This window comes from Neofelis nebulosa, chromosome 6, assembly GCF_028018385.1.
Source record: "Neofelis nebulosa isolate mNeoNeb1 chromosome 6, mNeoNeb1.pri, whole genome shotgun sequence".
NCBI lineage: Eukaryota > Metazoa > Chordata > Mammalia > Carnivora > Felidae > Neofelis > Neofelis nebulosa.
In genome coordinates, this window is record NC_080787.1 from 128,545,972 (window position 1) to 128,834,329 (window position 288,358).

The following is a 288,358-nucleotide window of genomic DNA, read 5'->3' on the forward strand; positions in this document are numbered from 1 at the left end:
AGGCATACACCCTCCCTAGACAACACAACAAGGGTCCTGTTGAACTTCACCTATTGCTGCCACCTGGGGACTTTGGACTCCTTGTGTCTGGGTCCAGCAGACAAGAGCCACCATCTTGTTAGGGATGCCTGACCCTGGAGTGCAAGAGGAGGTAAGTCTGCTGTTACATGATGGAAACTCAGGGCACCCACGTGGTGTATCCCTTGTACTCCTTGCTGAGTTAGAACTGTGAATGGACAAGTGCAGAAGCGCTGGTCCCAGAAGGGTTTGATTCTCACGATCTCAGAACCCTCAGGAATGAGAGCATGGGTCACACCACTAGGAAAGCCACTGAGATGAGCAGACGTGGCATTTGAGGGTAAAGGGCATGGAGTGAGTGGAGGAGGGAGGAGAAGTACCAGCTGTGGCCCCAGACCGGTGGCAGGAAGGGCTGTAGGTGGTCCCACCAAGCTCCTCTAAAAAACACTTTCTCCTCAGGAAGAGAGAAGTCCACCAGAGCCTTGGCGGAATGGCCCTCCGCGTTTGTGGGGGAAGCAGACCCACAGGGTGCAAGGGGCCGAACTGTGGGAGGCATGGAGACGTGCCACTTAGATCTCCTCTCAAGACTGGCCATCCAGCGGCAAGAAGTGTGGTTGGCTGATAGCCTCTAATTGGTGGCTTCATCGGGGGCCACCTTAGCTTTCAAGCTGAAGTCATACTATCCCAAGGGTTGGGAACCAGTGATTCTACTAAGCAGTGGGAATTGAAGGCATGCTTTTCTTAGAGTGGCCTCTTGCCAAAGACCAGACAAGGCAGTGGTAAAGGACCTCGCTGTTTCTGTCCAACACAGGAGACTTCCGGTGAGTAAACTTTCCCCAGAGTTCCCCATAGGTTGGGCAGCCGTGTAAGGTCATTACTGCAATCTGATAGCTCTCCTGGCCTTATCCTCCTTCTTCGCTTTTCCTTTTAACGGTGTTACACTCCAATAAAACCTTGCATTCCTAATGGTCTCAGTGTCTACTTCCTGAGGAACTTAAGCCAACATAGAAATACAGGCACTTTTCTTTTCAGTAGTTAAAATAAAGGTTTCGAGGTTGAAATGGCTCCTGTAAAGGGACAGAAAGGAGAATTAGGCCAGACTATATGAATAAGGAGAACAGCGGCAGATCTTAAAGGCTTTGCGGGCCACAGCAAGGAGTTCGAATCCCATGGGCTGTAAGATTCAGTCTTTGTGGAGGGTTTCAAGCAGTGGAGAGCTATCTCTTGTTTTTAAGAGCTTATTTTTATGGTAAATTAAGAGCAGTTGAAGATGCACAGTAAAGACCAGAAGACCAGTTGGGAGGTGTTTGCAGTAGTCTGGTTAGGAGACAACAGCTTGGACCTGAGAGGCAGCAGTGGAACTGGTGAGAAGTGATTGGATTTGTGAACTATTTTGGCAGTAGGGTTCACATGACTTGCTTATGGTTGAGATGCAGCTTGAAAAGGAAACAGGCCACAGGAATAGGCCTTGATTTGGGGCCTGAGCCATCATGTAATGCCATTAATTGATAAAGTAAAGATGGTGGGGGGGGGGTATGGTTTGGAGACAGGAGGTTTAAAATACCTTTAATGCAGGTGTTGAGTAAGCAGCAAATATACCAATCTGGAGTTCACAGAGGAAGTAAGGACAGGAGATGTTCAGGAATCACCAGTGTGTTGTGTGTGTGTGTGTGTGTGTGTATCTATCTATATGTGCGTGTGTATATATACATATGTACGTATATATGTGAATACGTATATATGTATATACATATATGTGTGTGTGTGTACACACACACACACACACACACACACACACACACACATATTTGAGGCTATGGGATTAGATGTACTCAACAAGAAAGAGTATATAGCGTTAGAAGACTAAGAACGAAGCCAGGTCATATCATTCTCCTTCTTATAAAACCTTCATTCTTTCCCAATATTATAGAACAAAACCCCCAAATTCTTTGGGAGGACATCCCAGGCCTTCTACATTCTTGCCTGAGATGACCTTTCTACTCTCATGTCCTACTATGTTCTTCTGGAGACATTTTAACTACATGGCTTCCTCTAAACACTGGCCTCTGTGCCTTTGCTCATGCTATCCCCTCCATTTGGAGGGTCCTTCTTCTCCCAACTTCCCCCGCTTGGTGAAATCCTCCTTGTCCACAAAGTCTTAGTTCAGGTTCACAACCAATCCTTCCCCCATCCATCTAGACAAAAGTAACGACACGTGAGGCACCTGGCTGGCTCAGTCAGTACACATGCGACGCTCAACTTCATGGTTGTGAGTGTGAGCCCCACCTTGGGTGTAGAGACTACTTAAAAATAAAACCTTAAAAAAAAAAAAAAGCAATGACATCTTCCTCTGAGACCCCTATCACTCAACTGCAAGTGAGTGAAAACTGCAGTGCACCTGGAAGGTAGACCACCCAAGGCTGATGCAGTGACTCTAGATGCAATCAATGGACCAGGTTCCTTTCTCCTTCACCTTCCACCCATGTGGCTTTCAACCCATTCATGCTGAAATGTCGGAAAAGTACTGTTCTTCTAGCCTCCCATTCTTTCAGGGAGAAACAAAGCAACAAGAGATGGGACTGGCTCCTGTATCAGCAACCTTCCTGGAGATTTCCAGACCACTGCTCATGTCTCACTGGTCAAAATTGTACCCTCTTGACTACACAGGGGAGGCTGTGAGGTGTAGCGTTTCAGTTGGGTGCATTGCCATCTCGAATCAATGTCAGGTTCGCTGACAGGGTTCGCTGTGGAGCTCAGAGTGCTCTTCCTTTTCAACCATTCTGACACGTTTTACAGGATAGTTCAGTGTGTGTGTGTGTGTTTCACTAGATTTGAAGCCCCTTAATGAGATCTCATCCACATTTTTAATGTTTATTTTGAAAGAGAGAGAAAGAGAGAATGTGAGCAGGGAAGGGACAGAGAGAGAGAGAGAGAGAGAGAGAGAGAGAAAGAGAGAGAGAGAGACACACACACAATCCCAAGCAGGCTCCATGCACTCAGTGCAGAGCCCTATGCAGAGCTTGATCTCACAGACTGTGAGATCATGACCTGAGTTGAAATCAAGAGTTGGACGCTTAACCGTTTTAAATCTTAGGACTCCCTTATACCTTGCCTAGCATATTAGAAGTATTTAATAAAGGGCTTTTTTAAAATGCCAAACACGTGACTCCAGATTGCTCTAGTCCTTGTCCTATGAATAAAAGCTGACCTGTGTGGAAGGCAGAAGAGCTCATCGGAAGAGACTGTGTTACAGTAACTAAAGGGCTAATGACAGAAAAAGAGACCTCAGGAATCAAACGGACCTCAAAAGTCAGGTCCATGTTTTATCTGAAAGACCCTCCTTCTCACCCTGCCCAATAATATCCTAATATCACCCAAGTGTATAATCCTGTTGTACTCATTTCTTGATGGAATCTCAGCAACACAATTATTCATATTCACTTCATGTGCTGAAAACACATTAAGGCAGAACCGATAAAGCCAGTCGCATGCTTCTCCTGTCCTTCCAGGGGGGTGGTGTCTTGTCTCCTTGTTATTGTGACTCTCCTAACGAATACACTCCCACCCTCAGGTGAGAAGAAATGGTTGTAACCAACATCCTTCAGAAATAGGAGGGCAGAAATCAGACCGAAGTTGAGGTGGCTTCCACCGGACAGACCGTTTTGTTTCTCCCCCAACTCTCAGGAAAAATAAGGCGGAAGTAATTTGTCCCTAGGACTTCTATGATTATCAGTGACTTACGGTCTCAGGATACAAGGAAGAGTCAACAAGTCTACCCTCACGGGTTTTTTCAAGGTGACGGGGTCTGTAAACAGACCCCATTCCTCACAGAGGAATAAGGTAGCAAAGCTGCCATATTGGTCCAGGGAGGAGTCTAGATTCTGGTTTCCCTAGATTTCATCCACGCCTGTGAAAAGTTCTCGCATCTCTCCACATGCCACACCACCTGAACTATCAGTCGATACATTATTCATATTTATCCAAAAGTCCAGAGGACACTGTTCAGGGCTGTTTTTCCATATGTCCTTTGAGATGGCACCATCCACAGTATCTGTGATGTTCTATCTCCTCTCTGTTGGGTCCCCACCTCCCACAGGCACCTTCTGGTCTTCACTGCTGTTCTGTTTGTATCCAGCAAAGCACTCACCAGTTCTGTGGAAGAAGGCCGACCTTATTATTCAAAAATGCACGCACAAACGAAAAGAAGTAAGGTTCAACTATTTCCTTTACAATTGTTTTATTCAAAGCAAATTTTCAAACCTAGTATCCTTTTTCTTTAAAAACGGGGATTTTTAAAATAGTTTTATAATTAGTGGTGATGTTGTTTTACTTTACCTTCGACATAAATGATTTATATATTAAGTTAAAGTTGTCTGATATTCACGTACATTCTAATCGGGTTTAGGGAGCGAGGAGGTTTCATATTCAGAAGCCAACACCACTTTTCGAAAATGTAGAAGAGGAGATCCTCGGGCCCAGCACGGCAGACGGTAGCTCCAAATGGTGAAAAGTCCTTTAGCCTTTGGCCAAATATCAGGTCTGCATTGCGGGCTGTGTGAAAAGAAGGGTTTTGTTTTCTTCAGAGGATGGAAGAAGCCTTCATTCCTTAGGTTTGTTTTTGTCTCAAAGCCGTGTCTAAAATGGGGGACTACGGTTGTGATGTGTAATAAACCTTTTGATAGTCTGGCCCGTGCGGTCCAACGTTTAGATGATGTTTTTATGCCGAAAGAGATGACCGCTGGTAGCCGTACTGCACACGGGCCAAGGATCTCCGTGTTGTCGTCTCAAGTCCTTCTAATGAAGGCGACAAGGCTTGTTTCATGTAACCAACAAATAAAGGAGTCCAGGTACACGGCAGTTGGGAGGGAATGGGGGAGGGGGGGGAGGCACAAGAGTAGGACGTAAAAATAAATACTTTACACACTTTTCTCCCACGCCTATAAGTCTTAAAAATTCTAGCTGGAGAAGATTAGAAGGTAATTAGCCAACTCAATTACTTATAAAAAATATAAAAACTCACAAACCAAATGATGCAAAAAATCTTTTTAATCTAAAATCTCATTTCCCAGGGTTAATTAATAGCCAAGCCCTGCCAATTTTTATTAGTGTATTTGACTAACAAGAGGTATTCAGCATTTTGTTCAAAGTATGAGAATATAGAATAGATTCTGATAAACCTTTCTAAATGGGGGCATGGTACTGTATGTAGGCAGGTCAAGGAAAAATAGCCATACCTATATCTTTGGTGTCACCAAAAGGATATCCAAAAAAGTCAGCAAATGTTGACATGTCAAGCGATAAGAAATTGCCAAATGCGAGTTTACACTCTGGTAAAAACGGCCGTAAAAGGAAAATCTCCACCCACAGTTTTGTAGTGCAAGTCTTCAAGTGGAATTCTGAAAAATAAGCTTATTTCATAAGCAGGAAACAGCTTCCAGCAGCGTTATCACTTGCCCCTCTCCCCTTCTCTCCCCTCTCACCCTCTCCGTGCGCGTACGCGATCATCTTCGTTCTCAAGGGAGGCCTCGGCCGCTACTCAAGGAGGAAAGTCATGAAAAGACTGCCCACGTGTCTAAAACTCAGGCCAGAAGGCGTGTGTCTGTGGCCGCACCGGAGCAGGCTCCAAGTGACTGCCCTGCCACTTCCCCACATTTGTCATGTTCACGAAACCAAGCCTTTTTTCCCCAGGAAAAAGTACCTGAACCCATTAGTCATTTAGCCCTTTCCCATCGTTTTGGGTTCATCACGACACAGCTCACCTCGAAAGCACGCCGGGGCCGGGACCCCGTGTCCTCTGCAGCACCAGCAAATATGCCACCTCTTTCTTAGAAGGAATGGTTCTCTCCCCTCTTTCTTCAGAAACTCACTAGTTTCCCCAAACAGAATACTTTTCAAGCAATTCCCACCTAGTCCAGAAGATTCCATGTTTCCACCCAGCATAGCAGTCTTTCCTTCTCCTATTTCTGTACATGCTGTTTGTGTGTGTGTGCGCGTGTATGTGTGTGTGAGCGCACGCACGCGTGTTTTAACACAAAAGGGTTCAAAATGCACACACGCACACCCTTACACACACACACACACACACACACACACCCAGCATTTAGTCAAAAAAAAAAAAAAAATGGGGGCGTGGGGAGGAATAAAAAAAAGAAATCTTCCCCAGGAAGCACTTCTGGAAGTTAAGCTTCTACTTGCTTTTCAGCCACAGGGCAAGTGCCGAGGGGAGGCCTAAATAACACCCCCCTTCCGCTGTAGGGCTGGCAGCGCCCGGGGCCCACAGCACAAACGCTGAGCGGGATCCACGGGCAAGGCAGGGAAGGTACCTGTCAGACTTCCTAGAGCGAGGTGTTGTGCGTCTCCCTCACGTTACCTGGGAGACTCACATTCTCGTCCCTAGCTCTCTTCCCCCAGAGGACCTCCACACTGTTCTGATGGACCCGTGCGCTCCGCAGTGACTGTCCCGTTGGCGGGGCCGGGACCCTGTGCCTGTGGCGGGGCGGCGGGCTCCCCGCCACAGAGCAGGCTGCCCTTGTCCGTTTCATTCCCCACCGGTCCATCCAGGGAGCATCCCCTCGCAGCACCCGGGGCCCGGCGAGCCCGGTTGTCTACAGGCTCCAAGGCTTCCCCTTCGCCTTCCGAGATGACGGTCATGGGGCTGCTCTGGATCCGGTTCCGCACGCTGTATCTGCTGCTGGCCGCAGAAGGCGGGGTTCGGCTGCGGCCGTACCGGGGGCCGGAAAAGGACAGACTCCGAGGCATCAAACCTTCGTTCTTGGCCCACTCCTCCTGGGCCCGCCTGTTCTTGCTTGGGGAGCAGCTTGACGGGCTCTCGGGGGCGTCTGGTGAAGGCTCTGACCTTGATCTCTGGAATCTAGGGTCTGTGTTCTTCAGCATCTCGGCTGCAGACATGCGGGCACTCGTGTCTGCCCGACTCCCCTTTTTTAGCAGCAGAGCTTTGAAGTTGTCACTGCTGGTGCTGCTTTTACGGACACTTCTCTGAATGGACCCCACTTGCTTCGGGGAGGCCAGGCTGGGGGCAGCACCAGTGGGTGTCACTGGCGGGGAGGGAGAATGGTTTCGGGAGTGATCATCATCTGAATCTTTACGGCCAAGGACTTTCCTCTTGGATCTGAGATTTAAGAACATGAAGATAAAGGTTCATTCCCAGTGGGCCATGGGATGTCGGTCACAGCCGCCCTGCTTCTCTTACTGCATACTCGGGTCACCATTTATTAAGGGTTCCTTTAATAGTTTATTTTATTATCATGTGAGCCCATGACCCAGCTACAATAATGATTAACTCATGGCTGCCCTTCTTTCATCTGTACCCTCACTGGATTACTTTGAAATGAATCTTAAGATATCATATTAACTCACTGTGGTAAGGATCATTTCAAAAGTTTCTATTGCTGTATTTTATTTAACACTCCCGTATTAGACTGATCCCGAGTGAATTTCACTGCCGACCACCCTTGTTTGTAATCTTCCTTTTCTTGTTTGGTACTAGCCCTTCAACAGGGCTAACAGATAAGTCAACGGCCAGAATAACCCCTACCATGAGGGAGGCCCCCACTTCAGGTTCTAGAACAATTCTACAGCTCTGCGTTCTCATACATTCTAGAGTGTGACATAAAACCAGGCTTCCTTGGCTCTTACTGGCCCATATGTCAACTTCTGAAAATCCAGTTTTCCAGAAAACTAGAGTGAACCTTCCACACCAGATCCTGTTTCCTGACTGACTTCAGAAAACCTCTCAGTGCTCAAGACAATCTGAAGAATGTGGGTGGAATGTGACAGAGGAGGGGCCTTTCCCTAACTTTCCCTAAACTTTCCCTAAAAGTTAAGATGTTTCCCGGAGGTGTTTCTTGTCCTCAGTCTCTAAGAAGCTTGCTGTCCAATGTGTTTTGTATGCAGAGTGACTCAGAGATAATAAAGCAGATGAGCCAGGGGGCCCCTTGCTGGTCTCTTCACAATAACAACTCAGTCTGCAAGGAATCTCTCAGCCAGATGCAGGTGCTTTAAGAAAAACTCGGTACATTTAATAAAACAACGACATGGGTACATCTTTTTGTTTGCTATAAAATTATAGAATATGCAGCAGGTGCTTGCAGCACCAAGAGGTTGGTACTGTATATACAGATTGAGAGCTGAACTTGAGCACTACCAACCTCTAGCTGTGTGACCTTGGACAAACTAGTCCGTTTTCATACTTGTAAAAATGGGGGCGAGGATACTACCCTCACAGGTTCGTGAGGATTCAATGAGATGAAGAGCCTCTGGAGTCACACAGACCTGGGCTAAATCCCATGCTAAAGCTTCCTTGCTCGGTGACCTTGGGCAAATTAAAGTTTCTGATCCTTGGGGAGCCTGGGTGGCTCAGTTGGTTGAGCGTCAGGTCATGATCTCACGGTTCGTGAGTTCGAACCCCGCGTCGGGCTCTGTGCTGACAGCTCAGCGCCTGGAGCCTGCTTTGGATTCTGTGTCTCCCTCTCTCTCTGCTCCTCCCCTGCTCACACTTTGTCTCTCTCTCAAAAATAAATAAAGATTAAAAAATTAAAAAAAAAAAAGTTTCTGATCCAGTATCCTATCTGGAAAGTGAAACAACGGTAGAGAGCTCCTAGTTTATCAATAATGATGAATGCAAATAACAGCCATAAAGTGTCAGGCATGGAAGATGTGCTCAACAGACCTGTGAGTGTCATTTAGGGAAAAATTGTTCTTTCTTCCTGCCGCTAGGCCCACTTCAGTGCTGTTTTTACTTGGCCTTGCACAGCAAGACACGGGAGGAATGGACCCCTAATGGCTGCCCTGGGCTCGGTGCTCCCACAGTCCTCTTCATGCTTCTGGCCAAAAAGAAGCCCCCAAAGCAGAAGACAGGAGATGGTAAGGACTGAAACAAAGTCTGAAGGGTGTCCAAAGCTGGCGTGGCACCAGCCCCTTTGAGACTGCAGAGCCTGGCCTATGACCCTTTGGTCCAATGGCACTGCATGGTTGTCAACAGACAGCAGTGCTCTGGAATACATTAATGACCAGCTGACAGAAACCACAAAAATAATAACATCGCAGAATCTTAGAGCTGGAAATGGCTTTAGCTGGTGTGGTCTGACCAGGGAAGGTAACTGATACCAAAGAGTGAAGTCACACAGCTTAATATAAGAACTAGGACCTGATGGAGTATCTTCCTACCCATAGTGCCTGACCTCACAACCTATAGCAGTCACCTTAGACAGTGAATGATTTAGCACTGAAGCTATATATATTGCCTTATTTGAATGTCTCAAAAGCAGTTCTGCCCATCTCATTCTTGCAGGTACTGCTTTGTAGCCTAATTTTTAGTTTGTTTTTTAAAAGGTAAGGGTGTGCAGGGTGCCTGGGTGGCTCAGTCAGTTAAGCGTCCGACTTCGGCTCAGGTCATGATCTTGCAGTCCGTGGGTTCAAGCCCCGCATCAGGCTCTGAGCTGACAGCTCAGAGCCTGGAGCCTGCTTCGGATTCTGTGTCTCCCTCTCTCTCTGCCCCTCCCCTACTTGCATATTCTCTCTCTCTCTCTCTGTCTCTCTCTCTCTCTCGCTCTCTCTCAAAAATAAACATTAAGAAAAAAAAAAAGGTAAGGGTGTGCTGAATTCCATACATCAAGCCACAGGTATACTTGATTAAAGTTATGGCCTTTAACTGTAGATTTAGAATTAAGAGAGGAGATGGGAATTTATAAAAGTTTTTGTTGTTTCTCAAAAGCAGCTGCCCCTGAAAATGAGAATTAAATCTAAGCATACAAATTCTCTGCATATATGTATGTATACACACGCACACACACATACATGCTCTGTGTGTGTATTTCCAAAGAAGATGGCTATAAAAAGCACTCAAACAGTTAACACTGGCTTGAAAACTAATTACTTCAATAAATATAAAAATTTCACACCTCAACTGGTGTTCTACATTTTCCATCTGGCTTTAAATCTGAAGTGAATTCATTTGCATTATAAAATTTGAAAGCTGTGGGTTCAGTTTAGATACTCTTTCTTTTAAATTATTAGCTTAGGTGGGGCGCCTGGGTGGCTCAGTCTGTTGGGCGTCCGACTTCGGCTCAGGTCATGATCTCGCGATTCATGGGTTCGAGCCCTGCGTCGGGCTCTGTGCTGCCCGCTCAGAGCCTGCGCAGTCTGCTTTGTGGATTCTGTCTCCCTCTCTCTCTGCCCCTGCCCAGCTCATACTCTGTCTCTCTCTCAAAAATATATAAAACATTTTTAAAAAATTAAAAAAAGAAGTTTCTAAATTATTAGCTTAGGCGCTGAAGAATATAAAATAAAATAAAGCCCAAAAAACCAGACTTCAGATGGATTTTTATTATGTCCGTTAATACATTATCAATACCAAAACAGAAATTAGCAGTCGTCTTCCCTCGCTCTCCAATCCATACCCTACTTGGTCTCCATTTCTTATCGCGTGTACACAGAATGACACAGACGGGCTGATTTCCACATCTGTAGTAGATAGAATTCACTACTAGGAGGCACCACAGATTTTTCAGTGTCTTAAGAAGGTTGCCAAAGTAAAATATGGAAGAGACATTTGGCGTATTTTTCAGAAAAGCACATAGTAAATTGGCCCCACAATAGTTGGGTTCCTCACTGAGACCAAGTACTTAGTACACAGAGCAACGAGCAACGTATCTTCTCTGTAGACTGCTATTTTAAATATATATGTCTGCCCATTTAGCAAACCAGTGCATTCCCTATGAAATGAAAGATGCCACATCCTGGAAGAATTTCCTGATAGTTAAATTCCAACTGGTTTCATTTAATCCAGAAAATATTTACGGTGTGCTTATTATGTCTCTAGCATGGTTAGAATAGAAACCTCTGTATAAACTTCTACAAATGCCACTAACGTCCGTTTCAAAGACGTAGCATTTTTCATTTTACAGTTTTCAGAAATAATTTCATAAGTAGCTACACCTTTCTATTTCTTTTTTTTTTAATTTTTTTTAACGTTTATTTATTTTTGAGACAGAGAGACAGAACATGAACAGGGGAGGGTCAGAGAGAGAGGGAGACACAGAATCTGAAACAGGCTCCAGGCTCTGAGCAGTCAGCACAGAGCCCGACGCGGGGCTCGAACTCATGGACCGTGAGATCATGACCTGAGCCGAAGTCGGATGCTCAACCGACAGAGCCACCCAGGCGCCACTACACCTTTCTATTTCTAATGAGATCAAAGAAACCATTGCTAAAGAGGCAGTCTTTAGGGTCTTTGGGGGTATCGTACCAATGCTAGAGCCAAGATGTAAAGAACCTAATTCCTGGGGCACCTGGGTGGCTCAGTCAGTTGAGCGTCAGCTCTTGATTTCGGCTCAGGTCATGATCCCAAGGTTGTGGGATCAAGTCCTGTGTCTGGCTCTGCCCTGAGTGTGGAGCCTGCTTAAGATTCTCTCTCTCCCTCTGCCCCTCTCCCCTGCTTGTGCTCTCTCTCTAAAATAAAAAAATTAATAAAAATAATAAAAGACTCTACCTTTAAAAAAGAAAAGAAAAAAAGAACAGAATTCTTAACAAACACCTAATTCCCCAGCTTGGTCCCCTACCCCACCCCACCCCCCAACTCCTCCCCAAGTTAGATATTTATATGCTGCACAAGGAATTTCAGATCAGGATAACACTGTGCTTTTCATCTCATGCAACAGCCTTGTCAGATTCCAAGAGCTGGGACAACAGTCCTGACACAAGGTTACTTACATGGAGAGTCAAATGATTTTATAGGATGCTTCGTTCCGGGAAGAGAAAAGGGACCTTGATTCAGGGCCACATAAGGTGCTGGCAGCATAAAGACACTCATAAGAGTGTCCAAAAACACTGTGGTAAAGGAGTTGAGAAAGCAGCAAAGGATTGATACAGCTTTGTGGTTAAAAGTACTTGCACATATCCAATCTCATCTACTCTTACAGTGACACTGCTAACGAGCACGCGGCTGTTTACAGCCAGAAAAATAAGGCAATATATATATAGCTTTGGTGCTAAATCATATTCACTCTCTAGGGTGACCATATGTGAAGACTCTAACAGTTCAGCCAGTTATTTTGAAACATTTACTCTACATTTTTTCTTAAAACCCAACAATTTCTGATGCCAGTAGATGGCACTAACAGTATACACTAACAAATTCAATTCCTTTCACTCCCGCTTTGAAGACTGTACTCTTGTGTGGCAACATTTTAGTAGCCAAAGAAAACTGCACTAAAAAATCCTGCTATTCCTGTGAAGTAAAAAAATAATAATAAATGAATAAATAAATAAATAAATAAATAATAATAAAACACCCTTAGGAAAGAAGCAATCCTCTAGAGCTTAGCCTGTGCCTATCTTCTGTCCACAAAACACAGCATTCCTCCCCCTGGACTAGACCATCCGTCGCCCTAATCCAGTTCTTGTAAATACTCCGTCACGTGACTGACACATTGCATTTCTTGCCAGCAAGTGCAGTGCTGGGCAGAAGGCACCCATTGAGTCCCTGTCCCCACGTCTTCATAAAAATCAGTGGAACAAAGGAGAACAGAAATTGGGAGTCAGAAGAAAAAAAGGAAAAAACATAGACACAACGCTAAAAAAAAAAAAAATCAAGTTAATGGGTGACAGAAAAAAAGCTCAAGGAAGACAGACTGAGGAACCGCTTAGAAAGACTCAGAGAGTCGATCGCCGATAAGAGCGAGGAGCTCGGGATACCTGTGAATAGCTGCGAAAAGGTCTTCTGTGGTCCGGGGTCTGCTGGGGGTCATCACCTCCTCACTCCCTTCTTCCCTAAGGAAGTCGCAGGCCTCCGAGGAAGCAGCCCCTGTGTCCGGCTCCGGCACCCCGGCTGTAGAGAAGCAAGCCGATACAGGACGCGCACAAGTGACTTGAATTGGCACTTTTCACCAGGCTTCCCCATCTGCTTCCCTGCCATTCCCGATAACGTGAGAACCCCGGGACAGCAGTGGGGTCGGCAGTTTGATCTTTTATTTGGATCACAAATAAAAGACAGCCAAAGCTCACTCTCTTCTGTTGAAGTCCGGGGTTCCTACTGAATCTCTCCCTCCGATTTTGTTGCAACATTTCTTTGCAGCTCTCCAGAAGGGAGATTACTCATTGCTGTTTAATAAACACCCGGTCTGCTGCAGACCACGCTGCCCCTCTATTTTCTGACGTTCAGTAAGCCCTACCCTCAGATCCAGATTTTTTTTTTCTTTTTTAAATATCATAAAATGCCAAGTTGGTAACCTAAGTGTGAGGCAGCACAATGAGCCCACATGCGGCTAGCTTTACCTTGAACATGCACCGGCCCTATCTTCTGCCTGGGCTGCATGTGGTCGGAGGGGAAGGAGAGAGAAAAGCAGACTCACGCCCTCCGTCCTGTAGAGACAGGCAGCTCTCCGCGCTGCCTCCACCGTCTGCACTGTTCTCGGCACCTGGCTCCTCCTGCTTGGCGGCTGGCGAGACATCGGGCTGCACCATGGGGACATTGGCTCTCACTCTGCCGGGGGAAGCGGGAGCTGCAGCCCCTCCCTCGAGATCCGAGCCGCCAGGACCGGTCTCGTCTGGACCGGCCCCGGCTCTACAAGTCTCGGCTGCCTCTCCCCTCGTGGGGCTGGGCGATGCTCCGCTCACGTTCTCCGCGGGCTCCGCTGTGAAATCTCTCTGCGGAGGTGGCACCACAAGGAACAGTTTGGGCTTCTTGGAAATGGGGGGTGGCTTCCTGCCGGGGGACGCGCCGGGGGGCTCCTGGAGCGGGGCGGCCCCGGCCTCCGGCTCCGCGGCGCGGCCCGGGCTGCGGCTCAGGAGGCCACGCTCGGCTGCACCGTCCTGGTGACCCTGACTCGAGCTCTTGGCAGGAGTCGGCGGCGAGCCTGTCACAGAGGCAGTCTGGCTTTCACTCTCCATTTCATTTATGCTATTTCGGGATTTCAGGAAAGCAGATGGCTTTAAATGATACTGGGGAACAACCGGAGTTAGTGTTTCCTGAGATACTTGTTCATATAACAGTGCTTGCTCGGGTCCTGAGTTCTTTTTCACGGGCCTCAACTGTACCATCTGCAATGCTTCCGTGGTTATCAGGGGCATGGGGGGTCTACTGCCCTCCTCTTTGCTAGCGGGCTGCCTAACGGCCTCCCAGGAGCACTCAGGCTGGCCGGATTTTTTGAAAGAAGGCCTGGCATCTTTCATCAATTTGGGGTCAAGGGGTGGGGCAGGCGGGGGAGCTGAGGAGGGTACCGAGGCAGGGGGAGGCGGCAGGGAAGCCGAGGCACCCAGAGGAAGGGGGCTAAGTGCCCTGGGGGGAGGGGGAAAGCCCTGGCCAGGGAGGGGACAGAAGGGAGTGAGAGCTTCCGGTGGTGGAGGGGGGAAAAGGGGAGACTGAGGCAGAGAGCCCTCGGGGGAGTCTACTAAAGGCGGGGGAGGGGGAAGAGGAACCGCAGCAAGGGGAGAGGCCAGCGCAGAATCCAGCTTCTTCATCGTCCCGCTTCCTTCCGTGGAAGTGTTGGAAGACAGGGAGGTGGACGACGAGGAGATGGACACTGAAGATATCAGGGAGGACTTCCTCTCTGGCACCTTGGGCTTGGTCTTCCCCTTCCCGTTTGCTGGTGACGCGCATTTTAAAAACACAGGCACAGGGGTGAGCGCTGTGGGTGTATTCGACTGGCTGGAATACCCACTGGATGGAGAAGTGACTCTGTGGGACTTCTCCGGTGACGTGACCTTTGGTTTGACGGCGCCACCGGGCACCTGGGGCATCGCGGTCCCGGAGCCCTCCTGGACCTGGCAGGCTGGCCCGTCTCCGGCCGGCGCCCCGCTGCCGCCGGGGCAGCCCCCGCCGGGGATCCCGGGGTCTTCCTGCGCGCCCGTGTAGTCAATGTAGTACCCCCAGGGGTCCGCGTACTCGGACTTGACGCTGCTCGTGTCGCTCTGCGACGGCGTGGCCCCGCACAGGGAGTACACGTTGGGGGCGGTGGCCGAGGTCATGCTGCTGCCCGCGCTCACCGTGCTCTGGCTGCGGGAGCGGGACAGCCAGGGCTCTTCGCAGTCACTGCAGGGGCTCTGGGAGGGCGAGCTGCCGCCCCTGGCCTTGCCCGGGAGGTTCAGCTGCAGCGAGTGCTGGAGCGAGGCGATCAGGCTCTCGTTCAGCGCCTGTCCGTTGGCCTGCACGCCCTTCTTGGGAACCCTGCGCAGGGAGTCCGTCCGGGAGGGTGGTAGGGGCGGCTTCTTCGCTTTCTTCAAAGAGATGTTACGCGAAAGGGACTTGTCATGGTCACGTGGCCGGTCCCCTTGGCTCTTCCGAGCTCGCCCATCAAAAACGTTGACCACACTGTGCCTGGGGTTCCCGAAGCCATCGCTGCTATTGCACAGGTTTCCAGATCCGTGTCCGGGGTCGGGGTGCATAGATGCGTAGAAGCCATCGTGCTCCTCTGAATACAGGGACCTGGCATCATCTTTGGTCGACGTTTGATCCAAACTGCAGCTGCTCATGTTACTTCCGGGAGTGGAGAAGCCGGGAGTTGCCGCACGTGCCTTCAGTGGGGATGCCCGCCCGTTACCTGCGGCGCCGTATTCCCAGGGCTCCGAGTTGCCGTGCCCCCCGCCCTCGGAAAAACTGGACTCGCTTTTGCCATCCACATCCTGGGCGTGCGCTGGAAAGCCCAGGCTGTTTTTACAGTCGTAGGTCATGGCTCGGGATCCATTCTCCCGACCAGCTGGAGTATTTAGAGAGACCGCTGAATCACAGAGGGAGGACAGCATGGCTGCACTGGGGGGATGGGGATCTAGGGCCTGGGAAAGAACAGTGGGGTGGCCCTCAGTCCAGTGACCGCCGTGAGACTGATGGCCCTCTTTACTAGCATGCCTGGACAGGAGCTGCTCTCTGGATTTTGCCTTCAGGTATGAACAGGAGCTGGTAATTTTACCGTCCAGCTGTCCTGGACTGTGAGCAGCGTGAATAATAATGACCTCCGGAGAGGACGAGAGCGTGGCGTTTGGGATGATGCTGGTGGAATAGGTTGCGTGAGGAGAAACCACGCACGCTGGGCTAATCACGTTCTCAAAGTGCCTCAGCTCCTGGGACTTGGGCCTCAAAAGTGTTCCGGTCCTCGAGGCACCTCCTAAGTGTCCTAGGTTTTCATCTACTTGTGGGTTCCCGCTCAGGTAGGGGCGCGCGCCATCCAGGTCTTCCGCAGGGCCCAGGGGACCCAGCCGTGGCTCGAGGGACTGGATGTTTGCCCTTGCTCCAGAACGTGGAAGGCTGTGGAAACCAGCATCACTGTGGAGGCGGGAAGGGAACACGATACCCGCGGAATCGCTCAGCACAGACATGTTCCCAGAGGAGCCTGAGAAGTGGCTCATCTGGGCGGCGATGCCTTGCCCCTTCTGTGCCCTGATTCTTCTCATGGAAGGTGGTACAACTTTCACTTCCTCAGTCTGACAGCTGGAGTCCCTGGTTTCTGAGCGCTGCCCAGCAGCCCGAGAGCTGTCAAGCCTTCCTAGTGTGGAGTAGTGGTCTGGGGTATACACTGAGTGAGCACTGACCTCATCCTGGCCGGTGCCTGATGCTGGAGATAAAGCAGAAAGAGGCTTGTTACCTAAAAATAAAAATATGTTGGTTCATCACTGATACCCTCATCCCCTTTTTACTCTGCTGTACTTAAAAATATTTTTTTTTCCAATTCGATTTAGTTTTTCTTTCCTCCTGTAGGCACCTGAGAGTTTAAACAGTTATTGATACTCCTAAAAATAAAAACCCTTCTTATGAATGTCATGTACTTCTAACCCTCCTATAGGGTGAGCGCTACATATGGAATTCTCAGTTACTCTCTTTAAGATCAAAGCTGAACACTCTGTGCAAGAGATACTTTTCAAATAACCTCCTTTCGGTAAAGATTTCAAGGTGGCCTGTCACCCACCAGGTGACTGTGCCGAGTACCTGTCAAGCTGTGACGATCTTTCCCAAAGACAAATGAATGCAGTGGTTCAATAGTAGGGCTACAGAGATACCATTTACAGGGGATATTGGTATCAAACAGTGTTAATTATATTAATTTTTTATGTCAGAAGGAATTCCAAGGGAAAAATGATTTACAGGCCCATCTGTGTATCAAACGTTTCATTATCCATCTTAGACCATTGTCATCTGTCTGTCAGTGACATTCAAAATCCAATGACAATCTGTTATGTTCTGCTGGGGGGCAATCTGTTATGTTCATCCAGTGAGCATTTCCTCAAATTAGGGTTATTCATTTCTTGGAGCTCTAAAACCAAATGAGAGCAGGTATGTTTAAAGGTGGGGCGGGGTGGGGCGGGGCGGGGTGGGGAGGGGAGGGGGGAAGCATAAGGAGGGCCAAACAGAGAGGGAAATGGATGAGAAAAAAACTTTAAGTGTAGATAACAGTTAGATTTCAAAATACCTAGAAAGGAACAGAATCTTAAAAACACAAATCCAACATGAAACCAACAATTTAGCCAAAGTGGAGAGGCAGAGAGAGAGAGAGAGAGAGAGAGAGAGATAAGGAGAGGGAGAGAGAAACCAATTCATGCATAGTAACTAACCACTAGGACACATTAAATCTTGAAAAGTAACAGCAAAACCAGTTTTCTCTACACTGTTTCAAAAACTGAAAAATTCTCAATCATGGGCTTTGCTGAGCAATGCAAGTTGGGTGCCTGCTGGCATCACTGTTCACCTGGGCAAGGACACCAGTGGTGATGGGATTCCAGCGAACTCCTTCCCTATCCCACATGAACTAACTACGTGTCCCTGACTGGACATCCAAATACCAAGGACATTACAAAAATGGCAGCGATGTTCTTGTATGAACCACAAAGGAGATGTCATCCTGTGAGGAATAAAGCATAAAGCCTTTTCCTTCACTGTGATGACGGAGAATATTTTTATACTGGTATCTTTTAGCAAAGAGGATCTGTTTCCTCCCCCTACTTCTCTGCCAGTTACGCTCACTGAAGACAGACAGACACGCGCACGTGTGCACACACACATGCACACAAGGTTCTCCCTTAGAAAGAGAGGAAGTGGGTCAAAGGGCAGGAGCAGGAGAAAAATCCACTTTGAGGAAAGAAAACAAAAGATGAAGGTTTTGCTATTTTAAAAGGTATTTTAGTAGGTGGGAAAATCGACTTGCATGGCTCCACCAGTTTGCTTCCAAATATTCAAGTTACCTTATTCCATTGAACAATGGATTTTCATGCTTTTTCTTCTAAGATTGAAGCCGTTTTGCACGGGATCAGTGGTAGATTTTTAATGGTCTTTAAGGGCCATAAACAAAGTACTGATTCTTTCAGGTAACAATTCTGAATGTGAAACCATTTTAGGCTTCTGAAAATGGAAATATAACCGTTTCTTCGCCATTTACAACCCAGTACAACTTTCTTATTAACCAAGTTTTTCTAAAGACTTTAAAAAACATGTGTGAAAAACAAGTCACATATCATCCGTCATAGGGACCACCAAAGTTCTATTCCCAAAACAGACTGCCTAATATTTTCATAGTACAAAAAGTGTCACATATTATAGGATATAGATGAACACTATCTTGACCAGAATTCAATAACAAAAACAGACTATAAATAAAGAGATCTGTGGGGCACCCGGGTGGCTCAGTTTGTTAAGCATCTGGCTTCAGCTCATATCATGCTCCCATGGCTCATGGGTTCAAGCCTCGCATCAGGCTGTGCACTGACAGTGTGGAGCCTGCTTGGGATTCTCTCTCTCCCCCTCCCCCATCTCAAAATAAATAAATAAACTTAAAAAAAAAAAGAGAGGACTGCAAATATAGACCTCTTGGGTGCTGCTAAAAATCTTGAATGGATTTGTCTGATTTTACAACATAAAGAAATAATTATATTTTTTCTTCTACTTATTACGCAATACTACAAGGTATGTCGAATTAAAAAAAAAACATATGTAATCAAAGTTAGTTAATTTAAGGTTTAATAGATGGATTTTTAAAAAGTCATGTCTGGTCTTATGTTCTTAATGTTCTTCGTACAAACTATCAAAAATCATTCAGAAGGGGGATTCCTTTAAATGAAGCTTTTTCTGCTTGGGGAATACATATTGTTCAAGGACTATTCAAACTCTTCAGGAGCCAAATATAATTGTATACCAACAAAATAATCCGATCTGATTCTAAAAGATGAAAACTCGTAATGGGTTGTTCAAATACATTTCTATGTATATATAAGATAATAAGAGTAAAGAAAAAATTAGAAATTTTGTCCGATTCACTTAAATGGAAGGCAACAGATTCTAGGCCATAAAGACTTTAGACAGTAAATCTCATAGCTTGACTTCAAAGTACAAACTGGCTCATCTCGAAAATAAAAATAAAAATAAAAATAAAGTAAAACAACTCGTCTCTAGAGTCCACCGTTTATGGTTTCTGAAGTGAAAAGTGCATACAATGAACCACAATCAACTTTAATTCTGGAAGAATCTCTGGTTTGATTTTTAAAACTCCAAATCTCCAGCAACTTGGGCAGTGTCTAGTGGACAGGAAGTATCTTTCCTAGTGAATGTTTTCTTTTCAGATAATCATATCCTTTTTTTTAATCTAATTTGTTTGACTCAGCCATACTTCCCTCTCCTTCGTATCTGAAAAAGATTAATTTTTAAGGAAAATACCAAGTGTCTATAAGCTTTCAAACCAGACACCTTTCAAGTACGGAATATTGGGGAGAAAAGGCAAGATCAACCAGAAGTCATAAAATGAAGGAAGAAAATACATGATCCAAATTTTCTGCTAAATGTTACTCTATTCAATATTTATTTATTTTTGAGACAGAGAGAGACAGAGCGTGAACAGGGGAGGGTCAGAGAGAGAGGGAGACACAGAATCGGAAGCAGGCTCCAGGCTCTGAGCTGTCAGCCCAGAGCCCGACGCGGGGCTTGAACTCACAGACTGTGAGATCATGACCTGAGCCCAAGTCGGACGCTTAACCGACTGAGCCACCCAGGTGCCCCAAATGTTACTCTATTCAAAGGTTATTTTCCCTTACTCTATCAATCCTTTCAACTAGTCTATCTATAAAACTACAGTTGTTTCTTATCTTTTCTTTCTTTTTTTTTTAAACTAGCTCTCACTTCAATACAGCTGTCTCAGTGGACCACCAGCTATGATCCAGGTTATGTCGACTGCGCAGTGACATCAACTGTCTCTGTTCGGCCAAGACCACAGCGCAATGATGTGGGCAGAGCTATTTCCTTTCTTCCACCATTGCTGGTGTTTCTACGTCACATACAAAAGAGATGGGAGCATGGGCCCCAGGGACTCGATTACGGATTTTAAAAATACAATTACAGAAGACCTGATTTACCTAGCTGATCAGATCATTCCACTAAGATCAAAGAGGCAACTGAGTTATTGGCTCCATACTGGTTGGTTTAGTAATAAAAGTGATAAATTTCATTATCTCTGAGGTTCTAGAAATCATGTTACATATATACATAGAGAGAGAGAGAGAGAGAGGGAGGGGGGAGTAAACAGGGGAGACACAGAGATAATTCACACTGAATACTTGTGTGTATGTATATGTTTTTCTGAGTCAAATTATTCTTATACTCTTTGCACAAAGCCATCCAAAACCTACCTATTTTGGTTGCACAGCCATTTAAAATGTAGACTACCCTGAAATATCAACCTTGTTATCTTACAAAGGGCATGTCTTTAAAGTCACTCCTTTAGGTTAAGGAACGTCCCCTAAAAGACCAGTTAAAATATAAACTTTGCTGCAGTGCTGTAAGAAATTAGCCCATTAAGTATCTACTGAACATAAGAGTATGTACTAGTCTCTCACATAAGTTAGCTGTCACCTAAAGGAAGAAAAAAAGAGAAAGAGTCTGAAAGAATGAGATCCAGGAGGACCGGCCCAGATCTGGAAGCAGATGCAGGGGCACGGACGGAAGACAGATTTCTTAAACCCTGTGGATGCAATCTCGCCTTTGTTTGCAATAAGACCCTGTGTTATGAAATAAGACGGGCACTTGTACGTCACCTGGGTCACCGGAACTACCTAGAGCAGAAGCAAAGCATTGCTATTCTTGTCCCACTGTGGCTTCAGTCTGGAAGGCAGAGCATACATCTCGGAGAACCGGGTGGCAGTAAAAGAGAGAACGCCAGGTAAAGAAGAGTGAGACTTCTGTCGCTAAATCAGGGCATTTCAGCACGTGTTTTGGGAAAAAACACATAGGAACAATGTCTGTAGCACTCGGAAGCTGAAGCGGGCAATGCTACCTCAAAGTATAACAGATCACTAGAGCTAGGATAAACCCATTTTGACTCAAAGACCGCGGGGCAAGTTCCAAAAGAATTATCCCGAGTATCTAGACTGTAACCTACAAAAGCAAATAAAAGTAAAAACATCAGGTGAAAGCAACTAGGAGGAAATAAGTCCACAGGTTGGCTGAAGAGAAAGAGGCAAATTTCAAAATAGGTAGTATTAAGTTCCCCACGGTAATTACAAAAGCAGCTTTTATGTTAACCTATAGTGAACCTACCGGCACCAAGTGCTTCACCTGTACGAATTCATGACACCCTCAGACAACCCTATGAGGTATGTTCTGTCAACATCAACAACCACATTATTTGCATGAGGAAGGAGACTCGGGCAGGTGAAGTAACCAGCTTGAGGCCACCCTGGGCGTCAGCGGCAGAGCTGGGATTCAAATCCACACATCTGGCGCCAGAGTCCCTGCCCCAGCCCAGCGTGCGCTGCTGTCTGTGTAGACATTCCCGATGAGCCCATTGAAAACCAAAGGAGGAAGGGAATATAGAAAGAGGAGAGTGAGAGGGTTACCCAAAGCATCTATAAATATAAGCAGAAATAATATGGATAGGTGAATTATGAAATAAATAACCTTCTCCGCTAGCCCCCCCCCCAAAAAAAGAGGGGGGGGTTCTTTTTTTTCTGTTTTTATCACTGGTTGAAAAATATTGAATTAAAAACCTATGAAACTGTTTCCTTGGACATTCCATTAAGGCACTATCCAACATAAATGAGTATTTTCTGTTGTACTGAAATTTACTAATTATCTCACACTTGCTGTCTCTTTGATGACAAAATGGCCATCTCCGTTGTCACTATTAACTAATGAAGTCCATCGTCATTATCTGGAGTCCCAGAATGAGTTTTTGGTTTTATGAAAACTTAAAACCTAAACGAAAGGTAAATTTCATTGTGGAAATACCCAATGTGCAAGGCACATGGAGATGCTGACATTACTGTAAATGTCTATCACCCCAGTTGACAGTCTTTACATAAGCTCTTCCTGTAACCGTCTCACCAAAACTCAACAAATCATCTGCAGGGGATGTTAAGACTTGTACCCAGTGCTGCACTCAGGAGAGAAGCTGGCCCTCTGGGGGCACCAAACGGCTATCAGAATGTATTGATCTCGTAAGCACCACAATGAGGTTAGCGTAGCAATGCTGAGCAGTAACGAGGGGCAACAGAATACAGTTCTGATGAGCCATACCTAGCTCCTTCTGTATGTTGTCAGGGACTCCTGTAATAGTCTTTCTCCTTTTGACTTTCTTCGGTCGTCTTATCAGAGTGTCTGTGTAAATTAGAGACCGCCGAAGGCTGGCCTGGCGATCGAAATTCTCCCCTAATATAGAGTAGTAGAACAAGCAAAGCAATGTTATTCTCAAGCAAGCCGACACCATGCACTCTCTTCGAGAAGCTTGTTGTAAAATGATAAGAAGGTTATTAATAATGATGTTAGCCAGTCATATGATGATGAATGAATGCCGAAGGCCAAAAAAAGAAGGAAAGCACATTATCGTCATAAGGCTATTTTTTCATTTCCGGTCTACTTCCAAAGGAAGCACCTTGATCTCATTTGCACATGAGCTGGGGTAACAAGTGCAAATTTGTTAACATGACTTGAAGAGTGATTCTCTGTTATTTACAAAAATGGGTCATTTTGGAAGTGCTTTACATAGGCCCTATCGTCACCAAAATCACCCTTCGCATCAGCGTAGGGTGTGGTGAAGGCAATGAGCGTATTGTATTCACTTGTTCTCTCTAGAGAGCAATATGATGTCTTGTCCTGTGTGAGGATACAAATAATCAAGAATTCTTGGATGCAGAGCTTTCTCTTTCTGTCAAGGAGGTTGACCATTTGGGCAGGCTGCGGTAATTGTTATGGTGTAGATACAACTTGTAATGACCAATAAAAAGCCTTATAATGATAAAGTACTTTTACCACAATGAGACCCAGTAGCACTGCTGTTGTTAAAGCTGAACTGCTTTCTTTCTGTTTCTTGATCACTTTTTACAATTGATCTTAATTCAGACATTTCAGGTAGTTTTGCAATCAAACCTAGAATGCCATATCCACAGGACTGTTTTCTGTCCTCTAAAGTACGAACTTGTGTGATTAGCACACCAATGGAAACCATAAAATAATAAAGTATCAGTTACTGATTGGTCTGCTTTAAATTATTTCCCAGTTTAAATAAAGAAAGTTTTGTAGTACTGTCTCTGTTAAATGGTTATTCTCCTCAAAAAGAGATTTAAAAAATACATATACACACAAATGATATACTCCCATCATGCTTATGTTGTACAAAAAGAAGTATATAAACATTCACTCTTTTTAGCAATATTGACACACAAAGTGAGTATGCTGTAAACAAGGCACCCTCTATTTAAATAGGAATAAACTGTGATTAGAAACTTCTTTAAAGCAAAACAGAGGATAAAAGATCTGAATGATCAAAACACATTTCATGTACGAAGCAACAAACACAAATAAATGCTTGCAACTTTGTTCCTAATGGAGAAAACCAGAAATGATTGAAAGAAGATGGTGAAACACCAGGAGGTATCATCACTGTAATAAACGCATCACTAAGTACAATAGCACATATGATGCTTGTAAGGGGGCAAGCCACGACTTCAATGGTCCATAGTTCCCTGCCGCAGAGGAAAACAATTTCCTTGTATGAAGGTATTAAAAACAGGCAAAACATCAACAGATAGCTGCATTTAGTCTCTACTTTTGCTTCCTTAAAAACCAAAACAAGAGATAAACCACTCAAATCCCAAGGAAATTAAGAAACAAACCATGAGAATGGACATCTAAGACATATGCCATTAAAGGCACCAAACTCTCCATCTTGCATCATGGCCTCAAATGTCTGTCCCTGATGGTGGACTAAACATTTCTTGAGGGTAGGTACCATGATTCTTGTACTTTAGCACCCCCTGTGTCACTCAGTTCAATGCCTGACACAAAGTAGTTACTCAATAAATATTTGTTGAGAGGCACTGGTTCACTCCCTTTCATTGAAAAACAGCCTTAGTCATGGTTACTACTTAGAAATAAACTTAGCTAACGGCAGACATTAGTACAAAGCCAGCGTGCCAAAACTGTTAAGCATGGGACCACTCTATCTTCCAGGTGGAAGGCTTTTTAATCCACATGGCGAATAGGAAACCTACACATGTATGCATTTCATTTGAAACTTTTTTTTTTTTTTTCCTTCCTCAACTCTTAGAACATGATGATTCCCTACAGGACTATGACTGAGGGGATTAAATTGATTTTCATGCTGGCAGCTCATTGTGCTAATGTTCTGCTGCTATGCCTGGCCGGCTTCACTCTGGACGTAAAATAATATATTTATCGACGTTTCTTTCCCCTGCTGATCCTGACTGAAAATCAAACCGGAGGGTCAATGTTCATCCAAATAAATGAACACATGACAATTCCCTACAGGAAGCTATATTTTAGTCTCAAAAGCCTTCTAGGGCTGCAGAAACACATCATTTAAAGAGGAGGAAGTGGTATAACCTAGGTCAACTCGACTGCTAAAAGTGAAAATTTTACATTTAATGCTTCTTTGTATCAGAATAGTAGAAAAATTAACATCTTTATGTAATGCATGTATACGTATGTGAACACATGGATCCAGAAGATGGACCAAGACACATGCAACTAGATACTAGATTTGATTATTATAGTTCTGAAAATGTTAATCACTCAATTAAAAATAAACTGCGTTTTGACATAACTCATTTTGCTCACTTCTTTGTCATTTGCCTTTCCTATGTGGCATTTGAAGGCCTCCTTTTAAACTCTGTGTAATTCATATCTACTTAGTCATCAACAGGAGGGAATTACAGCTCAAAGAAATGGCAATGTCTTCTGTTGTTACAATGCATTTCATTGCAAATGATTATTTCCGAGGCTGTAGTTACTCTGTTTTAAATTTCCTGATCTCAAGATAATGCATTTATCCTAATTCCATTAAGGACTGCCATATTTCATAGCACAATCTTCTTATCTTACAATATTACTTTGGAGGCATCTAATCATATATAATGTAATTTATGTTTCTGCTGCATTTAATCAATCAAATAATGTAATGCGTTTTCTTATAGAAAATTTGTGTCCACATATTCCATTAAGCAATAAACACACTTTATTCTGAAACACAGCTACTTCTAAAAATAACCTTAAAAAAATATGATCTAGGTGCATGAGAATCACATTTGGGAAGATCAACGTTATTTGCAAAGAAAATGGAATCAAATACTACGCTATTCCTTTAAGGCTTAAATACAATCAATGTGGGAGAATGTACCTGGAATTTAAAATAATTCATGCACTTATTTACTAAATTTCTCAGGAATTCAAAATAGATGTAATGTTTATTTTAAGTGTAATTTTTAAACATCTGTGAGGTTTTTTTTAAAAAAAAGTCTGCATTAACTATCAAAATACAAAAACCTTTCTAACAGCAGACCACAGCATTAGCTTCAGAAATACAGCAAGGGTGCTATGGGTTTCCATCCTAATTTTTTATGAAAACTCAGCCTTATTGATCACCTGATATTTTTTAGGTTCTGGCCCTAGAGGCCATGCTTTTGTAAGGACTGGTTATCAATGACGATTATTAGCAACCAGTTTCTCTTGAATACACTGTCCAATGTTAACTCTGAACACATCTATTTTACACTTGGTATGCTTCCCAAACCACAGACCTTTTTTATGAGGTACGGAACTGATAAAGCAGGAAAATTCTGGTGTCTTTTAACAGTTCCTCTAAGTTCATGAAATACTGTCTTTGAGCTTCATGCACCTTGTTATCTGTCCCCTTAAATATTACAGATGATTAAAATCTGAGCATAATGTTCCAAAAGAACTTGAATTTGAAGATTATAGAATTCAAATCATGGGGATCAAAATATGACTTGACCATCCTCTTAACTTTAAAACAGTATTTTCATAATTCTTACTGTTAGTTCACTTGATATTCTTATTTTAAGCAATTTGAGAAGACAGAAGGGGAAGAAAATCCATCACTCAAAAATATCACAAAACTGTTACTTCTTCACTTCCATAAATACTACATAAAATAGCCCTTTAGAAGGGAAACGTCATTGTTTCCTTACCCAGGGCCACACTTAGAAGATGTTCCCAAATAAACAAAATATTTTAAAGAAGCAATTCAATGAAAAAAGACACACACATTTTCTATGAATTCCATGACATCAACCTTTGGTGACAGCCCTCTAATCTTACAAGCAAGAGAGATTTCATATGCATGCACACATATAAATTTTAGTATTCCTTTCCTTAAACACAGAGCAGGAAGCCAGACTATAGCTATTTACCTCTGGTGTATAAGTGAGATGCTAAGAGCATATAAAGTCATTTTCCCAAGTATGTTTAGAAACCTATCTGTACAGCAAAGCCTACCAGTTATATTAATGGGAACCACGTCAGCCTGGATTGTTTGGGCTTGCTGTCGCATCTTCTCTTCTGGCGTTGGCAAAGGAAGGGACTTGGTCCAGTTCGTTTGAGTATGAAGGTCAGAGAAGTCGCTTGAGGTTGGCGTGTTAGGTCTCCTGATGGAAATAAGTCTTTCCTCTTCTGATGAAGAAATAGAACACTGCAGGGAAAACAGTAAGTAGATGCTGTAGTGTGTAAATAGCTGGCAAAAACATTTAAAAATACATTCCTTGTTTAAAGCCTTTTTTCAACTAGGGCGCGGGCGCCCGGGTGGCTCAGTCGGTTGAGTGGCCGACTTTAGCTCAGGTCATGATCTCACGGTCTGTGAGTTCGAGCCCCGCGTCGGGCTCTGTGCTGACAGCTCAGAGCCTAGAGCCTGCTTCAGATTCTGTGTCTCCCTCTCTCTGCCCCTCCTCCACTCAGTCTGTCTCTGTCTCTCAAAAATGAATAAATGTTAAATAAATAAGTAAATCAATAAAATATTTTTTCAACTCTTTAAAAGCGAGCCAAAAAAAAAAAAAAAAAAAAAACCAAAACTGGCCACATTTAAGAAAGAAGCGATAGTTTGCAAGAAAACTGCTCATCATCTTGAGCATGACCCATTATGTATATGATTCACGCCGTCGCCTTAGTCTCTAAACCATGAGGTCTGCAAACGGTTTTGCTGACCCTCGATATCTTTTCAGTTCTTCCTGTTTCTCCTATATTTACTGTGGTCAGAAAGCTTATGGATTTAGTTGAATGCTAGAAGCCCGGAGAAGCATCATGGCTGTGGCCATCGGTTTCCATTTTTATTAAAATTTTGTTTGCTCAAAGTCATTTCTAGCCTCAACCTCATTTCCTTCAGGCGCTGACCTCAAGGAACATTTCTGGAACGATAGAGCTATTGTGTGCTCTTCTGAAACCATTTATATGAAAACAATTGGTGTGAAATTGTTAAATTCTAAGAAGCTGACTGAAACTCTGCTCTGAGCCTTATCAGAATTCCATGAAAACATTTCTGGCAGTGTCTGTTTCAATACAGATTAACATCCTAACTGGGGAGCCCTTCTGCAATACCTTTCTTCCCATAACATCTTAAAAAGCGGAAGCAAGAACGCTGTTTGGGGAAGCATTTTACCATGGACGGTACCATGGCCGCACGACAGTTGGCTCTTTGACAAGGAAGTTCCAAGAACTCAAACACAATGTGCTCACAAACAACAACGAGGACAAAAAAGGGTGATTGGCTTTTGTTGAGAAACGGCAGTTTATAATACACAATAAATGTCTAAGAACTGGTCTTCGAGTTGAAAGCATTTAAACTAACTACCACCTCTGAAAATAGGGCATTTAAAAGAGTTTTACTTCAGAATAAAAAGGCAATGAACCTTCCCAAGGGAATACCTGTGTAACCAGCACCCAAGTCAGCTCAACACTCCCCTCCCCAAACCACACACCCCTAAGCAAGGGTAACTACTCTCTGACTTCTAACACCCCACCATAGCTGTGTGACCTAAAGGGAATCCTGACGTTCTCTTTTGTGACTTTCTTTTTTCGTTCAATATTATTATGTTTGTGAGGATTTATCTATCTTTAAGAAGCAGGCATTGATACCTTGCTGGATTTAATGCAAGTTTCTAAAAGCATACAGGTAAGAAATTTACAGAAGAAATACATCTGTTAGAAATTTCAACCACTTAGAAGAACACTGTAATCACTGTTTATTACTATTGAATTCATCTTGCTGTAAAATATCTGTTTTTATTCTACAACTACCAGCCCTGCACAAATTTCACAAGGACTACAGAAGAGCCAATTAAAATAGTTTGGTGTTGGGGGATAGGGCCTAAACTAAGAATCCAAAGACCTGAGTCTATTCACTTTATACCTGACAGTCTCGTGACTTTTAGGCTCTTCTTGAACCCTTCCTTTGCTGTAAAGTGGGGCTATATGTTTCCCTCCTGAGTCCCACAAAGAGCCATTCTCAAGACCTAATGAGATAAGGGCTGCCTGGGTGACTCAGTTGGTTAGGCCTCCAACTTCAACTCAGGTCACGATCTCGTGGTCCATGAGTTCGAGCCCCATGTTGGGCTCTGTGCTGACAGCTCAGAGCCTGGATCCTGCTTCAGATTCTGTGTCATCCCCTCTCCCTGCTCCTCCCCTGCTCACACTCTGTCTCTCTCTCTCTCTAAAAAATGAATAAATGTTAAAAAAAAAATTATTAAAAAAAAGACCTAATGAGATAAAATCTCTGAAAATATCTATGGCTCTTAAACATCATGGAAATAAAGGCGATGGTCCTATAAAAGTGACTTTAGGAAAGCAAAATCATGGGGGCACCCGGCTGGCTCAGTGGAAGAACAAAGGACTCTTGATCGTGGGTTGTGAGTTTGAAAAAAAAAAAAAAAAATCTTAGTAATAAAAAGAAAGAAAGCAAAATCATGAATTGACAAGTTCATGATTTTTTCTTTTATTGCAAAAAGACTACCAATAATAAAGGTGTTGTGGAAATAGATAATATAAAATAAATCATAATGAAACATCTCTATTTTTGACTTTATATTCTTGATACGTAAAAATGTAAAATGATATGGTAGTTTCTTCTCCACCTAAGGAAAATTGTGAAAAGACGTTTGTAATTAAACTGACAAATAAATATACTCGATTTATAATGAGCATATGTTACCGACATCTGAAAATGATATTAAATTACATCGGATTATGATATTAGATCACACCATATCCATTTCACATTTGATCCAATTCTGCTTAAATGGTTACAACACCTATCAATGGTTCCAGCTCCTACCTACCCTTGAAAGATAAACAAGGGAATGTTTGAGTCAGCAGTGGCAGCTAAGCCACAGTGAGATAAATAATTTCCAGCCTTTTTGCACTTGTACCACGGTGGTCACATATGACTTACAATACATATTCTCTACCCTTAAGATGCAGATTCCCCCTGCCCCCCAGGCACACACACAAGTAAATGAAAACTAACTGTATATGAGAATTTCATGACAGTTCGCATAAAGGTCTCATGTCGATGACTGAATCTCAACGTTGCCAATTAGAAGGTTACTCCAATTTTCTGATACACACACAGAAATAATTTTCAGGTAATCTTGAAATACAGCACACACTTTCAAGCCTACAGGAAGCAAATCCTAACGAAACCAGTTTAACTGAAAAGTAAAGCTACAGCTTGATGAAGAATAAAGAGCACGGTGACATCCTGCAGGGAGGGTTCCCTTTTCCATGTGACACCTGCCAAGGGAGATGGTGAAGCACCGTTCCACAGTCTGTGTGTGTCTCAGTGGTGCCCAACAGCCCTAGTAACCTACTTTTCTTTTAGCTGACTGACGGCGTCAGAATCGATAACTATCACAAAGAGAAAGCACTTGAGTTTAGCCTGGTTGCCGTGGGATGATCGCCAGGGATAGCTCCGGTATGACAACTTCCAAAGGTAATCTATTATAAAGTGCTCTCTTCATTTGTGAGACAATTTCCCAAGCATGGCAGAGAATAAAGTTCTATGCAAATGTGACTATTACACAGTGCTACAACTAAGGAAAGATAAAAACCAGGACGGTGTGACTTCCAGAACGATCGCACTCCTATCCTTCCTAGGATTTATAAATCCAGCAGGGGCGCAGGAAACCACCTCCTGCGTCTCAATACCCGAACACAACATGATTACTCCATTAAGATGGACACTGTAATCCTCTGGATTATGTTAGCCTCTTACCTGTTCTCCACATTTCTGCCTATTGTGCCCACCCTCCCACTCCAAGTCTACGTCTCAACACAGAGGCGTGAGGCATCCTTTTAAAATTTAAGTCAGATCGTGTTGCTCCTCTGTTCAAACCCCCCAACATCCTTACCATGACCGACAAGACCCTACATGATCTGCAAACGGCTCACCACTCCCTCTGACCTCATCTCCTACTATTCAGTCCCTTATTTCACTCTAGCCACTCCATCCTTTCCGTGTGGTCTCTTGTACATATCATGCACACTTCTGCCTCAGGGCCTTTGCACTTGCTGCTCCCGTTGCCTGACATGCTCTTCCCTTAGACATCCACACCATCTTTTTCTTCATGTGTTTATTCAAGAGTCTCCTTCTTGTTGAGGTCTTACCTGTTGAGCATACCTCAAATTTCAACTCCTCCCTAATATTTTATATCTCCCTTCACTGCTTTTTCTCTTTAGTACATATCAATAGTATACATATCTTTTAGATATTTACCTTGTTTTCTCTCCCAGGAGAATGTAAGTTCCAGGAAGCTTTAAATCAGAATTTCATAGAGAACTGTTTCAGGATTTTAGCTAAAAAAGGGTCACCATTTATTTACTGGCTGCTACATGCCTTGCTCTGGGTTATAGACTTTATAGAAATTGGCACCTCATTTAATATTTATAGCATTAGCTTCATTTTACAAATAAGGAAATAGAACAAAGTAATTTTACTTTTGGGACGTTCACAAGTGGACAACTGGGATTAGAACCCGGACTTGACCCCAGAGTCTCTGCTGTTAAACAGTGTTAAAATAACAACTTGGCAATATTTGCAGTAAGTTACTAGGTTGCCCGATCTAAAGATAAAATCTCCATTTGTATCTCTTCTTCAAGAACAAACCTTTTAAAAATCTAGAAAAGCCACCGCAGTGTGGCGCAGTGGAAGAAGCACTAAACCCTGGAGTAAAACACGAAGTACCAGCATCCTCGCTCTTGTCATTTACGAGCTGTAGGTTTTGAGCAGCTCAACTCCCTCTGTTGAGAACAGAGCAACTCAAATAGCGTCACCATGCTTCATATTAATGGACTGCCTCAATATAGAGTGAATTACTGTTTTCAAACATGGAGTTTAAAGTTGCCTTGCTTTTGGACCTTAAATGCAATTTTTAAACCTGTCTGTTGATCAGTAATGTTCCCTGATACCCCATACCCTGATCCCAGAAGGAATGAAGAGTCACAAATGAAAGGAGAAACCACAATAACTCGTGCCAGATTACTTAATTTAGAAAGGGAAATCACTGGCCACACCAGCAGTTGTTGTGTAGATTTGGGATGCTGCAGACCTGCATTTCAGAGACTCCCAGGTCCTGTCTGGAAGCCAGACAAGCTCCCACCAGATGGACAGTGGAGCCTGAAACATGGTCTCTTTGGCAGGTGGCCAAGTTATCAAAAAGTGAGCTTAACTGTGAATCACAGATTAGCCCAGGCTTTATCCTTTTTAATCTGCTATGCTCCTAGCAATTAAAAAATGTAATCACAATCAGAGCTAAATTTAGCATTCATTTAGCAATTATTACTTGAAAATGAATGTAGAACAGATGAAACTATATAGAGTATTATTATTATTTTTTTAAATTGTTTAATGTTTATTTATTTTTGAGAGGTAGACAAAGCATAAGCAGGGCAGGGGCAGACAGAGAGGGAGACACAGAATCCACAGCAGGCTCCAGACTCTGAGCTGTCAGCACAGAGCCCGACACAGGGCTTGAACTCATGAACTGTGAGATCATGACCTGAGCCAAAGTCAGATGCTTAACCGATTGAGCCACCCAGGCGCCCTTATGTAGAGCATTAGTTAAAAGAATACTAACATACATTCCACTCCTTTTTGCAGGACACTTATTCTGTCTTTGATGTTGGGTTTTTTTTGCTTTGTTTTGTTTTGTTTTGTTTTCTTTTGTTTCCCAGAAGGAAATCTGTCTTGGGTTGACTCTTGGTTTTCCAGATCATAGATGGCTTCATAAGGTGTCGTAACTTCCGCAGCCTTTGTTGCCTATATGTGCTTCTTCCACTTTCACTATACTTAGACACAAAAGATCCTGACTTATTTCTGTTCTCTCCTATCCCCTCCCCGCCAACCCCAGGCTCAACAACAACAAAAAAAGCAGGGGCAGTGGAAATGGATCCATACGGAAGCACAGTTCTTGGCCCATCTAGCGGCTCCATCGTGGCCAGGTGGTGGTGTCCATATCCACAAGATTAAATAGCTTCGATTGTTCTTTCTCTCCCCATCAGCATATTAGTCCTTTTACCAAAAAGCCGGCCCCTTTGTCATTATTACATGTTGGATTAAAATATTGTGGACTGAAACTATTGCATATTAAGGATCTTTTCCTTAAAAGAATGGAAAATACTTAAGACCTTAAATGTTTAAACTGATATAGTACTTCTTACTTATAACCTTTTCATTTTAATAAATGATATATACAAAATATATAACATAATGAATATTTCAGAACTTACCACCCAACCCGTGACTTATACAAACTATTACCAATAACTGCATCTACCTCAGTGCTCCTCCCCGCTTTCCCCAAGATAACCACTGTCCTGAATTGTGTGTTAATCATCCCCTTACTTTTTGTTATATATGTACCAATATGTGTAACTTACATGTTTACTGACTTTTATAAAAGTGGTTCATTCTCGGTGTTGTGTTATTTACTTATGTTTCTAAGACACATCCATGTTTCTGTGTGAGCCTACAATTCATTCGTTTTACTGGGTATACATTCCATTCCAATACGTATTTATTTATTCACTCTTTTACTAATGTAAAAGACTGCTTCACTTTTAAGGGTGCCGAAGGTGTTCACTACCATGATTGTGGTGATGGGCTCATGTGTGTACACATATATCAAAACTTACTAAATTGTATAATTTAAATATGCATATTTTATGTAAATCACATCTCAAAAACACTGTTTTAAAACCGAGATTTCAGTTTCAGTATTTTAAAACTATGTGATCTTACGCAAGCGATATAATCTCTCCAAAATGCAGTTTCCTCATCTGTGTTATGGGTACAATCCAAGCTACTTTGCATGGTTGCAGTAAGTATTAAATAGATTCACATATAGCACGGAGCCTAGTCTCTGGCTCCTGAACTTTTCCACATGTTGGGAGATACAGAGGTATACGGATAGCAACAAGACAGGAATGCTGTGTCCCCATTTAAAGGGGAAGGCAGATATGAATGGAGCCTTATTCCAGTTTAATGGGGTGTTTGCAACAAGAGACACTGGAACAATTTACTGGTTTGAATGCATAAAGGTCTGGAAAAGTGACAGTCCCCAGGCTTCTCATTCCTGCCTGCAAGGTACAAAGTAACCAAGGTGTCCCAAACTGGGAAGCACTGAACACACGGAGCTAGCATAGACTCCTCTGAGTTTCCACTGTGCCCTGGAATTACTCACAGAGACCCAATACAAATGACTGCACTAGAGTCATCTAGGGCATGGTTTCTAGACCATAAACCATCCTAGGCCAGCCAGTATGTCTGTATACTGAGACGAAGTGCTACTTAAGTGGTTTTTGAAACAATGGTATGAGTGAATGAACGAATAGCAGACAAGTCGACAGTGGAATGAAAAATGCCAACAACAGGCATAATAAGAAGGCATTTGGGGAGTGAAGTATTCTCCCCCTTTTGTTTCACCAACATGGTGCAAGGAAGAGAAATGGAGTATAAAGCGGAGGCCCTACATTCGCGTCCTCCCTGATGCGTTCTAGCCATGTGATCTTGGGAAAGCAATTTCATAATTCTGAGTCTTGGTTTCCAGATCATCAAAATGATAGCAACGAGGCGCGCCTGGGTGGCTCAGTCAGTTAAGCGTCGGCTCTTGACTTCAGCTCAGGTCACGATCTCACAGTCTGTGAGTTCGAGCCCCACATGGGGCTCTGTGCTGCCTGCACGCAAAGCCTGTTTGGGGATTCTCTCTCTCTCTCCCTCCCTCTCTCTCTCTGCCCATCCCCTGCTCATGTGCTCTGTTCTCTGTCAAAATAAAGAAATAAACTTAAGAAAAATGATAGTAATGATTATTAAAATACTTCTTCCATTGGAGTTCCTGTGGGAAATGAGATATAACTTGAAAAAGTCTGGCAAGTGTTTTAAAGTAAAGTTAGTGCTAGTATGGCCTCTAGTAGTTCTATTTAGAGATAACCAACAAAGACACAACAATGGGAAGTTTGTCAGTAGTTGCTGAAACCTCTCAAATTTGTTGCTTCAGGCAGGAAATTCTTTGTGGAAAGTCTATAATAAAAGACTTAGGGGGAGTGGGAGAGTGGCCAAATTTCATTGTCCGCGGAGTCCTTTTCTTTGTAGTCTGGTTTGAAAACTCAAGCAGTTTAGTAATACTGAACTAGCCATTATTTGAGCATATTCTATGTGCCAGGCACCAAGTGAAGACTTTCACAAACATTAATTCCTTTCAACCTCACCACATCCCTCCCCAAGGAAGGTAAGGTGGCTGTGTAACTTATGATCAAAACCAGAACTCCTCTGAAAGTGAAAGCGGGTGCTATTAATAATTACGCAGGACAGCAGCTGTAACACAGGACTGTCCTGGGCAAACCAGAACATGGGGCTTCTAACTCTTTACAGTGAGGAAACCGAAGCTCATGGAGAGAAGCAATTTACCCAAAACCACTCAGCTTCAACAGGTGGACAGGCTGCCCCAAACCGGCGATCTCAAGCATCATGTTATATAAGCCTCTGATATGTGCAATTACAGAGCAAGTCTACTATCCCTTTTGTCTTTTCAAAGTCCTCCTTCAATTGAAGTATCTCTCATCAATGAGGACTAAAACAGAACCTGAGATGCTAGTTCAAAGAATAACAGGAAATAGAAAATTTCAGGTTACATCAGTACCATAAAAGCCAACCTTTTATTGCCATAATCCCAGTCTAATTTACGTGTTTGGGAGTTAATTTTATATAAGAGATTGAGCAACTCATAACTGACATCCTTTCTGCTGAGACAATGGGGCCTCTATGAATGTTTCCCTGACTCAGTGACCATATCATCAAACATAACCTCCAACAATGGCAGTTGGGGAGATGCCCTATCAACTCACTGGAAATATTTTGGCACCCATAACTGAACTTCCTGCAAATACCTGAAAAACCTGTTTGCTAGTACCTGGTACACACTGAAAACCGAAAGCGCGCACACACACACACACACACACACACACACACACAAAAGGCTGCGACTAGCATAATATTAAAGCACTGACTTATTCTCTGATTTCACGGTTGGAAAAAAAAGGTGTTCTGTGAGATTTCTAAAGCCCTTTGCAGACAGCATTTCTCTCATGCAAGTTTATATATAACATATATCATTGGAAATAGTTATTTTTCTTGCTACACTTTGAAAGACACATGTGGAGATAATTAGCAAAATACCATTCCTTATACCATAAACAGGAGTCTTACTTCGTAAACATGTTTTGCATTAGGATAATTATTCTAGAACAATTCTCTAGAATAAACACCCAGAACAGATGTCCCCTAGGTTCTTCTAATGTATGTCTTTAGCTTTTACCTTATCAGCAGCTCTCCTTTTAGGAGCGTGCTTCTATCCTAAGCACATAATAGATGCTTCCTATTGCTGAATGCAAATTAGATGCTTTTCATTCTGTGTACCTCTTTCCAGGTCAGAGCATTTGTAGTCTAAGCGTTTGTTAACTTCTGTGTAGTCCACTGCTCTCCTCACCATACCCCAACTGCTACCACTCACCTAGAAAATACAAAGTAAAGGCTTTCCCCAGCATTTTCCCTCAGATTTGACCTCTATATACTCTGTATCTAAAATAACCCCAACTGTTAAAATGACTTTTAAGAGCATGCATTGCGCTTAAGGGTCTTGGCCTTAACACAGAGACCATAAACTGCTGGCTTGGAGCCCCTTTTATAGTTACTGAACTCCCACCTGATTTCAGATGTCAACTTGATCACGTACTAAATCCCATGAAGATTTAGGTAGACTTCTGGTCTTTATAGTCTACGTTTAATATTCTGTCCTGCTGGTCTGTACATTCAGATTCCACACTGAGCAATTCCTGACTCTTTTTAGTACCTGGTGAGGCGAGTAGTTCTCCTTCCTCATTGCTCCTCTAGGTTACAGCTTTCCCCGCTATGACCCTTAGATCCTCTCTGGTCCTTCCCTTTCTCTGTCCATCCCCCAAATCACTCTTAAACCAAAACGAAACTAAACCACTCAACATCTTATTGGTGTTGTGTTAATTCTATAAATTAACTTGGGCAGAAATGACAGCTTTCTGATATGGAGTCGTCTCATCTAAGAGCATAAGAGAGAGAGAGAGAGAGAGAGAGAGAGAGAGAGCCAGTGCGCAAGAGCAGGAGAGAGAGGCAGAGGGAGAGACAGAGAGAATCCCAAGCAGGCCCCACACTCAGTGTGGAGCTGACATGGGGCTGGATCCCACCACCCTGGGATCGTGACCTGAGCTGAAATCCAGGGTCAGATACTCAATCGACTGAGCCATCCAGGCACGCCGTCTGCCATTACAACTTTAAATAGATTTTTCCTATTATATCTTGTAATTTGCTTTTGTAGATATGAAAAGTATTGGTTTCCATACATCAACATCATACCTTTCTATGTCATCGAAGTTTACTGTTGATAGCAGTTTCAAATTTTTATTTTCCTGGAGTCACCAAGTATACAAACATATCATGTACAAAGAATGATAATTTAATCTCAGTCTTCCCTTATTTCTGAGCCTCTTACCCTACAACTTTTCTAATTGTTTTGGCCAGTTCTTCCCATACAATGTAATAATAGCGACAAGTGAATGTCCTGTCTTACGTCTCATTCTAAGAAGAATGGCCCATGGAATAGCATGTTGGCTTTAGTGACAAGGCAGATACATTTTAAGGTATGAGTATCTACTTGTTTCTATATTATGGAGTGTTTCTTATCAAGAATGGATGTTGAATTGTTTCAAAAACCTTGTCACTATCTATGGTTTTGATCCAATCGTTCTCTTCAAATCTATTAATATATTAACATGTGATTAGATTAACTGATACTGAAAATCCTTGCATTCCTATTGGGATAAATCCAGGTTCATTTTTAAACATCTGTCTTGTAACGAGCTGTTAAATTATGTTTCCTAACATTCTACTGTGATTTCTAATGATAATATTCATGAGTGGGACTGGCCAGTTGATTTTCTACTTTGTGTGGTCTTTGTTAGGTTTGATCTCAGGGTAAATCTAATTCATTTAAAAACAAAAATCACACCATATCCTTCTTTTTTTTTGCTCTGAGAAAGTTTCAAGCATTGGATTTACTTACTCTTTCTATTTTCTTTTCCTCTTGTTTGTTTCAAGTTTTTATTTAAATTCTAGTTCGTTAACATATAGTATAACCTCGGTTTCAGGAGAATTTAGTGATTCATCACTTATATATAACACCCAGTGCTGGTCACAAGTGTCCTCCTTAATACCCATCACCCATTTAGCCTATCTCCTGCCCACCTCCCTTCCAGCAACCCTCAGTTTGTTTTCTAAAAGTAAGAGTCTCTTATGGTTTGCCTCCCTCTCCTTTTTCCCCCTTTCCCTATCTACTTACTCTTTAAAAGCTTTAGTGGAACCCTCTCTATGAAACCATCTGAACTTGATGCTTTTTGTAATTTGGTCCAATTTTTTCTTTTAAATGAGCTTCATTTTTCCACCCAGTTTTATCGAGATATAATCAACATAAAACATTGTGTAAGTTTATTGTGTATAATGTGATAATTTGTTATATGTATATACTGCTAAATGATTACCACAATTAGACTAGTAAACACATCTATTACCTCACACAGTTACCATTTATTTTGTCAACCTGGTGTGAATTTTTGACAAAATTTCTCTATTTTTCAAATCAGAAATCAGTCTGTTAAAATACTCCCTCTCTAGAAGTTCTAGAGTCAGGTTTGATATATTATATAAATTAGAAAATCAGTTTCAACATTATCTCAACATCTTCCATCTAACACAAGATGGTACATACAACTTTTGTTCCTAATCATAAAGTCGTCTGCTTAAAAATGTTAGTGACTTCCATAGGGCACCAGGGTGGCTCATCTGATTCAGCGTTCAACTCTTAAATTCTGCTCAGGTTGTGATCTCATGATTCGTGGGATTGAGCTCTGCATCGGGTTCAAACATGGAGCCTGGTTGGTATTTTCCCTTTCTTTCTCCCTTTCTCTCTCTCTCTCTCCCATTCCCCCTCACAATAAACAAATAAACATTAAAAAAAAATATGTTAGTGACTTCCTATTAGCTATGCAATAAAACCTAACTCCATCACTTACCATGGCTCCCCTGTCATCGCACCTCAGCCTCCTTCCACCACTACTCCTGTTAACATTCTTGGTGAACTCAGTAACCACAGAGCGGATCCATCCCTCATCAGGCTTTCACGACCTCACCTCCAATGTGCCCCAGTGACCCAGTCTCAGAAACATGCCCTGGACTTCATCATCGCATAACATCGGATATGGGATTTTAGTAGGGGTTCTATAATTGATAAATCTACAGTATTTACTGAAGGTGTAAAGAGAATAAAAGCAGCAAGAATGTGCCCAACATTTTTGGCTTCAGCATCTGGTAGAACGGAATTATACGGTTTACCGAGGTGGGGAAAACTATGAGAGGAGCAGGTAGGGATGTGAGAATGAACATTTTGGGATTTGGATTAGGTTTGAGATGCCCATAAGATAGACAGTAAGCAGCTAAATGAATGGGTCTGGACTGGTGATAGAAATTTAGGAAACTTCAGTGTCTGGAATTTAAGGCCATGGGTCTCAGTGGGATCACCCAAGGATTAAGCCTGCTTCAGAGGAGCAGAGTCAAACCAATGCTTAGATATATGGAATAGCATCCAACCATGACTAAGAAGCACTGGCTACTGAGGGAGGAGGAAAACCAGGAATGTGTGGTCTCATGGAAGCCAAGTATAGAAAGTACTTGAAGAAGGACAGTAAACTATGTCAAACACTGCCGAGAGGCTGAATCGGAGGGGGGCTGAAAACTATTAGATTTGGGCAAGATAGACGTGATGAACAGACTTAACAAGAGTGATTTCAGTAGCGTGCTAGGGATAAAAGTTTATTTGGAGGGGGTTCAAAGGAGATTGTGAGAAAAGGCAGTGTTGACCGCCAGTCTAGACAGTTCTTTGGAGGAGTTCTATTCTAAAGAAGACCTGGAAAATAAGGCAGAATTTGGAGGGGGGTGAAAGGTCAAAGGAGGGTTTCTTCAAGATGAAAGACAAGGTAGCTTGTTCATATAATGAAGAGTTCTGATGCAATAAAGAGAGAGAATGGATTAGGCCAAAGAGAAAGGGGCAAATTGCAGGGATGAAGTTCTTGAGAAGTTGGCCTTAATCGTTCCACTGAAAAAATACTGAGTGTTGACTGCATGCCATGCCCTAATGTAAGCACGTGGGTGCAAACAGGGCAGAAAAGAAGCCAGGACTGTGCACTCATTGCAATGGCAGGAAAGGGTGAGTAGGTGTAGGCATAGATGCAAGCCGTTCAATAGGTTTGGTTGTGAAAGGATATGCCTTCGGACTGCTCCCCCCGCCCCCCTTCACCCCACAGTGCAGTAGATATCACAGATGGTATCTGAGAGTAAAACAGAAAACATGGTGTTTGGAGATTTGAGAAATATAATTTGGGCAGTGGGAGAGTGAACTGATGAGCTCATATGTTAGGACTGCTGGCACTTTAGGTCCGAGGTTAGGCATTTATAGCACAAGCGGCCAGTAAAACCTGGTGTTTTCCTCTAGCCTTGTTTAGGGAGTCGGGCTTTAAGTGCAGAGCAGAGGAAGAGCTGCATTCAGATGGGATCGGGCTCTTCCCGTAAGCGGCCTGAGGTGATCTCTGAAAATGGTTCGCTATTCACTTGACCCGGAAAACCCGACAAAATCATGCAAATCAAGAGGTTCAAATCTTTGCGTTCACTTTAAGAACACACGGGAAACTGCCCAGGCCATCAAGGGTATGCGTATCCGAAAAGCCACCAAGTATCTGAAAGACGTCACTTTGCAGAAGCAATGTGTGCCATTCCCACACTACAATGGTGGGGTTGGTAGGTGCGCCCAGGCCAAACAGTGGGGCTGGACACAGGGTCGGTGGCCCAAAAAGAGTGCCGAATTTTTACTGCACATGCTTAAAAATGCAGAGAGTAATGCTGAACTTAAGGGTTTAGATGTAGATTCTCTGGTCATTGAGCACATCCAGGTGAACAAAGCCCCCGAAATGCGGCGTAGAACTTACAGGGCTCATGGTCGGATTAACCCATACATGAGCTCTCCCTGCCACATTGAGATGATCCTTACTGAAAAAGAGCAGATTGTTCCTAAACCAGAAGAGGAGGCTGCACAGAAGAAAAAGATATCCCAGAAGAAACTGAAGAAACAAAAACTTATGGCCCGGGAGTAAACTCTGCATGAAATACACACAAATAAAAGTAAAAACAGAAAAACAAACAAACAAACAAATGGGATTGGGATGTCTTCAGGAAAGTGACAGAAGGAGAGAGGGGCCATCAGAGTTCCAAGTATGCACAAAGAAGTGAATATAATTGTGGGTCCTGTCATCTAAGATGGGGAAAGACTGAGGCTATGAAGAGGGTAATTTCTCACAGGGTCAAATAATTTTTGAAATGGGATTCTAGACGGATCAAGCTGGAAAGACAATAAACGAAATTATCCCTGACTCTTCTTTTTCTCCCCACTTCAGCAAATTCTATAGGATCCACTTTCAACATAAGCCTAGAATCTTCTCCGCTGCCACCCTGGTCCCAGCCCACATCAGCTGTATCATGCCAGGATTACTGCAATAGCCTACTGACTGACCATCCTACTTCCACTTTCAACTCCCCACAGTCTTGCCTCCATATAGTAGCCAGGTTGCATCAAATAGTAATTCAGACTACCCTACTTACCACCCCAGTTCCCCCAGTGCCTCCCCATCTTCCCTAAGAACAACAAATCCAAAGTTCTCACCACGGCCGGTCAGGTCCTTCCTATGTGATCTGGCCCTTGCTTGTTTCCCCAAAGTCATTATTACCTCTCTCCCCCTTGCCCACCGCAAGCCACTCTGGTATCTGGCTACTTCTCCCACAGGATTAACCACACTAGGGTCCCCAGGCCTTTGTACTTACTATCTCTTCTTCCCAGAAGCTCTTCCCAAAGATACTCCCATGTGGTGTTCCCACACTTCATTCTGAGATCTGCTCTAATGACACCCTCAGAGAGCCCCCTCTTGAAAACTCAATCTAAAATAGCAGCCCGTCACTCTCAAACTCTTCCTACCAGTTTATTTTTCTTCATAATGTGCATCACCACTGTGTTGTATTATACTTGCTTACTGCTGTTTCCCCACTGAGGAAAGGTAAGCCTGTGAGATGCTGGATATGTTAATCAACCCGATTGTGATGGCCATTTCACAAAGAAAACGGATGATTTAAATAATGTACAATTTTATTTGTCAATTACAATTTCAATAAGGTTGAAAAATTAAATAAGAAGAGAACACAATCCTCACCATATAACTCATCTTTTGATTTCTATTTTCCTTATTCATATCAATGAGAAAAAAAAAACTTTAAAATTAAAAACCAGATCAATTTTGAGGTAGCTCCTTTTCCTACTACAGTATTTCCTAATACACTATTGTGTATTTTGAGTCCCAGAGGACTAAGCTAATATGGGAACATACTTCTTTTTTTTTTTTTTTAATGTTTATTTATTTCTGAGACAGAGACAGAGCACGAGTGGGGAAGGGGCGGGGTGGGGTGGGGGTGGGGGGACACAGAATCCGAAGCAGGCTCCAGGCTCTGAGCTGTCAGCACAGAGCCTGACGCGGGGCTCGAACTCACAGACTGCGAGATCATGACCTGAGCCGAAGCCGGACGCTCAACCGACTGAGCCACCCAGGCGCCCCGGGAACATGCTTTTTTTTTTTTTTTTTTTAATGTTTATTTATTTTTGAGACAGAGAGAGACAGAGCATGAACGGGGGAGGGGCAGAGAGAGAGGGAGACACAGAATTGGAAGCAGGCTCCAGGCGCTGAGCCATCAGCCCAGAGCCCGACGCGGGGCTCGAACTCGCAGACCGCGAGATCGTGACCTGAGCCAAAGTCGGACGCTTAACCGACTGAACCACCCAGGCGCCCCGGGAACATACTTTTAAAGAGATAAGAAAAAATATTCTCAAATAAAAACCTGGGTTTTTATTAGAAGACTAAAAAATTATGGTAGTAAATTTCCCATCTTTGATCAACTGTTATCCACCCTTTTCTCTGATGTTATTTATGTGGGGAAGGGCAATAAATTTTGACTAATGTTCTCTAAACAATAACGCATTTATGCATTGACCTAATTCTACCGAAATTTCTTAGATTAAAAAATGGTTTCTAAATCAACACGTGTCCGTCAAACTTTAAGTCCATAGTACTAAGTAAAATGAATTTTAAAAACCCATATAAGTCAAAATCTCTCTACATTTTTATCTGCTCGTGGGGCATCTATTACTGAGAAAATATATTTGCCTTAAGTAGTTTGTACATACTACAAGAGATTGCATGAGAAGAAAGGCAGCCAGTGTAACACAGCATCTCGAAGTGAACTGACCAGTTCTATAATATTAAGTCAAAGTGCTGCTCCTGTTCAATCTTTCTGAGAAACACTGACTGCTTGTGAAACAGTGACTTTTGCCTGTTATACTTAGAGCTCTTGTTTTAGGATCTGAGTGGGTTCTTGGTCATGAGAAAAAAAACCCAAAAAACCAAAACAGGACCTTCAATTTTTCTACCCAAAAGAGAATACTCAAAATGCACAAATATACTTACTGATTGTGACCCTTTAATGAATTCCTTGAATCCTAACCTTACCTTTTTTTTTTTTTTTTTAAATTTTAGACTGACTGTGACTTGCGGAAAAGTTGTAATCATAGCGCTGAGAATTCCTGTCACCCCTTTACCCAGCTGCCCACAATGTTAACATGCTAAATAATCATGGTACTTTGGTCAAAATTAAGAAATTGAGATACCATTATTAACTGAAACCCTATTTTATTCTGATTTCACCAGTGTTTCGACTTATGTCGTTTTTCTGTTCTGGGACCCAGTCCAGGTTCCCATGTTGAATTGGGAAGCCTTACCTTTTGATCTGTTTCTTCATCTTCGTTTTGATAATCATCGCAGAGGGGGTTGGTACTGGCTGCAAAGGTCGGTCCCTGGGAGTAGTACTGTGAACTTCGGTAGCCATCCCGCCTCAGCTTATCACATTCTGCAGAGGGTACAGGCCAGGGAAGGGGTGGGGGAGGAAGGGCGTAAAAAACCAGAATTTGTTTGCTTCTCTTTATTTACCTTTTCTAGCAATATTTTCCTAGGCGTAAGATTTCAAAATAATCATACCATTAATAATGAAAATGATGATCAAAACAACTAAGAATTAGTAGATTATACACTACATACCATGTTCAAATGCTTTAATGGGATGATTACCTTTAGACTTCACAACAACCCTCTGAGTCAGGTTTAGAGTAATTAAATTATTTTCTCAGTAAATGTTATACAGACAAGCAACGGACTCAGACTATGAAACCAGGTTCTTAATTACTGTAATTGTTCATGCACGGCAGTGGAAGATGCAACTCCTCATCAAAAAATACAAAACTTCGGGGCGCCTGGGTGGCTCAGTCAGTTAAGCTGCTGACTTTGGCTCAGGTCACGATCTCGCTGTCCGTGAGTTCAAGCCCCGCGTCGGGCTCTGTGCTGACCGCTCAGAGCCTGGAGCCTGTTTCGGATTCTGTGTCTCCCTCTCTCTGACCCTCCCCCATTCATGCTCTGTCTCTCTCTGTCTCAAAAATAAATAAACGTTAAAAAAAATTTTTTTTTTAAAAATACAAAACTTCTCGCGCTATGCTTCTTATAGATTCCTCAGCTGGAAGGGACACGAGAAGTCACGGATTACAATGCCCTCATTTTATTTTTAGTTCTCAACCTAACTTTGATGCCAAACAGGCTATAATCATCGAGTGGAATTTAATGTGAAGCCGGGTGGCAGTCTGAGCCGTCTGCCAGACTACAGAGAAATACCTGGCACCAGCAACTGGAAGGTAACCAGAAGCATGGCGCCCTGCTTCGCAGCAAGGCTGGGGCCGTCGGCTGCTCAAAGACCAGCGGTTCTCATCGAGGAGGGACCATTGTGCTAATTGTAACTACTCGGATCAGTGGGGGCAAGTGCAGCAAGAAAAGTATTAGTGGCTTTTTAAAGCCCCAAGAGATTTCTTAGTACCCAGCCAGCACCTTAGAGGAGGGTTTGCCTTGCAAAAGGGTTCACTCACCACAGGGTACCTTTAAATATCCGGCTCATAAAGGAGTGTGAAATGTGTTTGGTTTGGGAAGGGTTTCCCCTTCGCACAGCATGACAAAACCGTGCACCTAATGGCACCGAAGTAAAGTAGGGCATCTTCAGAGTTCCTCTGTAACAACACTAGGATCTGTGATTCTTCTCAGACAGAAGATGACGAACAGTCACTTTAGTGAAAAGATAAAAATTCTCCAACCGGGGGAAGAAAAGATCCTTACTCTCCTTTGCTACTTCACGGTGGGAGTGAATAAAGTTTCCAACCCAGAACTGCTAATCAGATTTTTAAAAACCCCATGGAAATAGTCACGAGGATCTTTTAGGATGTCAAACTAACTTTAAAAATGCATTATGGGGGCGCCTGGGTGGCGCAGTCGGTTAAGCGTCCGACTTCAGCCAGGTCACGATCTCGCGGTCTGTGAGTTCGAGCCCCGCGTCGGGCTCTGGGCCGATGGCTCGGAGCCTGGAGCCTGTTTCCGATTCTGTGTCTCCCTCTCTCTCTGCCCCTCCCCCGTTCATGCTCTGTCTCTCTGTCCCAAAAATAAATAAAAAACGTTGGAAAAAAAAATTAAAAAAAAAAAAATGCATTATGTAATCACAAGATAGCTGCTTCTGTTACTTAGGAGCTAACTAATTTGTGGGCTCGGCTTGCAACCACTCAATATGGAGTAAAATGGGAAACTTTTTTTAAAAAATTCTGAAACTTCCAGAATACAACTTATTTTTTAATAAGGATTTATTCATATTAATCTCTTTTCAGTGAGAAATATTTTCACATTTTTTTCCAACATTAATAAGTTTTCTAAAAAAAAAATGTAAACAGAATGGTCAGAATTCTACTTTCCTTCTACAGAGAGAATATCACATAAAGCGTGATTAGTGTTTTTCACTGTTCTGGGTAGTTTTGGGATTCTGTAAGTATTTGATTTGATTTTCTTTAATTAATTACCTTAAAGTTAGGATAAAAAAGTAATACTCAGCAGTTTTGCATTTCATTAACTTGTGTTGCAAATTAACTCTTCTGTGGTCCTATCAGCTGAAGTCTCCTAAGGATTCAGGGTGAGCCTTGTGTAACAAACCAATAAAAACTGTTACCACTTTAGAGGGAACACACCTCAACATAAAATGGGCCATGTATGAAAAACCCACAGCTAGCATCATATTCAATGGTGAAGAACTGAGAGCTTTTCCTCTAAGATCAGGAACAAGACAAAGATGTCCACCTGTATTCAACATAGTACTGAAGGTCCTCGCCACAGAAATCAGATAAGAAAAAGAAATAAAAGGCATCCAAGTTGGTAAGGAAGAAGTAAAACTTTCCCTGTTTGCAGACAACATGATACTATATACAGAAAGCCCTAAAGACTCCACCAAAAAACTACTAGAACTGATAAATGCATTTAGTAAAGTCACGTAATGCAAAATTAATTACAGAAATCTGCTGCATTTCTATACACTAATAATGAAGTAGCAGAAAGAGAAATTAAGAAAACAATCTCATTGACGACTGTACCAAAAAAGAATAAAATATCTGGAAATAAACTTACCAAGTTGGTGAAAGATCTGTACTCCAAAAACAATAGAACACTGATGAAAGAGACTGAAGATGACACAAATAAATGGAAAGATATTCCACAGTCATGGATTGGGATAACTAATATTGTTAAAAAGTCCATATTACCCAAAGCAATCTACAGATTTAATTCATTTCCTTTCAAAACACCAACAGCACTTTCCACAGTAGAATAAATAATCCTAAAATTTGCATGGAACCACAATAGTCTCAGAAGAGCCAAAACAATCATAGAAAAGAAGGAGAAAGGGGGAAGTATCACAATCCCAGATTTCAAGATATACTACAAAACTATAGTAATCAAACCAGTATCATTCTGGCACAAAAGCAGAATTATAGATCAAGGGAACAGGATATAGAGTCCAAAAATAAACTCATGCTTTTATGGTCAATTAATCTTTGGCAAAGGAGGCAAGAATATGCAATGGGAAAAAGTCTCTTTAACAAATGGTGCTGGGAAAACTGGACAGCGACATGCAAAAGAATGAAACTAAACCACTTTCTTATACCATACATAAAAATAAACTCAAAATGGATTAAAGACCTAAATGTGAGACCTGAAACCATAAAATTCCCAGGAGAAAACTTAGGCTGCAATTCTTTGACATCAGCCATAAAAACATTTTTCTACGCATGTCTGTCTCTTCTGGTAAGGGAAAGAAATGCAAAATTAAACTTTTGAGAGTACATCAAAATAAAAAGCCTTTGCACAGTGAAGGAAACCATCAAAAGAACAAAAAGGTAACCTACTGAATGGGAGAAGATATTTGTAACTGATATACCCAGTAATTGGTTAATATCCAAAATATATAAAGAACTCACACAATTCAACACCACCACCACCAACCCCCCCTGAAATAATCCAATTAAAAAATGGGCAGAGGATACACACAGACATTTTCCCAGAGAAGACATCCAGATGGCCAACAGACACATGAAAAGATGTTCAACATCACTCATCATCAGGGAAATGCAAATCAAAACTACAATGAGGTATTACTTCACACCCATCGGAATGGCTAAAATAAAAAACTCAAGTGTTGTCACGGACATGGAGAACAAGGAATCTGCACGCACTGTTTGTAGGAATGCAGACTGGTGCAGCCACTGTGGAAAACAGTATGGAGGTTCTTCAAAACATTAAAAATAGAATTAGCATAGGATCCAGTAATTCCACTCCTGAGTTTTTATGCAAAGAAAATAAAAATACTAATTTGAAGAGATATATGCACCCCTATATTTACTGCAGCTTTATTTACAATAGCCAAATTATGGAAGCAACCCAAGTGTCCATCATCAATCAATGAATGGATAAAGTGGTGTGTTTGTGTTCGTATGTGTGTACACACACACACACACACACGCACATACACACACACAATGGAATACTATTCAGCCATAAAAAAGAATGAAATCTTGCCATTTGCAACAACATGAATGGATCTAGAGAGTATAATGCTAACTGATGTCAGTCAGAGAAAGACAAATACCATACGATTTCACTCATATGTGGAATTTAAGACACAAAACAAATGAACAAAGGGAAAAAGAGACAAAAAGAACAGACTCTTAAGCACAGAGAAAAAACTGGTAGTTAGCAGAGGGGAGGTGGGTTGGGATGGGTAAAATAGATGAAGGGAATTAAGAGGACACTTACTGTGATAAGCAATGAAGTAATGTATAGAAATGTTGAATCATTATATTGTACACTTGAAACTAATATAACACTGTATGTTAATTATACTTGAAATAGAAAAGTAAAGAGTTAAATGCAATCAGCCACACAGACACACACACAAAAAGTTACCACTTTGTATCTACTTATGTTATAATTCATTATTTTCAAATACTTGACAAACAAAACAAAATAAAAAGTGAAGGCTAAGGCCCTTTTATATATATATGTTTAAGATTTTATTGTTTTATTTTATTTTATTTTATTTTATTTTATTTTATTTTAAAGCTTACTTATTTTGAGAGAGAGAGAGAGAGTGTGAGTGTGAGTGTGTGTGTGTGTGTGTGTGTGTGCGCATGAGCAGAGGAGAGGCAGAGAGAGAGAGAGTGGGAGACAGAGAGAATCCCAAGCAGGCTCTGTGCCGTCAGCAGTTTGTGAGATCATGACCTGAGTTGATATCAAGGGTCAGACTCTCAGACGACCAAGCCACCAGGTGCCCCTCAAGATTTTACTTTTAGGTAACTTCTATACCAAATGTGGGGATGGAACTCACAACCCTGAGATCAAGAGTTACATGCTCTACCAAAAAAAAAAAAAAAAAATTACACACTCTACCAACTGAGCCAGCCAGGTGCCTCAAGCCAAGGCCCTTTTATTTTTTTTTTTTATTTTTTTTTTTTTTATTTTTTTTAAATTTTTTTTTTTTCAATGTTTTTTATTTATTTTTGGGACAGAGAGACACAGAGCATGAACGGGGGAGGGGCAGAGAGAGAGGGAGACACAGAATTGGAAACAGGCTCCAGGCTCCGAGCTGTCAGCACAGAGCCCGACACGGGGCTCGAACTCACAGACGCGAGATCGTGACCTGGCTGAAGTCGGCCGCTTAACCGACTGCGCCACCCAGGCGCCCCAAGCCAAGGCCCTTTTAAACGAAGTCCTTCTGTTGTTCCAATTAGTCTCTTCCCCTCACTAAAAGACCCTATAAGAAGTATAAGTTTAAAATTACAAGCTTTTATAGTATTGAAAATCTTTTTCATGTATTGGGTACCCCGTCAGATGTGTTTGAAAAGATTTCTTGCTGGAAAATAAGGAAGGGCTGTTGGGCTGGATCATCTCTAAAGCTGAGCCGAGTTCTGATGTTTTTGGCAATATTAAAAATAGCTGACACGACTGGATACACATTACATCTTAAAAGACCAAAACACTGCAAAATTATTATCCATGAAAGTATGAAAAGCTGGCAAATATTAGTACTTCCACCATCACCTTTTGAGCCTAGTTTAAGAGACAATGCCCCTTTTTTCCATAACGAAGTTTGCGTCACAGAAATGTTTAAATAGTGGTATGTCAACTGAAATAGGATGCCGGGTCTGAGGTGAGACTGGGCAGCATACATTGATGGCAGATGACCAATGTTTTCACTCTTATCAAATTTCTGAAATCTAATAAAGTCATCGAATTCCACCGTCACTTGTCTTATTCCAACGCTAGGGGAAATCTAGGAAAATCTCCTCTTGTCAAGTTGCAACAGCTCTCGGTTTCTAAAACCATGGCTTTGTTCATTAAATAGAGTTTATTGTCTGGAGAGTGAGATATAAGTAAGTGCAAGCCATCGTGAATAAACAAAGACTTTTCCAACATGAAACTGAGAATAACTGCAAGGCAGAGCATACTTTAAAGCGAGCCAGGCCAGCAGCTACAGGCTAGAAATGAGACACTAAACGTAATGGAAGATCTACCTTTAACACATACTCCTCTTGCAACAGAAATTTGGACTAAAGCCGACCTATTGTTCTCACGGTACTGCTTGGAGAAAGGGATCACTGTTCGTTGTATCCTCTGGTTTCTCAACCATAAATTTCCTCCTCTTTCCTTTCATGTCAAACTATTTTCCTTAGTGCAAGAGCAGTGGACAAACATTCCTTGCTAGACCAAAGTTTTAAGTACAGAAGAAAAAAATAATGTCATACCACTGGCTGGTCATTTAACCATCTTACGAATTTAAACCTTTCTTGGCCTCCAAACTTTCATGTATTTCGCTATATTAGACTGTTCATGTTACTATTTTAGACATGTTAAAAGAGTCTATCTACGAAACAGACTTGGGGGTACCTGTGTGGCTCAGCTGGTTGAGCATGTGACTTCGGCTCAGGTCACGGTCTCACAGTTGTTGAGTCCGAGCCCCACATCAGGCTCTGTGCTGACAGCATGGAGCCTGCTTTGGATCCTCTGTCTCCCTCTCTCTCTCTGCACCTCCCCTGCTTGTGCGCTCTCTCTCAAAAATAAACAAACCTCTAAATAAGATAAATAAAATAAGGAGGCTTGGAGGAGTTATTCAACGTAATCTCCTCTGCTGGAAATCCTCAATGAATTTCCATGCTCCATGTTTTACTTTTCAGTTTACTGAATCAGTCACAATTAGCTAGAATATGCAGCAGTTACAAATAGTTCCCAAACTTCAGTGGCTTCAGAAACTAGGAGAATCTTTGCTGCACGCCGTCCTGGTATACGTAGAGCTAGCAGGAACTCTGCTTAGCACAGTCACTTGGGGACTGGAAAGAGGGAAGTACCTGTGTTCATCGGTCACATGGCGGCACGGTGAGAACGTGGTGACTCTCACACTGGCTCCTAGGGCTTCTGCCAGAAAGCTTTGCTTTCCTCACTGACTCTACTCTCATTTCTTTGGCCAAAATAAGCCATGTGACCATATCTGACTTCAGAGGGGACTAGAACGGGCAATCCCACCTCGTGAACGAGGAGGGAGCGGAGAATATTCAGCAACTATTCAAGTGACTCTTCCAGACAGGGATCACGCCGAATCTCAGATTTTCCGGATCCCTGCTATGCTTATGTCATGTTTACTTCAATCCTTCTTGAATGAGGTTGAGAGGCTTTTGGTGGGGAATCTGCAACAGCAATGAAAAGCTACTCTCCGTGTTTCAGGAACAGGAAGTTAACTATTGGGAGGGATTCTACGTGGAGAAGCAGTGGAGTGTCCGGAATCAAGACAGACCTGGACGTACCAGGGGACGTACTAACTGTGACGTCTAGGGGACAATGCTTGAACCTGCTGGAAACTCGGATTCCACCTCTGTAAAGCCAGGACTTTACTCAACTCAGTCTCGGAAGCCGTCATGAGATTCATTCAACAAACAACTCTGAGTGCACTGCTCTCTGATGAGAGAGCTGAGGTAAGGATATGTCAGAACTTTGCACAGAATCCTCCACATGGCCAGTACTCAGAAGATGGACACCGCTTCCAGAATCTACCACATAAACCATAACTACCTCAAACTCTTCCACTTTTATTTATTTTTTTTTTTAATTTTTTTTTTTCAACATTTTTTATTTATTTTTGGGACAGAGAGAGACAGAGCATGAACGGGGGAGGGGCAGAGAGAGAGGGAGACACAGAATCAGAAACAGGCTCCAGGCTCCGAGCCATCAGCCCAGAGCCTGACGCGGGGCTCGAACTCACGGACCGCGAGATCGTGACCTGGCTGAAGTCGGACGCCCAACCGACTGCGCCACCCAGGCGCCCCAAACCCTTCCACTTTTAAAAGCCAGCGAGCAAGTCCGCAAGATGTGCTTGGCTGCACAATTCAAGATACCACAATTTTACCAAGCCTTTGGCTATATCGTTACCAAAATATCATGAGGCTACATTTCTTTTCCTAAGAAGATGTGTTAGGTACTCCTAAGCCCCAGTACCTGTGAATGTGACCTTATTTGGAAATAGGGCTTTTCCAGATGTAATCATGTTAAAGTGAGGGCATTAGGCTAGGCCCTACTCCAACAAGACTTATGTCTTCATAAGAAGAGAAAACAGAGATCGTGGGGCCATGTGGAGACACAGAAACATACAAACACAGAAGGAAAAAAGCCCGTGAAGACAGAGGTAGAGATTAGGAGTGATGTAGCCATAAGCCAAGGAATTCCCAGAGCCCCCAGAAGCTGGAAGGGCAGGAAGGGATTCTCCCCTCGAGGTCGGTGGGAGCACGACCCCACTGACACTTTGATTTTGGATTTCTAAGAGAAAAATAAAGCAAGGAAGGGAATAGGGAGCAGCATTTGTAGCAGGTCTCACCGAGCGGTGATTTCTGAGCAAAGAAAGTATGTCCCGTCAACCTGAGAAAGACCTAGAGAAAAGTACAGTTTGGGGTGAGAACAGGAGACATGGCCAGATAGGTAAACAAGGGACAGACTATGTTAGGGCCTTGAGGGTTCTAAGGACTCTGGCTTTTACCATGAGGCCAAGGGACAGCCTCTGGAGACTTGGAACAGAGAAGTGACATGATCTTACTTGCATTTATCACCTTCTTCCTGCTTACCCACTTCCCTAAGATGCCAGGACTCAGCTCAAAGTCCTGATACTGACACATATATTCCAAATAAACCACAATAGGAGCTTGATTCCTATCTACAGGAGGAGAAAGCCAATCAATCATTCAGTGATGCCAGTAAAAGTACATGGACATTTTTATCACCGAATGGTATAATGCACCAGAGTTGATTGTTTCATATTTATAAATCTATAAGAGAAAACATACACATAGCGAAAAATTTTCTGAATTTATTATAAAGAGTTTGAAATATACTCAAAGAGAACCAAGCTCTTACCTTAAATAAATGGCTAATAAGCCCGACTTGCTTAAATGAGAGGGAAAAGGAGGAACAGTAGAAGGAGAGGAGACACTGGGGTCTTCTAGTCCCCAAAGAAATGATATCGTATGATAAGGGGATGCTAAAAGGAAAAAAGTGAGGGGCGCCCTGGGTGGCTCAGTTGGTTATGTGTCTGACTTTGGCTCAGGTCATGATCTCATGGTTTGTGGGTTTGAGCCGCATATTGAGCTCTACACTGACAGTGCAAAGCCTGCTTGGGATTCTCTCTCTCCCCCGCTCTCTGCCCCTCCACAACTCATGCTTTCTCTCTCTCTTCATAAATGAATGAATGAATGAATGAATGAATGAATGAATGAATAAACAAACAAACAAACAAACAAGGAAAAAAAGTGAGAAGTCTGCTGACTTGTTAGGCTGTGTGAAAAAAAAGGGAAGAGGGGAGCCTGAGTGGCTCAGTCGGGTAAGTGTTTGACTTCGGCTCAGGTCACGATTTCATGGTCTGTGAGTTCAAGCCCCTCGTTGGGCTCTGTGCTGACAGCCTGGAGCCTGCTTTTGGACTTTCTGTCTCCTTCTCTCTCTGCCCTTCCCCCACTAGTGCTCTGTCTCTCTCTGTCTCAAAAATAAATAAACATTAAAAAAAAAGAAGTGAAGGAATGATGAAGGAAGTATTTGAAATAAGCACTGCTATAGTAAAAGCCAGAAGGAACAGATAAGAAGATAATATTGTCATTCCTCAAGTCATATGGGTCGTGTTGGTGCGTCCAGGTATGAACTGCCAGGAAAGTTCTGGAACATTCAAGTCTAAAGCACAATTTTGGTACTCCACAACAGCAGAGCATTCTAGACATGCCATATTTTATTTTATTTTTTATAAGCTTTTATTTAAATTCTAGTTAGTTAACATATAGTGTAATATTGGTTTATGGAGTAGAATTTAGTGATTCATCACTTACATATAACACCCAGTGATCATCAAAACATAGGCATACCATATTTTAAAATCTAAATGTGGTTTCTTTTAACATATTAAATCTTTCATAATCCTCCTACTATAATCCAAGGTCATTGAAATTGGGAGGATTCTACTTCCAAAATTAATTATAATAGTCATGAGGTGCTGCTTCAGTGAGGATGTCCTATGATGAACCATAGTCTAAAAAAGTCCTTTTTTCCAGATCACTGATTTTTAAAGCCATTACTAATGACACTAAATAAATGCATTATTTTCTAAACTGGAAGCCCTTGGCCATCATTATTTGATCCATGTTTCAAGTATTTCTGTGGGAATTGAAAGAGCACAAATACTATAGGTGTCTTATGGATTATGAAACCCAGGTATAAAGTTTCTGGAAGATCCAGGTTTACAAACTTCTTTCCCAATTATTTATCCATCAGATTATCAACAACAGGGGAAAAGGCCAGTTCTATGATCTATCTTTGTCCATTAGTGGAGAACTAAGGACACATAAGACTATAAACATGCATTCTTAAATGAAAATCAATTCCAGTCCAACAGCTGTATTGGGTATTATACAGCTAATCTAATTTGAGCTTTCAAGTAAGCACACAGGAAAAATCTGTCGCATTCAAACACTGCACTTCGTAACCATTAGGGAATTTATCTTCTTAAGAAAATTAAACCAAAACGCATTTTAAAATAGAAGTGATTCACCTTCTAGCTCATTAATTTATTGGGTTTGGCAACACTGGAAAAGAAAAAAAATCTTACTCATACTGTGGTTCACATTCTGCCTTGCCATCAGGCCCACTGGATGTTTCAAAAAATACATTCGGATTTTCTGCAAATTCTTTGAAACAGCTGAACTTCAATTTATTTACATTGTTTTTAAGAATAAAAAATTAGAATGATTAAGAGATTATAGACGTTCAGACATTTTTAGGTTCCCTGGTTATTTATAGCCTACCAAGTGAGCTGAAAAGCTGTGTAAAATCTTAAAGACATTATGAATTTATTATAGATCTTGGATATGGGTATTTTCCTAGATAATTTGGTTGCAATTTTAAAGGATAGATTTCAAAGAAATATGCCCTTTGGTTTAGTATTAGACTAATGATTGGTTCTTTTCTTCCCTCCCCTCTTTAGAGTAAGAATTTTTATATAGTTTTACAGTAATATTTATAATGGCATAAAAGCATACTGTTTATATATATATGGAGTAGTAAACCCAAATTTATCTTCCAACAAATGCATAGGTGAGTCCATAAGATCACTTCTTTACCAGAGTCATCATTTCAATGATACTTAGCATCCAATGCACCATAAAACATAAAAAGATGAAGAGAAAATGCACGGCTTTAATGATTAAGCCCAAGCCTCTCTAAACGTTCTGAAAACAAATGTCTCCTCTCTTAATGGTGCATGTAAGGCAAAATGTCCCAGGTGCTAGCATATCATTTGCTTAACTGGGTAAGAAAGAAAGAAGGCCAGTCAGGAAATATGCCAAGTATCACCCGAGTGTCAAGGAAAAGGGAGCTCCCTTGAAAGGAATGAGTTTCAATTTGCACAAGTCACCTTCTGCTAACAGCCAGAGTGATGAAAAGCAGCTGTCCAGAGCTCAAACCCCGCATGTGAACAGTTATGTGTTCAAATCCTAGCTTGTAATGAGCTAGTGCAGCAGAAGGAATACTTCCAACTTTCAAGGGGCCTCGCTGACGGAGAAACAAGTTCACATGGCAACTTACAGAGCCAAGGTTTTCCAAGTAAGGTGCCTCAGAACCACCTGGAGGGCTTGTTGAACCCACTGCCCGGCCCCGCTTCCAGAGTGTCGGACTCACTAGGTCTGGGGTGGGGCCAGAGAACTTGCATTTCTAGTAAATTCCCAAGTGATGCTGATACTGCTGGTCTGAGAGCCACAGTAGGAGAAAAGACGCAAACAGAATTTGGATCGTTTGAGACTTCTTACATATTCCAAGTGAGAAAGGCCAAAAGGCCCGAGGGGAAAAGAGGGTTGATCTGTTTCTTTTATTATGTCACAAGTGATTCACACTCACTCACAGAATAACTTCAGAAGATGAAGAAGACTTTAGCTTATGGGAGGGGTCAACGCGGAGGGGAGGAATGCTAAATGTGGCATCTACTTTTAGTTCCTCAAGAACACTGGTTTGTTTCAGAAAAAGCTTTGACTTTGCTACTGCAAGTACCTTGCACATCGAGCCTCCCTTAAAATGCTTGAAGAGTTCCTGCTTTAAACATCCCTCTCCAGCTCCAACACAGGAGGGAGCTTCAGGTGGCCAGCACCTCTCACCTCATTTCTGTGCTAATCCCCACCCAGTCTCCTGCTTCCACCCTGGCACCCATGTGGTGAACCTTTAACACAGAACCCGACTGAGCCACTTAAAAACGATGAATCAGATTATGTCACTCCTGAGTTCAAACCTCTCCAGTGGCTTCCCAGGCCCTGAAAGTAAAAGCCAATCTCCTCCCAGTGGTTTCCAAGCCCTGCATGATCTGACTCTGTGTGGGTGGCTAGCAGGGGCTCGGTGAGTTCATTAAATGAATGAACAAACAGCACTTGAAAGGGTACTGTGATTACACAATAGAGGTCCCGCCCCATTCCTCTCCCAGGTGTATTTTATCACTGAACACGCTTTCCACTGTAATAAACCCAAGGCATATGACCGGCCTCATCTATCCTGGCCATGTCACCAATGTTTATTAAGCACAACTGGGGAGCAAGGGCTGGGGCCAGTATCGATACAGAACTTAATGGGGGAGGGGCCCCAATCACATGTTCAAAAAGTAAAAGGATGAGGAAAAAGCAGGTAGGAAGAGAATGAGGTAGGGAAGATGACGCCCAGGGCTTAGTCGGTGTTTTCTATCCAAGGAAATGTATTAGTTTCAGTAGAATTTCAGGGAAACTGATCAAATCCAGTATTCAAAACCTAACTGTATCATGGACAACGCCCAAGAGATTTCTGGTGAGATATAACCAGAGAAAGCTCCCAGAAGTTTTGGGTAGGAGTAGGGTAGAAGACAGGATATGGTGATGGAATGGATGCCTTTGTTCTTTTTTTTTTTTTAATTTTTAAATACTTATTTTTGAGAGAGACACAGAGCACAAGCAGGGGAAGGGCAGAGAGAGAGGGAAACACAGAACCGAAGCAGGCTCCAGGCTCTGAGCTGTCAGCACAGAGCTGGATGTGGGGCTTGAACTCAGAAACATGAGATCATGACCTGAGTTGAAGTCAGACGCTTAACTGACTGAGCCACCCAGGTGCCCCTGGAATGGATGCCTTTGAAATGGATAGGTTTCTTTGCCAAGGGAGGAAAAAATAAAAATAAAAAATGACAGGCAAACTGCAGAATTCATACCCTTAAAAATTATTTTAGCACAATTCCACATGACTTCCTATGTCAGTCTACACAGTGGACTTGGGGAAATAAAGTGATCAGGATAGGGAAAGATAGAGCACCGCAGAGAGAAAATGCACAATTGTGTCATTAGCCCAAGAGTCAAACAGGAAATGAGTTTGCTGACTAACGTATTAATGTGTATTGGAAAGAACCACTCCCTTCCTGATCCTGGGACCAATATCTCCCTCACTGACTTTAAACAACCACAGGCAATTTCACTTCATGTAGATAGGTTTTAAAAAGGTCATTTTGACGAGGATCCTCCCTCTATGGTTACTTTCTCTTAGGAATAGAAACCTCCAAAAAAAAAAAAAAATTAGGAATTAAGTATTAAGACTGAAGCAGTTGGAAAAAACTGTTAGCTTTATTTTTCACTGCAAACCACGGAAAGGTTTATCCTTAAAGGTTATTGGCCGTTGTAGAAACTGATTGCTAACATTTCTTCTCCTCACATCCCCAAATTAATTCAAGGAGCATCAAAGAACTCAATCTGATTGGAATGAAAGCGAACGCTTTCTGGTGCCCATGATTAATGTGAGCATGTGAAGAGTTTGCCAGCCCCAGCTGAGTGGCACCACAGCTCAGCCAAACTGGAGAGGATCTCGTTTCACTTTAGAATGAGAAAGCCCTATCACTGGCCGTAGCGGAGCATCACCAAGGTTACTCAATATCAAATAGCCTGCAAAGATTCTAAACCAACAGCGGAGACTTCGGTTGTACACAGAGTGATAACGAGCCTTATCCACTGTACCTTCAATGTAGCATTTTTATGCTGTACTGAGTGAAATATAGAGGCCACTCAAGTTACTCACTTTATCAGGAATTAAAATAGAATTGCTGAAACAGCAGACTGGCTATGGACACAAAAACAACACAAAAAGCCTTTTGTTTAAACAATCCATAGTGCTTTGTTAAGACCTGGATCATTTAAATGACTGTCTTTGCTTTTCTATCTTTTGTGTGTTGCTTACCATTAAAAAAAAAAAAAAAAAAAAAAAAAAGAGGCAACATGTCTCTTAACCTACTGAAAAAGCAAGGATTGTTCATTTTTCCCTGGCTCTTGCATCAGACTTCCCGCTCACAGGTTAACTACCCTTTCAGGGTTACCACACTCAGAATAGTTGGTATTATAAAAAAATTCCCTGAGCCATCAAATCCAGCAAGAGAAGTTAAACCACCCCTTTGGTATATCCTTTCCATTCTGTTGATTCCTTATTTTTGTCTTTGCGCTTCTCTTTCCTCAGTAGATAATCTAGCCCACTGTTTGATCAAGTCAGACAACTTTCCCTAAGGACAAAAATTCCAAAAGACGTTTAATGAAATGACCGAAAATTAACGAAATTTAATGAAATTAACCAAACATAAAAAAAAAAAGCTTTTAATAACAATCACATGAACTTTTGTCTTTGAAAGATCAACCTAATTAAATTCACAAGCGCTGAACAAGAGCACCAAATGAAGTCATTCTTCTCACCAAAGCACGTGCAATATTGTAGCAACAGAGCGGGGGCCACATTTCTGTCAAGTCTCCACCACCACCTAATGAACGACTTCACCATTTCTTTTGCTCCGTCTCAAAACTTTCCCCAATTGTCTGTCTAGGAGACACAGGTGGAAACCTGACCTCCCCCTGTGCCCCTGAGTTCACCGCCTACTACTGCCGCCTCCTCAGGGAACATCCTCCCCATTCTCTGTTTGTATCGGCCATCTTTCCCCCTCCTCATGGGCTCCTGTTGTCTACGACCATGTTTCAATTGGCTTTAATTTTTAAAACAATAATATTACCTCTATCTGGCCATTACCTCAAAATACAGTTCCCTTTCTGTTTTGCTGACATCATTTATCCTACTTCATTTCTCAAAAGCTTACTTGTATTGTTTTTCTGCTTATAAAAATAATTTTTCTCTCACGAAGTCTGGCTTCTTCCATCCAAAGCTTTCTTTGGAACTGCTCTTTGGAAGGTTACCAGTGGCAGCCTAAGGACCAATTTAGTAGCCTTTCTTCAGACTCTCTCCCTATCTGTGAGTCTCATGAGGACTGCCCATCCTGACCTGACTTTCCTCTTCCCAAACTACTCTTTTACCAACTTCTCTTTCCCAGCCCCCTAAAATAGAGGCTTCTGGGCTCAACCCTACACTCTCCCAATTCTCTATCTCCTCACTCCTGCATTTCCACCCCTTGTCTTGTGGCTTCGGCTCTCACCTCCTGAGTTCTAGGTGACCTTTCCGGGACTTTCACAAACACAACAGTGCTTACAGTCCAACAAAATACCAAACACAGAAAAAGAGAAGCTTTTAAATAACATTACCATTTGTCTTTGAAAAGTCAACCTAATTAAGTAAAGCACCAGACTGTGTGCTGGGGTCACACAAAAGACAAGGAAAGGTCCTGCTCCCAACGGTGTTGCTGTCAGGCAGGGAGATAAACGAGTAAATACAATTACACAGCACAGAACAAGCAGCTTAATGGAGAACTATAAGGTTTTGTGGGAATGTGTGGAAAAGTGTAGAAGGCTTGCCCAAGTCTGCCCTGGGGAGTCCACGTACATATTGTGGGGACTCTTACAGGGGAACAGGAGTTGGCCAGGTGTAAGAGGTTATGATACAAAAGGGAGAAGGACCAGACTGGGACATGCAGCAGAGAAAGGAAGGACAAGATGAGTTCGTATTCCGACATAAGGACTTTATCCGTATAGGTGAAGGCACAGGTGAGAACCTGGGCGGAGGGGTAGAGAAGCATGGGGGAGAAATGGTGAGCTGGCAGGTGAGGCTGGACTGAAACCAGGGGCAGATCAAGACGGTTCTCAGATGCTAAGGAGCCGAGGTTTCATCCTGTCTGTGAGAGGAGCTCTTAGGGAATTTTTAACAAAGGAGAGAAACGATCAGATTTATGTTTTAAAGACAACCTCCAGGGGCAGGGGCGAGGCTTAATGATACCCCCCTCATCCACCTTGTCACTCATGCATATATTCTCTCTCTGGCTAGCTTTAAGCTTCCAGTGAAAGCAGCAATATCATTCATTCAGCTTTGACTCGGCTCCAATGTTCGGCCTTGTGCTTCACCTGCGGGATGCACTTAGAACATTTTTATGTCAACACAAACACAGATTTTTGATAACCCAGTCTGTCACATCTTATGCTCAGCAGTAAGTTCTATCTTTGTTTTTTTTTTTAAGCTTATATCTTTTGAGGGGGTGGGGGCGGGGGAGAGAGAAGAGGAGAGAGAGAACCTCAAGCGGGCTCTGCCCTGTTGGTGCAGAGCCCAACTCAGTGCTCAAACTCACGAACCCACGAGACCATGACCTGAGCCGAAATCTAGAGTCGGATGCTTAACCGACTGAGCCACCCAGGCGCTCCTGTCTTTGTGTCAGTAAACTTCACATGCATCACCCTTAAGCAGTTAAGTACTGGGAGGCCAGTCAGAACTCTTGAGCTCTGAAGGGAACTTAGACATCAGCCGTTGTTTTCCAGAGGAGGAAGCCAAGGACAAAAACGAGACATGGTTTTCTAAAACCCCACAGGATACTGGCCGCACTCGCATCAGAATTCTGGCCTCTCATCTCATGTTCTTGACTGGTTAATGACAACGGAACAAAATGGCAATGCTGCTCTGTTCTGGGAAAGATGAAACAATATATTCCCTACCCGTGTTCAGTGGCTTTTTCAGAATAACATATCACTCTCCCCACCCGAAATCTAGACCTATTTGTGCGTAAACTAGAAAAGAAGTTAAAATTCTGTATGAACGAGTGTAAGTAATTGAACATTTCTTACTTATCAAATATTAAAAACAACCTTCCTTTAACCAGTGATTCCTCCCCTTCTCCTACCTATCAATACCTAAGGATTCTTCAGGAAGTATACAAGTAATGACCAAAGAGTAGGCTCAGTGCTGAATCATTGGTCCCCTTATCTTTCCCTTATCTCTTCTACACCCTGTGCCTGTTTTTTTGTTTTTAAGTCCATCGAGGTACTGATGACATATTAGAGTTCTAAAAATACACACCAAATGCCATTAGGATGAAATGGACAGTTACAGACACTTGTCACACCCGATGTCCCATGATGGAGCTTCCTCCCTGTACTTCTCTTAAACTTACTTGAGCTTCAGTGAAATCAGGACTGAGTAAAGAGAGTTCCAGAGCAACAGAGAAGCCCCACCTTCAGGCACAAGCTAACACGCAATCCCTAAGTGAATCAGCTAACGAAACCGAACCTATCATGGGCCTTTGGATTCTGACTGAGCCCTGGCCCTATGACCTTTCTTTCCTTTTTAAATTTTTTTAATGTTTACTTTTGAGACAGAGAGAGAGAGAGAGAGAGAGAGAGAGACAGAGCATGAGTGGAGGGGGGCAGAGAGAGGGAGACACAGAATCCGAAGCAGGCTCCAGGCTCTGAGCTGTCAGCACCAGAGCCCGATGTGGGGCTCGAACTCAGGAAACCACGAGATCATGACCTGAGCCGAAGTCGGACGCTTACCAACTAAGCCACCCAGGTGCCTGTCCCTGTGACCTTTCTGAATGTTGAGGACAAGCATCCAAGCGGTATGTCTTCTCAGCGCCCTCAGGATCGGAGATCTGAACAGGTCGGCATGGGCTGAGCAAGAAACCTGATTTCAAATCCTGACCTAGTCATCTTTCAACTGCAAAGTAGCTATAAGATAATCCCATCTCTTCTCTGGGCCTTGCTTTACTTACCTACAAAATGCAGAGGGGGTTATTAATCAGAGGATGTGGGAGGGCCCTTCCAGCTCTAGCAGTCCAGACATCTTTCAGAGGTGGATGGAGGGTGGGAGAAAAAGGCACCTTGCTTATGTGAATGAAATGAACCTCGGGGTCCAAGTGCCTGTGGCTGTCCCTGTCATCTGACCATGTTTCTTGTTTTGTTCCTCTTTCCCTCCTCCCCACAGCGTATCTCTGGAGCATAATGGATAGAAGGGAAGGCAGCAGCTAAGTCAAGACAGGACATCATTTGGGAAAGAGGGCTGAGATTTATAAAATCTCCTTTGTATTCCATTGCACTTAAATGAAAATCCACCCTGCCCTCCACAAACAGTGCTTCCAGCTTAAGGGGTGGGAACTTTGAGGTACTTTACAAAAGTAAGTTCATTTTATTCCCACAAACACAGATACTGTGGTCTTTATTTTACAGATGAGAAAACAAGTTCAAAATGTTGAAGAAATAAACTCAAAATTAAACTCAAATCATAGATGCCGAGTACCTAACAGGCAGGATTTGAACCTAGACATGCCCCATGCTCTTTTCATTACACCTGGATTTTTCCTGTTGGAAAGCAAGAACAACAGGAGGTTTCTAGAGGTTAGGCCAACATTCTACTTTTTGACCAGGGTAATGGTTACATTGATATTTACTTTACAATTATTTGTTACATGGTAGATGTTTTATGTACTTGTGTGACATGTCATAACTTTTAAAAAGTGACCAAAAAGAAAAAGAATTCAAGGTTTAGCCCAGGTGGGCAAAGCAAGATGTTCACCTTGAGTGTGTCCAAGATGGTGAATGGACACACCATTCCAGAAGACAGAGCTCTCAGTCAACATCCACAAGCCTCCATCTACAAACAGGCCTGTGCAAGGTGCCACAGGACCCCCAAGAGGAGCATCTATAGCCAAAGCCACAGGGCATCTGGGATCCCCTAGCGACCCACGTGCCAAGGCGCCTCATCAAACCCAGAGAGAATCTCACAACCTCTCCCAGAACAGACTCATCTAAGCCAAAAGCGAACTAGGAGGCTCCTCGCCAATGGAAGGTAGATGCAGTGTCCCTTAGATAACGTCTGTGTGTCAGGAACGACCAGCGGAACCTGGCTGGAACTAACTTGAAAACTTGTTCATGATTTTAAGAAAGGTGCACCGTTCTCCGGTGGTGAACAGGTTGGTGTGTGTACTATCGTTTTTAACCACTTGGTACAGTCATTTCTTCACACTGCAAATCTTCAGTTCCTGTAATAAATATAACCAACCGCTGACTGAATTAACGCAGGTCAGATCCCTGCACTCACACTTCTAATTCTAGAACCACAGAGCGGGCTGACCTGCTAAAATGCATTTCTTCAGGGAGGATATAGCTGTGACTAGAGAACATTTTTGATACAACAACAGATGCTCTGTGAACTAATTCTGGCAGCGGTGGACACAGATACAGTAACTAAACTGCCTGTTAAACATACTGTGAGAAATTATGTTTCTCTCTCTCTCTCTCTCTCACGTTGGGCTTTCGGGGGAGGGAGGCTTGAAAATAAGGTGTCTTTATCTCAGCCCTTAATATGCTCATAATTGTCGAACGGGGTCTACACTTACAAAAAAATAAAATCTGAAGCTTTCATCAAGGCCCCATCCCTCAACTCCACTTTTCCTATTTAGTGTGGCCCTTTTAATGATGCTAAAGATCATCCAGATAAAACTTTAGTTAAGTAGATGTGAGTCATCATCACATCCAACTCTGATAAAGTTTATGAACTGTTCAAACAACTAGGGAGATTAAAAGGTAGAATTCTTCTGGAAATTCAGTGAAAAGCTAAGTGAATTCTTTACAGATAAGGGGACCCATCTTTAGAAATTGACTCTTCATTGTCAGCCAGATGTCCCGTTAAGCCAAATATCAGAATACCATTTATAAATCTAGGTACATGGGGGCGCCTGGGTGGCTCAGTCGGTTAAACGTCCGACTTTGGCTCAGGTCGTGATCTCACGGTTCGTGGGTTCGAGCCCCGCGTCAGACTCTGTGCTGACAGCTCAGAGCCTGGAGCCTGCTTCGGATTCTGCGTCTCCTTTTCTCTCTCTCTCTGCCCCTCCCCCACTCATGCTCTGTCTCTCTCTGTCTCTCAAAAATAATAAATAAATGTTACAAAATTTATAAATCTAGGTACATGTATGTGGTCATTAGCAGTAAATCATTACCTAAATCTCTAGCAACAAATCAACAAAAGCAAATCATTTGCTCTAAAAATATGGCCACCAAATTCTATCAAATTCTCCAGAGACTAGCCAACAACAAATACAAAAGATCTCTGCTCTGTTTGGACCAGAACAGAGTGAACTTGTACATGGAAGACACCTGCTCCAGCCATTCGAGATGCCATTTTACAAACTGCCCACCTCCTCTTTGATGGCAGGATGAGAGGGGGGCAGACGTGGGGGAAGGGGTCTCCCAAAGCTTTTCTTTTCCAGCTGACTGAGCTCTCTACCTGCCCACTGTACTTCATATACCTCTCCATTACACCACTGTCTATTTACTTCAGTCTTGACACAAGACAGCAAGCTCAGCTCTTTAAGGTTAGGGACCCATGTACTTTCATTAGTTCATCTAAAAACTCCTGGCATAGTACCGAATTGATGCTCAAATACTTACTACATTGAGTTTATCATCTGCCTTTATGTGCTAACTCAAACTTAGCTTTTTCATGAAAACATTTTCCAGTAAAACCTTCAGTACCTACCTGTATTTCTGCATTAGTTTAATAAGCCAATGTTTATAACACTTAGTTATGAATTTATTAGTACTCACTGTATCATTTCCCTCCATATTTTATGATGCTTGAGAGCTGAGCTCCTTGTAAAAACCGACAGAAGAACTGATACAATGTGATTTAATGATTATGAAAAAGTGCCAACCTGTTTAGCATTAAAGAATAGTATTCCTTCCTTGAAATTATGGATATTGGATATTCCTATGAAATTATGGATAAGGTCACAGTAAGAAGAGAAGGAACAAAATAGATTACTCATTGTGAATAATTAGCTACCTTTCTATATATTTTTTAAAGGTTATTTATTTTTGAAAGAGAGAGAGAGAGAGAGAGAGAGAGAGAGAGAGAGAGAATCCCAAGCAGGATCCGTGCTGTCAGCACAGAGCCCGACTTGGGGCTCGAACTCACGAACCGTGAGATGGTGACCTGAGCCAAAATCAAGGGTCCAACACTCAACCATCTGAGCCACCCAGGTGCCCCAATTACCTTCCTATATTTTTAAGCAAAGAACATTGAGGTCAAATTAACTTAGACTAATAGCTTTTGTATAACATCATACCTTGATAGTGCCATATATTCAGGGACTGAACTTTTTTCTGTTTAATCTTCACTCATAATGAGGCAATAAATGCTCTGTACTCATGTTTATCTTGAGTTGCTAGCATGACGTATGGGAGGTGTGGTTCATGAAGTTCTGTACGCGTGATTAAAAGTAAATAAATAAAGAGAAAAACTCAGCTGCTCTCTCCCATTTCCATCACTATTCTTAAAGTTATTATTTACCTAAAATCTCTTAGGGAGTATTTAAATCCAGACTTTAAAAGTTGAGCTCCAAGAATTTTCCGAAGTTGTTAATTTTATTAAATAGTAAATCCCTTTGATGAGGCATTTTAGGGCATTAAAGCAATTACTAAGGCATTTGCCTTTTCAAGATAAAATTCAAGTGTAGGCAAAACCAGTGGTGATGATATTTCATATGGGGCTACTGAATAATCAAAAAGAAAATAAAATCAGAGAAATCTATATACAGATGTTCAATCTTCTATGGGAAGAAAAGAGACACTGTGATCTGATACTTGAAAACACATGAAAGAGGTAGCAAAGTACAATTTCCTGGAGAGTGATCAAAAAAAAATTAAGAAAAAAAAAAAAAAAAAAAAAAAGCCAGGCCTGATATTCAAACTCACACATACCTTCCTGAGAGCTTCTCCACAAGCCAGACAGTGAGTGCAGTGCTCTGTTGTTCATAGCTCTTGAGAGAAATGTTAACAATGGCATGGCCTCAGGGGTGTGTCCCGGGAACTGTGCCATTTAATATTCTTATTAATTATTTGGGGGAAGAAGGTGCGCTATAAGGAGAGAAGCTCTTGCTCAAAAGGTACCGAAGATAAATCACTAGGTAGTGAAGGGATGTAGCAGAAATTTTGGTTGGATTTAGGTACATCATGAACGCAACCAAGGTCAAGTACAATTCCAAGGCTGTATGAAAGAGCCCAACTAATGCAGTTCTTTTCACTTTAAGCTTACAGTCGCTAAATATATGGCCAGCTAAATGAAAAAGGGGACCCAATAACCTAATTTCTGTACAGTCCAATGCCAAGACTGGAAGATACAAGATACCGTAAGATACATGAGGTAATCTAAGCATTAGAAAAGATTCAAGGAAAAAAAACTAAGGCTATCATCTAAATGTTTGTATAGTTCTGTTCAGAATACCAAGTCTATTTTGAGTCTATAGATAGCTATTCCTTCTTTCTCTAAGCAGAAATTATCTGCTTTCTGGGGTGCCTGGGTGGCTCAGTCGGTTAAACATCCAACTTTGGCTCAGGTCATGATCCTGCGGTTCATGAGTTTGAGCCTTGCACCAGGCTCTGTGCTGGTGATGTGGAGCCTGCTTGAGATTCTCTCTCTCTCTCTCTCTCTCTCTCTCTCTCTCTCTCTCTCTCTGCTCCTTCCCCACTTGCGTGCACGTGCACTGTCTCTCTCTCTCTCTCTCTCAAAACAAACAAACAAAAAAGAACGAAAGAAACTATCTGCTTTCTCTAATTCCTATACAGCAATTTTTGGCACATCTCTTGAGAATTTTTCACAGTTCTGACCTGTACTATAGAAGTAAAAATTCCTTGTGAGCCTTTATAGCCTGCATTTCTGCCAGAACAAAAGATTTCCAACAAGCGGATGTTAAAGCCAATATAATGCAGCGGTTAAGAATATGGGCTCTGCAGCTTAGGACTGTTCAAGTTTACATCCTGGTCTCATCATTAACTAACTTTGAGGGCAGCCGGGTGGCTCAGTCGGTTAATCGTCTGACTTTGGCTCAGGTCATGATCTCGTGGCTCCTGAGTTCGAGCACGGCTTCAGATCCTGTCTCCCTCTCTCTTTGCCCTTCCCTTGCCCCAGCTCTTGCTCTCAAAAATAAATAAATTAAAAAATAAATAAAACCAAACAAAAAACTAACTTTGAGATCTCAGGCAAGTTTCTAATCTGTGTATCTCCACCTCACCACCTGTAAAATGTGCATTAAAATAGTAAAAAGATTATTGTGAGGATTAAATGAGATAATACGTGTAATGGGGTTAGAACTGAAGCTGGCATATAGACAAGTGTTTAATAAATATGAGTTGGGGTCCTCATGCTGGGATTCCCTTGAATCAATAACAGATTTCTTCCAGATTTAAGTCTTTCACAATTAGATTAAGATACAGGACATCCAGTTAAATTTCAGATAAACAACAAGTACTTTTTTTCTTTTTTTAGGTTTATATATTTATTTATTTACTTTAGGAATCTCTACATTCAACGTGGTACTCAAACTCAGGACCCTGAGATCAGAGTTGCATGGCTCCGATCAAGCCAGCCAGGCACCCCAGCAACAAGTACTTTTTAAATAAAACTACGCCCCAAATATTGCCTGGTAGGAGAAAACTGGTGGTAGAGTGAGAACATTAGTTTGCTGTTTTAAGAAAAAAGTCTCTGAATCTTAAAAGATGCTCCTTCGTTTAAAGAACTTCTTCCCTTCTTCATCACCTTTTTTTTTTTTTTTTTTTTTTTTTTTTTTTGAGAGAGAGAGAGCAAGACAGCATGTGAGCAGGGGGGAGGGCCAGACAGAGAGGAGGGAGAGAATCCCAAGCCGGCTCCACACTGTCAGTGCGGAGCCCGATGTGGGACTCGAACTCACAGACGTGATCTGAGCTGAAACCGAGAGCTGGACCCTTAACCGACTGAGCCACCCAGGGACCCCTCCTCTTTATCACTTTTGACAAGCCCTCCCTGCCACACATTCAGATTCCTTCACATCCACAGTAAGGTGAAGTGAAAATGAAAATTTTAAACTAGATACAGGAGTACACGCTTCCTGTATTTCTCACCGGCCACTGCGTTGTCTGCCCGTCCGCTGACAGAACCTATGCTTAATAGGAGACCAGCTGGGTGCCGCCCACATTCTGATAAAACAAACCACTGTGAGCACTTTCAAAGTCTATATGTAGGTCCCCTTTTCACCCAACTCGAAGCAGAAACAGATCACTACGAAGTATTAGCTGTAACAAATTTGCTCTGACACTTCCGATGGTTCAAGAAAGGCGATGGCAAAGCTTCCCATGTAAGCAGGGTTCATTTGGATTCAACTGGTACCCGTGGCTTGAACATGCGAGAGAGTTTCTAAGCAGGGGTGGGGTCTTTGAGGACAGATCTGCGTGTCTGTAAACTGGCAGGTTCCCACAGAAACCAGGACATCGCAGGCTTGTATTAGGTTGTAAGTATTCATGATACCTTGAAAGAAACAGCGGACTGTATGTTCTCTATAAATAGGTCTTCTTTTACAAATAGCAATCGAATTTGTGCTTTCATTTCTAGCGGTTGGTGATCCAAGAACCGCAAGCTGGCAGCATGCGATCTTACCCCTCAATACTGATTTGAGGTTGAGCTTGGCCTGGCGGTGCAGGTCCTCCACACAGGGCGGTCTCGTGGCGGGAAGGAACACATTCTCCTGCTGGTGCCATGGGGCCGTGTAGTGGACTGTCCATCTACTCTCCTCATCTAGGTTGGAAACAGCTGCAGAAAGAAAGGCAGAATAAATTACGGTGTCAAAATAAGCTGCTATGGCTTCAAATATTTTATGTCAAGATGGGTTTCTGGTGCCTAACACACCCACGGGGTAAGGGCCGACAAGGGGGAAGTGGAGCAAATTCTGAATAAGAGTTAACCTTAGGCTCCAGGGGTCCTGCACACACAGTGTTTTGCCCCTAAAGGGAAAGCTGAAACTGTCCATCACCCCCCACAACGTTTTGGCAGAATTGTTTCCTCAGTTGATGGCTTTCCAGCATTTTAGGCACTTCCTCTGCTCCAAAGTTAGAAAACAATTAAGAAAACTGATAGAGGGGCGCCAGGGTGGCTCAGCGGGTTAAGCGTCCGACCCGATTTCGGCTCGGGTCGTGATCTCACAGTTCATGAGATCGAGGCCCACGTCAGGCTCTGTGCTGACAGTGTGGAGCCTGCTTAGGATTGTCTCAGCCCCTCCTCTGCTTGCGTGTGCATGCACACTCGCTCTCTCTCAAAATAAATTTAAAAAGAAAAGAAAAGAAAATTGATAGAGACCTCCAATTCCTACTTAACTCCACCATAACGAGTATATATTATCTAATCATACAATGCCATTGCATCAGTAAATGTTAGATTGCCAAGACAAATACAAATTTCCTACTAAGAGTTTGAGACCAAATCTGTCCCCTCTAAAGCATTACTTTAAGACATCACTGTAATAAACACAATTAAAAAAAAAAATTAAGCATATTCAGTATGTCAAAATACATTTAAATAGCATATCTAAAAGAAGTAGAAATCAATTTGTGTGACAAAATTTTCTCTACATTTCCTGCTTTCGTAGAATACTTTTCTTTCCATAGAATACTTTTATATTAAAAAATTTAATTCCAATGCAATTAACTTTTCCCAAAATAATCCAATTCAGTTGAATCTTCCTAACACAAAAGAGGATGTCAGAGGAGGAGATGATAGGTAATCATGAGAGTACCCTAAATCTCTATAATAATTTTCCTTGATTCCTCCAAGGGCTTGGGATCTCGGTGTCTATTTCATTTTTTCCTGAGAACACAGACTAAGTGTCTTAGTGTTCAAGATAAAATGAACAAGCATGCGTGAACTACTGAACTCTTCTATTTGGACACATTTCAAATTAAGTCAAAGTACCTAACAGCACCGTATTAGAGCTACTATAAAGATCATATGAAATAATACATGTAAAGCATGATTGTAGCAGGAGCAGTGAAGTTACTCTAACGAGGCCCCTGACTTTATCGCTATGGCTGAAGGGGAACCTGGCCTTTCTTAGTGCCCCTAGGCACCTGAGTCACAGGGTAGCTCTCCCCCATAGCCCATCTTTTCTATAGCTGCTAAATGCTACAAGTCTCATCTCCAAATAATTCATTTCTCAAATCACCCCACCTTCTCCATAAATTGCTAAATGGGAAAATAAACATTGAGAACTAGACATCAAGCTAAAAACAGAAATGTCTGTGTGTTTTCTGCTGTTTTAATGGTTGACAGGAACAGCATGTAAATTAGGCACCTGGTATTTCACGTAACCTCTGGTTGAACAATGTTTTGCATGGTGCTTGTAACCATCAATCCAAATACATAAAATCCACAAAGCCGTGACTTAGTCCTTATGTATGTGCCTGGGAATCTTGAGCAGCGCGCAACTCACCGTATGTCCTCCAAAGGGTAGCCGTGGTTAACTGCAATGTTTTGTGCCGATGGGCATTTATTTGAGACTGAATTACCGTGCCTCATGGTTGGAAAATATTGAAAAGCGAAACTTCCCATTTACCAATTACAAATCAAATCCAAGTAATGGTTCTTGTGTCTGTGCAATCATACCATCAGCCCCATTGTGCAGCTACCAACTGGCTCCTATGAAAGGACAGTTGTCTCTTCTCTGGAGCATCTCACTCTTGCCAGGGCAGATTTTAATCGATCCGTCCAAAGATAGCCTTCCACCAAGGGAGCTACAGAGAATGAGCCGAGAGTGCTGTTTTTTGTTGCTTTTTCCAGTATCTCTCTTACCAGTTCTCTAACCCATCCACATTTAGCTAGTTTAAATTACTGGTCGAAAAACTACATTAAACTAATCCCACACCTATGTAAAATTAAAACCATGTGTTTGTAAAATTTATACTCTGCAAAGAATGAAGAAGCACCTGAATTAAGGAAATTTAAAACACCGGTAAGTACACAATGCAATCATGCCACAAAAGCTGTACTCTATACAGTGACTGAACAGTCTAGACAGAGTTTGTCCTCGAGCTCTAAAATACATAACAGACAGTTCCAGGGAGTTTTAGAGGATCATCCCCATCAAAAATACGTGATAGATCACACACGGCCTCCCTGCACAGTAAGCCAAAGAACCAAAAAACCATATATCAAGGTGGACGTAAGGTAAACACAGGGCTTTTCCTCCCTTTTTCAAAAGGCTTCTTTTGAGAAGCACAAAATAAGCAAATTCACCTAAAATCCCAACCATAAATAAGACATGCTAAAATCACATAATTCTGCCCTAGAGTTATAAAATCTGAGGTATTTGAACAACCTGGTGAAGAATAGAGTTTAATTTGTGCTAATTATATTGTTTCACATTTTAATTTCATCACGCAAAAAGATGTAGTACATAAAACACACACACACACACACACACACACACACACACACACACACACACACCCCACGGGCGGTGGGGGAGAAATTACTTACTTTTTTTCTTAAAAAGTTTAATTAAAGACTTGATTTTTGCATTAATGAAGACCACCATTTCCAGATGCCTGCATAGAGCTTAGAAATTTAAATCACATTAGAAGCTCAACCCATCAAGCAGGTGGCGAGCTGTATCCTTCCGCTCCAGATCCTAACTTTCTTCTTCCAGTCTCAAATCCTTAGACATCTGCCGGGGGGCTGATGTAATGTTGAGGTTGAGTTTATTGTCAGGCAGTTTCAACCCATTAACAGTCCTTGAACCTGAAAAGCTCCCAGTGAAACCTAATCTTTAAGTCTGAGAGCCGCAGTGACAAAGTGTACAGGAAGAAAGAGAAAGCCAATCACAATTCTTATTTGCATGATAGCCACATCAGTCTTTCTGCCTCGGTGCTCACTTATTCACTTTCTCTCCAACAGATCAGAAGTTTCTCCTCTCTGGAGTCCACAAAAACAGTGCAGATTTTCCTCTACGCAAGTCAAGGCGAAGCAAATGTATGCCCCATTTTCACTAGGCTACTAGGAACATCCAGATCTTTTTTACTGGAGCCCACAAGAGTCTTACAGCAAGTATGTTTTGATTCTTGGACTCTCCAGTTCATTCAGGCATTTGAACTGATTTGGTGGGGGTGTGGGGGGGAAGAGCCAAACTATTGTTTCCCCGACCACGCCCCCAGGCTCTGCCTCCCATACCAAAGGAACCTTTACAAGCAGTAAAACTTTACGACAGAATCTCCTCAGAGCTGTAAATGATGACTTCGTTGCATTTTCATGGAAATTAGTACCTCCTGGCTTCTTACCAAGTTGGTTTTTGTTTGTTTGGTTTTGGTTTTGATTTTTTTTTTTTCCCAGTGACTGAGAATCAGCATTGTAATTGTACTGTAATGATTTAAATCTGACTCTACACTCCCCCCCCCCCCACCCAGAATAGTAATTCCAAACAAACATTATTTACGTTCTCTCTTTAACTTGAATAATACACATTACTGGATTTGGTTCTTCTGTCCATTTGCAATTAACCTCCCAGAACTGGGGAAACAAATAGAAAGGGAAGAATCAGAAATAATAATACACAAGCCGGCACTAGAAAACTATCTTCTGGGGTAAAGGGACTGGAACAAAAAGGAAAACCCAGGTCGGGAAATACTATGAAAACGGACCAAGGGAAAGAATGATCCTTATACCTCTGCCGACTTTCAATTCATGGCAGAACTGTTCTGGAGACATGTTAGACAACCTCTTGTTTCATAGCTTAGGGCCAGACTTATAAATGAATGGAAAAATGTAATAATCCACTAATGCAAAACATTTAGTTTATAACAAAAGCTCTTAGTCAAAGAAGAAAATTTATATAAGGGGCTCCCTCTAGGGAAAGCTTTGGAATGATTCCTCCCCAAATGTTCCCTGCCACCCCCCCACACCCTTAATCTTAGATTTTGGACAACAGCAAAAACAAAGCCAACAAAAAAGTAAAACACACATATTATCATCTCACCATACATATTATCACAGATTTCCAATTTGTGTTCTCTCATCCTACACATAGCCTTACTTACAAGTAATTACACGGCCAGATGGCAAACAAGAAGTGACTCAAATGAGAAACGACTCCAAAGTTAAATTATATAGCTGCCTTAAATTAGCGAGCGAAATTCCCCTTAGGAAAACAAATTTATAAGCAAGAGTTATCTGGCTCTGCGTCTCAGCCTCACCGCATTAGAGACAGGTAGTAGCATCAGATGGGCTCAGGACAAGAGCTGTCCTCTTCACAACCCACAAGTTTCCGAGGTTAAATGTCACGCCACCTACTCGCCATTGACAACAGCATGCACGCATACAGCCACAGCTTCCAAACACTCATTAAAAAGGTATATTGAGCACAATACTAAGCGTCACGCATTTGGGGGTACAACCATGAGGTCTTATATTCTTTTAAGCATGGAGCTTATATTATTTGACGATAGACTACAATCACATGACATGTGAGAAGGCAGTAAGTGCAATGGGCAAAAAAAGAAGTTGAACAGGATAAAAACAATGTTAGGGCGGGGGAAATGGCCAGGTTGCAGCATCAAATAAAAGTCAGGGCAGACCTCACTGACACGGTGAGATTTGAGTAAAAACCTTAAGGAGGAGGTGCCAATAAAACAAACATCTACAGTGAATCCCATTGGTGCTCATGTAAGGAGGGACTATATTTGCTGGGCAGGGGTGAGACCTTACCAGGACACCAGGACTAGTCGGAGAAGGGACTAGAGTCACTCTAAGCAAATGAACTGTCGTAGGAGTCCAAACGGAGTAATTTCCTTTCTCACTCAATATTAAGCCTCCTAGTAAGTGGCCAGAAGTGTGTTAAGGCAATGCTGCTATTTGGTATTCGGTTACACGCTCGTCAGTGGTAAGGCCAGGGGTAGAAATCAGCCTTCTGTGCCAGCATCCGGGGTACTTTGTCCTCTGTGCATTATTCCATGCCGTCTCCCCCGAGTCCAGATTTTCAGCTGTTGGCCAAATAAATTATGCTACTTAACCATAGTACGCATTAGCTCGTATTTCGAAAGAGTTTATTAATTATAAAGATTTCCCAGACAGTTGTAGCATCTCTTACTTTCTACCCTGCATATCAGCATGAGAAGAAGGAAGTGGCTTAGAATCTGCATTGCCTCAGTGTCACAGTTTATTGGAGAGCCAGGTTTTTATGGAAGGGTCTAGTATTCTTTTTCATTTTTAGTTGCACCATTTATACATTCAACAGAGAATATATAAACCCACGGTACGTCTTCTTCCAACTTTAGGCCTGTAATTGCAGCAATTGTTTAAAAAAAAAAAAAAAGGTCTAATATTCCAGACATGGAAAGTTGACGGCATGTCACAGGGAGGAGTGAAGAGCCCAACACTGGAGCCATCCCATCCAGGATACTAGCCACTTACTTACTAGAGGAGGGACCTCTCCATACCTTGGTTTTCTCATCTGTAAAATGGAGGCGATAATAGTATCGATGTTATAAGGTTACTATGAGGATTTAGGGAGTAATTATTGATATGTCCTTAGAACAGTACCTAGTACATGGTAAGCATGTATATTTGTTAGACGGATGAATGAAATCTTAAGAGATAGCTCAGCAGCCCTAAGCTTAATAAAGGGCCAGCCATGCTTTCATAGAAGAGAATCAACCTCACAGACCTCGCAGTCTTTCTGCTTGTCTCAGAGTTCAACTACCAGCTTCATGAATCATGGCTCTAAACCCACAACTTCCAGTTTCTATGCACTTACTATCTTCTCTACTGCCTAAAATTCTCTCTATCCGTTTACAAAAAATTCTCAGTGGTCACCAGTGCACCTCTAACTAGAACCAATGGTCTCCTCTCTCCTCTTCGAATCATCTTTAATTACATACCACCAACGACCCAGTTCTTGAGCTTTTCATCAACACTTGCTCCTTTCCTACATCTGACGGTTCCTTCTCTGGATTCTAACAAACTTTTAACAAGCTTCCAAGAGCCTGTCCTTAAACCTTTGTCCTGTGCTACTTAACTCATTACGCCTTGAAACCTTAATGATTTTACTGGAGAATGGCAGGCAGGAATCAGCAAATTATAGCCCTTCAGGCAAGTCTAGCCGGCCCCTTTTTAAATTGTTGAACAAAAATGAAAAGAACAATATTTCATGATGCAAAAATTGTATGAAATTCAAATTCTAGTGTCCAATAATAAAGGTGTATTGGAACATCACTATACCCATTAGTTTATCTACTGACTATGGCTGTTCTCAGGCTGTGTGCACCAAAGACTGCAGGGCCTGCAAAGTTGAAGATATTTACTCCCTGGACCTTTAGGGAAGAAGACTACTGATCCATGGATTAAGCTATTGCCTTTAAACACTCAGCCATCTTCCTCTCAAACTACAGTCGTTCATTTGTCTGCCCTCCAGATCCATATTGCCAACCTCTACCTAAATTTCACATTATCTCATGCAGGATGTCTAATTTAAGTCAGTCTGCTTTCCTCCCAAACCCTTAGCCGCTTATCAAGAACTTTCTCATTTCTATCAGGGCTACAGTCAATTTTCAGTGAACCAGAAGGTAGGTTTCATCTTCAGTGAGAAACGAGAAAATTGTGATCTAGAAGCTAATGCAATGCAGGAGCTAAGATGAGAATCTGGGTGTCCTGATTTCTCTTTAATTAGCACATACTAAGTTGAGAAAAAAATATCTTTAGTACATTCAAGTTAATATATCTTACATAAAAGTCCTTATTAGGACACATAAGTAATAAAAATATTTGAGACTCATTGTTCTCTAAAAATACTACCAAATATTACCAAAAAAAAAAAAAAATGCTCTCCATCACTTGAAAAATCCTGGTGGCTTCTCCTGGTCTAGGGCATTCTATTACCACTTCTACTGTATAAATATTTGCATCCTTATAAAGTCCCAACATTTCTGCTTAGTCTTTCTCTGAAATGAAATCTCATTTCTGACCAAACATTTAAAATTTTTCTTCTAGGAATCACCTGATTATTTCTATAGTTATCTAACTACTTCTCGGGAGTAGGTACACAACACATTAGCAAAGAGATAAAGAAATATTTCACAAAGTAACACATATTCTAAAAAACTCAACTGTAACTATGCATCTGCATTCCACCATTCAGCAATTTTACATCGAGAACTCGTTAACTGCCTTGCCTTCGACATCTGACATCCAGGTTAAAAGTAAATCCAACTTGGTCCCTGACCTTAGGAAGGTCAGAGTCTAATGGGGGTGACACACCCAAACAGATAAGAATAATAAAGTAATGAACAAGCATAGGGAAAGAGATAAGACCATGATGTTAATGGGAAAGATGGCAAAGGGCATCCACACCATTTGGAGAACAGAGAGGAAGAGAGGACTCTTAGAAAAAGCAGTCATGGGCACACAGAGGTTCTGAGGTTCCTGATAAGCTTATGGGGAGGGGGGGGGGTGTGGAGAAAGACGGCAAGGGAGGTAGAGAGAGGCAGGGCCAGACCCTGAAGGGCTTTGCCTCCCACAAGGAGGTGGGTTTTCACTGGTGGGCCAGGGAGTCACTGATGGAGTTGACAAGGGAAAGTTGAAGGGCCAGTGTCGCATTTCAAACAGATCACTTGTACAAGATGAGCAGTGGGTGTGAATGGACTCCACTGGGGGCAGAGAGAGAAGCTGGGAGCTGGTATAGCAACCCATGCCAGAGGTGAGGAGGTCTGAATCCATTTTTGCTCAGGGCGATTTTTCAACAACTCCCTTGGTCTTACCAGCCTGTATTTAAGCCTGTAACATGTATGTTTCAGGAACATATGCTTAAGGTATAAAAATTTTAAATTAAGCCTTAGCTGTATTTTATTTTAGAGAGAGAGAGAGAGCTTGGGGGTGGGGGGAACAGAGGGAAATCTTAAGCAGGCTCTAACCTCGGCGTGGAGCCTGACTTGGGGCTCGATCTCACAGCCCTGGGATCCTGACCTATGCCAAAAACAAGAGTTGGACACTCAACCAATGGAGCCACCCAGGAGTCCCAAATCCTACGTGTTTAATAAAGGACTCTGTTTCCACACAGGTCTTCATCTTTACTATAACCTTAAAATACACCCTTATTGTTTTTATTAAGGATGAAAAATTATATGTTTAGCCCCAAAACCTTCTTAAGAGCAGAGCTGTCTATGGCTCCCAGTACTCACAGATAAGGCTTCTATCTCTTCTAGTCCTTCCCCATGTCCCCTATTTCCATTTCTGCAAATCTTCAGGCCATCCTCTGTGCATTCAGTGCAGTTGGGGCATTACAAGTTTTTATGTGGAATCCAAAAAACTTTCACATACTTTGTTAAACAGTATTTACTAAATAAGAACACTTTCAAATACTGTCCACAAGAATTATATGCAGAAATGAGGTATGATTATGCCATATAATATACACATTTTGAATTAAACAAAATCTGAAGGCTTGATCAATTGGAAATGGGATGTATAATCAATAAAGATTACTGTGGTTTTTAAGCTGGAAGGCAGGGAAGGGGAAAAAATCTGATACAATGGAGTACTGATCAGGGCCATGTACTAAAAGGTAATTTTCAGCTCTTGTCAAAGGAAATTTACCTCTTCAAAATGTAAAATTTCTCAGCCCAAACTTACCTATAAACAGGACTCGTACTGTTAATTTGTTTTAGGCTATTAAAAAACCAAGCTTGACATCTAAAAAGAAAGACTATCTGTGACTAAGTTAACTTAGGTGTCCTCATTATCTTTACATATGGTTAGAATGCATGAAATACAATTTTTAAATCCACAGACACACCCATTCATTCTTGTGCTTTTCAGACCTGGAGCACTGGAAAACATCATAGCAGAAAGTACCCAATACAAGGTCCTTGGGCCTATAAAACAAAATACATACACTTAATAGTAAGAGATTTTAGAGATATTTAAAAATTACCTAGCAGCATAAGCCATTTCAACATTCATAATAATGTTTTAGTAATAAACTTATAGAAAGCTTAGTCCTATCCTAGAGTCTTCTCACAACTCTAACTTTTGGAGGTAAAGATTAGGTCTCATGTTTTTATAAACACTTTCATTCACATTGAGGGCAATGGTATATACAGTCTACAATTCTAATCTATCAAAATAACAATCATTATTGAAGCTGCAAAGCAAATAACACAGGCAGATGAACACAGTTAATAAACATATAAATAAGAGAGTAACTTTAAAACACAGGGCTATTACTCTGAAAAACAGTATGGAGGTTTCTCAAAAAATTAAAAATAGAACTACCCTACCACCTAGCAATTGCACCAGGAGGTATTTATCCAAAAATACAGGAGTGCTTTTTTCGAAGGGGCACACGCACCCCAATGTTTATAGCAGCACTGTTGACACTAGCTAAAGTATGGAAAGAGCCCAAATGTCCATCACCAGATGAAAGGATAAAGAAGATGTGGTACATATAGATACGATGAAATATTACTTGGTGATCAAAAAGAATGAAATCTTGCCATTTGCAACAGTGTGGATAGAGCTAGAGTATATTAGTTAAGTGAAATAAGTCAGAGGAAGACCAATATCATATGATTTCACTCATACGTGGAATTTAAGAAACCAAACAGATGAACATAAAGGAAGGGAAACAAAAATAACACAGAAACAGGAAGGGGGACAAACCATAAAAGACTCTTAAATACAGAGAACAAAATGAGGGTTGCTGAAGGGCTTGGGGTGGGGGGATGGGCTAAATGGGCAAAGGGCATTAAAGAGGAAACTTGTCAGGATGAGCACTGAGGGTTATATATAAGTGATGAATCACTAAATTCTATTCCTGAAGTCATTATTACATTGTATGTTAACTAACTTGGATGTAAATTTAAAAATAAACAAATAAGTAAATAATAAATAAAATTGTAAAAAAAACCAAAACAAAACACAGGGCTACCAGATAAAATACAAGATGTCCAGAGAGGAAATTGAATTTCAGGGAGATCAAATTTCACAAGAAAAGGATTTTTTTAAAAATCTACAGTAAAGGGGCGCCTGGGTGGCGCAGTCGGTTAAGCGTCCGACTTCAGCCAGGTCACGATCTCGCGGTCCGTGAGTTCGAGCCCCGCGTCAGGCTCTGGGCTGATGGCTCGGAGCCTGGAGCCCGTTTCCGATTCTGTGTCTCCCTCTCTCTCTGCCCCTCCCCCGTTCATGCTCTGTCTCTCTCTGTCCCAAAAATAAAAAAAAAAAAAAAAAAAAAAAAGTTGAAAAAAAAATCTACAGTAAAATTCATTTGTTAACACAACTGTAATTTAAGATATATATATATACATATATATATACATATATATATATGTATATATATATATATAACTGCCTTAAGGATTTAACACAACAGATGAAAAAAATACACTTTATATTATTCAAGACGAATTGAATTGACTATAGGTTCTTGCTGTTAGACACTTAACTGACTAGAAATAACCCAAAAGGTGAGTTGGTTACATGTGACTAAAGAATCTCTCTCTTATTTTTTCACAGCAGGTATTCTCACAAATTTCTACTATTCCTCTCTCAATAGTCTAAGACCTTAAGCATTCAAAACTTCTTCTTTGATTCACTGGTCAATTTTTTATTCCATTACTGAAAAGCTGCCATGTAAGAGAAATATTAGAGCCACTGCACAGGAAAAGGACCAGCCTGCCACCTTCCTAGTCCAGCAGACATAAAAGGGAGAAGCAATAACATGTGTCCCCTGGTGTGATGAAATACCAAGGATAAACATCACCTATGGTAAAATCAAGTTAAACATTTTTGAGAAGTTAAATATTTCCTGTGTAAAGGGAATACAAGAGCTAAAAATGAACAGTCAAACTAAAAGTGGAACATTTTGCAGGTCTGGCCTCTCCAGTTATACAATTAAATAATAATGATAGGAATGTGCCAGATTAAAAGAGATTTAAGGAACACCACAGTCAGGTGCATATCCTGGAGAGAACACAAGTTTTAGAGAAACCAGCTATAAAGAAAGGCATTACACAGCAAGTGAAGAAATTTCAGTTATGTACTGGGTGGGATCTCAATCTTATGCTTTCTACAGTTATCTAATGATAACACACACACACACACACACACACACACACACACACACACACAGTAATGTTGTAGAGGGGCGCCTAGGTGGCTCAATCAGTTAAGCGTCTGACCCTTGATTTCGGCTCCGGTCATGATCTCACAGTTCGTGAGTTTGAGCCCGCACTGGGCTCTGCACTGATGGTATGGAGCCTGCTTGAGATTCTCTCTCTCCTTCTTTCTCTCTGCCCATCCCCTGCTCGGGCTCTCTCTCTCTCTCTCTCTCTCTCTCTCTCTGTCTTTCTCTCAAAATAAATAAACATTAAAAAAAATGTTTTTAATTTAAAAACGGTAACATTATGGAGGCACATCCCAGAAAGAAAACGTGTCTGATAACAGATGTTCATGAAGAATTACATTAATTGTCCCTTAAATTATGATATTTCATAAAAGTATGTTAAAAATCCCCAACATTCTAGAACTTCACTAGTGCAATGATCTTTTCTTTCTTCTGCTTCTGAATTAATCTTTAATGATGAATCATATGGCATATGGAAAGCAAGACCAGTGGAAATCTCCCCATCAGTATCTGGTGGGGGGAGTTGGTGGGTGTAGAAAGGGAAACCTTAAGAGATGTTAATGTATCAGTTATTTAGAAGGAACCTGATCTGGCATCCACTTTGCCAGTTAACTCTGATGCTAGGAAACACCCTTTACTCTGCATATGTTGAAGCTAAAGGCTTCTGCTGTGGACCCTAGTTAATAATTTAATCTAAAACCATTGCTACCATCTGCTCGGTCAATTTCAAAACGTCTGCTACCATTGTGACGAGTTTAGTCAAGCCACAACATTCACGTGGCAAGTGCTGAACAAATGAAAGGCGAGGCAGACAGAAAACATGCTATGACAAAAAGAAACCCCAATCAAAAGTCTAAAACACAAAGGGAGCTCTGCTGACACAGCAGGCCAAGTTCAACACTGCCCGCAGAGATGGAAGGATGCAATGTCTCTCTAATGCGGGGCAGGGGACAATCTGGAGACTGTCCCGAGATAATGGGCACGAGGCGGGGCTGACAGCGGAGAGCTCTGTGAGGGGAATGGGTCCTGAGGCTGGAAGAAATGGTGAGCGGGGTTATGGCAAGGGCAAGTTGAAAGGGGGAGATTTCCTATTTTCCTAGGCAGAGCTGAAGACAGTCTCAAAAGGCATCCAATCCACCGTTTTTTATTACACAAAACAAGTGACCCGCAGTACGTGCCTCACAGAGCCATCCAGCACCCCCGTGAATCCTCCTTTGTGTGCTCGAGTGGTTAGGACACCAGGCTCTCTCTGCCCTCACTGGGAGTAGGCTGGTGGGGCAGGGCTCCAACTGTCCACACTCATCTCTGCCCCCATGCCTTCGCACCTGTCATTCTTCCACCTGGGATGCTCGATCCCTGACTGATCCACTTGGCATGCCCTGGTTGTTTTTCCTTAAGACACATTCCTTGACAGAGCTTTAGTAACTCTTTAGTTCAAAAATACAGGCCATGTTCCCTCGAGCATCACTTCCTCAAAAGTGAACTACATCTGTCTCACAGAAAGAACGAATGATTTCCTTAACTCTAAGCCTCTTACGCTTGTGCCAATTATTCTTCATGACATGTTGTAGAGCTCTAATCCATCCACCCACCTAGTACTGATTCATCTCATTCATTCCGCTCAGCCTATATGAGGAATATAAAGTCTCATTCAGGAGAAAAATAATGTACATGAGTTAGAGCTACGTATCAATTAGTCCAATTCTAAAGTTAACTCACTTTGCCTTTCCTAATTCAATCATTCAAAACACAGAATGCTTATTAGGGGTGTACCATGTCTTACAGAAGAGGATAATTTTCTGTGCTATTTAAATTTGCCATAATTATATCCTTTTGTAATAAAAATAACTTAAAAGGAAATGAAGCTTAAATTTGAAAAGAAAAAAAAAATCAATTCAACCTTCCTTTTAAAATCTTCAGGGAAGAAAGAAAAATGAAATCTCATCGCGGCCTGAAAAGCCAAAGAATAATGAATGTGATGATCTGAGAGATCTAATTTAAGAGCCACGTGATGAGCTGAAGTGCTTTATACTCTGGGCTCTCTTGCACCTCTAAAATTGGACAATATTAAGGATTCACTGATTGATGGTATTACAAAACTTACAAGAAATCTGTACTTGGGAATTTTCTACTTAGAAAAAGAACTGAGCAAAGGGCACATCCTCATCAAGACTACATGTGGGGTGGGACTGGGGGTGGGGGGACAGCTGACAAAATAAAGTAGAAGGTCGCCACCTACAGGCGGATGCTGTAAACTAACGAAACACTGGTACAGGACAATGACTCCTCTGCTACGGTCTCTTGACAGAAAAGCTTGGAAGAAACGGCTCTAATTTAACAAGTCTCAAAAGACCGTTCTCATCTTCCTCCACCAAAGGAAGACCCCTACTCTATAATCTCTGTGAATTTTCTTAAACTACCTCGCATCTGCAACCAAACGCAGCTTAAGGAAACACCCCTGAATTATGTAAAACATTTTTTATTGACTTTTTTTTAATGTTTATCTTTATTTTTGAGACAGAGACAGAGCATGAGCAGGGGAGCAGCAGAGAGAGAGGGAGACACAGAATCCGAAGCAGGCTCCAGGCTCTGAGCTGTCAGCGCAGAGCCTGACATGGGGCTCGAACCCACGAACTGTGAGATCATGACCTGAGCCGAAGTCAAACGCTTAACCACTGAGCCACCCAGGTGCCCCGAAAGTGTTTTCATTTAGGGAGAAAATGATTCTGAAGCCGTATTCCCCACAAACACACAAAACATGTTTTATTTAAAATGACTGAAGGAAAATGATTACTTATCATCACTTAAACTAATCACAATGAATGATCAATAAATAGAAAGACTTAAAGCATCATTTGAAGGCATTGTTTTGTAAGCAACGGAACAACCTCACAAACTGTTCAGTTTTTCTTTTCTCTACTTCCTGTGATCTCTTGTATCGTTTCCCATATGGTTAAGATGAGCGCTACAATTAATAAACTGGTGTGACCAACTGCTTTTGTTAAGAGGCCAGCTGGTTCACACGCAAAATGATAATTAAACAAATTAAGACAGCCCGCTCTGCTTTGCTGATGAACTGACAGCAGCACTAGTTAAAATGTCTAAACTGTCTTTGGCTTTCTAGTCATCGCAAAGGTTGACCTAGGTGAAGATAACATTTGTCTCATTAGGGTTGGCTTAAAAAAAAAAAAAAAAAAAAAAGAAGAATTACACAGTCTGAAACTATTGGATAGACAGCAGCAGCATTCTTCAGAGAAACCCTAGCTCCTTATTAAGCGTGAGTGCTATGAGGATTCTGTAATTATGCTGGAGGGGTCACAGCAGGAGCAAAGGAAGGTCAGCCAGGCATAAAATGATGTTCCGAATTAGTCTGGAGGGTACAGAACTTTCATTAAAGTCAAGCAGTCAGAGACTTTTGAAAGGAATAAAACCTTTCCTATGAGCTCAATGTTTCATACTCTTTCCCTGATTTTTTTTCTTTGCAATGGAGGGAGATAAGAATTATTTTTGATAACTGAACAGCAAATGGGAGCAAGACGCAAGGGTGAAGACATCAATCATTGCTGGGGGACATATGTTCAGTAGCTCTACGTTCTAGTAACCTAATACGTCTAAAGCAAGGAGTTCACAATGGAGATTCTGAACTGACGCCACAGAAGTGCCCCCATGCTTGCTGGCATTTCCCGGAACCAGAGGGCAATACAATTAGGGCACAGCTGGAAGGAAGGGAGGCGTGTTGATTGCACGGCCCACATAATTAGGCCCACACAGAATTTGAGAAAAATCAAATGGTAATCAAAGCAAGAATGCTGGTGCTAGATAATGGCTGGCCACTGACTTTGTTAAAATGATAGGCTTAGCTCCTCCCCAGCAGTATCACGAGGGCTCAAGACAGCAGACACAAAAAAATGGAATTCGTCACATCTTAGCAAGTAAAATATTAGGAAGGGTTAAGACGAGCAGTTTTCCTCATGGACCTAACTAACAACAGTTTCAACGTGCAGTCAAAAATAGGAAGCTTGGAATTGTAAAGACAGGTGCAGATAGTTCCTATTTCAGTGCACTGTATTTTGTTGTTGTTGTTTTTATCGCTAAGGGGAAAAGGTGAAGGGAGTAGAAATCACCATAACGATTTTGACCCACAATAAAGACACAAAAGCAAGTATTTTCCCCGAACCAGGTAAAAAGAAAAGCGAGACAGATATTCGGGGAGAAAATGAGGCAGATAGGTTCTTATAACGCAACTTATTTTCCCAAACCTCGGTCAAATTGTACAGCAGCTCTCAGAAGAGTCAGCCCAACCCGTTTGTATCACCTTATCTGAAACACCCGTCTCTTTGTGAGTAGCAGTCCACATAAATCATTACATGATACAACAAGTTCAAATGAAGCTCCCGCTTTTCATTAGCAAACCACGTTTGATTGCATAAACATTGAGGCTCTCGCAGGCGGTCCTAAAACACCTGCACTTGTCTTGACATTTATGCACAACGGAATGGAATTATTTTATTCTAACTACTTTCTGAAGAGAAGTACTCACCAACTGTACCCCACTGGATAGAGGAATCGGGCACAGACTCCAGAGGATATATTACGTTCATTATCAAAACAAATCCCAGAGCATCTATGGAGAGTTCATGCCAGCAGGATGTCCCGGGTTGAAATAGGACAAAATTCACTCTGTTGTTCGGTAACCTCCCTCCTTCCTCTTGTCAGTACAATCACAACTGCCCACCAACAACGGTAACTCTATTCCGAACTTTCCAGCTTCACTTAAATTGTGTTTGCGACCACCACTCTCCCTTGCTCCCCCCCCCCCAAAATCGCCTCTGCTTTCTGCAGCTGCTGAATGCCACAAATAGCTTCTTGTATAATTTGACTTAGAATGCACCCCAAACTAGACATGTTGAATGGCAATGTGAATGCTTCATTCAGAGAGAACTAAAATGTGTAGAATGCCCTAAAAACATCACAGTGGTAAAGAGGATCATTTGGGAGTCTTGGGGCAGAGAACTGCTTTCAGCAGTAGCCTGCAAATTCTTCTCAGGTCTATGCAAATGGCAAGAGAAGGGTTGCAGAAGATTCCCACAGGGATCAAAGGATTAGCTAATTTCCCTGGGTCTGCCCTGTCTGGATGGGGTTTCCCTAAAGTTGCCTCCATTCTCCGCACACATTTTTCTTCCTCCTCTCCTAATAAAATGCGCTTACTCTAAATCTATTCATGCTCTAGCATCAATGATCCATTCTTAGGTTAATTTTTGAGACTGTTTGCCTTAATGCTTCGTGTGTTCCACACATGGCAAGCCCCGTCTCTGATATTTTTGTGGGGCTAGAGCCAAATCCAAGCAGTTCACTTTGCAAAGTCAGTTACTCCACAAGCTGATATAACAGGACAGCATGTAACAAGAGGGCACCTGGCTGGCTCAGTCGGAAGAGTGTGTGATTCTTGGTCTTGGGGTCGTGAGTTTGAGCCCCATGTTGGGTGTAGAGATTACTTAAAAATAACACATAATAGTCATGGGTACATTCAAAGAAAGAGGAAAAGCATCCATCTTTATGAAATGGATGAGGGAGGAAAAAAGCCAGGAACTTAAAAGCATCTATCCTACAGAGCTGCAACAGCCTAACCTCTATGAAAACTTCCCTTAGGAAATAGCTTGCAAATAACAAAATAAAAACTTCTGTACAGATAATGGCTATTTTCACTTCACAGATGTAAGTCGTTTTTTGAAAAGCTTCCCTGTATGTTGAAATTGGAATTTATTTTCCCGAATACCAAGTATATTGGCAATCAAATGATTGCGGGAGCTGGAGGTCAGGGAGAGGGAAGAGTTCAAGGACAACTCTTTTGGTTGCTAGGTAAAAATGGGAGCCAGAAGGATGAGGAGATTGCCTTTTACCCGCTCTCTTCCCATCATCCTCTGGGTGTCAGATTAACTGACATTTCCTTGGGAAAAGAAACCTTTCTTCACCCTCTGACTCTGTCTACACCTCCTATTAATCACCCTGATCAAGACCCCTGCTTTTCTTATTGCACTACCACTTGTTTTCGTACAGTTGCTTGTTTAGTGACTACACGTCCCACTAGACACATGAGCTAGACACAAGATCCAGAGGCCGTGGCTCTCTGGATTCACAAGGCCTGGGGGCTGAGCACCAGATCCGATACGCAGTAGGCACACAAGTATTGTTTTATTAAAGGAATGAATTATAGAAGGAAAAAACTTCAACAAAACGAGATCCAGAGAATTTAGCTTTCTTCTGTGGTATTAAAGAACAACTAAGGTTAAAGTCTCACAGTATTGGTGGACAGCTTTAACTAGACACAAAAGTTAATTTCAAAAAAAAAAAAAAAAACCACTTCATTCATTTCCAGCCTCGACTTGCTCATTAAAGACACTATACACCAAGCACAGTACTAGGCCCTGGTGAAACCCAGATGAAGACAACCTTCTTACAAAGTCTCCCTTGACCTTTTTGTCTCCCATGCCTTCTCCCCAGAAGAGTCATTACCCACTCCTTTGTGGCTTTATCCCTCCCTAATTTTACTTATCTATCTCCTCTACTAGGACCTTCGTTCCTTGAGGTTGGGAACCGGGCCTTTGTTGGTTTTGGAGACGCCAGTTAAGTTTGTTGATTGAAGAGCAAAATGAATGAATAAGCAACCTATTCCTTATCTGTTAGGAATTCCATTGGATACAAGACGGATAAAATCAAATGGTAATAAGACACATTTTCAAAGAGAGGGTGCCCTCTAATGGGAACTAGAAGGAAATAATATCAGAGAAAATGAGGAAACACGACATAGCAGGTGGATGAGTGAGAGTTTGCTAGATGCAGAAGGATATGAAACACATTCCAACTAAACAAAAGAGCACGAGCAAAGGAACTGAGTCGTCTGTATGTTGGGAATACTGAGTTACGTGTGTAACGGACGGTGCACCTCGCCTGCACGGCCCCAAACCACCTTGTAGAATGCAGTGCATGTGAACGTCTAGCAGCTGAAAACCACATTTCCCAAACCCCCTTACACCTGGTTTGCAAAGCTGGTCCAGCTGGTGAATTTGACTGAGGACATCAGTCCACACTGCTGCTGCTTTGGCTATTTCTGCTGCTAAGTCTGACTGTGGGGGCATTTTGGTAGGAGTGGTAACTGCCGTCTCAGTGCCCAATCCCTACTTTTGTGGGGATGGGAGGCAGAGCGAATGGCATTCATCTGCTAGTAAGGTATACAGCTGAGGCAGTGTGGTCTTGGAGTCAAACACTGGGTGCCAGCTTCCTGACTGCAGTAGAGATAACGGCTCCCTTGGTAAGTCAGTTCTGAGATGGTGTCTGGGGTGGGGGTGGGGGTGGGGTCGTTCCTGGGAGTTCAGCTTGGACCAGTTTCCCGAGCTTTTCCGATGACTGTATAAGTACCATACGCCCTATGTTAAATCCGCTTCTGCTTACATTGTTGTCTGCAATTGAACCTGCCTGAGAGAACCTGCTGGCCCACTGGGATGACAAAGTGGTGCTCATAGGGGTGGCAGTGGGAGATGCGGCTGGAAAAGTAAATCAGGACCGGTCCAGCTTTTGCGAGGCACCTGCCTGTCAAGTCAAAGAGGTTAGACCTCAGTTGGTTAGGCTTAAATATCAAAAGTTTTCATAGAAGACGGTGGTCTGTGTTTCAGAAAAATTTTAGAGGCAAAGGAAAACTGAATCGAAAAGGTAGGCAAAAAGGTAGGCAAATGCTATAGATCCAGGGTGACCATGTTGATGAAAGAAGGAATGGGGGTAACTAGTCTGCCCTCTTTTTGGTAACCTTTGGCTGGGTCATCACACTTTCTGCCTCTCTTAAATGCTTTATCTACTCTAGCCAGACGCCAACGGCCCAGGGGTAGGATGCGTCCACCCGCTGACTTGAGTTAGCCTCTCGCCTTACCGGTCTCTCTTTTGATTTCATAATGTTGGGCAATTTGGGGTGAATACTTTAGTTCCTGATTATTTGATACGTAGACTGATTTTCTCCTAAGCGTAGAATTTGCATAAACAATATGGTCATGATAAAAGCCCATAACTGAAAAATCACATATTCTCGGGATGTATTTTTTAAATGCTGACTTTCCCCCAACCTTAGTTACACAGAACTGAAGTACTCTGTAAATTCTGATAAAGAACACACAAGAATATCTAACCACAACCAGCATTAAGGGAAAGAGCATCCGATAACTGAAACAGGACAGCCCACACCTTGTTAAAGCGCCTATGAAGGCAGTGTCAGAATACTCAGATGGGAGCAACAGAACGTACTCATTATATTAAGCAAAAAGAATTGACTAAGAGATATTAAGGAGCTTCCGGAATCTCCCGGAGGGCCAGAGGATGAGGAGTTGACATGCCGCACTGCCAAAACTGTCACAGTGAAACACTGCTGTTGCTGCCACCTGCTGTCACTGCTGATCCTGTGCAAGTCTGGATGCGAAGTGTCCAGAGAAGCCAATGCCTCAAGAGCAAGAGGCCGATGCTGCTAGTAGGCTTACAAGTCGATGCAAACAACCTATACAGCTACTGCCTAATTTTTGTACCGCATCCATATTCAATACTGGTGGACAGAGCCTTTGTCACATACCTGCACTCTAGCTGCAAGGGAGTCTGGGAGTAAAGGCATCTGCTTAGCTACCATGATAGGAGGGGTCAGGCCAGACAGGGATTTGGGTGAGCCAACGACAGAACCTGCTGCAGGATTCCCAGCCACGTTCTTCAGGAAGAACAAGCTGTAATATCATCCAAACTCAATTGGGATTTGTAGTCTCTTAGCTCAGTTTTGATTCAAATCCAGAAATATGGCTATTAACACCAGAACTCCCTAAGTCAGAAGCTGAAACGGAGAATTCTTTTATTCAGATTGCACTGGTGGTCCCCAAGAACTCAAGTAGTATTCCACACCATCAGCTGTTGAGTAGAAAAACTCAACACAGTCCAGAATTGGGTTTCTTCCCATGGGCTCCCTTTCTTGAGAACTTAAAAAAAAAAAAAGAATCACAGTTTTGTTTTTTTTTAAAGACATGCTCAAATTCATGTCATATATGAAAAATAATGCCAAATAGGTGAGGTGTAAGATTCACAGCAATGATTTTCAGGAAACTAGAAGAGTCCATGGGTTGTTGCAATCTGACTTTACAAATTAAAAGAAAAAATTCAGCGAAGTCACTTTTGCAACTACCTTATGTACTTAAAGTTGGAAAAAAAAAAATAATAGAAGTTTGGCCTTACTTCCCCACTATGTGGGAGTTCTTATGGACAAGACAGTGAGTAATCTAGCCAATGACATAGTAACTTCAATATTTATACTTCTAAAATGCCACTGAAGGGGGCGCCTGGGTGGCGCAGTCGGTTAAGCGTCCGACTTCAGCCAGGTCACGATCTCGCGGTCCGTGAGTTCGAGCCCCGCGTCAGGCTCTGGGCTGATGGCTCGGAGCCTGGAGCCTGTTTCCGATTCTGTGTCTCCCTCTCTCTCTGCCCCTCCCCCGTTCATGCTCTGTCTCTCTCTGTTCCAAAAATAAAAATTAAAAAAAAAAAGTTGAAAAAATAAATAAAATAAATAAAAAATAAAAAATAAAATGCCACTGAAGAATAAAACGCTCTACAAGTAAGCATCTATTGAGAAAATATGACTTTTCTGAACACCACTGCACAAATAGACCCTCTGTGAATCAGGCAGAATAAAAATGCTTTCCCATGTATTTGGGGATATCTTCAACAGTATTTTTTTTTTCAAAGTATAATCCGTGGTAATAATTTAATAGAAAGCAAATCTTCAAAAGAAACTATTCGGCTATTCAATTTTTCTTTTGATAAAGTGAAGACCTTCAACTTTTATCAAGAAACAATGGCAATCAAATGGAATTTCTATGGATCTCATTAATTGCAAATATTTATTTCTTCATAAACACCCAGATATTATAATAAAAGCATGAAATATTAATGTTCCTATCCAGTTTTTTAAAAAAATCAGAGAGCTATCATCCTGGATAGAGAAAGTAATTTGCTCCCATCTCAATACATGAATAATTTAATTTTGCAAGGCGAATGGGACATTTGTCTAAGATGTCTTTCCTGTTGTCTATGATACATAGACCCCCATCAGAAGATCAGAAAGGGAGCAGGGGAAAATTCTGTAAGCGATCTTTGAAAACAAGCACAGTGTGTGCAGGTTGTTCTCTGTGGTAGCTTTTCTTTGTGCTTCCGAAAGGACTTTCCTCCACACGTAGCTGGGGGTTTTGAGAAGGGAGGCGAGAGAAAGATCTAGAACACAGTGGCAGTATTTCCCATTCCCTCCATTTCAGGAATTGGATAGGGTTGATTAGTAATGCTTTTCCTCACACATATATTGCTGACATTTTCTATCTTAAAAAAAAAAAAAAAATTCAGCATCATGTCTACCTATGACATCGCCTGAGTGAAAAGTTGGCCACGTCCACCTCGAGTTCGACTTTACGCCACACGCGCACGAACTTCAATCAGATCTCTTTGACCACCGTGTGGAGAACAGATTGTGTATGGGCAAGTAGAATTAGGAAGCTATTGCCATGAACTTTGCAAGAAATGATGGCAGCTTGAACATCGTTAAAGGGAGAAATGGGTGGATTTGAAATCAATTTTGGAGGCAGAACAGAAAGACTGGATGTGAGGCAGAAAGAAAAGGAGGGATCAAAGAGAACACTTTCTCTCAACGGTGCCTGGATGGAGGCTGGTGATGCCATTTACTGAGAAGGGGAACCCCGGCGGAGGAATGGTTGGAGAGGAAAGGAATCCAGACATGGCAGGTGGAAATCTCACACGGGCAGTCGCATAAGGCTCAAAAGAGAGGCCAGTGCTGGAGATTAAAACCACTTGGAAATGAGCGTACAGAAGGTACTTCGAGCCACCGAATGACAACATTTAGGGAAGGGAGGCAGGCACACAAGAGAACAGAAGGTTGAACCCTATGGCTCTTCCTTAGAAAAAGAGGAGGAGAATCCACTCCAGGAGCGAGAAGTGGCTGAAGTAGTTTCTTGAATTCAGGAGAAGAAGTACTTTTGAGGGGCGTGGGAAATGCAGGAGGCAACGCCACAGAATATGCTAACAAGGCAAAGACAGAACCCTGAGCACTGCATCTGGTTACGTGGAAGTTTTGATGTCCCTGAAGACAATGCACAGTGCATCGGAGGGCCAGAAGTCCAGACTCTGGTGTAGGAAAAAGTGACGAGGGAGTCGGGAAGCGGGAAGATCGGATGCAGACCACGTGTTTGATTACTAAGTTTTGCTCTGAAGACAGAAAAACAGGTGGGCAGTGAAGGATACGCAAGGTCAAGTAATGTCAAGAACTGAAATAAGTCCTTAGGGTTTCCTTTTTCAAAAAATGTTTGCTTCGTTTTTCTTCAAGTTCTCTTATTTGTTTCCAAGTGCACAAGCCACGGCAGAGCCTTTTTTTAGATTCACATTATGAAACAAGATTCAACAATCTGGGTTAATGAACGACAATAATCTTCAAGCAGAAAGGCTGGGAATTATTCTCTGAATTAATGAGTTTCATTAATGGGAAAAAGAAACGACCTCCATCCTCCCCAACGTGCACACCCTTTCATGACTTTTTTTCATTTTTTTTTTTTAACGTTTATTTATTTTTGAGACAGAGAGAGACAGAGCATGAGTGGGGGAGGGGCAGAGAGAGAGGGAGACACAGAATCTGAAACAGGCTCCAGGCTCTGAGCTGTCAGCACAGAGCCCGACGCGGGGCTTGAACTCACGGACCGCGAGATCATGACCTGAGCCGAAGTCGGCCGCTTAACCGACTGAGCCACCCAGGCGCCCCTAAAGAGAGGAATTCTTGATTGGCTTATGGATTTGTAATCATGAATATGAAGTACTAGTACAGAGAAGTAATTTCGAGTATGAAATCTTTTCCAAGGAGGTAAGAATGGAAAGCCCAAGTCTGTGTCTAAGCTGTAGGTCAAGCCTGGTGCCGAATGGCAAGATTGTTCCGTATGTTAAAAGCACAGAACAGTCTTTAGGGAAACAAAAGAAAAATAATAGCTAGAAGCAAATGGTGCTTACTCCGGGCTGAGCATTTCATGCACAGTATCTCATTTAACACACATCGCAGCCCTCGAGGGCTGGAGCTTTTATTTACCCCCATTTTTCAAGTTGAGGAAATAGTGGCTCCGAAAGAAGCTAGGTGATTTTCAAAAGCCGTTAGCATGCCAAGTGGCGGGTCAAGAATTCAAACCAGGTCTGGGATGCTGAAGGCTTCCTCCTACCTACTCACCATGTAATAGGACCTCTGGGAATAGCTAAGGCAGGAACAAGCACTTTGCGAAGCAGACAGAGGGCTGAGCCCCACACGGACTTAAACGAAGCAGGAAAACTAAAAGCTAAAATTAAGCCTGGGCTTTCAGTCAACTTTTTATGGGGTACAGAAAAGTGCGCAAAATAGAAGCGTGCCACAAAGCGAACGCCCATGTGACCAGTACCCAGATCAAGATGTAGAGGACGCCCAGTTGCCAGAACTCTGTTCATGCTCTTGTCATCGCTACCCCCACCCCCCCAAAGTGACGCCACCCTCACACAATCACCATAGACTACTCTCGCCTGGTTTTGAATTTTGTAAGAGTAGAATCATACTTTCTGTGTTTAGCCTAGTTCACTCCACACTGTGTTTGTGAGATTCACCTGTGTGGTGCATGCAGGAGTCTGTTTATTCTTACGGCTGTACAGTGAACAGAACGCTGACTCCCTGCATTATTTACGGTCATTTCTTGTTATTTTGTTGTTTTTCTAGTTGGGGCTTTTAAGAACGGTGCAGCTATGAACATTCTCATAGATGTCATTTGGTGAACACATTTCTACCTTTATGCTGGGCAGACTCCTAGAAGGGGAAGTTGCTGGTTTACGGGGAATGCATATATTCAGCTTTAGCAGACACTGCCAAAAAGTCCTCCAAAAAGGAAACACTAGTGTAATGATTTAATGGTTTTCTTCCCACGGTAAATGCGCTGCCAAGTGAAAACAGATTTTGAAATATTGAAGGATAGCATAAAAATTATCACAGGGCCACTCTTCAAATATCAGAAATAAACTAAAAAAGAGAGTCTTTCTGAAAATCATCTGAACGACGGAAGCCCTGATTGCCAAAGCTCCATTTAATTAAACGCTAAAGAGAAAATTGGTTGAAAGGGTCTTGAGGAAGGGTTGGTACATACAGCAACTGGGCTGCCTACAAATTATGCTGGAGACAAAAGTCTTCGGCCCAGGACAGCAATTGCTAGTTTGCACCCTGCTACGTGAGACCTGGAACCTTCATGTCTCTGGGCCTTGGGTGTTTCAAATCTGAAATGGTAAAATGGCACCAGTTGAACTCTAAGTTCTACTTTGGGCACAAAACAATGTGAAACAGACAGATAAAAGACAGAATGCTTCCGGCTTGTCAGAAGCAGGAAGGACTCAGGCCTCTACACTCACTATATAACACACCCAAAGCTAGAAGATATAAAATCACGGATACACTTTGGTTGCAAAGCAAAAGAAAACAAAAAGGTGAGCTGGGCTGATACATTAGGGCAGTTCTAAGGACTACTTAACTGTTGGAGAAATATTTGGGGATCTTATGAGGAAGTCTTTTAGAAAAAAAAAATTTTTTTTTTGAAAATATTTAGCCAAAATGATCCCAAGATTAAAAATAAATTTTAGGAGCACCTGGTTGGCTCAGGTGGTTAAGCATTCGACTTTGGCTCAGGTCATGATCTCACAGTTTGTGAGTTCAAGCCCCATACCGGGCTCTGCACGGACAGGACAAAGCCTGCCTCAGATACTTGGTCTCCCTCTCTCTGCCCCTCCACCACTCATTTTCTCTCCCTCCCTCTCTCTCTCTCTCTCTCTCTCTCTCTCTCTCTCTCTCTCTCTCTCTCTCAAAAATAAATAAACATATATTTTAAAAAATTGTAAAATGTGCTCTTGGGTTCCCAAGCCATAATGTCAAAATATCGTATTTTGCCATATACAGCTCCCACTTCTTTTCCTTCTCATATATGCACTTCCCTCCTCTCTCTGTCACCTGAAACACCTAGGACATATGAAACTTATTCCAGCAGATTGCCATTTTCCTCCCATTCTTATTATAAGGTTTTTCAATAACTACGTTCCTTTACACTGTTCCTCGAGTCAAGAGCTTTTCATTTTTTTGTCTAAAAATAAAAACATGTAGGTTTACTAATTTTCCTCTGCCTGCAGTTTTGGCTACATCCCATCAGTTTCGAAATTTAACTTTCTCTGTATCTGTATCTACTTTCTAAAGAACCTGCGTTTGTATTTAAATCTCCTCTTGTCTTTCTACTTTTCATCTGTAATACTAGTGAATTTGTACATACCCGACATATGGTCTTAAGTTGAATAAAATCCATCTTGATAGTTCTCCATAAGAAGTTTGTCTTTCTTGATACCTTTTTGAAGTTCTCCCAGCATCTGTCCTGCCTCTTGGCACTCAGAGATACACTTTAAAAGGTAATGCGCCCGGTCACGTGTATAACTTTAGCTTGTCTTTGCTTTGCCGTGTTTAAGCAGGAAAAGCAAATTGAGCCAGCTGTATAAGCAGTACACAAATCTCAGTCTCCCCTCCTCTGTCTCCTCCTTTTTTATCCTATTGACATAGGAGGTCAAGACCAGCTCTGTGAGACGGCACCGGAGTTTGTGCAGATAAGGATTTCTTTCGTAGTTACATATTCTGGAAACTGAAGTCAAGTACAGAGGGAAACAACACCATGAAACACCAAAAACCATGTAGACATTTAGATGACTGCTCCAACTTTACTCACAAACAGCAGTGTGCAACTGCTACAGGGAAAGAGAAAGTGGGGGGGGGTGTCTTTTTTAAATCTGAAGTGACAAAAGAAGTTTATGAAGCTTATGAGGCTTGTGACACCATGAAAACAAATCCCCTCCTTTACATCCGTGAAGAGCAGCTGAATTTAGAGCTCCAGTTAAATGACCAAGTCCGAGTGCAGCAGGATTACCAGCCCCCAGACATTTGCTGAGGGCATTTACATATGAAAAGTAGAAAGAAGTGCGTACCTATTAGGACCCTTACCAATCCACGTAGGAAACCAAAAACCCAAAGTGAAAAGATCCTGTTTGGCACTACGGTGGGACAAATACCAGTGAGACGGGCAGAGGCTGTCAGCGTTCAGCACGCACACAGGACAGAAAGAAAAATGCCAGTTAACAGTTAGTGGGTTTAGCCAAGCTTCCGGGCAAAGCCTTACATCCATTATCCCACTTAAAAGTTCATGAAAATCTTATCAGTTAGGGAATTACCATTTGCATTTTAGAGATGAAAGGTCAGAGACCCAGAGAAGTTAAGTGACTTGCCCCACAGGCCCCACAGTTCCACAGGTGGAGCCAAAGTCATCAGTGATTAGAAAGCCCCAGACAAGAACCTGTGAATTAGAGGCCAGCTCCTTCTTATTATTTCTTCCTCCCATAATTCTTCCACTGCCGTACGCGGGCCGTTTTCCGATTCGCATTTTGTAATTTACCGGGGAACTGGCAAATTGCACCTCTCAGGCTCAGATGACAGGATTATGGGGAGAAAGCAAGTTATCTGGCATAATTAATTACAAGGCTTTGTAAGTCAATATAATTTCACATGATTACATGATAAGCCTAAAGATTTTGTTTCTATTTCCTTTCTAAAAATATATTCCTAACACTCCAAGAATAACTGGAGTAATAGAGAAGTAAAGGAGGACAGTAGAACAGCAAGAGCCAAAGGTTTCCACTCAGAAGGAAGAGATGTGAAATGATTTAGAAAAAGAAAGAAAAAAAAAAGCGAAGCAGATCCAGGTTAACGATTGTGCTAAGTTTAATATCAAGGAAGAAAGGAAGTGCACGGTGACAATTCAGTAGCTGTTTAGTGGACAATTTGCTAGTAATGTTAGCCTGGCCTTCCAACACTACCGTATAATGAATTTGCTCTCAGACTAAGTACATGTTTCTTTGGGAAAAAAAACAAATATGCTAAGATGCAAAAGAGAGACTGGCTTAGAAAAGAAAACGTAGACAATCTCTGCACGACGAAGTTGATGCACCGATCAAGTAAAACTCATTCCCAAATTAAGGATTACAGCTCACATTTGTTACACCTATAAAATAACTAAAGCAAGCAAGAAAAAAAAAAAAACCACAAAACACTGTCAACTTTGTAAACTTCATCGGCAGCGGTGGCCCATCAAGTCAGTAGCCAGTCTTTTTAACTTTCATTCTTTGACTAGTCACTAAAAGAATTATTGATGAGCCTGTTATTTCATGTTTGAGAGGAATAAATGTATAATTCATGATTTTTCCTCTAGAAAGATGCAGGCAGTCATTACTTAATTCCTACAAAGGTGAGTGATTAAGTAGGGTTATTAGCTCTGTTAATTTCTGACTCTATCATCATCCCGTGCAGACTCAACTGTTCTAATATTTCAAGCCAACTCATACCAAATCGACTGTTTTAATATTTCATACAAATAAATCCACCACATTGGCAAAGCACAGCCCAGACTTAACTTTTGCCTGTCCTGCATTTCACAACCAAAATAAATGGCTTTTAGAATTGCAACAAGAGGGGCGCCTGGGTGGCTCGGTTGAGTGTCCAACTTCAGTTGGAGGTTCTTAAGTTCGAGCCCCACATCAAGCTCTGCACTAACAGCTCAGAGCCTGGACCTGCTTCGGATTCTGTGTCTCCCCCTCTCAGCCCCTTCCCTGATTACGCTCTCTCTCTCTCTCTCAAAAATAAACTTAAAAAAAAAAATCAGAATTCCAGTGAGAGTACAGTATTTCTTAAATGACATTGAATCAACTCCTCCATTTTTATTAACAAAAAAAGAGTATATTTCAAGGCTTTGAAGGGGGCCTTGACAAACAGAATGGCTCTCATAAAGGCAATATTAGAAAAACAGTACTAAAAAGAAGTAAAGACCTCTGATGTCCTGCTTTTACACAACACTTGGAAAAACTGAGAATGAGCTTTTGATATTCTACTACCAAAAACAATCTTTATTCCTCTGATTATTGTTAACTACTCCTGTACAAAGTCAGCATATAATAACGTATGATCAGTCTTGATTTTTCCACTGGAGGCCTTAGAAGTCGGAGACCCACTCAGGGGCATACCTTGCATCAACTATGATGCTCCGATGTTAGGGAAAGATCTTGGATCACCCCGAAATAAAGACACTTTACAGCTGTCGGAAAGGGCATTCAATTCTAGTATTTTCAAACTTGGTCCATTCAATACTAAGGTCCACTGGAAATCAAGTCTTCCTGACAGAAAGGTCCCCACACCAAAAAGCTCCCGTGCTCTGGCACCATTTTTTGTTTTGTTGGTGTAGTAGTTTTCTACAGCTATTGTAACAAATTACCATGACCTTGGCACCTTAACACAATACCCTTTTATTATCTCACAGTGTCCTTTGTCTAAGATTTCACAAGGCCTAGAGGCACCTGGGTGGCTCAGTCGGTTAAGTGTCTCTTGATTTTGGCTCAGGTCATGATCTCACGGGTTCGTGAGATCGAGCACTGCATTGGGCCCCATGCTAACAGCATGGGGCCTGCTTGGGATTCTCTCTCTGCCCCTTCCCTGTGCGCGCTCTCTCTCTCTCTCTCTCTCTCAAAAATAAATAAACTTAAAAATATATGTATTTCACAAGGCCTAAGTCAAGGTGTTGACTGGCCTAGGCTCTTATTTGGACACCGTGAAAGAATACCTGCTTGACAGCTCATTCAGGTTGTTGGCAAAATTCAGTTCCTTCTCACGGCTTCCTAGTGGCTCCCTTCATCTTCAAGCCAGCAACACGCGGACTCCTTCCCACGCTTAGACTCCCCCTGACCTCGCCTTCACCAGCAGCTGGGAGAAAGCTCTGCCCTTAAAGGCTCCGATGATTACATTGGGCCCACCTGGATAATCCAGGCGATTCTCCCGTTAAGGTCACTGAGTGGTAACCTTAACTGCATCTGCAAAGTCTCTTTTTGCCATGCAGTGGAACACATTGACAGGCATGGCACCAGGGGATGAAAGTCCTGGGGGGGCCAAAATTTTGCCCGTCAGCGTCGGCAGAGTGGAGTTTTCCATTATTTGGATGCCTCCATGCCAAAAGACTCAGACCATTTCACCTTGATAATCAGTTCTGGCTCAATCGCTGTTTCTGAGTGCTTTTCTCGAATGGGTTAATATTTTCAGTTTGCACCACTCTTCCAGGCGATGAATCCTCTATCCCTCGTCCTGAAGGCCTAGCTCTGGTCGAAAACATCCACGTCACTTCCTCTTGCAGAATATTGTGGCGCTGCATCCCAAACACGGTTTTCCCGGGTAAATCCCAATTATTTTAGGATTTCTTGGCATCGTTGCTTCTCCTTCCGAGTCACATCATCTTAACTGAAACTTTTTGTGCATTTCAACACCTGAGAAATTATTTATAGAGAACAGCTGGAATGAGGCACAGTACCTCAGGTGTGAACAGTTCATACCTTTATACATGGGCAGGGGAATGTTTCCTATTTTGTTTCTAATGCTAAGACAGATGATGCGCCAGAATTTTCCCCTCACATTTTTCAAACGTTTCAGTATTAATGAATTGATTCAACCAGCCAACATTTATGTGATTCTTGGCATCGAGGGCAAGGAAGAACGCACATTCCCTGCCTTACTGCCCAGCACGAGAAAACTGCTGTAGAAAACCAGCTTTGGAAGGTCCGCGTGGAGGACTTCTACAGGAGGGAATGTCTGAACGGGGTCCTGTTGGTCCAATCGAAATGTTAGGATGATGTACCAGGGGAGAAACAGAGATTCCTCCTAAGCAGACAATCCTGGCACATGCAGAGAAAGACGAACAAAAGTGGGAAATATGGGCACCTTATTTGGTGGGCCGGGGTGGCTGGGTTGGTTAAGCGTCTGACTCTTGGTTTCAGCTCAGGTCATGATCTCACAGTTCGAGCCCCAAGTCAGGCTGTGTGCTGACAACACGGAGCCTGCTTGGGATTCTCTCTCTCCCTCTCTCTCTGCCTCTCCCCCACTCTCTCTCTGTCGGTCTCTCTCCAAAAAAGTGGTAAACATGGAAAGCGGAGTGGCTAGTGGGAACTGAAGCTGAAGAGGAGAATATGGAGGCGTTCTTTCATGAAGAGCTCATATACGTCATGTTAAGGACATCGACTTTAACCTAAAAACAATAACATGGTGAGGGGACTGAAGAGTGTTAACCAGAGAAGAAACCACATTCTGGAGAGAGTCTGGGTAGGTCCAGGGAACAAGTAGCTTAGAATCAGGGAGACAGGAGCCTGATAAGCCAGGAAAAGAATGCCCACTCCTGGGCAGCGCTGGCCCAGAAGACAGAGAGGACAGATGGGTTCCAGAGCACAGTAAAGCGGGAGGGTTGACAGAAGTGTGGGAGAATGGGAACAGGAGGAGACAGAGGACTGCCAGTTTCCCATGACATTCCAGGAGCCTTATCTCATCTGATTCCCACAGAATCACCCCAACAAGCAAGCAGGACAGTCACTTCTATGCGTTAGGTGGCTCAGAGTGGTTCAGTGGCTTCCTCAGAGTCAGTAAATGATAGACTCAGGATCCGGAAATGCTCCCTGACTCCCAGGTTAAGAGTCTTTCTGCTTCACATGCAGAAATTTTAGTTATGGTTAAAAACAACGGGGCGCCTGGGTGGCTCAGTCGGTTAAGCGTCAGACTTCAGCTCAGGTCACGATCTCACGGTCCGTGAGTTCGAGCCCCGCGTCGGGCTCTGGGCTGACGGCTCAGAGCCTGGAGCCTGCTTCCGATTCTGTGTCTCCCTCTCTCTCTGCCCCTCCCCCGTTCATGCTCTGTCTCTCTCTGTCTCAAAAATAAAATAAACGTTAAAAAATTTTTTTTTTTAAATTAAAAAAAAAAAAAAAAAACATCAAGAAGGCTTCAGGCTCATATTCCTGAATGTGCATGTTAGTAAGATCTCAACTGGTCATTAAAATGATGGGTCTGTCATCTTCATTGTTTTTGAGCTGAAAAGACAACCTCTTCATCAAAGTTCTTGTAACTTTTAATAACCATAACAGTTCACAGAGATGAAGGAAAGGAATAAAGTCTCTAACGCAGCTAAGTGCTCAATCACTCAACAGATATTAATAGAGCACCTCTAGGCGTAGTCTGACATAAGGTCCTGAATAATAACCAGCTTGTTCTCATGCTACCTAGTCCAGAGAGAAAACTACAGTGACCAAATCGTATGCATATTTACAGAGAAAACGGGGAACAAAGGTTATGATGAAAGTGGAATGAACTGCATACAGGGGGCCCTAGGAAATAATCCAGTGCACCTGAAAAGTTACAACAAGGGATAAGAAGACCAAAGGACGTAAAATTCCAATGGAAATATTTCAGCAGATGTTTAAAAAAAAACAAAACTAAAAAAAAAAAAAAAAAAACAAAACCAAAACCTCATGTTTGGTCTGCTAAGAGAAAAAAAAAATCCATACTTCTAAAGACAATTTTACCAGTTTTCTTTTTTTGCCCAGGCTCAACTGCCCATTCACCAGACTATGCATTGGACTGGTGGTGTTTTTTGTTTTGTTTTGTTTTTGTTTTAAAGCTAAGTGGAAAGACACTGCTTGGATAAGGGTATGTTTCTCCTTGGTGAGTAAGTCCTTAATCCCTTGGTCAAGAGAAGTGCAAGCCCTTCAGGATGGGGCTTGAGCGAGACCAGCAGGACCCTGGCCACTTCCCTGAGTGACCCTGCCACTTCGAAGACCAAGAAGGCACCTGAAAAATGCATCCCCTCCCCCTTAACCACAATGTTTGAATTTCTAGAACTACGTTACCTTTCTCCTTTATTATCAGCTTCCCACTCTCACCAGCCATTAACGATTGAAATCGCTGCATGAGATTTTTCTATCCAGTTGTTACAGAAAATAAGACTCTGAAAGTTAAAAATCTTTCTTGCTCTGCTTATTGCCTACATGTTTTCAGCTGAAGGTAGAAAAATACACTTTTGTATTTTAAGCGATCGTCCCAAATGCCCATTTATTTTCAGAGGGAGTGATGTCTAACGTCCTTTTCACCTGAACGAGGCTACATATTACATTTCATGCCTTTAATCCACAAATACTGATTGGAATTCCTTCTTGGTCAAGCTGATGTGCTGGGCCCTCCAGGAACGTAGAATCTAGCAGGGAAGTGAAAGCACCAATCACTACCACACACGTAAAGAGCAGTATGTGTCTCAAAGAACATGCAAATCGCACTCAGTGAGGGGGTCAGACCTGCCCTCCGGTTTTATAATGCTGTGAAAGGAAAACATCCTGTACTTGTCATGAGAGGACTTTTTACTATCCCTTATAACACACCAAAGCTCAGCAAAACAAATACCTGCAGAAGAAGAAAAACCACTTATTAAACATGTAAGTGAGCTTTCTGATTTGGATAGGCTCTCTACCAAAAAAGCCATGGGAATCAATGTTGCAAAATCCCAACCCAAACTTTATCAAATCTATTTAGTAAACACCAAAGGTACATCTCAGGCATTAAATCCACAGACTGAGGGGCGCCTGGTGGCTCAGTCAGTTGAGCGTCTGACTTCGTCTCAGGTCACGATCTTGCGGTCTGTGAATTCAAGCCCCGCGTCGGGCTCTGTGCTGACAGCTCAGAGCCTGGACCCTGCTTCAGATTCTGTGTCTCCCTCTCTCTCTGCCCCTTCCCTGCTCACACTCTGTCTCTCTCTCTCTCCTTCAAAAAATAAACATTAATATATATATATATATTTTTTTTTTTTAAATAAATACATAAATACACAGACTGCTATCTTTAATGCTAAAATGAGATAGGGTAGATCTTCATTCCCCTTGCGGAGAAGACAAAGGAATCTCACTAAACACCACACCTTCTATGAGCATCAAACAAGAGCACAACTCACTTGGGACTCTTTTTCCTCTTCTGCCAGACTAAAGGATTAGACACAGCTGCGAACCCTGTCGCTTAAATAACAACCCCTCTTTTCCAAGATTTAGTTTTGGCCCCAAAATAAAGAGAAGTCGCCAGGACTCAAGCTTTTCCTCCAAGTGAAATGGGGTTTTGAACGAAGGAGCGGCACAATCACTTATGGGTTTTTAGGGGTTTTTTGTTTGTTTGTTTGTTTGTTTGTTTTACTGTTTATTTTTGAGAAAGAGAGGGAGGCAGGGGACAGAGGCTCTGAAACGGGCCCTCTGTTGACAACAGAGAGCTCGATGCGGGGCTCAAACTCATGAACCGTGAGATCACGGACCTGAGCCAAAGTCAGAGGCTTAGCTGACTGAGCTACCCAGGTGCTCCCGATCACTTGGGTTTTTGAGGGTTCACACAGGCTACTGGGTTGAAACAGTCTTCTCTACAGAGAAGCTAAGTCTCTACAGTAGTCGTCCAAGTGGGACTCAGGCAGGGAGGGGGCAGTAGAGGCCTGGGGGGTAGTCAGATTCTGGAAAAGACGTTAACAATCAGGTCGATGGGATTTTCAAACACACTGACTGTGGGGTGTGAAAGAGAAAGGAGTCCTATGTGACTTCAAGGTTTGGGGCCTAAGCAGTTGGAAAGATGCCTTTGCCCCCCCCCCCCCCCGCCCCCTGCCAGCTGGAATGGGGAAGGCACAGTGGAACAGATGTGGGGGCAAACAGGAAGGGGGCTCCGGAGTTTCGATATATTCATGAAGTCTGCTAGACATCCAGTTGGAAATGTGGAGCGGGCAGATGGCTATTCATATCTGAAGTTTAGGGGAGAGGTCAAGGCTGGAATAGAAAATGTGGGCCCTACTGGCATATCACAAATACTAGATTCATGTTATGGGCAAACAGCAAAGGGCTCTTGACAGTGACCAGAGGATCACAGGGCGGGTTCTCGTTGTGTGGTGAGGGCAGCATGACCCTGGCCAAGAGAAGCCTCTTCTCTCATTTCTCTACAGGACCCATAGAGTCTGACATCATCTCGGGCATCACATACGGTTGCTAGGGGCCAACGTCAAGCAGGAGACAGACAAAGGTAGTGGTTTTTCATGCACAGAACATGGAGGTCACTTTCCAATGTTAAAATGAGGGAAAGGGGGAAATTAAAGCAAAGAACATCTAGTCAAACACAGTCCAAAATAGTAGGAGGCTGGGAGAACCTTTTGGTACGTCACGTGCCAAAGCAATCTCATCTATTTTAGGGTCTCCTGTTTTCCCCTTGGCTCCCAGACACGTTATCGCCTACAGATAACATGCCAACGATGGAGCCGTTCTAGGATTTCATGAAGGTGAGTGAGGGGCAGGGAGCAAGTAACATCGACTCATTTCCAGCCAAATTTGCTCTCAGAAGCCAAAAAGCACACAAATGAAGATTTATAACATTTGCCATACCAACATTAACTTTCTATGGGAAACAGAAAAGACACTGGACACTGAAGCTTTAGGCGTTCCCAGTAAGTGACTGAAGAGAAGCTGTCTCTATAGGCATCGCCTAACAAGCCCAAATGTAAAAGTGATGGCGAGTATCAGACTAATGTTTTATATTCAAAACAAGCTTAAAGCCATCAAAAGTTTACTCACCTGTACTCAGTCCTTTCAGTGTTTACGGACGGCATTTTTGGAGGGATGGATATACAATGTCGCCTTTCCAGGATGCTACTTGTTTTAAACTTCCGTTGGGATTCACAGACAATTCAGTTGGACCACATTTACGCTTACAAGCTTATTCTGAGATGAAAAGTGGGCTACCAATCACTGAAGGATTAGGAATTAGGGGAGATGGGAAATAACCCAGCGATTAAGGAGACCTCATTACCAATTTCTCACTCAGCAGTCATCCTAAAATAAGGACACTACCATCTATGTAAAGATAAAACTATCCATCCATCCATTCCGCTCATATAATTATGGAGAGATTGTCTGAAAACACAATGGTTTTATGAGAGGCATCACGAGGAGTCCAAATCTTGCTCAGATTTTTTTTATCAAGTATTTGTTCTGCCAGGAAACGTTTCCAAAAAGGAAAGGTTTTGTCTCAATTGCTATGGCAGCAAACACTTCCGATGAAGCAGTTAGAAAGGTATCAGTATGCTCTCGCTGGCTTCCAGGGCTTTCAAAATATTTGTACTGCTATCACACTCATTTGCCAGTATAGGTGACTTTTAGTACTTTGTATTCATCTGGGTGTATTTATACAACTGCGATTGCAGAAAGCTTCACAAAAGTCGATGTAAATATGCTGTGAGAAAAATCCAGCAGGATATGAGGCGCCTGGGTGGCTGAGTCGGTGAAGCATCTGACTTTGGCTCAGGTCATGATCTCACAGTTTGTGAATTTGAGCCCTGCACTGAGCTCTGTGCTGACAGTGCAGAGCCTGCTTGGAATCTCATGCTTGCTCGCTCTCTCTCTCTCTCTCTCTCTCTCTCTCTCCCCTTCTATCTCATTTGTGCACTCTCTCTTAAAAAACAAAAAAAATCCAGCAGGACGTCTTTCTCACTGTATAGTTACACTATACTCACAGATTAAGGTACAAATTGGTCTTTACTTTCAGAAGCCCAAGGTAGGTCTAATCCATAACTTGCTTTGTTCTTAAAGTCCACCTTGGGGAAAGAGGAACCCCCAACAGTGTGCCCAAGTAGACAGGAAAGAGGCTGGAGGTCTTGGATGCTGCAGAAACCCAGGCCTGGGGGTTCTGAGGAACCCAGGAGCATCAGAGACAGAGGCTTTCCTGGGGATGGGGACACCAGGCATGTGGTAAGCACCCATCAACATCTGATGAATAAACGCTTATACCTAAAATTCTATCAAAACATTTTGGCCAGATGAGATGAACTTCAGACGTATTTCAGAATCTCAACAAATTCTGGATGAACTTAGATGTACAAATTGGCCACTTTGGGATAATATTGGCCTTTTTTTTTTTTTTTTTTTTTTTTGCCTAAAACTGGGTATTCTGTTACAGCAACACTTTTCTAGGAAAAAAGAAGGGACCAGAGCTTCCTTCGTCCTCTGGGAATTAGGGAAGAGTCTGGAGAAAGCAGAAATGCAATCTGCAGGAGATGGCTAGGCGGGAGCAGTGGAGTACCAGCGGCTGCTAAGTGCTTCCACAACTTTTGTTTTCTCCTGCCCTGTCATCTAATCCCAAGGCATTTTCCAAAGCGCCCTTTGCATTTGGGGAGGAATCTTTTCTGTTTAAAAACAGAAAGGTCACTATTCTTTTTTTTTTTTTCTTTTAGTGTTTTTTATTTATTTTTGAGAGAGACAGAGAGAGACAGAGCACAAGTGGGGGAAGGGGAGAGAGAGAGAGAGAGAGAGAGAGAGGAGACACAGAATCAGAAGCAGGTTCCAGGCTCTGAGCTGTCAGCACAGAGCCCGACGCACAGCTCAAATTCATGGATCGTGAGATCATGACCTGAGGTGAAGTTGGATGTTTAACCGACTGAGCCACCCAGGCGCCCGAAAAATCTCTATTCTTAACTTCTGGTGCAAATCAGTTTCCCCAGCCGGTCTTCCGCCAACTCTAGAATCTCCTGGACTCCTGCTTCTCTCCTGAGGCTGGCCTGAGCAATGTGGATGCCCTCTGTCTCCCTTTATTGAGAACACCCTCTGAAGCCACGGTCCAGCCTTCCCTCACTCCCACCCCTACTGTGAACAGGGGTTCACTTGGGAGAGCAGAGGCATCGGTCACAACTTTCATTCTAAAGTTTCGGGAACAACAGAGCTTGCACAGTTTTGAAATAAAGATCACAGATGTCTCGTTGAGGTCATCGAAGGAGAGATTCTCTTTGTTTTCAAACGCTGCCTTCCAAAATTTCTCAAGAACAAACCTATATACAATCTGACCTTTGAAAACCACTCTCCACTGAAACATAAATTTACTTTCATTCTATTTCAACACACAGTTCCTAAAGTTCACTTTATGCTATTTATATCTTTTTGTTATAAGAAGACATTCCAAAGAAAGAGTGGTCATGAGTGTTCACGTTTCTCTTACCATGCACACTCCTCCCACGTACAAATTCAACCCGAGTTCAAGTCAGCATGGCTTTTTGTCTCAAAGGTTCAATATCAGCCACATTGACAGGACCCACAGTAAAAAATTTAAACCCCAGTAAAACCTGGTAAGTGTCACGTTGCCAGCAGACGGGGGATGAACACTGCTAACGTTATGCCAAATAGTTTGCTGTTACATTGCCTGTCGAATTAAGACCTCCTCATTTCAAATTCAATTGCTACGTATGATTTCATAAAATAATCTGACATTTTTCAATTTAAGAATATCCATATTCCCGCCTAGTGTCCCCCAATTAAAAAACAACAACAACAACAACAACAAATCCTGCCAAGCTATTTAATCACGCAAAAGCTATGAATTGCTTAAAGACCCTTAGGTTGTTTTCAAGCAGTGTTTCCTTCTGGTGTTTACAATAAGAAAATACGAGCCCCTGCATACGTTTGTGCCTGGCTGATGGTGGTGACATGGTGGCCCGAGTGGTAAACTGCCTTCATCACACTGATCCATTTGCTTTCGTCTATTAACTATATCACCTTACGCGTGTGCAGACTGCCGATCACACCTCTGTAACTAGAGGGAGTTCAATCCGGCTGAGGTATGATACAGCTCCCCCAGTGGGCAATCAGAAGAGGATAAGAGGGGGAAAGGAAAAAAACTAGAAAAGACAGGAAAGAAGAGGAAACAAGAAAAGGTAAAAAGACGGGGCGCCTGGGTGGCTCAGTCGGTTAAGCGGCCGACTTCGGCTCAGGTCATGATCTCATGGTCCGTGAGTTCGAGCCCCGCGTCGGGCTCTGTGCTGACAGCTCAGAGCCTGGAGCCTGTTTCAGATTCTGTGTCTCCCTCTCTCTGACCCTCCCCCGTTCATGCTGTGTCTCTCTCTGTCTCAAAAGTAAATAAACATTAAAAAATTAAAAAAAAAAAAAAAAAAAAAAAAAAAGGTAAAAAGAGAACAGGAGATATTAAAATGGAGAACTTAACCAAAACCGCTGCCAGTGCTTTTGGTAATTCAAGTCATTTGATTCAGTTCCACCAAATTACCCAGAGCACTATTTTTGCACAGAGCGTGCTCCAGAAATAAGCAGACCCCCAGCCTGTGAGCTTTAGGCAGCAAGGCTCGGTCAACTGCTTTTTTCATTCCTGAAGGACAGCACCTCCTAGTTTGTATTATATCATCTATTCAGCATGGTGATCTGGCTTCTCCTTCCTTTAACATATTTAAAAGCAAGATTTTGATTAGTAGGACACGGAAGAAAGAACCAGAGAGCATGATAAAGTTTTCAAGGGAAAGACAAAGGCAATAAAGGGCTAGCTTTGTTTGGTTTATTAAATTTCAAGGGCTTTGCCCGCCAGTTTGAAAAATGCATGATATCACCAGTGTGTTTATTAAAAGTGCTACTTTAAATTGCAGATTGAGCAAATGTGAATTCCCCGTGGTAGCTGTCAGTTATTGACTAACAATTATATGCAATTTTTAAATGAAAGAAGAAGGGGGAAATAGGAAAGACCTGCAGGACTATAGTTCTAAAAGCTGCTGCTAATTTAAGTAAATCTCAAAATCTCAGTGTATGAGTAGTAAAATACCCAGACTCAAAAAGATGCAATATTCTCAAGGTCACTTTGCATTTTGATTATTAAAGTCTTTCAAAGTGACGCTCAGAATCAAATAGCAAAATAGCATAAACTTTGCTCAGTGCTTACTTGACAGTTTAATACTGACTTAAGAAGGGGTGGGGAACCTTCCAGAGCAAATGGTTACTTGCTAGCTAACTTGAAAAATGCACTTGTTTCAGCACAGAAATAACAAATCTGTTTCTGATTCCAGACATTATTTTCCAAATGCTGCCAAGAAAAGAATCTAAGGAATTCTTTTACATGCACAACATACACAAGACAACTGGAAAGCAGCCTGTGGTCTGTTCCAGGGTGCACGAGGAGAGAGAGAGCGGAGTTTCTAGTATGAACGGCCCTCGTGGGAGCAGAAGCACATGCCTGAGATAGTTCATAGCTGTAATCTCCAACATAACTCTTTGCTATTATTAGACAACCTAAAGGCTTTCCTAAGTCTGTCTGTAACTTGTGAAGCAGAAAAGGCTAAAGACAGGACCCTACCACGCTGAGCATGCAGGCAGCTGGGGTACACCCACTCCATTTCCAATCCATGAAACTGGATTTCTAGATCTTGCCTGACAAGAAGAGCTGAGAAAGGGAAAGAATCTAGTCCAACACCAAAGCCAGGTTTAAAATCCCTGGAGAGAATGTTGACTAAGTAAAACCCCATACTAAATTCAGAAACTAAAGTCTACGATGCTCATAAAACATATTGAAATTATTCTTAGACCACAAAAGGATTATGATGATTCCTTTCCCCATTGAGAATGACATTTTTAAAACAACACTTTTTTATCTCAACTACAGAGAGGTATCTTGCTTGACAATTTTAAAAATTATGTAACAAATAAGCCAATGCTTCAAGAGTATGTGACTTAGCATGCATCACTTGTGTTACATTAATAAGGGGAAGACTTAGCAACAAAATCCACTTTGGAGAGAAGGAGGATAATGGGAGAATTCTGAAAGACTGAGTCATCCAACAGACTGAGCTATCTAATGCAACTGTTTAAATTCTGGCTCGCACCGAGTTGACTGCAGTGAACCAAGCTCAACTTTGTTTTTTATTTTCCCCTTTCTCAGTAGGGCAAGCGTTCAATGGAGAAAACCTGATCATTTCTAGGAAAGAAAAAGGCAACATTTTCTCTTGCGTGACTGATCACACTGGGCACATCCTTGACCCTTCTACCTGCCCAGACAAACCCGTCTCAAACTTAAGTTTCAAGTGCCTCCCCAAGCAGCTAAGCTGTAGAGTCATTCTTACAGTGCAGCTCTCCATTCGATACACCCCCTATAAGGTTACCTTCAATCAAAGTGATTTTATGCCCAGTCTACTCTAAGGGGTTAAACAGTGTCCCCCTCCCCCCCCAAATCCACGTCTACCAGGAACCTCAGAATGTGACCTTATTAGGAAAGAGAATTCTTGCAGATATAATCAGTTAAGATGAGGTCATATACTGGATTAGGGTAGACCTGAAATCCAATGACATGTGTTTTTTTTATAAAAATTACAAAGATACTGGCGCCCGGATGGCTGAAGGGCATGATCTCACGGTTTGTGGGATCGAGCCCCACATTGGGCTCTGCGCTGTCTGCTTGGGATTCTCTCCCTCCCTCTCTCTGTCCCTCCCCCACTCGTGTGCACATGTAGGCACTCTCTCTAAATAAATAAATGAACATGAAAAAAAACTTTTTTTTTTTTAATTACAGAGATACCCCAGGAAGAAGGCCATGTGAAAACAGAGCCAGAGATGCAACCACAAGCCAAGAAATACCCAAGGCCACCAGAAACTGGTAGAAGCCAAAAAAAAAAAAAAAAAAAAAAAAAAATCTCAAGAGGCTTCACCGGGAACATGACCCTAACAACACCTTGATTTTGGATTCTAGCACCTAGAATATGAGAGGAGAAATTTCTGTTTTAAGCCACGTACCTACTGGTAGTTTGTTACAGAAACTCTAGGATCGGTGTCAGGTGGCCAATGCTTTGCTATCGGTCTGCTACAAGAAACAAGAGAAAATGCTTCACTTCTATAGCTGTGTGACCCTGTGGTGACATCACGCAGCACATAATGTCGTCTTACAAAATATCTGTCTGTGATGGATTGGAAACCGAAAGGAAGAAATCAGTCTTCACAGTTAGAGGTGCCACTACAAAGATAATTAATATTTACAAAGAGGAAGCTGATGTGCTCTAATTAAGAAATCTGCATTCTGAATCATCTCAGACAAACTTGTGTTCCACCCAGGATTCATGGTAAAAATATGTTATTCTGATAGTTTCAACAGAATAACCCATGAATGGTTTCTAATATATGCACGGTGGTTTGCTGTTAATCATATTATTTGATGAGCCGGAAATGCACTTCCTAGACCACAGGAGATTACTGACTACATAGTGAAGGAACAACACACCATGGCTTTGTTAACCACAGGGACTTTGGCAGAACCCAAGAGAGCATCCTCCCAGAGAGTGGGAGCTCAGATGCTGCTCATATAAAATGAATTGGGTGGAGTGAAGGATTCTGATCTACTTCAATGGCAATAATTGAGAGAAATTGAAACCATGTGAATTATCACAGCCAACAGAAATGACAGAGATGACATCTCTCTTCCAAGAAGTTACTTTCTCTAGCTCCAAACCGAGCAAAAACTGAGTAGACATGACTTTAGCAAAAAAATAGTCTAAATGGAGAAAAGGAAACCCTGCAGCAGTGTGGGAGACCGTCTGATGTGAAAGTTTTCTTTCAACAATTAAAAGAAATACTCAGGAACATGACTTACCCAGAAGAAGGGCAATCGTCTTTCCTTTAACGTCAATGCTAAACCACAGACTCAATAGCCCCTAGAACCTCAGCTGGCCACAGACACAGGCTAATTAATGGAAGCCTCTGAAAAAGTCTCCGACAGAGGGAAACACAGACACAGTAAGAACACAAAGCACCCACAAGGAGCCCTTCATACTCCTGTGTGCAACCTCACTCGCTATTCCTTCATCATGTGTTTGCCTCGTATGAAGCACAAAGGGCAGCTGACAAATCATTACTGTAAATCAAAAGGCTATAAGTCACAGGAAGAGAGCCAAATGTCAACTGTGTGTCCTGGCTGCTGGGAGATCAGAGAGTGAGCTTTAAAGGGGATTGTGGATTCCTGATTAGAACGCACTCTTCAGCACAAAAGTACTCGCTTGTCATCACATGCCATTCACTTGACTTTCTAAAATTTCCTAAGTTACCACGGAAACTAAGAGTCCATGAAATTGATAGATTCTTTAATAAAATGAAATGGCTGTTATGGGAATAGGTGGAGACAAATATGTTGAAGCTGCAGAAGTCATACCCTGCAACAACTCCACACCTGCATTCAATTAAAAATCCTAAACCTCAAGCTATCATTAGATCATCATGATTTCAACTACTCTGGAAATTACACTAGGCCAGCATACACCCTCCTCCCATAATACTAAATTCTGGCTCTTCATGGGTATACTTTTTTTTTTTTTTTTTTTTTTTTGAGCAAACACATTATTTAACAAACAGCATCACAAGAGCTCATAACTCATTTCATCTAAAATTACTTTTCAGAACTATCCAAACTCATTTCACTCTTATAGAGCTCTTTAGAAATCCACTGCAACTAGATAGATACTCTCTAGAGCAAGAACGAATTGAATTCTTAGGGAGAGGAAAATGTGATGTCCTGGTTTGTTCTTACCCCCTTGCTTTCATCAGATGTGTAAAAACCATAGAAACAAATATACCAAGCTCAAAGTTTACTATCAAAGACTTTGCTGGTTTTTAAGGTGTCAAATCAGAGTTAAAACTGTAAAAGTGCAAACTACAGAATCCATGTCTCTAACTCATTAATAGGCTTTGTGGACAAAGGAGAAATCAGCAAAGTGAGTAAAGCCAGGATCACTTAATGTCCCAAAATTGAAAAGCTGTCAAGAATTTTCCATCAACGGAATGACATACGCTGAAAGATACGAACAAAAGAGTCTACCCCAGTTCCAAGGAAATTAATTTTAACTCTTCCAGTCCAACGATCTCATAGACAAACACACTCTCTAATGTCTAAACTAATTACATGAAGGCAAGAGTCAGAACAAAATTAGAGTTTGAAGGAAAAACACTTGCCTACAAAGAGAAAACACTCCCTAACTAATCAGGGAATCTCTACATATACTCATATGTTCACCATCTTACGGTACTTAGGAAGCACTATCATCTATACATAGCTAGAACAAGAAGCATGCTCTACAGCAAAATTAAATTCATTCCTGAATTCACACATTAAAGCTTACAGGAAGAGAACTGATTCCCTCTTTCCATTCATGCTGATCCTTTACATGGGCAACTTATCTCATGAAAACTTCTCTGACAGAACTCATGCTAACAACTGTAAACCATTCCTACTTTCATTAAGTTTCCTTAACACTAAACTTGGAACTACTTTGGCTATGACAAAACGCATACAAAACACATCCAAACAGAGAAATATCCTTTCTGTCTAAAAGAAAATTCCATCTCCCCGGCAGGAGGTCTTTCTTCCTGTTTGCAACAACAACAACAAAAAAGAACAATGACTTTTTCGCTCTCAGACTTACAAACTCGCTCAAGCTTTGATTTTAATAGTGTCAGCACTGTGACTTAGACTCTGATGCTAGATGACAGTTTTGCCTAACTAAAATTTACCCACCTAAATGGACCCAAAGCCCCCTCACCTTTCAGGCAGAACATTCTGAAGCAGTTCCATGGAGGGGCTGGTGCTCTACAGTCCCACGTAGCCTGCAGTGAGAGGCACAGCTGTCTCCCAGCCCACCTCCCCACATTCACTGCCAGAGAGCAGGGCAGTCAGCCAGCAACTGTGATTACAGGAAGCCACTGCCCAATCCCCGGCTTTCTGGGCTGAGCTGCTGACACCTCCCTATCTTTCATACGCTGTTTCACACCATGGAATCAGCCAGGATCATCTTGGAAAGTGAAGGGAGCTGGGACTGTTCACATAGTGCAGCGCAGAACTGCGTAAGGGCAAGCCCATTTGTTTGTCTTATCAGCAGTTTTGTTTTGGTTTTTTTTTTTCCATTGCACCAGATGCAGGACCTCACGTGATCAACAACACAAAAAGGAAATCACTTGACTTGGTTTCATTTCACTCTTTGCTATTAATTATGACAACTACTCTTTGACTTCGTTATTCCTATGTTACTCACACACTTGTTTTCTTTCTGGTGTGGAACAACTCACATGCTGGTACATAATTAGCACTAACCATTATGATGTGAAACTCTGCACACAGCTGTCTGATCTATATAAATGGGTGGATATATGTGAAGCACTCACAACAGTGTCGAACAAATAGTAAGCGCTATGGACATGTTGACTATCATTACTATTGCGACTACTGCTAATGATAAACTTGAGTGTTAGGATACAAATCTGAAGCGCGTTACCAATCTGAAGCGGCATTGCCAATTTTTGGATGAGGAGACAAAGATCGATGCACTTTAGCTGGCATCAGAGGATGTGAATTTCTAACTCTGCTGCAGCCACAATCCACTTGCTAAATTTCTCCTCCTCCGCTGAAAAGCTAGATTCGCTCTGGTGAGTTCAAGATTACCGTAAACTCTTTTAACACAGGTTCAAAGTGGAAGAAGGAATTTTATTGCATAACTAAAAAGAAACAGCCTACACAGGCGGCCTCAGGAGTACCCTGCTTGAAAGTGCTGTCTGAACTGTGAGTGCCCTCCAGACGCTCGGTGACTTTTGAGTCCCCTGGTCACCGGAAGTGGCCATTGTTTGCAAGACCCGTTGCTGTGTGCAGGTCTTCCTTTTGACTCCACGGGATGCAGGAAACTGACTCACAGAACTAATCTGTCTGTCTGTGTCCTGGGGTGCTCGCTGCAGCCCCTGGGACATGGTGTGGATGCTCCGTGTCTTTTGGCTTTCAACATATGGTTCAGCATACCCTCATTTGGTTTCTACTCCTTGTCTTCAAGTATTACCAGCAGTGTCTGGTTAATAAGTTCCCTGTGATGAGGAAGCCAGTGCACTAGTTGCTCTGGCCACCAAGACATGGGAGAGGACCCTCGCCAGAAGCTGCTGGGTTGAAAAACATCTGCATGTGGAATGACAGACAGTGGAATTAACACTTAGAACAGAGCCGGAACCTTATCACTCATCTCATCTGATAGACTGCTTCAGAGATGAGGTGATTTGCCCAACTAACCAGCAGCTGTGTCAAGATCAAAGTCAAGCCACCTGACTTAGCCTTTTCCATCTCACTATGTGACAACCCCCACCCCCACCCCCCACAGACGGGCAGAGTCATTCCTGGTCTTTTCCTATTTTGAGTGGTCTCCCATGCAATTTACCAATTACAAAGGTATTCCTCAAAGTGTTCTTTGGGGTGAGTCGCCTTTTTAAGTTGCACACAGAGAAATTCTGCATGTTGGAGAATTAAGGTTTCTGAACATAGATCAGTGCACAGAGTTTTGGGTGGTTATATGCTTTTACCAGCACTCTGAATACTTACAGTCAAACCTTTTAATATAGAGATGACTTTATATGCTAGAAAGAATACTGAATCGGAAAGCAAAGAGAACTCGATCGCAGCCACATCTGTAGCATTATCGAACTGTCCCTACAGCAGTTCATAGAGCTATAAATGTGTGCACTGAAGGTGGGGACTAAATTAACTGTAAAATTCAATCCTAGCCTACCCCGTTAATTTTTCACTGTGACATATATAAATATAGATATGTGTATGAATATAATATATGTGTTTTATTAGGCGCCTGATGTCAGGAAAAGAGACAAGCTTTGTCTTCTCATCGTTTAGTGCAAGAGGTAGGCGGATGAATAAACAACTAACATAATCTAGTAAGTTATATAATAGAAGAATACACAAAGTTAATGATGATCAATGATAGCTTCTTGCCTATTACCTCCTAGCTAAGCTACGCTAGTTTACCAGGTTAAAACATCTATAATTGAATGTAATGGGTTGAACAGTGTCCCCACCAACATTCCTGTCTACCCAGAGCCTCAGGATGTGACCTTATTTGGCAATAAAGTCTTTGTAGATGTACTTAAGGTAAGGATCAAGGTGAGCTAATACAGGGTTAGGGTGGTGGTAAGGACAATAAGACTATCTTTAAAAGAGACAGAAAAGACACAGACACACAGAGGAGGAGAGAAAGACCACAAGAATGGAGTTATGTATCCACAAGACACGTACTGTTTGGAGCCATCTGAAGCTGAAAGAGGAGGGAAGGATTCTCCCCTAGAGCCTCTGGAAGGAGCACAGATGGCCCTGTGGACATCTTGATTTCAGACTTCTGGCCTCCTGCACTGGGAGAGAATACATTTCAGTCCTCTCAAGCCACCCATTTGTTGTAATTCGTCACAGCAGCCCTAGACAACTAACACAGTTAGCTAAGTAAGCATCGTGTGTGAAGGGAGACACTTTTTTCTCTTTTTAAGCTAACTTTAATTCATAATCACCTGGGCTTAAAACCTGTTTCTTCCACACCATTGTGGCTAAATTCTTACTGAAGAAAAAAAAAAATCTTCCTAGAACATTCCTAAGCAGCATAAATACCATCTTCTATTGAATTAGTGAAATCATGGGTACCACCATCTGAAAAGGTCACAGCATTAAACTCAAGCAGTGAAAATGGAATCAGCTTTTATTGACATCAAACATAAAACTACATATAAATATTTTTTCAATCACTCGTTTTCACCATCAAACAATTGTGACTATGTGTGAGAAACAAAACGTGAAAGGGCACGCTGTTCGATCTAGGGGGAAAAAAAATAAGAAGTACCCATGAAAATTATTATGATCTGTCACCAGCGAGGACTGCTACTGAGACCGAAATGTATACCTGGGAAGCCTGCGTGAGGCGAGCAGGCCTGGGATGATGCATGCTTGCAGAATTCACCGCCCTTTGGACAGGACACAGGTGCCTTTGCCAGCCATGACCTTAGAGCACAACCACTTGATTCCCTCGTAGGATTACAACATCCAGCATTGTGTTAACGTTTAACATTAGCATCTCTGCCAGAGGGAGTGCTAACCACACATACAGCCAAAAACTTACAGATATTTATAGCTTCCAAACCGGCACTATGAAACTTGTGTGCTAAAAACATTTTTGTCGTTTCAGTAAAATAGTGAAGATATCAGTAAATGAGGAATTAATTTACATGAGACACAGAACTAGCGAATCTAGAAAGGCTCAAGATTCTACTTGTTCCTGGCAAAACACGTGACAAAATTATACAAGAAAAGCAAGCAAACCAGTATTTTCTTTCTACGCATCTTGGCTCTTACTCCTACCAGAAGGGTCAGACGGCGATGAAAAACCCCTTCTTTGTCCCCATTCCAGGGTTTGTTTTGCATCAACTAGAAAAGTATTCCACCAGGTAAGGCTTGTTTTCTGGGCGCTCATCTCAGTGCTTTGAAAGAGGAGATTAAAGACTACTGCCAAACATCATTTTCCATTTTCCCCTATGTTACAAGAGACTGAGGATGCCGAAACCCTCTGATACTTTTGAGATCAGAATGACCAGAGGAGGAGCCCCTCTGGTGGCCAAGCCTGAGTGGCACCACTGGAACATCTTACACTAAAGGTTTAGTCGTTGCCAGCTCCCCAACGGTTCTACGGTACTTCTGTTTTTACCAACATTCTGAGTTTTTCTATATATTTATTACTCCCACAGGCCCAAGAGAAAGATGAAAAAATATTAGAGCACTGTGTCTTTAAATTTTTTTTTTTTTCAACATTTTTTATTTATTTTTGGGACAGAGAGAGACAGAGCATGAACGGGGGAGGGGCAGAGAGAGAGGGAGACACAGAATCGGAAACAGGCTCCAGGCTCCGAGCCATCAGCCCAGAGCCTGACGCGGGGCTCGAACTCACGGACCGCGAGATCGTGACCTGGCTGAAGTCGGAGGCTTAACCGACTGCGCCACCCAGGCGCCCCAGAGCACTGTGTCTTTAAATTGGCTAACTTCACCTTTTCCCCAGCTCGTTCCCAAGGTCTAGTGTGCCAGTCTGGCCCCTTCTATAGCAGTGCTAGTTCATCATGCGGAAACCTGGACACAGGTCTTTGTTCTAGACACTTCCTCCACCTACCATCATCTCACCCTGTCTCCTGTTTGATTTTTCTGTACTCTGGAGGCAGAGCTGACCTACTTAATCCAGGGGCAACCATTCTCTGAGATGTCTGAATCCTGGCTCATTAAAAAGACAGGTTACTTCGTGCTGGACCCAAATCAGCTACAGAAGGCCAAGGAAACTGGCAGATGCTTCCCAAGAGTTCCTCAGTGGCTTCTGGCCTCAGGCAGGCTCATGCAGGTCACTATCTCTCCTCTAGGAATCATGAGAGTTCTGCTCTAATTGGCCATTTTAAAATATGTTTTCCTGAGCCAGGGTTATTTCAATGTTTTTTTCCTTCAAAGCTGAGTCTGGACTTCGTGACGTCACAGCCAAGAAAGCAGCCCTCATTCGGCTCTTTCCCGTGAACTCCCGTCTCTAATCTCATTCATGCCACCCTGGCTCTAACAGCCAAATGACTTGATTTTCTTTTTTTAAGAAGTCTTGGGTCCCTCTGGTTCTATTTTCCCAGGGAATGTAATAATGAGTCTGCAAGCTGACCTGAGCCCTTAGATGATTTCACATCCTTTCCTGGTCTCCCTTACGTGTGCAGATTTGCCGCGACTCCGTTGCTGTCCATTGGCCTCCGGTCTGGAACTCCACCCACCCACCCCACTGTGTCCACCTTAGGGACACAGTGCACCTCGTCAGCAACGGCAGCAGGAAGGAGTCTTTCCTGTGCAACCTTGCTCCATCCATCCTACCTGATGTAGCTTCCAAAGGTACCACCCATGGCTGAGATGTTTCTTCAAGCTACAACACTCCTTGATGCCTTTATACTCATTTATTTTTTCTTTCTAAATCTGACCTCTTCATTCACCTTCATACTAACTACCTCTCTCCAAAAGAGCTTCATCTGCTCTATTCTCTCCTTTAGGAAAATGATGATGATGATGATGATTCCACTTATGTGAAAAATACAAGCTATGGATAAACCCCGTGCTCCTCGTCTAGCAGTAAAGTAAAAGGGTTGACACTTGGAGTCCATTCTTTTCCCCAAATTTTCTGGTCCTATCCCCGCTCAGGGGCCCTGTCAGCAGGCTTTGTGCATACTTCGTATGGTCTCATACCTCCACTGTCTTTGATCAGGCCATCATTTCCTTCATCTAAAACGCAGCCCCGGGGCGCCTGGGTGGCTCAGTCGGTTAAGCGGCCAACTTTGGCTCAGGTCGTGATCTCGCGGTCCGTGGGTTCAAGCCCCGCGTCGGGCTCTGTGCTGACAGCTCAGAGCCTGGATCCTGTTTCGGATTCTGTGTCTCCCTCTCTCTGACCCTCCCCCGTTCATGCTCTATCTCTCTCTGTCTCAAAAATAAATAAACGTTAAAAAAAAAAAAAATTTAAAACGCAGCCCCCTCTCCCACAGCCTGTTTTTCACTTCTCTGAAGCCTCCTTTGATCATGCTCCTCTCCTCCAGCAGAATCAATCTCTCCTTGCACTAAGTCATCAGGGCACTTTATCTATGCAGCTATCATAGTGTCTCAATTCTACCTGCCCACCTAAAATGAAAGGTCCTCAAAGCAGAGACTTGCTCATTTTCACTTAATCCGTAATGCCCTGTGGGATACCTGAAACAGAATAAGTGATCAACGTTCATAGCATAAATCAAAATTATTATCACGTTAATATTTTGTCCAACAGCAAAATGTTAGTGGAAAGTGTATAAAACTTAGATGAGATATATATCCTGTAGCATAAGGATTCCTATGACACATCATTAAAAAATTTAACACAGTCCTTGGGGCGCCTGGGTGGCGCAGTCGGTTAAGCCTCCGACTTCAGCCAGGTCACGATCTCGCGGTCCGTGAGTTCGAGCCCCGCGTCAGGCTCTGGGCTGATGGCTCGGAGCCTGGAGCCTGTTTCCGATTCTGTGTCTCCCTCTCTCTCTGCCCCTCCCCCGTTCATGCTTTGTCTCTCTCTGTCCCAAAAATAAATAAAAAACGTTGAAAAAAAAAATTTAAAAAAAAAAAAAAAATTTTAACACAGTCCTTAAAATTAAATCGATACTGGGGTGCCTGGGTGGCTCAGTCGGTTGAGCATCCGACTTCGGCTCAGGTCATGATCTCATAGTTCGTGAGTTCGAGCACCGTGTTGGGCTCTGTGCTGACCGCTCAGGGCCTGGAGCCTGCTTCGGATTCTGTGTCTCCCTCTCTCTCTGCTCCTGCCCTGCTCACACTCTGTCTCTCTCTCAAAAACAAGTAAAGATTAAAAAAATATTTAAGAAATTAAGTAGATACTATTTTCCTTACATATAACTATACTGAAACTCATTATTAAATAATAGTTACTGATCATTAATAGTTAAATCTATGGTAGAATTTTTATAAAATCATCATTTCTTTAATAGTCTATCACGGTATACACAAATATCAAATCATTATGTTGTATACCTAAAACTAATGCTATATGTCGATTATGTCTCAATAAAATTTTTAAAAAACATAAAAAAGGCTAATAGTCTAAAGAGGCCTCATTTTCTTTTTTTTTTTTTATTTAATGTTTACTTATTTTTGAGAGAGAAAGAGAGAGAGCACGAGCGTGGGAGGGGCAGAGAGAGAGAGAGAGAGAGAGAGAGACACAGAATCCGAAGCAGGCTCCAGGCTCTGAGCTGTCAGCACATAGCCCAACGTGGGGCTCGAACTCACAGACCGCGAGATCGTGACCTGAGCCAAAGTCAGGCGCTCAACCAACTGAGCCACCCAGGGTGCCCCGCGGCCTCATTTTCAAACCCACAAACAAAAAAACCATTCTCTCTCAAGACAGCTTCTCCAACAAACTCAGAAAGCAGTTTTTCCTATTCTCCTTCAGCCTAATTAAATGTTTGAAGGATGATGGAAGTGGAAAAGAAAAAACATATTTTTGAAAATATCCATACAAGAACATTGAAGTCAGTGTGTCCAGCTGGAGGGAGGATCCCAAAACGATGTCATAATAATGACCCCAAATCCCCTTTCTTAGTGAACTTATTAGGAAACGTATTACAGGAGAAAAATAAAACCCCTAGAGTCTAAAATTAATTTTCGTAACGCTTTGCCATTACCAATATGCCTAATATGTGCATATTTTGAAGAGTCTCAGTTTAGAGCACGTATAAATATCCTCATATCCTTTCCTACCGCATAGTTCGTCAACGTGTGACTCCCAAAATACACATATCGATGAAAACCCCTCTAAAAACAAAAAACAAACAAAAACCCTAAAAAGAGGGAGGTCAATTGTATCCTTTTCCCCTAAGCATCTGAGTAACCTGAGGAAGTTAAAACAATCGCCAACCGCCAGCCACAGAAACAGGTGTAACTCTTCCACTCACGAAATTACCCTCCTAAATCAGCCTAAAGAGAAGTCAGTCTACAAATCAGAATTACTCAAGATCATGAACCAGCCAAACAAGAGGAACACGAGTTCTGCCACAATTTCCTTGTTAATAAAACATAAGCCCATAAGCATAGAGAGTAACTGGACTGTCATTACCTTTAATCATCAAGTAAACAGATAAAAACTGAAAGGAAGATGTGTCAAGTTAAAATGTCTAGGCTCCTGATAATTTCTGCACAGATAACGAAATACTCTAATATTTAAGTTCACTTAAGACTTACAAATTTAAAACACTTTGTTTTAAAGCCCACTATGTATCTGAAAAACTCAAAGTTCTGTAATGAACTAGAAGATTTCCATAAAAAGGTAGTTTACTCCTGAACTCACGTTCTCCAACTTTTGACCCACTTAAACCTTGGTGACAAGGCTTAAAGGAAGGGGCCAATCACTTCCCTTTCAACCGCCAAGTCTTCTGAGCGGTCAGGCAGTTTGAAACTTCAGGAATAGCCAAGTTATTTCGGGACCCATAGGATTTACAACAGTAATGGTTTGAGGAAACCACACGATTTAGGCTCCTTCAAGTCCTTTCCCTGTCCTTAGAGGAGTTTAAAAATAAGCAAGAAAATGATTCTCAAATCGGCAGACCAATTTCAGGGTGGCGTCTTGCCACGGTGCATGATAATCACAGAGTTACAAGATCCGCAGAGAACAGAGCAAACCACAGAAACAGCTCTTTTCTGATCCTCCCCTTTGATCACGCTAAACAGATCTAAGCCTTTTCCGTTTTTTGTTTTTGTTTTACCTCTTCCTCTTTTCCTCCTTCCTCCTTCATTCCCTCCTTGCCTGTGTGTCCCTCTCCCTCTCTCTCCCTCCCTTCTTTGCTTGACATCAGTAAAGTTAAGCCCTAACAGAAGTCACCTACGATTCTGTTGATGGTAATGGCTGGCATTTGTGTTCTATTTTTATTTCACGCATCTCTGCCAACTCAGCTATTAATGATAATAAATCCACAGCCCCTCAAGAGGAAAAAAAGTTATATGTCAGAAATAGAATACTACATTTAAAGTTTGAAAAAGCACTTATTTTGAGGCAGATGTGCTTCAAAAGATGACAGCTCTATTAAGTGATTCGACTTTCTCTGAGCACTTCACTTCATGCAAAAGAAAGGCTATAGCCCAGGGCCCTTGAGGTTTTCTGTTTGTCTTTTGTGGGGTTTTGGGGGGGGGGGGTGGGAGGTTGGGGGGGGGTGAGTTTGGTTTGCTTTTTTTCCTTCAATTCTTTGAAAGCTGAATGAATTTTATTTTTGTGAGTAGAATGAAAGTGACACCAGAGACCCTGTTTTCAGATGCCTTTTCCATCCTTCAGAAGTTGCTCATTTGCTGCATATCCATTTAAGAAAACTTTCTGTGGGATACATTGAAGGAAAAGCTTCCCAAAAGTGTTCTGGAAGGTCAGCAAAGGAATCTGCTGCTTGACGTTCCCAGAGGGGTCAGGAAGGTCAAAATTAAAGAATAGACAGGAACACAATCTGAAAACCACTGAAGAGAGGAGAAAGGGCTCCACCGGACCCTAACAGGTTAGTCTTGTTTTGTGAAGGTAACTCTACTTGGATCCTTCATAGTTCCAATTCAGAGACTATATACAAATATTTACTAAAATGCTCTTAAATGACACTGAGAGAGGAAAATATGTGGTCACTGCCTCTAAACAATTGCTCCAGTTGGCTTTTCTAATCAGGTATTCACAAAACAGACTTATTCGAAATGTCACTTTATCTGAAAAGAAAAACATCTTTATAATTATTACCTCTGAGACTTTACAACCAAAACACAGAATAACTCTATTGGGTATCCAAAGCTTTTGATATCAGGAGTGAGCCTCTTTTATTAATTCTCTAATGTTTGGAAAATGAGAGAAAGGCTAACAGTTTTTCTTGAAATTGTTACTTTTCTCTGAGCCTCGTTTCTTGAGTCACAGGGAAAAAACATTTGCTTTTTAAACTCTACTTTCAACTTATTCAAATTGCATCTCAACATTTTTGGAGCTCTCCTATATATTCAATGAGCTACTACTGTGGGCCTAGGGTGCAAAATGGGGACTGCAGCATTTCAACATAGAGTATTCAAAGATCATGTTAATTCTGAGTATTTGGGATATTACTGGTTTATTAAGAAATTCACAGAGGACGCCTGGGTGGCTCAGTGGGTTGGGCATCTGACTTCAGGTCATGATCTCATGGTTTGTGAGTTCGAGCCCCACATTGGTCTCTGGGCTGACAGCATGGAGCCTGCTTGGGATCCTCTGTCTTTCTCTCTCTCTCCCTCTCTCCCTCTCTCCCTCTCTCTCTCTCTCTCTCTCTCTCTCTCTGTCTGCCCCTCCCCTGCTTGTGCACATGCACTCTCTCTCTCTCAAAAATAAATAAACACGAAAAAAAAAATTTTTTAAAGAAATTCAGGGGCGCCTAGGTGGCTCAGTAGGTTAGGCGCCCGACTTTGGCTCGGGTCTTGATCTCACAGTTCGTGAGTTCTAGCCCTGCATTGGCTCTGTGCTGACAGCTCGGAGCCTGGAGCCTGCTTCAGATTCTGTGTCTCCCTCTCTCTGTGACACTCCCCTGCTCACACCCCCTCTCTCTCTTTCTCAAAAACAAACATGAAAGAAAGAAAGAAAGAAAGAAAGAAAGAAAGAAAGAAAGAAAGAAAGAAAGAAAGAAAAAGAAAGGAAGGAAGGAAGGAAGGAAGGAAGGAAGGAAGGAAGGAAGGAAGGAAGGAAGGAAGAAAGAAAGAAAGAAAGAAAGAAAGAAAGAAAGAAAGAAAGAAAGAAAGAAAGAAAGAAAGAAATTCGCAGAAAAGACAGAGTCAGACCAGTTTTTTCAGTCCCATTTTACATCATTCCCATTTGTGTTAATGAGGATCAAATGTCACTTAAAGTGTTTGACTAAAAATACTCAGTGGACAAGAAGTGGTTTCAGTCATAGGAATACGGTCTCATCTTCAGTATCTTTTTTAATTTTTTTGAAGCAGATGATGTGAAGATATGGAATTGAAGATATGGGGAGGCAATTTCAACCATATGAAACACATGAGCATATACCCGGTGTCCAAATATCAGCTGGAATGAAGAGAGGGGAGGGAGAGGAGAGGGAGAACATAACACGTTATTAGAGAAAGTGGCTGATGGTGAAACCAAAGCTTAAAAGCGGCAAAGCTACACTTGTTTATTACGTGAAACAGTGCAGTTATCCTCCTTGAAAAGTCACAGTGGTTTTATAGAAGTGTTTAAAAATCTAGCATTTACAAAAAGAACCGGGATGGCCTAAGTCACAATTTCATAACATTAATGCAAACTCGTGCTTCATTCAACTGTCCTAAGAAGAAAAGCCAACAAAAGATAAACATGGAAAAAACTTATTTACCTATTACAGCCACCTCCTACTTATCAAGAGATCACTTTTCTGGCAAACTCACCCACTCAACATACGGTCAAGAAGTCAAGAAGCCAAAATGGTCTCTGACCAGAGAGCATCACTCACAGGCTTACGGCTCAAGATCTTATTATCATTTTTTGACCAACCCTGTTGCAATAAATTGGATCGCCCCGACCCTCCACACAGGGTAACAAATTAGAAATACCAAGTCAGGGCGTGGTGAGGACAAGGGGCAGGCACAACTACACGGGGAAAGAGAGCCGACAGCCTTCCAGCAGAAGTGGCACAAACGGCAGGCAGTGGAGACCCACTTTGTGCCAAAGCAAAGATCTTACTTACTCATCTCAGCATCCACCAGGGAGCATCACCAGGTTCTTACCCGTTCAGTGACGATTCGCAGTGACGCCCGAAGCCTCAAAGCAAGGTTCAACTGTGCTGTGTGGATTGAGCAGAGACACTGCACGGTGTCATGGAAAGGGTGTGACCATGTCACAAGAAGTGGCCTCAGACCCAATCTACACCATTATTATCTATATGGCATCAGGTAAGTCACTTCGTCTTTCAGAGACTGTTTTCTTGCCACCAAAGGGGATAATGTCACCTCTTCTGCCCATCTCACAGGACCGTCATAACAATGGAACGAGACCATACACGTCTGAATACCGTGTAAGCCATAACCTGCAAAGCGACTCCATCTGCAGAGTATACTTTAGAACAACATTCATAAGAAAATATTGCTAATTCTGAAACATGAGGGGCACCTGGGTGGCTCAGTCCGTCGAGTGTCTGACTCTTTGATTTCGACTGAGGTCATGATCTCACAATTCGTGGGATTGAGCCCCGCGCTGGGCTCTGTGCTGTCAGTGTGGAGCCTGCTTGGGATTTCTCTCTCTCCCTCTCTCCCTGCCCCTCCATCACTCATACTCTCTCTCTCTCTCAAAATAAATAAATAAACATTTAAAAATTAAAAAATAAAAAATAAGATTCTGAAAGATGAATGAGGCAGGCTTCTATTATATGAAAACACAAATAAATAAAAGGCATATTCCTCTAACATTTTATATCAGCTAACATGTAGTCCATATTAGAAAAGTATCTCTAACCAATTACCAGTTGTTGTTTTCTGTTGTTTTTTTTTTCTTTTTTTACAATAACCTTATGTTTCAAAGGAAATGAGTTCTCCCTCCAATTAGACATCGGATATCTGACCCATACAGGCTAGAGTCCAACAACTGGAAAGGGAACTTAAATGGACGCAACTTCTCAACTGATTTTCCTCTAAGGGGGACAGACAGTAGGCCAGTAAGCATAAGGATAGAAAAATCCCCAGAACAAGGCAGAAATTCTTCAGACATTGCTATTCATGAGCTTTCCCCTGGGTCGGTTAGCAGGTGCACATAATCTGCGGAACACAAGCTCTGTGACACTGTGCTCCATCAGGCAACAAGGGTTACACTGGAAATCACTCAGTCCCGCCTAATTTTTAAGCATTTCCACTTATGGGAGAGGGGCCCAGAGGTCAACCTAGAAGAGAACTTGCCATGGGGAACGCTTACATGCTCATGACTGTAAGTCAGTCCTCAGAGCAGATGATTGCTGAGACGCACCACAAATCTACATTGCATCTCAAGACACTTCAGAGGTGCGAGACCCTTCTACAACATTGAAATGACCATGGATTATTCACAGAAACTCCATCCTAGTTTGTCACTCTTAAGCATTGTGAAGGAGTGACCTGGTACACAAGAATATTAAGAACCTACCCAAGGAAGTGAAGTCTACTGAAAGCAGTGTTTTACCCATTGAAGGCTATGATATAATAAGGGAGTCACAACATCACTTCGGTAGGCGAGGACTGATGTTTTCTGCCTAATAAAACAATAAGGGGCACCTGGGTAGCTCAGTCGGTTAAGTTTCTGACTCTTGATTTCAGCTCAGGTCATAATCTCAAGGTTTGTGAGTTCGAGCCCCAAGTTGGGCTCTGCACCGTTAGGATTCTTTCTCTCTCTCTCTCTCTCTCTCTCTCCCTCCCTCCCTCCCTCCCTCCCTCTCTCTGCCCTTCCCCTGCTTGTGTGCTCTCTCTCTCTCTAAATGAATTGATAAACTTAAAAAAAAAAAATAAAACAGAAGAGAAAATTGTTGCATGGAGTCATGTGACAATGAAGTAGCTTCACAAAACTTCTGCTTCATTGTGCATGTGTGTGTGTGTGTGTGTGTTCAGTTGACTCTTGAATAACATGGGAGCTAGGCGCACCAACTCCTCCCCTCATTCCCCATTCTGTACAGTTGAAAATCTGTGTGTAACTTTTGAATTCTCCAATAACTTAACTACTAAACAGCCTACTTTGACTGGAAGCCTTAACAACTACATAAAGTCAATTAATCCATATATTTCATATGTCGTATGTATTATACGCTATATTCTTACATCATAGTAAGCTAGAAAAAAAGAATATTATTAAGAAAAACATAAGTAAGAGAAAATACATTTACAGTACTGTACTGTAACTATTGGGGAAAAATCCATGTATCAGAGGGTCCATGCAATTCAAACCCATGTCGTTCAACAGTCAAATGTATACACAATGTGTGGACTATAAACCAATCTAAAGTGTACTTATTATTATGGACATGGGCAAAATTTTGAGAGTCACTGACAAAAAGTCAACTATAGGGGCGCCTGGGTGGTTCAGTCGGTTAAGCATCCAACTTCAGCTCAGGTCATTATCTCACCATTTGTGGGTTCAAGCCCCACATCGCACTCTGTGCTGACAGCTCAGAGCCTGGAGCCTGCTTCGGATTCTGTCTCCCTCTCTCTCTGCCCCTCCCCCGCTCATGCTCTGTCTCTCTCTCAGAAAAATAAATAAGTAAAATAAAATAAAGCATTAAAAAAACTAAAATAAAAAAATTAAAAGTCAACTGGGGGCACCTGGGTGGCTCAGTCGGTTGAACGTCCGACTTTGGGCTCTGTGCTGACCGCTCAGGGCCTGGAGCCTGCTCCGGATTCTGTGTCTCCCTCTCTCTCTGCTCCTCCCCTGCTCACACTCTGTCTCTCTCTCAAAAATAAATAAAGATTAAAAGAAAAATTTTTTTTAAAGTCAACTGTAATTAAATTTTTCTGGCACTGAAAAACTCAAGACATTCATACCATAGTTCTACTGTAGAAGATTCTTTATTCCATCCCAAACAAGCATTTGTTATAGAGCAACCTGGCTCAACTTGCTCAGAAATTTGAGGAAATGTTACTGATTTGATTTCTGTTCTGACCTCTGTTAGTCGGAGTTGACGCATAACCTTCAAGATCTCTAAAACTAGCTCTGTGACCTTTCCGTCGTTACAATGACTTAAGCACCCAGGTCAGTGGATAAACTAACACATACCCCAGTGTGTGGGATGTAACCAAGGTCTGATGATCCGAAGGAATGCTAACGGAGAAAAATCCCAACGTTGCCAGATTCAGAAAACATCAGTAGCCCATCAGAATGCCCCAAATGCAACCGGGTGTCTCAAAAACTGCTTACAAATCAAACAGAAGTGGGATCCTTAGGACAGAACAACATTCAGGCATTCATACCTGAGGACAAATAATGGGACGGCCAGCTAAAAAGAAAAATGGTTAAAAGATATTTTTATAGCAGGAATAGAGGGTATTGATTAACTCTGCAATAAAATTACTTTAAGGTAAAAATCAAAGTTCCTTTCCCAGGAAGTCAAAGCACTCTAGGTACTTTCTGTTGGTGAAAAAAAAAAACTATGTAAATAAATAACTACTGGTCAAAACGACCACAGCGACCAAGCCAACACCAGCCACAACCACCCACCAAGACAAATTCACAAACTGTCTTTTGTATGCTTTGTAAAAGAATCCCCAACCAATCAAGACCGAAGCAGGACACGCCTGTGTTCAGGTAGGAATTCTGGTTTATCTCAAAATGTAATCCAGAAACACCCGACACCCAGTTTCTACTTTAGCTGAGGCGTTTCCAGTTACAAAGTAAACGAGAACCTTCGGGAATAGGGGCAAGGGAACCGTATCAACAGTAAAATATATTTACTCTTACTCTCCCTTTTAAAGTTTACTGAAAAGACAAAAATCGAGTGATACGGTTTATGGAAATCTCAACTGCTGGTGGCTTTCACTTGCAAATGGGCTTTTCTTCGAGAAGGACAAACATACATTGAACCCAAATCAGATAATTTACGTGCGCCACTAAAATTATTTTAACCAGCGAATACATTAGCCTTTGTCCTTGTTCCACCCCCTTTCAACCACACATACAAACTTTATTAAGCTGTATCCTGAAAACAACCTCAAAATACTAGAAGTGTACGAGTAGTTGTGCAAACAGCACATCCAGGAACTTGACCGAGTCCCAGCAGACTACCATTACTTTACCGATTTAGAAGACCGGATTAGAAAACTGTTAGCACAGGGAAGGCAGCATGGAGAAGTATGGAGACTCATTAGCTCCTCTTGCCTTATTGTTTATCCCATCTTCTTCCCTCCTCCAGTATACTGCCACCTTCTCCCATTAGCTACCACTCAGTCCCGCCCCCAACACACTCTTTTTCAAAAGTAGTAGGGCATGAAAATGGCACTTAATGAATGCCTGCTCTAGGGAAGGCCCTGTGTGCAGGGTCATTCCAGGTTACTCACAATTCAAGCCACTTTCTCCTGGAATCTGAGAGAGGCTTGCTCCTCCATGGGGCTCTCCCAAGGCGTTGTTCTCTATCAAGCCTACCTGGCAATAGAAGCTCACAAAACACAAGAATCCATAAGACAAACCCAGATCGTGGGAATGAGTCTAGCAAAGGGTAGTACTGGCCCAGGGGGAGCACTAGCTGGGAACACCGGCTAACAAATCCTTCAAGGGCGACTGTCTCAGACACCTGATAGGCAAGCGCCCACCATGTATCATATATATTTACGTAGCCAAAGTATTGTGCAACCGGCATGGTGATGGGTTCCAGCAAGAGCTAAATAAATAATTGTTGGTGTAATGTCTCTGATGACTAGTCAGTCATCGAATTTCAGCCATAAATGACAGAGAACAATCTGGGATGCCAAATTTGGTGGTACAGAAGAGAAAGGTTTACTAGAGCTGAAGAGGGGCAGACCACAGAGGGGCAGACCACAGATCACTACAACCAGCTTCCAGCCTCCCAGCGTCACACACGCATGGCTCTGTATACAAACAATATGTATGCTGGTTATATGTTAGTTTTCCGATCACATTTATTAAGATAGTGGTCACCATGAACATCATCTTTAATTAGGAAGATTAGACATGCAATGTGAAGACTACCCACATTTCGTAAAGCGAGAAAACACATAACCATAACTACAAAAATCACAGATGCTATGCGACACCAACAAGTAAGTCTTAAATCCCGGGACTTCCCTTAATAAAGAAAGCCTCACACGAAAATCTGTAGCTCCATAACTACCCATAACTCATGTGCCTATATAATTGCTTCCAAGTGCTCAGCACTTTGTCACTTCTCAGGCTCTACACCGCTCAAATCCATTCTGTGTGCCATAACCAAGCAGTTTCCCCTTAACACTGCCTTGACCATATGTTCACACAACAAATACCTACTCTTGCAAAGTGCAAGACACTGGATAAGACAGAGAATACACTTCAAGGAGCTTCAAATTCAGGTAAGGTATGACGCACATGCCTAAAGAGTCTCACAGCAGAGCCTGTACCTTTGAACCCAAAGATACTGGGTCCAAGACCTCAAGATACCCTACGTGCTTTCAACATCCTTTCTCTTCCTGAAGAATTACACTCGATTCCCTGTCTCACCACCTCTGTTTCTCTGCCCGGTTTTCAGTACTCCCTAGTGACCCTTCCTTGCTTATCACGCTATTATTTTATCTGATACTTACGGTATCCAGACAATATTTATTAAACGAGTTTTCTCATGTAACGTGTTATTAATAGTGTCTAGCCATGGCAAGCCCTCATTAGATGCTTATAGGCAGTGGGACTGATCTACACATGACGTTCAATTGAGTATTTTAACCATTTCAGGATTTGACATCAAAACTGTGGTACATATTACCTGAAGGATTATGTCACGGAGATGACAGCTTCCAGTTGGGTTGTCTGAGTTATACAAGTACTCTAAAAGCACTTAGTTCTAGAGGTGGCTCAGTCGGTTAAGTGTCCAGCTTCAGCTCAGGTCATGATCTCATGGTTGGTGAGTTTGAGCCCCATACCAGGCTCTACACAGTCAGATTCACTTCCTTTCCTCTCTGCCCCTTGCCCGCCCTTCAAAAATAAATAAATAAGCTTTTTAGAAAACTCGATTTAAAAACACGTGTTTCTACACTGAGAATTCTACAGAATAGTATATTCTACACTAGTACAACTACCTCTTTTGGCTTAATTGACTATCGACAGCAAAGAGATGGCCAACCTCTTCGACACTATCATTTAGTACAACCGGATCCAACCGGTAAACTGATACAGTATCAATAAAACATACGCTCATTTATTCAATAAATAAGCTGCACCTCCTACCCACACGTATGAGTAGGTATTATCCCATTTTACAAAAAAGAAAACTAGAGTTTAAACAGATGATGTGACTTGTTCCAGGTCACGTTATGAGCAAGTGACAGAACCAGAACTATTAGATTTCCCGACTCAGTGCTCCATGCATCATTCTCTCTTTCCACTAAACTTTACTGAATACCTACTATGTGCCAGGCTTGGGGAAATACTGCTTACCAAAACATACAAAAACCTCTCCTGTCTTAGAGGTTAAGTTCCAGTTTTAGGAGACAGTACCGTTAAATGATAAATAAAATGTTAAATAAATGATAAATAAAATGATAAAAAAAATGTTAAATGATGATAGATAAAGGCAGTTACCCTCGAACAAGAGTTTGAACCATGCAGGTCCGTTTATACACGAATTTTTCCAATAAATACAGTACAGGACTATAAATGTATTTGCTCTTCCTTATAAATTTCTCAGCATTTTCTTTTCTCTAGCTTAGGTAAGAATACAGCATATAATACACAGAATATACAAAATATGTTCATCAATTCTTTAGCTTATCGGTAAGGTTTCCGGTCAATAGCAGCCGTCTTAGTTAGTAGTTAAGTTTTCGGCGAGTCAAGCGTTATATGGGGATTTTTGACTGCATGGGGGTCAGTGCCCATCACCCTTGTCTTGTTCAAAGGTCAACTGTACATAAAGCATATAGTATGTTAGATGGTGGTAAGTGCTTTGGAGAAAAATAGAGATGGGGCTAGAAAGGCTAAGAGGAGGGTAAGATGTGACAACTTTAAACAGGGCCATGGAGATGGCTCTTGAGCAAATATCTGAAAGAGGAGAGGGAGCGGTCAAAGGGGCATAGCTGGTGAAGGGAAGGTCAACCTCATGGCCTGCTCTCAACAGCAAGGGTCCTGATGTGACTCAAAGGTGCCGCTGGAGGAGCCGTGGAGTGAGGGAGGCAGACCGCGGAGGACTTCCCGCACACTGTGGAGACTATCAAACTCGCTGAGAAGGAAAACCACAGAAGGGTTACATGACACGACTTATGGCTGATGTTTTGCAAGATCACTGAGGCTGCTCCATCACGATTAGCCTTCCTTGGGGTCGGGGGAGGCCAGAGACAGGGAGAGCAAGGGTGGAAGCGGAGGAACCGGTCGAGAAAGAACCGCACGAGCATGCTGCTGCCTCGCCGTGTCGGACACGCATCAGCCGGTCTCCTACCTCATCTCTGTTTGCTAAGCCAGCTTCCCCGGGGGTGCAAACACTCGTGATCAAACGTTTCTACAAAGTATTTGATTCACACACAGTTTGAGTGAGTAACAGGAAACGGAAGACTGCCACCAAAATTATGCTCCCCAAAGTGAACCCTCTCTTTTGCAATACCCAAGAAACTTCAGAGTCAGGGGCGCCTGGGTGGCTCAGTCGGTTAAGCGTCTGACTTCGGCTCAGGTCATGACCTCACAGTTCGTGGGTTCGATCCCTGCGTCGGGCTCTGTGCTGACAGCTCGGAGCCTGGACCCTGCTTCGGATTCTGTGTCTCCCTCTCTCTCTGCGCCTCCCCTGCTCATGCTCTGTCTCTGCCTCTCAAAAATAAATAAATGTAAAAAAAAAAAAATTTTTTTAAAGAAACTTCAGAGTTGGGAGCACTTGTGAGGTTACGGTCATCAGTATATTGGACAAAGTGAGCACACAGGGCTACCTATGACCCACCTCCCCCCCCCCCCACCCCCCGCCTTGTTCGGCACGGTGCCCTGTGCAAACAGCACTATTAACAGGGTCCCAGATGAGTTATGTTCACCCGGTCAGCAATCGTTTATTGAGCACTTAGCCTGGGGGATAAAACGGATAAATAAGACTTGGTCTCTGTCCTAAAAGTGTTCAGTCTAGCTAAAGACACAGACACATAAGCTATAAGTACAATCTAGTATATAATAAACATAATTACCGAGGTACGTAGAAGGTGGAGAAATCACACAGAGAAGGGAATAATCAGCTCTACCCTTTGGGAACTAGGGAAGGCTTCACGGAGTTCTAAAGAAAGCAGAGAAGGTCCAGCAGGAAGCCAGCAGGCAGAGGCGGGGACTGGAGCATGGTGGCCCAGGGAGCAGGAGATACACGGTAGGGCTGTGCAAAGAGCAATGCATCCATTTGCTACTGGGGGAGTTAAAAAAGGGCAGGGGAGGGAGGGGAGTGGGGGGGGGGGTGGGGGCAGAGGGCGCAGGGCCCACACTCCATTAAGCAAGATAGGCTTTATTTTGTAGGCAATGGAGTGCAACAGAAGAGTGAGCCAACTATATTTGCATTTGGGGAAGATCACTCTGATTACAGTGTAGACTCAAGACTTACAGATGGCTCAAAGGGGGACCAGAGTGAAGATAACAAGGAGTAGAAGACCACTCAGAAGGCAAGGTGAGAGCAGAGCAGGCCTGAATAGTTTGGATGGACAAGAGGCTGCAGATACAAAAGACCTTGAGGAATTTAAAACTGATAAGACTGGAATTAACAGAAGTGTTTCATAGGAAATAGTGTCATTAAAAAACACTTTATTTAAAACTTTGATAGAAAATATTATGGTTAAACCAAAAACCCTTGAAATTACGTAGAAATATAACACATTCTACAGTAATTGTAAGAGGCTTATAAAAACTAACACTAATTAATGTGTAGCGTCTTTTGAAATTATTTTAAAAAACAGCTGTTTGAAAAGAGCAATTTCAAAAAAGTTTTCAAAACCGAGTAAAGGCATTTCAGTGAAGAAGAACACCGGGTTACAAACTTCCAAATGAATGCTCTGACAATAAGTTAATTCTTTTTTTTTTTTTTTAACATTTTTATTTTTATTTCTGAGAGAGACAGAGCATGAGTGGGGGAGGGGCAGAGAGAGCAAGACACAGAATCTGAAACAGGCTCCAGGCTCTGAGCTGTCAGCACAGGGCCCAACACGGGGCTCGAACTCGAGAACCTCGAGATCATGACCTGAGCTGAAGTCAGACGCTTAACCGACTGAGCCCCCCAGGCGCCCCAAAGTTACTTCTTTTAATACTCTCTTTCTAATAATCTAAGTAAGTGTCTAATTCTCAAAACAAATCAACAAATTTTTAAGACAATAGAGGATATTAGATAAAACACCATTTCAACAGAATTTCACCAATTTAATAACAAATAAGATCATGTTTGCAATAAAACAAGGCAGCAAGACAACAGAGATTCCCAACTTCAAAAGAAAAAATAATCAAAGGTCAATAAAGGGCAGTCTCAGTGAACCAGATAAAATTTTAAGTGGCACTCACTATTCGTCTCTTTCACAGAATGTCAGTTTCAGTAGAAAGAAGGGAAACATTACAGTTACTGCACTGAGAATATTCTGCTCATCTCTTTTATTAAGACACCACGATGAACTCCATTTAGCTATTCTTCCAATGTACCTAGTGACCCTCAAAATAAATATTGCTTATTTATCTAGTTTTACTCTCAAATGCAGGGGGGGCTACTTTAGCAATATTTGCCAATACTTTTTAGGTTTCTTTAATGCTGTGAAGAAAATGTCCTTAAATCCCACAATTTTAAAGATTTTATGATCAAAAATAAATCACAGCTGTTTACATGGAAACAGGATCTTGACCTTGCTGCTTTTGGCCTTTTGTGCCTCCCCCCCCCCCCCCCCCCCCCCCCCACCATTGTGATAGCTGAAATCATTGCTGATCTAATTATGAATAAGGATCCTGTTTTCTGCCAACTATTTTACTAGGGAGGACACTGGGATGAAATTACTTTAAACACAGCCAACTCCCACACTCAACAATTGATTATCTTGTATATGGATTATTCATTACCCCTGATACCTAGCAAGGCTGTTGGTTCTCTGGCTCTTTTTTGTAGTTCCTGGGACGGAAAAAAAAAAAAAAACACTGAAATTCAAATAATTCAAATTGGGTAATGTTACTGGCACATATGATAAAAGTCCTGAAGAGGAGAATGAAACTATGGTTTAAATTGAGGCTTTGCATGTCAATTACCCTCTCTATGCACTGACCTGCCAATACCAGGATCATCAATCACCCCTCTGCCCAGCTGAACAGAGCAGGGGAAACAACAAAACATGCTTTGCTCAGTGAGAGGCTACCCCATTATTATTCCACCTCTTTTGGTTTTATTTGACAAGAGAAGGGTAAGTGAGCAAGATGGGGGAGCACAGAATAAATACTAGTCATTAGTTTCCCTTGAGAACCTTCCGCAGTGCTGGAAACAAAGCAGGAGCTCATTAAGTGTTGTGTGAATCAATGCGAACAGCCAGAAGGCCATGCAAAACATGAAAATGCTCAAGGTAAAGTATCTTTATCTGGACCTTCTCATCTAAGCCATTCATTTTACAGTTTTCACAATTATCCTGCATTTTCTCTTTAATTCCCCATTAGATGTCTTATCTGCTTCTCCATTTAAGAACGGATTCCATGACTTCACAGGCTGGGTGCTATATTTCTTTGTATCCCACATGTAGTAGGAGAAGTTCCTTCAATAAATGCTCTCACAGATCCATGTGAAAAGCTACCTACTGTCTCACCTACAACTGACTTCCACTTTTTTACTACATTGGCATCTATTAAAACAGCTCATGATTCACTAAATTTATACCCAAGAGGATACTGATTCACGCCCTTGATTTTTATGGCTAATTAAGTCAAAACATCTTCTGCTATTATAATAGGTCATATCCCACTAAGAATATAAGAACTGATCACTGCTGTTACTTAATTCATTTTTACCTTCCTGAGTACAAAAGTTTTTAAGTTTTGAAACTTGTCATGGGCTGGAATAAAAGAAAACATGCAGGGGCCTAGTTGGGATTGCTTTGGACATATCAATTATGTATCCTCTGGTTACTTTTTAGACTGGGGAAAAGTAACCTATTGATAGCATCTAATCTTATAATAACATCCTCCAAAAATTTTCCAGGCACTGTAGTTTTATACTAAGTTTCTTGAGTATAAGCGGCAACATTAAACTACAAATGTATAATAGGTTTGTGTACGGAAAGTTACCCATAAGACTAACTGCTTAAGAACTTTATTTTGATGTTAGTAGTAAGCAATCCGGCATGGGCATTCCCTGCAAAAAGAACTTCTGAAATGAAACGTCAAAGAACTGTTTTAGAAAATGAACATACATACAACACACTGACCACACTGACAGGAAGGATTCCGTGGGCTAACTGCGCAAAGGAATGTGACCTGGAGACAGCGGCCAGGGAGCAGGCAGGCACTCTGGCCTTGCGGCAGCTGCTGGATGGAAGGGAGAAAGCCCTAAGGCTGCATAACTGGACACCCCAGCCGCCAGAGGTACCATGGGGTGGGGGGGTGGCGGGGAAGACACAGGACGCTACCCTAAAGCAAGGTTAACTTGTTAAGCTACACTGCCCTACCTCTAGCTGCCACTGCCTGGTGGTGGCGTCTGTCTGTGGGGGAGGGGAGCAGGGAAAGCAGGTTTTTAGAAACCTGTGTAGATTAAAGGGAGTTGGGGAGCAGGCTGAAAGGAAAGCATGTGGTCTGGACAGACAGATAGGAAGTAAAAGAAAGCTGCTATGCAATTCCCATCGGACCACCATGTCTCCACTGCACGTTTATCTGCAACCAAATCCTAGTATGGCCATTGGGCATTCTTAGCACTGATGGAGAATCCTTGCTAGAGTTTTAGCTGTACTGGACGCTGCTAATGGAAAACAACAACAACAACAACAACACACTCTAATCCTGAATAATTTTTCTGAAAGATTTATCCTCCTTTGATCTGGAAGTGTCAACAAATGTCACTTCTGTATTTCTCCGAAGGTAAGGGCTATTTGAAATAAGGGTCAGCAGGTATAACGTGCCCCTGGGACAGCGTGTCAAACTTGGGAGGCAATTTTCTTCTGTAAGCCCAATGTCAGTCAAAAACAGAATAGAATCGTACCCACTATGATCTCTAGGCAGCTCTTTAAGGCTTTCCCCCCAACTCCATATGTCAAAAATGGTAATATTACCCACAGGCGATTATTTCCAAGAACCGAATAAATCTACACCCTGTATTATGCCTCCACTTCTCCTCATGGGGCAACTGTATCCCCAATGACATTAAGGGATAAAGGGCACAATCTTTTGTATCGTTGCAGAAACGAGCCCCCCCTCCCTTTACAAGCCATCCCAGTTCTCCACAAGAACGTCATTATTTTTCACAAGTCAAGTGTACAGTGTTTGCTTCATTTCCCAGCTAAAACGAACACATGCAAATTGACAGTCTCTTTCCCTTTAGTGTTAATTTAGATGGAGCGTCTCCAGTAGAAATCCTGAAGCGACACACTCAAGCGCGTATCATCTTTAACAGAAACATGACAGTGACGGATTTAAAACAGTCACAAAAGAACCCCCTTTGGCAAAGGCCAAGGGGATCAAAACTACACCCTCTGACCACCACAACACGACTGCATCCACCCTCCAAACGTTTTTGCCTCCAACATGACAACCCACCCATTTGCCACAACCACAGCTCGTTCCCGATTTAGAAGAGGAAAGTTCGTGGACTCACTAAACCACACAACTCCGTCCAGAAAGCACAATGCCTTTTTCTCTGCGTGGCACTCATGTCCCATCTGAACTGAAAACCTGCATATGTAGGCTCAGCGTCAGCGGACCACTGCTGACCCCCTCCTTGACATAATAAACAACTGACATCTTCTAAGAGCATTAACTCGTCCCTCCTGTGCCACAGTTTAATAGAGAAGAACAAATGGCTTAACACACAGTATACAGGAGGAAGAGCCGTGTGAAATCCCGGGTCCGTGGAATAGAACCACCGCGCCCATCGGCACATATTTAACTGTGTTTATTCTCTCGGGTTTCAGCAGTTTTGTTTCCTACAAGAAGGGAAAGAACAGGTCGCTGAAAGATTCCAGCGAGGTTCCTTTCGGCACGGGAAGAATGTGATAAACAGGGAAAACACAATCACGCGGAATGTCTGGACTCCTTTGTAATACTTAAATAGCGCCCCCCTACCGGGCTTTGCCACAGCACTGAATGGGGAAACCATTTTAGAGCTTAACAGTTCAGTCTCTACAGTAAACATTCTAAGAGGAAGAACTCAGAAACTCTAAACACAGAACAGGGGTGTGTTAAGAAATACTGAAATATTTCCCTCTCTCCCACTGGGGCTCATATTTTTCTTCACCTTGAGGAAGGCAAAACACGCCAAGCCTCGGCACAGAGACCAAACACGGGTCTGAAAAGGAACTTGAAAGAAATCCAAAAACTCCTTTTGGCCACAGTATCAAGGGCAAGCCCTTCGTGTGTTCCTCTTCCTTGATGTCACTCTAACACCTGTTGGTTGCAAGTGTCATGAACTTCATCAATCTTCTCAAAGGAAGGTGCAAGCAGACCATTCCTGACTCCCAGAGTTTTGTCAGCATACTGTTTCAGAAAAGAGCTCCGTGAGGGTGGTTTTACCATTGAACTTTTCACAAAAGTCACCTGAGTGTGCGGATCTGCGGAGGGGAAAGAGTGCTGAAGACAAAAGGCGGCTATTGCGCCCTTCTCGGGAGGACACCGTCTCAAGCTGAATCTAGCTGGAAGAGCGCTTTTATTTTAGACATGGAAACAATCAATGTGAATGACACCGAATTCCAAAACGAAAACAAACAAAAAGTCCTAAGGGGGCCAAAAATCACGAAGGGGAATCAGCGATAGAAAAAGAATTCTACATTGCAAACTTCTAAGAATTTAACAAAAACAAACAAACAAAAAACAGCAAATCACCTTTTCTGGGCTGGGTTCTGTAATTCCAGTTTTCATCATCTGCTTCCACCTGCTGCCCACAAACCGAGAGCTCTCCATCACTGCGGAACAGCCTCTTTGTCTGCCTGGACAAGGAGGAGAAATTTATCCAACTCACAGCACGTGAGAGAGACCCTGAATTTGACTTGAGTCTGAAAGAACCTGAAGAGCCTTCCTTTTTCATCTTCTTGCACACCAAGCTCGACTACAGACAAAGGACAGCCCCGCAAACCAGACGCTGGGTTTTACAACTGTTCCGTGTCCTTTAAACGAACCTGCTCCTTCCCACTAATTCAGACAGCGCTGGGAGTCAGGCACGGCGTGATGCGGCAAGACTGCTTGCTCCTATGTCACCCAATTACGAAGAAAAGGAAAATGAGGGGTTAGGAAACAAAAAGAAAAGAAAGAAAAAAAAAATTTTTTTTTTTTTTTTTATCCTAGCCACATTGCGGCACTTGGTTTGGTGTAACTTGAAAAATGAAGCAACGCGTTCATTTCAGGAACACTCGTCAGGACTTGGAGAACGGAACCAAGGCACTCCGATTCTTTGGTGGATACCTAGCATCCCATACTGTAATCCTGCTCCTCTCCCAGGCATCCTTCCCCGCACAGGAAGGGAGCAGCCGTCTGATGCAGACGGAGGGAACTCCTCGGGCTGGAGAACGAGGTTCGGGGGTCAACCCGGGCGCCCCGTTTAAACTTCGCCCACACAGGTGTCCCAGGAGAAATCAAAGAGTTCGGCTCCCTTGTCGCAGCGCAGCACCGAATCATACAGCGCCCACTTGCCCTCTTTCCCCGCCTGTGAACCGCTCAGGATCCACAGGACTCCACAAACAATAAACCAGGCTGCGTGGCTACTGCTTGGATCACAGAGTAAGCGCTCCTGGGAAAGGCGATAGGCTTCCCGGACACTGAAGGCACCTCATTGGAGACAGAAAACCCCGCCTCCTCTCCACAGTCAATACTTCAGTGGCAGCTCAAACTTCTGAACTCCAGCAAAGCTACGGAAATGCAAGTCTGTGCAGAATACAGACTTCTGGAAATTTAAAAAAGAAGAAGAATTCATGATTTATCATCAGACCACACTTAGGAAGGTAGGATCTTGAGAAGGGGGGTTAGAAGAACATACAGTTTTATAAACATCCAGCACTCTTTGGCTGAGTTAGGGATGTGATCATCTAAGAAAACGTACTCCCAAAGAGAATTACACTGAGTCTGCGATTCCTTCTTTCCCAGCTTTCAACAAAGGTGAAATGCAGCCATTCTTGCACCTGTTGCTGTCCCTGCTGTCTTCCACCAGCAGCCAGAGTGTGGGGTGAGACCAAGGACCCTCTTCTGCCTCCCCACTGGCAGCCCCTGGGGTCATTCCTCTCCAGCTTTGAAAGATCATGCTATCGTGAAGAACCATCATCTGAGAGCTATGTTAACAGCATTTGGCTGCAGGCTCTAGCCTGGAGACTCATAAAACCATTAATTATGACAAGCAAAATATCTAGAGCCACGTGTTGGAATGCACTGGGTGCAGCATTTCACCCAAAGCCAACATAATTCCATGGTCCTAGGGGCACTAAAAGTCCCTATCGCTTTGCATCACAGAGACTTGGGTCAGGCATCCCCTCCCCCAAGTGTTATTCCCAGTAAGCTAATAAGCAACAAGGAGAGGCCTGGGTCCATCTCACTTTCCTTTACTGGGCACTGAGCAAACATATTAAAACTAATACCTTGCAACAGAAAATAAACTTTGACTAAAAAATTATAAAGGCAGATTTTGCATCATATGTCTACTGCAGCCCACCGAGATTTTAAGAAAAACGCTCTGCAAGTTTATAAGCTCTGTAAGTTTACAAGGACTGAGACATTTGTAGAAGAAAAACACAGAGCTGCTATGAAGCGTGTCTCGGATGGACAGCTCACACTACCAAGAAAACCACAAGACTGAACACGTACTGGGGGACTGAAGGGCAAAGCTACAAAACAGTCCAGGTAATTAACAGATTTGGAATCAGTTTAATTTTCTTTTCCTTTAATGTTTACTTTTGAGAGACAGACAGAATGCGAGCAGGGGAGGGGCAGAGAGAGATGGAGACACAGAATCCCAGACAGGCTCCAGGCTCTGAGCTGTCAGCACAGAGCCTGACGCTGGGCTGGAAACCCATGGACCGTGAGGTCATGACCTGAGCCAAAGTCAGATGCTTAACTGACTGAGCCACCCAGGTGCCCTGTGGAATCAGTTTAAAAGCTAAAAGCGTCCTCAAGAGTTTATGTAGTTTTCTGTTTTGTTTTTAAGTTTATTTACTTTGAAAGAGAGAGAGCACAGGAGGGTTGTGGGGGGGGGGGGAGAGAGAGAAAGAGAGAGAGAGAGAGAGAGAGAGAGAGAGAGAGGGAATCCCAAGGAGGCTCTGCACTGCCAGCACGGAGCCCGATGCAGGGCTCGAACTCGTGAACCTGTGAGATCATGACCTGAGCAGAAATCAAGAGTCAGTTGCTTAACCAACTGAGCCACCCAGGTGTCCCAAGGGCTCATGTAGTTTAAATCCCTCGATTCCCAGATGGAGAAATTCAGGTGTACACAAGGTATATGACATACATAATATCACACAGAGGGGTCAGGAATGGGACCAGGTCATGTCAGACACCACTGGATTCAAAGGTTTGCCACTTACTGGGAGTGCTGGCTACATCACCAAGCATTCTGAGCTATTAAACTGGAATGATACCTCTACTTTGATCCGTTTCATAAGGGTAAAAATGATAATAATTATGCATAGCACCAGTCAGTGCCTATTCAAGTTCAAACATCAAATAAGTCTTTCAGAGTCAAAGACACTTTTGAGAATCTCAAAATATAAAATAAAAAGTAAAAAAAAAAAAAAAAAAAAAAAGACCATTGTGCCGGAAAATATACAAACATCCCGAATGTTGCCTTCCATTCCAGAGATTCATAGGAATCCCTGACATCCATGTATGCACTCTCTAAGGATCTATGGACCTTCCCCCCAAAAAGAATACAATTGTCTCCTCCCTGATGTCTACATCCTAGAGATATATATATTTTTAAGTTTATTTATTCATTTTGAGAGAGAGAGTGAGAGCACGAGCAAGGGAGGGACAGAGAGAATGGAGAGAGAATCCCAAGTGAGCTCCACGCTGCCAGCACAAGCCCCAACGCAGGGCTCGATCTCAAGAACCTTGAGATGATGACCTGAGCAGAAATCCAGTAGGATGCTTAAGCAACTGAGTCACACGGGTGCCCCTACAGCTGCATTTTTAATTCAGAGATACCTGAAGCTCTGAAATAAACCTTGTGCTATTTTTCCCCTTCATAAGTACTGCTGAATGCTTTTCCAACCCACCTTCCTTGGAGTATGCACACATGCACACAATAGCAGGGATGAAATGGTGCCTTTGGTAACTGCTGTGTTTTCCTCCAGTGCCTCCTATCCTTACACACATCTGAGAGCAAGCTCATGAGAGGGGCTGGAGGAATATTCACTGCTAAGTAGCCAGAAAGGTACATTCAAGGACTAGACTCATGACTCTCCTTCAAAGTAAGCACACACTTATGCTGGACTTCCAATCTAACATATTCCCCGTTATTCACAAGACCTGTGGATACGTCTGCACAAAAATTCTCCATCGACTAGCTATTCCATGTTTCTGTTATATTGGCCCTTGACTATTAATATCTTCACTTATGTAAAAGGAGGTCAAATAATTTACTTACTTTTACAACCGGATCAGAGTTCCTCTATGGCCGAGATAGAACATAATAGTTTAAATTAGCTTTGGAGGAAACCTTTAGATTTTCACTATCCTTATTAGATATGTACTCCCATTAACTTAGAAAATCGCTAAGCGGGCTGCTTGCAAAGCTATTTCATTCATTCAAACTGTATTTATTCAGTAACTACAACGAACCACACATTTTAATTATCTGGACCCCAGAGCCATACAAATCTACCGCTCAGGGTCATGGCTACTTTGCAATGGGCACTTCATGTACATTACTGCTGATCACAACGACCCTGCAGTGGAAAATCTCTTTTAGAGTCGAACCCGTTTCTTCAAACATCATCTTCAGGGTAATAGAACGTCTTAATTTAACATTTTTTCCCATGAAAATCTACAATAGAATAAATACACTCTTCTCAGACCTTGGACAGACCTGCTGCACACATTCTGTCCGCATCCCTCGCTGTGCAGCGTTTTTTTCATCTCCCCTCTCCTGTCAGGCTGACAAACCGAAACTTCTGCTGTCATCGCATGTGCCAATAACTGCTCCCTTCCTACCGCTTTGCCACTGCCGGGCTTCAGGAATTATCGAGGAATCAGATAAAGAATCTTGCTTAAATTATGTGTTTAGTGGGAGTTGATAAGCACCCATGGAATGGAATACGTAGCTCTTGTACAAGGCCTTTGTCCCGGCTGCCTCCTGGCCAGCACCCTTGCCCTTGTACTGGAGAGGGAGATGTCCCAGGGTTGCAGTGGAGGGGGGGGGGGCAGGGGGAAGAACAGCCCCTGGATAACAGCCCCCAGGCGGATCTAATACAGGCTTCTGATTCAGTGCCTCTTTTATATGAAGTTCTTAACACTTGACAGTGAGAAATTCATCCATCACTAATGACAAAGGGATAAGAAATTATATTATTTCTGGAATGATTTAAGTCATACATTACCCCCCAAAAAAGTTACCTATAAAAACTGGGAGGCACCAGCCTATATTACTAAAGGAAGCTCTGGGATCATCCTCTTTGGGAATTCCTAAGTCAAATATCCATTAATTTGGAAAGATTTATTTATGTTTCTACCAAGAGTCACATGGATAGATTGAATACATTTGGAAAGTCCTTGCCAAGAGACACAATATTTCATGTTTCAATATATACTGACATCCTTAAAAAGGAGCTTAGCTCAAATGGAAGTCTTTGATTTAGTAAAAATTGTTAAACATGACAAGACATAGGATTAGACAAACCCCTCAGCCCGCTCAGGCGTGTAATTGCCTCCTTTGCCATCTGTGTAAAATGCCAGCCAAGGGTAGGAATTAATTTCAAGTGCCATCAGTTTTTTGGCCTCAGAGGCCACAAATGAGCAACATGACTTTTAACTTCCATGTGTACCTTTCCCTGACTTTTAACTTCCATGTATCTTTCCCTGCCCTGACCCCACCCTTCAAACCCAGAAGGAAGAAGGGGAGAGGCAGAACTGCCCCGAAGGAGCTGGTGAGGCTGGGGTTGGGGGCGTAGGGGGCACCGAGAGCAGGCGGTGCACACAGACAGAGGTGAGGGAAAAGCATGCACAATGGCGAGAAGAGTCACGGTGAACTGGGTCCTGTTCTGAAGCAGCCCTGACCGGCCAGGGGCACTGAAGTCAGCACCTGATCAGATTACCACATGAACCACCCAGACAACCCACAGGGACCTTTAGCGTCCAGGACGGGGTACAGTAGGTTTTCCAACCGTCAGCTCTTGTAAATAATTTAAGAGTCGATTTAAATGCAAACTTTCTACGAGGTAATTTGTACACGCTAATAAGGAAAGCTTATCTCAACATCGAGAAGTGAACGATTTGAGCCAGACGGTTTATAACGAAAAAAAACAAAAAGAAAAACCACATTGCCCCCAGGGCCACGGCTAGCCAACTCCCACAGAACACTAAATCCTCCCTGTCACCCACCGCCCATCCCCTAAGGAATTAAATTGATTTACTCAAGAAGGAAGTCACGGAAGACAAAATCAGGCCTATGTTCAGGGTTCCCTCACCTACCACTGCTCCGATATTTAAAAGCGAGAAAATTACAGTGTTTTCATCAGGCTCTAGCTTTAAAAGACAGAGTAGGTAGGTTCCTTTCAGTGAAATGAGCGGTGTTATTTCCCTTAAATAGAAAGATTAAAGGCAGACATTTGTAATTATGGATCATCACGAGCCTCAATCCCACCTTTCAACGTCTTCATATCTGAAAGGGACTCCTGAAATGGTCTGACGCTGGAAGGCTTCGCCTCAGTGCTCCCGTGGGATCACTTGATATGGGAGCAATATGGCAGCACAATACTGCTGTCAGCCCCCTGGGGCGGGCCCACCGCAAGGGGATAAAAGCTGCCCTTGGTAGAGAAGCCATCGCTGATTGATGGGTACCATGGAGTGTCGGAGGCTTGGTTGGCAGATGATTACCAAGAATGGAACTCTTGTCCTAGCCCTAACCAAGAAAATGTCTCCATCCAAAGGGTTCAGATGAAAAGGCCCCCTAAAACTAAGTACTGACTTTGAGACTCTTCTCATAGAAGAACAAGGAGAAACTACTCTGAGACTGAAATAAAATTCCAAATTTAAAAAAAAAAAAAAAATTGGGGGGCGCCTGGGTGGCTCAGTCAGTTAAGCAGCCAGCTCGTCTCAGTCATGATCTCACGGTTCAGGGGTTCGAGCCCCACGTCAGGCTCTGTGCTAACAGCTCAGAGCCTGGAGCCTGCTCCAGATTCTGTGTCTCCCTCTCTCTCTACTCCTCCCCTGCTTGCACTCTGTCTCTCTCCGTCTCAAAACTACATTAAAAAAAAAAAAAAAAAAAAAATTTTTTTTTTTTTTTTTTTTTTTTTTAATTTGGGGGTGGGGGACACGCGCCTGGGTGGTTCAGTCGGTTAAGCATCCGACTTCAGTTCAGGTCATGATCTTGTGGTTTGCGTGTTCCAGCCCCGCGTCAGGCTCTGTGCTGATGGCTCAGAACCTGGAGCCTGCTTCGGATTCTGTCTCCCTCTCTCTCTCTGCCCCTCCCCCGCTTTCTCTCTCTTTCTCTCTCTCTCCCTCAAAAATTAAAAAAAAGTTTTTAATCACGATCTCCTTTGTGCTTCATGCCACTCCTATGGCCTCTCCAGTGATCCGCGTAATTATTATTTTTTCTACCTACTCAAACATTTCTTTCCTTTTTTTTTTTTTTTTTTAAATGTTTATCTATTTTTGAGAGAGAGTGAGTGAGGGGGTGAGGGGCAGAGAGAGAGATGGGGACAGAGGATCTAAAGCGGGCTCGGAGCTAACTGTGGAGAGCCCGATGCGAGGCTTGAACTCAGGAACCGTGACATCATGACCTGAGCGGAGTTGGCCGTATAACCGACTGAGCCGCCCAGGCACCCTCCCCCCCCTCCACTTCTCAGCCATCTTCACAAACTTTGTCATAATCACTGTACATAAAAACTGTACGTAAATCACAGAAGATTTTATTAAAACAGAGTCTGATTCAGGTGCGGAGGTGGGCCCGAAATTCTGAACCCCTCCCGGGGGCCCACGTAATGCCCGTCCCAGATGGGCTTTGAGTTAGCACAGTACTGGACTGGACCGCTCCCTAAGGGCAGGGATCTCATCTGTTCACCTCCGTGTCTCTTACCTCCACACAGCCAGCCCTAATGAATGTTGGTTCATGGAGTGAACAATAGAACCATCTATTCGTTTCCAAGGACCTCTTTCGTTTGATCTTAACATGTTTCCGGGAAGGAGACAATTAGACCTTGATAGCAATCCTTCCTTTCTCACGAAATTCCAAGAGGCAGAAGTAAAATTTATAATCTGACCAAAAATCTATACAATCGGAATTAAAGGGTGGTAATGAAAGTCTACTAGTCATAGAGTTAGACTGCTTCACTTTGAGAAGAAACAGGGCCATCGACTGCGAGGCTCTGTGCTTTTCGCACTTTGTTAGGACATCTGCACTGCTTCCATCTACCAAAATTCCAGAATCTAACGATCTGGCTCACAACCTGCGGCAATCACAACGAGCCAAGCTCAGAAAAGCAGCCCACATCCTGTCTGCTAATCCACACAGACAGGCCCAGACCTCCGGTGTTCTGCCGTGTGAACTGAGTTGCTCTGTGGAAGTGGAAAATTGTTTTGCTTCAGTTTTTCCTGGTACCTGTTGAAGACAAAGAAAAGTTTTAAATCAACCTTTAAGTGACCCTCCAAGGGGTTTACTGCAAAACCTACGGAGAACACCGAATATATCCGGTTTTCCAGCAGCCATTTTATCAATTTGGCTCCCCTTTATTACATACTATGTCACACTATATATGGGTTAGACATTGCTGACATCTGCAGTGATTCCACGGGGCCAAACAAATCTTACTTCTAACAATCTGAGCAAACAAAATTAGGCATAAAGTACTTAAAAATCATATATTGGTGGAACCCTATACCCCAATTAAAACATGTGGCCAAAGAAGGAAAGAGACAGAAACACAAATACATACATTTAGGGTTATTGCAATTCCCCCTAGACACCAGTTTTCTTTAGTATCTCCAATGATGGGAAAGAGCCCAGATAAAGGGACCAGTTCAAATATTTATTGATCTCCTTCTAGGAGATCAACCAGGCAAGCTGGTTCTAAAGCACAAAAGATAGAGAATCCTGTCCTACAGGAGTTTACAATACATTAGAGGACACAAGGTATACACACAGCTATCTTAACCATAATGCAAGAAAGAAAATAAAAGCAGCAAGTAGGAGCCTTAGGCCATGCCTCTGGTTCTGAGGGGTGAGAAGTACCCTGAGATGAATTTCCTGGTGATTAGGGGGTTTGGCCAATCAATGGTGTCTTGGCAAACCAGCTCCCTGGGTGAGGGGCGTGGGAAGCCCTGATCTCTAGCATTTCCATGGCGTAAACACTCCCAATCATGGCCAATTTCAAGCTACCAACAGCTTCACAACCAGCTTGCTAAAATCCTAAAAATGTAACAACTGGATTTCAAAGCCTGTACACACTGGCTCCAATATATCACCGAATTTAGCCAACATGATAATTTGGTAAAAAACAGTGGCTTGGTAGAAAATTAATAGCCCTTATAATCACTAATTTTTTAGTGTGAGTAATGGGGGGGGAGAAGCATCTATAAGTATTAGTTTATATGGGAAAAGGGTGTGCAGATATGATTGAGTTAGAGATCTTGACGTGGGAGATTATTCTGGATTATCTGGGTGTGCCCTAAATGCATTCTTATAAAATCATTTATAGATGGTGGGGGGGGCGGGGGAGGGATATACATTTTTTTTAGTTTTGAAATTACTTTCAGTTCTCTTCAGTTCTCTTTTTTTCTTTTTTATAGACTTTTTTTTTTTTTTTTAAGAGCAGTTTTAGGTCCACAGCAAAATTGAGAGGAGGATCTCCATTGTACCTCTTGCTCCCACACATGAAAATATTTTTAGTTTTGTGTGACGTAGATCATGATGTGATGAAAAGTGCTACTTTTTGGCCAAAGTGGCGTTAATCTGAAGAGTGGTTTTTAAATGATTGACGGTTCGTAGATGAATACAATCAGTATGTTCAGTTACTTCAGAATATCCCTTCTCCTCAAATCCAAATAATCCCTTTTCCCCTGGGGCATAGCTGAGTGAAAATGAATGATAAATTCAAACCTTTAACCGGACCCACAGAACAGTGGAGGAAAGAAAACTCTGAAAAGTTCTGACACCACTGAGCAGGCACTCATAATGTGCCACTAGCTTTCAAGCAGCCAAATGGTTTGCTGCCATCTTGACGGGGAAGCGTGGAGTTAGGATGGAAACAACACGCCCTTTCTGGTCAGTTTTTCCCCTCTAACAAAAGCCCTGTGCAAAATATGTCACACATATTTCATAGATACAGACCCTGAAGATAAAGGTGATGAAGTCACTTGCTGAAGATCCCCAAGTTATTAGGTAACAGACTTGAGATTTGAAGAAATGTCTGCCTGACGACCAAACCTTGGCCTTCCCTTCTCCCCTGATGACCCCCTACAGCCTCAGGTCTCTCACCTGGGCGACTGCAATACCCTGGGGAATGGACTGCCCCGCTTTCAGCTGTGCCCCCCTCAAAGCTGTCCTCCACATACCCACTCACACCCTACAGACTCTAAGCCCCTGGGGCTTGATGCACGATTCTCCATCTGCTCGTACGCTCGTCATCTTCTCCATTTGCTGAACTTTTACTCACCCTTCAAAACTTCAACCAGGAGCTAGCTCAGCTCAAAAAAGCAAATATTTATTGGGCACTGTATCACTTAACTACTGCTGCTTAACAAACCACTCCAAAACTCAGTGGCTTAAGACAACAATCATTTGTGATTTCTCATCAGTCTGTGGGTTGTCTGGAGGTCAGCTAGTCTAGGCTGGACTCAGCTGGGGGTGGCTCTGCTCCAAGGAGTCTGTCCCGGTGTGCTCAAGACTGAGGAATTTCCCAGGATATGGAACTTGTTTTAAAATTGGGGCGGTCCCAAGCCTATCAGGTTGGTTAGTCACCTAGGGGCTACCCCTAAGGTAGACCCTCCTGCCCCTCTCCATCCTAAGACCAGCAGGCCAGTCCAAGTTTAACTTTCTCATAGTAATGGCACCAAAGAGCCACTCCCCAAGTCTCTTCTACATCAAAGCTGCTAACATTCCATTGGCCAAATGCGGTTGGGGCCTGGCAATACACTCTACGCATCTGAGCAAGTGGGGGTGGGGAGGAGATGCATGTTTCTGAATCTCATTTACCATGGGTACCTGCTAGGCAAGTTCCTGAGGGTTAAAGACTCCTAGGCCATCATTCCTTACTGCAAGGATTAGATTGTTAGGTACCCTGCCATGTGTTTCCAAAGCACCACGTAAAGAGAGATGATGCACTTATCTTATTACATCTGAGCCATTAAAGACCGTAAACTGGGAAAACCAAGCCTTTTGTCATAACGTGCACGGTGCCTGGGATACAGTAAGGATTAAATAGATGTTTGTTAAATTAAACTGGTCAATTACATGCCCTTCGTCACCATATTCAACTTTCTCCTGTTAAAGTACTCCAGTTTCTTTGATATTCTCCCACACAAAATGCTAGATTACATGGAGGGATCGGCAAACATTTTTGGAAAGAGCCAGACAGTAAATATTCTAGGCTTTGTCAGCTCTACAATCTCTGTTGCAACTACTCAATCTGCCTTCGTGACAAAAAAAGTAGCCAGACAACACATAAACAAATCAGGGTGGCTGGGTACCAATAAAACTTCATTTACAAAAACAGGTAGTAGCTTGTATTTGGTTCACAGACTATAGTTTGCTGATCCTGGATTAGAAAAAGAAGTACAAACTGTGCTCAGAGGTGTATAGACTGCCCAAGCATAGACAACTCACACAATATTTTCCCAAACTGTGTTCCTTAGAACACCTGTATCAGAATCACCATGGTTTGGGGCGGGTGAGTGAGGGGACCAGGAGGGCTTGTTAAAAATGCAAACAAAAACCTGGGTGGCTCAGGCAGTTAAGCACCTGTCTCTTGATCTCAGCTCAGGTCATGATACCACAGTTTGTGAGTTCAAGCCCCACATCGGGCTCTGCACTGATACGGAGCCTGCTTGGAATTCTGTCTCTCCCTCTCACTGCCCCTCCCCCACTTTTCTCTCTCCCCTCTCTCACTTTCTTGCAATATAAATAAATAAATCTTTAAAAAATTGTTTAAAAAATGCACACTCCTGGAGTTTATTTTGGTACACACTTCTGAAGAGGAACCTGAGAACCCACGTTTAAACAAGCTTCCAGATGAGTCTTCTACAAACTAAAAATTGAAAATCACTAGTTTCAACACCTCACTTCAATACCTAAATTACACTAAAATATCAAGTAAATACGTAAACTTCAAATCACTACTCATAGTTTCGCTGAAAATGTACAAACATCATAGATATAATACTAAATGCATACAACATAGGCGAGGACGATATACTGAAAATATTACAGTGGATGTTACAAGCAGAATACAATATAACAGATTGTTTTAATCTTTTTTATTTTAGATTTTCTATTTTTTATAATATGTATGCTAAACATACACTGTAAATTCTTTTTTAAGCTTTTATTTTGTTAAAGTAATCTCTACACCCACCATGTGGCTTGAACTCACGACCCCAAGATCAGGAGTCACACGCTCTACCGACTGAGCCGGCCAGGCACCCCCACACTGTAAATTTTTTAACTATCTAACGTTCAATTTTCATTCAGAGTTATTTTAAACATAAAGAAAGGGAGAGAAATCAGCACAGCATTTCACAATTAGCATTTCACTATATGTGCTTCTGTTTTTTAAAAATAAAATGTTAGAGATAAATTTCCCTCCTGTTCGTTGTCTCCCACTGTAGCCATTATCCTAAATGTGGTCTGTATCATTCCCAAACATATTTTTCACACTTTTCTGGGTATCAGTAGATTCAACAATAAGATATAATACTGCTTTGTCTTAAGTTTCACAAATGGTATTATACTGCCCAAGTCATTTTCTTTATTTATTTTGAGAGAGACAGAGAGGAAGAGAGAGAGTAAGCATGATTGGGGAAGGGGCAGAGAAAAAGAGAGAGAGGGAGAGTCCCAAGCAGACTCTGTACCCTCAGTGCAGAGCCTGACGTGGGGCTTGATCTCAGGAACCATGAGATCATTACCTGAGCTAAAATCAAGAGTTGGATGCTTAACTGACTGAGCCACCCAGGCACCCCTGCCCAAATTATTGTAAAATTCTTACGAAACAGTTAATATTAAAAACTGTCTCACTCACTCTGCAACTAAAGGAACCATGGACGTGGTACCTCTTACAAGCCAACTTACCCGATCCTTTTCCTACCACCTTGTTCGAGTAATTAAAAGAATATTTGCCAGCAGGATATATCTAAAAAATGAGGTCTACGTTTCTATACTTGACGTGCAAATTTGCTTAAGGGCATGGCCTTTTGTGTTTCTCCCATATACTGTGTCTATTAACATTTCACTCATTGCCTAAGAATGTTTTCTTAAAAAGCCTACCAAATTTAACTTTCTGGAACTCGTGAAAGCATAACAGGCAGAATATAAAGACGGCTTTATCTTTATATGTTTTTCTCTTTAGCTCAACAATTTTTACAGTCCTAGACACTGCCAACTCCCGACAGTCATCAAAGTCTCCAAGTAAAAAGGCTATTTAGAGAAGGGGAATCCAATTGGATAATGACTACTTCAGCTGTCCTGTACAATCACATGTGTCAGCGTCTGCAGATAACAAACTCATCTTGATAGAAAGAAATTTGGGAAACAAAAGACCGAAAGGACACTTAAGATATTCAGAGATTTTTGGTTGAAACACTTGTTCCCCTGGGTCAAAGATGGATCGTGAGGTCAAGAGAACTTTTGTTTCCATTAGACACTGCTCTGAGATACGCCATCAAAGAGAACTTCAGAGAAGGATGAAGTACTTCTACAAAATACACACTAGACCCTCTCTACTGACGGCAGCCTGGAGGAGGCTGACAGAGCTCAGCAAGCACAAATGAAGGCATGAGACAGACGTCCCTCTCAACCTCCCTTACCCCTACCCCAAGCTCGGCCACTCCGTCGTCCCCCTCAGACATGGGGAGAACGGAGACAGTGCAGCCTCAAAAGGCACCCAGGTGGGCAATGCCCTCGGTTCACAACCCTATGCTCCAATCCCTGCACACTGGAGACTTTCTTCAGGCTGTTATGAAAATGAAATGAGAAAACACTGACATCATCAGCACTCAGTATTTAGTAGGTTATTTGCAGCAGCAGCAGCAGCAAAGAGTAGCCACTGACCTTGAAGCAGACGTGGCTGGTGGACAAGCCAGGTGACACGGAGTAAGGCCGGGAGCGGGTGGCACCTGTCATGAGGGCCCGGGGAGCTGGAAGGGAGGGCCAGACTCCCCTCGGGGAAACGGTTCGCTCACATCATCTCCAAGGAAAGGACTGAGCAGCTTTATCTCATCTATGTCAACAAAATTCTCAAGTCACTGCACTCATGTCCTGTTCACAATCATTAGGCACATTCCTCCTCCCACAGTGATGAGGCAATGAATGGCTCAAAGACAAGTTTGAAATCTAACAGCTCAAAAGGAATCGTGACAAAAAGAGCCCAGGTGCAGCTCCCTATGTCATACGTAAGTAATGACAGTTCTCTCAAATGGCCAAGAAAACAAAGGAAGAGAAAACACCAAATTTCGTCAGCTCTCTCTCTCTCTCTTTCTCTCTCTCAAAATGGGTTCCAGGAATTTCCTAAAGTTTACTTTGCTGATAATCTTTCTAGGGGCGAAAAAATGAACACAGGTGAAAAATCCCAGTTACTGTATAGTTTCATACCACGGGATTGGTTATAGTTGATAAGAAAATGCTTAGCTAAGGGGCACCTGGGTGGCTCAGTCGGTTAAGCATCTGACTTCGGCTCAGGTCATGATCTCACGGTTTGTGAGTTTGACCCCATGTCGGGCTCTGTGCTGACAGCTTGGAGACTGAAGCCTGCTTCGGATTCTGTGTCTCCTCCTGTCTCTGCCCCTCCCAGGTTCATGCTCTGTCTCTCTCTGTCTCTCAATAATAAATAAACGTTAAAAAAAAAAATTAAAACAAAAAAAGAAAATGCTTAGCTAAAAGTAAGTTACATCTCAAAATAAGAAAAAGGTCTCAAATAACTTTTAATCTATCACATAGTTCAACACTACTTATTCAGCACGTAGGAAATTACAGCAGGCTCTAGCTTGTATTTGAGATCATGTCAAATGATGTCACTTACCAAAGTGACATCACTAGGGGCGCCTGGGGGGCTCAGTCAGTGAAGCGTCCGACTTCAGCTCAGGTCATGATCTCACAGTTCAGGAGTTCGAGCCCCATGTCAGGCTCTGTGCTGACAGCTCAGAACCTGGAGCCTGCTTCGGATTCTGTGTCTCCCTCTCTCTCTGCACCTCCCCTGTTCACACTGTCTCTCTCTGTCTCTCAAAAATAAATAAATGTAAAAAAAAAAAAAATTTTAAAAAAAAAATGAGATTACAATGAAGCCCGAGGAAAGATCAAAATCTAATTTACCTAACTAGGGGATAGCCTCATGAAGTAAAACTAAAGAAATCGATAGTCTAATAAAATGTTTTGCCACGAGCCTAATAAAGAGGGAGAGATGGCTACAGACAGAGGGGATAATCTGTGAGTATCTGTGGGTGCCCAGGGTCCAGGGCCTAGCACCGTGCCTGGGCCACAGCAAGTCCCCAGATGTTTGATGGCCCAGCATTGCTCAAAGAGACACAAGACAGGTCAGGCCCACCTGAAACTGAGTGCCTTCCTTCTCAGCTATGGCTGCACAGCAGAAGCCTCTTTGATCAGAGACTCTCATTCAATAGATCATATTTAGATGGGGTTATGGGTGTTCTGTCTGGCACATATGTTTTTAAAAGGCTTCATGGTTTATGTGAGCCATGTCCCCTACTTCCAACTAAGAACTCCTGATCTCTAAGAAAGTTTCTCTCTTGTTTATAGATAAAGCTAAATTAAAGGCTAGCTCCGTTTCAATCGATAATATTGAAAAGAACGTAAGGAAGCCTGCCATTTTCCCAACTCCAATTTTTGAAAGTGTGCAAAAGGGCACCGAACGCAAATGAAATCAGCCTCCTCAGAAGCATCCTGACCACAGGCTGGTGTCAATGGGGCCCAGAATATGAAAGCCTGGTGGCCAAGCAAAGGGCCGAGAGCAGACACTGCCTTCCACGGTCACTGGGGACACCAAGTCAGACACTTCGTGCTGACTGTCGAAATTACAGAAGCGTGGGGACAAAAGAGATCTTAGAGATGGTGCTGCCACTTGCATTTTACAGACAAGGAAACAAGGAATCTGAGAGGCTATCGGCTACCCCGGAACGCTAGCTCCATGGCTGTAGAAATGATCTCTAAGTAGTTTACTCTGTGCGGCCCTAAGTCTAACAGGTCCTCCATAAAATGTTTAGAAATTGCCAGGTATGGGTCATTGGCAACGTCAGGACCCAGAGCCAGGCACAGCTTAAAACGGTGATGATGATGGTGATGATGATGGTGATGATGATGATGGTGATGGTGATGATGGTGATTCACTGGAACTACAGTGAAAACCAACTGATGCTAAGAGATAAAGCAATTTTCCAAGATGGAGCTTCTCCAACACACTGGGGCTTGAAGCCCATCTGTCTTCAAGCCCATCTGTCTTCACCACCGCCTCGAAAAGTGAAACATTTGTTCCAGAGAAGAGACACTCAGCACATGCAAAAAGGTCTTTCTGAGATTAAGGACAGTACACTAACCTCAAAACTGTGCTGTTGTTATTAACATTTTAACACCTAGGCTGGACACAAGGCTCCAGAGAAGAGGAAATGCATTGTGTCAGATTTGCAACATTAAGTGTAAAATGTTTAAATTAGGCCAGGTGGCTCTATTAGAAGTAAGACTTTTCGCCTCATCTACAGTCCGTTGAAAATCACGTTTGCAATCGCGTCTTACGAACCCGGCTGGCCTGAAGACACCACATGCTTTGCCGGCAGCTGACCAACAGGTGGCAGAACAGAACCACCCACCTTCCATAAAGCCCCAGGCGGTAGAGGCTTGGGTGGGTTCAAGGCAAAGTGGTATTTGCCTTCAAGAAATATTAGAGGCCAGTGTCCAGCCTGTAAGGCGCCCATAGCAGTGTTTCAGACTTGCCTGATCATCAGCACGACCTGGGGGCGCTTATTAAAATACAGACCCTGGGGCCCCACTCCAGACACACAGAATCTCTGGAGAAAGGGCCAGGGAATCACCTGGGGGGCCTGTTAGACAAGTGTGATGCCTCCCCCCCCCCCAACCACCACCTGTGTACTACCTGCCTGGAGGGCTCCTATCCACAACCCAAGGTGCGGTTATGTCCTGACCTGCCCACAGGGGAGGAATCAATTCCCAAGCTGGTCAGGGAAGCCACAAACGCAGGTGGGACAAGTTAAGCAGGAGCCATGTGGCTTCGGGCAAGCCTTCCACGCCGCGGGGGGGTGGGGGGGGGTTGCCCTGCCCAGCCCTTCCCTGTCCCTGCTTTTCACCTCGAAACCTCATTTATCCCATCCTCCCTCTCCTGGTTCATCCCTGCCTGCAGCAGGAATGAACTTGCTCCCTACGTGGCATCGTCAATCTCTTTTTCTAGATACTGTGTTCCTTTCCATCTGATTGCCACTACATCAAATGACACGATGTTTGCCCCCAGTCGCCGCTCTGCTCCTCCTCACAAATTCTGTCTGGAGTCAGAAGTCAGGACTCCTCTACCCCCAGGGCTCCCTCTTCCTCACCCCTGCAACCTGGCACCTCCCCCAATCCTGATGTGTCTTGAACCACCTCGCAAACAGAGAGAACAGCCTACCCACGGGCTTGACTGGGCCCCTTTGCTCTACAACAGTTCCGCTCTTGCCTTCCACAATGCCCTGGTTGCCCCAAACCATAAGGTTTCCCTTTAAGCCTGACTCCCACCTTTGCACCCACATGCCAAGGTAACCTCCCTTTGAACAAAACTGAGAGCAGTCAAGATGTCCCTCTGCCTTTCTCCCTTCTTCCCCTAAGGAAAGCTCCTGGGGCACTCGGCCTCAGCTTGCCCCGCGTCTGTGCTTCATTCTGGCCTCCAAAGCCCGCTCCCGTCAAACCCTGCTCACCACCTCACCACTGCTAATCAAACCCGAGCTGAGGCCCCCACAAGAGAGTCCAATCTGCCCTTCTAGACTCGTCTCAGTGCCCCTACCACTGTAGCATCACTTCTGCCCTTCTGAAGCAGCTACCGTTCATTCACTCCATCCTGCGAACTTGCATGGCAGCAAAAAAGCTGCCCCCGCAGGATTCCTTAGCCTTAGGTACCCCGTTATCCTTTCCCCTGTCCACCAACAATGAGCAGTTCCTTGAGAAGAACAATCTTAAGTCTGTGGATATTCAGTAAAAATTTACTTAATAGATAATGTAAGAAATAAGGCTTTATCCCTCTCCTCCTCCTTCCCCCCCCCCACCCCCAAAGAAAACATGAGGGTAGGCCACAGAGGAAAAAAGCACAAATATTTGAATGAGACAAAGCTGGATTCCAATCTTGATTTCAATACATATTTAGTGACAAGTTGGTCTTGAGCAAGCCTCTCTGAACCCCGTAGCAAAAGACCAAAAAAACAAAAGCAATACCGTCACCTGCGGAAAAAAAAAAAAAAAACCACAAAACAAGAATAGCAATATCGCCACCTAGTGGGGGTATCAGTCAGGCACACAGCACTGTAGTAAATCGTTACACTGTCAGACCTCTATTTGAACTTGAGAATTGTCAGGATACAGTCAGAAAAAAAGGATAGGTAAAGGACTACTGATACAAGTTTTTTTTTTTTTTTTTTTTTTGGGACAGAGAGAGACAGAGCATGAACGGGGGAGGGGCAGAGAGAGAGGGAGACACAGAATCGGAAACAGGCTCCAGGCTCCGAGCCATCAGCCCAGAGCCTGACGCGGGGCTCGAACTCACGGACCGCGAGATCGTGACCTGGCTGAAGTCGGACGCTCAACCGACTGCGCCACCCAGGCGCCCCATGATACAAGTTTTTCAAGAAGGAAACAGTGGTAGTAAATAGTACATTGTGGCTTAAGCTGCAGAAAAAAAAGATAAAATTACAGAAATTTTCAAATATTTAACTTTGAAAGTTACCATTTGAAATATTTTGGAGGGATTTTTTTTTGCACAATTATTCTATGACAATTTTTGTATCCTCACAGCCATAATAAAACTAAAGAGAATGAATCATGATCCTCAAGAAAACGGCACTACCCGCTGCCCAAACATAATGCCAGATAAACCGGATTATCACTTTTAAAGAATACATAGGTAATTCATAAGCACAGCACCAACATTTCAAGGTACCTGTCAATCTAGGTTTCACTGAATGAAAATAATAGAACACAAGATTATTTTTATACAATAATCACTGCGGAAACTCTGTAGCAAGAGTGAAAAAGTGGGAAGTGTCAGATATGCAGATCGCTATTTGCTCAGGAAAAACATCTGGGATATATTTCAGTAGGGTGATCTGACACTTTCTAAAAGCCATAGTAAGGCACATCAAACAAGCTAGCTAGGAACTGTTTTATAGCTTTTGAAAAGAAATCCTGATAGAGCAGAACGTTTCCCTTTAAACAGTAAAGAACCTTTCTCCAACTGTATCACATATTCATCATTCTATATACCAGACGCCACAGCCACGGAAAATCAGTAGTCCACAGCCTTATAAATCAAAGTTAAGTTGCTTCCTCACTTCCTGTTGTGGACTCCCCTAGTTGAACTACTATGACAGTTCACTTCAAATCTTAAAAATAAAGGTTCATTTCATGGAGCCTTGATGAATCCCATCTGAAGGTCATTAAAACACACACACACCCATTTCCATGCAAACCAGAAAATCAGTACAACTCAAAGACGCATTAATCTTCAAGCCAGAAGCTATGCTAACAACAAGTAATTCACACCTCCCATTAGGCGCAGAAGGTAAGGATGTTTGGTAGTGAGACCACTCCCGTCGGGACCAGAGCCCTGGTATCACCCCATCTGAGCTCTCTGCCTGCTTTACCACACTTCAGGTCTGGCTCTGGAGTGAGTGAGTCCCCCCTGATACGCTTCAAGCACATCAATGAGTCATGTTTCTGTTTCCTCGAACTGTGTTCCAAGTAGTCCTTGGGAGCACAGAGGTCATTCATTCACAGGAATGCTAACTCACTCGTCCAGGGTACTAACACACTTAGGAATCATGACTTACCATGCCACCTTCGAATCAGTGAAGCAAATGGCTAAATCTAAAAATAAAGAGAGATCCGACTCTTAGCACTTAAAATACTTCTTTTCAACCTACTGTAAAACAACAGCCTATTTAGGAGATGAAAAGTGAGTCATTTCTTTCATCCAGCAGACGGGCTCCCCAGGCACAAACTCATGCACATTATACTTCATGGGGCCTTTTAAATATTTACTTGTTAGCAGATTCTTCCTTTCAGGTCAAAGATTATAGTACTTAGCAACACAAAGAAAGCAGAGGGATATAGTTATGAATTAGTAAACTGCTCTGCCAAGCCTTCCATTTGTTAATTCAGTCCAACTTCAAAGGGGATTTTAAAAAGAGGTTCATCTGTCAGAAATTAACTGTTAAGAAAATTACTGAATCAAAAAGGGACTTGGCCAGTCTTTCCAAAACCAGTGTTAAGGGAAAAGAGCCCCGTTGAAGGTATAGAAGTAAAGTCTCTTCCTATGCAAATAAGTTTGTTTTAACTCAAACAAAGTTTTAAAAAGTTTTTTTGTTTTTGTTAACAGCAGGACTCTCCCAGCCTTTGATATGCTAATGATGCTGTAAATTTCCAAGACTAGGGGGAGGGGGAAATTTCTGTTTATTTGGTTACATTTATTATCTGGAGGTGAGGGGGATGGATGTTGGGAGTAATCTATGAAAAGCACACTACACTTGTTCAGTACCTTCCAAGAGTGGAGAAATGACTTTTCTAAAAGCATCATATATTTCTGGTCTTTAGTAGCAGAGAACAGTAGGTTCCCATTCACAACTATTCCAGGATAAGTTGACAGTCTCCATTTTAAGTCAAATTGGAATTGGGAGAAGGAACCTAACAGAGCTAAACCCTTCATAGCTTAACTTCTCATTGCCAACCAGACTGCCAATTCCCCTGGGCTTCCGAAATTGCTCCCTGGCTCTAAGCAACAGCCCCTATACCTGTTCCTGCAGAATGAATCAGGGTAGTTGTGTATTGCCCCTGGACTCTTTGATCTACATGCTCTAGTCTATTTCGGTGGTTTTTAACCACGGCCATCCATCAGAATCACCTAGGGAGCTTTTAAGACTACGGATGCATGGCCCAGTGCCAAATCTACAGAATCCAACATGGTTCCCAAAGGGCAACCGCCAGAGCCGAAAACCGCCATTCTGCTTCCTAGGAAGATGAAGTCAATAGACACATAATTGATTGCGCATGTGCTGTAAATTGAGCACACCGACATCACTAAGGGAAGGGCTACCTAGTAACATTTTAATGAGTCCCCAAGTTTACACACAAATCAATAGCATTCACAGGTGGCCTTTTTCTTTTCTGGGCCTTTTCCACAAGGAAACACAAACATACTCCTCTGTTGTATTGCTTACAACAAGGAGCACCCCACCAAGGCCTTGCAGGTGCAGATGGCTGCAAGGGGGTGTCTGCGGTTCACAAATGCCTCAGCCCCCGTCCCCCCACACAGCCCACCCAGCACATGACCGTAACTGGGGGCTCAACATTTCGTTACATGGCTTCAACCTGTGGACAACACCTGAGGAAGTCAAACCCAGGAAGGTCCACTGTGCTAAAGCCAAAACTACTGTAGGCTACACGGCCCGGGGTGTATGCCTCCAGGGGGGACTCATAAATAGGTCAGTCCCCTACAAGGGAAAGTGATTTCTGAAAAACAGTTTTCTTCCCAAAGCGTATTTACTTAGCCTATCGTATATGGCCACCTTTCTCCTCCTTATTAACAGCGTGGTGGCATTTCTGGTCTCTTTCCCCTTTCGCACTGCGCACTCCTTCTCACCCCAAGGAGAAAAAGAGGTCCTAAATCTCTCTTGGAAAACTTAAAACAAGAATATCCAGGATGAAAGCCCGTCTTCCCTCGTAGCTCTTGTGCTACTAGAAAGCAACTAGAAAGGCATTGCTTTGGCAAATATCTGAAAGTCTATAGGTATTCAAGGGTCAATGTGATGTAAAAAGAACAGAGTCGGAACTGTCACTGCCTGACCAGTAGAATCAGCCTGGAGAGGTTGCTACAACTCTTGGGGCTTCTGACGGTAAAATGAAGGGGTTCTGTTACCACCCCCGAGACTCTCCTGGCTCTAAGGATAGGGTTCCCGGACATGCCAGCATGGACTCCACTTTGCACTGTCCAACAATCGATGGAGCGCGTCAACTATTGCTAAACTACAATGGGAAGCCTCTAGGGTCATGTGGAAATAATTTCTTAAATGAAAGCTTTTTCATCACTTGCATGAAAAGTACTTAATAAATCTAAAAACAGACTAAGGGGACGATGTGGACAATCAAAATAGGATTTTGATGGACGAAGTGGATTGTTCCACAATCATGGCATATACTGGACAGGATTCCATTTGTTAATAGTCTTAAGATTACAAAGGGGTGGTACATTTGGCAAAATATCCAAGATTCCTGAAAGAGCCGATGGCACCACAAAAGGGCATCCCAAGGAGTTGGCTGCAATTAATTTAGCAGAGCTTCTCCTAAGGATTCAGGAGGTCGTGTAACCTTTTCAGGTCACATCCATTTTTCACCTAGATTCAACTGGGGACATGGGGAGAACTCTCAAAGCTTCAAGGAAATAACCCTGTAAAACAGTCTCTAGCAGAAGCAGTAGCAAATTATTCCAACCTTGCATGAGTTAAGCACAAACAAAAACAAATAAACAAAACACCTCTATCAACAAAAGTTTCTCAAGTGCACAAGTTTTCTACCCTGGAATCAAAAGGTTAAGACCTCCAAATAGTGAGTAGTATACAAAAAGCCTAATCTGCCTTACTTCTAGTGGGTCCCGTGTAAACGACATTCCTTTTTTGTTATTTGAATATTATCATTGTCTTTCTTGCTTCCTTTAGCATATGCACATTAGGGAGAACCATTCCGGGACATCACAATCCATTTAAAGTGCAAGAAGCAGGACAAACTAACTCCACTATGAACCTGTTCAATAAACAGTAAGGCATCTGCAGGACAAACTAACTCCACTATGAACCTGTTCAATAAACAGTAAGGCATCTGCAAGTTAATTAATTTTTTTTTTAACATTTATTCATTTTAGACACAGAGAGAGACAGAGCATGAATGAGGGAAGGTCAGAGAGAGAGGGAGACACAGAATCTGAAGCAGGCTCCAGGCTCTGAGCTCTCAGCACAGAGCCCAATGCGGGGCTCGAACTCACGGACCGCAAGATCATGACCTGAGCCGAAGTCGGTCGCCCAACCGACTGAGCCACCCAGGCGCCCCAGGCATCTGCAAGTTAAAAAGCACTTACATATGATGCACCTGCTATATGCATATGTCATCTTTGAATTAAAAGTTCAAAAGAAACAACAAAATATAGCATTGTTCTCTTATGTAGCATACAGTCTTGTATCGATTTGACAAAGTTACACTTAAATATAAAAGTACCTATTAGGTTTTCCAACATCTTGGAATTTAAAATTCGAAGGACATCTTGGAGGCACCTGGGTGGCTTAGTTGATTAAGCGTCCGACTTCGGCTCAGGTCATGATCTCAAGGTTCTCGAGTTCGAGCCCCGTGTCGGGCCCTGTGCTGACAGCTCAGAGCCTGGAGCCTGCTTCAGATTCTGTGTCTCCCTCTGCCCCTCCCCTGCTCACATTTTCTCTCTCTCTCTCTCTCTCTCCCTCTCAAATTAAAAACAAACAAACAAACAAAACCCCATAAATTCCAAGGACATCGTAGGTTAAAAATACAATAATGAAGGGGCGCCTGGGTGGCGCAGTCGGTTAAGTGTCCGACTTCAGCCAGGTCACGATCTCGCGGTCTGTGAGTTCGAGCCCCGCGTCAGGCTCTGGGCTGATGGCTGGGAGCCTGGAGCCTGTTTCCGATTCTGTGTCTCCCTCTCTCTCTGCCCCTCCCCCGTTCATGCTCTGTCTCTCTCTGTCCCAAAAATAAATAAAAAACGTTGAAAAAAAAAATTTAAAAAAAAAATACAATAATGAAGAGAAATACAAATTTGTAATCGTAAACCAAGGGATAATCGACACCATTTTCTGATAATGTGAAAATCTAATGTCAACATTCCCTAGTTCTTAGTTCAGAATAGCATTTATTTAATTGAGCTAGTGAACTGTTGATCAAGTACCTAAAATGATCTAACAAAGACTTCAATCTCTTAAATTTCCTGCCTCAAATGGAAACAAAAGAACACACGGAATTAACAGGTATTTATCGAGGACCACTAAGTACTCAGTGGATTGGGACCCAAGAAGAAGACAGGACGAGTATCAAATGGTTGGCTCCTGGCAAAACAAGTCAGGGCTCCTGGGCGGGAAGGCAGGAGAATGTGAGTTAGTAGGCATTACTACAATAAATGAGAGATAAGTTTTTAATTTGTCAACGCGTGGTTTTATTTCACACGCGCCCTTTTACATATACCAGAAAAGATATGACATGCATTAACATCACACTTCCATTTGACTTACCCAGTGAAGAACAACTTTAGTTCATTAATTTCTCCCCTTTCGTCTCTACCGATATTCATCGCAGGGGCAGGGGGAGGTCCTCCTTCATGACACGCTTTCTATTCAATTATCCTGCATTAATCTTTGACTTTCTCATCTCCTGATTCAGTCTCAAACTCACGCCTTTGTTGCTTTCTGACAAGTGTGTCCAGGTTGGCTAATTGTTCCCTTGGTGGTGACCTTTCTTGTATCATTGACCTTTATTGAAAGTGCTCATCTAGCTTTCCATTACCTGATTTTTTCCCTGATCACCACCCAATGAACCTCTCATTTCCACCCCTATTATTTCATTTACACATTTAACCCTGGGGCCAATTTCTCTCTAAACAAAACAGGACCTCTGTGCCTCTTACTGACATTTACAATTTGTTTTCAACTTATTATTGTTCCTTTAATTCAATAACATAGGATGTTTGCCAAATCCCATCTTATAAATTCCAGAAGATGGCCTAAATTCCTTGTCTGCATTTTCTTGTACTTAGCTGATTCTTTGAATTCATTGTGTTATATTGTTAGAGGGTAGGGGGTGAATGTGAGGGATGGGGTAACTTTGGGTTCAGACCGACTGGCTGCCTTACTGGCTCAGCACTGTACAAGTTGCATGGATTTGCAGGATGGCAGAAAGATCTTACCTGCTTAACTTCTCTCTACAGTCTCACCGGTCTGTGGAAGGGGCACACTGGATAATGCACGTCGAGCATTTAGCCCGACACTCTGCAAGGCCTCAACGAATAACGGCTATTTTAAGTAGCATAGCTTGGAAAGAACAGGGAATTTCCCCTGTGTGTGGGAACATTCCTTCTATCCTGCCTTCCTCTTGAGCAATCATTCTTTTCCCTTCTTACAGTCTTGAAGTAACAATCTATGTCGCTTCAGGTTTTTTGTTGCACGCTTGTGTGCCCTAACACACAAGAGCTCAGCTTCACAACTTTTGCTCTCATTATTCTGTTGTCTGGGGAGTCTGTTGAAACCTAGTTGCTACATCAGAAGGCTGCTTCTCCACCTTAGTCTTCTTTCCTGATCCTCTTCTGATGGTCCCTCAAACGGTGACGGTCACAAATGGCCCTTTCGGGGGTTCTCTCTTCTACTTCCCGGTGATATCTTCTGGTCAACATGGCTTCAGACATCATCACATGTTCAAATGACTACATGTTTCCAGCTCCCGCGCTCCAGTCACCATACCCAGCTTCTTTCCTGGCCATCTCCATCCGACCGCCCTGCAGGCCCTCAGTCTCAGCACTCCCGGATCAAACCTCAGGGTCCGCCCTCAAACACAGTCGTTCTGTCCTCTGGCTGGTTAATACCAAACCCAAGATAGAAAGTTCAAAATCCACATGCACTCCTCACTTTCCTTCTTTCTATCTCTTTCTTTCTTTATTTTTTTTTAAGTATTTGTTTACTTTGAGAGAGACAGAGAGAGAGCACAAGTGGGGTAGGGGCAGACAGAAGGGTGGGCAAGAGGATCCAAAGGGGGCTCTGCACTGACTGCACAGAGCCCGACATGGGGCTCAGACCCACAAGCCGTGAGATCACAACGTGAGCCGAAGTCAGACGCTTAACTGGCTGAGCCACCCGGACACCCCTCTCTGTATCTTTTTAATCCACATCCTTAATTCAAGCCTAATTAAATGCAAGGATTTATACTGTGCCTTAGTCAGCTGAGGTTGCTATGACAAAAATACCACTGACTGAGTGGCAGATCCAGGGTCTGGTGAAGGCCTGCTTCCTGGTTTGCTTATGGTGGTCTCCCCATCGAATCTTCACATGCAGAGAACAGACAGAAGAAGCAGGGTCTCATGTCTCTTCCTGGAAGGGCACTAATCTCATTTGCGAGAGCTCCACCTTCATGGCTTTAGCTCCCAAAGGACCCATCTCCTAAAGCCATCACATTGGGGTTTAGGACTTAAACATATGAATGTGGGGGAAACACAAATATTTAGTCCACAAAATGCAGTAACAGGGACTCTGAAAAGAGTCTGATATCTACTGGCTCCTTTCTAACCTTCCCTCCATTACCTCATGATGTGATTACAGCAGGCTTCTAATGGTCCTTCCTGCTTCCTTTTTGTAGCCCATCTAACCAGTGACAGCCTCACAAAACCTACAAGGTAATCAATCCCCAGCTCCTTAAAGTAGCACACCACAATGCCGGTCTCACTTTGGTTCTCTTATTAATTAGCATCTCTTAGCTAAAATTAACAGGAATCACCTTAACCAAATTTAAGCAAGGGGAATATACTGGAAGGCCACAATGGTAGCTCACAGAAACCGACATTAGGAATACACTGAGCTCCAGAAAAAAATTGGAAATGACAAGTCGGAAATCCATGAAGTCATTTCTGGCCATGTCTTGTTTGTGCCTTATTTTTCCTTTTTACAAATCATCTACCTGTGCTCCCCAGTGCACATGGTAAGATATGGGCTTAGAACATCTCTGATGGTTGAATTGTGCACCGCCCCCCCCCCCAACAAGATATACTGGAATCCTAAACTCCAGTACCTCAGAATGCGACCTCATTTGAGGATATGGTCTTAAAAGAGATAATCAAGTCAAAATGAGATCATTACAGTAGCTCAAATCCCATGTCTTATCCTTATTGTTATCCCTCTAAAAAGGGGAAATGTGTATGTAGAGATAGATACAGATAGAAGAATGTGAAGATGACTGTCTACAGGCCAAAGAGAGAGGCCTAGAATAGATCCTTCCCTCAGTCTTCAGAAAGAACCACACCTTCTTTCAGCCCTAGCATTCATGTCTAATCAAATTTCTCTCTTTCTTTCCCTCTCCTCCCCTCCTTTCCCTCTCCCTCTGTTACAATACCAATTCCCAAGAGGAGAAACTGACTGGCCGGCTTGGGATTGGCACTCAGCCCAGTCCAATGTGCTGAATCTGGGGATCAGGGTCCCTGAACAGCCTTGGCTCTGGCCATCAGGGGTGGGAATGAGACACGCAGAGAAGCACACCTTCATGAGGTGTAACATCTGAAATGCAACACAATTAACATTATTTGAGGACAGTATTATAACCAATCACTGCTGTTATGTTAGAGCAAATACTGTGTCTATTCTATCAGTTTGATGGCTGGTACACACTAGTCAAACATAAGTCTGATAAGTTACAGAGTCATACTCAGCTTTCAATGACCAAATCCGCCCTGATGACCAAAATTAGGTGTTTTCAAGATTTTGAAATTCTATAGTCAATGAAGAGTTAAGGACTTCAAAACAAAATCCCATTAACAATCCTTTCACAATAGTTTTTAAGTATTATCTCCAGCTCGGGGCATCTGGGTGGCTCAGTCAGTTAAGTGTCTGACTTCAGCTCAGGTCATGATCTCACGGTTCTTGGGTTCGAGGCCCACATCAGGCTCTGTGCTGACAGCTCAGAGTCTGGAGCCTGCTTCGGATTCTGTGTCTTCCTCTCTCTCTCTCTGCCCCTCCCCTGCTCGTTCTCTCTCTCCCTCACCCTCCCTCCCTCTCTCTCTGTCTCTCTCCCTTGAGTAAAAATAAACATTTAAAAAATGTTCAGTATTATCTCCAGCTTAACTATGGAGACAATGAGGTCAGGCCGATGATACTTTTCAGGGGCAAAAGCACTATCAAAGGTAGAGACCCACCTTCCCTCATAAAATATTGCAAAACTCATCAAAATCCTCTCCACCACTACAAACTACAATCTTCTTTCTCCCCCATCCACACACATAACTACATCCAATGAGAGCAGGAGAAATTAGCGGAAGGTAGGACAGTGTGACTTCAACTAAAAAGCAGGAAAGTCATCAAAAGCAGCAGCAAACGAACAGCCGTTCTCCCTGGAAAGCGCACCTCTCCTTAGCAGGCATCGCAGAAATGTGTGCTACATTTCAGCTCGTCAGATCACGGGCATTCTGTGGGCAGGCAGCAGGGACACTGGACACAGGGACAGTATACAGTCTTGCATCCATCACAGATTTCAAAAGTTCTAGATGTATGTCAGTCAAGACAAACAAATTTTTCATGTTATCTGAGCTCGGAAACTCATTTCTACTTTATATCAAAATAAAGTCTTTGTGCTGGGCTTTAACGTATGCTAAGTTTTCCAGAAATGCCGATAACCGCTGACATTGAAAGAATCGTTTTAGTTTGCTTCATTCGGGATTTTCTCGACAATTGTTCACCATTTCGGAAAGCTGCAACGGTGACCACACCAGGGCTCAGAGTGCTTGAGTCACCAGCTTTCTTATCATGACATTCCACACCAGGTAAGCACCTGCTTGTCTCGTGACACTTTCTAGTATAGTTTCGTCGGAGCAACAACAGTATGAAAAGCTACTGAGGGTCCTTTCATTGCCCCTTGTGTTACTGTTAGGGCATCATATTGACATTTAAGTTTTTTGTGTGCAGATAGTTTGCAAGGACTGAGAAATTCCCATTTCAAGAGAGGAAAAGGATATCACAAAATAGTAGTTACAAGAGAGAACCACGGATCGACCTAAAGGATAGCCTAACACTTTCATGTAGCTGCCTGCCCGCCTCAACTCTCCCAAACCCTGCTGACGAGCCATCCCTAACAGAACCAGCTGCCACCCTCCTAGACATCATTTGTGTATTTCCTAAGTACTAATAAAAAAAAAAAAAAAAATGTGAGCCTGGATCTTTTCTCCGCCACGCTCACAGATTCAGATTTGTGCAAACCAACAAAAATGATGGTAGCCTTCCCCTGTGGTGAGCAGGAAGAAAAGTATAGGATTCTACCCCATGCTCAATCCTGCCTCTGTTCCTTCTAGGACGGCAGCATCCTCACACCCTAAGCACTATACTGAAAACGCAATTACAGTAAATGGCCTTCTGCACATCTCTTTTTAATTCAGGTCACTCTCATGTTTTCAGTCATCAGATTGCACAAGATGTGAAAGTCAAAGTTCGGAGTTCAGAGCGCAGCTTTCCGGCAGGTGCCCTGCTTGAATGTCAGCACACCATCTCTCCCGGGGTGTTCAAGCTCATCCAGCTGTGAAATGAGGATCAGATTTGTTTGTTACCTCTCAACACAGGGACACGTGATAACCTAATCAAACATTCCGAGCTACCTAGCTGTTCTGAATTCTCTTACATACTTTTGTCAACACGAATTCAACACCATGTGATGTTTTATGGGAACCTGCACGGTATGCAAATGATTTGGAACTCTTCGGTCTTTTTTCTTCCTTGTATAATAACTGCAGAAATAATGGCGCTAACAAAATTAGAATCGGCTTATCTACCCCAGTGTGTAACCCAGATACTCTAGAAACCTCCAGTGCTTGGGATACCTTGTGGTTATCAAATGACAGAGGTTCAGTTGGGTCCAATCTGATCTCAAGGCCAGGTCTCAGGTTGAGTGAGGTTTACACCTGTAGGAAGTCTAGAAACTAACTTTCCAACATCATCTGCATTACTTTTAGGTTGATTGGTGCTGAAAATAATTCAGAATATGATACTCTGGATGCCCAGATGAAGAATGTCGTAAATTTAAAATGAAGCAAAAATGGAGGTGTTTTGATGTTCTCTTGCTGCCTTCTTTAAAATTTAATTTAGCAATGCCTGCTGCAAAAATGAAGTGTTTATCGGCACTATCCAGGGGCATTAAACTCTAGCTTGCCGAGCAACACAAACCTTAAGAACTTTCTTTCTAAATAGTTTAAAACTTTTACTTTTTAATCAAAAGAGAACAGTGTTAAGTTAAATCAATTGCAATCCATGCTTCCTCAGGTTCAGGTCATTTCTCTTCTATTAAATTACAGTACATGTAAATGGAAAAATAATTTTTGATACTTTTAATAACCTTAATGTTTCTAGTAAGCAGAGAATTCAGACACTTAGATCTTAATCCTCATTAGAATTCATATGTTTGGCGATTTTGGGGATCCAAAACTTTAATTTGTGAGAGGGGAAAATGATGTTTTATAATAATCCCAACATCCAATATTTCAAAATGTCCTTTGGAAAATTCATCCCACACAAACAGCTGAAATGCCCACAGGCATTACTGTGGATCAAAATACAATATCTACTTGGAAAGGACCGCCATTTGTAAGTCAATTGTTAACCATCTAAAAGTATTTGTTGATGATGATTATGGAAACATTAAGTCCAACCAGAGACAAAGAATTTTATTCCAATATCATGTACCTTCATTTGCCTTTTAAGAGATTAAATGTATAGGATAGAATTTGGATTAACTGGAAAAGAAGGACCAAAAAACCTAGTGTATTATGCTAAGCAAAATAGGTCAGTCAGAGAAAGACAAATGCCATATGATTTCACTCATACGTGGAATTTAAGAAACCAAACAGAAGAACATAAGGAAAGGAAGAAAAAAACCAGAGAGAGGTGGGGAGGCAAACCATAAGAGACTCTTAAATATAGAGAACTGAGGGTTGCTGGAGGGAGGTGGGCAGAGGATGGGCTAGATGGGTGATGGGTATTAAGGAGGGCACTTGTCTGATGGGTATTAAGGAGGGCACTTGTTATGTGGCACATATATAGGTACTCATACGTAAGTGATGAATCAACAAATTCTACTCCTGAAACCAATATTACACTATATGTTAACTAACTAGAATTTAAATAAAAATTTAAAACAAAACATTTACAAATTTAAAAAACAAAGTCAAAGTCACCAAGATTGTTGGGGACCTCTTGTTTATACTCCTTGGCCTGATTTTAACTCTTTCATTCTAACATAGCAACCATATGCACAGTTATTTTTACAAGCTGTTCAAGTTATGCGCTCTAGTTTCGTATATACCCCACCTCAGGCTAAACCAGCACCTAAGTTATTAAGGAAACAGCAAACATCCTCTGTAATCTTTTGAAACACTCCTCATCCTTTTGTGATGCGTTCAGTCCCATCTCTGGACATGTGTTGCTATTTGTGCCCTGCAGAAAACACATGTGAGGGGAATACGATTTTTAAAAAGTTACTCTTTGGTGAAACTTAAATGATAGCTAATACTGACCACAGGAGTTTTTCCTAAATTAGGCAATAGCATCACAAAAACTCAGGAATTCCTTTGTTTAAATTTATGTTAATCTTTATTTATTTTTGAGAGAGAGACTGACAGACAGACAGACAGAGACAGAGTGTGAGCAGAGGAGGAACAGAGAGAGAGGGAGACACAGAATCCGAGGCAGGCTCCAGGCTCTGAGCTGTCAGCACAGAGCCTGACGCAGGGCTCGAACTCACGAACCCAACCACGAGATCGTGACCTGAGCCGAAGTTGGACACTCAACCAACGGAACCAGCCAGGCGCCCCAGGAACACCTTTATTTTAAAGACAAAAACTGAGGCTAATATTAATGTGCCTGAGGCCTTAATTTTTTCCCAAGAAGATCTATCAGATTACAAACCCCTAAATCACAACAAGCATATCATTACACCTTAGGACTACAATGACACGGTGCCATGCTTATACTGAAAAATGATGACTAAAAATTAGGCTGATTTTTTTTTTTTTTAAGATGTGAAGATGAAGCATCAGGTTTATTTTTTAAAACTTGTGATTTTGAAACCCTTATCAATGTACAAGGCACAAAGAAACGTACAGGAAAGCCCCAGGCACCCCGTTCCGGCATTAACATCTTAACATAACTACACCACAATGTCGGAACCAGGAAATAGACAATGCACACTTCTTATTCTGATTTTACCTGTTATATGTGGGCTCATTTTGTGTGTGTGCACACATGTAACTCTATGCAATTCTACATGCCATTCTGCAGACCCACCACCACACTTATATACACGTATCATCACCATAAGGCCCCCCACCCCGTGCTACCTACCCCTTTTATAGCCACCTCCATCCCATCCCTAATCCCTGACAACCTCTAATCTGTTCTCCATCTCTGTCATTATTTCATGAAGACTATAGAAATGGAATCCTGCAGCATGTTTACTTTTGAGATCAGTTTTTTTTTTTTCACTCACCATAATTTTCTTAAGGTGTACCCATGTTTTGTTTTGTGTATCAATCATTCATACCTTTTTATTACTATTATTCCACGGTATGGGTGTACCACAGTTTGTTCAACTACCAAAGAACATTTAGGTACTTTCTGGTTTTTGGTTATTGTAAATAAAGCTATTGACGCCATGCACAAGTTTTCATCTCTCTGAGATATATGCCTAAGAGTGCAAGTCCTTTTTTTTTTTTTTAAGTTTATTTATTTGAGAGAGAGGGCGAGGGGCAGAGGGAGAGGGAGAGAGAAAGAATCTCGAGTAGGCTCCCCACTGTCAGCACGGAGCCCAACATGGGGCTTGAACCCACAAACTGTGAGATCATGACCAGAGCTGAAATCAAGAGTCGGATGCTTAAACGACCGAGCCACCCAGGTGCCCTGAGTCTATTTTTACTTTTAAGTGGAAGTGACAAACTATTTTCCAGAGTGGTTGGACCAGTAATGCAAAACTGATGTGGTTTTTCAGTATCTTCACCAGCATTTGGTGCTATTTTTTTATTTTCGCCATTTGAGTGATATGTGGTGGTATCTCTTTGTTTTAGTTATATGGTTTTAGTTTGCATTTCTCTAATGGCTAATGATGTTAGACGTCTTTTCATATGCTATTTGCCATCATCAGTATATTCTCTTCAGTGAAAAGCCTGGTGCGTATCGTCATCTAGTTCAGATCCTGAAGATTTTCTATGTGTTTTTTCTTTTCTAGAAGTTGTACAGTTTTATATTTTACATTAAATCCATGATCCATTTTGAGTTAATTTTTGTATAAGGCATAAGGCTTAGTTCAAGATTCATTTTTTTGCCAATGGATGTTCAATTACTCCAGCATCATTTATTTAAAAGGCAATCCTCCTGGCTTGAATTGTTTTTCTCCCTGTCAAAAGCTGAGCACATTTGTATGGATCTATTTCTGAGTCCTCTATTCTGCTCTACTCATCTATTTATCGTCTACTCATCTCCAATACCACAATGTCTTGATTACTCAGCCTATAGAGTAGGACTTAACATCAGAAAGTCCCATTTTCTTTTTCTCTTTCAAAGTTGTTTTGGCTATTCCACGACCGTTTCTTTTCCAGAGGAATTTTAGAATAAGTTTGTCTATTTCTACAGAAAACATAGCTGAGGCTTTGATAAGAATTACATTAAATCTAAGATAAATTCAGAGGAAAACTGATGTCTTTATGATATGGTGAATCTTCTAATCCACGAACATGGTATGCCTCTAGGTATTTAGGTCGTCTTTGATTTCTTTCATTAGCATTTTATAATTTTCAGCATACAGATCCTGTACATGTTTATTTCATTTCTTCAGAGTAAATATGGGTATTTGCATTTTTAATTTGAGTTCACACAAAAATGCAAATGTTTTTCATATTAATAGAATTATTTTTAAATGTTTATTCAATCTAATTTCAGACTTTCCCCAACAATTTGGGGTATTTATTATTTTCCACGGACAATGCAGCTAAGAGAATCTACTTGGAATGAATATGGCATGTTTTTTGTTCTTTTTACCATCTGTATACACAAATGTTTAGAATCACATCCTCATGATCATATGCATTAAGAACTCATACATTCAAGACACTGTTGTGCTGTGATCAATTAAAACAATTCCTTCCTAGACAGTTCAAAAATCTACAAAGAACATCATCGTGGACATAAGCATGTGCAGCACCCACAGAGAAAGCCCTCCAAACAGAGAAATTGTCAACATGAACAAAACTTAATTCAGCTCCTGATATTTGCTAGCCTCACTTTCCTTTTATGGAAAGGAGAAGGATGCCTTCAACTCCCAAAATTAACCAGAATGTAACTATTAGTTTTAAGTTTTAAAATGGAATAGTTTGATGAGAGAATAAGAGTATTTTATGCACCTCTAGAGGAAACCACTTGAGGATTTTGAGCATTTTGAAAATAAAACATCACTCAGTGCTCTGGCCACTACGATTCTGTGATCAGTGTAAAGGTTTCCTGTGCATTCATGGGTAAACACTATGAAGTTTGGTGGGACCTGCACAGTAGAAATGGTGTTTATGTGAGAAGGTCTTTTATCAAATATTTACTAGACACCTACTGAGTGCCAGACTCCACACCAGATGCTGTGAAGCAAATGTGACTGAGTTTGGCCCTTACCTTCAAGTGGCCCACAGTCTAAGGACAAGAGGCTGACTTAAAAGTTACCATTATAGGGGCGCCTGGGTAGCTCAGTCGGTTAAGCGTCCAACTTCGGCCCAGGTCATGATCTCATGGTCATGACGAGCCCCGCGTCGGGCTCTGTGCTGACAGCTCAGAGCCTGGAGCCTGCTTCGGATTCTATGTCTCCTTCTCTCTCTGCCCCCCGCCCCGCCCCCCACTCACACTCTGTTTCTGTCTCTCAAAAATAAATAAATACTAAAAAAAAATTTTTAAGTTACCATTATAAATGCTTACAATCCAAAAATCCCTTATTTTAGTCCAAAATCCCCTTCTCTCACTTTGACTCTCTTTTATAAAAACAGCTCACCCCTTTAAGATGAAAACATGTCACACACACTAAATGCTACCAAGGGCACAGCTACAGTTGCAAGGCAACGCAGTTCAATGTAAATTCCAGATCAATTTTAATTTTTCTCTTGAGAGGAAAAATCACACACCTGTACCAACCACATATAGAAGAGAGAACATGTAAAATACACTGTGAACCTTAAGCTTTACGTGGAACTAATTTAATAGACCACACAGAGTCTGTAAATAGGAGAGCTGTGTAGGCAAGCTGACCATGTGGCATGGAGGGGGCAATAAAAATGTGTTCAGTGCCAATACAGTCTTCAGTTCTTTTCGAAATCTACGCAAGGGAAGTAATCATCCAAGGCAGCGGTCCTTAGCCTTTGAAAATCTGATGAACACTGAGGATACTTTCTGCAGGGAGCACATATACACACAAATGTTACCCCAGGAATCCGCGGATCTCAGGGTAAAAATCCCAGCTCCAGCACACGGAAACAAAGGAGGTGAGGTGAGGCTCTTACTGGCTAACTCCTTAAAGAAGGGCACATCTCCATTATTCTCCAAGTAGGATAATGCATGACCCAAGCAAAGAGCACAATAAATATTTGGTGAATGAATGAATGATGAGGATGATGTTATGTGTGCTATAATTTAGTTGTAGCAAAGTATTTCAAACTTAAAGAAAACCTCAGCGTTCCTTAACATTAACTGCAGTGACACATTCTATTTTTTAACTTTTTCATTTTTCAATAATCATAAACTCACAAGGAATCGCAAAGCTAGTGCAGGGATCGGTATACCCATCACACAGCCTCCCACAGTCGGGACATTTTAGAGCTGTAGCGCATTATCAAAGCAGGAAACTGATTGGCATAGCACCAATGACCAAGACAACAGAGCTAACTTGGACTGCACCATGTTTTGCATAGCCTCATCTAATTATCCTTTTATGTAAACAAACAAAAAATGTAAATGCTCACATTGTCACCTCAAAAGAGTGTGCCAGAATTAAAATACTGCAGCAGTAGAAAATAGAACAGATTTTTACCGGCTCTGTGTGGCACAGGGCTGCTGAGCAAGAAAAAAGACCATCTTGGTTCTCTTAGCGCTGTTCCCCCGCCATGTATTATCTGATTTGAAGGGTATTTCTAAGATGTTAGGCATGACCAAAAAGGCAAGATTTCCATCAACGTGAGGTGTCAGATAACCTGATTCACATTCACCTGATGACAGTTTCTATGCTGTTAAGGGTCTGTCCACGCAGCGGTCTCTGCTGGAGGGAAACTGCTTGCCGTGCTGGGAGGAAAGGGGCTGGGACTGTTCTGTGGCCCCCAAGCAGGGCAAGTATGACGTGAGTTCTCAAGTCACAGTATCTTTCAGGCCACCATATCTTTCCATTCCTAATTGCATACTATGCAACATCTCACTTCGCTTCTCTGAACTTCAACTATAATTCAGAGAGAATGTTCTGCTTTTTCAACAGAGGTTTGTGAGTGCACAGTCAACGACACAGGTGAGGGGGCTTCACAAAGAAGTGAAGAGCTTCCTGAGTCCAAGTACTTACTGCTTCCAGCAGCCCTCGGCTGTGCCTGCCTGCCTGCCATTCATTCTCTTACCAAGTACAGCCTGAGGGCTCCCCCGCCAGCTCCAGCCAGGAGGGTCAACACTCCGCCTCTTCCTCTCGTTCTTCCTCCCCCTTCCCCGCTCACCACCAAAATACTTCATTCCCCACGGAGACAGACCGTTTCCATTGTCTCACTCCATCTGCTACAGACTATGAGTAATTAATTTATCAACAAAATTTCAAACCAACAAAATGATACTAAGCCCCCACCACGTCCATCATGATGGATGTTCTCATCGTCTGTTCATTGAACAAGCATCATCTACTTACTCGGCATATTGACCACGTCCCTCCGGACCAATTCTGTAGGCTGGACCCAAATCCTGCATGCTATGCAAAGCCCTCTGTGAGAAGGCCCTGACCACTTCAGAGGTCTCTGGCCACCGGCCACCTAGCATCATATCCCCAGAGTCTACATTCCCTACACATATCATGCACTGTGTTGTCCCTCTGTGTTCTGATTCCCAGTGCCCTGCACACCTTCATCTGGCTTACCTGTGCTACTTCCTTAATCGGCTAAGACAGGATCTCTTCCAAGGGGAGGTGCCCAAGAGGTGGATAAAACGCTCTCCATAAACCCTGTGCATCTGCCTGTTATGCTCTCTACCATTGAGGAATTATTTCCTTTTTTTTTTTTTTTTTAACGTTTATTCATTTTTGAGAGACAGAGAGAGACAGAGCATGAGCGGGGAAGGGGCAGAAGAGAGGGAGACACAGAGTCTGAAGCAGGCTCCAGGCTCCGAGCTGTCTGTCAGCCCAGAGCCCGACGCGGGGCTTGAACTCACCAACTGCAAGATCGTGACCTGAACCGAAGTCGAATGCTCAACGGACTGAGCCACCCAGGCACCCCAAGGAATTATTTCCTTATCTCCCTCTTCCATCTCATTAACAACACTATCTTATTAAACTTTGCAGCTCCAGAAATTAGCTCAAGCAATAAATTCATCCATTCACTGACTGCACACCACAGTGTTAACATTATGGACACAGATGAATCAGCCGTAGTCTCCTTATCAGATTCTGACGTCACCGCAATGAACATTACTTTGCAACATACTGACATCAAGTACCACCAACCAAAAGAAAAAGAAAGTCTCTGAAAGAAAAAGACCATCTCTGAAACAGATCAGAAGGCAAAAACACCTCATCTGCTCCATAAACAAAAAAGCAGAGTCTCATACCAAGGATTTTCAATTTACATACTACACATTAAAATTGTGCACATTTTTTGGAGTTGGAAGTGAGATGGAATGTAATCAGGATTAAAACTTTGATGCTCTGATTGCTTCTTCAGTGTACAAAAGCCCGGGGAACTCAAGAAACACAATTTGCTTTTGCACACAACAAAAGCGATGGTGGATGCCTCATAAACGTGAGACTCCGTAGTCCTAACCTCAGAGTGGAGTTTCTTGTCTGCCTCCTTCCCCACGTGGCTTTGAAGCTGACTGCTGAGATCTGTTTCCGAAAGACAACTGTTGAAAGGGAACACATTTGGGAGACCAAATGGATGCTTCGTAATGTCTTTAACCTCATACCTACTATGAAATAAAATTAAGCCCCACGATGTAGGCTCCAACAGCAGGAGACGGCTAGGGGAAGGCAGTAAGCCTCTCGGGGCCCTCGGAGGCGTGGCTCTCTCTGAGGTCCTCTGGGGAGATGTGGTGGTGTCAAGGGAGCCTCCTAAGAGGAGAGCTGCTGTCTCTTCCCCTCTCCCCCCTGGTCCCTCCGATGCTTCAACCTGCCAGCCACCGTCCCTGTCCAGCCACGGGGCAAGACCGCAGCTGCTGGGCAAGGAAATCTGTTCCACGACAGTGAGCCCCAACAAAAGAATCCTAGGCCAAGATACTGCTTTGTCTAAGCACATACTTTAGTTCACGAGGGCAGAAATCGTATTAAATGAAGGCTTTAGTTTGTTTGAAAAGCGCTAACATGTCTGTCTGTCAGGGAATCATGAAAGCTACTTTGAATGACATGTTTTTCATACCAAGCAATTTCTGAGATAAAGGAAGCCAGTTATCAACAACAAAACAGTCTCAAGGTTTTTAAATCTTAGCACCAATAATCCAAACACAAAAGCTATAATTCATATATGCAACAGAATGTTAACAGTTGATCCTTAAAAAAAAAAAAAAAAAAAAAAAAAAAAAAAAAAAAAAAAAAAAAAAAGAGCTCATTTTCACGTTCCATATATGCGTTTCAACTTAAACCAGTAAAAGGGTAGAGGCGAAAATTTTATACAAGTTTTAATGTACTATGTATCCAAGAATTCCTGCTTTCTCTATAAAATAGGCATTGTTACAATGTGATAGGTTGGAGGCACAAACTCATTTCTTGAGCCTATTAGGTTTGCTAACACTTCTTATCCGCACTGAAACTTTTATTTCTACTAACTTCTGTTTTAATTTAACTTTCTATAAAAAAAAAAGTTCCCTGAGCCATTACTCTGGACTAGAAACTGCAGTTAACTAGTTGAAACAAGAATGATTTGGCAAAAAATAAAGCAGACCGTTCTCCTTCAACTGCCACTATAAATAAAACTCTACAATGTATAAGATAAAAAACTGGGCTTGTTACCATCGTAATATACAAATAAGTTCACTATAAGAATAAGACTGTCCCTGGGACACCGGGGTGGCTCAGTCGGTTGGGCGTCCGACTTCAGCTCAGGTCATGATCTCACAGTTTGTGAGTTCGAGCCCCACGTCAGGCTCTGTGCTGACGGCTCGGAGCCTGGAGCCTGCTTCGGATTCTGTGTCCCCCTCTCTCTTTGCCCCTCCCCTGCTCATGCTCTGTTTGTCTCTCAAAAATAAATAAACATTAAAAAAATTGTTTTAATAACAAAAAAAAAAGTAAGACTATCCCTTTCCTCTGAGGAATTAGGAAGAAATCCTAAACACAGGAAAAAGATTCACACAATAGAGATATTTTGTTCATCCCCACTATATTACACATCTACTCTGTTAGTGACTCTAGGTGTATTCAAAAAACCCCCCAAAACAGTAATTTTCACCACAGTATGAGCTCATGGAACTATACACAAATTTACATGCAAATATGATTTTTCTGTAGGAAGAACAAAGCTTACCCAAAACATGCACGATCCCAAAAAGATGAACAACTGCTGATATAGATGAAACGTGCCAGAGGATTCCCAAGAAATATGCAACTTTCTTTTAAGCTTATTTATTTGAAAGAGAGAGCACAAGCACACATGCACGTAAACAGGGGAGGGGCGGGGGGGGGGGGGGGGAGAGACAATCCCAAGCAGGCTCCATGCTGTCAGTGCAGAGCCTGACATGGGGCTCGATCCCACGAACCACGAGATAGATGGTGATGTGAGCCGAGGTCAAGCGCTGGATGCTCAACAGGCTGAGCCACCAGGTGCCCCAGAAATATGTAACTTTCAAATAAAGTGACCAAGAAAGGTGGACTTTTCCACCTTTCTAGACTTTTCATAGGCGTCAAAGGGGCAGGGGTGCACAGGCCAAAGCTAATAGAAATGGTACGCAGAGTGGGAGGAGGCTAAGCTGGGGACCAAAGCCGGGGCAGAGCATCGGTGCCAGGAAGAACGCAGGGCACAGCAGAGGCTGCTCAGGCAAGCTGGAAATAGATCACCAGGGGTCCAAGGGTCAGACTGCCCAGCCTCAAGGCCCAGTGCGGCCACTGACGGCGTCAGTTCGGCTGAGTTTCTTCATTTCTCTCCAAAAAATGGTGGTATCGGTATCCCCTACCCTGGATGTTGGGATAACGATTAAACGAGATAATGAACGCGAAGTGCTCGGCACAGCACCTGGCACACAGCAGTGCTCCACGATCACCACTGCTATGACTACTACCGGTATTGAGGCAGCACCACCACGCACCCCCCAGGAATGTCTATTTTACGGGAGAGATGTGCTCAGCCGCACCATGTCCCGGCACCAACTCACGCTCCTCCCTTCTACCTGACCTGGGGACGTACCAGGACACTCTCAGCTTCCTTCCCCATCCCACCCCAGCAGCTCCGAGCCGGATAACGGGAGAGGCTGGCTGTTCACCCCCACAGGACTCTACCGACACCTCCTCCCCAAATACCAAACGAATCTTGGAGCCAACGAAGACTTGAGAAAAAAGGAAAGCTCGGTCTGGGCGCTATGTTAGGCATTTGGTTGCAAATACTAGAAACCCAGCTTAAAAGACATAAGCAAAAAGTGAAGTGTCCAGAGACAGTTCAAAAGACCCGACCGCAAAAACTCTCCTCCCTGCTACGCTTGCCCCGTGTTGCTTTCATCCTGTCTCCCAAGAGCTCCAGCCAAAGCCCCATGGTTGAATGCCACCAGCTCACGATGGTAACTCTGTCCGGTCCTGGGACAAGTGCTCACAGTCACTCAGCTGCGCCTAGTCACAGAAACCAAGAACGGGACAGGAGATCTCCAAAGGAAAACAAAAGCGTTAACAGAAAATATAGGGCACTTATGCTAGAAAGGCACAAACAGCACGTAGCCATCAAAGGAGCAAATGACTAAATTCGTGCCTTAAAGACGCACGATAATTCTTGACATTATAGTCCCATTTGCTTATTTGAATCTGTTACAATTATTTTGGCTACAAGTGGCAAAAAAACCCAACCTCAAATGGGTCAAGCACAAAAATAATTTATTTGTTGTACGACTGGAGAGTCCGAAGCAGGAGAAAAATCATGACTTGTCTAATAAGCAAATGATGAAAAACGCTTCCCCCTACCCCTAACATCTGACCTCGGAGTTACCACTGGGGGCAAAGACGGTCTCGTGACCCAGTTCTGGCAAAGAGATGAAAGAATCAGTCTGCTAAAGGCTTTTGTTTTCTGCCAAATGGGAGCTGATTCTGCCTAGAACTGAGACAACAGTCTCAGTAGAGAAGAGACAAGTGTAAGGGACAAAGGTCAACATGCAGATAAATGTGAGCCTTGATGGCATCCCTAAGAAGCTGAGTCGGGATAGGGGCGCCTGGGTGGCGCAGTCGGTTAAGCCTCCGACTTCAGCCAGGTCACGATCTCGCGGTCCGTGAGTTCGAGCCCCGCGTCAGGCTCTGGGCTGATGGCTCGGAGCCTGGAGCCTGTTTCCGGTTCTGTGTCTCCCTCTCTCTCTGCCCCTCCCCCGTTCATGCTATGTCTCTCTCTGTCCCAAAAATAAATAAAAAACGTTGAAAAAAAAAATTTTTAAAAAAAAGAAGCTGAGTCGGGATAAAAAAAACAAATCTCACAAAAACTTATGTTAAATAAACAAATAAATAAATCCCGACTCGAGCCACTTCAGCTAAATTTCTGGTACTTGCAGCTGAGAGCAATCCTAACTGATCTGGCAGACCCAACTTCTTCCTGTCTTCCCTTAGCATGTCCTTCTTATCAAAAAGATGGAGACAACCACCACAGATGTCACAGTAAGAAATAATCCGTGCACATTAAGAATTCCTCTCTTCCTGTGTCTTTCTTTAAAAGAAAAAATTTGTTTAATGTTTATTTATTTTTGATAGAGAGAGAGAGAGAGAGAGAGACAGAGACAGAGCATGAGCAGGGGAAGGGCAGAAAGGGAAGGAGACACAGAACCCGAAGCAAGCTCCAGGCTCCGAGCTGTCAGCACAGAGCCCGATGCGGGGCTCAAACTCACGGACCGTGAGATCATGACCTGAACCGAAGTTGGACGCTTAACCAACTGAGCCACCCAGGCGCCCCTTGTGTCTCTCTTTTTAGAGTGAGTTCTTCTCATTCATTTTTTTACCTCTCATGAGTCGGAACTACCTCATATGTTTAAGCCCGAACTCAAGTGGCATGGAAAATGGTATTTCAGTGATGCACTCCTGAACGGGGGTCACTTTCCCGAAGCAGAAAAACGAGGGTCGGCTAAGAAGAAAGCTATAGGATGTTTGGTAGGCAACTCCCAGGGCCAAGGACACAGAGCAGCCAATAGCAGCATCTTAATAATGGCTTTCCCGCTTCCATCGCTCCCCCAAGGAGAGAGCTCAGGGTGACCCAGCTTCTCCGTGTGCTTCTGCTGCTTCGGTGGAACAAAAGCAATTTCACAGTCACACCATTTGAAACTAAAAGCATTATTAAATACATGAGTATTTTTAAAGCATTGATTTAAATGCATTATTAAATACACGAGTGCTAAATGCAGCCCCAGAACACATCATATAATAAAACTGTGCACAGAAGTTAACCACGAAAGGCTGTTTAAAAAACACAAAAAAGAAATGCCAAATAAGAAAGTGTGTTGAAACTCTCATACACTGCTACGGGGAGGGTGTACTAGCACAGCCACTTAAGCAGGCAACTTGGAAATACCTACTAAAATTGTAAATGCACATACTCCATGCCCAAAATATTTTGCTTCTATTCTAAAGGAATACTCACACTCACATTATATAAAGTAAGACAAACAGGAGAACTATATCCTTGTAATACTCCTCCAAGAAAAAAAAACGTCCAAGACAAAAACATTGGCAACAATGTAAATGCCCAACGACAGGGGGATGACTGAAACTATGGTACAGCCAACACAGAATACTATACAGTAATAAAAAAGAATGAGACAGGGGTGCCTGGGTGGCTCAGTCAAGTTGAGTGTCCGACTCCTGATTTCGGTTCGGGTCATGATCCCAGGATCATGGGATCAAGCCCTGTGTCCGGCTCCGCAATGAGTATAGTGCCTGTTTAAGATTCTCTCTCTCTCACTCTCTCTCTCTCTTTCCCTCTGCCCCCCTCTCCCTCCCCACAATTTGCACACACTCTCTCTCTAAAACAGAAACTTTAAAAGGAAGGAGACAAGTGTAAATGTACTGATATATGACGATCTTTAGGATACATTGTTCTGTTGAAAGCAGAAAGTTGTATAATGTATAATACTATACTCAGTTTTAAGGATAATTTGCATAGGTAAATATAAATGTATACCAAAAAAGTCTGGAAAGACATATGACAGAGTGAAAATACTGCTCACCTCTGAGGAGGGGACGAAGAAGTGGGTAGGAGGCTCAAGGAGAATTACACTGTTTGAACATTTGACTATGAGAAAGCTTCCACATACAAAATATATAATTGAATCGACATGCTGATCTTTCAACCGTCTTCCTTTTCAATTAATCTGGCACAGCAGCATTTATCTTTTACTTGTGGGCTTTAAATATATCTTCCCTGTACGAAATGAGCTGGTTTGCAGAATTTGAAAAGCAATAAACAAACAAATAAAAAGCAAATATACTTTTAAAAAATGAAATTCCCTTGCTGCTCTATGCACTTATAAGCCACTTAATTGAAGGGGGAAAAATCTTTTTTAAGAGAGTAGATATTGGAGATACCACCTTTAAAAATTTTTTTTTAACGTTTCTTTATTTTTGAGAGACAGAGAGACAGAGTGCAAGCAGGGAAGGGGCAGAGAGAGACGGAGACACAGAATCCAAAGCAGGCTTCAGTAAGCTGTCAGCACAGACCCAACGTGGGGCTCGAACCCACCAACTATGAGATTATGACCGAGCTGAAGTCAGATGCATGACCGACTGAGCCACCCAGGCGCCCCCTGGAAACACTACTTTAGTTTCATCCAGACGAGGAAGTATTCATGTCTCCACAATGAGTGGTCCTTAATTGTATGTGCATTGGCTCTCTATAGAGAGCTAAAGGAATTAGAAGTAGAATTTAAGCAAATCCTGAGTAACCACCATACCAGGCCTTCTTTTTTTCTTTTTTTTTTTTAATGGAAAGTTTACGGATTCTGGAGGCAAAGTGAGACCACTGTGAACAGGTATGGAAGCCTGCTTAAATGTTGGCTGGTATTATGCTTTTAACGAAACGCAAGCCAAAATATTGGCTATTAGGAAAACAGCCTATAACAAAGCTCAAGCCTAAGTTTTAAGTGGTTGTTCCCATGCTGAGAAATCTTTATTTCTGACTGGGGTAAGCTTTCAGATGATGACATCTGGCCTCTTGCTCTTCCCAAAATTCAGAATCACTGATTGATGTGTGCTGTAGGCACATCACTCTGGTGACGGCCCCCACAGATGGGAAACACCGTGCCCGGGTCCAAGACCGTGAGCCAAGTTTTCCCCTGCTGACAGATTCAGGCAAAGGCTCTTTTTCCATTTCATCAACATTCAGCATGGGAATGGAATGCCAATAAAACGGAGGAAGTACGTAAGCCTAAGAATTCGATTAGAAGAGGGAAAAGTACAGCAAGTGGAGAGCTGGACACTGGGAATGTCCCAAAGGCATATTACTTGTCCGCTCACCACCCCTCGTAGATGCTCGGCTGCCCTGAATCCTGGCTTCAGTGCTGGGTGCTGACGGGACCACCGGACGGCTGCTGCCTCCAGGCACTCCCGCAAAGCACCTTGGAATTTGTGGGCAACAGAATAGAGGGCAAATGTCTGATAAGGACACTGAAGTCCCCTGGGAAGTAATAGAGGAGGGGAGATGGGCAAGGCTGAGAAACCGGGAGAAAGATGTGGAAGGGTCAATGCTAGGCTCATGGCAACTGGGACGGCCTGGAAATGAAAGCTGCTGCTGCTGCAGTCTATGAATCAGTTTCCAGAAGGTCCGCACAGTTCCGCAATTCCTGATGGGATCCTGAAACCTCCTGCTCCAGGGTTCCCATCTCTGGGGACAGTCTCATTCAAGGTTGCCGTCTATGGGAATATTGGGTGCTATGGCAGACGCTGCTAGTTTGCCTACCCATTACCCATTTCCTACTTCTTCCTCATTACCAATAACAAGCTTGCTGTTGGTAAAAATGATAATGAATGTGTCCAATCAAAAAAAGACAACAACTATGTTCCCTTTCCTCCCTTGCTAGTGTGGCACGTGATATAACTTTGGCCAACAGGACATAAGTGGAAATTGATGGGTGAGGCTTCTGGGAAATCTCTTTACAAGATGAAGCAATTCAGCTAGTGCTCACCCTGCTGCCCTTTGGCCTTCCTCTTCTTTCTTCCTGGAACCACCTTCCGGCAGGAGCCAAGGCAGCCGTCTTGTGACTATGAGGCAACAAAGACACACACAAAGGACAGAACAGTGGAAATACCGTAGTCTGACTGATGATGGTGTCACAAAACCACCATGCTGGCCCTAGGCTGCCTACTTCTGAACTTCTCATTACAGGAGAAAATTAAACATCCAAATGTGTTAACCCCCACTGTTCACGATCTGTTACTTGTAGCCAAATGACAACCAAGTGAAGCAACCAAGTGAAGCTTGCTATATAGTAGGCCTTATTCCAAGTCACTCAACGAAACTTCTCCCTCAAAGGTCGCAGTGACATGCATCATTTTCAGCTGACAAAACTGAGACACAGCCAACTTCACTAATACACCCAAATCACAAGGCTAGAAAATGGCAAATCTGGGATCTGAGTTCAAACAGTCTAGTTCCAAGGCTCTAGGAAAGAGTGAGAAAGCCCAGCTCTCCCCCAGGTCTCAGCCTCCAAGGTTATGAAACTTCAGGCCCCCTGAGCTTCTACAGAGTGTGAACCAGGTCAATGCCATACATCCAAGCCGTCTCTCCATTCAGGAGAACCTTCCAGCCCTTGCCCTCCAAATACCGCACTGTTACATGGCTCAAGGTCCTCTTGCTATACGTTTAAAATGTTTCCTTTCAGTCCCTTCTTGTCAATGCAGCTACTCTCTTGGTGGGAAGGATTATTCTCTTCATAAACATACTCCCTGTCTTCTTTAGCCATAAAAAGACATTCAAGTTATATATGAATACAAGTAGCCAGTTAAAGAAATCACTCTGATACAGAAAGAACTGAAGTAAGCAAGCCAGGTTCTTTTTATTTACTTTATTATTATTTTTTTAAATGTACATCCAAATTAGTTAGCATATAGTAAAACAGTGATTTCAGGAGTAGATTCCTTAATGCCCCTTACCCATTTAGCCCATCTCCCTTCCCACAACCCCTCCAGCAACCCTCTGTTTGTTCTCCATATTTAAGTCTCTTCTGTTTTGTCCCCCTCCGTTTTTATATTATTTTTGTTTCCCTTCCCTTATGTTCATCCGTTTTGTCTCTTAAAGTCCTCATATGAGTAAACTCATATGATTTTTGTCTTTCTCTGACTGACTAATTTCACTTAGCATAATACCTCTAGTTCCATCTACGTAGTTGCAAATGGCGAGATTTCATTCTTTTTGATTGTCGAGTAATACTCCATTGTATGTATATACCACATCCTCTTTATCCATTCATCCATCATTGGACATTTGGGCCCTTTCCATACTTTAGCTATTGTCGATAGTGCTGCTATAAACATGGGGGTGCATGTGTCCCTTTGAAACAGCACACCTGTATCCCATGGATAAATGCCTAGTAGTGCAATTGCTGGGTCGTAGGGTAGTTCTATTTTTAGTTTTTGAGGAACCTCCATACTGTTTTCCAGAGTGCCTGCACCAGCTTGCATTCCCACCAACAATGCAAAAGAGATCCTCTCTCTCCGCATCCTCGCCGACATCTGTTGTTGCCTGAGTTGTTAAAGTTAGCCATTCTGACCGGTGTAAGGTGGTATCTCCGTGTGGTTTTGATTTGTATTTCCCTGAAGATGAGTGATGTTGAGCATTTTTTCATGTTGGTTGGCCATCTGGATTTCTTCTTTGGAGAAGTGTCTATTCATGTCTTTCTCCCATTTCTTCGCTGGATTATTTGTTTTTTGGGTGTTGAGTTTCATAAGTTCTTTATAGATGTTGGATACTAACCCTTGATCTGATATGTCATTTGCAAATATCTTCTCCCATTCTTTTGGTTGCCTTTTAGTCTTGCTGATTGTTTCCCTCACTGTGCAGAAGCTTTTTATTTTGATGAGGTCCCACTAGTTCCTTTTTGCTTTTGTTTCCCTTGCCTCCGGAGACGTGTTGAGTAAGAAGTTGCTGCGGGCAAGCCAGGTTCTTAAAATTCCTATTGCTGCTGCTGCTGCTACTACTTGTACAAATAATAATTGATGATTATAAAAATAATGATAATAATAGGAGAGGAGGAAAAAGAGAGAGATGCTATTCAAACTGTTAACAACTGATCGGAGATGCAACGCTCAAGTTTACGCCAACACCCACGACCCCTGCTTATGTGTCTACTGACGTGGAAGCAGATTCAGCACTCCCTTTCAAAACATCTACTCTAATCAAAGTTACCAAAACCCCTGAAGTAATCAATCTAGACTCTGATTTCCTATTCTCTTGAAGCAGCACAAATAACAAACCATACACGGATTTTATTTCCTGTCAGGGTTGTTTCTGAAATACACCCTGAAGAGACCACATGTAAAGTACACACCGTAACACAGTTATATTACTGTTGTACAGTTGCCACACAGAATCTAGAAGTCGCAAATGTGACTTCCTAAGTACGAGATGAGCAGCTTACAACCCTGCATTGTTTAAACACCAAGACACGAGTCAATGGAAAACAGTAATTCAAGTAGAACACTAACTCCGCTGAGTAGCAAAACTGATAGGAGGAGCAGTAGAGGACAAATCCTTGACATTATGAATTCTCGAGTGAGAGAGGTTGAGAGTAGGAAGAGGGAAGGCGAGGGGCAGTAACAGGAGAGAAAGCGAAATCAAAGGAAAAGGTTCATTTGGTACACCCTCCCACACCAAGTATTTGGGTCAGTGCTTATTAGCAAGTGCAGGGGAGCCCCTGCAAATCTGGATAAACCAGACCACAGGGCCCACCTGACAACAACTGGAACCTGAAGGGAGAGGCCGAGAACAGGTCTTACTAGATCTTTGGAATTTTTGCAACCAGCCTATATCCCACCCGCCTCCTCCCACCAAGACTATTAGCAAAGGGAGTAAACTGTCTAGGAAAACAGCCCAGTCAGCCAGAACCAGGTCAAAGGCACACAATGAACTCAGGTCACACGAAGCACTCTTCTTAGGGTTGATCCAGTCGGGGGAAACGTCATCCATCATCCATCAAGCCACAAGCCAAAAGGAAGCGATCTTTGGGCTCTGCGGGAGGGCCGTTGCAGGACCCGGTCACTCCGGCACGGCTCTCCCGGATGCAGCGGGGATGAAAAAGTGACCTAACGCGCAGGGCTGCTCCTCATTAGGTCGCAGTCTGTTTGGGAAGATAAATGACCTCACTCGCATAAAGCAAGAAGCGAATCAAGAGAGACTATAATTACAAGCAAAAGTGGGAAGGGCAACTCAAATACCATAGTACTCACTTCGGGGAGAGGAGGAAGACCAGAGACTCTAGAGGAAGGGGTGACCACGTGGCGATGGGGAGACTTCAGAACAGAACATGTGAGCTAACCAGAGTGGAAAGAGATCTGTTCAGACACAGGCAACGTGTACAGGAAGTCAACATGGTTGGTGCTGCTCAACCAGCCTCGTGCCCTCGTGCCCTCGTGCCACTGGAGCAAAGCGGAGTGCCAGGTGATGACAGCTTCACATTCACCCCTGCGGTTGCCACCACCGCGCGTTTTCACTCTGGCCACCAAACTCTTCTAATAAATCTTTGTGCCCCCGCCCCCTGCTGGATTTCGATTAAAACACCATAGATACACAGAAGCAGAGCTCAGAAGTTTCAAAACTAAAAAACACCCCTTGGCAAACTCATTAATTAGGGATACACAGATATTTTCAGATGGACATGATTTTGTATGCCGCTAGCTAAGCGTTAATCTATAGAATAATCCATAGAATAATAATAAGGGTTAATCTATAGGAACTTAAAATGTAGACTTTTTTCTGGAGGAAAACAAAAAAAGAAAAACGATGCAAACATTCTTGCTAATGCTGGAGGAAGAACACCTATGAGATTAGCACTTCCGAATCAAGGCTGTGCATGAACCGCCCAAGGAGATTCTGCTACGAGCTACAGAAGAATTGCTACGGGCCCCAACCCCGGGTGCTCAGTCAGTGGTCTGAGAGCGGTGCTCAGGCATGAGTATTGTTCAAGAGCTCTCCCACTGGTTCCAGCACACAGGTAAGACCTGGTTTAAAGCCATGAGCTTGAATGGCGTAGAACACTGGGCAATCTGTAGGACACTCCTGAGTAGTTGTGCCCAAGTCCTGTCCAATTGAAAAAGGGAAGCACTTGTCAAAAGATACACTTTGCTGAGAGCAAAGCACAGGTTGAAAACATCATTTGCTGACTAGCAGCTTAGATCATTGTAGACAAACTACTCACCTGCTTAATATGACCAGAGAAGTTTATGAAATCTTGACAAGATATGAACTCAGCTTTTTATTTTTTTTTTATTTTTTTTTTATTTTATTTTATTTTTTCCAACATTTTTTTTATTTTATTTTTGGGACAGAGAGAGACAGAGCATGAACGGGGAGGGGCAGAGAGAGAGGGAGACACAGAATCGGAAACAGGCTCCAGGCTCCGAGCCATCAGCCCAGAGCCTGACGCGGGGCTCGAACTCACGGACCGCGAGATCGTGACCTGGCTGAAGTCGGACGCTTAACCGACTGCGCCACCCAGGCGCCCCTGAACTCAGCTTTTTAAAGAACATATTCAACTTCAAGATTCAAAAGAGGACACCATAAAGGGAACTGAGGAAGCACCATTATGGCAGAGAAGAATATTTTTCCTTCTTTCTTCTACCTCTACAAAATACTATGCTTTTCTAAAAGCACTTCTGTGTGAAGGAAATAATGACCTCCACAAAGTGACCTGTCGGTCAGGGGGTGCCCCACAATCACATCTAAATGACACCTGTCTAAGCAATAATTGTGTGTTAAATCTAATTTGTAATGTTTGATATTAAAAACATATAAAGTGTCATATGTCAATTATATCTTAATAAAGCTGGGGGAACTGTTTTTAATAAATTATAAAAATACATACAAATCATCTCCTAAGAAGCCGATGTCCCCACATCACCATCCTCTCATCTCAGAGTCATCTGCCTTAGCCCTGAGCCCAGCTGTCCCTGGTCCTGCCTCAGGGGCCCTTATCACTTCCCCTGCGTTGTCCACTTGTATGGCAGTGAGCAAGAGGAGGGGACAGGCTACCTAAAATAAAACACAGAAAAGGTGTAAATGGCCCATCAAAGTTTCCCCATGCTGAGTGTCCACTTATAGAGGAAGAACAGGATAATGTGGTTATTAAAAGCTAGTTAAATTAACTCCAACAATTATGGGAGGGATTGATGGGCTGCTGCTTTCATACTCAGCACTCCCACCTCATTAAAGGACCTGCCAAAGACATCCACAACATATGCTGAAGTGAAAAAGCAAGTTCAAGCAGTATTATGTAATAGTATGTTCTCCATGGAGTTTGTTAAAAGGAGGGGAGAAGCCTATAGAAACTTGGGATGTATGTAGCTCTGAAATTATGTATTCATTCCTCTTTTTCGGGGGAAGGAGCTCAAAGTTTTTCTATAAGACACTCATCAGAAGTTGTGTTCAGGGGCGCCTGGGTGGCTCAGTGGGTTGAGCCTCCGACTTCAGCTCAGGTCACGATCTCACGGTCCGTGGGTTCGAGCCCCACATCAGGCTCTGGGCTGATGGCTCAGAGCCTGGAGCCTGCTTCCGATTCTGTGTCTCCCTCTCTCTCTGTCCCTCCCCCGTTCATGCTCTGTCTCTCTCTGTCTCAAAATATAAATAAACGTTAAAAAAAAATTAAAAAAAAAGAAGTTGTGTTCAAACCCACCATTCCAGAAGGTGTGAGAACTACTCCTCTACGAAGAAGCTAAAGGTACAGGTAAGCTGACAAAATCAAAACCATAACCCACTCTAGAGCATCCACTAACCTGAAAATATACGAGTACAATGTGCATGAGCGAATGAGAACAATGCAAGATGAATTCCTGGACCAAGAAAATTGCAGAGATCAGACAGGTTTGAGGAACCAAAACTGCAGAAATATATATATATAAATATATATATATATATATATATATATATATATATATTTTTTTTTTTTTTTTTTTTTTTTTTTTTAAATTTCTAAAAACTGAAGGGGAAGAGTACTTATTAAGAACCAACTTCAAGGGCACCTACGTAGCTCAGTCGGTTAAGCATCTGACTTCATCTCAGGTCATGATCTCACAGTCTTTGAGTTCGATCTCCGCATCGGGCTCTGTGCCGACGGCTCGGAGCCTGGAGCCTGCTTTGGATTCTGTGTCTCCCTCTCTCTCTGCCCCTCCACTGCTTGCTCTCTGTCTCTCTTGCTCTCAAAAATAAATAAACATTAAAAAGATTAAAAAAAAAAAAAAAGAACACACTTCAAGTGGAAGCCACCCCAATGAAAGCAACAATAAAACAACCATAACCTACCGATCAGGGTTTTGAACAGCATTTTAAAGACATACACACACACGAAAATAACAAGATACTCCTTAGTTCCTGCCAAGAAAGAAGATGAGATGACATTTAAGATGCAAAGAAAAGAACCTTTCGGATTTGGGCAAAGAGAAAAAAGAGCTTGAAAGGAAATCTGCACAAAGGAAACGGCGACTGCAGGCCTAGAAGTGAGGCAAAGCCCTGTTCTTTTTGAAGACCCAATAAAGTATCTCATGACCTGAATGATCTGAAACAATTTGTCAACAAGACCAACATGTGAGAAGGTCACAACAAAAGCAACAGGGAAGAAAGAATTTATGAAACTGACTCATGCACCCCCAAAAGAATTTAATGTTACCAAAATGTTACAATGACTTAAAACATGACTCGTTTGGAGAAGAGCAAGGGGTAGTGAGAGCATATCACAAAGGATCTCATTACCGTAATGATGGAGTAGGACTTACTCAAAAAACTAAACTCTGCATCAGTTCAAGAAAAGGAGTCAAGATGGTGCCTGCTGACAGGAGATAAGAGGAACTAATTCAAACAATTTTACTACAAGTGCTAATGGAAAAAGTGGAAATATAAGCATTTCTTTCTTTTCTGGTCTACAATGCCATTCTAACAGCATGCTGAAATACAAACATCTAACATTAGAACAAATATATCTTTGAATTGTGAGGTAGAGGATTCTAGTATAAAACACATGCAGGGGCACCTGGGTGGCTCAGTCAGTTAAGCATCTGACTTTGGCTCGGGTCACGATCTCACAGTTTGTGAGTTCGAGCCCCGCATCGGGACTGGAGCCTGGAGCCTGCTTCAGATTCCGTGTCTCCCTCTCTCTCTGCCCCTCCCCTGCTCGTGCTCTCAAAAATAAACATTAAAAAGATGTTTTTTAAACATGCAATAATATTCCCAATTATTGTTCAGTAAGTACAGCCTCCTCTAGTTCACGGCAATGTTGACTAGTGTCTCGGGGTGTTGACTAGTGTCACAGGTCTGAGACAAGCAGGAAGGCCTCCCAGTGTCCTCCCCTTCGTGACCCTGTGAGCCTGCCTCCATCTTCAAATCTCATCCAATGTGCTGGCTACCTTCTGGGCAGAAGTAGGGAGTGGAGATAGGAGTCCTCTGGACAGTTTCACCTGGCTGTGTACATAAGCCACATCTGGGGAGGGGAAACAGGATAAGTGAGGAGACCCCCGTGTAGGAGCAGTCCTTCCCAACTAACCCTAGAAGCTAGTCTTGGGAGGGAAGGGAACGGTGGGGAGGGGCAGATGGGGCAGATCAGGCCACGGCAGCACCAACAGGGGTGGCTCCCACCCCTCTACCACTTCCCCCTGGAGTCATTGCTGATATATCAACGTCAAAGGTAAGAGGTCTGAAGAGGACTGACTCTTGCATAAAGAGATTGTTGGGAGAGTTAATTACACTGCCCATGGCACATAAGTCACATGTGTGGAAAGTTCAGAGCTGCCTAGCTAGAATAAGCACATATCACTACCTTCCAGTTTAGGTCCATAGACAATCAGAGCTCCAAGTCTATCTCAGAAAGGAAAAGCAAGAAAATGCAAAAACTATAGGGATAGAGGAGAACAGCACAAATGTCTCAATTACACCTGGTAGCTTAGCTATAAAATACCTCAAGCATAAAATAAATGGAATGAATGTCTATTTTTTTTTAAGTACCATGAAGTTTTTTTAATGTAATTGATTACCTACCAAAAATACACGCAGACCAAAACTTAGGGGCGATTTCCAGCTGTACCCAGTGTGTGCAAAAACCAGAACAGAAGAATGATATCACTATCACTGTAACAGGAAAACCACACTTTGGTGCCAGCCCCAGCAAGTAGATAGCCCTATGTCTCTTCTCCTGCTAGGCATGTGACTTGGGGGAACAGGTCCAGCTTCTGAATGCCTCAGTCAAATGAGACATTCCTCTGTCAGATGAGAGAACCTTGCAAGGATCCTTTGAAGACTGGATGAGCTGATGTCTGGAAAATTCACTACCATAGTGTATGGTGGGTGCTCAAAACATACTAGCTGTTAGGGAAGCAGGCAAAGAACCGCAAGGTGTTTTAAAGCAAACTATTTTTAAATGGTCTGGTCTAGCCAGCAAATAAGTAAATATATAAATGCGAAGCGAGCAACCATGTAAACAAAAGGACGGCTGGCATGATGGGGCAGAGAGAAAACTACAGGAGTAACTTAAGACTTGAAAGGCGCCTGCCAGGATAAGACAGTTCAAGTAGACAATGATATTAGCCTGGAATAACCTAACAGCCACGTAGGGGTACATAAATAAGACAGAAGAACATCCTTTATTTTCATGCTAACCATATCACTTACAAAACTGGTCATGCACGAAGTAAAAAATCTGGCCTACCATTTGCACTTACTATGACAAAATTAGACAGGAAAAAAATCCGTCTTGAATACTGTCTAAACATATGCGAACTAAAATACAAAATATTTAAGACATACTGAACCTGGGACAAAATTCAAAATATAATAAAATGTTCTTTAATAGATTAGATAACATAACAAAACACACGAAAAACTGCTGAAGCAACGCTAATGGGAAGTTATTGCTGTAAGACTAAGTGATTATATTGGTGACAAAGTCAAAAGAAAAAAGACAAGCATAAGAAACCAAGCCTCTTGATAGAGAACTTAGAAAAGGAACAAAGTAACAAACCAAAATAAAATGAGAAAAGGCAAACTCAATAAAGAAACAAACTAGAGAAAGAGATGGCAATGAAATGGACAAAAACAATAGACAATTCTTTTGAAAGTCAACAATCCATGCGTAAAGTGAATAGATTTTTTTCAACCAATAAAAATAGAATGAACAAAATGTAACTAAAGATGTATGAATTGGAAATACATTAATAAATTTGATAAATGGAAAGAAAATCTATATTAAAAAAGAAGAAATTTCAAAATGCAACAAAATACCATTTCCCAAGAAAGATTCAAGGGTATTTACTGGAAAAATGTGACAACCTTCCTTCCAAAAAATAAATCATCCCCATAACTGAGATAAATCTGTTCTTAATCTGTCCTACGATTTATGTGTCTGTCATGGAAAAGACCAGGTATCAGTGAAGCGTCCCTGCTCCCAGCTTTACCTCCTACTCCCCAATTTTGGTAACTTCAGCATATGTCGTAAACATTCCCTCTCTAACTCCTGTGGAGCCATTTGGGTTTTTCCTAGCCCTTCTTAGCCCATTATCCCATTTCCTCTTTAATTCATGCTTTCCTTGCCTCTGGAATGACAACAAGCAACAGTGTTACCTGAGAGAGAAAAAAATCCACAAAAATCACTTTATTCTTATACACTAATGATAGAGTCAAGGAAAAAAAAAAGACTTAAAAAAATTACGACATACTAATCATTTCCAAAAAAATACTTAAAATAAAAACTTGAAGGAAAAAAAAAGGAGAGGCAAACCAAGAAGTAGACTCTTAACTATACAGAACAAACTGAGTGTTACTGGAGGGGAGGTAGGTACGGGGATGTACCAGATGAGTGATAGATACTAAGGAGGGCACTCGTTATGATGAGCACTGGGTACATGTAAGTGCTGAATCACTAAATTCTACACCTGAAACTAATATTACACGGTATGTTAACTGGAATTTAAATAAAAATTTGGAGAAAAAATAATTTGAAATGCAAAGTATGCATGTATGTGTGTGTGCGTGTATGTGTGTGTAATATATAGTATATAATGGGAAAATAAAGACAAGAACAGAGATAGCTTGCTCCTGCCAGAGAATTTAAAACATAGCTGATTCCTCAATGTAGGAATCGAACGTTGCATTAAAGATCCTGTGTTAAAATAAAAAAAAAAAAAAAGATCCTGTGTTACAGATTCATATAACTATATGAATATTCATTAACTATATGGATTAACTATATGAATATTCAATTCAAAGTTATGCCTCTTCCAGGTCTTACAATGAGGACCCCCACTCCCCATCTGGTTAATCAGACACTATTTCCCATTCCCATATTCCTACTATGACACCTAGCTCAGTATTCTCCTATTACCCTCCTACTTTCAGCAACATACTTAATTTGATATTTCCATAGTGTAAAAGACAGTACTGGTCACATCTAAAGCTACACAAACAAAATAATAAAATAGTTAAATGAGGAGCGCTAGGGTGGCCCAGTCACTTAAGCATCCAACTCTTGATTTCAGCTCAGGTCATTATCTCATGGTTCACGGGTTCGAGCCCCATGTTGTCAGTGCAGAGCCTGCTTGGGATTCTCTCTCTCTGCCTCTCTCTCTCGCTTTCTCTCTCAAAATAAATAAATAATAAACTTTAAAAAAATAAATAAAATAGTTAAATGCAACAATGCAAAACAGTACCTAGTCAATCTTCACTCTAAAGTAGCATTTTTTCTTGTTTATAGCAGCACTCTCAACAATAGCCAAATTACGGAAAGAGCCTAAATGTCCATCAACTGATGAATGGATAAAAACATGGTTTATATACACAATGGAGTACTACGTGGCAATGAGAAAGAATGAAATATGGCCCTTTGTAGCAACGTGGATGGAAGTGGAGAGTGTGATGCTAAGTGAAATAAGCCATACAGAGAAAGACAGATACCATATGGTTTCACTCTTATGTGGATCCTGAAAAACTTAACAGAAACCCATGGGGGAGGGGAAGGAAAAAAAAAAAAAAAAAAGAGGTTAGAGTGGGAGAGAACCAAAGCACAAGAGACTCTTAAAAACTGAGAACAAACTGAGGGTTGATGGGGGGTGGGTGATGGGTATTGAGGAGGGCACCTTTTGGGATGAGCACTGGGTGTTGTATGGAAACCAATTTGAGAATAAATTTCATATATTGAAAAAAAAAAGAAAATCTAAAAACAAAAAAAGAAAACACAAATGTATTCTACATATGGAAAATTACTTATTAGGTGAAAAATAAAATTTTACTCAAAATGTAAAAAAAAATAAAAATAAAAATAAAAATAAAGTAGCGTTTTTTCTGAATAATATTACAACTTTCAAAAAGTAAAAAATACAGCAAATTTGTGTATATACATATGTTTCATATTAAAGTTTAAATTAAATATTGGTAAAGATCATATACATATTTCATGTATAAACTTTATCATAATAGATACAACAAAAATACTCCTATCAAAAAATTAAGCAACTGTGTCCATTAATGATTATGACAAACTACAGTAAATTAACAATAGTAAAAACTTAGAAAAAATGTTCAACAATACGGAAGTGGTTAAATTATGGTACACTTATATGATGGAATATTATATTTCCATTCATAATTACAAGAAAATACTTGAAGAAAGTTATGATAATGGTAAATGGGGGGGAGAGCATCAAACTATAACTAACAATCTATATGTAAATACATATACACAATTAAATCTCAGCTACCCCTCAAAATTTTAAAAAAACATTGGAAAAAAAGGCAAACTATAATGCTCTACCAACTCCAAGGGGTAGCCTGCTGAGTTTTCAAATTTTCAGCATTAGCAAATATTGTCTATATAATTACAACATGTTTTTAAAACTATAACTATCACTATTAATAATCAAGAATAAACAAAAACATTATTGTAGGGGCACCTGGGTGGCTCACTCGGTTAAGCGACCAACTTTGGCTCAGGTCATGATCCCATGGAACCTCTTTGGAACCTCTGTTTCCCTCTCTCTGCTCCTTAGATGCTCACACTTGCTCGCTCTCTCTCATTCTCTCTCTCTCTCAAAAATAAAGAAATATTAAAAATTTTTAATACTGAAAAAGCTATTTTATAAAAAAAAATTATTGTATATCATATATACATTCTTACTCTATCAGGATACTTCTGACTAATCTAAATTGCTGCTGCACATAAATACCTAAAACAATATGAAACCTACTTTCTCCAAATTTTTTGTTAACATATTTTATCAGAAAAAGCTTAATTGCTTTAAGTTTTTAAATATAAACATATAACATATGCATCTGTACCATCACTCATTATGAGCAATATATACTAATTTCCTATGCTCCATCCTTATTATGTATATCTTGGAGGATATTTTAACATTTGGCATTAAAAACAAGACAAATTTAATTGCTAGGAAGTTGACAACCACTAGCTTTATCTTCATATTTTGCAATACGACATCCTATAGTTAGGCTAATTCCCCATTTCACTATTTTAAGTTGCCCTGAGTACCCCAAGAAGAATGATTTAATATGTAACTCAAAGTACTAGTTGTGAACTACTTGTTTCTGTGTAATTAAAGAATGTCCCTCCATTCTTTTCCACAGTAGTCATTGGCCAAGACGAGGAGTCATTTGAAGCTACACTGGTTAGCAGAAACTGTTACTGCAGAAAGTCAGTAACTACAAGAAGTGTTTGACCTTGGCACTTAATAGAGTGCTTAGTAGATATCTACAGGATGAATGAATGCTGGATAAACTCAACATTTTTATCAAACACGGACAGGGTTACAAGAAAACATTACACATATCAATGTGGAGCTCAACCACTTCCAACCATCCCAAGTCAGCCTCTGAGAGACACTGGCAGAATTCTAAGGATAAAACACAGTTGTCTTCCATGGCAGCATTTCAAAAAAAAAGTGTTCAATACTAAAATAATGTTACAAAGTTCCACTATCTGTGCATGGAGGAATATTCTCTTCATAGTGCGACTGAATCAAGTCAGCCACCTTGGGGGAGATAATGGCTTCTACTTTTCTTCCATCAGCCCTACCCAGAAGTCACTACTCTGTTGGACAACTGAACTAAATGAGTTAACAAAAAATCGTCATCCCTAATTATTTAAAAATTTTTTTTTTCAACGTTTTTTATTTATTTTTGGGACAGAGAGAGACAGAGCATGAACAGGGGAGGGGCAGAGAGAGAGGGAGACACAGAATCGGAAACAGGCTCCAGGCTCCGAGCCATCAGCCCAGAGCCTGACGCGGGGCTCGAACTCACGGACCGCGAGATCGTGACCTGGCTGAAGTCGGACGCTTAACCGACTGCACCACCCAGGCGCCCCCATCCCTAATTATTTTAATGGGGACCAGATCCCATCATGACTTAAAAGTATCAAATTTCTTTGTAGCCCAGTAACTTTTATATCAATATTACATGAAATTAAAGAGAAGCAGTTGGTTAAGTATCTCACTCTTGATATCGGCTGAGGTCATGATCTTATGGTATGAGATCCAGCCTCCCCCCTCCCCCCTCCCCGTGGGGCTCTGCGCTGGGCATGGAACCTGTTTAAGATTCTCTCTCTCCCTCTTCCTTTGCCCCTCCCCCGCTCGCTCGCTCACACTCCCTCGTTCTCTCTCAAATAAGTAAGGAGAGGCAATTACCAGATTTCTTTTTTAATGCACAGGTTTAGTTGTGGCAGCAAACTGCTACAAAAATATTTGTGGTAAAAGGATTTCCTTCTAACCTTTACAAAGCCTCAAACATTAATAAGCAAATATATAGTAATTAGAAGTTGATTTCTATGGAAGCAGCCTCTGTAAAGTCATACAGTCTGGAGAAATAATGACCATTCTCTTTAATTATGTATTTTTCAGATTTTTTTCAACAGAATGCAATCACTTTCTCCTGAAAATAAACCAAAAATTCTATTAAAAGACTGCATACTGTACAACCTCGTAAACTATGTAAGTTGATTACTCTTTCAAAGCAGTCTTTGAAAGAAATAATTATACCTTTGGATGAAGAGCTAAAGACGTTTTTTTTCCAAAATGCAAAAAGGAAACAAGTCATTCTAAAGTTATACAGTTTCCATGTATTACAATCAATTTCATCTCAGCCACATCGCGGACAACAGTTCTTATACAACTTAATATTTGTCAATCCATGTAAATATGCTTAAGCTAAGAAACGTGTTATGCCTATCTTAACCGAATCCATTACTTTCTTTTCAACAAGAAAAGCATACTTAACTGTAAAGGAGGCAGAAAAGTTAGGTCCTAATTGAATCGACATCAAAAGGAAAAGAAAAAAAAAAAACCTTCCTTATTTGAATCAGTTGAAAGCCTTAAGCATTCAACTGACTTGAGAAGATGAAATTTGGTTACACTATTCCTGGGGACATTTGCATCTTTGCTCAGAAAGCCCTCATAGGACCTTTCATTGCACTAACTTCCAACTCTTTGCTGCCTCCTCAGTCACTATGGATCAAGCTGAATATTAATGAGTAAAAGCAGGCAGAACATAGGAAGCTCAGCCAAGAATACTAGGACAGACAAGAAAAGAGCTCACTATTTTCAAGAAAACATCTTTTAAGAGTTCTGGGCTCCCAGAAGTCAGGCCAAAACAGAGAGAAACTGCCTTTGGATGAGGATAAATAAGTTTAAGCTTTGCTCAGAGGGGATGGTCAAAGACTTTCCTTCTTCTTTTGTGCCATCTGTTTTAATAACATTAAATCTGGGTTAACAGCACATTCATACTCACATCAGAATTACTTGATTTGTCTGAAGAGGAGATACAACAAAATTCGTAGTGTTAGTAATCAGAAACTTCAAGGAAATTGATCTTTTTTTTTTTTTTTAATGTCCATTTGGAAACACTGTCAAGTTATTTCTTCCCTCCATCTATACTCTTGGGAAGAATCATGGGTATCCCTGAAAACTTCTTCAGGATAAAAAGCATTATCCGAAAACTTGAGAATTTAGCTTAAGTATACTTCATTCACCACAAAATAAGTGACTGCCATCAAATAACTTTTATTCATTGAACTGCTTAAAATGCTAATGTATGCAAACCTCTTATTCTTACATATAAACCAATTTTTGAATTTTTGCTACTTTTTGAAGAAACTCAGCTTTTAAAATCCAGAATGCTGTATTTCATCATATATATCTGATAGAGCTTTATCAGCACTTCAGAATTCTCATCAGTAAAACTCATACTACACAGACTATAATCTCAGGGAGAACTGCAAACCTCATCTTTGAACGTTTTGAGTTACCACACAAATTGGTACAGCATGCATATTTTTAAGATTTTTCCCTTTCTTATTGTCTAAGGTCTCAATGTCTATATCAGCTATCTATTACTGTCTTAATAGGTCGGTCTATTGTCTATATGAAGTATCTGTTGTATGTTTATTTTTTACCATCTTATACCATAAAATGGCATGGCTAATAATCTAGTGTTCTGACGATTAGGCTAAGGAAATCAAACTTATTCTATAATTTCTTAGTATTTTCACAGCAGTTTTGAAATGTCTTGTATATGGTAGGCGTGTTAAAAAATACTTATTGCTGGGGCGCCTGGGTGGCTCAGTTAAGCGTCCGACTTCAGCTCAGGTCATGAGCTCACGGTTCGTGAGTTCGAGCCCCGCATCAGGCTCTGTGCTGACAGCTCAGAGCCTGGAGCCTGCTTCAGATTCTGTGTCTCCCTCTCGGTGCCCCTCCCCTGCTCACGCTCTGTCTCTCTCTGTCTCTCAAGAATAAATAAGAATAATTAAAAAAAAACATTAAAACAATAAAAAATAAAAAATACTTATTGCTTGGTAAAACTGAAGCCACCTTCAATCTGGAACCCTTCCAAGCACAGGAGCTGATATAGTATCAGACTGAACTCTCCAAAAATACACGAACTGTCAGCTTTGCTGACACCAACAGGCAATATTTCTAACTGGGTATGTTTCCAAAATATTCCAGACCCAGTCAAAAACACAATCGAAAAGCCAAAGAGGTATAAAATAATTCTCCCATCTGTCCCAAACTCAGTATCAACTGATAACCATTCTGCTCCTCTTATTTGAAAGAAAACAGTGACAATCAGAGGAACGCCTTCTGCTCCCGTTGTACCCACCCAAACCACCCATCCCTCATCACTGCCTTCCCCTGAACGGTTGCACCCATCCATCCCTCCATCCTTAAAGAATGAAGTGCCCTTATTGTTGCCAAATTCCGCTAGCCTGTGAAGATGTATAACCCCTTCCTACGCTATCAAAAAACAAAACAAAACAAAAAACAAAAAACCAAACAAAAAAAGAATCCCTCATCCTCAGGAAAAGGAAGTCATTACCTCCACCCTTTCTCCAGTATCAACAACCTCTATAAACATTCACTGCTTCTCCCATATAAAAAGTTTTCTGCTCATGGAATTACAGCAAATGTCTTCATTAAGTAGTCTAAACTCAATGCCATCACCTTTTCACCTTCCATTTTCTCTCAACTGACTACAATTTGGCCTATACTCCCTTCACTCCAAAGAGCTGCTTTTGAGAAGAAGATCCAGAATGTCTTCCTGTCAAAACCAAACAGATCAGCCCGACACCTTAGCAGTGGCTTCTCAGGGACTTTCTACCCCATGGACCACCGGCTCCTTCCTGAAACTCCTCCTGGGGATATAGTAACACTGTCTATCCTTCTGGTCGTTGTTCTCAGTTTACTTTTGGAGATCAAGCTCCTCTGGATGTCCCTGAAAGTAACTTTTCCCCAGGGCTTACATTCTGCCTTTTTCTCACCTTTTATAAACTCACTGAGCAATCTTAATGCCACCATAGCTCCCTAAGTGCTTCCAAATCAAATTCCCAGCTCAGATAGATGTTCTGCCTATTGGCTATCGACACATTCATATAAATACCTACAAAGGTTCTTCAAGCAATAAATTAATTTTTCTCTCAAATTAGCACAAGTTGCTTGAACAAGCTATGCCCTCACACCTCTAAGAGCCTGGTACATATATCTCCTCTCCTGAGACACCCTACACTTGACTTGCTATGTAGGCGTTTCATGTTACATTCTTGACCCCACTCTCGCTTACCCACCTATCACCATAGAGACCTTTTTTGAAGACACTTTCCCAGCCACTCTTGTGGCTAGAGGTAGCCAAGTAACCCAGTTCTTCTCAATAAGACATAGAAAGAGGTCTTCGGGGGAGCCATGAATGAAGGTATTCTGGGAAAGAGAAAAATATTTCTTAGAAAATGAAAGGAGAGGAGTGCTCAGTTGGTTAAGCGTCCGACTTTGGCTCAGGTCATGATCTCGCAGTCCGTGAGTTTGAGCCCCGCGTCTGGCTCTGTGCTGACAGCTCAGAGCCTGGAGCCTGCTTAGGATTCTGTGTCTCCCTCTCTCTCTCCCCCTCCCTGCACGCGCACACACACTTTCTCTCTTTTTCTCTCTCTCTCTCAAAAATAAACATTTTTCCAAATTTTTTTAAAAAGTAAGATAAAAGGAGAGAACATATGATAAAAGGTCTCTCTTGGTGCCTGGCTTCCACATCTCCCTCATCTTCCTGCCCTTACACAGTCCTGCAAAGACACAATGTCTGAAAGAACAGTTGCCCTCTAGAACTGTTACCTCTGAGTGGCTAAGGATAAAAAGCCAAGACGAGCTAATACTCCTAATCATATAGTTGACAAAGGACTAATATCCAAAATATATAAAGAACTCCTACCACTCAATAACAAAAAGACAAATAGCCCAATAAAAAGGAGCAGAAGGCTTGAACAGACTCTCTCCTGAAGGAGATAGTCCAGTGGCCAATCAGCAGACAAAAAGGTAGTCAACGTGAGGGAAGTGAAAAACTCAAACCGCAATTAGATGTATCTTCATGCATAACAGAAAGGCTAAATTTAAAAAGAATGATAATATCAAGTAGTAGCCAAGATGGGAGGAATTGGAACACTCATACATTCGAACCACTTTGGAAAAAGATGTGTCTCGTTTTGTTTTGTTTTAATGTTTATTTCTTGATTTTAAGAGACAGAGAAAGCCAGAGTGAACACTGGCACAAGTAGGGGAGGGGCAGAGAGAGAGGGAAAGGGAAAGAATCCTAAGCAGGCTCTGTGCCGTCAGTGCGGAACCCAACGTGGGGCTCGATCCCACGAACCGTGAGATCATAACCTGAGTGAAATCAAGAGCCAGACACTTATCCAATTAAGCCACCCAGGTGCCTCTCTTAAAGTGAAATATATACCAGTCCTTTGACCCATCAGTCCTCCTCGAGAAAAATAACACTATGCTCCCCCTAAAAATTACATACGAATGTTCACAGTAACTTTATTCGTAATAGTCCAGAACTGGAAAAAAAAAAAATCTAAATGTGCATCCACAGGAGAATGGACACACAAATTTAGGTACATTCACACAATGGAACACTACCCAGCAATAAAAAGGAATGCACTACTGACACCTGCAACAACATGGATGAATCTCAGAGATATTACACTGAGAGAGGCCAAACACAAGCACACGCAACAGGATTCCTGTGCATGAAGTTCAAAATCAACATGCGGTGACAGAAATCAGAATAGGAGGTGCCTGTCATGTAGGATGTGGGGTTGTTGGACGGAATGGGGAACAGGGGAACTCAGGGTACCGTTTAGGGTCCTGGATAGTCTACCTCTTAATTCGGATTTGGGCTGTTCGTGAACACTTATTGCTAAAGACTCATCAAATGGTACATTGAGATCTGTGCATTTGAGTGTTTATAAATTATACCTTAATAAGCAGTAAATTTTAAAAAGCAAAAAATAACAAAGTCAGTTAGGCAAATACCAAGTGCCAGGTGCTGGATAATTACCAACTCAAGACAATCGTGAACATCAAGGTGAAAAGAATCACTTAGCTGAGTCATGGTACATCTTGTCCCTTTCATCCTCTCTTCTCCCCCCCCACCCCCTCTTCTCACTTCTTTTTTTTTTTTTTAATGTTTATTTATTTTTGAGACAGAGAGAGACAGAGCATGAATGGGGGAGGGGCAGAGAGAGAGGGAGACACAGAATCGGAAGCAGGCTCCAGGCTCTGAGCCATCAGCCCAGAGCCCGACGCGGGGCTCGAACCCGCGGACTGCGAGATCGTGACCTGAGCTGAAGTCGGACACTTAACCAACTGAGCCACCCAGGCGCCCCCCCTCTTCTCACTTTTATACCAGACAAATCTAAAGGGTTTGTAAATGACTTGAGAAATATTTCCTTTTCCCCATCAACTTCCCCAAATCTGAAGTGTTAACAAAATCCATGTTTTCTAAAATACCATTTCAGACTACAAGAAAGAAAAAAGGTATCATGTTTTATATTTATTCCAAATTAGTTTGTTTTTTTAAATAGTCTTTCAATTAACATCTGATCAAATTTCCCTTACAAACTGTATTACATTATACTCCCAAATTCATACAAATATGGATTTAAAGACACTAGTTTAGAGAACCTAATCACTCAAATGTTCACTGGGGAGTCAGCACTTGGCTAGGTGCTGCGACAGAATACCAGATTCTACAAGAATTTATATTTTCCCCTCAAGAGGTAAGACTGAAATGAGCATTTAGTATTTTACAAATACATTCTCCCATTTAATTTTTTACTGTTTTATACATGAGGGGGAAAAAAATCACTGAAATCAGAGTCAGAAAAAGACATTGAAGAGACCACAGAACTTGAATACATCCTGACAAAGTGGGTTTGTCCTATGGTAGATAAGATAAGGAAGCACAATGTAAGCAGAGAGAATGGTACACACAAAAGCTTTTCAAGACAGGAACGTATATGAAATATATAGTGTTGTGTCCAGTCTCCACTGAATAAATGGATTACGAGTCACGGAAAATTAAGTGAAGAAATAAGATGGTTTCAGATGGTGGTAAACCATGAAGTTTAGGCAAAGGACTTCAGACTTGGTAACAGGGAGCCAATGTGCATTTTTTTTTAAAGAAAATAAAAGGGGCACAGTGTTGTTTTAGAAAATTTAGTCTAGCAGTAATGGACAGAGTAGAATACAAGTGGGAGGGAGGCGGTAATTAGAGGGGAGATCCAAAAGGAGGCTGAGTACAGGGAGATAAGGGCTGTGAGCAGGAGAGCGAAAAACATAATAAAGAGGAGAAGTACACTATAATTAAAGGGTAATCATTGTCAAAATATGTTACTCTAAGATTCTTTTAAATATTGGATCTGCTTCATAAATGTACTCATCAAACACTTAAGTGGTTATTTTCAAAAGACTGAAGAACAGGGTAGGCACAGGTAAGCTTAACATGTTAGGTAGAAACATGTCAGAGATGAAAACAAATCAAACCAAAGCAATAGCTAGTAAGTGACACAATGACTGTTTTTGATTAAGAGCGGCTACCGGCTACCATTTGTTAAGCACCTACAATGTGTCAGGCACTACACTAGACATACGGCACATCGCTCTGCAATTATCACCTTTATTCCTCACAATTCTGAAGATGAAGATATCCTTCATTCATTTTTTTTAATGTTTATTTATTTTTGAGAGAGACAGAGACAGAGACAGAGAGAGACAGAGACAGAGCACGAGCAGGGAAGGGGCTGAGAGAGAAGGAGACACAGAATCCGAAGCAGGCTCCAGGCTCTGAGCTGTCAGCACAGAGCCTGACACGGGGCTTGAACGCACAAACTGTGAGATCGTGACCCGAGCCGAAGTCGGACGCCCAACCGACTGAGCCACCCAGGCGCCCCCTTGGATCAATTTTTTTAACAATTGAGTCTCAGACTCCAGAATTGGACCCACAAAAGTATGGCCAACTACTTTCCAACTACTTTGACAAAGCAGGAAAGAATATCCAATGGAAAAAAGACAGTCTCTTTAATAAATGGTGCTGGGAGAACTGGACAGCAACATGCAGAAGAATGAAACTAGACCACTTTGTTACACCATTCACAAAAATAAACTCACAATGGATAAAGGACCTGAATGTGAGACAGGAAACCATCAAAACCCTAGAGGAGAGAGCAGGAAAAAACCTCTCTGACCTCAGCCGCAGAAATTTCTTACTTGACACATCTCCAAAGGCAAGGGAATTAAAAACAAAAATGAACTATTGGGACCTCGTGAATATAAAAAGCTTCTGCACTGCAAAGGCAACAATCAACAAAACCAAAAGGCAACCAACGGAATGGGAAAAGATATTTGCAAATGACATATTGGACAAAGGGCTAGCATCCAAAATCTATAAAGAACTCACCAAACTCCACACCCGAAAAACAAATAATCCAGTGAAGAAATGGGCAGAGAACATGAATAGACACTTCTCTAAAGAAGACATCCAGATGGCCAACAGGCACATGAAAAGATGCTCAACATCACTCCTCATCAGGGAAATACAAATCAAAACCACACTCAGATATCACCTCACGCCAGTCAGAGTGGCTAAAATGAACAAATCAGGACACTATAGATGCCGGCAAGGATGTGAAGAAACGGGAACCCTCTTGCACTGTTGCTGGGAATGCAAACGGGTGCAGCCGCTCTGGAAAACAGTGTGGAGGTTCCTCAAAAAAATTAAAAATCAATCTACCCCCTGACCCAGCAATAGCACGGCTAGGAATTTACCCAAGGGAGACAGGAGTGCTGATGCATAGGGGCACTTGTACCCCAATGTTTATAGCAGCACTCTCAACAATAGCCAAATTATGGAAAGAGCCTAAATGTCCATCAACGGATGAATGGATAAAGAAATTGCGGTTTATATACACAATGGAGTACTACGTGGCAATGAGAAAGAATGAAATATGGCCTTTTGTAGCAACATGGATGGAACTGGAGAGTGTTGTGCTAAGTGAATTAAGTCACACAGAGAAAGACAGATACCATATGTTTTCACTCTTATGTAGATCCTGAGAAACTTGACAGAAGACCATGGGGGCGGGGAAGGGAAAAAAAAAAAAAAAAGTTAGAGAGGGAGGGAGCCAAACCATAAGAGACTCTTAAAAACTGAGAACAATCTGAGGGTTGATGGGGGGTGGGAGGGAGGGGAAAGTAGGTGATGGGTATTGAGGAGGGCACCTGTTATGATGAGCACTGGGTGTTGTATGGAAACCAATTTGACAATAAATTTCATATTAAAAAAATAATAATAAATTTAAAAAATTGAGTCTCAGAGAATTAAGTAATTAACCTGAATAAAGGACACATCTTTAAAACAGGTAGGACCAATATTCAAATGCATGGTCATTTACATAGGTTTTAAAAGCTATATGTATTGCATTAGATGGAGATACACCTATATTAGCACCTAGACAACCCTTAGCACACAGTGTGTCCGAAATAAACATATCTCAGTCATCAAAATTATGTTAAAATTAGGTACCATTTTAATAGAACCAGAGGATTTACACTCTCAATTAAAGAGAGAACTTTTCTCAAACTGACACATATTAGTTATTTAAAATCATAGGATGCCAGAGAATAAGACAGCAAAAAATTCTCAAAAACACTTTTTTTCATATTATAACATTCATGAAGAAATAATTTCTTCCATACTGTCAGGTAGTCAGTTTAAAAATCATGTCTATTGAAAAGATGTAACACACAAATAAAACAATGTTTTAAAAAAAGGAGACAGAAAAAATAAATAAATAAAAAATAAAAAAAGGAGACAGGCATTGCTATTACTTATATTACAATTTTTACTTATATTACAATATATTACAATATATTACTTATATTACAATTTACTTATATTACTTATATTACAATAATATTACTGTCATTTCAAAATCCGATTTTGACTTGGAGGAGCAGGGACTATGAGATAAGGAAATAAAGTTGACAAAAGACAAAAGATAAGACAAAAAATAAAGCATTACTTTTAAATGAAAATTAACTTAAAAATTGACATGTGTCTTCTCTATAGGTATATAAGTATTATAATTTATCCTCTGCTTTAAAATTCTGGTTCTGCAGAGACATCACTACAAGCAAGAAACCTACAGATAACAATGACTCTAAACGCTTATCTTTCAATAACCACACTGAATGTAAAAAGACGAAATGTTCCAATCAAAAGACATATGGTATCAGAATGGATAAAAAAAAAAGAAGACCCATCTATTTGCTGTCTACATGACAGGGATGCCCACTCTCACCACTGTTGTTTAACATAGTGTTGGAAGTCCTAGCATCGGCAATCAGACAACAAAATGAAACATGAGAATCCTAAATACAGAGAACAAACTGAGGGTGGATGGGGGGGTGGGGAGAGGGGGAAATGGGTGATGGGCATTGAGGAGGGCACTTGTTGGGATGAGCACTGGGTGTTGTATGTAAGCCAATTTGACAATACATTATATTCATAAATAAACGAACAAACAAACAAAATTCTGGTTCTAGGGGCGCCTAGGGTAGCTCAGTCGGTTAAGCGTCCAACTTCAGCTCAGGTCATGATCCTGCCATTCTCAAGTTGGAGCCCCACGTCAGGCTCTGCGCTGGCAGCTCAGAGCCTGGAGCCCTTTCAGATTCTGTCTTCTGCTCTCTCTGCCCCTCCCTCACTCACACTCTGTCTCTCAAAAATCAGTAAACGTAAGAAAATTCTGGTTCTAGATGCAACTAATATTTGTAGAGTACTTGTTTTGTACAGGCACAGATACAAGGAATATTACATATTCCTACTCCTTTCATTTTAATTAGCTGATTTATATGCTCTCTAGCCTTGAATCTGAGGTCGATAGTTTTGAACCCAAAACATCTATAAGGCCTCTGGGGCCTGACCAGGAATTCTATCACTGTATGACTGTGAAGTACTGTATGACTTAAATAGGTGCTTAAAACCATAAAGGACAATAGAAATGTTTCAATGTCACATCTTATTATGTGGTTCTACTCTAATCATTTTCCTTTTTGGTATTATTTTATGACATGATGAATAGTAATTGAGTGATAGACAATGATCATTCCCAGTAAGGTCTGGCATGATCTAGCAGCAATGGGGACCGAGTTGAATCATCAAAGCATTCCTTAGAGGCAAGAGGTAATCTGGGCCCCAGGACTCTGCTCTGGCCCTTCCCTGCCCCTTTCGTTGCTTCCCTCCCCTTCCTTCTGCAGGGAGGGGGTTCCTATCAAGCATCTTCCGCTCTCACTCCCTCACCTCTTCCAGCTTTGCTCAAAAGTCACCTTCTTAATGAGGCCAGCCTGGCCTACTTAAAATAACTCTCTCTCCTTGATTTCCATTACCCTACTTTATTTTTTCCGTAGCATTCAACTTTATAACCTTCTACAGTATCTACTTTCTGTTATTTGTATTGTTTGTGTGTTCCCCATGCTGGAATGCAAACTTCCTCCAAGTGGGGACTTGGGTCTTTTCGTTCACTTGAATTCGTTCAACGAACGAAGTTCGTTCTATCGTTCACAAGAATTTAAGAGGTATCTGGCATAAAATAAGTGTTCAATATATACTGCTTAAATTTTTTGAAAGTGTTTTAGTGAATGAAATAGAGAAGGTATAATATGTGCAAAAAGATAAACCTCGAACCAGAATTTCTTTATATTCATTTATGTGGAAGAAAAATTTAAATGCAAGCAGTTAACATAGACACCTGGTAAAGTTCCCCAAAACCTAAATTTTTTTCTTTTGTCATATAATTACAAGAATACAAAAGCCTTCCCAATGCATCTTTCTTACTCAAGCATCTTCCAACTCAGTAATTCCAGAAACATCTAAACATTCTTGACATACCACATAAATCCCTTGCCACACAGGTTTTCAGTAGAGAATTGTAAGAAAATCAGCTACACAATATTTTTAACTTCTAACTCCAAATAACCTGTTGCAAGAATCCGAAATAATATATTGAAGAGTCAGCATACATGGATACTTTAATTAAAAGTTATTATCAATATTTTACAGAATTGGGGTTGAAAAGATCGGTGACTACCTACTAAGGAAGAAGTTGGAAAATGTGATCCTTCAACATAATATGCCAGTCTGGAATTGTTGACATTCTATCTAGACCAGAAACTTCTAAAAACAAATGGTTTTTTTAAAAAGCTAAATTCCTTAATTCAAAAAATAATTTGAGACTTACAAATGCTAACACCTGTCCTCAGTTCGGGATTTTTTTAGAGTCTCCAGCACGTAAGACATGATTCTGCCATCATGAAGCTTATAGTCTTGTAAGAAAATGTTTTTCTATAAAATTGCTTTGATACAGTCACACAGATTAAATTCAAATGTAAACTGTCGGAGCCTGGTAAGAATTTTCATTAAAATGGAGCATACTACCCGACCTGAAAGAAGTAATTTACAAACTGGAGAGTGCTTTAATGTGAAAGTTTTTCTTTCTGTGTCAAAACAGCGATTCCCAGTTTTACAAAATATCTGTGATGAAAAAATAAAATCTTGGCTCATCGTCTGCATCCACTAGGGAGCAACATTCAAGTGTCAGCCTCTCTTTTCTGTACCAATCACTGAAGAATAGTGAGTCACCAAAGGACCAGCATTGGTTACCAAAATGAATATATTTTGTTCTGTAGTTTCCTGTCCCAGGGGCAAAAATACAAAGCAAAACAAAAAATGGAGCAACGTACAGCACAAAATATTCAATTCAAGGCATTATGCCAAGAAAGCAACAGAAAGTTCTACATTGGAGCCAAAGGCTTCTTGGTTTCTTTTAAAAATTTAAATCGTGACAATTATCTTGATGTTTCTTGATGAATCAGATCTGTCTACAGAACAAAAGCATGCTCAGGAGTTTTGGGTACTTTGAGGAATAATTATTTCCTAAGCTTATTCACTTTTTTAAGAAAGCAGCTTACAGACAGATTTAAAAGCTAGTGTGCTTGAGTGAAAACATTTGTAATCAGTCAACCTACAGAGCCATTTAGCCTGAACCGTCAATTGAAACAGAAAAAGGATTCTGGAAGGAAAAGGAACTTAAAAACTCATCCCATCAAAACAATAATTTAAAAAAAAATTTGTTAATGTTTATTTATTTTTGAGAGAGAGAGAGACAGAGAGTGAGCAGGGGAGGGGCAGAGACAGAGGGGGAGACACAGAATCCAAAGCAGGCTCCAGGCTCTGAGTTGTCAGCACAGAGCCCGATGCAGGGCTCGAACCCACGAACTGGAAGATAATGAACTCGGCCGAAGTCAGCGCTTAACTGACTGAGCCACCCAGGTGCCCCAATATTTTTAATTTTCTTGCATACATTGCTCTTCCAGCTTTGTGGTCCAAACTGCTGCAAAACTTTTAAGTCATCACTGCTTTATTCAGTAGTGATGGCAAAGCTTGCATTTAATAAAACAGCACTGAGTGACAGTCAAACCTCTACAATGGCTATTTCACTTCTTTCCCTCTTGATGTAACTACATTAGTACATAGCACATAACACATTGATAAAGCTACTCTAATAGCTAATTAACAGTAATTTATATTTTACCTTTCTAGCACATAAATACAAATTATTGCTAAGTCGCAATTAAAATGCATTTATCAATGTCTATCAACGTACGGGTGTTTTCGTTTCTCTTGCTGCCCAACTACCCTAAAACTTAGTGGCTGAAAAAAAAAAAAAAACAGTTGTTTTATTTACTCACAATTCTGCAATCTACGCTAGGCTCAGCCAGATGGTTCTTTTTGGCTCATCTTGCCAGTTTTCACATGAAGCTACACTGAGCTGGCAGGGATCAGCTAGGACATGGAAAAGCCAGGCCTCTATGTCCGTGTGACCTCTCCATTAGGGTAACTGGACTTCTTGCATGCAATTGCCCAGAATTCTTAAGACTTAGGTCCAGAACGTACATAGTGTCACATCTGCTGTTTCGGTCAGTGGAAGTCGCCGACCCAACACGCATTCAGAGGGAGGGGCCTACATGATGGTATAAAAATGCTAGAGGAATAGTTTATTGGACCCTCCTAATGTAACAGACCTAAAGGGAAACTTCTATTCCGCCTTCAGAACTCACACTGTCTTTCTCTGGATTAGCACCATGGAAGAGGCAAGAATAAAAAAATGTAAGCAAAATATGTGAGAGAAAGGTAACGGATGGGGTTGTTTGAGCGGGTGGAGGGGAAGGAGAAAATCCTTACTAGTAAGAGGAATACAGTCAACCATGAAATAGATAACAGAGTTGGTATAAAAATCTGTACCCTAAAATATGCGGGGGTTTTATGAACCGTTAAAGCATTTATTGGTAAAATTAGGAAGAAGTTGCATATAGAAGCTTAGTCATTATTACGTATCACATAATCCTCAAGAAGCTGAACGAGGGGAAATGATACGCCAGGTTACCACAGGAAAGTACATACACTACACCCTCATCAGCCATTAGGATAACAAGCAGAATTAGTGGATGGACAGTGGCAAGCAGTGGTTCGACCTTCACATCCAGAACTCACAGCCCACAACCCTGGGAGAGTGTGGACTCTGTAAGCTTCTAGTCACTCACTGGGAAAGGCAGAGAATACCCTCATTTCATATACCATTTCTATTCAGTAGCTTTATTTCAGGTCAATGAAGCCATTCTGAAACTTGAAACAATGTGGATCTCCCATACATGAGACCTATATAAGATACAGATCATTTCCTTCTACGGAAGCCATTGGAAGGAATCATGGAATTCTGTTGCTAGAAGTCTTGGTGTGGGTCTTCCTTAAAAAGAGCAAATTAGATCTATTTGTTACAAAGTTGTTTTAAATTGCCTCACATTTGGTAACATGCCATGATAGTCATCTGTCAAGACTTAAATACACATGCCAACCAATTTAATGTAATATCTAATATATTCAAAGAAAAAAACATACATAACTGACTTTTACTGGCATCTCTTCAGTTTTTCTAATTTTGGACTTGTCCCTTTTCCCTTAATTTATTAATTAAGTTTAAGGAGGGCATATCTTAGAAAAAGAAGAGAAAAAGCACATTGAAGAACACAAAGGATTCTACTCAAAGAAACTCACAAAATACATTTTCCTCAATTTGACATATGGAGCATAATGTGCTACATTAGCTTTCCTTTTTGTTTCCAAACATCTGCTAATAAGACTTTCATCCTCCAACGTGCAAGACGCTTTCCTCAAGCCAACTGGGTCAATTAGCATCTACACCATTTAGGTAACCACACACATTACATAATGTGTAACAAAATAGAAGGGCTGAAGTAGGAACTATGAAGCTTCAACACTCAGGCCGCCTATCTTGTCATCTTGTCTTCTCTTTCCTAATGCCGCAGCTTCTTCAGGTGGACAGTGAATGGCAAGGACTGTTCTCAAGGAGGGGGGACAGTATGATACATTGACAGGAAATGCTGACCTGTAACCAGGTCAGGTATCAGGATGCTTCAGTACCACTGGGCAAATACTGAGATGGACAGAAAAACTCATGCTCTGTCTCCAGGACGCCATCTTCTTACACACAGGATTAGATTCAATAACAATATGTATGAAATTATTCAAACACCGTGGAAGTTAAAAGGCTCTAACTAAATTTAAAGTAACACAATAAGTACGCTCAATGTCAACACTGCCTCTCTATGCTTCGTGGTAACAATCTGGAACATAAAGCACCCAATAATATGAGTTGTTGATAGTCTTTAAAGAACTTTCACTTCCATCTTCTTTGGTCTATGAAATAACATTCACTATTTGGTGTTTACGTTTGCCAAATTTGAAAGAAATTTGGAAGAAATTAAGTTATGGTTACATCACAGAACTTTAAAAGGACAAATTTTCCAGCACCACTATTTACAAATCCAGAAAGTAAGATCGAAAGTTTCCATTCATATCATTTTTTTATGAAGATGCAATTATTGAGTAAGAATAATTCAAGTAAGAAAATTAGATTTGGTTGAGGTAAAACAAATGAAAAACATAAGCACTTGGGAAATACACCGTACAACACAGGTTAATCATTACTGTTGCTCTCTAAGAGATGGAAAATACCCACGTAGGAGAGGAAAGAAACACAAAAGTGCGGGTAGAATCTTTAACAGAAAGGCCATTGTTTACCCAGAAGTTTCACACTCCAGAAATATGAACACCTGCCAGGTAATTAAATACACCCACACGCACGGTGTTCCATCGCACTTTTTTTTTTTTTTTTTTAAATTATCACCATTTATCATCATCACCAACAGGTAATTTTCTAAGCAACGTAAGATCTGGACTGCAACTGAGGGAAGCTCAACACGTGAAATTAGTTCAAGCTACTACCCTTGGATGATCAGTTGCACATGCGCCGGCTCACAGGGAGAAACTGTCAGGCATCAGGATCGCCTCTGTGTTCTCTTGCCTGCCGGTGATAAAGCTAACCACAGAGTCAAGAGCAGGGACGGCTCAGTGAAATTAACTTGAGTAGGGTGTAACTCGTTTCTTCATCCCGCACCCAAGCCAATTTGGCTTTCCACACCCATTGTATCTCCAAGCCCAATTAAGCATTTAAGCTCCTTTAAAAGACTTAGCTTTTAACCTTTTGCATTTTATTGATACTATTAGCAACTTATCTTTTTTTTTATAATGCCACAACTAAGTATGAAACTTCTGCCTTGATTAGGATAGAAAGAAACTGTGCTTTGAAAAAATTTTAAAGCTAAGATTCTCCATATCAGCAATCTTCAACTCACAGAGAGATTTTACAACACAACACAGCAGACTTTATGCACACATACATACACATACATAAACAGACACACTTAAACCACATACTAAAATATACATTTCATGAAACATGTCATACCTTTAGTGTACATGAGAGTCTCCATTATTTTCTCTTCTATTTCTTTTTTTATCCTGCTCATGGTCCCTAATTTGGTTTTACCATCCCACTAGCTGGGGAGCAACCAGAGTTTGGAAAACAGTTCCCTCTTTCATAAAAATCACTCCTGCCAATCACTATGATACTCCCTGCAGATGAGATTAAAAAGATACTCCAAAGGGGTTGGCTGATTTGTAAACAGGACTGTTTCTGAAACATGAATGAACCAGGCAGCAGGATATCAAGAGCAGATGCGCACTAACTGTGCGTCTCCAAAAGCAAATTAGTCACTTACCGCTCTCTTGAAAGTGTACAATAATAGGCCTTTTTGGACAGGAAAATGGAAATGTAAACAAGATTTTTATTTTTTCTTATTATGTAGGCAAAACATGTTTTAACTGACCATATCAAGTGTTGAAAAGGATATGGGAAAAAGTGTGCACCGTTATTGGGACTGTAATTTTGTACAGCCGTTTTGAAGAATGATTTGGGAGCATATAACCAAATTTTAAACACGCAAACCCTTCTGACCCAGCAATTCATCCAGTAATTTATGCTAGGCTCTTACAGATGCACAGAGATCTACATTTCAAGACACTGGCAATTGGTAAGGAGATACTTAAGGTACAATCACATTCTTTAATTCTATTAAAAAATGTCCAAAAGATAAGGTCTTTCCATACCATTGTTTCTCTGTAGGATAATATTGGCATTTGAAGCAGGATATTTCTTCATAAAATTCCCCTACATGTTTAAAAATACTCCCAGGGTGGGGGTGGGGAGAGTGGTACATCTTAGAGCGAGAAAACCACTATTCCATGTGCCCTGTAAAGAATTTTTTCAAAATGTATTACAAGGAAAAAAAGAAAGCAAGTTGCAGAACAATACCTATTGTATGACTGCAATTATGTGAAAATAAATCAACCACATTCTGGTGTATGTGCCCAGGAATGCACTGAATTGGGGGACATCGGAAGACAGATTTACAAATTCTGCCCTATGAGCTCCAATATTACTTGATTTTCTTTTTTAAAGAATTTCTTTCTCTTATTTTATTAGGCTAACACTGTTTTATTTGGGGAAACTAAAATCCGCAATATACTCACAAACCTAAAGTGGCTATTTTGAGAACGGTCATGGAGCAGAGCCTGTTGAAAAAGCTATAAAGCAAGGAGGGACGGAGAGGAAGAGGAAGGACTAGGTACTAACGACCCGAGTCATAAAAGTCCTTTTCCTTCCTAATTAAAATGACAAGATCTCTCTTTAATATACTAATTAAGCACACATAAAAAGACAATTTAAAACATGGAAATTAAACACTAACACTACTTAGGGCTCCATTGTCACCCTCCTCCCACGATACCTGTAAAAGTACTACCTCTGAACTCTGTACCCAGCTGTCCCTCTGCTCCCTCTCACGCACTGCACAGCTGGCCGACCTGCCTGCCCCACCAGGTCAGAGGCCGCATGTTATCCGCTGACCCCTCTCTACGCTACCTCTAAGAGTCGCTGCTCGGTAAGAGGCTGCTGAATGATGGTTTTTGAAAAACTCTGTGAAGCAAATAACCTCACTGGGTATGAGTTTTGACTAGTCTGCAGGGTTGAGATGAGTCAGAGAAAAGATGGTCCACGTTCCATAGCAATAGTTGAAAACGAAATTACAATTGGTCTTTCTAATAAAATCCTACCTGGTATTTAGTATTTTGCATTCCAACTTTGAAACGAAAAGAACTGAGCAAAGGCACACCGAGCGCTATCATTGTCGGCGGGCAATTATTTTACGAGGATCACCTCCGAAGGAAAATCATCAGAACGATAACCGCAATTTGTGGCACGCACCACACTGACCATCTAGTATCCACTCCCCACCCTTTCTTACTGACACAGCACCAATTAATGTCGAGCAGCCATGTGCCCAGATAAAAGCACATGACGCCCTTACAGCCAGTGGCGGGCATACACCGTTCAGTGTGATGTAGGCAGAAGTCACCAGAAAGAGATCGCCCCTCCCAAAAAAGCCTCATCAGAAGAAAGCCCTCCCCTCTTTCTTACCTCTTCTTTCAGCTGAGAGTACACCCTAAAGATGCAGCAGCCCTCTTGTACGCTTAAGGAGGAACCCACGTGACAAAGATGGCCCACCCCACACAACCCCCACCCCCACCCCCACCCCCAAATAGGAGGACCTGGTCCTTAACAGTGTTGAACAGCTGCATGACCCTGGACTGCCTACCTGCTTGACCTTCTGTTACCTGAGAAAAATCAATGTCTGTTTACTCCAACGCAGAGGTTTTCTGTTCCAGCTGAAAACATTCCTAGCGCTATATTATCTATGGGGGAAAGTCAGCAACATAGCACTGAATCCCCTTGCTGAGACTGTAGGAGGATCATGGATAATATAGGAAAACGGAAGATCTGATCGAGGGAAGATGTAATATATAAATGAGTACTGCCAACATACGTTGGGATGATACACACGGGCACACCAGTGTTCACCTTTTGCCACCACCTCTCAATAAAATGGGCTTTCCATTCCCAGGCTTGCAGATCCCCAGGCTTTCCTTCTGTTGGCAACTTCTTTTGGAGCTAACCACTCTTTGGACCACATTAGCAGCACATCCTAATTAGCCAACTAAGAAAACATTACTAACAAACCTGAGGCAGGTTCTCAACACCACAAATTATCCTAAGAGGACAACCATGAAGAAAACGCATGTTTCCTTACACACCATGCTTTATTACCCATTTCCACATTTATCAGCTGCCACAATCAATTTTCATTTAGAGGATTTCAGCTTGACTTACTGTTGCTTCAATCTGTCCTTGGTGCATCGTCCTCCACCCCATAAACACACACACACACACACACACACACACACACACACACACTCACACATTGTTACTTTTCATCTCAGTTAATGCTCTACTGTTTGACCTGGATTTCCCTAACCATACTCATGAAAAAATGGGCAGCCACACTCATTAGTATGTCCCTCTAAGAAGGCTGCATGATTTACAGCCAAAACAACAGAAAGGTACCTATACCAAGGTACTTGAAAAAAATCAACCCAAGTTTTATTACTTACATTTTAATTACCAATTCCATAATTTTTAAAAAGAAATGTATACACATTTCCAGAAAAGTTTCATAAGCAAACTGTCATTGCCTTGGATAACATTAGAAACTCAGGGCCTGGGGCACCTGGGCGGCTCAATCAGTTAACCATCCAACTGTTGATTTCGGCTCAAGTCATGATCTCACAGTTTATGAGTTCAAGACCCACGGGGGTGCTCTACACTGACAGTGTGAAGCCTGCTTGGGATTCATTCTCTCTCTCTCTCTCTCTCTCTCTCTCTCTCTCTCTCTCTCTCTCCACATACACACACCCGCCCCTTCCCTGCTCACTCTATCTCTTCTCAAAAATGAATGAATAAACTTAAAAAAAAAAAAAAAAAGAGAGAGAGAGAGAGAGAGACCAAAGAAAAATTATTAACCCAACAAAAACCAATGCCCACGCATTTTAGAGGATAAACAGTTCCTGGCATAATGTCAGCACCAAAATTTATGTTTAATTTGTTTTAATAATATACATTATCAAACCTGAGAAAACTTAAATTTCATTTTTTATTTATATTGTAAAAGAATTTACCTTTTATCACCTGTTGTTAACAGCAGTAGAGAAAGATAAAAAACACCAAGACTAAGTCATCCTATCTCTATGAAGCATGTCTTTAATTTCTGTGTAGAAGCTGGGGGTTCCTAAAATGTCCCTGAACTATCTGGAAAATGAACTATCTAGGTAAGGAAAAAAAAATCTACAAGTAATTTCAATGAGAAAACAACTGCAAAAAAAGGGGTTTTAAGATATAATATTTGGAAAAATTAAAAAAAGTTCCTGAACATACCATTTAAGAGTATGTGATGAGGAAATCATAAAACTAACTTGGCAAAAATTTTTGCTATCTACAGTCCTCTCCTAAAACCGAAGCTTGGAGCCATCACTGAGTTCTATTATGGTCTATGTGAGTCCTTCTAACTTTAAATTGGAATTAAAGAATTGTAAGTTAATTTGACAAAATCCTCTCTAATGACAAAGTGATTTCCTGGGGCTAGCAGAAAGAACTTGGAATATGTTTTTTTTCTTTTATTACTTAAAAAAAATTTTTTTAATGGTTTATTTTTTACTTTTGAGAGAGAAGAAGAGACAGAGTGCGAGCAGGGGAGGGGCAGAGAGAGAGACAGAGACAGAGACAGAATCCGAAGAAGCCTCCATCCAGGCTCCGAGCTGTCAGTACAGAGCGCAGTGCAGGGTTCGAACTCCCAAACCAGGAGATCATGACCTGAGCCCAAGTCTGATGCCTCACCATCCGCCCCTGTTTTGTTTCTTTTAAATTTACAGTTGTACCCTTGTTCTCTCATACGTATTATGTCAACAGCCTGGTAAACTACGCTGTACTCACACCAAGTCAGGGCTGGAACACTTACACATTTACACATACTGGCAAAGGGCAAGAGAACAGGAACTAGCATATACATGATGTGCCTGAGATACTGTAATTCTTAACTATGCTTTTAAAAAATCACTCTCATACTTCTCCTCACTACTAATGAAAGTATAAATAAATAATGTAAGATATTTCTGAATGGCAGCTATATTATATTTCTCTACAACTATAGAAAAGCCAGCATAATCCTGGGTATCTACTGCCAAGTTATGGATCTGGAGTTAAAAGAATGATGCTCTAACATCAACTGACTCAGTGAGGATTGAAGAGCACAGGAATTACAAAGATACCCGAGAGTAAAAATATTTCATGACATTTTCACTGTGATAAGTGAATGTAATCAGAAGTCAGGCAACTAAACACAAAAAGCTAATGAAGAGGTATTTTCCCCTACCACACGCCTTTCCAAAATACATAACTTGTATGATGTCCTTCCTTCATGTAACACCTCACATACCTGTTATGTCTTTGCTGATACAAAATAGTACATCTTTTGTAAAATCTACACAGCCGAAGACACAAGAGCCCATGGTTTCAACCTAGCAGTTTTGACGCCAGTGGGAGGTAGGAACCACACCTGCGTCATTCCCCTTCTGCAGGAGCACACCCACAATCGGTACTGTGTTTTTAAACCATTTGTTCAGTTTTTACTGAAAACTTCCTCTACTTCTTAATTAGGCTATGCTGAAACATCTACAGTTTCAATGATCTAGAAGTTGAGTCTGGGCAAGGAAAATTTCAGGTTACTGTGTGTCTTAGTACTTCCATCTGAGTAAGGAATCAAACTCACAAACTTGATTACACAGAAATATTGTTCATAAAAGGACTCCTTACTCCTCCCTTGAAATCTCAGAGAGAAAAATATAGAACTCTGACCAAAAACACAGAAAGGCAGATGTATTCAGTCCCATATGCCCCCCTAATTTATAGAGACCAAAGGAACTATATTTATCCATACAATTTCAAAACTCCAATAATTGTTTGATGCTACTTAAGCAAAAAGAAAAGGTTAAATATGAGAAAATTTAAATCTCATCTCTCACATCATAGATTCACCTTTTATTACATTTGTTAACAGCAATAACAGAAATAAGAAACAGCAGGGCTGATCCTAGGAAACCATGTCTCCATTTTCTGGCTAGAAATTCGAAGTTTCCAGAATGTCCCCGAGCTCAATGGAGAATGAATTAAATCTAAGTAGGAAAAAGAGTCTTGAAGAATTTCAATGAGAAAACAAATTTATTCCTAGAATAAAGCTGTTTTTCAAAACAGATCTTAGAATAAGTGATAGTTCCTCAGTTAAATAAATTTGGCTTTATAAACATTAACCACTACAGCAACAAAAACAATAGGAATAGGCACCGTGGCTTTCGTAAATTCCTTTCAGTTCTGAAAGGTTCCTGGATCATCATTGCCTATATTACAAGTATAGGTTAATTATAATCCATATAAGAAAAAAATTCAATTTGAGGCTGCAATATTACCCTTTTTAATTGTTTTTAATGTTTTATTTATTTTTAAGAGAGAGAGAGACAGAGACAGAGTATGAGCGGGGAAGGGGCAGAGAGAGGGAGGGAGACACAGAATCCAAAGCAGGTTCCAGGCTCTGAGCTGTCAGCACAGAGCCCGACGTGGGGCTCGAACTCACCAATGGTGAGATCATGACTTGAGCCGAAGTTGGACACTTAACCGACCGAGCCACCCAGGTGTCCCTGCAATATTACTCTTTTAATGCTGCTTGCCACATGAAGGTACTAACTGAAATGTTACATTCCCAATCCTTGAAAAAACATTATTTTCAACTCATAGTTGAATCATTTATTATAGTTTGGAATTCTGTGACAATATCTCATGATTTAATGTGCTATCCTCTCTCCCACAAGGACTGGGGTTGGGGCGAGTCCTTTGGTCTTACATACTATATTATGGTTCCTTTAAAGAAGATTCATAGTCATTTGACTCGCCTCCTCCCATCTTTTCTCTACTCAGACAAACAAGTGAGTCACTCATGAATGCTGTAAGACTGGCTACTCATATTTTGGATGCTTGAGCATTTTGTTCAAACAAGCATGGATATATGATGACTATTAATTTATTCCAGTAGAATCACTAATAGGCTTAACAGGTTGAACAAGATCTTATGCAGAATATTCTAGACTTAAGAAAAAGAAACCTGTCCTAGAAGAAAAAAATAATCAGTCAGTTACATACCTGTACACCTTTTAAGAACACTATCCATGGATCTCTCACAAACCAATGGAATTAATGAATATTGGTAAAAAATTTCTGAAGGACACTTAAACATACAGCAAAAATCTCCTTTAAAAATAAAGTTGGCTATGGACACCCACCTGGCTCAATCAGAAGCCACAAGTTTGATCTTGAGGTCACAAGTTTGAGCCCTGTTTTGGGTATAGAGATTACTAAAATAAATAAACTTTTAATTAATTAATTAATTAATTAATTAAAAAAAATAAAAGTGCCTACATGTGATCCAGAGATTCTGACAGTTCCTTCCCAGGAAATAATAGCCAAGTACACAAAGATACATGTGCAAATATGTTCACTGAGCTCATGATTAAAATAGAAAAAAAAAAAAAAAAGAAGACATATTAAATGTCTAATAATATCAGGGGATTGATTAGTATATATTTCCATGTAATGGAATACTTTGAAGATATTAAAAATATAGTTAAAAATAGCAAAATATGGGGCAGCTGGGTGGCTCAGCCAATTAAGTGTCAGGCTCTTGATTTCCGCTCAGGTCATGATCCAGCAGTCTGTGAAATCGAGCTCAGCATTGGGCTCTGTGCTGACAGCATCGTGCCTGTTTGGGATTCTCTCTCTCCTTTGCTCTCTGCCCCTTCCCAGCTCGTGCTTGCTCTCTCTCTCTCTCTCTCTCTCTCTCTCTCTCAAAATAAATAAACTTAAAAAAAAGAAAAAAAACCAGCAAAATATGACATGACATTTACTCGAGAAAAGAAAGGAACCAAACAACACGTATATTATCATTGAATATATCTAAGTATATTTAAAATTTTAGGCAGATCTACACCAAAAATGTTCAGAGTTAACTGTAAATAATGAGGTTGCAAGCATTTCTTTTTCCTTCTTAATGCTTCTGCGTTTTCTTTTCTTTTTATATTATTTTTGAGAGAGAGAGAGAGAGAGAGAGAGCTCCAGCGCAGAAGGGGCAGACAGAGTGGGGTCCACAGAGGACCCAAAGCAGTCTCTATGCTGACCACAGACAGCCTGATGTGGGACTCAAACTCACAAACCATGAGATCGCGACATGAGCCAAAGTCAGACGCTCAACTGGCTGGGCCACCCAGGCGCCCCATCTACAATGTATTTTATGTACAGCTTTACCTGGCTGTGACTGGTGAAGTCATGCCTGGATAAATTTTGACAAATTTTGAAACAAATACTGATTAGATAACGGCTCACCATGATATCCAAACCACCACCCTACATTTCCCGTTTGCCATCCAGGACTAGGCCGTGATCTAGAAGACGCTGCCAACGTGCTTGCCAACCTCTCCCGGTGCGTGTTGGTCACACTTTTCATTCTGGTGCTTCTTTCGCCTTCTTTCTAGTGTCAGGGAAGAGCTAAACGCATTCAATAGGCACATAGCGACAAATTCTTACATGCCACCTAGGCTGGGTTGCTCAAGCCACACAAGCTAGTGGGAGCAAATCCTAGGTTACAGGAACGTCCAGATTCATTTGGGGCAAGAGGAAAACACAGCAACAATGACAATAATATAATGGCGCAAGAGAGTTAGGTACACACACGGTACTTACTGAGCAAGAGCAGAATTGGATAACTGCCCAGGAAGGGGAGAGTTGTCTGTCAGAGGACTCAAAAAATCTAGATGGAGCTAAATGTTAAAGGCAAACTCAGTAAATGGAAAACACAACTAGACTCCAGTTATGCTGCAATCGGTATTGGTCAGGGTTGTCCAGAGAAACAAAACCAATAGGGTGCGTGTGTGTGTGTGTGCGTGCGTGACCATCGTCTAGACAGAAAGATATTTAAGGAATTGGCTCATGCAGTTTTGGGGGCTGGCAAGTCCAAAATCTGCAGGGCAGTCTTGCAGGCGAGAGACCCAGGGAAGAGCTGATGGTACAGCTCAAGTCTAAAGAAAGAAATTCTGGAGGCAGAATTTCCTCTTCCTTGGGGGACTTCAGTATTTTTATCTTCAGACTTTCAACTGATAGGATAAGATCTCCCAATTACATTATGGAGGGTAACCAGCTTTACTCAAAGTCTAATAGTTAATTCTATCTTTTTCTTTAAAATTTTTTTAATGTTTATTTATTGTTGTGAGAGAGAGAGAGAGAGAGAGAGAGAGAGAGAGAGAGAGAGAGAGAGATGGATGGAGTGCAGGCAGGGGAGTGGCAGAGAGAGAGGGGGAAGACACAGAATCCAAAGCAGGCCCCAGGCTGTCAGCCCAGAGCCTGACACGGGGCCTGAAGCCATGGACCATGAGATCATGACCTGGGCCGAAGGTGGACGCTTAACCAACTGAGTCATCCAGGCGCCCCGATGTTAACCTTATCTAAAAAATACCTTCACAGCAATATCTAAATGGGTGTTTGACCAAACTCTGGGTGCTGTTGCCTAGCCAAGTTGACACATAAAATTAGCCATCACAAAAGCCACATCAGAAAAGTAGAATAAGAAATAAAGGCAATAAAATGAACAGTTCTTCAGCCCTTTATTAGAGTTTTGTCTATTTTCCATCTTCCCTTTTCTCTCCCCCAAATTCTGTATTTATTTCTCAGTCTTCCTGTCTACTGCTCTTGCTGTTAGAAGAGGGCTTTCAGATGCTCTGGGCCAACCTAACTTTCTAACAACTTCCTTCCTCCCTCCCTTCCTCCCTTCCCTCCTTCCCTTCCCCCTCCCTTCCTCCCTACCTTCCTTTTTTAAAGATTTTATTTCCAAGCAGTCTCTACACCCAACGTGGGGCTCAAACTCACAACCCCGAAATCAAGAGTCACACGCCCCACCGACCAAGCCAGCCACCCCTCTTAACTTTCTACAGACTCAGAACCTAACCACAATTTTTTACTTCTGTGGCTTCAACTAGCACCACTGTGCAGATTAAACCCAAAATCTGGGCCGCCTGGGTGGCTCAGCAGTTAAGCATCCAACTTCGGCTCAGGTCATGATCTTGCGGTCAGTGAGTTCAAGCCCTGTGTCGGGCTCTGTGCTGACAGCTCAGAGCCTAGAGCCTGCTTCATATCCTGTGTCTCCCTCTCTCTCTCTCTCTGCCCCTTCCCTGGTTGTGTTCTGTCTCTCTCTCAAAAATAAATAAACATAAAACAAAAGTCTATTTCAAAATAACTCCCATTGCCAAAATCCTGCTGAATACACCTTGGCAGCTTAAGCTGTATGAGTCCAAAGGCTCACAAAACTGTCCCTCAAAGCCAGCTCCTCCTCTATTCAAGCATGACTAGTTCCCCACTGGCCAATGAACTCAGCACCAGGTTTCTTTACCTGGTGACCAAGTCCCTCCCCATTTAAGCCCCAGGCTCTCTCTACAGTTAATCCCGGTATTGCATTCAGTCATGTATTTAACATACGCTGGGTCTAGTAGGGGGTGAAATGATGTGTCAAACAACATCAGCTCTCGGCGTGCCTGGTTGGCTCAGTCAGTAGAGCATGCAACTCTTGATCTCCGGGTTGTGAGTTCGAGCCCCACGTAGTGGGCAGAGCTTACTTAAAAACAGACAAACAAACAAAAACAATGTCAGCTCTCAAGGCACTTGATCTGTAAGGACACACACAGTTAAGTACAAACACAGTATAACAGACAGATGCTCTAAGATGGGTAGGTCTGGAGTGCCTTGAGAACTCAGGAGAGAGCGAGGCACAGAGAAACCAGCAAACAGTCTACAACATACCTCAAATGCCACATCTCTGAGGGTCAGTAGATTTAGCCAGATTGACAAACTGTAGGAAAGGCCACCCAGTCAAAACCAACAGCAATTATAACTTGGCAGGGAAAGTTAACAAGGAATCGAAATACGTTTATTTAACTAAAGGATTGGAAAAATCAGGTTTACAACTAAACACAACTCAAAAGCCACATCTACTAAAATGATCTGATTATAAAATAAGGAAATGAACGTCGCTCCTCATCAGGGAAATACAAATCAAAACCACACTCAGATACCATCTCACGCCAGAGTGGCTAAAATGAACAAATCAGGAGACTATAGATGCTGGCGAGGATGTGGAGAAACGGGAACCCTCTTGCACTGTTGGTGGGAATGCAAACTGGTGCAGCCGCTCTGGAAAACAGTGTGGAGGGTCCTCAGAAAATTAGAAATAGATCTACTCTATGGCCCGGCAATAGCACTGCTAGGAATTTACCCAAGGGAGACAGGAGTGCTGATGCATAGGGGCACTTGTACCCCAATGTTTATAGCAGCACTCTCAACAATAGCCAAATTATGGAAAGAGCCCAAATGTCCATCAACGGATGAATGGATAAAGAAATTGCGGTTTATATACACAATGGAATACTACGTGGCAATGAGAAAGAATGAAATATGGCCTTTTGTGGCAACGTGGATGGAACTGGAGAGTGTTGTGCTAAGTGAAATAAGTCACACAGAGAAAGACAGATACCATATGTTTTCACTCTTATGTGGATCCTGAGAAACTTGACAGAAGACCACGGGGGAGGGGAAGGAAAAAAAAAAAAAAAAAAAAGGTTAGAGAGGGAGAGAGCCAAAACATAAGAGACTCTTAAAAACTGAGAACAAACTGAGGGTTGATGGGGGGTGGGTGATGGGTATTGAGGAGGGCACCTGTTGGAATGAGCACTGGGTGTTGTATGGAAACCAATTTGACAATAAAGTTCATATTAAAAAGAAAATAAGGAAATGAATTAAACACATATACACAGAGGCTGATATAGTCAAATCAATGCCATCTTTCAAATTAGTGATTTTGAGACATTTAGTCCAGGAATAAGTCTGGAAACTATTGCTCTATACCAAAATTTGAATACCTGGTGATAGCTTTACGGACTTTTGCTGCGTCATGACTTCAAATGGTAAAAACTGAAAACCAACCCAGATGTCTATCAATAGGAGGATTACTAAACAGTGTAATGAGGACTGTAAGAACAGACACCAAAATGTTGATAAATCTGAAGCAGGCAGTAGGGCTGGCGGTGTGGGGAATAAAATTCTGTAACAAAGGAATCTTTTCCACAACAATTTAATCACACAGCTACGGTTCGTGCATACAAACCGAAAATATAAACGTGCTAACAGATTCCAGATTCAATTTTGTAAAAATTTTGTAAAATTTTTGTAAAACAGATTCCAGATTCAATTTTGTAAAAACAATGTTTTTAGCAACGCCGGCAACGCTGGATTAAAGACACACTCTCTCAACAGGACTATTATAAAAAGAATGCTTTCACTGCAATGTACAGAATGATATTTCCATCAGGTTTATCTTTCAATGTCAAATTGCATCTCTCTATTTGTAATGATCAGTGTTCCAGAACTATGTTCCACAGGAAAATTCAGGGCGATCACCACTACTACAGTCAACAACCCCGTAATGTGGCAATTCCTTAGCAAAGGCAAAGAAGTGGAGAGAACTGCAACCCAGTCAGAGCTCTCAATGCAGGAACATGGGCGCCTCGGTGGCTCAGTTGGTTGAGCGTCTGACTCTTAATTTTGGCTCAGGTCATGATCCCAGGGTCATGGGATTGAGTCCCACGCTGGGCTCCACACTGAGTGTGGAACCTGCTTGAGATTCTCTTTCTCTCTCCCTCTGCCCCTACCCCTGCTCATACACTCTCTCTCTAAAAATAAATAAATAAATGCAGGAACAGCAGGTCCCATTTCAGAACTTAATTAATAGCACGAGCCTAACAAGAAAAACCAAAGTAGAATTTTAAGTACCTATTTCTGGGCTGTTTCAGAGTTCAAAGTCCAGTGACAGTTTAAACATCAATTCTGTAGTTGAAGGCTTTTTGCAGGACCATAAGAGGCACAGTCTGCCATATAACTGTGTCCTTCTCAATGAAATCAAAGAATGAAACAATGCCCTTTCTCACTGAAAGAAAAATGAAAGAATATTTCTACAACTGGTCAAGATGGGGTGAAAGGGAAAAAAGAATCAAAAGAACAATGAAGTGACTTGTGGCACCGTTAAAAGATAGCTTCGAATAACACAAAACTTCAACACAAGCACTACTTTCTAATCTACACCAAAATTTTGGATTTTGATGTCATGTCATAACCTGAGATAATGCAGCAAAATCACCCGAGTGAAGCCTCCCTTCTGCTGTGTAGAAAAAATTAGGGTGAAGCTTCCATTCTGCTGTGTAGAAAAAATTAAAGAGGATAGCATGACCATCACTCAACACAACATAATTTCTCTTAGAAACGACTGAATGGAAATGCATACACTCAGGACAGTATTCTACAGAACAGGGGGGAACACACAGGATAAAATGTCGATGTTTGGTCAACCACAATGTTTTCGGCTCTCTTCTCGAATTTCATTCACTCACCAAATCCCACGTAAGTCAAATGCAGAGCGGCTTACAGAAGGAATTTCAGACGCTTTAACTGCCAGCTCAAGGAATATATCCTTACTTTATTCATTATCTTCTTTACTTTCATATCCTTTCCACCTAGCCATGGACATTCATTTCGAAGGGGAACTATCAAATGAGAGGTATTGACAACTGGAAAACATCCATAATTTTCAAAACCTGTTGTGTGCCAACTGGCAATAATAATTATCGGGGAAAGAGGACTATGTAGAAAGTTCATGACTTATATAGTTCTACAATTTTAGCAGTTAATATTTAACCCTTCCTCTGAAATCAGAAAAAAAAAAAATTATAATATCTTTCTTACAGGCTCTGTGAAAAATTTAGGACCACTCAGAAAGAACTCTATAATGGACATACATGCCAAATATTAAACCAGCATGGACAGTCTCAACTTTAAGCAGAACTCCAAGGAGAAACAAAATTCCCTTTTATTACCCCAAACAGAGAAAAGTGTTTACTGTATTCAGTGACCAAAGTCATAGTATATACTGAAGTCACCAGAAATTCAATTCTTGCCTGATGATCTGTTCTATCTGACATCAGTTCAGACTATCACAATTTTGAATCTTTATTTTTCTTAATGTTTGTTTTTTTCTTTTGAAGGGGAGAGGGGCTGAGAGAGAGAATCCCAAGCAGCACGGAGCCTGATGTGGGGTCAGTCTCATGACTGCAAGATCATGACCTGCACCGAAATAAAGAGTCAGATGCTTAACTAACTGAGCCATCCAGGCACCCCTAGAATATCACAATTTGGGCAGCTACTGAGTAATTTTTAAACCCCCCAAAAAACAAAAACAAAAGGTACTTCTTTTACTTTAGATTCTAGAGGCCTAAAGAGGTGACAGAACCTTCCCAAGTGTCAGAGTGTTAAACACTACAACGTAAAACCTTCAAACTTCCAACACTCTTTCAACTTCATCCATTGATAACCACATTTAGATCTCTCTCTGAATATTTGTATGTGCATATAAAGAAGGTTAAGAAGCACCAGGCAGCTACCATCCCTGAGATTATACTTTAGCTCAACTTCAGAGAGAGAGATATAACAGTAAAGCAAATCGTTCCTTAATTTTGATTATTATTTAAGAAGAAAAGCAAGACATTTAGAAAGAAAGGGATCTTGAACTCACCCCAGAAATACGGGTGCCATTTCCAACACATAGAGAAAATTTAGGCTGAAAATTGCCTAAATCATTCTAGGATCGAATATAATTAGGAACATCATTCTAACATCTTCTCAATCCAGACGTCATGCTTGAGACCCTAACCAGACAGGGCAGATGTTAGTCTTAAATAACTGATCACTAATCCGATTGTTTATCACTATTAACATGGCAGAAACAAAGGATGTGGGGCAAACACAAGCAAGTCGTAGCAGACTTGCTCAGACTGTGACAAACCAGCTGAGCTATGAAAAAAGGGGTTAGTGTTAGAAAAAAAAAAAACAAACAGGACATAAACCTAGACATTTAGGAATATGAATAAAAAGTAAGTTAGTCTCTATACAGCTTTTAGCTCATAAAATTTTTTCATAAGATTTGTCTCATGTGATCATTACCAAACTCTGGAAGCTAGACATGACAATCCTCCCATGTTGCAGAAGCGGAAACCAAGACAGGCGACAGGGCATGGCCCGGGTCACAGAGTCAGCAAAGAGATGGAACTGAGAAGCCCACGTGCTGACCACGGAAGTTCAAACATCAGATCAGAAAATGCCTTGTGTGTCAAGACTTTAGACTTTAATTCGTAGGTAATGAGTTTTCAACTAAGAAGTGACATAAAGACTGTTTTAGCAATATGGAAGTTCCTCAAAAATTAAAACTAGAAAATCCCCTATGATTCCTCTTCTGGGTATTTAATCCAGAGAAAATGAAAACATTAATTTGAAAACATACATGTGCTCCTGTGTTCACTGTAGCATTATTTACAATAGCCAAGATACTGAAGCAACTAAGTGCCCATTTACAGGTGGATGACTACAGATGTGGTGTGTATATAGAGTGGAATATTACTCAGCCATAAAAAATAAAATAAAATAAAATTGTGCCATTTGTGACAACAGGGATATGGACCTAGAGGGTAGTATGCTAAGTGGAATAAGTCAGAGCAAGACAAATACAATCTGATTGATTTCCTTATGTGTGGAACCTAAAAAACAAAACAAACAACAAACAAAATAAAATAGAAATAGAATCATAAGCACAGAAATGATGGTTACAGTAGGGGGGTGGTAGGGGTGGGGGTGAAATAGGCGAAGGAGATTAAGAGCTATAAACTAAATAAATCAAAGGCATGTAGCAGCATAGGGAATGTAGTCAATAATATTATAATAACTCTATATGGCCACAGATAGTAACTAGACCTATAGTAGGCATTTCATAACATATATATATATGTCAAGTCACTATGTCATATACCAAAAACTAATATAATATTGTTGTCAACTATATTTCAACAAAAAAAACCAGTGATGACTAATTTAGGAACATTCATTTGGAAGCAAAGTGCAAGGTGAATTTGACAAACCAAGGAATGACTGCAGAGGGAAAATTCTTAAAGGACTACTGAAATGATGTGGTCCTCAAATGACAAGGGCTGGTAAGTATACTGTGGGGGCCCGTCTCTAGTGGTGATACTGCAATATAAGAAGTACACATGTATATGGTCTTGGTTTGTGGCACACAACTCCCAGGACCCTTGGAATTTCTGGAGGGGCAAAGATGATTGTCATTCACAGCAAGCCCCTTTCCACCACACTGGAATATATGTCAGTCAGGTAACTCTAGGTGATAGGGGCTGGTTACCAGCCACATGATTAGAAGGTTAGAACTTTCAGCCCCACCCACTGTCACTCCCACCCCAACCTCTGGGGAAGAAACAGGGGCTGCAGATGGAGCTCAACCATAAACGGCCAAGGATTTCACCAACCAGGACGATGTGACGGGCCCTCCATTAGAAACCCTAAAAAATGGGCTTCTGAGAGCTTCCGGTTGGTGAACACATCCACGTGCCAAGAGGGGACACCACAATTCCTCGGGGACAGAAGCTCCTGTGTTCCCCATGTGTACATCTTCATCTACATCTTTTCTTATAGACTTTGTCATGGACGAATACATACTAAGTAAGCATTTCCCTGAATTTTGTGAGCTTATAGCAAATCATCAAACCAGAGGAGGGAGTTATGAGAACTCCCGATTTATATCCAGTTGGTCAGAAATATGGGTGACAACCTGGGACTTGCAACTGGCATCTGCAGAGGGGGACAGTCTTTTCAGACTGAGCCTTTAACCTGTGGGGTCCAGGTAATTAGTGTCAGAATTACTCCAGGAAAGGGGAAGACCCACACAGTTGGTCTCAGACATGTTGTCAGTGGTTTGCTAGTCTTGGTGATGAAATGGTAAAACTGCCCCCCAAAACAAGGGTTTTTTCCTCCTATCAGCCCTCCACACAGGGTCCACTCAACCCAGAAGACATCACCACCACCTACCCCCGAAGAGAAAATGAGACAAACTGAAGACCCACCTCCCATCTCTCCTCCTGGGAGCAGACAGAATTCTCCATTTAAGAGTGGACTGAAGCTCACTAGGATAGGCCGTTAAGCCCCTGCCTACTCTGCTACTTTTATGGTTCCCCCACCCCCCCCCCCCATGAGTGTGGTGGCCCCATGACTCATACTACAGAATAAGGAAGACCTTGTTCAGAAAGACATTGCTCACTGGTTTGCTACATAATGGGAGAAGCAAGGGAAATGAAAAGTCAAAGCTAACCCTTATGATCTGGTCTGATAGCTAGAAGAACAGTGGTATCCCCAACAGAACAGGGACAGGGGAGGAAGTGTGCAGGAAAGATGTTCTGTTTGGGAAGACAGACAGACAGACACAGAGAAAGTGTCCAGGGGCTCTAGACAAAGGGGGTGAAATGAATACAAGCATCAAATCTAGACCCCTTTCAAAGCCCCACTAAAACTGCAACAAATGAACTGTTTTCAAAAAGATGGGGAGAATGGGAGGAGAGGTGACAAGAAAATTTCTGGAAGCTGGAATAGGAAACAAGTTGAGCAGTACTCGAGACTTGATAAAGCCAATCCTAAACCAGCGTGGAGGAAAGCTAAGAACCTATTCAATTTACACTGCAGAGTTCTCAAAGTTCAGGCATGGGTCGTAACAAGCATTCTGGAAGTAGAGGTCAACTGATTTTCTTGGGAAAGGGGTAACAGTTAAAATAAGCATTGACTGAAGATTGCATCTGCAGTCTGAACACCACACCCCCCATCCCACTCGAAGCCACCAGTCACTGCCCCTCACACACCCTGGCAGAAGACTGGAAGTTAATCTCAAAAGAGGTTAAAACAGAGGGTTTCTGGCTTGAGAATACAAGGCACAGTCGAGAACCTACCAAAAGCAGAGGGATTAAGTAAACTGATGCACTCTGAATGCTAAGATACCCAGCCTTCTTTCCACAGTCTCTGGATAGCTGACAGCCGGGACTCACCCTCCAGCTGAGAGATTAAACAAGTTTTCTCTGGAGAATCTAACCAGCCTACAATGACCTAAGGTTACTGACAACAGGGATCCTGCACATAATCTGGCCACCCAACCAACAGGCTGCATCAAAACCCTCAGGCCCTCAAAATGGCCTTTCATTCCCCCACTTATAAATGAGTAGACAACCAAAGACTACCAGACATCTCAGGAAAATCACTAAAATGAAATACAAAGAGACCAAAAAAGAAAAAAAACAACTTGGAAGAAACACTGTTGAAGGTAAATAACACTTATAAAACTTACGAATATTCTCAAAGAGATAAGAAGAGATTCATCAATGAATTAAGAGCAGGTGCTATACAAAGGAGAAATGAAATAGTAGAAATGAAAAGCTCAACAGAAGGGCTGCGAGAGAAAGAATAAGAAATATCGCAGAAAGGAAAACAAGACCATGAGATGGAAAAGCATAGAGAAAAGATAAAGGTGGAGGATCATTCCAGAAAATCTAACATCTGAAATTATAAAGAAGAGAGAAAATTAGGGAGAGGAAACTAAAAATTAATTCAAAAACTTCTTTCAAAACTAAAGCAAAAGATTTTCTAGATTCAAAGAGCTCATCAAGTATCCAACAATATTAATTAAAACACACACATTCACATCGAAGGACACCACTGAGATTTTGGAACGCTGAGATTAAAGAACTGACTCTAGGGGCGCCTGGGTGGCTCAGTAGGTTAAGTGGCCGACTTCGGCTCAGGTCATGATTTCGCGGTCCGTGAGTTCGAGCCCCACGTCGGGCTCTGTGCTGACAGCTCAGTGCCTGGAGCCTGTTTCAGATTCTGTGTCTCCCTCTCTCTGACCCTCCCCCATTCATGCTCTGTCTCTCTCTGTCTCAAAAATAAATAAACGTTAAAAATTTTTTTTTAAAGAACTGACTCTAAATCTTCTAGAGAGGAAAAGGAAGTTACACACAAAGGGTCAGGAATCAGGATGTCTTGAGCTTCTCTGCACCAACATTAGAAAACTAAAGACACTAAAAGAACTAAGAAAGCTATGTCTTCAAAACAGAAAATTTAAGTAACAGATTTTTAACCCAGGATTCCTTACCCAGCAAAACTATCAATCAGATGAGAAATAGCCTGTTGTACAGTATTTCTTAAGAAGCTACTGGAAGCATAGCTCCACCAAAATGAAGGACTAAACCAAGAAGGTGTTGCGGGAGACAGGCATCATGAGAGAAGAAGTCTCTAGAATAAGGAGAAAAGAGTGACAGTCATGCACCAGTCACAGAGAAAAATCAACCTAGGTTAGAATCGATCCGAAAGTTCCGGGAGAAAAGCTTCTTCAAAAAAAAAAAAGATAAAATTGATAGAATTCTTAAGGTAAAAAGAAAATACTGACAGGGTAGAGTTTGCAGTTGAGATAATAACAAACACATAAAACACACACACACATCCCCAAAAGGGCCGGTATTTATGCCAGGGAAAACAAAAGGTTTACAGTAAAGGAAAAGTAATCATGTCTGATGAAGGGCTCTGCTCTAAACAGCGTATGCTGTCTTAACGTCGTAAACATCGAAAGCTGAGCTACACAAAACCACAATATAAGTGTACAGTGGGGATATGGGGATGAGAGGTGAACGTGTATGGTGGGAGTCAGATGGAGGAGAAGGAAACCAAGCTAAATTTTCACCTTGAGAAGTCAGCAGATAATACCTCAGACTACAAAGGAAAACATGAAATAGCAAACCGAGCTTGATGTTTAAAGACATAGAAGTATATTTCTCAAAAATCAGCTAAAAACTTTAAATGACTACCCATGACCTTTGGTTCTCCACTCTAGTCAACCTACACTGCTCATTTCCATGGCCTGAAGCCAGCTCATCATCGAGGGAAAGGTTTACAGTATGAAATGAGTCACCATAAATCTTCTACAGCCACTAGGGAAAAGTCAAAGCAGGTAGTTTAACTGTCCCATAGCAGTGACCTCTTAGTCTGTCCATGCTAAAGACAATACATGACCTTTCAAAGTGCTGTAGTAACCATTAGTCAATGAAGAATTTTATCACGGCCTCCTCCTTATGATTTTCTTTCCCCTCAATAGCTATACTTCTGACCACTCATCACTCAACAATAAAACTTAAAAATTAAAGTATTTAACTATTATCTCTAACCAGGAAAATAAAAACCACCATATATGAAAAGCATACTTCAGCTTGGTCTAGATCCACAATGCTACCTGAGAGCTAACATGATCTATTTCTAACAGGAAATGGGGGGACGGGGGAGGAACTGAACAAAAGAGACACAACAGGTAATTCAGAACACTTTCCAATCCTTTCTAAAACAGATATGACCATGGCGCACCTTAACATACTCCATTATGACTGTCAAAACATAAAGGACCCAGCAGAGTAAAAACATTTCTAGATTTCTCCCATTACCTCCTCTCCATTAGCCCAAATAATCAAGAAAAAAAATGAATAACCAAATATGCCACTGTGATTAGAATACAGTAAAAACTGTATATTTCTTAATTACGCTAAATATTAAATTTTAGCTGTTCATATGTTTTCAGTGAGAAAGCCTGAGGAATGTGCAAAGTGATTTCCCATTGGGGAAATATTTAACTAGGGGGAAAAAAAAAAGACTATTGTTATTTGGTCCTGCCCCATTAATATAAACAGACACTTACGCAGCTAAGATTTAAGTAGCTAGAACAGTTTCCCAGACTCAGCATTTTTTTACCTCCCCTTCCCTTTCTCTCTTCGTTTTTATAGCTACAAAGAAAACTGTCCAGATTCATTTCTGGCTACGGAAATGGGGAAATCCAGCTCCATAGAACACAATCATTGCACAGTGTTCTAAAAGCTCTTCACTGAATGTTTTTCAAAGTTCAAGCTAAAAAACAGAAGTTCATTTTCACCTTGGAAATCGAACTTGAAAGAAAAATGTGACCTCCCAGAATTTAATTCCTTCCAAGGAACTCCCTCAAGAACATAAATTGTTCAGACATAGCCACTTGGGGAAAACATTTTCAAGTCATGTTTGATATGTGAAGCTACATGGGACTTGACAGGAATAATTTTTAACAAGCTCAAGTCTGTCTTTTCTTTACATGTTCAACACGAATTAAAGACATGTACTTTACCAAAAGCTCGCTGGATTCTGTAAACAATTCAGATCCTTTTACAGAGAATGCACAAGGGAAGTGGAAAGGATCTGTAATGCTTTGCATGTTGTTTGCTTAAAAAAAAAAAAAAAAAACCCACAATCTTTGAATAGAAATGAAACGTAAATGCATGCCCATATAAAACAGAGGTAAGTAAAAGAAGAAAAAAAAAAAATGAAGTGGGCTTTTCAAACTGACAAAACTGACTGTTACCCATTTAAACACTCCTAAAAAAATTTTAAAAGAGCCAGTACAAGCAGCCTCTTACAAACAGATATAAAAGTTCTGCATATACCTGCCAACTGCCCTACATGACCCTGCAGGCCACTGGTGGTTCACCTTCCCTCAGCTGGCCTGGAGCTCCTACCTGGAATGAACATCTGCAGCCAACATTCTGGCTGAGTACAGGGTCTAAAGTGCTCAGTCCCATGCACCCACACTCCCTGGAAACTCTCCTATCCTCTGCTTCCCAAGCTTTACATGCACATGTCCTGCTATCGTAAAATCATGAGGTCTATCTCCCCCTAAAAAAAGGAATTTGGAAGCCTGATCTAAGTCACTCATGTTACAGAGGAAGCCAGGGTCACGCAGCTTAGGGAAGGGGTTGGGAGGACAGAAAACTGTGATCTTGTATCCTGGCTGTCATTTCCAATCCATTTTGCCATAGAAAATTCTTCCATGATGATTAGGCCCTGCAGCGCAGCAGGTCTGGGTATCGATATTTCAGGAAGAACAGATTCTGGGGGGTGCGGCCCTGTGCCTGGTTATGCTTTACAAGCATGGTTAATAAGAGGAAATGTATTTGTAGGTTTAAAATAACTTACAAATTAACTTTTGTAACTTGACAAGTTTCTAAACTACAGGTTACATGTGTAATAAAACCAACTCACTGGAACTCAACAAACCAAAACCCCTAACTTGATTTTATCTGATCTCAATTTGAAAAGAGGAAAATAGCATCAAAACAAACTGATACCAGAGATGTAACCAACACACCATTTTTAGAGAACATGCTGAATAAACTGAATCCAATATTCTAGACTCTCAGAACTGAATTATCAAGATGCCCAAAACAATGATCTTAACTCTCACATTAAGTCCAATTCTCAAACCTAGCCATCAGCTATCCAGAAAACTCATTTAACCACAGCACACGCACACTCATTAGGAAATTTTAAGAGTTCGATCAAATAATGAAGTCCAAGCCTTTATTCCAACGTCTTAACTTTATGTTTAGATTTTTTTTTTTATAATTTTTTTTAATGTTTATTTATTTTTGAGACAGAGAGAGCATGAACGGGGGAGGGTCAGAGAGAGGGAGACACAGAATCCGAAACAGGCTCCAGGCTCTGAGCTGTCAGCACAGAGCCCGACGCGGGGCCTGAACCCACGGACCGCGAGATCATGACCTGAGCCGAAGCCGGACGCCCAACCGACTGAGCCACCCAGGCGCCCCTATGTTTAGATTTTAATACACTCAGAAAAAAAGGTAAAAAAAATAGTTTTAAAAAATAGTAAGAGGCAGTCCAAAGTACCAATTAATATTTATTGTTCATTATGGGCGAGGCACTGTTCTAAATATGTCATTTTATCTGTACAACCATTAGTATGGTGCCAATTTTACAGAGACAAAAAATATTAAGCACAGAGAGGTTACGTAATTTACTCAGGGTCACACAGCTAGAAAAATCTTATCTCTTAACCGCTATGCTCTGCTGCCTTTTATCAAACTGCTATAATTATCTCTCATTTCTCCAAACTACAATGGATTATACTACACTAACAGCTACTTTGTGGGCAGATTATTAACTAAGGAAGTAATCCATGGAAAAGCTGCATTATATCAGGTAGAGCAAAGTAGGATTCAGCTACAGCAACAGAACGCCAACCACTCAGTACGTTCACACTGGTATATTTTTCTGATGTTTATTCAATGTGTATGTCCCATCCACAGTTAAGATTTCCCATGTCCGCCTAAGGTTTTCCTAGTTACGTCTTCTAAGGGACACTAAAATATCGAAATGGGGGTTTTATATAATCAGTATTTAGAGAGAATAATCCTCTCTTCTCAGATTTTGTTTAGAAAGTATGTCCCTACCCTGTGATTGTGGTGAGTCACCTCCCTGCTCTCTGGATGTTGTTTAAAGTTCCTAGGGAAAGGGAAATCAGAGAGGCTGCCTTCAACCCTGAGGATGAGGAACAAACCCAGGGGCTGGGATACTCATCTCCAAATACTCATCTCCCGCTAGCCAGCATGCCTCTAACGCACAAATCGGCAGGGAGCCAAAGATTCCTAAAGCAAAACTCTCATTGTTGCACAGTAACGAAGCATTAGTTCATAAACCCATAGTGTCCTGGACCATATGGTCCAGCTTCTGGAGGAGCCTCTGGGGACTCAGCTTTGGCAGCCCCAGTCGCAGCCCGCGAACCAGCACAGGCAGCAGGTCTCTGAGCTGACTCACCTCTCTGGCTCTGCAGACTGCTGAGCCTATCCCCACGGACTCTGATTTAGGAGGTCTGGTGTGGGGCCAAGATTTTGCATTTCTAGCAAATTCCTAGGAGATGCTCATGCTGCTGACCCAGGAATTACAACTTCAGAACTGCTGATTTAAGTTCAGTTCTTGGCTGGTGCCACCAGAAAGCACCACACAGCTGAAGGTATTCGCCATCAACGGAGGTAAATGTTCTAGAGAGTGGAGGGAAGGCCAGCCAGTCCCATCCTATCCTCCATCCCTAACAAGTAAACTAAGGAAACCTTGAGGCACAGGCTTGAGATAGTACTTTACAAAGTTACAACATTCAAACATGGCAAGCTTGGGGAGAGAAGGGAAAGAGAATAGTCTCCCCTAATATAGCAAATAAAAATAAGCCAGACATTGAGTGGTGCCAGGGTGGCTCAGTTGGTTAAGCATCCAACTTGTGATGTCGGCTCAGGTCATGATCTCACGGCTTGTGAGTTCGAGCCCTGCATCGGGCTCTTTGCTGACAGCTCAGAGCCTGGAACCTGCTTCGGGACTCTCTGTCTCTTCTCTCTGCCCCTCCCCCACCTGCGCTCTGTCTCTTTCTCAAAAATAAATAAACATTAAAAAAAAGAAAAACACAATAAAATAGAAAATACTGATCAACTCAGCCCACCTCATTAATTTTTCGATATTAAAATGAACTTAAAAATTCACAAAAACAGAATTGCAATCATTCACATAAAGTGTTAACACAGAACTCACCTATGCCATATCTTGTCTCTACCCCTTAGCAGTTGTATGACCTTGGGCAAACTACTTTACCCCTCTGTAGCCACTCAGTAAAATCAGTAAAATGGGGGTGGTACTATGTATCTCCTCCAGTTTTTATGAGGATTAAATGAAACTGGCACATAGTAAGTATCCTATAAATGTTAGCTATAAATGTTATCCCATAAATGTTCATATGAATTATTTTTATTGAGCAGACCTTGCAATTTGCAAGCAATATATTTAGATTATGTAAAATACATTAATGGCCCTCAAAGACATTTCTCCCACTTCCATCATGCCTTCATTCCCTGCCATCATTACCATGGGTGAATTTGCTCAGTCCCTCGATGTTTCTATAGACTACTAATTTTTCAATTGAACCACCCAACATTTAGAATAAACGGAATAAGTTTAATCACCATCTTCCCACAAAACAAGAGCCAAAGCTGCAGCACGAGATAGTTGACAGATCGTTGTTTTTTAATCTTGTCGAGCTAAATCTAAACAGACACGTACGTTGCAAGGGCAGGCACCAGCCAAGGTGAGAAACCTAGAGACAGATGTCTGATTAAAGTCTTGGTAAAGCGGGAGGGGAAATGGGTTATCTGTTTCTTAAAGGAAAAAGAGAAATGTAACTTCTCTTTAAAAAACAAAGCAACATAATTTATTAGCAAACAGGCATACTACTCAGCTAAAGAACCAATAAAGAGAGGACACAACCAACCATCTTTTGACTCAATGATCTGTTTGCTGTTAGGATACAGAGAACTGTCACTGGGGGTCAACAACCTTAGATACAAAAGAGGGTTAATTTTTCCAGAAGACGGGGATGGCATCAGAGACTTAGCAATCTACTGGGCTCATAGAATTCCAGCACATCTCCTCCTAGATGCTACCTTATGAGTGCAATTTACGAGCTCACAAATAACACAGAGAAGAATCCCTAGGGAGCCCCAGAAGATAACAAACCTCTGCCCACTTGATAACTCTTGTGTAAACAGACTTCAGAAAACAGCAAAAGGACTTCACTTGGGAGCCCACACAAAATAAGAAGCTGTCAGAGAGATGCACCCTAATGCCTCTCCTCTTTAAAACAATCTCTGGATGTCTATGACCTGGGGAAAATTCTCACAACGTAAGCTAAGTTTTAAAAAATCAGGACACAAAACTACTTATAGAGAATGATGCCCTATGTTCCATTAAAAAATGTTATCTGTTGCTATATTTAGATATAGAGCCAGTCATATAGATATATTAGCAAAAAAAAAAAAAAAAAAAAACCCCAAAAACAGGAATTGGACACTCTCTGGGTTGTGATACTTTTTCTTCTTTACATACTCTGCATTTTACAGGTTTGACCTTTATGGTGAATATACACTAATCTTACAATCAAAACTATTTTATGACCTACTTCCTAAAAATTAAGGCTTTTTAATGTACTTTTACTTACACAAAACTTACATCATAGGTTGTGTTATGTTTCTGAGGCTACACCCATGAATAATGTGTAATTAGTCATTTCTGTATTAATTCGATGCAAACCTTTCGTCTTAAGCAGGTTAACAAACAGGAAAAAAATGACTCAAATGACCACAGTTGCTTCCTCCACATGTACGTCATGTCACTCTGTCACTCAGTGGAATTAAAATCCCAAACAGACTTCAAGATCAGATGCATGTATTTAGCCAATGAAAACACTATCTCAGAGTAAAACATTCACACCAAAATTCAAATGCAGCCCTATAGTGGTAAGAGTCCCCTCCCAAGCCAGGAAGTAATTCACATTCAGCATGCAGGATATCCAGATAGAAGGCAGAAAATGCCCACTTTTAAATAGACTCAACCTACACTGTGTTGTTACAGACATTTAACACAAGTCCCTCCTCCTTTTTCCTTTCTTAATAAAGGAAAAGATTAATCATCTCTTGGGAAGCTCCTATTTAAAATATACCTAAAATGAAAGCATTGGCAATAAAAAAAAAAAAAATTAAGACCTTAAATTAACACTCTATTTCAATGTTAATTAATCTAATTTTTACCAAATGATTTGCATTTTCAGACCAAAACAAAATGCAACTTCACAAATAGAAAAAAGAAACTGGCTAAGAGACATACAGAAAAATAGTGAAAATAATCACTTTGAATTATGTATATGAATAAAGAAGAACAGGATAATCCTGAAGTTATGTGTATGGCAAATGGAAGGAAAATAACATTAAATAATATTTTTATATTTGCATGAAGAAACTGGAAGGACAAGGAGAAGCTAATAAAAGTGATTATTCTAGTGCGGGTGGGGGGAGATAGCAAAGCAGAGAGGGGACAGAAGCAGGAGACTTCATTGCACAGCTTTTTGGATCTGTTTTTTCCAACAATGTAGATATATTGTTCAATAAATTAAATGAAAACTGATGCTAAGATGCTTGGGGCTGTATCATGATTTTCCGGCAAACTCAGCCCTCACCTAACGTAGAGGTAAAGAGCACTGGCTGTGGAGTCAGGCTGCCTGGAGCTTCTGAATATGCCACAGGCTAAGCTAATGGGTATGACGGGGGGGGGGGTGGGGGGGGGGGGCGGGCAATGCCCTTGCTTCAGTGATGGTCACAGTGGCCAGGCCATGAGCTGGGAAACCACTTCCTTTGCTACACACGGCTACACACGGTCTCTGAGCCCTCAGAACGTCTCATTAGACCTCTAATACTGTCACACAGAAAGCCCCCATTCGATTTTACCGTGTGGTACTGGAATTTAAACCAGCCCATTACCACGTAGTCCTCTATATACTGCTGATAACATCTTGACCAGCTTTTATTTTTAATTTTTTTAACGTCTATTTACTTTTTTTTTTAAATATGAAATTTATTGTCAAATTGTTTATTTACTTTTGAGAGAGAGAGACAGGGAGAGAGCACACACGAGCAAGCGGGGAGGGGCAGAGAGAGACGGAGCCACAGAATCCGAACAGGTTCCAGGCTCCGGGCTCTGAGCTGTGAGCATAGAGCCCCACGTGGGGCTCAAGCTCACGAACCGAACCGTGAAATCATGATCTGAGCCGAAGGCAGACGCTTAACCGACTGAGCCACCCAGGTGCCCCTTGACCAGCTTTTAAAATCAGAAAGGGAGCTGGGAATAGAGGAAAGTATAACAGAGGACATCCCTGCAGGAATAACCTGAAACAGTTGTCTGTTCTCCCAGAGCAAGATGTTGCTTTTCTGCATGCAAGGAAGTTTCTTGTAAAACAAATCAGAAGAATAAGTCAAAATAAAGCATTACTAAAAAAAAGAAAACTCCACCAACCCACCAGGAAAAAAAAATCTTCCAGATTTATATTTCTTTCCAGAAGGTTTATATTTCTTTTCTAGAACTTAATTTTTAAACAAAATATGCTCTGAACATTTCAAATCAGTATTTTACATGTGTGGGAAGGCCTCTGTCCACATTCTTACAGGAAGGTCTTCTGAGTTAGATATATTCTAAAAATCCAACTTAAATTGGCAATTAGGACTTCAGAACAGATTTTCTTTTAGAAACAATGTCACAAATAAAGGTGAACTTTATTCCTGAATATTTTTTTTATTTTTTCTTAATATTTACTTTTGAGAGAGAGAGAGACAGTGTAAGCAGAGGAGGAGCAGAGAGAGAGAGAGAGAGAGAGACAGAGACAGAGACAGAGACAGAGACAGAGAATCTGAGCAGACTCCAGGCTCTGAGCTGTCAGCACAGAGCCCGACGCGGGGCTCAAACCCACAGCCTACAAGATCACAGCCTGAGCCGAAGTCGGACGCTTAACTGACTGAGCCACCCAGGGGCCCCTATTCCCTACTATTTAGTTACGCATCTGCTCATCCACGAGAGACTGTAAAGTACCTGTCTTATTCATCTTTGAATCCCCATAACTTAGCACCAGTACAATATCCCAAGATACATCTCCCGATTGGACGAACATCCTGCGGCCCTCCACGGACAAGATTCCTAACACACAACAGAGACTGGTGTTTCCAAAACTTGGTTAATCAGAATCACCTGGGGGTACTTGTCGGCCAGGCGTGTTCCTGGCCTCACCCCAGACCTGATGACTCAAAATCTCCAGAATCGCAGGGAATCTGTTTTTAAACAAGGCCCTGGTGTGTGTGATGACTCAGAAAGTGTGGGAAACACGAGATGAATGAAATAGTGCTAACATGTGCTCCGAGTTCCAGGATGCCCAAGGAAAGCCGAGGTGTGAGCCGAGCCTCCCGGGCCCTGGGTGGGAGCATGAAATCAAGTAGCAGCAGGCTGGGCAACTGAGGTAAAGGGGAGTTCCTCCAGCTAGGAAACCAAGTGGGAACTGAACGGGTGTGCAGCTCCTACAATAGGAGGAAATAAGGGTGAAGAGGGCTCCGAGAAAGAGGACATACACACAAAGGCCCCGAGAGAAGGGCTCGCTCTTCCAAGCCTCCTGTAAAGCAGAGGGAAGCAACAGCCCTTCACACATTGCTGTCAGGAACCATCGACGCTTTCAGATCCCCGGGCAGAACACTCCAGTTTTTCAATCAGTAGGTCATTTTTGTTTTGTTTATTTTTATGTTTATTTGTCTTTCAGAGAGAGAGAAAGAGAGAATGAATCCCCAGCAGCCTCCAACACTGAGTGCAGAGCCGGACGTGGGGCTCGATCCCACGACCTGAGCTAAAATCCAGAGTCGGTCGCTCAACCAACTGAGCCACCCGGGCGCGGCCAGATCAGAAGTACTTTCGTGTTCATCACCGACACCAGCGGTCCCCTACTTTGGGCAGCTGTCACCATGCAGGCTCCAGCTGAGCAGCCTCACAGGGGTCGGCCGGGGTAACAGGCGCACATCGGTGCACACACAGATGCTAACTCGGCCTTCTCAGTCATCTGCACAACAGGAAATGTTAAATACACGTTAGCGACGCGCCAGGAGCTGTGAGAAGTGGCTTAGATGCGGGTCTCAAATTTCTTAGCCATCTACTGAGAGGTTTCAAAACAAAAAGACGAGAAAAAAGGAAAAGACCAAAAGACAGGGGCTTACTCCCTCAGATATGTGCCAGGACTTCGCCACATCTTCTTGGGGTCGGTTTTCCTCATCTGAGTGCACAATGTCATGAGTCCAAGAGAGACAGCACCGCAGACCGCAGGATTTCAAGAGGGACAAGCCTGCCGTAGTTCAAACCCCAGCTCCCTCGCTTACTAGCCGTGGACGTGGGTCAACAAATGACTTGTGCCTTAGCTGCATCACCTGTCAAACAGACACAATAACAGTATGCACCTCCTAGAGCTGTTGTACACACAGTAGACCCCCCTCACCCGCGGTTCCGCTCTCCACGGGTTCGGCTGCTCGCCGTGGCCGCAGTTCAGAAGCGGGCAATCCTCCTTCTGACACATCTTCAGAGGGTCAACGGCAGCCTAACACGATGTCGGAAAAAAACATAGTATGCACAGGGTTTGGTACCATCCAGGGTTTCAGGCCCCCACTGGGGGTCCTGGAAGGTCCCCCCACCGCAGATAAAAGGAGACTCCCGTATTAGAGTCTGGCCTAGAGTAGCTGTTGGCGTTAGCAGGCAATACAAAGTCACCAGAAAGCCCGATACCAAAAAGTTGGGATTGCACTCCTACAACCGCACTGATATTAGTAACGTCATTTTTTACTTGAGGGATGCCAAATGCTTTGACAGACTTGTCATTTGATCCACAAGGAAAGGGACTGAGGCTGGGACCGCCAGGGCCTTTTCTCAGAAGAGCCCTTCGTCAAAAACAGAAGCTCCCTCTCTTCTGCTACATTTGTCTAAGGCATTGCTACGGTGCTCCTTCCGAGAAGTGCCGACCACAAAGGTAACATGTGAAGGCAAGATTACCATCATCACCATCCTGTTGATTCTGAACTTCAAATCCTGCAGAACTAATCTATCCCAGGGTAAAAGCCCATTTGAGGAGAAATTAGATAAAAAAAAAAAAAAAAAAAAAATCACTAGGTGCCTAGCTAGGTATAAACCATTTTATCTTATATCTAAAACTTAATTTTTTTAAAAGACATTAAAATGACAGCCCAAGGAAAGCACTGCATCATTTTTTTCTGAATTTTCTTCCAAAATATTAAAAAACTCAAATATTTCTCTCATTAAAAAAAAAATTTGCTAGTCTCAATGCAGAAGAAATTTTAATATTGGGTTTTCCTCTTATATAGAGGGAAATTAGATTATTGCTAGAATCACGTTTCAAACCTAAACGTACGTAGCTTTTTGAACCAGGTAATTGTATTATACCCAAGAGTCAGTGAGTAAATTGATGTTTTGGCTTAAACAGGACCCTTTCACAATTACAAAAATAAATAACTCTCTTGTAGAAATCGGACATATGGCAAATGCATTTAAACTACAATTCTCCTTCCATAATGATGTTAGCACTTTTTAAAGATGAGGAGGAAGCCGTGACCCCTAACCCCTCAAGACATCAAACTCCACGCACTCCATGTGGGTCAAATATGATTAGAAAGAGTCCCTATAGTCATGAAGAGTTTATTTCAGACACACACACACACACACAAATGTTTAAATCCCTAATCATAAGAATCAGAGAGGGATTATCATCGATCAGTGATATTTGCAAGTCACTACTGATCAGTGATATTACACTAGTATCATCAAATAGTAACCCCTCATTAGAATCACAAAATGCCAAGGTAGAGGTTATTTTAGTCAAAGTCTCTATTTAAGGAAACTAATGCCTGGAGGTGTTGAATAAATTAATCGGAATCTGCCACTAGAAAATGGCAGCATGAAGTCACATTGCAGTCTCCCAATTCTCAATCCAGTGAGACCTCCTGTCCATTTCAGGGCTCCTCAAAGCGCGCTAAGCACACAGTGGCATTTGTTACACATCCCGAAGCTCTGGCTCAGTAAAGCTCGGGAAGGATCTGGAAATCCGTAACTTTAACGAGAGTTCTAGACAATTCTCAGTGTCAGGCAAGCACAGAAAACACTGCTTTACTTCATGCAGCCTCCTTAACCCGAGGCGCAGCCTGACTGCCTAGCTACTGTCAGTTTCTGTCAATACCTTCAGGGGCCCTCCAGGGATCAGAGGGGGGTGGAAACCACATTCCGACACCAACACCCTCCCTAGCATGTGGTATGTTTCAATGAAAGCAAGTCTTAAGCCAGTTTCACCAGAAATACAAACATTTTATCAGCAGGCAGGCAGACACAAATAGAACCACACTACCTGTTCTTAGAAGGGCAGTGAAGCCTCCACTCTCTGTCTTTAGAATTCTGACAGGCACCTGCATAGAAGGCTAATTCTGAGGAAGAAAGACATTCTGACATCAGGACAGCCAACCCTCTGGTTGGGACAGTCTGCTGTGATGTAGGACAATGCAGCTAGAGACCTCGAGCACCATCCAGCAGTATTAATTGGGCTATAGCATCTAACACAGGCACTGCAAACTCACATCTTCTTCATGTAAAGACAGTGCCTATAAAAATCTTTCTGCCAGCCAACTATCTTCAACCCCACTCATCTCTCCTATAAAAATTGTATACCTTTGGCTCAGGTCATGATCTCTCAGCTTGTGAGTACGAGCCCCATTGTTGGGCTCTGCGCTGACCGCTCAGAGCCTGGAGTCTGCTTCAGATTCTGTGTCTTCCTCTCTCTCTGCCCCACCCCTGCTTATACTCTGTCTCTCTCTCTCTCTCTCTCTCTCTTAAGTAAACATTAAAAAAAGAAAGAAACAAATCACATAGGGCTTGAAAGAATGAAACAGGCTATGAGGTTGGGTGCCTACTGATTTCTGCAAAGTTTGTTTTGACTGTTTACAGACCGGAGAGATAACTATCCACATTTCTAGCTATTGCTATTTTCTTTAAATCTTTTTTTTTTTTTTATGTTTATTGAGAGAGAGAGCACAGGGGCGGGGGTGCCCACAAGTGTGGGAGGGGCAGAGAGAGGGGGCAGGAGAGAATCCCAAGCAGCCTCTGCACTGTCAGCCCAGAGCCAGCTGGTTACGGGACTCAAAATCACGAACTGCAAGATGATAACGTGAGCGGAAACCAAGATTCCAATACTGAACCGAGTGAGCCACCCAGGCACCCCTACTATTACTATTTTCAATTAAGCACTTATTTTGTCAGCAAAATTAATGAAGTTTGGCTTCTAGGGAAAGGAGCATACTAGTGCTTCAGCACAAAACCTTAAAAAGATAAGAGTTTACTTTTTCATTTGTTTTTAAAGTTGTTTGTCTTGTTCATGTAGATTTGGAGCCATCAGTATTACAGTCCCTCCTGACGGTTCTTCTCAACAGTGAGCACTAAGAAACCAAGTATTGGTTCCGTTCAAATATCTACTGAGCTATTCCACTCCAGGCACTGTTCTAAGCTTTGAAAAAAAGAAAGAATGCAGCCACCCTTGACCTCAAGCAGCTTGCTGTCTAGCAAAGGGGAGCAGAAGTGAATACACAATTTCAGCCCATGCTGGTAAATGTGGCGATAAAGAGATACACTGGAGGCCCATAATGGATGCTGTTGGGAGCACTCCTTCCAACCTGGGGATGTCGGGACAGCATTGGGGGAGTCTTTAAAGATCGGTAGGAGAAAAAATAATGTACGAACTCTCCAACCTACGACAAAAAGTTATTTGGGATAACTACCTGTGAGATTTCGAGGAACGGCAAACCTGATGATTTATTTCTTAGAATCACTGCCCACAGCACTAAAATGCTGTTTCCTTATTACAAAGATAAAGTCCCCATGTTTTTGAAACAGCTGCACTTGTGCCTTTTATTATGGCAGAGACCCATCAGGCAAGGCAATATGCAGCATCTCCCCCTGCAGCTCAGGCTTCTGGTAAACTCTTTAGTTCCGTTACTTGTTCCTTGGGAGACTTGTTAAAAGGGTTATCTGACAAGAAGGATGAAATTAACAGTCACAGTTATCCTTTGGACTGTTTGTGGAATGTATCTAAACTTTGTTCCTATTTCCCACGTGACCCTAAAAGGAAGGGATATATGTTGTGGGACCAGCGAGTGAGCCAAACAGAAGGTCTGGCCTCCAGGCCTAGCTGTGCTATGAGCCCACCACGCAATTAAGGTGAATCACTTCACCTCTCAGACTCTATCTCCTCCCTCGTTAAGTTAATGAAGTAGATGGCCTTCACAGTCAACTCCAAGTCTAAAAGTCTACATGCCCATTCTAATGGAGTACGTTATTCGCAAGACCTGCCTAAAATGGTACCAAAATGATTTCAAAATGTAGCTTTCACTTTAGGAACAAATTTGAGGCATTTTTTAAAAACCTAATAGAAGTTAAGTAAAACGAATACACAGGTGTTTCACTGCTCTTTACCGATAAAAAAATTAAATGTGTGAAGGTGAGAAACCAAAAACTAATGTCTTTACAGTTCAGCTTTCTTCTCTATACATACACTTCCATGCTCACACATAATTACATTCCATAAAAGCCTTCTTTCTCCGTCATAAAAAAAAAAAAAAAAATGATGAGCCGGGTTTTCTGGTATAAAATCAAAGCCATTTAAGGTTCAAACAAATTTATGAAAAGTTTTTAAGAGAGTTATTTCAGTCGCTAATTAGGACAATTTTAGTTAATTTAGGGCACTTGGGCAGTTTCAGCTTTGAATATTAGCTGATTGGTGCATAGGCACACAAAGAGTAATGGTTAAATGCAAAACAAAACTAGCAAAAGGAGGAGTTCCTGACCGTCAGGGAGGTTTTTCTTGTTCTTTAATTCCCACAATAGATCAGTTCACCTAGCAGTCAGATCTGCCCCATCACATCATTCCTCATGGGTGAAATTCTCATTGACCCACACAGTCACTCCACACAAAAAAGACATAGAAGCAATGAGGCATGATGAGACTCCGCTAGGACAGTATATCCGGATGCAAGAGGTCATTATTCACAGTAAATAGATTCCGTCCAACAACTTTTTTTTTTAATTTTTTTTTTAACGTTTATTTATTTTTGAGACAGAGAGAGACAGAGCATAAACGGGGGAGGGGCAGAGAGAGAGGGAGACACAGAATCAGAAGCAGGCTCCAGGCTCTGAGCCATCAGCCCAGAGCCCGACGAGGGGCTTGAACTCACGGACCGTGAGATCGTGACCTGAGCTGAAGTCGGACGCTTAACCGACTGAGCCACCCAGGCGCCCCCCCGTCCAACAACTTGATGAGACCACCTTGATTTTTTCCCTCTCATTTGGGGGGTTGGAGGAGGGGGAAAGCTCTCCCCAGTTGGGAACTGTCCACAACTTAAAAGGATCTGACAACACAGTGAAAGAGATGTAAAATGTAAAGTCATCACATGATAACTTCACAACGTGGGGAAAGATGTACAGCAACAATACGTGAACACTTCCGGTTTTAAGGTAATTAAAGCATAGCCAAGTTCTTCCAGCAAGGGGAAAAAATGGAAAACCAGCTATTTGAGACGGTGTATGAAGTGACGGTGAGAGAGACAGTATTTCATCCAGAGCTGTGGAAATCTAGGCTCGTGTTCACCAACACCTCCCCTCACAGCCTGCAATCCATCAACCAGCTCCAATTTATTCTTTACACTTAGGATTATGACCAAGTCCATGTACTAAAAGGGGAGAAACCACACAAGCATCACACTGAAAGTTTCTCTGCTTTGGGCCAGCAGGAAATTCCAGTTACTTCATTCACTGGGGCTAGTTAAGCTGCTGAAATGAAACCGGTGCTTGGAGAGATCACTACGTCAGGACACAGACTTGATTTTCAGGATTGGAGGAGGTCAGGCAAAGATGAATGGGATTCAGTCTAAACTCAAGGTCAAGGTCCTTTGAATCACAAAGGGCTCGTGGGGTGGGAAGGCAAAATGGCCCGAGCGCGCGCGCGCGCGCACACACACACACACACACACAGGCGCGCACACACCCACCCCTTCACTCAAAGTCTGCATACTTTGATTTGTAGGTAAGAGCGCCGGTACGCGGTAGGCAGAGAGGCGACCAGCAGCCCCAGCGCTCACTGAGATCCCCTGAGGTTGTTACAGAGCCTGCCGGAGTCTCCAGGACTGTAATCATTCTATATCCATACCTATATTGCACCCTGACTTCTCGTATAGCCTACCTTCCCCTGACCCTTTCCCACGACCTTGGCTCCTCCTCTGTCTACAGCGCCCCCGGGTCTCCTCTCTGCCTCCCACACACACACAGAGAAGGACAGGGCAGGGGGACGCGCCAGCCCGATTCCCACACTCCGCGCCCACTCGTCCAGAGACCAAGGACCTCCCGGAATCCGAGAGTCTGAGGGCGCCGCACCGGCTGCCACCTGCAGCCGTGCCCAGCCGAGAAGCCGACCCTCGAAGGACGCCAGGGGTCGGGGGCTCCGCGCCGCGGCCCGAGAGCCGACCCGGGGCCGCCAGGGGGCGGGAGAGAGCAGCTGGCCCGGCACCTCCCCACCTCGTTCCCCTCCCCCGACCCGCCGGCCACTCACGGATTTTCACTCGGCGGTGGTCTAGGCGCGCGGCGGCGGCGTGCAGGGCGTCGAGGCGGCGGTGCAGCGCGGCGGTGCGGCGGCCCAGCGCGGCCGCCTGGCCCTCGAGCTCGCCGAAGATGTCCCCCGCGCAGCGCGACAGGTCGGCGAGCTGCGCCAGCAGGCAGACCAGGGCGTGCGAGCTGACCTGCTCCAGCGAGCGGAAGAGCGGCGCGCCCGCGGCCCCGGCCGCCTCGGGCCGGCGCAGCCGCGCGGGCTCCACGGTCCTCTGGTGGAAGGGCATGGCGAGGGGCGGGGGGGCGCGGGTTCGCGGCGCCGCGGGCCGCCCGGGGCGAGCGCAGCCCTCAGTCCACCCCCCGTCGGCGCGGGGCGCGAGTGCGCATCCAACACAAAGGAAAGTCCGGGCAGCGGCGGGGCGCCGAGGGGCTGCCCCGGCGGCTCCTGCCTCGGGGAGGAGGCGAGGCGGGCAGGAAGGACCGACCGACGGACGCGCGGGCGGCCGGGCGGGCGGGGGAGCCCGGGCGGCCGCGGGGAAGGGCTCCGGAGGGTCGCAGCCGCGGCTGCCTGGGGCCCGGCCGCGTCCTCCCACCGCCGGGGTGCGCGGGGCCGCGCGGCGAAAGGAAGTTCAAGGAGCAGCTCCTGGGCGCGGGGCGCGGTGGCCACGGCGGCGAGTGGAGACGGGAGTCCCGCTCAAGTTTGCAGGGAGGCAGGAAAGAGCCGGCGGCTCCTTCCCTCCCTCCCGATTGGAGAGGGAGGAGGAAGCGGGGGAAGTGCCGCCGACACCGGGCGCGAGGGAGGGGAGGCGAAAGAAAGGAAAGGGGGAGGAGAAAAGGGCCGGCCCGGGGAACCACCTGCGGCTCTCGCGGCCGCCGCGCCCCGCGCCTGAGGGGAGGCGGCGGCCCCGCGCCCCAGCGGGGCTCGCCGCGGCGGCCCGGGGCGCACGGTCCGGGGGCTCCCAGCTCGCCGCCCCGCTTCCCTCCAAAGCCCACGGGCGTTTGGGCAGAGCCCTCGCTCGCCCCCGGGGCCCGGCGCGGGGAGGGGTGGAGCGCAGCGCGGGCGCCGCGGAGGCGGAGGCGCCGGGGACGGCGCGGCGAACCCCGCTCGGGCTGCTCACCTGCGCTCCGGCCCGCGGCGGCCGTGAGTCAGGCGCGCCCCGCCGCGCGAGGAACGCCCGGGGCCTCCGAGGGTCCCCCGGGCTCTCCCAGCCCCACCTTGGAAGTCGGCCAAGGCTTCTGGCGGCTTGGGTGGACCCGAAGGAGAACATCATTAAATCGCACAGTGGCCGGGGGGTTCTGTAGCCGACTAGGAGTCCGAGTCCCCATCCGATAAAACCTCTGAGGACCTCTTTTCTGAAGGGCTTCGAGGGAGCTTTTCTTAGCAAGTTGGCTCTCTCTCCTCCCACCGGAAAGGTTCTTGGCTGGGAGTTTCTCCTCCCAAGCCTGGGGGTGGGGAGATTGGGGAGTAGCAGAAGGGGACCAGAACCTGGCAACCTGAATTCGGTGCCTGGAAGATGCTTAAACTAACTGCTATTGACGCGATGATCGGGGGACAGCCCCCTAACTCAGACCTTAGGGTTAGAAGTATTTGAAGAGACTGAGGCCAGATTCCCAAAGCTAAAATCCTACTGGTCTCATCGCTACGTTTGCCCAGAAAAGGAATCTAGGTTCTTGGGTTTCTGCCCCCCCCCCCCCCAACTGATCCACACTGCTTGTGCTGTCGGGTTGCAGTTTGGGAACCAGTCTGTCAAAGCTGTGCTTGCTGACTGTACCGCAAAGTGGATTCTTAGGGAGACACGAGGAATGCAAGACAGGCAAGCCTGAGAGAGCAACTTGAGATAAAAATTTAGTAGGCAGAAATGTCTTGGGGTCTTTCCCCGGTCGTACAGCAGACCGTCTTTCCCAATAGAAGCGAGCAGCAGTCTCCTGATCACCCTCTCTGACCACCCTCGGGGGTGTTAGGAGGCACAAAGGAACTACCGCTCTCAGTGACAAAATGGCTTTGAATCCATGAAGCACTGTATAAACGGCAGGTACAGTATAAAGGTGTGCGGGTTCCTCAAGAAGTATTTGCCGGGTGCCTGTTGAGGCATTGGCTAGAGATGCGGTAACGTGCACAACTAGCTGCACCCCTGCTATCATGAGGCTCCCCGTCTAGTGGACCACAAACAACATTTCAAAGTCATGTACCATATAGTTCACCTACCTAAAGTGTACAGTTCAGGGGCACCTGGGTGGTTCAGTCGGTTAAGCTTCTGACTTCGGCTCAGCTCATGATCTCACGGTCCGGGTCCGTGAGTTCGAGCCCCACGTCGGGCTCTGTGCTGACAGCTCGGAGCCTGGAGCCTGTTTCGAGTTCTGTGCCTCCGTCTCTCTCTGCCTCTCCCCTGCTCACACTCTGTCTCTCAAAAATAAAAATATTTTAAAAAAATCTTTTAAGTATACAATTCCGTGTTTTTTAAAATATATTCCCAGTGTTACGCAAGCATCGTCGCAAAATCAAATTTAGAACAATTTCTAAATTGTTCTCAGTCGAGTTAGGTGGCAGACTTTGGCTTTGGTCATGATCTCTCGGTTCGTGAGTTTGAGCCCCACATTGGGCCCTGTGCTGTCAGCGCTGAGCCCACTGTGGATCCTCTGTCCCCCTCTCTCTGCCCCTCCTGCCCTCTCAAAAATAAATAAACATTTTTTTAAAAAAAAGAACAATTTAATCACCCCTTCATTCTCCCCCTCCCAAACAGTTCTCTTTAGCACTCACTCATCTTTGTTTCTATGTATTTGCCTCTTCTGAACATTTTGTATAAAGGAAATCATAAAATATGTGCTGTGTTGTGTCTGCTCTTGCTTAGCGTCTGTTTCAAAGCTCATCCATGTTGTACCATATATCAGAACTTCGATTCTTTTTTATGGATGAGTAATATTCCATTGTATGGATGTTCCACATTTTGTTGATTCGTTCATCCATTGAGGGGCATTTGGGTTTCCATTTTTTTGGCCATTATGAATACTGTTGTGAACATTCACGTACAAGCTTTTCTGTGGATACGTTTTCAGTTCTGACACATACATACCCAGGATTAGAACTGCTGCATCCTGTGGTAACTACGTTTAACTTTCTGAAGAACAGCCAGACCGCTTTCCAAAGCAGCTGCACCATTTTACATTCCCACCAGCAGTGTATGAGGGTTCCACTTTCTCCACATCCTGACCAACATTTGTCATTATCTGTCTTTTCCATCATAGCCATCCTAACAGTTGTGAAGTGGTATCTCCTTGTGGTTTTGACTGAGATTTCCCTGAGAGCTAATGATTTTGACATCTTTTCGTGTGCTTTCTGGCCACTTGTTTAAGGAAATAACTTCCATCTGGAGAAGTGGCTGTTCAGATCTGTTGCCCATTTTTAAATTGGGTTGTTGTCTTTTTGTCATTAAGATGTAATAGGTCTTGGGGCGCCTGGGTGGCTCAGTCGGTTGAGCATCCAACTTCGGCTCAGGTCATGATCTTGCAGTCTATGAGTTCGAGCCCCACGTCGGGCTCTGTGCTGATAGCTTAGAGCCTGGAGCCTGCTTTGGATTCTGGGTCTCCCTCTCTCTCTGCCCCTCCCCCACTCATGCTCTGTCTCTCTCTCTCTGTCAAAAATAAAACATTTTTAAAAATTTATTAAAAAAAGATGTAATACGTCTTTATGTAGTCTAGATACATGTTGTCTATCATGCATAATCTTTACTGCTCCAATAGTCTTGTGGTTAAACGTTGTTCTTTATGTGTTCGTCCTCATCCCTTGAACTTGTTTCTTAGTCTGGAAAGATGTAGTTTAACCACATAAACTAATATAAAAGGAGCAAGGGCATGTTTGTAAATTTGTAAACCTGAGGCAATATGACTAGATTTTTTTTTTTTATCAAATGATTTCACTGCTCCAGAAGCTGAACTGAAACTCTATACGTTACCAGAACATCGAATAAATAGGATTCATGGAGAGTATCCATAAGAGCAACTTAAGTTCTATTGCCTACTGTACCATTAAGAATCCATTCTAGGGGCCCCTGGGTGGCTCAGTTGGTTAAGCGTCCGACTTCAGCTCAGGTCACCATCTCGCCGTCCGTGAGTTCGAGCCCCGCGTCGGGCTCTGGGCTGATGGCTCAGAGCCTGGAGCCTGCTTCCGATTCTGTGCCTCCCTCTCTCTCTGCCCCTCCCCCGTTCATGTTCTGTCTCTGTCTCAAAAATAAATAAATAAATAAATAAATAAATAAATAAATAAATAAATAAACAAACATTAAAAAAAAAAAAGAATCCATTCTAGGATGATAGTTCTTCCACTTCACCTGAATGACAGTCCCATAACTATTCTGTTCTCTCGGGTAATAGGAAATCCTACTGTTATTCTAGGAGATAAGACATGATCTCAATTCAGAAATTAAAATTACTTGCCCCATTCCCCAGCAGGGACTTTCTCTGGGCAGAAGTCCGGGCATGGGGCCTTGGGCCTCTCCATCTCACCCTATCCCGGCCAGCTTGCGGACAGCAATATGGAGAGGGATTCATGGAGGGCAGGGAAGTTTGTACTAGACCAGTGCTCGGACAAAAGGGCGCCACACCCTCTGGGCCTGGTGGATATGTGCATTTTCTGTGAACACTTCCGTGGCCCCTTCCTGGGAAGGCCTAACCATTATTTCCTGAAATAAGGCAATGAGTTCTCTTGAACTGCTTATTCGACCTCAGTCTTGGTTTTCCTTCAGTCCACTCCACACAGACTCTTGCCACTGGGGTCCTATGAACCCTCTAGTGGGACCCTTTGGGCAGAATCCCTTTTAAAATGACCCCAGGCTGATCCCCTACTGTGGACCCTACATACCAGGCATATCTACGAGGTTCATGGTTAAAAGGTAGAACATTCACCAGCCAGGCATAGCCCTCTCTCTACTCTGCTGCCATAGAATGTAGAAATTTCCTCAGGTGGAAGTCTAGCACCCACCCACTGTTGGCCAGCCACACGTGCCAAGCGCTCAGAGGTCCCGAGGAACGCCTCCTCACTGGGCTTGGTATTAGATGCCAGTGTCCTTGCCCACTGTGGAGGAGGAGGAGGAGGAGGGAAGAGAAGGCAGAACTCCCAAGTGCAGCTCTATCCAAACAAAATCTCCCCAATCTTCAGCCACCTCACTCTCAGACCCTCTGTATGAATGAGAATCTAGACAGCCCTCCACCATTTGCTTTGAGATTTCCACGTTGTGCTCTTCATCACTACTCATTCTCGCATCCAGTATCTGTCTTTTCCTGGTGCATCAGTCACAACTTACCATTTAACATTCTGGAAGGTAAGAGAACAAAACATTATGCTAATTTATCCCAAGAAAAATTGAATGCCAGCTACTAAAGGGAGATGGGAAAAGAAAACAGTTTGGAAGAGAAGAGGTTTGGTGTGACCTGCCTTTAGAGTGTCTGATGGGCAGGAAAAGATCTGAGGGGGGAATCCACAGAGGAATTGGGGGCTGCGGAGGTGACGCTTAACAGTCATGAGAAGAAATGTCCCAAGAGCTGATAGGTGAGTGTAAGGAGCCATGAACAGAGAGCCAAGGTCCAAGTGAGGGAAAGCCCCCAGCCAGAGGGCAAGAGAAGAAAGAAGCATTGAAGGAAACAGGGAAGGAGGAGATCTGAGGGGTGATTCACCAATGCGAAGGGTAGAGGGGCATAAGGGTGGAAATGCGAGGGAGGCGTTTCTGGCAACCCCCAAAAGAGTGATTACATTATGACAGTAAAGACAAAAGCCAGATCTCAGGCATATGAATACAGAGGGTATACATGTGATAGAACTAGAACATTCACGGAGAAAACTGCCTGAAGAGAAGCTCAAAAACTGGTTAGATGAAGCAGTATTATTAAAAAAAAGAAAAGAAAAAAAATATATATATATATATATATATCCCCTCACAATGGTACTTGAAAACCAGATATGGCTGAAACTGCTTACTCTGTTGGGCCATCCTTCCTCTTTCTGCCGACAGGACTTAACTTGTTTACCAGTATGTCCGGCCTCTTGACATCAGTCATAATTTATCTAGCCCTTTCTGTGTTGACAGTGATTAGTCAGGTGTGGCCCAGTTCTAAGCCAACGAGTTGTAAAGAGAATCAGGAGGCTTCAGCAAATATTTACCTCCCTAATGAGAGGAGGTGGAGAGGAGAAAGGCCGTCTCATTCTCATCTCTGGTCAGACCCCCACCTTGCTGCCTTTGGATGCACTTGAGTGAGGATGGGGTGTCTGGAGCTTCGGCAGGATCTTGAGGAGGGGCAGACCAGAAGAATCAAAGCCATCGTGCAGATACTGAGCTTACCCCACCAGGATGACTACACGTGCTCGTAACGTAGAAATCCCTGTGGTCCGGGGATCAGGAGCATTAATTAGCATTGCCTGGCAGTTTGCAAGAAATACAGACTCTCGGGGCCCACCCCAGGCCAACTAAATGAAGATCTATATTTTAACAAGTTCCCCCAATGATTCAGATGTATTTTACAGTTTGAGAAGCACTAGCTTAAACTTCTATTGGATGGGTTTTTCTGTTACTTACAGTTGGATACATAGGAATTTATAAGGCGAAGAAGTAAGTCATCAAAGGATTGAAGATTCTGAAGAGATTTAGATGGATATGGAAAGATGAGACCAAGAATAAAAGTGAAGTTGCCCCATGGCCCGGGTCTCTGTAAAGACAGCAAACTCATGTTTGCAGTGGATGTAATAGGCAATGGTGAGGAGTTTCTTAGCAACTCAACAAGTGGTGAATACAGGAACTACCGGAGGAGGGCTCAGGGAAGTTGGACAGCTTGGGTAAGGAGTGGACCCCATGTACACAGATCTACTCTCTGCACCCTAAAACCCCGGAACAGAGATAGCGGATGGCTCCAGATCAACGTAGTGTGAACATTGGCCAAGTAGCATGGGGCTGGGGTGGCCAAGGTAATGGCGAGGGTCATCATTAAAAGGCTGACTATGGAGTACAAGGTGGATTAAACAGTGTAAGTAAATGACCTAAATACAACAGCAAAGCTTCACATACAATCCGGGGAAGGCCTGAGAGAATGTTCAGTGGTTATGAAGGAGTAGAAGAAAAAATAGGCAAGAGCATGGTGACTAGAAGGAGGGGCACCGGGGGCACCTGGCTGGCTCAGTCATTGGAGTGTATGACTTCGGCTCAGGTCACAATCTCGTGGTTCGTGGGTTCAAGCCCCACGTTGGGCTCTGTGCTGACAGCTCAGGGCCTAGAGCCTGCTTTGGATTCTGTATCTCCCTCTCTCTCTGCCTCTCCCTCGCATGCACTCTTTCTCAAAAATAAAAATAAAACATTAAGAAGGAGGGGCACCAAATTTGAAATCTCAGAGATTAAGCAATGACTTATGATTATGTGAATTTAAAATAGAAATGTTCTTGGGGCACATGGGTGGCCCAGTCAGTTAAGTGTCTGACTTTGGCTCAGGTCATGATCTCATGTGGGTTCAAGCCCCACGTCGGGCTCTGTGCTGACAGCTCAGAGCCTGGAGACTGCTTCGATTCTGTGTCTCCCTCTCTCTCTGCCCCTGCCCCACTCGTGCTCTGTCTCTCTCAGTCTTTCAAAGATAAATAAATGTAAAAAAAAAAAAAAAATGTAAAGAAACATTCTTAATGAGAAAGAAAAGTTCAGCAACCAACCAGGGGATGTGTGGTTAATGTATTCTTGATAATTATCCAAAAGGTAAAAATTAAAGTCTACCTTTAATAGAAACAAAGTACTCTTCCCATTTGAAATGAAATACTTTCTATAGTGCTCAATAAATTTTTTTCCTATCATATTCAGTAAATCTTACCAAATGTGACTCAAACTTTAAATGATAATGGATCACCTCAGGGGCTTAGGATAAAAACTGACTATATTAGTTTCCTCAGGCTGCCATAATGAATTACCACAAACTGGGTGGCCTAAAACGACAGAAATGTGTTGTCACACTGTTCTGGAAGACAGAAGTCTGAAATTAAGGTGTCAGCAGGACTCTGTTCCCTCTGAAACCTGTCAAGGAGAATCCTTCCTTGTCTCTCCTAGTTTCTGGTATTTGCCAACAATCTTTAGTGTTCTTTGGCTTATGGGTACATGCATCATTCCAATCTCTGCCTCTATTTTCACACGGCCATGTTCTTCCCCAATGTCTCTGTCTCTGTGTCTCTCCTCTTCTAATAAGGATGCCAATCTTATTGGATTGGAAGCCCCCCCCCCCCCACTCCAGGAAAACTCCATTTTAACCTAGTACATGTGCCAATATCCTGCTTGCAAATAAGGTCACACTCTGAGTTACTGGGGGAGAGGTCTTCAACGTATCTTTTTAAGGGAAAAACTTAACAGCAAAGCTTTACTCGGTCAGTAAAAAGCAAAGTGTTACTGGGTCAGTAACACTAACCCAGTGAGACCAACTGTTTGGGGTTAATTCCTTAAATAAAGAGATACTTCGTGCCCAGATTATTAGAGGCCAAAACCCCACAATGGTACATTACTCCCAGTTCCTGGTTCTGGACCTCTCTGAGTAAGTAAGGACAGTGGGTGCCAAGGAAGGATGATGGGGTAGCAAACACCACACAGCGCTGGTGTTCTGGGCTCTGCTCACATCACTCTTGTGGCGGTCACCCCTCCTTCTCACTCTATATCCCCGCAAGGGATTGGGCTCTACCCACATCTCTGTTAATCTCTGTTCAAGAGTCCTCAAGAGCTGAGAAGCCAGTAAGGTAGCCCAGCAGCCCTAGGCTACATCCGAATGTGAAATCAAGACAGTCACTCCCCATTCGCATTTTTTTCATTAACATACCTGAAGAAAGAATAGAGAGAAATCCTACTAAATCAGTTCTAAGACCACAGTTGTAGAGGTCTGTATATTTTGTAAAGACTCCCAAAATGAGTGGGAAATAAAATAAGAAGTTCTGATAGAGTATATAGTATTTTCCACCTTTTGGACATATAGTACAAATTGTTATTGTGTTAAAAGTCTAATGGTTGCTATATTGTTAGTATTATCTTTACCCAGCAGGGGGGGAATGCAACAAAGTATCATGGTGTCATAAAGATACACCAGGCACTGTGGCATGTAGCATTCTGCCCAGGAACTACTCTAGTTTAAGTGCAGGATTTGCCAAGTGGTAGAAATTTCAGTCTAGCTAGTCTGGAGACTTGTAGAAACCAAAAAAACAAACAAACAAACAAAACAAAACAAAACAAAACCAAAAACCCAAACTTTTCTGCTTTTAAGAGACACTGGCAGGCAAGTGGTAATTTCCCCAAAATTAAAAGTGACACTGGTCTTCGATGAGCCAGAGATCTTCAAGTGCAAATCTGATTGTGTTCCTCCTCAGCTCAAAAACCTTCAAAGGCTTTTCATTATCTGTAGGATTATCTTTAAGGAGGATCATAAAGTCCAGACGGTGCTCTCCCTATCTTTCTCCAGCCTGATTTCCTGCCTGCTCAGACTATGTTTTCTTCAGTGAGAACATTCTCATCCTCTCTCTCTCTATCTCTCCCTCTCCTCTGATATTCTCTTCTTCATAGTTAATTTGACTCCCTCTTCAGATTATGATTCCAACGTCACTTTCTTGACAAAATCTGCCCTTGCTTCCCAGCTCCCCAGCCAGATCAGGTCTCCCTGTGATAGGTCACTATACTTCTTGAACATAAGACAGTTTGTACTTATATATTTACGTGACTTTTAAATTATTATCTACATAAGAGCCCGGAAAGGAAATATATCAACTCAGATCGTTTGATTAAGAATATTTAACAAAGAGACAGTGCACAGAAGTGTGAGTATGTTAAGAATATGCCAATATCCTGGGTGGCTCAGGAGGTTAAGCACCTGTCTCTCGACTTCGGCTCAGGTCATGATCTCACAGTTCGTGGGTTTGAGCCCTGCATTGGGCTCTGTGCGGAGAGCACAGAGCCTGCTTGGCATGCTCTGTCTCTTCTCTCTCTCTGCCTTTCCCCCAGTCATGCTCCCGCTCTCTCACTCTCACTCTCTGTCTTCTCTCTCTCAAAAATAAATAAACTTAAAAAAAAAAAAAAGAGTGCCAACAATAGATGGCTGAGACACCCAAGGACCAGTAATAGTGGGAAGCCTTTAGGACCTTTTAGTCTGAAGGGTAGTCTGAAGGGTCCTTTAGTCTCCCAGGACTGAAGTCATCCGCCTGCCGTTCAAAGTGCCAGTGGCCAACAGGCATTAGCCAAATCCCTCTCTGGGACCTGTCCTCCACTAAAATGAACTTCCTCACTGAAGACATGTTCTCCCCCCACCCTACCCAGCAACCACATCAATGACTGATCTACACAGATGTAAAGGGCTAGCCCACTTGGCCCAAGTCGAGACAACTAACTGCAGGGCCATCCCAGCTCACTCTGCCCAATCCTGTGTTCCTCTCTTCCGTACCCCAAGTAGTAACCCCAAAAGCACTCCCCAGGAAACCTCTCACAGGCAGAGTATCAGAGTCTGTTTTCCACAGAACCTGACCTGGAAAAGGGTCAAAGGAAGAAAGTGTTACCCAAGCACTGTGAGGCCTGGTACCACGGAGAAGATGATCTCCTCTAAAAGACGAAGCACAGGGGCACCTGGGTGGCTCAGTCGGGTAAGCATCTGACTCTTGATTTTCAGTTCGAATCTCAAGGTTCGTGAGTTCGAGCCCCGCGTCGGGCTCCGTGCTGACAGCTCGGAGCCTGGAGCCTGCTTCGGATTCTGTGCCTCCCTCTCTCTCTGCCCCTTCCCTGCTAGCTCTCTCTCTCTCTCTCAAAAAAAAAACCACACTTAAAAATTTTTAATAAAATAAATAAAAATAAAAAGTGAAGTGTGTTCACTGCAGAAAAAAAAAAATGTAGCACTTAAGCAGGGAAAGAGTGGGGAAGAGCTATCCCAACCTCTCCCGTCCCACTTGTCTGTCTTGCCTGTAGTTCACACTGCTGGAAGCCACTGGAGGGTGGGGATCTGAGTCCCAGGGTCAGACAGATGAGAGAATAGATGACGGGAGAGAGGAGCAGGCACAAATAGAGGCTCACAAGAACAGTTCACAGGTTTTGCCTCTTAGCACCTATTTTCGCTCTTCCCTCAGATGGGAAGACTCTGATCCCCCCACATGTGGGAAACACCTTGAGCTACTGTCAGTCAGAGGTCGTGTCAGTTCAGTCACATTCTGAGAAGGACCGAAACTGTAATCATAACTCCCTTCACGACCGCACACAGGGCAGCTCCCACAGGAAAGTGGGAGAATAAAGGAAAAAATCAATTAGCGTAAGTTAGGCACCCACCTCTGTAACTAGTCTTGACATCAGAGCTGATAATCACAGCTCCCTTCTTCTGCCAGGTTCTCTTTACTCTTGGTCAGCACTGGTTGGGGTGACCCAGACCTTTATTCCCGCAGGTTCTGAGTCCTGAGGACAACAACTTTCCATTGACGGTTTTGCGAAGCAACAACCAAATTTCGCCTTAGTAAGCAGCCAACACATCCCGTGGCAGGAGGAGCCTCGAATAACCAAGCGGGTAGTCTTAGCTTCCAAATCAATGGAACCGTGGCTGTGTTCTTGAGCAGAACGTAAGCTTTTTTCTCCCTTGTGAACAGGGGCTTCCAATGAAAAGCCACTTGGCAAGGGGAACTGAGAGGTGCCACATGGGAATCAGCTGTGGTGAGCCTCACAGAGAGAGAATAAATAGAAAATGACCAGCACGATGAGAAGAAATGAGAGAAGACGTGGCTCCCACCAGGGACCAGGGAAAGTAAAGGTCAGGAGAAGGGGCGTGCCAACTCTCTTAGATGTGGAAGAGATCGAAGACAACTCCTGAATATATAACAAGTTACAAATAAAAATAACTATACCCCTTGGTAGATGATCCAGCAAGTAGTTAGAAATAGAACCTAATGCTCAAGTGAGAAGAACAGGCTGGAAAATACGCTTTGGAGGGGTGGTCATAGGAGTCGTTAAGTGAAACTCAGGAGGGGGATGAGATTCAGATTTGACAAACATTTATTGACCATCCTCCTGGAGATTTCCAGTCATCATTCTCACAACAGTGTCGCATAATAAGTGGAACTGTCTCCAGTTCTGGCATGAGAAAACAGAATTAGAAAGATTAAGTGACTTTCTCAAAATTGCACTGAGGCAAAGAGCCTGGGTCCCTAGGGATCTCACCAAGGGAGAGAGAACAGACAGGGAGTTGTATTTCTGAGCACTTCTTATGCACGAGGGATTGCGCTAGGCATTTCGTTCATATTATCTCACTTAACCCTCACGCAATCTGACGCTCCGTTTTATCACACCCATTTTACCCATGAGGAAACAGAGATGCTCCATGGAGTTAAGTACCTTGCCCAAGATCACAAAATTAGGGAGAACAGAGTCAGAGTCTGAAGCCAGGTCAGGCGCCAAAGTCTGTAACTGTTCAACTGTATCACACTACCAGGGGGCACAGAACACATTTAAGTGTTGAGAGAAGAAAAAAGATCCAAGAAAGAAACAGAAAAGAATTCCTCAAAAAAGCATGAGGAAATCCCCAAATAACCTAGTATCTTGGAAGGCGACGAAGGGGAGGAGTTTTTCACTGACAGAGCCCGTGATGTCATGGAAAGTGCAGTGAATTCTAGCTCCAGAAGTGCTCCAAATGGGCTGTGAGACCCTACACCAATCTCTTAGCTTATCTGGGCTTTATTCCCTCAAGATAAAAAGTACAGAGGCTTTTACTTTACCTACAAATTTACCTATATTCATACTCATCATTAGCTCATGTCCAGGCAGATGTTCTACCTGCCTGTGCTTAGGATTCCACCCCTTCCTGCACCCTCCAACACCTTGCTGCTACAATTACCCCCTTCTTTCTATCTTTGATCTCTCTCTCCATTTGCCACTTCAGCACTTAAAACATACCCAAGTCTCTGTCATCAAAAGATTAAACCCCTTACCTTCATCCTGATTCCCTATATAATTAGCCACCTGCACCCCCCCCTTCTCTTTCCCTTCATAGTCAAGCTTCTAGAAAAGTCTACATTCATAGCATCCAGGTCCACAAACCAAGCCACTGCAATCTGCTTTCCCACCCCTCCTGCTTCTGAAATGGTTCTGCTGATGTCACTTCCTGCTCGCTCTGCCCCTTAACTCTATGCTGCCTCTCACATTATTGGTCACTCCCATTTTCCTGCAACTGTTCCTGGGTTTTCTGTCATGCTGTTCCTTACTCATTCTATATCATATTTTGCTACCTTGGGGAACCAGAGCTATGAACACACTCTTCAGAAAATGCATATACACAGAAAATGCAGCCTTTATCTTCCTAAACCACCAAAGCCAACACACAGATCCTCAAGAAGCTGATGGACCTTGATTCCTACAGGCCTCCTGAGCAACTCAACCATGCCTATGACTTCAGTATTGCTTCCTACCTAACTCTTTATATCTTCAACCAGGGTTGACAACTCAGCTCTTACCACTCACCAGCTGTGTGGCTTTAGGACAAGTAGTTCACCTGTCATATCTCCGTTCCTCGTCTGTAGAACAGAGATCAAAATAGAATAATCCTGATACGAATGTTGTGAGTTACAACATGTAAAATTCTTCAGGCGTTGCCTAGTACCATGATTAGTAATTAATAAATTCTTGTTACATAACTAGATCTCTCGACCTCCCTCCGTCCTCTAAGTCAATTTACTCAACTGATAAAGAATATTTCAACCTGAAAGTCCCACATAAATGTCCAAAACTGAGCTCATCTACTCCACCACCCTTCAGCACCTCTAATACCTGGACTAATCTTTACAGCACGCCAGAATCATGAACAGAATAGCAGTGATTTATCTATCAATGATTTATTTATCTATCAATTATTTTGTATCTATCAATTATTTTTTTCAATATTATATGTTTTAAGTAATCTCTACACCCAACGTGGGGCTCGAACTCACGACCCCAATATCAAGAGTCATGTGCCCTACCAACTGAGCCAGTCAGGTGCCTCTATCCATCAACATTTTTGAGATAGAGTTGGTCAACTGCTACAAATCTGCCTCCCCATTTGTATCCCTCCATCTTGTCTATGTGGAAGTCTATCAAATGTCTTACTGAAATCATGTTGCCATTCTTTTGTTCTATAAGCAACCATCACAAGAACTATTGAAGGACCTGTGATTCAGAGAGGAAAATAGCTATAGAAAATTAAAGGCAGAAAAAAGAAAAAAATCTTTAAAAGCTCAATCAGAGCAGTTAGATACAAATCTTTTACCGTTATTCAACATATGAAGTTTACAAAGAACAATGAATGGCAAAGATAAAAAGAAAACCTGAATCAGGGGGAGCCTGGGTGGCTCAGTCCTTTAGGCGTCAGACTCTCGTTTTGGCTCAGGTCATGATCTCCCAGTTCATGAGATCCGGCCCCGCCTTGGGCTCCACACTGACAGTGCAGAGCCTGCTTGGAATTCTCTCTCTCCCTCTCTCTCTGCCCGCCCCCCGCCCCCACCTCACATGCTCTCTCTGTCTCTTTCAAAATAAATAAACTTAAAAAAAAATTTTTTTTAAAGAAAGAAAACCTGAATCAAAACCACTTCTCTTAACCAATTTCTCCAACACCTTATTATGAAGGAATTGGAAATACCAGTATTATACTAACATGTATTATTTTTAGCATGTTGCTTCCATATTTATACTTTGCGTAACTGTTTAGTAATCCATATTGGATCCTTTCCATAGTATGGATTACTCCCTGCAAAGCTGTTCTTACTCAGCAATTTTTGAAAACTCAGCTGGCCTTTGTCAACAGATAATACAAGAAACAGCTTATAAACTAATTATTTTGTTTGCTTTGAACATTGTTTACAATAGTTTCACTTGAAAAATTCCTTTTAAACATGTTATAAAAGTTTTGTTTCCCAGAAGTAATGTTTTGTCTCTCATGGTTAATTAAAATTTTGTAAATGACCATAGTTTCCTTTTCACTTTGGTTTCCATGAAATTTCAAGACGAATTTACTATTCTACTGTAGTGTCTATATTCTCCTGGCCAGGATATATGTCTTCTATTTGACTTCAATACCACCACCACAATGATTAATCTTCTACTCTATTTTCCATGGCCACCATTTTTTTACGTTTATTTATTTAGAGAGACAGAGAGAGAGACGGAGAGAGAGAGAGAGCAGCACAGAGCGCAAGTTGGACTCAACGTTATGAACTGTGAGATCGTGACCTGGGCTGAAATCAAGAGTCAGAAGCTTAACTAATTGAGCCACCCAGGTGTCCATGGCCATAGTTTTAAAAACATTGTATTTATTTCCTTTTTTACATGTCTACCTAGTGAGCTGCCTCAAATCCTTGGTTGAGAAAGGTGAGGTGTGCATTAATTTTAGATTAGTTATAAATTAATTGCTTAAGATGGGTGCCATCATTCCCAGTTAACCCCTCTTACTATTTTTGATGTTCTAAGGTCACAAATAGTGTTTATGCATCATCAAGGGGACGTGCCTGAACCAAATGAGCCCCCCTGGCAACTGCAGTGACCACCCACTGCCCGCACTGCCCAGACCAAACATGTCCCACCCCACGTGGGTGTGCCAAGTCACCTCAACCATACAGTGGACCTCTCTCTTATCCAGTGTCCATGCACCAAATGTGGTTTCGTGAGATGATAAGGTGACTCAGATGAATTTATTATTCAATAGATCCATCATTTTCCTTCTCCAATTTCTAATTGAGGATCCTAACTCCATGCCTCTTACCTCTCCTTCCTCCCTCTTCTGGCCATTTAATGATTTCATTCTTCATTTTCAAAAAGAAGAAACGGATACAAAACATGAACGAACGCTACGCTGTTAAAGCTGTGTACCTGAGACAAGAAAGAATTCAGAGACCGGTTCCCTCTAGTCAAAAGGAAAATGAAGGACATTCTTTTCTCATTTCAGGAAGCTCTGAAACAAAGTTTCTTCTAGAATTATCTGCAGAAATCTCTTGCATTTCCCACATGGAGTAAATATCTAAATTGTCTACCTCTTTTGATCATGGAGTTCTAAGCAAGACATGGTCAGGAAAACTGACCTTTCTCAGTTACAGAGAAGTTATTTTAAGTTTAGGCTCCTTGATTTACTCTTTTTTTCTCTTTCTTTTCCACCCCTAGTGAAACCTAATATATGTATGTATATAACATTCTTTAAGGAAGTAATTATGTAGATACAAGGAAGATGTAATTCTCTTACTTAGTAAGTCTCCAGGAGAAAAATCTACAATGAGGGAAAAAAATGCTTTCAGAGATGTACAATCCTTTGCTTTCATTTTTCTCACATCTTGTGAAAGGGCTACTTGTAATTCTACCTATTTCCATTGAAAACTGCAAAATGTTAGAATTTTTAATTGTTTTATCATACTTCAATAAACAAACATGGTAAGGGAACACTGTCAGTAACAGAATAGTTCATCACCTTGTGCAGGTGATTGATCATTTGTACTATTTGCCCATCCCAAGAACTGAAGCCAAAGAGATTCTTAATTAATTTGGGAAACTGGAACATTCTCAGAAATTTCCACAATAATATATCTTAGTCATAGGTGACTTTACTATGGAGGCAATGAAGCTGAAGCCTCAGGGCCTCTTTACTGGATTTTTCCTAAGCCCCGTAAGGGGACCTTAATGTGTCCACAGAGTCACATATTTTTGTGATATTTGCAAAGTCAATTGTTTGGTATTCTTTTTTTTTTTTTTTTCTCAGAAAAGGACTCCAAAATTACATAAGCTTTGGACTGCATAAAATCTGGATGTATGCCTCATCTCAATGAAAAGCATTTTAGCAGTTTATTTTTCTCCACAGTAAGACTGTAACTATAGCAAACCGGCTCTCTTCTGTAAAATATTGTTTTAAGTGCATACGATGGAGAAAGAATGTGTGCCTATTTGGGTCATTTAAATTAGGCCATTTAAAAAGTAATATGGAAATGCAATTTGGAAAACAGTGCCTTCTTACTATTCAAATAACTCCAAGTGTAATTTCAAGAATTAAGTTTTAACTTCTATTAATCATTTGGCCATAACTCATGTTTCCCAATAAACTAGGAAAACTTGGCAATAATTCAATATACAATTAAGATTTTATAAACAGAACCAATTTTTTTTAAGTTTGTGCCCATAAAAAGTTGAAATAATATGTCTTCCCCAGATCTCCCTATCTAAACAAAGTATATTAAGAAAAATAAAATCAACCATTAAAAATTGTATGTCCATTATAACCTGTGGGTTATAATATAGGAGACTAAAGTTTTCTCAAATAAGAATGTTTACAACATATGAGCATCTTTCATCAAAGAGCCCTCTTTCTGCAGTTTAAATCCTAAACTATGCCTCCTGATCTTAGCCACAAGGAAGTTGAAGAAAAAGGTAGCTTATAAGACAGCTTAGTACCCAAGACCACCTAGATTTTTGTGAGCCATAGTCAACACCTCAAATTATACTGAGAAACAGACAGGCAGGCAAGGGGAAATGTGGAGTGCAATTCTGAACAAGTTATAATTTCATTCCTTGTGGCATGTGCCCCTTAGCTCAATGTCACATGATCTGTGGCTCCCGGTGGCCTCTTAGAGCGAGTTGCAGGCATCCAGCCTAATGCTCACAAAGGCCACCTGACACAGTACCCTCAAGACTGTCACCCACAGTAGGTGCTCACCCCTAAATACCTGTTGGTGATATCCCATGATGACTATGGCAAGCCAATACTGAGGATCTATTTGACCTTGCCCACAGCTCCCACCTAGGTCAACTTCTGTGCCCTCCCACAAAGTCTCTTAGATTTGAACTCCAGTGCTGATTCCATAGTTGAAATAAAAGACTCAAAGATTGATTTTTGCACTTCAAGAGTGAAGAGATTTGGTCAAGGACAAGTGTCTCAACTTCAGGGTAGGGAAGAAGAAGGCTAACAATTCCAGAAAGTGTCCTGATATCAGAGTTACAACAGTGCCTTTCTGCTTTAAAAGTGACCAACATTTTTTTTTAATGTTTATTTATTTATTTTCAGAGAAAGAGAGAGCATGAGTAGGGGAGGGGCAGAGAGAGAGAGAGAGAGAGAGAGAGAGAGAGAGAGTCTCAAGCAGGCTCCGTACTATCAGTGCAGAGCCTGACTCGGGGCTCAATTCCATGAACCATGAGATCATGACTTGAGACAAAACCAAGAGTTGGACTCTTAATGAATGAGGCACCCCAAAAGTGACTGACACTTTTGAGGTACATACAATGTGCTGGGCATTAGGCCATTGTCTATACATGCATGGGCTATACATGCATTATCTCATTTAAATAACTACTAACAGGCCTATGAAGGAGGTTTTCTTTTTTTTTCTTTTTTTTTAATGTTTTTTGTTTTGTTTTGTTTTGTTTTGTTTTCTGAGACAGAGAGAGACAGAGCATGACTGGGGGAGGGGTAAAGAGAGAGGGAGACACAGAATCAGAAGCAGCCTCTAGGCTCTGAGCTGTCAGCACAGAGCCCGACACGGGGCTCAAACTCACACACTGTGAGATCATGACCTGAACCGAAGTCGATCGCTCAACTGACTGAGCCACCTAGGCGCGCCTGAAGGAGGTTTTCTTATCACTGCCACTTTACAGGTAAGGAAATGGATTCAAAGGGGTGATGTAGCAAGTGAAGGAGAACTTTTGGATTAATTAATTAATTATTTACTTAAAGTAATTCCTACACCCAACATGGGGCTTGACCTCACAACCCCAAGACTGAGTCATATGCTCTTCCAACTGAGCCAGCCAGGCACCCCCCAAAATTCTTGATTTAAACTCAGCCTGTCTTTTTTTTTTTTTTTTTTTTTTAACGTTTATTTATTTTTGGGACAGAGAGAGACAGAGCATGAACAGGGGAGGGGCAGAGAGAGAGGGAGACACAGAACCGGAAGCAGGCTCCAGGCTCTGAGCCATCAGCCCAGAGCCTGACACGGGGCTTGAACTCACGGACCATGAGATCGTGACCTGAGCTGAAGTCGGATGCTTAACCGACTGAGCCACCCAGGCGCCCCAAACTCAGCCTGTCTTAATCAAGACCTTAGTTTTGAAGACATTGCTAATGTGTCCCAATGTTTGAAAGAGGAATTCCTGGCAATCTGTGACAGGATTTTATTTGGGACACAGATGCTTCCATTAAATATCAAGAAAGTCATGTTCTTTTGAAAGTCTTTAAGTCCTTCTTTTCCTATCAAGGAGAAGGGTTCAGTTTCGTGCTAAATTGTCACCATCTCGCTAACCCCTGGTCCTCTGCTTTTGTGAACAAGGAGCCCAAACCACAGTCTCAGCCCTCGGTGGGCAGTGGTATGTAGCTGGAATTGAACAAGTATTTTCATGGTGTTTACTTTCATACACTTTACGTTTACGGAGTGTAATGTGGGTTTTTCATCATGTAGTAAAACAAATTTTCTTTTTCAGTAAACATATATACTGATCATGTTAAAGAAAAATATTAGGTAAATGTAATGATCAGCTTTATGGCTAGGCTATAATCCCTAGTGATCTCATCAAACACTAATCTAGGTGTTGCTATGAAGGTATTTCGTAGATGTGACTAACATCCATAATCACTAGATTTATGTAAGGGGTTAGTCTGGATTATCCGGCTGGGCCCAATGTAATCACAAGGGTCCTTAAGAGAAAAGAGGGAATAAAGAGAGCCAGAGAAGGAGCTGTGAGGACAGAAGGGATACAGCTACAAGCCAAGGGATGTGGGCAGAAAAAGGCAGAGAATGGATTTTTCTCTTAGAGCCTCCCCAAAGGACGCAGCCCTCCGGACACCTTGACTTTAGCCCAGCGAAACTGATTTTAGACTTGTGACCTCCAGAACTGTAGGAGAATAAATTTGTGTTGTTTTAAGCCACTTAGTTGGTGGTATTTCTTTACAGTGGTAACAGAAAACTAACACACTAGTCTATGATGTTTGCTAGGTCTCAAACAGCAAGAGTTAGCCTTTTTACAACACCTGCCTAGAAACTCTAGGGTCAGACTGTTTATTAACTGACTTGGAGAGGGGACGCCTGGCTGGCTCAGTCAGTAGAGCATGTGACTCTGGATCTCAGGGTTGTAAGTCCAAGCCCTATGATGGGTACAGAGATGACAAAAATAATAATAATAATAATAATAATAATAATAATGAGAAGAGCACTCTTCTCCCTAAATTTTCAATATGTTAGTTTATGCCTGCTAAAATGTTATTGGTGCATAGTAGGTGCCTGGGTCACCACTAGGAAGCAGTCTTAGGACTAAAGGTTTGTTGCCTCTCAACGAACTGCTCGACAGACTCCCAGGCCTTTTGACCCTCTGCTCTTATTGTGAATTTCTTAACCATCTTTAGGTCTGACCACCCAGTAGCTATAACCTTTTGATATGCCACTGGCCTAGAAATTGTTCTCCTTCCTGATTTCTGACTTCTCATTTAACTTAAACTTCTTATTTTGTCCTAATCTCTGTTTCATGATCTAGTGGCTGGTTTCATTCTCGCCTGGATCTTCAATGGGTACATGAACCTTATGCATTACTCAAGTACACTGTTTAACCCATCACAAGCATTGACTTCTGGTCATGAACTAGGCCTTTTTTATGGACCTCAAATTCAGAAGAAAAAGACTCCTTTTCTGGGGCGCCTGGGAAGCTCAGTCAGTTGAGCATCCAACTCTTGATTTCAGCTCAGGTCATGATCTCACGGTTAGCGAGTTTGAGCCCTGCATAGGGCCCCACACTCACAGCACATTCTCTCTCCCTTTTTCTCTGCCCCTCCCCTGCTTGTGCTCTCTCTCAAAATAAATAAACATTAAAAATAAATAAATAAGGGGAGCCTGTGTGGCTTAGTCGGTTGAGCGACTGACTCTTGATTTTGGCTCAGGTCTTAATCTCACAGTTTGTGAGTTTGAGCCCCGCGTTGGGCTCCGAGCTGGCAGTGTGGAGCCTGCTTGGGACTCTCTCTCTCCTCTCTTCTCTCTCTCTGCCCCTCCCCCACTTGTGTGCACGCTCTTTCTCTCTCTCAGAATAAACTTTAAGAATAAATAAGTAAACTTTAAAAATGAATTTTTTCTAGTGTAGACCCATAGCTTATTTTTAAACAGTATCTTAAAATAATAAATGTAAAAAAAAATTTAATTGCATAGTACAAAAAGGTATTGAGCTTATTTTGAACCCCAGTTCCATTCTCCAGACGCAGGTGTGTGTGTGTATGTGTGTGTGTGTGTGTGTGTGTGTGCGTGTGTGTGTGTGTGTAAGACAGATAGGGAGAGAGAGAGAGGGAAAGTTATTCTTCCAGATGCATATGCATGCAAGGTTAGGTCTGTGTAGACTCGAATAGCAGTAGTATTCTGTACACTGTTTTCCACATTGACTTTTTTTTTACAAACATATAATAATAATACTTCTTAGGGTTGTTGTGAGGATTAATCAATTAATCCTTAGGGGCGCCTGGGTGGCTCAGTCCGTTAAGCGGCCGACTTCGGCTCAGGTCATGATCTCGCGGTCCGTGAGTTCGAGCCCCGCGTCGGACTCTGTGCTGACAGCTCAGAGCCTGGAGCCTGTTTTGGATTCTGTGTCTCCCTCTCTCTGACCCTCCCCCGTTCATGCTCTGTCTCTCTCTGTCTCAAAAATAAATAAATGTTAAAAAAAAAATTAAAAAAAAAATTAATCCTTAGTTCATCCTTGAGCACTAATTTTGTTCAATAAAATACATAGATTCTCTTTAAAAACAAAATGTCTAAGGTTCTAAAGGATGTTACTTAAAATTAAAGAATCTACTCAGTAATTTTTATTATTTCAAGTATTTTTATTATTTTTAAGTATTATTTATCTCTGTAAATAATAGTTAATAAGCGTATTTTGTACTCCTATAATCGATATGAACTTGTAATTTTGTTTGTTTTTCAAAAAAATACTTACGTGGAGCTTTTCATTAATGACTCAGCCTATAAACTTGTAACTGTATATATTTTCTAACAGGCATGTAAGTCACAGTTTGTGTAACCTTTTCCTTGATGTTGAACATTTGCGTTATTTCTAGCCTTTTGTTATAATATATAACACTAGTAATATTAAAAAATCTTAAAATGGAGAGAGATTTTAGAAATAGTTCCTTAACACAGGTATATCCTATGACATTCCATATTACCTGGGTTCTGCTTAATACATCTAGTGAAACTGACTGTTTCATGGAAAAGCCCATTCCATTTTTTCCATTTTGAACTGTTCCAATACAAAGTTCTGTATCTTTAACTCCATTTTTCCTTGTCCAGGCCTCATTCGAGCCCATCCTGTATTTGCAGTCTGGACTCCAGACCTGAGGTCAAGACTCTCACCCTGTGCCCTAACCCACAGGCACCCATTATCCATCAACAACACGAACTTTAAAAAAATATATATATATCCGTTTTCAATGGAACATTTTTTTAAGGAGGTTTATCTTATGTTTAGTCTTGATGCTTTTATATTTCCACAGAATGTTTCACAACTATATTTGTTAGTTGAGCAAATGTAAAACAAAGCTATATATTTACTTCTGATAGATACCATAGGCAAACCAGATAAAAATGTTGCTCAGCATATATTTTCAAGTTACTTTCATTTCTTAAATTAGTAGTGCTGATTGGCATTGACAAAATAATCATTGCCACTAAGTGAGCTATATCAACTCTTCACACGGAATTTCTGACACAAAATAGGATTAACAAACTAACAGCTGCTCTGCTAAACAAAGTTCCCTGGAGAATTAGAAGCTGTCAGTTTATGGCTCAGATGAGAACAAACTGTATTACACAGTCACCACAACATACTACAAAGTTGCGAAAACTATACATTTCTCTGGTTTTCTGGTATTCTTTGTACAAGAACTTCTAAGCTTAGGAATTCCAAAGAAGTTTAAATGAATACTAAAATAGCAATTGAATAATTTCAAATTTTAAGAAGGGAATGGAAAAGGTTGAAAATAATGTCATAAAGGGATCCCAGGATTTAAAAGGAAAATGTTGTGGGGCAATCTAGGCACAATTATAATGGTGAATGGGGACTAGACACATTGATTGTGAGATCCCATGGCTGAAGTTTAGGTTCCATGAGGGATCTGGGACAGCGTTTTCACCCAGAAAAAGTCTGGCCCATTGTAGGCACTAAAACTAACAAAATTCCATTATTATGCCAGAAAATACAAATATAAACATGGATAAACACTCCACATTCAAACTTACAATGAATTGTTAACTAATCTTAAGAACGAAGACTAAATCATCTTAACCACAAACTTTATATTTTATTGAGACATACAAATGCTGAAAGAATCCATTACCAGAAGACCTACATTTTTAAGAAATATTAAAGTCCTTCAGGCAGAAGAAAAATGATACCAGATGGAAATGCAGATCTAAACAAAGGAATAAAGAACACTGGAAATTGTAATCATATGGGTAAATTATATGATTTTTTTCTCTCATTGTTTAAATCTCTTTTAAGTGATATTTGAATGTGTAAACGAATATAATAACAATGTATTATAGAGTTAACAACATGTATAATTAAATTATTATACCAATAGCGTTAAGGCTGGGAGGAGAGAAATGGAAGTACACTGTTATAAGTTACTTTAAAAATGTGAAGTGATGGGGGTGCCTGGGTGGCTCAGTCGGTTAAGCATCCCACTCTTATTTTCAGCTCAGGTCATGATCTCGCAGTCTGTGAGTTCTAGCCCTGCCCCGAGCTCTGTGCTAACAGTGTGGAGCCTGCTTGGGATTCTCTCCCTCTCTCTCTGACATGTGGTCATGAAAGGAGCAAATTGCATCCATGAGCATATGTAAGTCTTTTAAAGAATAAAACCTACAAAACAAATCTCTAGATTTCCGTATGTGGACATGCATGTAGGTAAAGGTAGAGAAAACAGCAAGAACATTCCACCTCCAGCTGATAACTGAGTTCACCTCCAGGAAGAGGATGAGGATTGAGAGGAGTTACAAGGATATTTTCAGTTTGCCTGTTTTGTTTGAAGTTTTTACACAGGAATCAACACAACAGAATTTGTTTAACTCAAACAAATGAAAGAGCAGGAATAATTTGTACTGAGCATAAGCAGTATGCTAGCTAGTATGTGAAATAGGTGAGGTCCCTGCCAAATGGAAATGGCTAAATGTACACAGTCTTAGGGTCAGTATGTTAGGGGTCTATGCACATAACTTCCAGTAATAAAATAACCAAATCAGTAATAAGAAAGAGAACTTTTTTTTAAAGATTAATTAGGATAGGATATAAGGAACACACCATATGTTATGTTTATGAATAGAACATTAGATTTTCTAAGGAACTGTTCTTAAGTTCATCTACAGGTTTCTTGTCAGAAACCGTGCATTTTCCTGTGGAAAAAATGTTTAGGTTTTCACGAAATCTGTTATATCACTGTTCTTTGGCAGGAAGCATCAGAAATACTCTGGAAAGTAAGGCAAAAAACTTACTGAACACTACGGGGGAGCTCACAGAATCTAGGAGACATGCAGTTTCAGCCCTCAGGAAAAACAAGAACCAAGTGGCCCTTGGATCTAGGCTCCTGGTGGACAGCTGGAAACATCAGTCTTTCTTGGCAACTGGACTCTAGAATCTCATGATACAAGCAAAGTACCGGGAAGCCCTCAAGTCTGTTTCAGCTTCCTCTACACCTAACACTGCCAGGTCCTGGCAGAATTCAGGTCCTGAGAATTTTGAGGTTTCTGAAGACTTTCTGAGCTCACATCCCAGCTATGTTACTTATGAACCATGTGACTTTGAGCAAGTTATGTGACCATAACTACTTTCATCTATAAACACGGGATAAAATTATACCTAGCTCCTAGAGTTTTTGAGAGGATTAGGTTGTAGAATACATATAAAATTATTAGCATAGAGTTTGTATTCAACTGACACTGGCTATTATTATTTCCTATTTATGAACAGAAATATTCCAAAATGTTAAGTATTCATAATAGCAGATGTATGAAAGAATCTTCTCTCCTTTTACAAATTTACTGTAACAAGAGTGTCTTTTTTTAATTGTAAAAACAAATATTTTTTAAGCTCTGAATTGCCATAATCTGATGACTAGAATCATATAGGATTTGCTACTCAAAATTAGATATTTTTTGATCAAGGAATAATGTTTAGATGTCTTTAACAGAGTTTAAGAACTCTGTTGTTTAAGGATTACGATGTGTGGGGGCGCCTGGGTGGCGCAGTCGGTTAAGCGTCCGACTTCAGCCAGGTCACGATCTTGCGGTCTGTGAGTTCGAGCCCCGCGTCGGGCTCTGGGCTGATGGCTCGGAGCCTGGAGCCTGTTTCCGATTCTGTGTCTCCCTCTTTCTCTGCCCCTCCCCCGTTCATGCTCTGTCTCTCTCTGTCCCAAAAATAAATAAAAAACGTTGAAAAAAAAATTTTTTAAAAAAAATAAAAAATAAAAAAAAGAACTACGATGTGTGGGGCACCTGGGTGGCTCAGTCGGTTAAGTGTCCGACTGCAGCTCAGGTCATGATCTCACGGTCCGTGAGTTCGAGCCCTGCGTCAGGCTCTGTGCTGGCAGCTCAGAGCCTGGAGCCTGCTTCAGATTCTGTGTCTCCCTCTCTCTCTGGCCCTCCCCTGTTCATGCTCTGTCTCTCTCTGTCTCAAAAATAAATAAACATTAAAAAAAATTAAATGTATAAAAAAAAGAACTACGATGTGAACTTTTACCCATGAAAATTAGCAAACTTTTTGCCTCCTACACAAACATAATACAGTTCTTTAATTGAAACTGTTTTAGCTCAATAGACTCAAGTGATTTTCAAAAGTATGTATCTCATTGTTTGCCTCTTTTTCCATATATTCACTATTCATGATAGTCTTGTTTTGGTCTTGAACAAATAAACATCAGAATATTTAAAAATACTGAGCTGTCTGTCCTGGGAAGAACTACATCCCAAATGACTAAAACCAAAAAGGTCACAAGATGTTTCCCTTCATTTTGTCATTTGATCTTAGATATGCTGCTTTCAAAACACAAGCTACAGTAAGTAGCTATTTAGAGACAAGACAGCCCAAATCTATCATTTAAAAGAGGAAATAAGTGGTGAGGACATTGCATTCTTCAACTGGAACTTCTGAACTGAAAAGTTTTTGTTTGAAAGAATTCCACATGACAAGGTATCAGTGAGACAAAAAGCCCCAGTCAGTGGTGGCAGATATCGTAAGCTGGCCACCTGTCCAACCGGCCTCTTTTTCTAGTGTGCTGGTTGGACACAGAGATACTTGCTTTCCTAGACTGGCTGAATAGAAATAGGGTGGCCATGTGATTCAGTTCCAGCCAATATAGTATAAACAGAAGTCTCTGCTTACAGCTTCTAGAAAAGCTGTTTTAAAGACTGGGCTGGCAGTTTCCTTTGCACTTTGCCCTTCCTTCTTCCTCCTTCTCCCACTTGTAACTAACATGTTGCCTGAAATGAAGGTATCTTTCAATGTTCAAAATGAGAGCCACATGAAGGACTTGCTAAGCCACCATTACAGCTATGGAAGCTTACTCCCAGATATCTTGTTGGTTGAAGTAAATATATCCTTCACTTGTTTAAGCCTCTCTTTCTTGGGTTTTCAGTTGCTTGCTGGCCAACACATTTATAACTGATAAAAGTAACATATCAGGGAAAACAGATTGCTCTCTGACATTAGTAGTTTATTTTTCCAGAGATTATGAAAGACCTAAAAAAATGTTTTATCAAACTGCACTAGGAAGGCTTGAGAAACTTGCTTTCTGTGATGGGCAATATGAATTTTGCTTCCCTAAGCATAAATTGATTCCTGAATCAATGTAAGGACAGAAACGTTTAAGCAAAATTAACATTTAAAAAACTTTCACTTTTGTGGAGAACGAATATAGAATTTAAAGATAGTACCAATGAAATTCTGACATGTAGATATATAATAGAGTCAGTCTTTTCAGTTCTTCCCCCCAAACAAGTTAAAAACATTCTTCACTACTAATATGAAATATCATGACATAACAATTACATAATGTTTTTCATTCTGGGGCTAGGGTGGAGTCTGTGAAGTAAATAAATGTGGCAACTCTCAGAACCAAACTGAGATAACCGAGCTCTCAACCGCTCCCTTCCCTAACCCCCTATCCATGACACGATGTGAACTTTGGAGACAACTCCAGCCTATTTCTAATTTTTATAATCAAAATGACATAATTGAACCTTAAGCTGATCTAGATTAGGCCGATCTCCTCTCAAGGAAAGAGACTTCTGAACTATAGGCAAGGTCTGGCTGCCATGAACACTCTATGTCCACCTGTGAGATGTACACTTGAAGACCTCTGTAGATCTTCCAGATCAGAGTTCTCAGTCCCCAGGGATTAAGTTAGGAGATGGTCATCACATGTATAATTTAAGGCATGGAGTTCTCCTGGGTTCACTCAGGGACACCCTTGGGAAAAAAAGAAATGGAGGAAGAAAAGACTCTATAAGTCTACCCCTGCCTCCACAGCCCCGCATCTGAGCCTGAGCTGCTGTGCTGCAGGCACATCTACATAAGGGGTTTTGACATAAGTTTTCATTTGTGGGGAGTTTATACTGCTTTAAAAGAAAGGAAGAAAGAAAGAAAGAAGAAAGAAAGGAAGAAAGAAAGAAAGAAAGAAAGAAAGAAAGAAAGAAAGAAGAAAGAAAGAGGAAAGAAAGAAGAAAGGAAGAAAGAAAAAGAAAGAAAAGAAAGAAAGAAGAAAGAAAGAAGGAAGAAAGGAAGAAAAAGAAAGAAAGAAAGAATAAAGAAAGAAAGAAAGAAAAGAAAGAAGAAAGAAAGAAAGGAAGAAAGAAAAAGAAAGAAAGAAAAAGAAAGAAAGAAACTTATAACTGCATTAAGGTACATCCTAGTGCCAATTTTATTTATTTTTTATTTTTTGAAAAAAGAGTTCATTTTTAAGTAATCTCTACACCCAACGTGGGGCTCAAACTTAAGACCCCAAGATCAAGAGTCATATGCTCCAGGGGCGCCTTGGTGGCTCAGTGGGTTAAGCGTCCGACTTCACCTCGGGTCATGATCTCACAGTTCGTAAGTTCCAGCCCCGCGTTGGGCTCTGTGCTGACAGACAGCTCAGAGCCTGGAGCCTGCTTCAGATTCTGTGTCTCCCTCTTTCTCTGCCCCTGTCTCTTTCTCTCTCTCTCTCTCAAAAATAAATAAACATTAAAAAAATTAAAACAAACAAACAAAAAGAGTCATATGCATCACCTACTGAGCCAGCCAAGTGCCCCCATCCCAGTGGTAGTTTTAAATGCAAATACATTACTTGGGAGAGGTAACATTAATTCATCACCATTTCTACACACCTTAAAAACTAGCTAAGTTAGCAAATTAGTAAATTAGAGCATTGGAACAGTCTGGGACTATTCATTTGACTCTCAGATGGTTAATTCTTCACTTGTATTAAATAAAAATTGGTGTAATCCATGACCTTACATTCACATCCAAACAAATGTTGAATAAGTCACTTAATAGTTTCATAAATGTGGGCAAGTTAACTTCTCTAGGCTGTTGTAACAGAGCCACCACCTCACCAGATATGTGTTCCCAAGAATGTGTATGAAGCACCTAGAAGCACAGAAGACCTCTGATTAACTGTCCTCGGCACTGAGTACTATCAGTTTACCCTGGAGCACAGGAACAACAGTCTGATATTTTTCCAAATTCTGCATTTAGCTCAGTTGAAGCCTTCTGGACTCACCTCAATTCTTACTGTTGCACTTAGAAAAATTATTTTAGCGACAATGTTTCTTATTTCCAAATCTGAGCCATCAGCCATTTTTTATTGCTATAGTGCCTCATCCTACCATAAGGGTCTCTAGAGAGATACGACGTGAGCTCTTTCAAGGGAAATGCGCCTTCGTGATTCCTATGACCAGAGTGTCTGCCTGATATTTATCTCTTACTCGGTGAGTTGAGCCAGGCAACATAGAAGCCACAAGTATGTCTCCCCCTTGGGCCCAGAGCAGAGCCAGCCTGGGTTTTCTCACAAGTGCAGGCTCTGAGAGTGAGACCATGGATGAAGAAGAAAACAAACTCTCCAAGTTCTGCAGGGGGAGAGGGAAAGCGATGAAGCATAAGAGAAAGAGTAAGTTGATGCCTTTGTTCCTCCAGAATGGCAGCCCCATTGTGATGCTCATGTCTTTGATGTGTCCTTTAATGCTAGCCAGCGCATGATGTCAGACTGGGGGGTGGTGGACCTGTGGTCACCTCATGCTTTCAAGGCTTGCTCTAGTCTCAGCTCCCTCAGAACCACAGAAGTCCATGTTCGCCCTTTCCTCGTATAAAGCCATGTAGCCCTTACTACTCTTATCTGTAGCTCTCACTCGGAAGCTTTTACTTTTTTGGATAGCTTTTAGGTAGATGATAAATTCTTTGAGAACAGGATGAACACATTAGAAACAGATTTAAAACACAACAAGCACTTGCTAAATGTTTATAACGGATAATCAAGAGGAGGACCCCCTTTTGATGAAAGAGAACTGCTTGGATTAGAAGGGATTTGGAAGTCTTCTTGTAAGTCAAGAAGTGTCAAAGAATGATATCTAGAGGATCCACCAGACTAGAAAATGGGTCTCCAAGCATGAGAAAAACAAGATACCACAAGAAGAGGAAGTGGATTTCGAGGCTAGGGGTAAGGTCAGTGCTTCAGGCACTGCAGGGACAACCACAAGGAGAAATTCTAGCCAGGAGAAGTCAACGTGTCAACTCAAGCCCAAGACCGGGTAGCATCTAGTGGGTAGATCCGCATTTGAACCATTCCTCAGGGCCTCTTATGTGGCATTGGGGGAATACCCACTATAGGACTTTGGACCACTGTGATTTGTCTATTGCAAAACATATGTACATAGTTGTCATTTGTTTATCTTTAAATAAAACTTGGTTTTACTACACTATAATTATTGAACTTGCAAGTGGAGTTCATGCCAGTTTACTACACTATCAAATAGACTATTTTCTTGGGTTTTGGCTCATGCCAAAGAACGTGATTTTGGAGTCAAAATACTGTGTCACTTAAACTTTCAGAGCCCAGTTTCCTCTTTTCTGAAATGACAAAATTCCGCATCTTAACAAATCTTTGCTTCTAGTACCTTATCAAGCGTAGAGTAGACACTTCGTGAATATTAGTTTCCTTCCTTTCTTTATGCCATAAGTATATCTGGCAAGATGATTACAACTTGAGACATTAATGCATGTTTAAGCTATAATAAATGTTTCCTGTAAGAAAGTAAAGGAAATACCTTGAACTTTCAGAATCACTGAGGAAAGCCCAAGAAAGTATTTTGTTACTTTGGTCTTGCTCTTCCCCAAAGTAAATGACCTATTATGAAAAGCAAATCTGTCTTTCAATTAGGTTCTTTCTGTTTTAGGAAGTATTTTTCCTAAAATCAACTATAGGAATTAATTTACTTCCTTCAAAGAAGGAAATACTCTTTCAAGGAGCATGGATTCTTTTTACAACCTTTCTCATGCATGATGATCCTTTTATACCTGCATTACACATAATTTTAATTGTAAATGCTTTTGAAAAGTAATTTTAAATGGCATTTTCACTGTTTGATTTATAAACTTGAAAATTAGTAGATTTTGCCTATATTTCTTAAGAATCTTTAAAAAAATTTTTTTTAATGTTTATTCATTTTTGAGAGACAGAGTGTGAGTGGGGAGGGACAGAGAGAAAGAGGGAGGCACAGAATCCATAACAGGCTCTAGGCTCTAAGCTGTCAGCACAGAGCCCAAAGCAGGGCTCAAACTCACTGACAGTGAGATCATTAGCTGAGCCAAAGTTGGATGCTTAACCGACTGAGCCACCCAGGCGTCCTGGCCTATATTTCTAACTATCCATGTAGATATTCTTCTAAGGGCTCTTTGCACATCAAAAGGTTATGTAAATAGATACTTTTTAAATAAACCTGAGAAAAACAGGAACCAATAATCTGTATTGGTCCGGAAAAGAGCAAACACAAACTTAACACTTTTCAATGCATCATGTTACAAATATCTTTTTGTTGTGGTTAACAGGCACTAATGAGGTTGGAGGATATTGATTACATATAGATCATTGTATTAGAAAAGAAAATGTCTATTCAGATACAAGTTACTATCTGTTGATCAAGAGCAATCATTAATAAATAAGAAAACAATGCACTTCAATCAGCTAATATTTATTGAGCATATATTATATGCCCAGAATTATGCCAGGTTCTACAAATCTGGCTGTGAATGAGACCCCTTATCTCTTACTAGTTACATGGTACTTTCAAGGATACATCAAAATGATAGAATCACATATGTTTTTATTTTTTATTGCACGAAAACACAAATTAAAGCTTAACATATTTAAAAATATTAATTTTATCATTAAATAAATCAACAAAGCCAGAAGGTAGAGCCAAAATGGAAACTTAGCTGTAACAGCTACCGGTTTTATGGCCACAAAGCTAATTAGAAACTATTCTCTTCCTTTACAATTCGAATTAGCTATAGAAAGCCCTTCCACTCCCATAGGGCATATGAGCAACAGAAATTGACATCAGAGGTTTGGAGGAACAGAGACAAAGTTCATACAAAGTAAAGCCATAGGTACCAGATTGGATAATTGCTCACAATTCTTCCCTCGGTCCCTCGGCCATGGAAACCTACAGCACACCAGAGTGGATGGGTGTTTCCCCCACTTTATTGATATCGTGTTATGTGACCTGCTCTGGTCCATGGCATGTCGGTAAACATGACATGAAGAAAAACTTAAATGTCCTCGTGTCCTTTGGCTCAGTGTCTCGCACTCCCGCGACTGCCATGAAGACAGCCGATGCCAGTTAACTGTTGTCTCTTCAGTCTGGGCCCCAAAGTGAGACAGACAGGCAGTGCTACCCTTGACCCAAAGCCAAGAGCCAAGCTGTCCTGCAGCAGCCTAATGCGGTGCAACCCTGCAGACTTACAGGCAAGACCAGAACTGCTTCCTGGTACGAGCCAGAGTGGTCTTGAGATCTTTGCTAGAGTTTTGGAGCAACAGGTGACTCCCTCACCACTGCTAGTTAAAATAGGCAGCACAAGGGCGCCTGGGTGGCGCAGTCGGTTAAGCGTCCGACTTCAGCCAGGTCACGATCTCGCGGTCCGTTGAGTTCGAGCCCCGCGTCAGGCTCTGGGCCGATGGCTCAGAGCCTGGAGCCTGCTTCCGATTCTGTGTCTCCCTCTCTCTCTGCCCCTCCCCCGTTCATGCTCTGTCTCTCTCTGTCCCAAAAATAAATTTAAAAAAAACGTTGGGAAAAAAAAAAATAGGCAGCACATGGACAGAATCTAGTAATCCAACTGAAAACTAGTATGCGGACTTTATATGCAATTGGAGGCAGTGAGACTCTGTCAAACTGTGCCATTAGTTTAAAAACCCTAACAGAAGTAATAGACAACACTAGTGAATTATGGGACATAGGTGGGAGTCAGCGGAAGGTGCAGAAACTGGGCCAAAAATGAATGAAGCAGGTCTAGACATGGTAGGCTTGCCTAGCTGCTGAGAGTTGGCGTGTCCCAGTGACAAAATGACACAGTCACCACAGTTGAATTGGTCTCCTGTTGAAACACAAAGCCTCTCTTTTCAATGCGTAGTTGAAACGTATTTTCATAGATCAAACACATTTCATAGAGTAATTTCATAGAATGAGACTTTGATATCAATATATTTGAAAGGCAAGCACAATAACGTTCTTCATTTTAGCAATGAAGGAAAAGTACAGAAACGGACTTGCTATATAAATTCTACATTTGTACCAAGAGAAGGCTGAACGCTGTCACGGCAAACTCTGTGAATGAAGGTTTCACAATAGTTCAAAAAAAGAAAAGCAATGAAGAAATGATTCACTACATAGCACACGCCTCACGCGTAGGACACAAAGTTGTGCAGAACTCAAAACAACCCGCAAGGTATTCATCAACGCCACGTTCTTTGGCATTTGGGGAGAAGAAATTTAGTTTCAGAAAACAAAAAAATAACATTGTTGATTTAAACTTTTCTGGTTTGGTGGTTATGCTGGTGCCTCATTTTTGTTTGTGTTTTACAGTTACAATAAACGTTAGAGGCAAGAGGTTTGCTTCAGTTTGTATGTCGTTGTGACAGAGAACCTAAACTCAAACTCGCTTAAATAGGAGAGAAGATTTATTTATTCACGTAGTGGAAAAGCCTTGGGGCTGTTTAGTGTCATGAGTGGCTTCATCCAGGAGCTCCAAAAACGTAATAAAAATTCAATTTCTCTTAGTTTCTTGGCTCAGCCTTCTACTGTGTCAGCTTCATTCTTAAGATACATGCGGCAGCCTCTGGCATCTCCAGGCTCGTGTCTTCCTTCTTGCTACGAGGTCCTGTGGGAAGAGAGAAAGTAGGACCCTACAACTGCAGTATTCACCTCGATGGAAGCAATCACTAGACTCAAGGCCACAGGCTCCTACGGCACAACCTAAAGCACACAGACAATTTTCAGTGGGAGGAGACGGTGGGGAAAGTTTTCCCAAAATGAGTCCTATTAAGAAAATAAGTGGTGGGGGCGCCTGGGTGGTTCGGTCGGTTAAGCGTCCGACTTCGGCTCAGGTCACGATCTCGCGGTCCGTGAGTTCGAGCCCCGCGTCGGGCTCTGTGCCGACGGCTCGGAGCCTGGAGCCTGTTTCAGATTCTGTGTCTCCCTCTCTCTCTGACCCTCCCCCGTTCATGCTCTGTCTCTCTCTGTCTCAAAAATAAATAAACGTTAAAACAAAAAATTTAAAAAAAAAAAAAGAAAAGAAGTGGTCGGGGCGCCTGGGTGGCTCAGTCGGTTAAGTGGCCGACTTCAGCTCAGGTCACGATCTCACGGTTCATGGGTTCAAGCCCCATGTCGGGCTCTATGCTGACAGCTCAGAGTCTGGAACCTGCTTCGGATTCTGTGTCTCCCTCTCTCTCTGTCCCTCCCCTGCTTAGGCTCTGTCTCTCTCTGTCTCACAAAAATAAATATCAATAAACAAAATTTTTTAATTAAAAAAAGGGAAAAAAAGACAATAAGTAGTGACTTTGGGTGGATAAGGAAGATCAAGCATCTTCTATAACAGAAGTCAGCATATGTCCTACTGCTTATGTTTATACAGCCACTAGCAAAGAATGGTTTTCCCATTTTTAAATAGTTTGGGAGAGGAATTTTATTTTATTATTTTTTTTTTAGTGTTTATTTAGTTTGAGAGAGAGAGAGAGTGTGTGTATGAGAGAGAGCAAGTCGGGGAGAGGCAGAGAGAGAGAGAATCCCAAGCAGGCTCTGTGCTGTCAGTCCAGAGCCTAATGCGGGGCTGGATCTCATGAAGTGTAAGATCATGACCTGAGCTGAAATCAAGAGTCAGATGCTCAACCAACCGAGCCACACAGGCACCCTGAGTGTGTGCGTGTGTGTGTGTGGGGGGGGGGGGGGGGGGAGGGTTAAAAAAAATAATAGTTCATGACATGTGAAAATTATAGGAAATTCAAATTTCAGTGTTTCCCAAATAAAATTTTATTGGAACTCAGCCACACTCATTAAGTTATATAGTGTCTCTGACTGCTTTCATGCCATAATAGTCACAACAGAGATGATACAGCCCACAAAGTCTAAAAAATGTACTGTTTGATCCTTCAAGAAAAACTTTGCCAACCCCTGCTCTATAGGTTTACATCTATTGTTTTAACACATTAGAAGGTAGCATTATTGTTAAAATTATTTAGCTCAAGAATCATGGTCTTCAGCAGCGTATGTACTTTGAATGTAGATCAACATTCACATTCGAGAACTTCAGTTTCAGCTATAGGATACTAAATATCAAAGATGTAACACTAAGCAGGATTTCAGTTAAATAAAAGAGAAATGGACATTGCCCAGAAAATGAGGATTCTAATAATGACAAGGAAATTTTGAAATGCTCCTGTGACATCACCTCCAGATGTTCATCCCATTGGACACAGGCAGTGCTATGTGGGAGAGCTGGAGGACATGAGGTGAGACACTTCTGTCCATAAGGGGGGAGAGGATGGATGCTTGACAGCCAAGCATTCAATTGTTTAAGGACACATCAGTTACATGTCTCCCAAGTCCAGTCTCTTCAAAGCAAACCACCCTGTCCACAGCCCTGCCCATGATCTGGCTCCAAGCACATCACCATGGGGTGCCCAATCCATAGCTCAATCAATGGCTCATCAACAGTAAAAGCCCTTGGAAGGGGACACCTGGGTGGCTCAGGCAGTTAAGCGTCCCACTCTTGATTCCAGTTCAGGTCACGAGCTCATGGCTCTCGAGATCGAACCCCACACTGTCTGCAAGGAGCCTGCTCAGGATTCTCTCTCTTTCCCTCTCTTTGCCCCTCCCTGTGCTCTCTCTCTCTCTTTCTCTCTCAATATATAAAAATCAACTTCAAAAAAATCTTAAAAAAATAAAAGCTCTCAGAAATGAACAGGGGTATTAGCTTCCAATAGTTTCCACAACAAATTGCTACCAACTGGATGACAAACTGGAGGCCCAACTGGAGGACAAATTTTTTTTAAAAAACTAAAAAAAAGAAAACTATAAATTAATATGTATTTTTAATCATGCATACATATTTTTACATATAAACTGCAATTATCATCATTATCTAGCATACAAGGAACCTGTGCTAGGCATTATAAAGATATTAATAGAGGGACACCTGGGTGGCTCAGTTGGTTAAGCATCCAACTTTGGATTCCCACTCACATCATAATCTCATGGTTTGTGGGTTTGAGCCTCACGGCAGGCTCTGCACTGTTAGCTCAGATACTGCTTGAGACTCTCTCTCTCTCTCTCTGCTCCTCCCCTGCTCATGCTCACTCTCTCTCTCTTTCAAATTAAATAAATAAACTTAAAAAATATATAGATAGATTCAGTTGCTTTTTTTTTTTTAATTTTTTTTTTTAACGTTTATTTATTTTTGAGACAGAGAGAGACAGAGCATGAATGGGGGAGGGTCAGAGAGAGGGAGACACAGAATCTGAAATAGGCTCCGGGCTCTGAGCTGTCAGCACAGGCGCCCGACGCGGGGCTCGAACTCACAGACCGCGAGATTGTGACCTGAGCCGAAGTCGGCGCTCAACCAACTGAGCCACCCAGGCGCCCCGATTCAGTTGGTTTTCTAAAGGAACTTAAGACAAATGAGAGTACGTGTTTCATAGCATACATATTAGTTTTGAAGCATTTTATAATATGTTATATTATAAATATATACATAATATACATAATATACATATACAAATATATACATATATATATACATACATATATACATATACATAATATACATAATATACAAAAATATACATATATACATATATATATATGAAATAGCAATAAGCTAACCAATGGAAAACTCCAAAAACAGTACTACACCTATAGACACATGCACACATGTTGTATACAGAATTTGGTATATGAAAAAAATGGTATTTTAAATCAGTGAGAAGAGGATAGATTACTGAATAATTGGTGATGAAATAACTAAGCATTTTTTAAAATTTCATTTATTTTACTGAATAATTGGTGATGAAATAACTAAGCATTTTTAAAAATTTCATTTATTTTGAGAGAGAGAGAGATGGAGGGGGGTAGGGGCAGAGAGAGAGGGAGAGAGAGGATCCCAAGTAGGCTGTCAGTGCAGAGCCCAACGTGGGGATTGAACTCACGACTCATGAGATCTGACCTGAGCTGAAATCAAGAGTCAGGTGCTTAACTGACTGAGCCACCCAGGCCCCCCTAAATAACTAAGCACTTTTTTAAAGTTAGGTTCTTATCTCATAACTTGTACCTAAATAGGTTCCAGGTAGATGAAATATTTGACTAAAAAAAGAAATCATATAAATATAGGGGAAGAAAATATAAAATGATATATTTATATAATCATGAGGTGGAGAAAGACTTTCTCAGCATTACACCGAAGACAGCAATCACAAGATTTTGAGAGATTTGACTGCTATAGTGAACACCGCAGAAGGTGGTCCCTCCAGAACAGACTCCAAGTGTTGTCCGTAAGACAACAACCCTGCCCTATACCAAATCCACAGAGCTGCATTCTCGTTGTATCTACATCAGAACCACATGACCCGGCTCCACTGGCTCAAATGTATCACAGCAGCAGCAGATACCTGGCCCAAGTTGAACCAATAAAATGTACTTTCAAGGAATTTGGACTTGGGACAAAGAGCTTCTGGTTCAGTCTGATTGCTATATTGAATAGGGAACATGCAAACATAAAAGACACGGATGGTCATTTTCTACCCACCCTGAAGTTTAAAAAAAAAAAAAAAGCTGTACCGTCAGGACCTGGAAATGAAGCAGAATACAGAGAAAAGCGGATATGGAGAGGGGATTTCTAACAGTGAGCTTCAGACACTTTCTGATACCTGGCTACATTGTTACCTTTGGGTCCGCTGAGCTATATCAACATATGCATTGGGTGGGAGGTACAAGCTTCCAGCTGAGGAATGAATCAGTCACAAGGATGAAAGGCGCAGCGTAGGGGGGCACCTGGCTGACTCAGTTGTGGAGCATGTGACTTTTGATCTCGGGGTTGTGAGTTCAAGACCCCTGTTGGGTGTAGAGATTACTTAAAAACAAACAAAGAAACAAACAAACAAAAAAACCTGGGGTGCCTGGGTGGCTCAGTCAGTTAAGCATCTGGCTCTTGATTTGGGCTCAGGTCATGATTTTGCGGTTCGCGGGTTTGAGCCCCGCCTCGGGCTCCGTGCTGACAGCTCGGAGCCCGGAGCCTGCTTCGGATTCTGTGTCTCCCTCTCTCTCCACCCCTCCCCCATTTGCACTCTGTCTCTCTGTCTCTCTCTCAAAGATAAATCAACATTAAAAATATTTTTTAATAAAAAATCTAAAAAAATTAAAGGCTTTTAAAAGTAAGGTACAGCCATCGTGCTGGATGGTGACAGAAGGTAGCTGCACTTGTTGTGGGCACCACACAACAGACAGACTTGTTGAATCACCGTTGTGCACCTGAAATTAATAAGAGTGCGTGTCAACTATACTCCAGTTGGAAAAAAAAAAAAAAAAAAAAAGCTAACAGGAACCTTTTGTGTACCTCTCCCTTTCTTACATCTGAGTGGGATGCAAATGATTCCACACGAGCCTTGGCTCTTTTTCTCTCTCGGCACCTCGCCTAAAGAGCGGGCCGCGCAGTCTTGTTTCCCACCCGCGGCGTCTCTGGCGCGGTGGCGTAGGACCATGGGAGCCCACGGCACCGACACACTGCACGCAGAGGTGCACACGCAGCAGTGGGGGAAAGTGCTTCTCATCTGTTCCTTCCACACAGGTCTGCCGAAGGTCTCAGTAGGAATGAGCACTAATCTGTTTTTATTATTATTAAAAAAAATTTTTTTTTTAACATTTATTTATTTTTGAGAGACAGAACATGAGTGAAGGAGGAGCAGAGAGAGAGGGAGACACAGAATCCAAAGCAGGCTCCGGCCTCCGAGCTGTCAGCATGGAGCCTGACGCGGGGCTCGAACTCACAAACCATGGGATCATGACCTGAGCTGAAGTCAGATGCTTAACTGATGGAGCCACCCAGGTGGCCCAGCACTAATCTCTTAATGATGCAGTCTAGTGTTAACATTTCCCTCCTTCCCTAGTTCACTTTCCTTGGTTTCTCATTTCTACTTTCTGGAATCACATCCCAAAGACACTACCACCATGTAACCCGAGACCAGGTTCTGCTTTTGGGGAAACCCAGAATAAGCAAGTTGATATCAGAAGTGGCCACAGCTCAGAGCCTGGAGCCTGTTTCAGATTCTGTGTCTCCCTCTCTCTGACCCTCCCCCATTCATGCTCTGTCTCTCTCTGTCTCAAAAATAAATAAATGTTAAAAAAAATTAAAAAAAATATCTGGCTATATAAGCTACTTTTCTTCTTATTGATTTGTAAGAATATATATTTTGGATCTAAGTACTTTGTTGAATACATGCTCCAAGTCCTTGGTTTGTCTTTTAACCCTCTTTAAAAAAAAAAAAAAAAAAAAAATCTCTACACCCAATATGGGGCCTGAACTCATGATCCTGAGATCAAAAGTTGCATGTTTCTTCTGACTGAGCCAGCCAGACACCTTGCCTTCTAACTCTCTTAATGGTGTCTTTCAGCGAACAGAATTTCTTAACTTTAATGCAGTCCATTTATCAATCTTTTCTTATAGTTAGTGCTCTTTATGTTCTGTTTAACCCTAAGGTCATGAATATACTCTCCTGTGTTGTCTTCCTAGAAGCTTTATCATTTTACTATTTACATTTAAGTCCATGATACCTGTCTAGAATTAATTTTAGGGTATAGTATGAAATAGAGCTCAACGTTCACTTTTTCCATATAGAGATCCAGGGGATCCAGTACCAGTTGTCAAAAGGACACTGCCATGGAGGACTTTGTATTTTTATGGTAGGCTTCGAGTTGGTAGTTGGATGACATGAGTATGTTTTCTTTTATCAAGACTTGAAAAACAGCGAACAAATGCCAAACCATTCTATAATTCTTATAATCACCATTGCCGTCTACACGACTGCCAAATTACCACATAACCCATGCTTTGCCTTCCACTTTCATCATAGTCCAATCCAACATAGATGATTGCAATTCGTGAAACCATTGTCATCAGAGATTATAGGCATCTTACACACTATCAACAATGGGTTTCTTTTTGCTGCATGACCAGTGGGTGATCCAGGTTTAGAACCCTGTCCCGCGAGATCATGACCTAAGCCGGACGCTTAACAGACTGGGCCACCTAGGTGCCCCATATGGTCAGATATTTAAAAACTGCCCCCAAAACTCACAAAGAGGATAAACAAATGGCAAAATGCATATGACAAGATGATTAATGTCATTGCTCATCAAGGAAAACACACATTATAACTTCAAGTTGATAGTACCACACTCCCACAAGAATGACTTAAATGAAAAGGACTGTTAATGAGAAGTGAGTAAGCGGTGAGGATATGGAGCACCTAGAATCTTATACGTTGCTGGTAGGGGCATTTAAATCAGTACAACCACTTTGGAAAACTGATTGACAGTATTAGAGTTTTATGTACGTATGGCCAATAACTGGAGAATTCTACTCCAGTAGAACTGGAACTGGA

The 288,358-nt window shown here is 42.2% G+C and overlaps 2 protein-coding genes and 2 long non-coding RNA genes across 8 annotated transcripts in view; 1 reads left to right on the forward strand and 3 right to left on the reverse strand.

The window, feature by feature from the left end:
- Positions 1 to 4,238: 4,238 nt before the first annotated feature.
- On the reverse strand, positions 4,239 to 138,922 carry NHSL1 (NHS like 1). 5 transcript variants are annotated; one of them, XM_058735431.1, is made up of 8 exons: positions 137,915 to 138,922; positions 68,594 to 68,746; positions 43,750 to 43,877; positions 26,756 to 26,948; positions 22,520 to 22,651; positions 13,389 to 16,583; positions 12,733 to 12,865; positions 4,239 to 7,147 (listed from the first exon to the last, which is right to left on the reverse strand). In XM_058735431.1, exons 1-8 carry the CDS (start codon positions 138,114 to 138,116, stop codon positions 6,412 to 6,414), a joined length of 4,872 nt encoding a protein of 1,623 aa, XP_058591414.1. In that variant the 5' UTR covers positions 138,117 to 138,922; the 3' UTR covers positions 4,239 to 6,411. The 5 variants fall into 5 exon arrangements, with proteins under 5 accessions (XP_058591414.1, XP_058591418.1, XP_058591417.1 ...); XM_058735435.1 differs by lacking the exon at positions 137,915 to 138,922 and adding an exon at positions 112,442 to 112,745; XM_058735434.1 differs by lacking the exon at positions 137,915 to 138,922 and adding an exon at positions 106,552 to 106,740.
- Positions 40,451 to 41,042, forward strand: LOC131514942 (large ribosomal subunit protein uL22-like). The gene has a single exon (XM_058735436.1). The coding sequence runs from the start codon at positions 40,472 to 40,474 to the stop codon at positions 41,024 to 41,026; it is 555 nt and encodes a 184-aa protein (XP_058591419.1). The 5' UTR covers positions 40,451 to 40,471; the 3' UTR covers positions 41,027 to 41,042.
- A 102,419-nt stretch (positions 138,923 to 241,341) lies between the features above and the next one.
- Positions 241,342 to 246,690, reverse strand: LOC131514943 (uncharacterized). The gene is made up of 2 exons (XR_009263354.1): positions 241,789 to 246,690; positions 241,342 to 241,634 (listed from the first exon to the last, which is right to left on the reverse strand). It is a non-coding gene; the product is annotated as an uncharacterized LOC131514943 (long non-coding RNA).
- A 34,681-nt stretch (positions 246,691 to 281,371) lies between these two features.
- LOC131514945 (uncharacterized) overlaps positions 281,372 to 288,358 on the reverse strand; it is an 11,752-nt gene continuing 4,765 nt past the window's right edge. Inside the window, exon 2 of the long non-coding RNA XR_009263355.1 lies at positions 281,372 to 281,589. This is a non-coding gene — a long non-coding RNA (uncharacterized LOC131514945). The remainder of the gene's footprint in view (positions 281,590 to 288,358) is intronic.

Bases quoted from the DNA above. Each gene is read 5' to 3' on its own strand.
- LOC131514942 (XM_058735436.1), top strand. From the start codon at position 40,472: ATGGTTCGCTATTCACTTGACCCGGAAAACCCGACAAAATCATGCAAA.
- NHSL1 (XM_058735431.1), bottom strand. From the start codon at position 138,116: ATGAAAAAGGAAGGCTCTTCAGGTTCTTTCAGACTCAAGTCAAATTCA. The intron at 16,584-22,519 runs GTATGGCTCATC...CTTTATCTCCAG, and splicing joins CAACATACAGAAGGAGCTAG to CATCAGGCACCGGCCAGGAT. The intron at 7,148-12,732 runs GTATCCCGAGCT...CTTAAATCTCAG, and splicing joins CTTTTCGCAGCTATTCACAG to ATCCAAGAGGAAAGTCCTTG.